At 36.6% G+C, this 267,194-nt stretch overlaps 1 protein-coding gene and 1 pseudogene across 5 annotated transcripts; one reads left to right on the forward strand and one right to left on the reverse strand.

Moving 5' to 3' along the window:
- Positions 1-14,193: 14,193 nt before the first annotated feature.
- BCKDHB (branched chain keto acid dehydrogenase E1 subunit beta) lies at positions 14,194-233,670 on the reverse strand. 5 transcript variants are annotated; one of them, XM_019729566.3, is made up of 11 exons: positions 233,421-233,669; positions 213,294-213,371; positions 211,522-211,590; positions 181,799-181,932; positions 181,428-181,583; positions 179,105-179,213; positions 158,424-158,521; positions 156,466-156,576; positions 94,903-94,989; positions 36,195-36,343; positions 14,194-14,506 (listed from the first exon to the last, which is right to left on the reverse strand). In XM_019729566.3, exons 1-10 carry the CDS (start codon positions 233,614-233,616, stop codon positions 36,203-36,205), a joined length of 1,179 nt encoding a protein of 392 aa, XP_019585125.1. In that variant the 5' UTR covers positions 233,617-233,669; the 3' UTR covers positions 14,194-14,506; positions 36,195-36,202. The 5 variants fall into 5 exon arrangements, with proteins under 5 accessions (XP_019585125.1, XP_074189326.1, XP_019585126.1 ...); XM_074333225.2 differs by lacking the exon at positions 14,194-14,506 and adding an exon at positions 21,864-23,856; XM_019729567.3 differs by lacking the exon at positions 14,194-14,506 and adding an exon at positions 33,583-33,751.
- LOC109446349 (large ribosomal subunit protein eL21 pseudogene) lies at positions 185,356-185,840 on the forward strand (annotated as a pseudogene).
- Positions 233,671-267,194: the final 33,524 nt, after the last annotated feature.

The raw sequence follows: 267,194 nt of genomic DNA on the forward strand, positions 1-267,194 counted from the left end.
CAAACTACCCTAAAACAGTGGGGTAGTGTAGTGACTTAAAACAACAGATATCAATTTAACTCAATTCTGTAGGTTGACAACTTAGACTGGACTCAAGTATGCATTTCTCCTGGTCTGAGCCAGGCTCAGTAGATCTTAGCTGGGCTCACTTAAATCAATAAACTGAAGCTAGAATATAGCACAGTACCTGATACATAATAGGCTGGTAGGTAGGCTGGGGCTGACTAGTTTAAATGACCTTGACTAGCAGAACTGGGGTAAGTCCTGCTTCTTTGTACTTAGCCTCTCATTCTTCAGCATGCCAGCTCAGGCCTATACACTTGGCAGGCACAGGTTTCAAGAAAGAGAGTAGAAACCTGCCAAGGCCCTTAAGATCCAGGCTCAGAATTCACACATCGCTGCTACCACAGTATATACACCAAAGTGAGTTACAAGGCCAGCCCAGATTTAATGGGTAAAGGAAAAGAGTCTACCTCTTGACAGGAGAGGCTACATGTTCACATTGCAAGATCATGAAAAAAAAGGCAGAAGAACTTGTGGCCATTTTGCAATCTACCACAATGAGGTAGGTGTTATTTCTCCCTATTTTATAGATGACAAAATTGGGCTGTAATATAGCACTGTGTAGCACAAAGCAGACAGTCAATAAATATTATAAAAATAAAAGAATGAAGTCATGAATAAATTGATAATTAAATCAATGCATATTTAAATAGAGCTGTGATTCAGACCTGGATTGTCTGTTTCCATAGCTTGATTCTTTCTCATCACTCTGTACTGCCTCCCAAATAAAAAATCAAATGAGAAACAAAAGGAAGAATGACATGACAAATTTTACTAGAATTAGACTGTGCCCAGCTGGAGACTCTTGTTGTTAGCCATGAGAGACTACATATGAAGCAACAGCTTTAAAATATTGGATAACAACACAGGACTGTGATTCCTGAGAGAAGTGAAACACATGAGGAAAACTCTACAAGTGCTCCAACTTCTTGCATAGAAGTTTCCAGGCTGTAGTGCAGAATGGCAAAACCTAAACAGAGCCTGGCAGTCTCCCTAAGTTTGAGATTAGAGTTCAAGAAGGCCAAGGTAGCTAGAATTTGTAGAAAGAGTACTGGAGAGGAAACACTGAAAAGTGGTTCTTTCCCTGGCATTGGGTAGTTTCTTCTTTTTCATTCACAGGTCTGTACTCAGCCCGAGACTCAAGGGTATTTTTCTACAGATCTTTGGAACTTTCCCTCTGTGCAGCTGTTTCCTGAAACAGGTTTGATTGTTCTGGGGCTTCCTGAAGTCCAGAGAAGCCTCTTTGTCCCAAGTGAATTTAGCCCCACTGCCAAGGCAACACCCTTTTGGGTACTCTACTCATTTTTCTGTGTATTATGGAATCTCTCTACTCTGGCTGGTGGGAATATTAACTATTCTCAGCTCTATTTGAATTCTACAAATTGTCAGCCTACTGCTCATTTCAAGAAACTTAACTGGAACCCAGAACAAAACCAACACTAATTGAAAAACAAAACAAAACAGGATCTGACAAAAAGAATCCCAATATCGAAATCCCAATGAAAAATGACCAGCATGCAAGAATCAGGAAAATATTTACCCCATAATCAAAACAAGAAAATAAAATCAATCAACAAAAATAGACCCATATATGACAGAAGTGATGAAATTATGAAGACTTTAAAATAGTTATCATAAATATTATAAATATGTTACATGTATTGAAGTAGAGAAAAATATTAAAATGATAAAGAGAGAAATGAAAGATATAAAAAAGACCCAAATGGAACTTTGTGAGATGGAAAAAGCAATATTTGAAATTGAAAAAATATATATATTAGATATGATTAACAATAGATTACACAAGGCAAAAGAAAAGATCAGTGAATCCAAAACACAGGACTAAAAACTATTCAAAATAAAGTACAGAGAGGTAAAAAGAGTGAAAGACACTTACCCTCCCCCACAAACACACACAAAAGAATAGAGTATCAAGTTATCTAGCACATGTGCAGCTGTAATCTCAGATATGAAAAGGTAAGGGGAAGAGAGCAAATTTAAAAAAAAGAATGGCTGAAATATTTCCAAATTTGATAAAACCTATTAACCCAGGTATCCAAGAAACTTAATGAATCCAAAGCAAAAGAAAGAAAAAGAAAACCACACAACGGTAAAGATCTCAAATTTTTCATGCAATAACATAAAGCAATTAGAAAATCAATAGAATACAGAAAGTATGAACACTATCAACTAACTTGAACTGATATTTATATAATGCTCTCCCCAACAACAGCAGAAGACAGCTCTTTTTTCAGGTGCACAGAAAACGTTTACCAAATAGAGTATATTCTAGGCAATAAAATCTCAATAAATTAAGAAAGAAAAAAACCCCGGAATTATAATAAAATATATTCTTTGACCATAAGATATTTAAACTAAAAGTTAAAAACAGAAAGATATTTGGAAAATCCCCCAATCTCTGGAAATTTAAAACAAACAAACAAACAAACAAATAAACATTCTTCTAAATAACCCAAGGGTCAAAGAAGACATCCCATGGAAAATTTAAAAGCATTTTGAACTAAATGAAAATTAAAATACAACATACTAAATAGTGAAAGGCAGCTAAAGCAATGCTTAGAGGAAAATTTATAGCCTTTTGTGATTACATAATTATATTTTTATAATTATAAATGATTATATGAGCATTTGAGAAAAGAAGTTCTCAAATCAATGACCTAAGCTTTTCCTTTAAGCTAGAAGAAGAGCAAATTAAACCCAAATTAAAGATAAGGAAGCAAGTAATAAAGGTAAGATGAGACGGAAACAGAGAAAATAAATGAAACTAAACTAGTTTTTAAAAATGATTGCGCCCAGCCAAGGAGGCAAAATGAATTCAACAGATTACAGAATGAAGTGTCAAATCATCTTCGTACAAACATTATCACTAATTACAGAGAAATCCTCAATATCTGGCAGAAAACAAACTTACTGTTTTTCCATGTTACTAGGAAAAAAATGTTTTTCCTGTTTTCCAGAAAATCTGGCACTAATTTAAGTAGCCTCTTTACTTTGCCTGATTTCAAAGTGGGGTGGTTATGCATGTAGAAGCTGCACTAAAATACTACTCTGTTAAGTTATAATCTAGGAGGAAAATAGGAGACTGTACCAGACCCAGGTCACCAGTTAGTCTTTGTTAGGAAGATCTGAAATGAAACAGAAAAGTAGGGTTTTTTTCTTAGATACAGAGTTGAAGAGAACATTTCCCTCAGCCTCTAAGTGTGCAAAGAAATCCTCTTGCTTTGAAAACTTGTTACATTTGTCTCATTTGGTTTTCAAACCAAGAAAAAGGGGTTTCAACTCAGAACGCTCTCTATTTTTCCACTTACAATATGCAGTATTGCAGACATTTTTCCAGAAAAAATTACTGAAATGTGAACACCTGGACAGTAATTGCAAGAACCTGGCAGAAGAGCATGTTAAAATGATTAGCTTTCTTAGGTTTCATTGTCATCAGCTGCTGTGGTAGCTAAGTGTCCAAAACTGTTGGTGACTTCTTGGGAATAAAATAACCTATCCACACAGACTATTTAAGTCCTTCCACTTACTACTGCTTTTGAAATGCCTTTTATTTTCTGACACTCCAAATGTAATCCCTTCACTCACCACACAATGGTTTACTCTGAAAAATGCTGTAAAGAGCAAATTCTTTGAATCCATATTTCCTTACTTGATATGACCAAGATGTTACGGTATCACTGACATGTGACAGTTGCATCTGTAACAAGGCATAACCAGAGGAAACTCTGGCATCTCAGTGGTTGCACAATTTACACGCAACCATTGGCGGAATTAAGTATTTTGGTCTTGAATTCCAGTGTGGCCTAAGGAATGTTAGTAGCCTCTTTTTTCCAAAGCTGTGGTGCACATACAACCCAGTTAAGTCCTTATGCAGGGCTTAGTCATGATTGCCTGTATATTTGGAGAATATTTTGTGTGTGGCAAATAAATGTAAATTCATCCTTGTTTGGCTTCTTCCAAGCAGTAAGTCATCAAATTCCCGATCAGTGAGTTGTTCCACTTCTTCAGTCTGTGAAAAGTCTTTTCCAGACAGTCATCTGAAATTTTGATCGTTCCTCTTCTTTGCAGAAGTACAATTTAATTAGCCATAAAACACCACAGAGGGGTCTGTCCAGCCCCACTCAGAAGCTTAAAAGCCAGGAAGATGATGACAAGCTTTCCTTGAACTCGTTTTCACTCTCCACCCCAGAGCCTACGGCTCTCTATGCTAGGGACCCAGCCATGACATCAACTTCTAAGTCCTCCTGATAACCTGAGAAATGCCCCCCAAATACACATGTTCCTAAGGATCCTAATTGTTTCCAATAGCCTACGACCTTTATTGGACTTACTAGAAAGAGCCATATCACTTTAAATGATGATACCTCCCTGTCTGAAGGAGACTGGTAGAAGTCACAATGGAGTTTCCAGAACAAACCTTTCATACCAGCAATCAGGGAAAAAAAGACACTCAATACTTAAAATACGGTGTTCTGGTAAATACAATCAATATTCATAGCTTGTAGATCTGTTACTCACTTACTTGCTGGCTCTGTGTAAATCTCTCCATATCTCAGGGCCTCACATCTCTAAGATCTTTCTGGCTCGCAAAGTCTATGATTCTAATGATATAAAAATTCAAGGAGTAGAGTAAGGAGAGAATTTAATTGTTTTTATTTATTTTATTTTTTTAATTGGTAAACTTGACATAACATAAAATTTGCCACTTTAATCATTTTAAGTGCATATTTCAATAGTATTAAGTACTCTATTGTGTATCACCATCATCTACCTCTAGAACTTTATTCATCTTCCAAAACTAATTCTGTATTCATTAAATAAGTCTCCATTTCTCTTTACCCCTAGCCCCTTGAAACCAGCACTCTACTTTCTGTCTCTATGAATTTGACTACTCTAAGTATCTCATGTTAGCAAAATAATACAGTATTTGTCCTTTTTTCATGGTTTATTTTACTTAGCATAATATCAAGGTTCATCCATATTGTAGCATGTGTGAGAAATCTCTTCCTTTTAAAAGCTGAATAACATCCCATTTTATATAATATTGCATTTTGTTTATCGTCTGTTGGTGAAAACTTAGGTTGTAAGAGAATTTATTTTTTAATTAGCTGCTATAGTGTTCATTTCCTTACAGATTAGGTTCTTAGCTACATATCAAAATAACTTAGAATTTTTTTTATTGGAGAGTTAATTGAGTTATAAAGATGCAATAGTTGTTTTTTGTTTTGTTTTTTAAACATTTTATTAAATTTATTGAGGTGACATTGGTTAGTAAACGTATATAGGTTTCCAGTATAAACTTCTATAATTCATCATCTATATAGTGTACCACCCAAAGTCAATTCTCCTTTTATCACCATATATTTGATCTCCTTTCCCCTCTTCTACCTCTTTGCCCTCCCCTTCTGGTATCCACTAAATTGTTGTCTGTGTCTATATGAGTTTTCACTGCTTGTTTTTCTTGTTTGCTTGTCGCTTTCAGTTTTCTATCCCACATGAGTGAAATCATATGGTTCTTGACTTTTTCTGTCTGATTTACTTCACTTAGCTTGATAATTTCAACATTACTCCATGTTGTCACAAATGGCAGTAAACCGGAGGCCAAATGAGTCCGGGGCTCATGCTGCCTGTGCCGTTCAGACAATGGACTGACACAGGAGTTGGGCTATAGAATAAGTGTTTATTACGAGAGCACTGGTGGTCTGAGAAGGCAGCGATTAACACCTCTCAAAACTGCCTTAAAATTCTCAGACCTACCTGGGGTATTTAAGGGAAAGTCAGGGCATTCTCCCAGAGACTGCATGAAGATCCTGGAGGTCTGTTCTTTTTTCCTGATGCCCACCATTGTCATCATATCTTTTTGGTAGTGCCAGCAATCCTGGAACAGTGAGGGGAGTAACCTGGGGGGAATGCTGCATGATAGAGTTTGTGATTAGCAAGCATCTACAGGATGATACTGAAAGATAAGGAGCCGGAATGGGGGCAGGGCATCCGGAGGCATTCTGAGCACAGGGGCCCAGCTGAGCCCTGCTTCAGAAGTATTTCATCTTTTCTTATGGCTGAGTGTCATTCCATTGTATATATGTACCACCTCTTCTTTATTCAATCATCTAATGAAGGACACTTTGTTTCCTTGTCTGGGCCACCATGACTAATGCTGCAATGAACATAGGGGTACATACATCTTTATAAATAAATGTTCTCAGATTTTTGGGGTAGATAATCAGAAGAGGGATTGCTGGATCATATGGTAATTCTATTCTTAATTTTTTGAGGAACCTCCAAAATGGTTTCTGTAGTGGCTGTACCAGTTTACCTTCCCATCAACAGTGCATAAATATTTTCCGTTTTCTCACGTCCTTCTGAACACTTGTTATCTCTTCTTTTTTATGATGGCCATTGTAACATGTATGAGGTAAATTCTCATTGGGTTTTGATTTGCATTTCCCTAACAGCTAGGTTGAGCATCTTTTCATATATTTGTTGGCTGCTTGTATGTCTTCTTGGGAGAAGTGTCTGTACAGGTGCTCTACCTATTTTTTAATTGGATTATTTGGGGTTTCTTTGTTATTGAGTTGTATGAGTTCTTTATATATTTTGGATATTAGCCTCTTATTGGAGGTATTGTGTGCAAATATCTACATGCTGGGAGAGTGATATTTACTGTACTTTTTTGGTTCATGGTATTAAGGGGTCAAATCATGGGAATAATATAGAATTGTAACTTGATGCATCAAAGCAGCTCTATTTGGATGCTGACCAGATACTAAAAACCTTCCAATAACTAAGGATTCTAGAAAGAAATTCCTCCATAAAAATAAGTGTAGAATTAGCATAGCCAAGTAAAAATCACACAGTCTGCTTTTTGACAATCCCCACTTTGCAAAATACATTACGTTTTAAAGAATAAATAAAGAGACAAAAATTAACATGGAACTGATAAACATGAAAACACAAGGGAAAGAGAACATCATACCAAGACTCAGACAATATTCAGAGAAAATTAGAGAAGCCTGGCCATTCTCAAAAGGATGTCAAAGATATAACTTTTACAAAAGAAAGGCAAAAAACAAGCATAAAGAATAAACAGGCTGTGAATATTAGTTAAGATAATACTTACTGCTATGGCAGATAAAGACTTCCCATTTCAGTGGATCAAGAAAATTAAAGTTCATTTCTCTAGAAAGTGAAGTCCAAAACATATGTTCCTGATTAACCAATGGTTCTCCACTAACTGGTAATTCAGAGAACCAGGATCTTTCTACCATGTAGCTCCATCATCTTCAACACATGGATTTTAAGTTTGTCATGGGATGGGAAATAGCATGGGAAATTGCACATGGAAAGTTTTATGGACCAAGTCTGAAAGTGGTTTCGGTCAATTCTTCACATATTATTTTGGTAAAATCCAATCATATGGATATACCTAAGTTAAAGAGGGGCAAAGGAATGTTATCTAGTCGATGTCCAGGAGAAAGGCGAAGTGATTAGGTGAACAGCTAGTCAGTCTCTAGCACCATGACTACAAAAAGCCTGCAGAATGAGATGTACATATAACAACCTCAGGAGAACAGAGGACTGGGTGAGATAAAGAAGGATGAGGTGGAAATAAAAGAAATCAATGAGAGAAATAAAACCCAGTTCACGAAGCAAAGCACCAAACTGAAATGGCAGGGTATGGAACAAAATTATGATGTCTTCCCAGAACACAGAAGAAAAAGAAAAGTATCCGAAAATAATAGAAGAATATGATAGATATGGAAAGCAGAGAAATGAGAACAGAGATTTTAATCTCAGACTTGGAGATACTACAAAAGAAGAAACAAGAATAAAGAACAGATGGGAAGTAACAAAGACATAATTGAAGAAAATTTTTCAAAACAAGAGAACCAAAACTGCAGCTATGAATAGCCAACCACAGTCCAGGTAAATGTAATGAAAGGAAACCCATGCTTAACTCATTATGAAACAATTTTGCAATTAGCAGGATAAGAAGCAAAAAAAAGAAGAAGAAAGCAATCTACAAGCATACATATAAGCAAATAAAAAAATACAACAGATAATAAAAAAAGCAAGAAAAACAAATTGGCATGATATTTTTTCTCTGCGGTTTGGTATGGAAGGAGACACTGCTGCAACATCTTTTGATTCTGGGGGAAGGAGACTTGAAAGAATTCTATTAGAAGAGGCAATGTATCACACATGTACTAAGACAATAGAAAGAAAGTCTCAGATATGCTGGAGCTCAGAAACATTTGACTCAAGTACTCATTTAAAAAGAGAAAAGACACGGAGAACAAAAAAGTTTTCATTCACTTGTATATGCTAATTAAATGGGAATAAATCAAATTAAAAACTTCAAGAAGGGCAGGGTCTTATGGTTAAAAAATAGTATTGAAAAATGCTAAAACACATGAAACATAGTGTAAAGTTTTATAAAATGTGTTTATCAAATTGAATGCAAGTGTTCAAAATAATTATAAAAATAAAAAAATACTATAAAATAATGTAGTTACACTAATCTGGCTTATGTTACCAGAAACTAGGAAATTATTATAGGAATGAGAGGTGGGAAGAGAAAGAGTAAAATCATGCAATATTCTTTCAAATGCACCTTTCAGCCTTGATGTTACAAAGAATGTTTGAGTACTATAGGTTACAAGGATGCATTTAAAGTTTAAAGTTAACCACAAGTATAATTACAAACAGGATAAGAATTCTGGCTCAAAGGGAATCTGGGAGGCAATTCCCAATCATCATCTCTCAATTTCTCACTAAATAGCTGCTGAAAACAAAAATAGATGAAAATTGTCAATAGTATTTAAAATAAAGACTGAGAGACATGCACAATCTGGGAGGAATTAGCATTAGCTAAAAGGCAGTTGGTAAAGCTGTAATTTCTGACACACTCTAACTTTGCTTCATGAAACAAAATTCTTAATAATGAGTTTCATGCCTCTGCCACCATCCATCCATGTACGCAGTCCCAAGACCTATAACAATCTGGACACTGCAAATATCCAGGACACATTGAGAGATGCTCTCTCTACAGCAAGGTATCCTTTGCCTGACCTCAGATACTGCAAACTTCTGGAAAACAATCAGGTACAAGTAAAAGAAAATTTCTGGGTGCAGTGCATTTTGGAGGTGAGCAATCCCCATAAACTGAGCAGTCCCTATTTGTCACGTATTTGAGATACAATGCATTCCTACAATATAATTTTTCAGATATTGTTATCAGCTCAAATGAGCAAGAAATTAATTAGTGGAGAAAGGAGGAAGGAAGGAAGGAAGGAAGGAAGGAAGGAAGGAAGGAAGGAAGGAAGGAAGGAAGGAAGGAAGGAAGGAAGGAAGGAAGGAAAGAAGGGGGAAGGAAAGAAAGAAAGAAGGAAGGAAGAAAGGAAGGAAAGTAGGAGGAAAAAAGGGAGGGAGGGAAACTAATCTAGAAGAGTGCAGAGACAAACTCCATAAAAGCAAGCGATATAGAAACTAGTGACTAATTCAGGAGTTGTGGAGATTAACTTGCTCTAAACTTATAAACTTGCACAGTGATGAAAAGAAAATGAGATGACTGAGTAATCCAATGGGTTTCACGAACTCACACAATGCGGAAGGAGGAAGGCTAAGAAGAAAGTAACAGCAAAGAACCCATGGTTAAGTACAGCAGAAGAAAAAGGACAGACATGTTTGGGACGTCAAGGTCGATTGAAAACATATTTACCTTTGTTTTCTCTTGACATCCCAGTCAAATGATTTAAAGGAATTTGAAACACACACACAAATGAAACTCGAAAGGACAAAGGGAACAAGAGAAGACTAGACAAGAGATATGAACAAAAATGTGAAAGCTGAAAAGCAGATAGAAGAGAGACTTCTGTAAGGGTGCTTACAGAACTGTAAGGGTGACACTGTAAGGGTGCTGGTATACAAGCCAGGAGGCACAAAAGACACAAGAAAGTCCTTCAGGGAACTTTCATAGGGTAAATTCAGAGAATGTTGATTAAAAGTATGTAAAGGAAGAAGTAGATCCCTAGATCTCCTCCCAAACTATGGGAAGCCTGGCAAATATCCACTCCTATCTGGCCAAGGTGCACTTTATGTATTACCCCTGTTAACTTCTTGGTTAAAAATTACCTGTAAATATCTTCCAATTGATTAAAAGTATAAAATCAAAATTTCATGAATGATAACATTGTGATATAAAAGTATTGGCCAATAAAATATGATTTTCTAAATAATTGTTCAAATACTATATGTAGTCTTACTCAACTAAATATAGAAAAAAAATCCTCTAGATAGAATATGTATAAAGACAAAGTAGCATTGTCTCTACATTAAGCCCGTATCAATTTTTTAAGATTTGGATTCAAATATAGCTGACACAATATAATATTACTTTCGGTATATGCCATGATTATTCAACATTTACACACCTAAAGAAATGATCACCATGGTAAGTCCAGCAACCATCTGACACCGTACCACGCTATCACAGTATTATTGACTATATTCCCTATGCTGTACATTACATCCCCATGACTTGTTTGTTTTATAACCGGAAATTTGAACCTCTTATTCCCTTTCAACTTTTCCTCCTTTTTCAATTTTTCAATTACAGTTGACATTCATTATTTTATATTAATTTTAGGTGTTAGCATATGGTTTGACATTTACATAATTTAAGAAGTGATCCCCCTGACTAGTCTGGTACCCACCTGGCACTATACATAGTTATTACCATAGTACTGACTATATTCTCTATGCTTTACTTTATATCCCCATGACTATTTTACAGCTACCAATTTGTACTTAATTTGTACTTAACCTTTTTCACCCTATCCTCCAACCCCTCTCCCATCTATCACCCCAATAAATCTAGTAGCCATCTGACACCATGCATCGTTATTACAATATTATTGACTATATTCCTTATGCTATATGCTACATCTCCATGACTACTGTGTAATAACCAATTTGTACTTCTTAGTCCCTTCTGCTTTTTCACCCACTCCCACCACTCTCCCATCTGGCAACTACCAAAATGTTCTCTGTATCTGTGAGTTTGTTTCTGTTTTGTTTGCTATATGCTTTAGATTCCACATATAAGCAAAATCATATCCCATCTGTTTTTCTGTCTGACATACTTCATTTAGCACAATACCCTCCAGGTCCATCCTTGCCACCACAGATGGCAAAAACCCATTCCCTTCCACAGATGAGCAATATTCCATTGCATGTACGTACCACCTTCTCTTTATCCATTCTTCCGGCAATGGACACTCAAGCTGCTTCCACATCTTGGCCATTGTAAACAATGCTGCAATGAACATGTGGGTGCACACACCCCCTAAAAGTAACATTTTGGGTTTCTTTGGATAAATACCTAGAAGTGGGATTACTGGGTCTTTCTTTGTCTCTTGTATAGCCTTTGTTTTCAAGTCTGTTTTGTGGTGTAAGTATTGCTATCCTAGCTAGATTTTTCGTTTGTTTCCACTTTCATAAAATATCTTTTTCCCGTCACTTTACTTTCAGTTTATATGTGTCTTTCCATCTGAAGTAAGTCTTTTGTAGGCAGCATATGTAAGGGCCTTGTATCCATTCAGCCACCATATCTTTTGATTGGAACATTTAATCCATTTATATTTAAAGTAATTGTTGATAAACATGTAGTTATTGACATTTCATTATTCATATTTTTTATCTTTTTTTTTTTTTCGCCTTAAAGAAGTCCCCCTAAGATTCCTTGTAATGCTGTTTTGGTGGTGATGAACTCCTTTAGCTTTTCTTGTCTGGGAAACTCTATCTGTTTTTCGATTCTAAATAATAGCATTGCTGGGTAATCTTGGTTGTAGATCTTTGCTTTCCATTACTTTGAATTACTTCTGGCCTGCAAATTTTCTGTTGAAAAATCAGCTAACAGTTTTATAGGAGCTCCCTTGTAGGTAACTAATTGCATTTCTCTGGCTGCTTTTTAGGATTCTCTCTTTGTCTTTAACCTTTGACGTTTTAATTATGATGTGACTTATTGTAGGCCTGTTTGGGTTCATCTTGTTTGGGACGCTGCACTTCCTGAAACCCATATTATTTTATACCTTTTGAATTTTGAACCATGAGGGTACTACTTAGCCAAAAATCATTAGAAATTTTTTAAAAGAGACAAGAAACAATGAATATTTTGAAAAAAGAATCTTCACCTCACATCATAAACACAAATTTTAGATGAGCTGAATATTTAAATGTAAAATTTGAAACTATGAAACACTCTAAAGTTAGTGGTAAATGAATCTTATTATTTACAAGGTCATTTGAACAATACGGTTATTTGAGAACAAAGTATTTATATAAACTTATAAATTGGTTATATTAAAAAATTAAGTTTTCTATGCACCTAAAACCAAATTGTTTGCAAATTGAAAAGGAAACTAGGAAAACATTTATAAAAATTATGGAAATATTCTAATATTCTTATTATATGTCAGGAACTCATAAATCGGTAAGAGAAATATCTATCATTCTTTTAGAAGACTTGGTGAAGGAAAAGAAAAAAAAACAATTCACTAAAAAAACTTATGGAAAATACTTGACCACATTTTAACATAAAGATATGCCTAAGTAAAAAGAATTCCCTCTAAGAGTCCTTGTAATACTGGTTTGGTGGTGATGCCATTTTTAGCCTGTCAGGTTAGTGTAGATTATAAAATAGTGTTGTGAAATGGGCACTCTCCTATACTGCTGGTGAAATCATAGAGCAATTTGTCAATATCTGTTTACAGTACTTTAAAGGGTACTCTTTAGGCTATTTTCTTTAAGTAATAAGCCCTATACACCACTAGTTTAAATAGGAAACTTTTTTCTTACCTAGCCAGAAGTCAAAGATGAGGTAGACTCTAAATTGGTTACAATCAGTATCTCAAACACAATATCAAGCACCCAAGTTCTTTTCATCTCCCTGCTCTTGTGTTCCCAGTATGTTGAGTCAGCCCTAAGGATGTAATGGTCAAAATGGCTCCGCCTTTTCAAACCTAAGGGCCACAGGAGGAAAAGGGATTATCTTTATTAGGAGTGAGGAAATTTTCTCTAAAAAAACCCCCTAGAATTCTGCCCCTCATATTTCATCGTCCAGAAATGGGTCTTATAAAATCAACATCCTAAAGCAAGTGCTGACAAAAGGGAATGGGATTATGACAATTGGTTTAGACCAGTGAAGATGGAGGATGGGATCACATTCCCCTGAAGCACAAGTCTATGTGGAGGAGAGGGATAGGAAGGGGATGAATGGTGGGCGTATGTGTTGGGTAGGCTGCAATGTCTCCTGACGGTGTCCTGCCTTTTGGTCTTCATTCCTGGGGCTCCAACACAGTTATCCAGTCTTCCCAGGAGGACAAACTCTGTACCATTTTCTCATTCCAGGCCCCAAACAGAATCTAGGGACATACACACCATAGCTCATAGGTCATAACAGTTAATTGGCTTAGGAGAGGCAAATAGCTGGGAATGGAGAAGGGAGAGGAAGGGAGTTCAAATCACCGTGCTTCTAAATTGCCCCTCTACCAGTATATCAGTTTTTTGTAACTAATGTGGTAGATTATGTTATTTTCCCCAAATTATGTTCAGCCTTTTTCTTTGAGAGGATTAAACATTTCTGCCCGTTGCGTTTGACCTGCAGTCTTCCTCTGTAAGGCAGGACTATACTTCTCCATCCCACTGGGTCAGGCCTGGCCATCTGATAACCTTTGGCCAATAAAACATGAGGCGACGTGATGCATGTACCTTTGCAACAGAAGTTGTAGGAGCCAACACACTTCTGCACTGCTCTTTTCCCGCTTCTACCAGACCAAAATAGGAACTGTTCCCTCAGCCTAAGCCCAAAATGGAAAAGATATGGAACAGAATTAAGGCTGCCCCTCAGTCTGCAAGTACATGAGAGAGAAATAATGGTTAGTCATTATAGGCCGCTGTGATTCCAGTGCTTATATAGATCCACAGCGTGACCTAGCAGAAGTTGACTGATACAGTAAACATAAATGGGAAAATAATAACCAACTAAAATGGATTATGATATCAAAGAAAAGAATTTAACAGACATAAGAGGAAAATAGACAACACAAATTTATGAACAAAGAAAGTATAATATTTATTTGACTTTATAAATAAGAATCTTTTGACTACAATTCATGGATTGGCACAATGGTTCTTTGAATTTTTTTAAAGAGTCATTTCAAATTGACCTGTTTATAGGAGAGACTTCCAGGGCAGTGGTGTAGCGAAGGGAGAATCAGGGAGGATATAATCCCCTGGAGAGTGGGATGGACATTTGGGTAGAAACAGGTGGTGCAGATCAGGGCAACAGGATGAGTGCTGAACTGGAACATCTACAGAGACTCTACGCACACCCCCGGCGTGAACACCTCACTGATGTCACCTGAAAGTGATTTACATAGGGATTTTCAGTGAAATGCGTGCATAGATGTTAGCAATACAAAGAAAATATATTTCAAATCTAATGCAGATAACCCTTGGCTCCATACAATTAGAATCATAAGCTCTCTAGATTAGAAGGGATTTCAAATGCCATTTGTTATCTTAATGCTATTTTAATAAATTTCTTCCTCACACAGCTTTAGCAGAACCAAAATTGATAAGCCACAATTTATGGCTTGATATTTTCAGAACCCTAAATATTATAAAATAATACTATGTCTTCTAAATCTTATTAAACAAATTTGACAGTTGAAAGGAATATAAAAGAGGTACTTTTTAGCCTAGAATCCATGATTATCAAAAATGCATCATTATTCATATGCCTATGTTACTGTTACCTCAAAATATTCATTTTTCTGAAGGTAGGATTTATTCATTTTATTGCCGTTTTATAACAGTGCTAGATACATAAAAAATTCAGTTACTGTTTTTTAATTGATTGATATCTTGCTTTATTGACTCTGATGTTGCAGAATGAAATGTCACAGAACTGTTCAGACATTAAAGACTAGTATAAAATTGTTTTGGGTACCTCCAAATTAGAGGATTGCTATAATGTACCATAAATAAAATACATCTTAGCCTAGAAGTAAATTAAAAATCTCACTTTCAAATTTCACAAATAATTAGCACTTTAATTTCTGTCAGAAATACAGATTTGGATGGAGAGGCTGATGCTGGATTCTAAGTTAGCTTCGTAGTTCTTGTGCCTAACAGATCTGTGGGCCACTTTTGGAAACCACATGTTATTTTGGCATTTCTTTGGATTTATTATAAAAGTAGCACATTATTTCCAGTTCCTGGGCCATCTGAAATAAGTAAAAATTCTACGTTGGTGTTGCAGGCAGTTAATGACTGGATGAGCCCCAGCTTTCCACATGCCAAACCTAAAGCAAAGATGGCTAGAAACTGACTTGAAGAGTCCCATAATAACAGAAACTGACTTGAACCTCACTTAAATATAAACCAAATACCATAAAGAGGTCTGAAATAATCCAAACCTCCTTTTTTCTTTATTAGTTCTGTTTGTCTTTTTTTGGTGGTGGTGGTGGTGGTGTTTTCAGTACCCTTGAAACTTTCCTGGGTTCTAGTCTCAACTGAAAGTGCCAGAAAAACAACACAAAATACTGTGATTGTATTTATGGCCTACCCAGAAGTGGGAAGCACTGGAAATATCAAGACACCATAATTAAAGTCCATCCAATTACAATTCTTTCAACAAAGAATACAAATAACAAGTCAGTAGCCAATGTGGCTTTGAAAGGGACTAAGTCTGAGGCCCACTGTGCTTATAAATAAGCACATCTATATAAAAATCGGAAGTAGAAAAGAAGAAATGAAACTGCTTATTTGGGACTGACTGAAAGGCAAAGTGTGAGCATATGTAAGTGACATCTGCTCCAAATCCCAGTATCCATTTTAACTATTAATATTGATGCCATTCCTGCTAAAAATTTTCAGTTAAGAGTTCAGTAAAAATGGATAGTTAAACTTTATATTAATTCCTTGCTTCTGTACAATATCTTGAAGATACATTATAAAAATAATTTTAAAAGTAGAAAAGAAATAAAAATATGGATCATCTACCTGAACAACCAACTTCTGAATGATTGAGACTGAATCTTACAATTTGTACAGATTTTCAATATGAGCAATAAATCAGTATATATTGGACAACTACCATATTATCAGCATCCTGTAGACTGCAGAACAAGTGACTGAAAATTTTGGTTCCAGTAACTGAAACAGGGACGATCAGCTTTAGGAGGAAAATGATGGATTTTATTTTAGACATGTTATGTGTTGAGTTGTATTCGGCAGGCACTTGGATATTGAGAGCCTGGGGTAAACCTGGGAGGTAGAAATGGGTGTTAATTGACTGTAAGGTGAGTATAATCTAGGAAGAGAAGATGATGACAGAACTACACATGACACTTATATTAGGTGGACTGGGTAAAACAGAGAAACCAGATAGAGTACAGGACCAGCTCTATGGGTGTGTGACCTGTGCAGTCTCACAAGACTCCACGCTCAAAGGCCTCCAAGACTAGTGAAATGCTCCATTGTTACAGCCTTGAAGTTCTTCAAGATTTTATTTCTGAACTTGTATTTTGTAACTAATGTTGGATGGGTAAATGGAGCATGTCCGTGAGTAGAGGAAATATGCTCAATACGCATGTCCACCATGCCTTGCCTCCCTATACACAGATAGCGTCCGTGATGTCTCCTGAGAACAGAATTCCAGTGTCCACAATGCGTGGGAGTTCAGCAAGATTCAAAGTGAACACAAGGTAAGCATGTTCCATCTTCAACTCAGTCAGAGGTGTTGCGGAAGCCTGAAAGTCCTGAAAGGCCATGATTTCTGTTCAAACCAGTATTTGCTGGTTTAAAAGAAATCAATGGCATTCAAAGAAACATGAAATGACTAAAAACCCTCTTGCATCCTTTCTTATGTTACTTCCCTGTATTAGCCAACCACTTATACTGAAAATGATGGCAGAACAAAACGTAAAGATAAGGCAACCGACAGTTCCTTTTCCTTTCAGTCCTTCCTTACTCATCAGAAGCTGATGTTAGAGAGTGTTGGTAGGATGTGTGCATATCAAGACGTGGCTTTGTTTTTTTCCCAAAACTATTCTTTTTTTAGTATTATTAGTTTCAGGTGTACAAGACAATGTAATAGTTAGACATTTATCATTCATACCCCTCACAAAGTAATAGCCCCCGCCCCAATCTACTACCCCTCTGATATCACATACAACTGTTACATTTCCACTGTCTCTATTCCTAATTCTGTACTCCACTTCTTGTGACCATATATATATAATTATAGTTTACATTCATTATTATTCAGCTTCACCTTCAGGTGTACAGAGCAGTGATCAGGCATCTACATCTTCCCTGAAGTGGTCTCCCTAATAAGACAAGTATCCATTGGATACCCTACAAAATCTTTACAATATTGATAATATTCCCCAAACTGACTTTCGTATCCCCGTGGCAATTGTGGTTACCGATTGTGCTTTCTAATCCCGTCACCTTCTCCCTCATTCCTGCCCCCCCTCCCATCTAGCAACCTCAGTTTTTCCTCTATTTCTCTGAGACTGTTTCTGATTAGTTCATTCATTTATTCTTTTCTTTAGATTCCACATATAAGTAAGATCATATGGTATTTGTCTTTCTCTGTCTGACTTATTTCACTTAGCGTAATGTTCTCTCTAGGTCCATCCATGTTGTTGCAAATGGTAAGATTTAATTCTTCTTTATGGCTGAATAATACTCCACTGTATAAATGTACCACAGTTTCTTAATCCAGTCATTTACCGATGGGCATTTTAGTTGTTTCCATGTCTTGGCTATTGTGTATAGTGCTGCAATAAACATAGGGGTGCATAAATTTTTTTGAATTAGTGTTTTGGATTTCTCTGGATAAATACCTAGGAGTGGAATCGCTGGATCATAAGGTAGTTCCATTTCCAGTTTTTTGAGATACCTCCATACTGATTTCCATAGTGGCTGCACCAATCTGCAATCCCACCAACAGTGCATGAGGGATCCCTTTTCTCCACATCCTCGCCAGCACTTGTTCTTTGTTGATTTATTGATGATAGCCATTTTGACTAGAATGAGGTGATATCTCAATGTGGGTTTTATTTGCATTTCTCTAATGATTAGTGAGGTTGAGTATTTTTTCATATGTCTGTTTGCCATCTGTATGTCCTCTTTAGAAAAATGTTTCTTCGTGTCCTCTGCCCAATTTTTCAATTGGGTTGTTTATTTTTTTGGAGTTGAGTTGAATGAGTTTTTTAAATAAACTTTGGATATTAACCCCTTATCAGATATATCATTGACAAATATCTTCTCCTATTCAGTAGGATCCCTTTTTGTTTTATTGATGGTTTCCTTTGCTGTGAAAAAATTTTTTAGTTTGACGTAATCCCATGTTTATTTTTTCTCTTCCCTTGCCCGATGGGATATATCAGTAAAAATATTACTCTGTGTAATGTCTATAAACCTTCTTCTTATATTTTCTTCTAGATGTTTTGTGGTTTCAGATCTTACATTTAAATCTTTAATCCATTTTGAATTTATTCTTAAGACATGACATTTAAAAAGTCTGTTTTGTGCAGAGATTCCACTATTCTGTTAAGAATGAAATACATATGGTTATATGAGCCAAAAAGTACTGATTATGTAATTTCAGTAATCCTACATATAAACTAAATGCTCTTATATTTGCATTTAAAATTGTTGTGCAATATAAAAATAAACAGTAAAATTTATACTATCAATTTAAAATTTTAATTTTACTTTACTTAGAATGACATTAAATAGCAAATAGAGAAACAGCACCACAAGTGAAGAGAGAAACTGGAAGACAAAGGAAAAACCTTGATATTTTACTATCTTTAATGGTACTTTTCCTGCTTTTTGAACAAGGGAGTCCACATTTTCATTTTGCACTGGGCTCGATGTGAGAGGATCATTAGGGTGAAGGAGAACCAAGATAATCAGAGACATGAAAGTCTGACAGAACTTCTGGTTATTTGCTCAAATACAGCCATGGAAAAGTTCTCATGCTGGGGGTGGGAGGTGACAAGACTTTTCATGTCTACTCTCCCAGCTGGCATAGGTCCAGGGCTCCTTGGAGATGGCTCACCTCTGAAATCTGCCTTTCTTCTCTCCTGTGCCCAGGCTAGGGATTGAGAATAGATATTGAACATGGAGGTTAACTAGGTAAACTTTGAGAGAGAAATATGGGGCAATTAGCAGAACTGAAAGCCAGATTTCAAAGGATTTAGGAGTCAGCAAAGAGAACATGATTGCAGCAAGAATACATTACACCTCAGAAAGAGTACTGGAAATCTAGATGGATGGATGGATAAATAGATAAGCTGACTTATGTACCTTCCTTTCTACTCTGTAGATTAGGCACTATTATTATGAAATGGAAAAATGGGAGATGTTTATAACAAAATATATGAAAACCAGGAGCAACACTGAAAATATTGTGTAAGACATTCTATGTAGAACAAAATATCACTTTGAGGTCAACAGGACACTGGGTTATAAGTTAAAATTGGATTTCCATACACAGGTAACTTCATTTTTTCCTTTTTAAAAAATGTTCCTCTCACCACTAAAGGAAAATGGTGCTATGTCTATGAGCAGGATACTAGAGTTACTCTAAACAGTAGGCTATATTTGGTGCTTTCCCTCCCACTTACAGGTATGTGCTATGGTACACTAAGCATCCATACCTTTTCCTCAAGATAGAATTGCTTCCCATGATAAGCATCTGCCTGTTGTTGCCTAGAGATGGGAATTCAATCTGTGCCTTTGAAAGATGTTTCTCTCAATATGAAGCCAACTGGCTCACTTGGGACTTGGCTCTATAACGTCTGCCTCATTAACACCTAATGAGTAGAGCTCAATGCCAAACAGGGAAATTCCTGCTTTGATTATTGCAGGTTCAAGGTTATGTCATTGGTCTAGAAACTGAAAATGGTTTGCAGAGAATTGAAACACACTCAGTACTTATAAAAAACACAAACTGCATATACCATAAGACTATTTTGAGTGATTATATCTAAAGACTAATACCAGTTGTAGTGAGATCGTTTGCTTTTCAAATATTTCCAAAAGTGTCATATTCTAGCCTCCTTCTCAGAATGAATTCCTGGCCCCAATGTTGCTTTCAACAGGTTCAATGATTATACAGAGAAAGCCAAAATAGGAGCAAATCTATCTTTCCATGAATTGCCAACACTTGTTCCTGTTATCATGAGTCTGTTTTAACAGTGTGAACAAGTCTGGGTTTTAATCTCAGCTGAGAGTCCCAGAATTTGAAGCTCCTGACAAAAGATTGGGTTCACTCACTTGGATGTAAGTGGCTGTAACAAAGAGTCTTGAAGAAAAAGTGAGGACAAAGAGTCTCCACTAACCTCCGAAATAAACTGATAAATCCCTTTTACTTGTAGAATAATACTTGTCTGAAAATTACTTTGAACACTCAGAGAGCAGGGCTGTCCTCTCACCACCATTTAATGGCTCAGGCGTACCCACCACTCATCAAGACAGAAATAAACCCAGATCTCCTTCATCTCACTATCCATCAAATACTCTCCTCAGGTTCAATAACAATGCCTAATCCAAGTATCTGTGCATCTCTGCAAGCCTTGTTTGTAGCTGCCAGTAGAACATTTCAGAGCCTTGGTCATTTGCGCTGTGTCTTGAGGATGTTACCCTGTTTCCCCAAAAATAAGACCTAGCCAGATAATCAGCTCTAATGTGTCTCTTGAAGCAAAAGTTAATATAAGATCCCTCCTTATTTTACTATAAGACCGGGTCTAATATAACATAACATAACATAACATAACATAACATAACATAACATAACATAACACTGGGTCTTATATTAATTTTTGCTCCAAAAGACGCTTTAGAGCTGATTGTCCGACTAGGTCTTATTTTCGGGGAAACATGGTAGCTAGTTGTTCTTTTCTTCCTTAGTTGGTCTTATTCATTTCGGGTTTAGTGTTAATTGCATGTTGGAATTCACAGTAAAAATACAAATATCTAGGTGATAAACACCCTCTAAATGCACACGATATATACACACGAACTTAAGTAAGAAGCTTCAAACATCACTGGAGGACCATTATTAGTCATTCCAAACTTAGAAAGAAAGGGTATGGTGGGCTGGTTGGAAACATTTGTGAATTATCTGTAACTTTTACCTCACTGCTCCAAATGTCTGTGAGCCAATGGCATAAGGAACAGGGATTCTGTTGTCCATAGTGAGCCCCAGTGCGCAGTATGGAGCTGTAAGACTACGAGCAAGCCGAGGGTTGTCCAAATGTTACTCACCTACAAGTCACTGGAAAAGTGCACAACTGCCACATAGTAACATCATCTTTGCACTGTTACTCTCTTCCTATTTTTATGTTGACCTTCTCAGGTCTTAGAGAGTCAAGTTTATCTATTTTAAAAGAAAACTTCAAATGACTGTTGTACTCCTTCTGCTTAACTGGATTGTATGTTCTGGGGAGCGTGAACTTGATCCTACATTTCTTTTGTAATCTCCTTGACCCACAGCCCTGTATTATGCTCATAATAACATAGTTCGTTCAACGATGCTCAAAAATTAGGTCAGCTTTTCTAACCTCATGGAGTTTAGTACATGAATAATTTTCTACACACAAAGCATAGAAAATTCAAAATATTAATTTCCATGAGTGATGGAAAGGGAATGGAGAAAAAACTGCATACAAAACTCATAGGGCTTCAGACATTGATATTCTGCACAATCTTTTATTTGAAGAGACAAGAAAATAAATGTATCCTAAAGATAGGTTGTTGAAAAAAAAAGTTTCTGGTAATCGAAAACATATTAGCCCTTGGAATTACATGGTAGCCTCAGCCTTTTTAGCAATGCTTATGTCAATATGCTCAATCAGATTCTCACCAAAGAAAAGGAGAAGTGGAAAAGGCAGAGAGAAGCAGAAATAAAGGTGGCCTTTTGAAACTACTTTTGTCTTCACGGTTTGTGCTCAGATTTGAAGAGCATTCACTGTTTTCTTTGCTAAAAATTTTCCAAACATCATCAAACTGAGAACTTGGGGCATCTTGTCTGGTTTTGGGTAGAGAGTAATTACCATCTGCACCCTACAAATGTGGGTAAGCTTGCACTGAAATAAACTATCCAAATCCATGACGAGCATCAAAATTGTAGGCATAAAGAGCAAAGCGGAAAATTGTAGTATGACAAAATAGCTACATTTAATTATGTAAAATTACATAGAATTTTCATCTTCTTGAGAGGTGCTTTATTTAAACATACATCCAAAGGCACGTCTTTGGTTAATGTAACTTTCATTTCAAGTCAGGGAGCTGACAGAACATTTATTAAGTTTAAAATTCAAGCAGGCTGCAATTTTTTTAAGTTTGGGGGCCACTTGTTTGAGAAAGTGTCCTTTAAAACTGTGAGGCCAACAATCTCCTTTTCTCACATCAAGTCTTACATGTGCCCCCACCTTTGAAGGCTTTTCTGCTCTCTTCCACAGGATAAATACCTATTTTAGGTTCCAGACTCTACTAAAAATGCTCTTCTAGGGAGCATTCCAAGAGATAATGTTCTTTTTTTTTTTCACTATTATTAAAAATTATAGGGTAAAAGGAATCAAATAGATGATGATCTTCTAAAGGCTTGGCAGGTTCTATGACAATTTTTGATTGCCTTTACCCTTGGGACACCCCAGAGAAGCTACAAAAGTGACCAAGCACTATTCCAGCACTATTCCCAGGAGGGGCACTCTGGACAGCTTGCTGGCTGGCTGGAGGACTAAAAAAAAAAATCAATGATGTCAACCTCTGACTACATTGGAAGTCATTAGGCATCATCATGCCCGTTATTTACCTTGACCTCTATGGCTCCTTTTGGTGGAAAGCATCAGTGCAACTTCTATACAACCAGTTCTATCTTCACTATGAGAGATTGATTGAATCAGGCACTAGGGGCTCAAGAGTTCACTGAGTCAAAATGAGATCTGACTTCTCTGATCTAAGGGATTGAAGGTAAGAGAGGAAATTACCAAAGACAGCATTAAAGCAAGATTGAATGGACCGTCATAAAGAAGAAACAGAAAGTTTCGGTACTTGGCACTTGAAGCCTGAGGAGATAAGTGCTGTTCTCCTGGCACATAACTGTCATTTAATAAATGTGGGTCCCGCCAAGTCCTGTCATGCCTCACCATCTCCCATCACCATTTTAAAAGTTCAAAATCAGCTGTAAGAAAAGGTTGGGTATTTTGTTAACTTGTCTGAGAACTTTAGAGCTGACGATAGGACAGCATTCTTTTCATTCTGAGGTGAAATTTTCTTGACAAGTGTTCAGAAAAAGTGTACAGACCTCTAGTTAGACCAGTCTATTGAACAACAAATGGGTATGTCTCCTCTCCTTCCTGAGTGGCATTAAAACGATAATGAAGAAAATTTTTTAAAAGTATACATGCCAATGACAAAGAAACGGAAGAGGGGACAGGAGTGCATCGTCAAAAAAAATGAAACAAGTGAGAGGAGCTGTGCCAGAAGAAGACAACCCAACAATGGGAGGAAGGGCAGTGGAGCAAGAACCATCCAACAGGAAGCAGTGGCGCCAAGGCCCTTGGAGGGTCTCAGTGTGGCAGACGGCAGGACTGAGCAAGGGGAAGAAAACTGGAGGTTCTCTTCCCTCACCTTCAGGAGAACAAAAAGTTGTCCACCTCCCCATGGAGACCAGAGGTTTAGCGCCTAGAGAAATTGAGAGAGAGAGCCTTTCAGATCAGGAAAACCTGAGTCAGAGCAAAAATAAAACAATGCGCAAGGTGGAAATCACAGAATTTAATGTTACACCCAGACCCCAGATCTCAGCAGCACTGAATAAATTAGGCTGCCACCCTTTTGGTGGGAGATTAGAACATTTTTCTTGAGAAAAAGCCTCAGAGGAAGTCCTTTTCTATACCAACAATGTTGGGCCCTCTCGAAGTGATAGCTCTTTGCCTAATCATCCAGAAATGAAGGCCACTGCTTGTCATGCCACACAACCAGAGGTCACCCAGTTAGCTTTTAAAAAAGTAATTTATTGAGGTGATAGTCACAAAATTAAAATTAACCATTTTAAAGTGAACAATTCAGTCGTATTTAGTACATTTATAATGTTGTGCAACTACCACCTCTACCTAGTTCCAAAACATTTCCATCATTCCAAAGAAAAACCCCTCAACCATTTCTCCCCTTTCTCCCTTTTCCCCAGCCCCTGGCAACACCAATCTGCATCCTGTCTCCATGGATCTATCCATTTTGGATGTTTCATATAACTGGGTCATACAATATGTGACCTTTTAGAGCTGACGTCTTTCACTCCGCATAAGGTTTTGAAGGTTCATCATGTTGCAGCATATCTCAACATTCATTTTTATGGTTGACTAATATTCCATTGCATGAATATACCACAATACAAATCAGCTGTTGATGCTTCAGTCTTGGAAAAAACACATTTGGCAACCACCACATATAAAACAAAAGAGAAAAACAAAATAAACAGAAAAATGGAAACTGTAGGAAACAAGCCAGGCTACCTTGGCCCCTTGGCTTGAAATAGGGTTTGGTCAATGGGAAGCACTGACAGGTCATTGGGGGGTAGGAGGAGAGACCAGGACATGTACCTTTCTTTCCCCTCATGCTGTTTCAGTAGCTGTTGCTTCCCTGTGGCCACATCTCTTGTCAGGTAGCCCCTCCTCCATGACTGTAAATCTGACTAGGCTTCAGGACCATTCCTTCACCCCTGCTCCTTCGGACAAGAGGTAGCAATGACTTCCCACAGCTGTGGGTTCCTAGGTGCTTCACCCTCCCTTCCCAGTTCCCTACATCTACCTAGACCTTTGCCTTTTATTAAACTCTAGTCAATTAAAACATTTGAATGTGACATCTCTTTTCTGCTGTGACCCTAATAAACTTATAAGTCTTAACAGAAAGGGTTAAATTTTTATAAAGGCATTAGCATAGTACTGTAAAAGGTGAATTGTTTCTTTTTAAATCTTCCATTCTCAGATTACCTAACAAATCATTTGTGCTGAGAAAGAGAAAGAGAGAGAGAGAGAGAGAGAGAGAGAGAGAGAGAGAGAGAGAGAGAGAAGAGGAGAGGAGAGGAGAGGAGAGGAGAGGAGAGAAGAGGGGAGAGGGGAGAGGGGAGAGGGGAGAGAGGGTATGGGGGAAGAATAGAGTTTAAGAGGGAGAAAGAAAAAACATATTTATTTCAGTTCTTGCAATAATCAGACAGACAAAAAGAGTCTTTAGTACTGGTACATAGGGACTGTGTTTTAAAGAATAGAAGGTTATGCAATGCTTAATACTTGCTAACAATTTAGTAAAGTATATATGCAGTACTTTATTACTTTGTATAAAAAACACTCTAAAAATAAATTCTCTTTTATTATGATATATCTCATGGTCCCCACTCTAACACTGCTGTAATGTTCTCTATTCCTACGCAAGAAAAATCCTAATAATAGTTGTAATCATAATATACATATATTTTACATCCTGATTTTTCCACTTAATAGTATATAATGAGCATGTTTCCATGTTGCTACATAACTTTCATAATCATCACTTTACAAATTCTATATTGTGTCTAATCATATGGATGTACCATATATCACAAACCACTGCTGTTCCATTTTTTCCTAGGCAATTTCCCCATAATCTACATGAAAATTGTTACTCTGCACAAAATAACATTAAAAAAATTTGATAGCCCTGAGGTTTTTCCTTAGAAGAGTAAACCAAGTTAGGACTCAAGTCTTGCTCTAAGATTTACATTGGCCTGCAGGATTGGCAGGTGAATTGGCCAATGGTCTGTGTGTACTGAGAAACAGAGGAGCCTTGCGGAAAAGACATGTCAGAGAAGAGGGAGCTGGGGACTTAGACCAATAACAATGCTTGAGCCTCGAGAGGGACAGCGGTTCTAAATATAAGTCAGTCTGTTACCAATGAACAGTTGCATGGCCTGTTTCACCAAATATCCAAGAGATATTAGGGGCACACAGCCACACTATTTGGGAACCCATGAATCTCAAAGGGAGATAGAGGTTTTCCTGCTCCCAAGGAGAACACAGAGCACTGTCACTGCTCCAGGGACCCAATGATGAACAGCATCAATAGCATCCACACCTATACTTAGTCCCTGTGGGGAGCTTTGAGGGCTGCAGGGCTGCAGTAAGTGCCAGCTGCAAATGGCCTCTGTGGAGCAGCATCTCCAAGGTGCCTCCCACAGCTGCTGGCAGCAGACATTTCTGTAGGTTGCTGGAGCACCATGGACTCCATGTGGGTCAAAGGACTGTTCAAAAGCAACCATCCAGCAATTCCCCCAAAATAATATGGAAATCCTATGAGGCTGCCTAGCAATTGGAATAAATTAAACACAAAACAACAACAACAACAAATGACTTGTTACTATTAATGGGGCTTTTAATTTTTCCTCTGGATGAAGGTAACTGAGGAACGATAAATTGTACTTTACAATTTTTATGTTAGGTGGAGGGCACAGACATTCACAACATTGTTTTCTTTGAATATTTCACATAAATATTTCTTTGAAATATTTCACATAAAAGATGAAATGAGGGTGAAAGTAAACATATGCTTCAACAGAAGTATGGGGAATTTACACAAAGTAGTCCCAAAGAAAAATTTGCTATTAGACTGACAAGAAGTATATTAAACTTCTTTGAAAAAGAAAACTCCCAAGGGCTCTTTTTCAGCTACATGGGGAAGTTTAACAACAGTTGTAAGGGCTCATGAATTCAGTAAAGAATTTTATATGAATAAGTTTCCAAACAGGAAGGCTTCTAAAAGACAGATGTTATGGAACTGCTCATTTTCCTGCCCTAAGAGAAGGTTTCCAGCATTCAACTTTCAGGCTGAAAGTCTGAATTCATTTCTTTTATGGCTAAAACACTTGACATTAACACAACAATGCCTGCAGCTAATCTGCATGCCCTAGATAAGGAAAAAAAAAAATCAAAGGTTCAGGTCAAAATGGCAGGGTAGGTAAACACTGTGCTCGCCTACTCCCATGATATTAAAATCACAACTGAATTATAGAACAATCAGTCTAAAGAACCATCTGAAGACTAGCTGAACAGAAGTCCTATAACTAAGGATATAAAGGAGCAGCCACATCAAGACTGGTAGGAGGGGAAGACATGTGAAATTAGCTGAAAGACGTTAAACTGTCAGTAACTGCAGATGACATGACACTGTATTCAGAGAACCCTAAAGATTCCACCAAAAAACTATAAGCAATGATAAATGAATTCAGTGAAGTAGCAGGATACAAAATTAATATTCAGAAATCAGTTGCATTTTATACACCAATAACAAACTGTCAGAAAGAGAAATAATGAAAATAATCCCATTTACGATTATATATATAAAATAAAAAATAAAATAAAAAACCAGAGAATAAATGTAACCAAAGGAGGTTATCTGTACTCAGAAAATTATAAGACACTAAAGAAAGAAATTGAAGAAGACCCAAATAAATGGAAGCCTATAACATGCTCATGGATAGGAAGAATTAACATTGATAAAATGTCCATTCTACCCAAAGCAATCTAAGCATTTAATGCAATCGCTATCAAAATACCAATGACATTTTTCACAGAATTAGAACAAATAATCCTAAAATGTATATGGAATCACATAAGGCACCAAATAGGCACAGCAATCTTGAGAAAGAAGAACAAAGTTGGAGGTATCACGTTATGAAACTATACTATAAGGCTATTAAAACAGTATAGTACTGGCATGAAAACAGACACACAGATCAATGGAATAGAATAGAGCCCAGAAATAAACCCACGCCTATATGGTCCATTAATCTATGACAAAGGAGCTAAGAATATACACTGGGGTAAAGCTAATCATCCAATAAATGGTACTGGGATAACTGGACAGATATATGCAAAAAAATGAAACTAGACCACCTTTTTCATCATATACAAGAATAAACTCAAAATAATTAAAGACCCAAAACCATAAAACTCCTAAAAGAAAACATAGGCAGTAAACTCTCTGACATCGCTCGTAGTAATATTTTTTCTGATATATCTCCTTGGGCAAGGGGAACAAAAGAAAAATATAAACAAATGGGACTACATCAAACTAAAAAGGTTTCACGCAGCAAAGGAAATCATCAACAAAATAAAAAGACAACCTACTGAATGGGAGCAGATATTTGCCAATGATACATGCAATAAGAGGTTAACAGCAAACATTTATAAAGAACTCACATAGCACCCAAAAAAAACAAACAATCCAAGTAAAAAATGGGCAGATGACCTGAATAGACATTTCTCCAAAGAGGACATACACACAGTTGACAGATATATGAAAAGATGCTCAATGTCACCAATTATCAGAGAAATACAAATTAAAACCACAATGAGATATCACCTCACACCTGACAGAACGGCTATCATAAAAAAATCAACAAACAACAACGGCTGACGCAAGGATGTGGAGAAAAGGGAACCCTCATGCACTGTTCATAGGATTGCAAATTGGTGCAGCCACTATGGAAAACAGTATGGGGGTTTCTCAAAAAACTAAAACTAGAACTACCATGTGACCCAGCAATTCCATTTTTGTGTTTTCATCCATAGAAATCCAAAACACTAATTCAAAAAGATGTAGGCATCCCTATGTGCACTGCAGTGTTATTTACAATAGCCAAGATACAGAAGCAACCTAAGTGTGCCCATCAATAAATGACTGGATAAACAAGATGTGGTACATATACAATAGAATATTACGCAGCCATAAAAAAGAATGAAATCTTACCATTTGTGACAACATGGATGGACCTAGAGGTATTAGGCTAAGTGAAATAAGTCAAACTGAAAAGACAAATGCCATCTGATTTCACTTATATATGGAATCTAAAGAACAAAATAAACAATCAAACAAAACAGAAACAAACTCACAGATACAGAGAACAAACTGATGGTTGCCAGATAAGAGGGGTGTTGGGTAGCTGGGTGAAAAAGGTGAAGTGACTAAGAAGTACAAATTGGTAGTTACAAAATAATCATGGGGATGTAAAGCATAGGGAATATAGTCAATAATATTGTAAGATCTAGGTACGGTGCCAGGTGGGAACTAGACTTATTTGGGAGATCACTTTGTAAATTATATAAATGTCTAACCACTATGCTGTAAACCTGAAACTAATATAAAATAATATTGAATGTCAACTGTAATTGGGGAAAAAATTAATAATAATAAAAAAAAAACTTAGAAAAATCAAACACAATACATAGACCAGTTGCAAAAGTGAAGGGTTTTCCCCAAGTATATTTTAATAAAAACATGTGGACTTTCTTCTTTCAATCTGAATATATTCCAAAGCATTCAGAATAATTGAATTAGGGTGCTTTGGACTGCAAGCAACAGAAATCACACTTGAACAAAGAAAAAGGTAGTTTATTGGAAGGATCTGAGGTAATTCCAAAACAGAATGAAAGGAAGAATGGAACAGTTGGCAGAAGTGGAGCTGGCCTTGGGGTGACTGACTCCAGAGAGGGGAACCTGTACAGGAATGATTCCATCTTGCACTGCAGCTTTCCTACTACACTGGTTCAATTCTTTTTCAGATTCAGATGGCCTTCCTCCAAAGGGAAGATGGCCATAAGTCCTTCCAGAATAACATATTCCCAGATGTATTTGTTTGAAAATCCTAAAGAAGGGATCTGATTGGCCCAATTTTAATCACCTCCCATCCCTTAACCAGTCATTGTGGCCAAGGAACTAGTGTCCACCTCTGGCCCAGTCTTAAGTCTGCAGATTCTACCAATCAGAAGAAAGGGAAAATAGCACATAGGGCCACTGGGAGGGTAAATTTGAGCCAGGCTGACTCTCCGTTTGTGATTATAAAAACAGAGATTAAGAAAATAAAGAAAAATTACAATCTTATCACCCTGAAATGAACACTTTTGAATGAGCATTCTATTTTGGTTTGTCCATTTGCATCTGCATACATTTTAATGTACAATTACTGTCATAGAACCACTTAAAAATACATAGCTTTGAAATCTATCTGAAGAAACAAGCTTAAAAATACAGAAACAATGCTCATCTTTGGGGGACCCTTGGGGTCTAGCTCTCCATAGGGGACTGAATTTCTGTTCCTGAATTTCCTTAAGAAATGAAATGCAAACCATGCCTCTGGTGGTATAAAATATCAAATACTATCAAAAGATCACTTTGAATGTCTACATTACCCAAAGTGGGCTCTACTTAAGTTCTTTTCAGGTACAAATCTGATTCAAGTATAGGTCTGCTTTTCCTTTCATTTGTTTGTTCAGCAACATATACAAAGTCTCTGTAGACCAAGCACTAGTCTAGGCTCTGCAGAATTGGTAGGAAACAAACACACCACCCCCCTGGCCTCTGCGGAATCAGTAAAACACTGTGGATAGAGAAAAAACAATTCCAGGATAATAAGTATGCAGATCATCCAAATGATCAAGATAACATTTTAAAAATAATTATTCTAACTCTTTATAGACACTGTATCGTATAAAAATTCATAGTAAATAAAATATTTAGAGTAGCCAAGTAAGCCTCAGCAAGAAATGAAAGGAATTTTAGCAAAACAAGACCTTGGTAACTATTTTCTTAAAATGATTGAATAAAATATCCTAATAATAAAGACCTGTGCTTATCAATACTTTGGATAAATGATTAGGTTCTGCTAAATAATTTCCTTCCCTCAAACAAAGGACCGCAATGGTTTTAGCCAACGCAAACAGCTATTACATGGCCTTTATTTTCTAGTATCATGAGTACATAAAAATGTAGCTCTAACCTTACAGGACACAGACATTATACAATAAAAAAAACTTTCACTTTTATGAAAAACAACTTTTGATCTTACAGTTTTATTCTTCTCATTTGGAACTTTATGCTTTTAACTTTATTATTTTTTCATACTTCTTGTGCTTCTTCCTCTTTATACTTACATTCTTGCATTTTCAGTTTCTTTCTGAAATATTTAGTCTATGAATTTTACCTCTGAGTAAAATACTGGCAGAAGCACATCGATGATCTCATGTGCTAAAGACTTTGTAATTGTTTTACATTTCCTCCTGGGTTCCACAGTTACTTAGGTTTATCTCTAAATAATTGAAATACTTGTCATTAATTTGGGATGTGGTCAGAAAACATGACGCCTTTTAATACTCTTTGAGGAACTTACTGTTATTTTTCTTTGTGCCTTAGTATATGATCAATTTTTTAAACTGCTGTATATACTTTAAAAGGTTATGTAGTCTCTGTTTATGGAGGCATAAAGTTTAAAATATATTTCTATTGACCTAACCCTATTAATTATTGTCTACTTCATCTATCAAATTGAAAGGCGACAAAGCCTTCTTCTACAACTGTTCTGTCCATATCTCCTGTATTTGTAAGTGTTTACATTTTAATATTATGCATTTATAACATAGAATTTAATTGTCATATCTTCACTGTGATATATTCCCTTTGTCAGATGTGAAACATTTGTTTTATTAATACATAAGAAGTACATTTAAGACAATATTTTAGATGTATCTTTTTATTTAACTTGTTTTCATTCTTGCTTTCAGTCCTTTCCAATTACAATTTCCTCATCCTTGTTCTAATTTTCTCATTTTCCTGACAAATATCTCTAATTACCATATTCAGCTTGGTATCAGATATCAGCGTTTCTAAATCTTTGCCCGTATGTGAATATTTTCTATTTCTTTCCAAACTGGATGGCCTTGGAGAGCATATCATAGTCTCCAAACCTCACGTCTCTATGGAAATTCCAACATGTGGGCTTTGGGTTCCTGGTCCTGGTCCCTCAGCCAAGACTTTCTGCTAAAGGTATGCTGTGTGCCTAGCTGGTTAACACCCATCATTTGTCTTCTCAGGTGTACTTGGAACAGGTAAAAGTTTGAGAACAAGCCTTTTTTAATTTAGTTTCCATTGGCAACGCTGAGGCTATGTTTTGTTTCACCAGCTACCTGACTTTCTGTTCTGAGGTTGCCGACTGGGCCTGGGCCGGGGCCATCTCTGTGGCTAGTGCTGGAGGGAACTGGGGTTGGCAGCCCCTCCGAGCCACATGCGGTGGGGAGAGGGAGTTCTCTAATTCTCTAAACAAAAGGCAGTGCTGTTACTAGAAGGTGGGGGCAGGAATGCCAGGCAGCAAGAAACCACACGTGTCTACTACAGACAAACTGATGGGAAAGGGATTTCACTAAACCAAATGGGACCCCTCTGGAACTTCCCAGGATTCTCACCAAGAGTTTTTAGATTATGTGACTTAAACCTAAGGGATTGGATTGAGGTAATTTCTGGATCTTGTGCCTCATTTGGTTTTCTAATGTACACAGGTCTGTTTCCTTAGCTTGGATAATATCTATCGGTTGTATGGAACATGGATGTCATATTTTTGTTCGAACGGAACTGGGTAATTTGAACTATAGAAGAATATATTCACTTATCTATTCATGTTGTCACACGGAGCAGACTTATGCTGAGGCTGAGTAGTGGGGTGATTCTGAACTTGGTATTCGTGTAACATCTTGAGTGTCTTCTCATTATTATTTTCTTATTTTCACAATATGGAACATTTGTTTCATGTAAATAAATGTATTTAAGACAATTACTTAAATGCCATAGACTGAGTTTAGTATTAACTGTAAGTCATTTGTTTTGGAGAGGAAGGGTATTTACTGGTGGGGGCTGCAGGGCTAGCTGGAGGAGGGAAAGTGCTTTCAGACCCAAGCGCTTAGTGCACAGATTATTCTCACAATTGGCCCCATGTTTGCTATTTCAAAAACAAAGTTAAAATAAAATTCAAATAGCTAAGGGAAAATTCCTACCAAATGAGTAGAAAAAAAATAGTATTAAAGAGTTATAATGGCAATATAACTTAAAATAAGTAACTTCAACTAAACTTATAAATATCAACTAAAAAAATAAATTCAACTAAAACAAATATGTTCAACTAGAAACCACTGTAGGCCAAGATGTGGTTGACTACCACACATTTTCTGCTCTGCTGGGCTGATCGTGTGAGTGCAGAGTTCCCAGCAACGATGCCCGGAGCCTTAGTGGAGAACCAAGACCAAAGCCAAAGTCCATACTGAGTGTTGGCATCTTAAACCCAGAAAGTCTTGTACTGTAAGCCAGCTGGATTCCCTAAATCTTTTCCAAACTTGTTGCTGACAAGTACATCTTTCCCCATCCTATACTATACAGGTGTTCCTATTTGGAAACCAAGGACAGGGCTTTATTTTTATCCCTATCACATGCTTTGGTTCTTTATTTCAGCCCACTGCTATCAAGAATCTGTGATAAAGTGTCTTTCTTTTACCTCCAAGTTTACAAATGTCACTTTCTATATCATCCTCTAAATACCTGATAAAAAAAAATAGGACACAATTTCTTAACTTGTAGTTTTAATGCAATATATACACACTTACCATCCTAAGAAAATGTGTCCATTTTTCTCAGTATTTATAGAGAAAGGAAAACATCGTTTGACCCTGTTTCTCTGCTTTTAGGGGTGGATCTTTCTGCTGGAACTGGCAAGAAGAAACTCTTCTGGAATCTGTGGGATGGAAGAGGGTCTAATAGCACCACCTTTGAGGGCAGGGCCAGGACGAGGGGTGCTGCAAGGGGACTCCTTAGGCTGTCTAGGCCTGTTTAAACTATGGCAAAGGGTGGAAGAGGCAAAATAAGAAACAAGAGGCCCTGACAGTTTCCTCAACAAGGAGGCTTCCTCCTGTCAGAGCCTTTTGTTGCTGCTAATGGTTTTCGTTTTAACTATGTAATAATATAAAGAACATGGAAAAAAAATTTTTGCTTTGTCATATCATGACAAAAAAAAAAAATACAACTATAGCAAAAGCATGGCACCTTTATAACTAAAGATAGGCTCATGCTGTCCATCTCCCCAAATTAGGAGAGAGGCAGCAAGGATGATCCTGCCCAACACACTGGGGAAAAAAACTGTGTATGTCCATCAGTACAACTTGTTGAAAGAAGAGGGAATAATGATGAAAAACATTCCAGAGGTTTTATCAACATACAACCACCTTTGCCATAAACAACTAAACCAAATACTATAAAGTTGAAAATTTAGTATTTCTAAACATTTCATTTTTACTCAGATCTAATTAACAAGTTAATCTATTACTCTGCAACAAAAATTATTTTTACTAATGAAAAAAAAAAGGACACACAACCTGAAGACAATCTGATTTTGCTTTATTGAATACTATCCCACACCCAATATTTACAAATGTAATTAAGTGGAATTTGTAAGACTATTATATGGAACATTTTAAAAAGCTAATCTGAAACACTTGTAATGGAAATCATCAATTCATGAGTTAATACAATAGCTAATTTATAATTTTTCAGACAATATCCATCATGATTCATTTCATAAAAATTCTATTTTCAAGAAGAGATAAGTCTGAGGATATATAAAAAATTCAGAAAAATATTTCCGTATCTAGTCATAATCTTCCAGCTTTTCTGTAAAAGAGATCAATAACAATTATGGACATTCTAGCCATCATGAATTAAATATACATTTTTTTCTCATGATTACTTTCTTTAATGCCATATTAAACTTTTAGTATAAAAAATCTCTTTTCATGATAGGTTTAAATATTTATTTATGTTTAAATAGAATGCATATCCAAATTTAGAACCAGCACCTAAACTTTGCTTTACAAATAACAACAAAGCATATAGCCGCACGTTATTAACCTTGATCCTCCATTATGGATGATCCATGGAAGGGAACAAGATGGACAACAGAATGAGGCAACCCCCTAACCAGTCCTAAGAGTGACTTATTGTAGAAGACAGTTACTTTCATAGACGTTAAGAGGACATAAGAAATACAGTATCTACCTCTGCATGTCTGAGAAAATACCAGTCACAAGTGGACTAATGGCCCTAACTAACATCTGTAACAACATCCTCAGAATAGAACTACAAAAAGTGTGGGGCTCAGAGTGGCAGAAAGTGGGGGTGGGTGGGTGGGAGGGCATTATTTTCTCTCTCTGCACAAATTTAAAAGTCTGTCTTTCTCTGGTTTTAGGTGAGCTAGATCTTCTTATCCATACACAGAGTTAAGGAACATAGCACTTCTTATCTTTAAAAAAAGTACAGCTGTGTTATTATTCTCCCTTTTCCTTTGAAAGACCATGGCTTTTCAAAAGGTCTTATTATATTTTTTGCACAACCTAGATAATAATATGTAAAGCAATTAATCCTATCTATGCATTTTGAACCATTTCAAAAATGCCAAAGATAAAATCAGTGAGTCAGTGATAGCAACTTCTATAGCATTAAAACCCTGAAAAATAACTTAGTAGTTTTTAATGGCATTCATTGTTGCTAGACTAACACTGCTGAAGGGGCATATCAGCACAACTTAGAAATAGGAATGAATAAATATAATTTATTATCCACAATTTAAAACTATTCACTTGCCAAAAAGATTCTGGAAATGATGGTGGTGCTGGATATTTTTTTTTAAGTAAAAATTTCCCTTATCCACAATTAATAGGTTTCCTGTTCAACAAACCTATTTTTCAGATAATATAAAGGCCAATTTCAGAATGTTATAGATCACCATATAGTTGAAATCACTGGCGTCTAAATTAATGGTGTTTAAAGGGTCTCTTGAAATAACAAATATTATCCCTATTTATGAGGAGTTTGAATATACAGAAATGATGGGTGTATTTGCAATCAAACCACGGCAGAGAGCATCCTCATCTAGTGCTTATTCAGTGTTAACAAATGCATGCATCTGTGTTAGAAATTATAGCAATCAGAGATTACATATGCTTAACATGTTTCTATTAAACAAAAATATATTATAAATTTAAATTTTTTTCGGAAACCTACAGTTTGTTCTGAAAGTTGCCATTTTCCAAAATACAACACACTGATGACTGTTGTTCCTTGAGTAACAGAACATTATTGTCAGGAACACACACTAGCTTTCTCAAAACGCAGTGCAGACTTACCTATGTGGTCAATAGTTGATCATTTTTCGAAGGGCATCATAGCACTTCCATTTGTCTGGGATGTAGAATGGCTCAAAAATGTGAGGAAATGGTGTATCATACCCACATACTCTTGATATAGGAGCCTCCAGGTTCAGAAAGCATTCTTCCTGCAGGGAAGAGTACAGATGGTTAACTTCAAGATGTCTTTTTTTTCACTGAGATTAAATAGTTCAACTTGACATACAATTGCATCTAAGGGCATTAAAATAATTAAGTATATTATAATGTGAAAAAAGCAGGTTTAAAAAAGCAGGTAACAAACAGCATGTTTGGTGTGATCCCAGGTTTATTTAAAATATTTTCATATATGTATGTATGCACATTTTATGCCCACATACATATGTATCTATTGTTTAAGCCAAATTAGGATTATACCAAACATGCTGACCTACAAACATAAATGGAAGGCATGATAAAATCATAACAAAATGTTCACAGTAAGCTCAGCAGCTTGAAATTACTGAGGGTACATGTTTTCTTTAGTTTTCTGTATTTTTCAAATTTTATATACCATAAGCATGTATTGCTTTTATAAAAATTTTTATAATTACACAGCCAGACTGAGTGTACCAGCTATGTGATTGTGTCCTGATTTCTCTCATAACCAGGCTATTTTTAGATGCCTTTGGTTCCAGGGCCAGTGATTCCCCAAGCCCACTGATCTTTGCCTGACTAATCTGTACAAATCTCTCAGGTATCACCTTAGGAGTCACCTCTGCAGGGAGTCTTTCTTGACACCTCACCAACCCTGCACCACCCAGGACAAAGAAAGGGCTTCTGTCCTGAGCTCCCACAGCACTGCACTCAGCACACTCCACTGTAGTCGCCCAATTATCTGTCTCCCCTGAGAGACTATGAACTCCACGAGGCTGGTGAAGGCTAGAGAACTGGTGTAAACATGTAAAATCTCAACTGCAGAAAAATCCTGTAGTACGTTGTTTTCAGGTGGTGGAAAAATGTTATTCAGGTGACAACTTCAATTTTGAAAATTAAATTTTTAAGGAGTTAAAAAAAAGTCTAGAAAGAGAGATATGTGATTAAACTATTCTTAGAAAGATGATATTAGTTTTCTCATTTACAGCTATTACCTGAAACAAAAACTTCTGGATTTTTTATATACCCATGTTATTATGCATTCCCTTGCTTCATACACAACTTGAAGAGGTTCACATTTTCTTAAATATTTTACTAATTGTATTTTTAAATTTTCATTTGAATGGAAATGTTTACATGAAGAAAACCTGATGCCTGATGTTCAGTCCCTTCGCTCTGTGCATATATCTTCTAGTAACAAGAATACTGGGGCAGAAAGGGCCCAGGAATAGGACAGATTAGCTCCAAAGGGCACCATCTGGCCACTTATGCACCTCTCTCTGCCCCCAATAACCACTGTGACTTACAATATCTAACACCAAATAAGTGCTGGTTTTCCTATCAACAGGAAATCTTCATTAACAACTTGAGAATCTTGAATACATAAGATTTAAAGAGTCACCTAACAAATTCCACTAGTAATAAACTCAAAAGATTGAGTGGATTGCAACAAGTAATTTTAAAGGAGTCAATTTGGGATTAACTCAGTTTTATTACTTTAGTTGACATGGGCTGTTTTTCCATCTTCCCTAAATACTGCATTCTTCATAAACAAGCCAACCATGGAAACTACAAAATACAGAATATCAAGGGCAACATATTTCACTAAGTGCCTTTGATTTTGCACTTGTTACAAAATATTTTTTCTTTAGAATTAGTACCCTAGAAAGCTGGCTTATAACAAAATAATCTGTCAGTGTGAAAAATCATTCCTTTTAGCATGAATATTAAAATTATCAAACTAAATTTTTTTCCCCAAATAGCAATGTTTCTAATTCCTCAAGAATGAGAATCACTCTTTATAGGAATACATCTATATGCTAGCACGAGCATAGAAAAAGGTCTGCAAGGTCACACTTGAACTGTAAACAGTGGTCACCCTTTGAGACTGGAAGTGGCAACAAGGTGGGGAAGGACTCCACTTCATATTTCATAAATATTGTTGGAGTTTTTATGACACAGTATTAGTTTTATAATTAAATGCCACTGAAATAAAAGAGTAAAGAGAATAATTATCTTTTTATATGAATAAAGGTTCCTATTTTATGTTACAAAAATTTGTGATTTTATATGTAGCACTTCCTTAATTTTGAAACAAGTCTATAAATTAAGTGGAATTATATGATTATACAATACTATACGTAAGTATATAAAATGTATTGTAAAAATCATGGAAGATAATTCAAGGATGTAGAAGACTGTGATTCAATTTTATAATGCTATACCCTGACCAATTGAAACAGTTTGAAATTTTAACACTTTGCTAACTGAAGTATATTAAAGAGACTTAAATTATTCCTTCCACAACTTGTGTTATAAACTTCTTTTAAAGCAATTAGAAATAGATGTTTGGGTCAAGCAGCTGTACAGAGTTACTTCCCACTGAACTGCTTCATATACAAATGATTTATGTGTGAGTATGTTTCTTTGGGCAACCATCCAAACAGGGCATTCTTGTTCTCCATCAGTTTTCTTCATAGAGAAGCTGTGTACAAACACACACACACACACACACACACACACACACACTTAGAAAAAGAAATACTTGAATCTCATGGGCAGGTTTATTGATCAATGTACCATATTAATTCTCCACAAAGTATATCTCTTGCTTCATTATATACCATGTAATGACCCCATAACTATAGCAACCATATGCTCTAAATTTCCAAAACAATCCAGATTAATCATATCTACTTTTCCATCAATCACATTTTTCTTTGTATTCCATAAGCACACTCATATTTTAAAAACCATGTTTAATGATTTTTGATTCAGAAATAGTAATCCACATAAAATTAGGAAGAAACAATGACCTCGCCCACAGGGTTATTGTGAGGATTACCGGTAGCATCCAACACAGGGGTTAAGATGGGCAGCATCTCCCTTCCTGGAGAGCTTAACATGGAACAATGACAGATAGGACTGTGCTTTGTGGTTCCAAAACGGATTGCACTGTGACATGTATAAGAGAACCCAGAAGAGAACCCAGACAGATGCTAAGAGAAACTTTTCTCCAGCTATTCGTGGACCAAAGATTCACTCTGGGCCCAGTGAAAAGGACTGAAAGTGAACCCAAAACCAATTATGTAGCAATGCCTACATATATTTTCTTGTGGTATGTGCTTTCACACAATCAGGTGCTTAGTGACAAGTAGATATTCCTTCCACAAGACTCTTGTGTGAAATTCTATATATGGGATTTTGAATTTACTTCTAGACATGTTTTTTTGTAACTATGGGAATTTTCTTTCTAAAATATGTTAATAAGAATAGTAACAAGTACTTATGTTATAGCAGGCATGGTGCTATATAAATGAGTTATATTTCATCTCATTTAATCATTTTAACAAATCCATGAGGTAGGCATTATATTCCACTTCACAGATGAGGAAACCAAGGTGAAGGAACTTGTCCAAGGTCAAATAGCTACATACATAGCCAAGTAAGGTTGAAACCTGACTACAAAACCCATGTTTTTAGTCACTCTTATGCAGTATTGAGGCACTACTATTGAGGATATTAACAACAACAACAACAAAATAAATATAATAGGAATAAAAAAGAATTATGAAATGGAAGGCAGGGGATGAAGGTTTTACAACAAAACCTTGAGAGGCATAACAGGCTAAGTTCCGTCCAGGAAGCCCCTTTCATATATATAAGGAAGGTAGAGGCTAAGACATGTGAAGAAACTGAAAGTACACACTTGAGCATGAAAGTAACACCAGAGCAATGAACAGATGGTCCTAGGTATCAGGAACCTCTCAGGCTATCCTAAATGATTCAAATGAGCATAACTCAAATTATTTATACATTTGCAATCTGGCTTGCTATGCATATTATAACCAGAAAAGGAAACAGATGATGTGAAATTACAATTCCAAGTCATAAAAATCACAGACACAGGCAAAACAAATTATTTGCCTATTTTTTTGTAACAAAACAAAACAAATTTAGTAGTATCTTGTTGAAATTGCAGGGGACAGAGATCCTATAAATTTTCTAGCAGGTAAAAGAGGGTAAGAAAAAATAAAATGATCCATTATTGTTTTAAAATAAATGAAATATTGATAGTTTTTTTCAACATTGATTAATTGTACTGTAATTATTCCCATTTTGGTGAATGTAAATTAGATTACATATTATATGTATGTGTGTGTAAATGTATACATATTAGGGCTTCTGTGGGAGCACTCAAGATCTCTCAACACTTAACCCCATTTCCCCATTAAAGTTTTAAGTGCATCAATCATAGATTCTCCTGTTACCGTGTCACAGGAGTTACATCACTGAGATCAGTCTCAGGCATTCCACACTGTGGTTTCAGTCATTCTCAACAAATCTTTTTGTTGTTTTTAAGGCAAAGCCCCAAAATATAATTGATACAGCATGGAATTTGGAATACTGTCTGAAGGGAATCTATGTTCTACTGTGATTTAACCTCTCCAAGCTTTTAATGACTCAAGAGCAAAACAGAAGTATGAAAAATTCTGCTATTTTATCATCCTGTCGTTTTGTAACACTATTGTGTTACCTTGCCTATTTCCCTCTCTAGATTGTGCGTTACCATATGAAGTATACCTAGTGCCATGCCTGACACATCATAGTGCTCAATAACTGCTAGGCTTTTGTTTTCCTCTTAAGATTTTCCAAGTTATAATAAACACAAGGGATTTGAAATCATAGACCAAATTATCATTGCGGACAAGATTCTGGTACACAAAACAGTCAACACGGATAAATAATAATAATATCCCTTATAGCACAGAGCCTGAACAACTACCATTTGTCAGACACTTACTCAGCCTTGTAAGAAAAGACCAAAACGAAGTGCAGTTTGAGGAAGGAGGGTGGAGACCACTGAGGTTATGAAGACAGTACTCTGGCCTCAAGGAAAGGCAGAGCTGGGTGCTGCCCCCTGGTGGAGAGCAGGGAGCCTGAACACTAACTGCCAGTTCCTGGGATTGGAACGACAGTCTGTATGGCTAGATAGTGAAGAGTTCAGTATATGGTTTACAAATTTCCACTGAAAAGAACACAATTTCCATGCAGTGCTACTATAGAAAAGCAGCCTGCCAGTCAGCTACCGGAAAGGTTACAAGTAAGAGAGACTGGTAGGTAACTGAAAATAATCAAGGCATACAAACTTCAGAAAACAGTGGAGAATAAAGAGCGTAAGATATCATTTGATTTATTTGTAAAGCAATCTTTTTGTTTTTGTTTTTTTTAATTCAAGGCAATTCCAGGCTCAGATTTTTTTCTAAGAATAATTTTGGGATAATTTTTATTCAGGTCTTCTAGTGACAAAATGCTGACTATTGCCCACTGTGCAGGAATACATATCATCTTGAGTTGGAAAGTTATGAAGTTTAAAGTGAGATAAGAAAAATTTAGGTCTTTTATATATGTTCCTACTTTCTTATAACTGATATTGGCTGATGAAATCCCCTTCATTTTCCTGAAGAACTATTCAACTAATTTTTCTAAACATTTAATGGAAAGTCAGAAAAGCAGGACAGTAATGAGAAGCACATCACAAGTCAAAATAGACATACATTGCCTATACAATCATCTGATAAATCAAGATTTTATGTTCCTCCTTGGAACAATGAAAAAATCACTTCACAACTTACTTTCAAAATAACAATACAAAAAAATTGACTTTTAAATTATTTTTCAAACAAAATTCTCCAAGTTATATCACATAATTATTATCACGCTACCATAACACATTTAAACTATGAGAATATATTTTGCTTCAGGGGTGGTAACTTAAGCTATAAATGTAATGAGCACTGAGCAAGACACACAGATGAGTTATCATTTCTTCTCTAGGAGAAAACATTAGGAAAAAGTTTAAAATTATTTCTAAACGTAGTTTTTTTTATTTTTTAATTAAAATGTATTGGGGTGACAATGGTTAGTAAAATTGCATAGGTTTCAAGTGCACAGTTCTGTAATACATCATCTATGTATCACTTTGTGTTAAACCTGAATTCTAATACCATTTGATCCTTGTCAATTATTATTAAGAATAAAACAATGGGGATTTTGCTTCTAAATACAATTAGTTGTCCAGAGGTCATAAGGAGCAGTGCAAGAGTTAAACTTTAAAAATATGAGGAAAACTAAACTAATATACCAAAATGATGTATATTTGATAGCTTTAAAGTGTAGAACTTAGAAAGTTATTTTTGATTATAAGTTGATTAGTCCTTGTTATTTACGTCAGGTTAGACTTCCCCCACTTTCCAAATATTGTCAGAGAATATTTGTTTTAAATTTGTTTTAAATCTGCCATGAAAACTTGCCTATAACTAAAACATGAGTTTGGGCACATGAGAAAAAATGATTCTGGTGTCTTAAATCATACTTTCTCAGCAAATGAATCACAGAAATCTGTGAAAGCACTATGCCAGCAACGCCAAAATTGATTTCATCACTGAATTAAGTAAATGCAACCTTACTAATGTAAAATAAACAATATTTCATTTAAGTTAATAAATAGTATGTACCATATTTTTTAAACAGAGCCTTGTGTATGTATGTGTGTGTGTATACCAATTTTCTACATAGCACAAATCTACAAAATTAATTCTTCAGACAGCAGAGTCCCAAATATACCCCCAAATTAACAGGATGCTCCCCTAAACATTAGTGCTATGTTTTTTTTTCTAATATCATGTATACAAGATGCATCCAACAAACATTTTTTGATATGAGGTCTCTCACTTTTAAAATGCAGTTGAAACAATATAACTAAATAAAAGAGCATATGAATAACATAATTTTATCCAGATTTGTATAACACCTGAAACATTACAGTCAAACCCAACTATTTCAGCAAAGCTTCCATGTAAAATCATAATCTTGACTAAATTAAAAGCTGAGATCTCTATTAATTAATTTCATTGGAAAGTCTTCAATGTCAGCTGACTTTTTAAAAAAATTCCATTTCTTCCTCTTTAATGCAAATTACTGGCAATTTGGTTGAATTTTTGTTTTCTAAGTTTTTTTCAGCTAGTTAAAGAATGAAACTGAATTCTAAATTAGTATTTTCATTTAAATTCCAACTCCATTTTTGAAATGGAATTTTATTCTCTGAAGTTAGAAATACTATTTCTGATCTAAACAGGTTTCCCCAGATATAGTCTAGCTATCTAAAACAAAGTTGGAGCATGATATTAAAATATGCATAAAAATGATTCATGGCTCAAATTCATAGTCATGTCAGAATATAAACAATGTAAAATCCTCTATGAATCTCAATATGGTAACTGTTGAAACTGAAATAGAACAAATTTCAATATCAAAATTTAACATTAAAAATCAAGAATTTATTACATAATATAAATTGCTTTTGTCTCAAAATTATAGTTTTGTAAATTTCACTATTTTTAAAATCAGAAATAGGTTAAAGCAAGTGACAACTCATTTCTACAATTTATAATCTTGTCTAAAATAACTTTTTAAAAAATTACAGAGTGCTCATTATGGCCCAGGAACTACACTAAATACTTTATAAATATTAACTAACCTTAATTCTCATAAAAACTAAATAGCAATCACAAAGGTAAAACTAGCACCCCATCCAAACCACTTTGGTTTTCCAGGTAAAATCTGTAAGAGTCTGGTTCTGCTTTCAAAATTTCCTCTAGATACAGTCTTGAGCTATGACCCAAAGCTGCCTCACCATTTTCACCTGAAAAGCACTGTAAGAAACTATGGCTAAAAAAATCATTTCCTCATTAAATCTTTCTGCAACACATTCTGTTTATTTGCTGCAATCTGTCTCCAATGACGTTCTGAGGTTTTGAAAGCTCAAAGTGAAAAGTTTAAATTCGTTTGAGTTATTCAATGTGCAAATTTTGACATTTAAAATGTACTGTGGCTACACTGCTTTTGTTAAAACAATTTATATTCAATAGAGAAAGAAGAAACAGCAATGCTCTCAAATTTCCACAGCCACTGAAGCTTCTCAAATTTTATAGTTCAAAATTCTTCCTATAGAAGAAAGCATCAACGGCACCAAAGTTTGCAAGTGGAATTTCTTTAGAATGTGGATGCATAATGATAAACATAAGCGACTTGCAGCCCTGGCTCATCTCATGAACAAATCACTCTCTGTAAGGTAGGATTTTTGCTTGGTTTGGCACCAGGAAATTTAAAATACTAATGTAGAGCAACTTTTGATTATCCTACAAAGCATTCATTTTTTTCTGCTTGTTTTTCCACAAAATTCTTTATATAAGCATTCTAATACACTACTAAATGGTGCTCGGAAGGCAGAAATCAATTCTGGCAAAAGCGACCTGATGATTCCTTTGTCTCATGACATAGAAAATACATTCTTTTAGAATTTGGGGGACTGAACCTGCATGAAAAAAATTTCTGTTAGGATCTGTCACTCTCCCAATTTTGCAACCTGTATTTTAAGTTTCAAGACTAATTACAAAGCGAAACTACTTGAATAGAGTGATTTCCCCCTACCTGGCACCATCTTTCTAAAAAGTTTGAAAAGCTGGATTAAAAAAAATAATAGCTAAAATATTTGCTATCTTACAAATGACATTCTTTTGTTATAATATAAAGGAGTTTTATTGCTTTTTCCTTCTCTTTAAAAATGTTAGATTTCTAGTTGATGTTGTAGTTTGTTTAAAAGAATGTTAAAACAACTTGCTAAATATAAAAAAGGCAAGGAAAAGGGAAAAATCAACTTTATCTACATAATGCCAGAAGAGATGTTTCTATATTTTTATTGAAATTAAACAAACTTTATTTTAAGGTTAATCTTGGGTATCATAGCAACACAATCTTTAAACTTGGTTTTGCTAAATGAATAAGTAAGACCAAGTTGTTTTTCAGCAGTTTAATTCTGGTCAATAGATCACTACAATTTTACTGAGAAAAGCACAGCAGAAATAAATTTTCCAGGCTATGATCAATTATTAGGGAGATATGGTCAAAAACTTGTTAATTGGATTCCAATAGTAGTATAGTAGCACTTCCAAAGTTTAATAACTGAACAAATTAACAATGCAAACAAGTTTCGGGCAGGAATCTCTGACCTGAGTAAGAAAAGGCTTATAAATGCTGTCATTATTTAGGAGGATGACTTTTGCTAACATGATGCATTTGACCTATTCATTAAAACAAACCGACCAATTGTAATTTTTGTCTTATCCAATTAAAATAAAATGCAGAATCCCAAATATATTTTCCTCTTTACTGCACTTACATATCTATGTTTCTACTTCTGAGGTTGCTTAATATTTCCAACAAAGAAGTTTTTCAGGTTCAATGTCTATGCATTTGCATATACATATTTTTCATGTTAGAATTTCAAGAATGGAGAGCTATTTGAGAATTAGAGGGTGAAATACACATGCCTCCTTTCTTCCTCCCAATATTGGATAAATTCTATACTGATAAGAGAAACCCAGATCTGCATGTATTCTCACAAAGTCTGTATTGCATGCTCAGTGTGGACAAATTTCTAATAAGCCTGCTAAACATACAGATACACTAGTGAGGGGGTGGCCTAGTGACTGGGACCTAGTTCTACATACTTTTATAGTTAAGTATAAAAATATAATATCAGAATTGCCCAAAGGTAGTGTATAATAATAAATTTAGATGAATTAAATTTATATAGCTCGCATAAAATGGTAATGTTCACATAATTTATTTAGATGGACCAGAGCATTTACTTACGATTTTTTATCTACTTACTTGAGGCTGAATTAATTATATTAAGTCAATCAGGTCCCACAATTAGGAATCAGAGGCTAACACACACAGCACTGACTCCCCAAAGAAATCACAAGAGTGTCCCTATATGTCATACTTGTCTATCACACATAATGATGCACAGAAGCACACAGGGACACAAACAAACAATCCTGTGTTTAATCAACACATCCTGGCCAGTATCATGAGAAATAACACGGCAGCCTACAGGAAAAGAAAGGTATTTTTCCATATGCCCATCTGTTCAGAAAAGGAATATGTACATGCATACAGAGAACAGAAAAACCAGACATTCACTAAATAGTAACCAAAGAGATGTTCTTATTTTGTAAGAAACAAGTATAATAATTTGTATAGTCTCACTTAATCCTTTCAACAACTCTATGTGGTAGCACAAGTGAGGAGCTGAGATTGGTGAAGTTTAAGTGACGGACCAAGAGAACACAGGTACTTGCAGTTTTGTTGGAATTTACCAGCTCTCTTAATTAAGCTTGGGTGCACTGGGAAATCTCTAAAATTTCAAAGTGAACCAGAGAGTTTTTCTAGGTTACAAGGTAGTATTTGTATCTAGTGCTGTCATTCTAGGTGTGAAACAAAAACTAGTGGAATTCTCTACTTGTTTTTGTCAAGCCCGATCAAGACATTTTTTCAACTTTAATAAAAACGTTTTTAAAATCTGGCATATCACTGGTTTTCTTGTTTATCTTATAGGCTAGACTAGAAATAGCTTGCAGGCTGTACAAAAACTGAGGGTAGGAGGGGGGATTTGGATTTGTGTGCTAAATTTTGCCCATGGGCCAGAATTTGCTAACCCTTGCCTTAGAACAATCATATAAAAAATGACTTATTATTCTCATTTCAGAAGGAATGGACTAGGAGAACTTAAAGTAACATAGCTATGACTATAGTTTTAGAATTACGTATCCCTTTCTCTGTTGTGCAGGTTTCTAGGAGAGGCTGAGGTAAAAACTGCAAAAAAAGGGGGGATTAGCTGTTTACTGCCTTTTTGGGATGTGTTACTGGGGAGTATAGATCGGTCTTTTTAGAGTTACAGTAGGTTAAGCTTGGATTTATGTTTTGTTTCTTTTAGGGACTTTCTGGGGAGAAGATGTGTCAATGAGGGGAAGGGTGGACATGAGTAGACTTTGTTTCTAGTTCATTACCAACAGCTTGCTTGAGTGTAGGTCATGAGCTGCCATTTTGAGTTCTGAAGCTGTGAATTCTCAGGAAAAACTGGACATTCAACCTATGGTAGGCTGTAAGCTTAAATTTCTTCTACCAAGAATAAAACACAAAACAAAACAAAACAAAAACAAAATACAACAAAAAACCATTAAAGTGCTTCATTAAGAAATTAAATTTGCTCCCTTTCATTTATTTCCTTATCTATGATAGAATCTAGATGAACTTAGGTAGCTAAGTAATTTGAAAAGAATGTGACAGCTTTTTGATAAATTAGAAAAATATTTTTTCCTAGCCTTAATTTAAATGGGAAAATGAAATTTAATCCTCTCCTCATAGTAAATACTTTATCACTATTCTCCACGGTTAACTCACTTTATAAAACTCTAAAACTACAGAGGAAAACTTCTAGAGTATTTAAAGAAATGTCTTTTGAGAATAAAATCAAATTCTTTTTTGCAATTAAAACAACAGACTACAGATGCGACACTGTTATTAAATTAATCTTAAACTAAAATGTAAATTTAAGTGCAGCACGGGATCTCTCTGTCACACACTGTACTTGCCAGCTTCCATTAAAGGTTATTGCAGAGTCTCCACAGCTAGCACTGGGGTGTTTATTAAATAGCCGTGGGCCCTCATGTTGTAGGTGTAAAGCTAGGTGCACACACATAAACGTCATCAAGTGGATATGGCTGTGTGAAGATGGGTCCATCCCCGTGCATGGAAGCAGACAGGTCCCAGTTGCTTGGGACAAGCCTGTCAGTCATCCCTGGGAAAGTATCACTTTTAAAAGCTCGATTAAAAAATTATATATGTGTGTAATATATCTGGGTTACAATGCATTAGAATTTCATCATTTTCAATTCCCAGTTCTCTAAATGAGCATGCTTATATTTGACATAACAAATCACCAACGCACAAGGATTTTCCTTAGGTTTCCTCAAATACTAATTATGTAGCAAATCTAATTAAGTTTGTATGACTCACTTTAGCAGTAGTTACTTCAGTTACCTCGGAATTGCCAAAAGGGGTCTGAAGTGTCTATTCTCCCTCCAAAATAATCAGGCTGCACGCCAAACTGATAACCATTAAACACAGCTGCAGAGGAAATGTGTGGTCTTGGTCCTGTAAACACAGTGTTCACACATCAAGCTGCCCTGTGAGCAACTACAGATTCAGAACTACTGATTTCAGGTTTATGTTACTATTTTATACATGAGTATGAAGTCACTTGCTTTACCCAGCATGGCCTGTGCTGATTTCTATAATGCCATGAGTTTCTTCACCTAAGAACACTCATTGAAACTGAAAATCCCAAATATTGATAAATACATTTCGATCAGCATCTTGTTGAATTGGTTTTCAAACTCTATAGCTCACATGAAAAAGAGTACAGGTTGCTTTGTGTGTTTGAGAACATATTTATGGGATAATTAACATGCAATATATTTAACCTCATTCCTGAAGACAATCACATATCCTGTGTTTATTATAAATGCTTTTCTTTTCATTATAGAAGATAAGTGTGTAAAAAAAACCTGTGGACAAATCTGAGTTACAGAAATTACACTATTTTATTTTATTTCAGTAACTCAAATAATTTCCATAAAAGGAAATTCTTTTCAGAGGGGCTCTCCAAATGGGGTGGGTTGCCGGATGCTTAAGGCCAAGACCGCATTCCCTCCGAGGCTGTTAGATCGCTATGACAACTCCCCTTTCCCTATGAGTAAGCAACAGCTATGAACACTAAAATCTGGAAGGAGAAAAAAAAAAAGGTTTTCTTTTCTGTGGCGATAATAATATTTTCAAGACTGAAACATACCACTTTTTGTGCAAGACAAACTATATCTTTGCTAACTGAATTATTACACGAAAATTCAACTTTATAATAAATGCAAAATTAGTGAAATCAGCCATTGTACTCCAGTTTCAAAACGAGTATCATTTGTGACATAAGTAATCTAAGGATGTTACAGCTGGAGTGGGTTATGGGTCTAGGCAGAAGAAGAAATTCGATCTCCAGGGAGCGTTGACATATCAGAAGCAAAACAGACAACAAGAAAACAACATATGCTTCCATGCAGCTCTTGGAGTTTCTTAAAAGCAGCACACGTTTTCAACAGTTATATTTCTTATCTGTGGTTGTTTCCGATATATAATATTAGTGCACAGGGTAATTCATTGCTAACCAAATTGACTGCATTTATTAAATTAAATACATCTCCCTCCTATTTAAGGCAGTAATTATTTGCCAGTTTTGTTTTCACAGTCTTAAGTATTAATAGGTATATCTTTAAATTGTATCTCATTTTAGGTGTGCAAAACCAACATTGGTTTTCATAGCCTATTGTATTAGAGGAAAAATGCCTGATACAGACTTAGCATCAGTAAATATTTGTTAACGAAACAACTCCAGTTTTGACTTATATTCTTGTTCACTCTAGGGCATTAATGGCCTTAGTCACTGATGATGCAGAAAGTCATCAAGACAGGAAGTAGGGTGTAGAGATTTTTACTCCTTAGCAATTTACTGCACGCTGTCTTACTCGTCTGCCAGATGCCACACCACTGCCATTGTAATCATGTTCCTCCCCTAATTAAAAGTTTTGCCTGGCTCCCCAAAACTTATGCTTTATTTACCCCTATTTCCCTCACAGCCCAGGACAGACATACACAGGCCCACCTCCATTGCAAAGTTTATTATTTATAACACCGCCTTTACAAAAAACCTCTCTACTCAAACACTGATTTTGCTATCCCTTGCTATCTTCACAAAATCCACGTTTCAAATTCAGCTCCAATGCCAGGAAGCTTTCAGGACCTTGAGGTTGATTTTTTTTTAATTCATTTATTCAATCATTTGTCAGTCGAATATTTCAGAGCCCAGGATGTCCCTACTATCACAGAGTTTTACTATCTAGGGGGGATGTATATATAAGGAAGTCCTAGAAAGTGCGCAGAGGCTTGCAGTAGAAATAGTAGCAGGGAGTTCTAAGTTATACAGAGTGCTCAGGGAAGGGTTTTCTGAGGAGGTGGCATTTGAAAACCTTGAGGAAGCAGCTCTGCCAAGAACCTGGAAGGAGGATTCCTACCAGATGACAAAATAAGCACAAAGGCATGGAGGCAGAAAAGAACCTGGTGTAATCAGCGATGGAGAAAAGCCCAAGGGAGTACAGCAGCCCAGGGAGGAGGGGGTGCGTGCACACCAAAGGCGCAACAACAGAGCAACAGAAAAGGAGGGGACAACCAGATCGCCAGATGGCTAACAGACCAGCCCTGGCAGGAAGACAGTGACAGATAGTTTTCATATTTTACATATCTGTATGTCACAGAGCATATGCAATAGTGGCTATGGACATTTACAAGATTCTCCAGGTAAACTCAGGGTTCATTTATAGGAAGTAAGGAATATCATTAGACATGAATAATAGGATTGCTGATAGTCTGAATAAGACACAAAACAATACAGCGATGAGGGTAGTAAGACCAAGTACACGATATGAGCAGTTCAGTTTTTGTGTGTAATTTGGGGGAAATTATCATTTCATTCAGTACAAACGTTTTAAGGATCAACACTGAAATGCCCACATCTGAGGAAGTTAGAAAAATAAAACTAGGGGGTTTAAAATTGGAAGTACTTTACTACAGTTTGTGACTAACTGGAATTCTTTTTTGGCTAGTATTCAAATACCTTTTCTCTTCTAGTAATCTATTTATTACCATATCCAGTGTTTTGATAATAATTATACCAATTTCCCATTCACTCACACTACCAATTTCCTCTTTTTATTTCTTATCTCTGCATCACTGGTTTCTCATAATTATGTAATGAAAAGGACTCAAAATTGAGTAACCTAGCAACGTGCACAAAGATCATATTTTTATAAATGGTGTCTATTGTTCCTTTGGCAAGAAGTAGGAATCCACTGCAGACAAAAACAGATTTTCATATGCTGTACCTAGGGGCAGCAGAGAAAAACCTGTCCCACTCATTCATGTCCTCTCTGTGTCATCAGTCACCGAGGCTAATTAAAATATAGCAAATTCTAAGCTAGTCCTATAATAATTTTGCGACCTAGCAACTTGGGGGTGATTGTGAGGTGATCTTAAAATGAAAGTAAAATATAACCAGAAAATTTTCTATGTACCTAGTTATACAAAGTTCAGAAGGGTATATTTGTATTTGCTTACCATTCATTTTAATTCTGATTTGTAAAAACTGAGACTGTGTGGAAATCCGATTCGTTGGTTATTAACTAGAATCTCAATGTACAGGCTAATTTCTTATAAAGTTTAAGTAAATTCCAATTATCTTTTCAAGTTGTGAAAAAATGTTTCCTTTATGAACTAGTAAAGAATGACAAAACATCTTGCTTTCTTTGGGTTTCAGACTCATACTGTACTAAAAAGTAGACAACTTGGGTCCTTGTCCTGAATCTGTTATCAGCTAGGTTAGAGACAAGACAGGGAGGCTCTAGCTTTTCGACTCAATCATCCATACTGCCAGTGTACACAGATCAGCGTGATAATAAAGGAAATCAAACTCCAGTTGCTGAAAGAGTAAAATGCCCTTCCTGACTCCCTTTAATAGAAGTCATCCAAGCATACAATGTCTGGCACACAGCAGACACTCAGTTAGTAGAGGCTGACCTGAAAAATTCCAGTTTTCATTTAGCTTCACATCTCTCAGGCTGAGAGGAAGGCAAAGGCTTGTGAGTTCTTAGCCCTTCAATACTATAACAATAGGAGCTTTCAATACTATAACAATAGGAGCCAGCAGATTTTGAACAAAAAGAATTTCAGCCCTGAATTCTTGACAAAGCGTACACTCACTATTGTCAATGTCAAACAACTATAGTGTACACCTGAAACTGACATAACGTTGCATGTTAGCTATATTTTTAATAAAAATCTTTAAAAAATAAAATAAAATGACTTAATAAATATGATATGGTTAACAGATGGCTTGGTACATAGTAATTAAATACTGAATAAATGTGGCAATTAGAAACAATTTAGAATGAAAAATAATACTCTGTTGTCCCTGGATGTGTGATGGTTTATAATCAGCTGCAGTTTTCAGTTGTGTTGTTGAATTCTAACAATATTTGAAATTATTTAAAATGTAAAATATCTTATTAGTAAGACATACGGTATGTGTTAACCATGGGAAGTTAATAAGTCATGTCCTTAACCATTAAAAAAAGAATATTGTCAGATGACTATTTTGAGACACAAATGTCAAAAAATTACAATAAAATATGGATGGCCACAGAGCCAAAATAAACTAAACTAACAACAAGGGGGAAAAAAAAAGAAAGGACGGAAGGAAGGAAGGAAGGAAAACAAAACAAAGAAACTCCAAGGACCTTAAGAAGCCACAAAAGCTTTTTGTTTAAGATTAATTCTGAATAAATACTAAAGGGTTAGCTAACTTCACAGTGATGGGATAAAAAAAAGTACATGACAGTTGGCCATATTGGTGAAAATAATCTTATCACCATAAAAAAAAAAAAAATGGGAAAAGAATCCCAAAGGAGAGTGTCAGAATCTCTTTAATAGGGAGAGAAGGTGGAAAAACACTATTTCTTTTGTAATGAGAACCCAGAAAGTTTGACCCCGGGAGTTAAAGGGTAAGAACCATCTTCTCAAGGGAAGATCAGAATTTGTAAACTACATATCTGACAGATCATGTATCACTGCATATGTAAACAATTCTCAAAATTCAACAGTTAAAAAAAGAAATAATCTAATTTAAAAGTAGGCAAAAGCCTGAAACAAACATTTCACCAACAGGGAATCAGATGACAAGAACATGAAAAGATGTTCAACACCATTAGCTATTAGGAAAATGAAAATTAAAACCACAATGAGATATCACTACATACCTATTCGAACAGAAAAATAACAATAGTAACAATACCAAACTCTGGAGAAGGTGTGCAGAACTCACATTTATCAGTGGTGGGAATGTAAAGTGGTACAGCCACTCTGGAAAACAGTATGGCAGTTTCTCATAAAACTAAACATATATTTGCCATATGACCCAGCAATTACACTCTTGGGCATTTATAAGTCTCCTACAGAAATGAAAAACATATCCACACAAAAATGTGTACACAAATACAACAGCTTTTTCATAATAAAAACTGAAAACAATTCAAATGTCCTTCAATGGGAGAATGGTTAAAAACCTGTGGTACAGTCATACATACCATGAAAATCTAATTAGCCATGAAAAGGAACAAGCTAATGACATACACAACAACCTGCATGTCATTAGCTTGGCATTACGCTTGGGGGAAAAAGTCTCAGAAAATAACTTACTGTGTGATTCCATTTATATAAGCATTCTTGAAATGACAAAACTATAGAGACAGAGAAAAGCTTAGTGGTTGCCAGTGGATGGATACGGGGGAGGGTGCAAATATATAAGGGTGTCATGGAGGAACAGTCTATACCTTGATTGTGGCATTGGCTATACAAATCTAGACATGGGATAAAATTGCATAGGATTACACACACACAAATATGTAAATGTAAATATATGTTAAATAGTGAAAAGGTTTGTAGTCTAGTTAACATTTACCGATGTCAATTTCCTGGTGTTGATATTGCACTCCAGTTATACAAAATGACACCAAGGAGGAAAGCTTGCTGAAGGGTACACAGGCCTGTAAGTACTATTTTTGCAACTTCCTGAGTGCCTATCATTATTTTAAATTTTTTAAAAATTAAAAAAAATACTTTGCTGCTGTGCATTTTTCCATAACAAAGGCGACATATATATAAGGAGTTAGAAAGTCCTAGAATTGAGGTAATAACCAGGCTTAAGTGTAGGCTCTGTTAGTAAGCATCTCTGTGACTCTAGACAAATTTACTTAGTCTTATGAATTTCACTTTTGCTGATTTGTGCAAATGGTAGGCCTATCTCACAGGCTTCTAAAAATTAAAAGTTAATTTTAGTGAAATCCAGTACATGCCTGACATACAGTGGATATTAGTTTCCTTGTTTCTTAATCTTAAATTTATCACACTACAGTGAACAAGACCAACACACAGCAACACAAGAGGTCAAATACCAAAACAAGGGTCTAAAACACAAATCTAAGGGCACTGCAGAGAGGACGCTAAGGAACACAGGACTTCTGGCCTTAGTCAAGCAGGAGCATTGAGGTTCTGCTGCAGTTACCATGCAGCAGAGACTCTCTTCTGCAACATTCATTCCCAAATTTAAAGATAGGTTTAGATTTATAGAAAAGCTGTGAAGAGAGAAGTACACGAGTGCTCATATATCCCATGCCCAATTTCTACTATGATAAACAACTCACATTAGTACGGTAACTTTATTACAATTAACAAACTAATAGGGATACACTATTATTAACAAAAGTCCATCCTTTATTCACATTTCTTCAGTTTTCCCCTAACGTCCTTTTTCAATTCCAGGAACCGCTCCAGGATCCCATATTATATTAAGTCCTCTTGTTTCCTTAGGATCTCCTTGGCTGTCACAGTTTCTTAGACTTGCATTGTTTTTGATGACCTTGACAGTTGGTCATCAAACTGTCATCAAACTAATGGCTACTGGTCAGGTATTCTGTAGAATGGGAGTTGTCTGATGATTTTCTTATGACTGGACTGGAGTTATAGGGTTTTTTTTTCTTAAGTACTTATAATCCCAAACTTTAATTCTAAATCGAACAGAGGTAATTGAAGTCTGACAATTTAAACTTCCAGCAATTAGCAAGCAGGTTTTCTGTTCACTCTCGTGTTAAAAACTGTGTTGTTTTTTCTTACGGGCATTATCATCACCATTAAATAGATGAATTCTAACATATGTCAATTACAACTATACACAAAACAGTTCTAAAACTGATAATTATGAGCTTTACCTTAGTCTTTTTATCAGTTTCAGATGTACAAAGCAACATAATAGTTAGACATTTACACCCCTCACAAAGTGATAAACACCCCCAACCTACTACCCCTCTGACATCATATATAGCTGTTAAAATACGATTGACTATATTCACTATGCTGTACTCCACATTCCACAACTATACACACACACTATATATACATATATATATAGTGTGTGTGTATGTGTGTGTGTGCGAGTGTATATACATATGGTTTAGATTTATAGAAAATCTATTTGGAAATCTAAACCATATATTTATAGAAAATCTAAACCATATATATACATGGTTTAGATTTATAGAAAAGCTGTGAAGAGAGAAGTACGTGAGTGCTCATATATCCCATGCCCAATTTCTACTATGATAAACAACTCACATTAGTACGGTAACTTTATTACAATTAACAAGCTAATAGGGATACACTACTATTAACAAAAGTGCATCCTTTATTCACATTTCTTCAGTTTTTCCCTAACGTCCTTTTTCAATTCCAGGAACCTCTCCAGGATCCCATATTATACTAAGTCCTCTTGTTTTCTTAGGATTTCCTTGGCTGTGACAGTTTCTTAGACTTGCATTGTTTTTGATGACCTTGACAGTTTTAATGGCTACTGGTCAGGTATTCTGTAGAATGGGATTTGTCTGATGATTTTCTTATGACTGGACTGGAGTCCAGTCATAAGAAACCATATATAGAAAATCTATATATGGTTTAGATTTATATATATATATATATATACTGGAGGTGCCAAAATATTTATACACATTTTGAGATGTTGTCTATGCTCAAGTAGTAGTTAGCCGTAATCAGAAGTGTGTGGACACTGATGGTAACCACTTTGAGCTCCTCTTGTAATTGCAGAAGTCAAACGTGACTTGTATTCATCTTTTTATACATATATATATACATATATATGATAAAATTATAGTTGACATTCAATATTATTCTACTTCAGCTTCAGTCAAACGTGACTGTATTCATCTTTTTATACATGTATGTGTGTATATATATATATATATATATATATATATATATATACACACACACACACACACACACACACAATAAAATTATAGTTGACATTCAATATTATTCTATTTCAGCTTCAGGTGTACAGCACAGCACTCAGGCATTCACAAAGTCCATGAAGTGATCCCCCTGATAAGTCCAGTACCCATCTAGTACCCTACCAGGAACAACCTTCTTTTATTTCAACTGCTAATTACATTCTGCAGGAGGCTCTGAGAGTCCTTTAAAGCTCATTAGCATTTATCCCATTTTCTAGACAAACAGTTTTCAGACTCTTAAAATGATATACCCAGGAACTACATTTTTCCATAAAACAGTAACCAGAGGAAAGACAGCAATGCATTTGCCAGAAAATCTCCAGAACTACAATGATAGAAGGCTAAATTCTGACCCTAATGCAATGTTGTGAAGTAATGAGTGTCTTCACAAAAAAAATTATTGAGACATACAGATTGCTATACATTCAGTGTTTAAGTGAAGAAAAGATTTTGATATATCAAATTATTATTTTATATGTATCACATTATATTATAAAGCGCCACAGAAAAACGACTTTTCCCTGAAATACTGGATGCTCAATGAAATGCTAGCACTATAGTATTTTCTGTATGTATGCCATTCAAAATGTCCCCATAAAAAAAGTATCAATAATTTGCATATATAAAATAATTCATTATATTGAATCACTATGACATCTATCATGTAATAGACAGTACTGGTTATCTATGCAGCATTCATTCCCACTTTCTCCTTTTAATAGTGCCTAGATTTTCCTTTAGGTATCCACTCTTGTTCTTCTACCTTTCCCCAAAGTAGTTTGAGGGAAGCTGACACTTCTCCCAGTTCAAGGGTGGGCCTCCACAGACTTAGCAAATTGGCATGTTCCATTCTCCTGACTTCAGTCACTGGCTCAGGAAATACAACCTTTATGGTCTAACCAGGGTGAATATAGACCTCTTGCTTGGAAATGCTAAAGCCATATAGCCACCATGAGGGAAGTCAGCTCTGAGAGCAAGCATCTGATACCCAGTCCCCTACCACCTGACTTAAGAAGGAAAAGGACAAGGTGACCACAGGCAGGGGGAGAGGATAGAAAGAGAAGGATGGGGAGAGAAGGGGAAGAGACAGGTGTGCAAAATTACACAGAAGCTTTAGTGAATTGCAAGTTTATGCCTAACCCTTAAATTGTTGGTTTGCCACTGTAAGGGAGTGACTGGGACTCATTGCCATATATGCTAACACATACTGGGGGTGCCAAAAAATCTCCTAAAAACACATTTTAAGAGATGCTATCTATGCTCAAACCATAGTTCACCAGAATCAGAAATACCTGGATGCTGATGGTAACCACTTGGAGCACCTCTTGTAATTGCACAAGTCAAACGTGACTTTTATTCATCTTTTGTTATCAGCTTACAGTATTACAATTAATGTAGCTTTTTCCTTTCCTAAAATGTATATACATTTTTTTGGCACTCTCTGTATATGCTAATATGTTGTTACAGATATGAGTGTGCTATATATCTTCTGCTATAGTTCCTTGAGTTACTGTCCCATCTGTCTTCTTCCTGTCACAATGGAACTTTACCAAAATGGCAGTCGACGCTTCCTGTCTTGGTTCTCCCCCGATCCCACTCCGTCATTCCTGGAATGACATGAATCTAAGTGGGCCTTACAACACTCTTTAGAGTAAGGCTCACACTTGACTGCACATCAAAATCATCTAAAGAGCTTTAAAAACAGAGGTTCTGCAATTGGATAAAGAAATTGTGGTACATATATACAATGGAATATTACTCAGCTACAAGAAAGAAAAAAAGAATGAAATCTGACCACTTGTGACAACATGGATGAGCCTGCAAGGCATTACACTAAGTGAAATAAGTCAGACAGAGAAAGACAAATACCATATGATCTTACTTATATGTGGAATCTAAAAAACAAAATAAATGAACAAAAAAATAGAAACAGACTCACAGATGCAGGGAACAAGCTCATGGTTGCCATATCGGAGATAGGTTGGGGGGATGGGGTGAAATGTGAAGGGATTCAGAAGTACAAATTGGTTGTTACACAGTAGTCATGGGGATATCAAGTAAAGCATAGGAAATATAGTGAATAATATGGTAATAACTATGGATAGTAGCAGATGGATACGAGTCAGGGGGGCCACTTTGTAAATTACATAATGTCTAACCACAACACTGTACACCTGAAACTAACAGAAAAGAATATTGAACGTCAACTGTAATTGAAAATTTTAAAAAGGGGGGTGGAGGGGAAGGGGAATAAGAGCTGCAAATTTCCAGTTACAAAACAAGTCATGGGGATGTAATGTACAGCACAGGGAATATAGTCAATAATATTATGTGTTTTACAGTATCAGATGGTTGCTGGACTTATCATGGTGATCACTTCTTTAGGTTGCATAACTATGGTATACACCTGAAACTAATATAATATTGTATATTAACTATATTTCAATAAAAATCTTTAAAAATTAAAAACAATAAAATTTAAATAAACAAACAAACAAATAAACAAACAAATAAATAAATAAATACAGATGTCTTGGTCACACCCTCCACCATCACCCCACCCAAAAATTCATGTATTTATTCTAGGGTATGGTCAGGACATCAGTATTTTTTAAAACCCTAGGCAATCCTAATGTACAACCAGGGTTGAGAACCAATGTACTGATGAACAGCTTCTATAAATGATCTCTGAATCACTAAAGCCAATGAATTTTTCTCAGCTGTCTTTACCTTAAGCTGAACTGGTAAGGAAAATAGTCACCGAATAGGAAAAATAATATTTTTCCTCTCTAATAGCCCCCTAACGTTGAGAAAGAGGAGTAAAATCAGTGTACAGAACAGAGCTCTAGGAATATGCAAATGAGTTATGATGGCCAAAGTGTGAAAATGTTAATGGAAATAAACACTGTTTGTTAATGTATATGTTAGGGAAATACTGAAGGAAAAAGGAGAAATTGCTGTATATGAAATTTGTCAACAAATTCCTCTCTATTAAAAGAACAGTTTGGAATGGGGCTAATACACTAGAGTGTAAACCCACTTATTAAACTCTAATTTTAAAAAAGCTCTCTAATGTGTTTTAATGCCTTAAAATTTGTGTTGGGAGGTGGTGTGTGTGTTAAAGAAAACAAATCCAAGGTAACAGAATTTATCCTTTCTGTGCAGTTTCAGAGATAAAAATGACCATTGTAAAACAGATAAAAGGTCAATTTGCATTATGTGTTCACAAGCAACACAATACTTCAAAAGGCATAAACAAAATTAGTGGAAAACAAATTAAGAAGGCGGGTTTCTGTAACTGAAATGACACTAACAATATAATTACAAATAGGTAGCTAATACCTACTGAGCATATACTCAGTGCCCATGTGAAGATTTGACTTGCATTATCTCACTGATCCTCATGAACCTTATGAGAAGGAAGAATCTTCATTATCCCCATTTTAGAGATGAGGAAACTGAGGTTTATAGTCAGCTACTAGTCCAGTCTGCATGTGGCAAAAACAGTATCTGAAATTAGCTCTGTCCAACTCCAGACCCTAATTTCTTACTTGTTCTGCTCTTTTATAAACGGTTACTGATTCATCAAAATTACTTTAAAATAAAATAAAAATCACCACAGACACATTAGGCTGTATTAAAAAAAAACAACAACAACAACAACAACAAAATACCAGACAAATTTACAAAGAACATTCTGGGCAATGACAGCACAGCAAGAACTGAAGACAAAGGCAAGTTTAACTTGAGATGTAAAATCCAGAGCCAGTCGTCACCCTGGAGATTCTCCATAAATGTTTACTGGTGATGATGGAGAAATTATAATTTTAAACTATTTTTAATTTATGCTATTTTTGCAACTTTAAAGTCCTCCCCTTGAGAAAATATTTCCCAATAACTCTGCTTTTCATTTCCACACAACCACAAGTCACGAAGCCAAAGTCTCCTCTAACTAAAGGTGGCTAAGCAGATCCCAATTCCTAAGGAATCTGTTTTCTTTTAGAACACACACACAGCACAAGCTGGCTTCCATGGACTTGAAAATGCGAGATTTACAGTAAGGAAAGGAGAAATGATGGCAGTGTTCTACATAAGTGTTTATCTCTTACCCGCTAAATAATATACATATATATGCTCCCCATAGTGATCCAGATCGGAGCACCTCTCCTCGTAGATGAATGCTCCCTGGAGCCAGGAACCATATTCCATTCATCACTGTTTCTCTACTGCCCAGCACATGTGGGAGACTCCAAGAAAATATCTGCTGGGCGTATGTAATGTTTGACAGTCACCAAAATAGTATGATATACATATGAGATGAGAAAATACAATTGATTTCATAACATTTTTTCCTACTGGAAATCTCAGATTTAATTATTCATATTTTACAAAATGTAACTGGGAGGCGAGAAGAACAGAAAATCAGAAAGGGAACATTTTATGTTTTGATTACTGTTTGAATACTTCATTACTCCCAATAAAGTATTAGATAACAGACATTAGTTTACTGGTTCATACTAGGTAAGATGCATTAAAGATGATAAGGTAAAGAACTATTCTTCATTTAAGTGCAATCCCTTTTTCAGAATTTAGGCAAACTTGGGTTCTCTGAAAGTTTCTGAGCATTCAGTAAGTTATAGTCATGTTAATGAAAAATACAAGCATTTTAGGTTTAAAAGAGCTGCTAAGACTCAGGCACAGAGTCCTCATCAGGATAACACATTAGAGATCTAACACCGTCCTCGTCACCACATGGTCAGCACGTTATTTATGTCTGTGTACGTTCAATTGATATGACATTCCACATGCATCCTCTCAGATAATCCTCCCTGACTAGGGGTATGACTACAGAAACAGAGTTTTCCAGGAAAGGTTATTCAACAGAATTGGGAAAGATCCCAAGTTATAAGTCAGAGGATGAGTGGTCTACCAAGTTCTACGCTCCTTCTCACCCAGACACTGAAGGGTGTAAAACGTGTGCTCCTCTCACTCCACTGCTGACATTTTGCACCCATGGCAGACATCACCAACTGATCATGGGACTGTTTCTTTCTGAGCTCAGTATCCTTTTCAACTCACACTCTAGGAATCTCCTTCTAACAGTGACAGGAGTTACGTGTGAGGTAAAAACTGTCAGCCCTAGATAAGCTAGACTGTCTAATTCATTATCTATTACAGTCTTATTACTTCCATAATGCAAGTTTGTTTAGGTCAGGATAGATTCTATCCTGGGTATACTGTCTGTCTCTGTATATTCATTAGATTTTTACTAAATTCATACTTTAGGAAGGGGGTATATCAGAGGTATGATGAGAAAATATTTTTGTGAGATTATTGAAGGTTTAATTTAATCAATTGGAAAAAAATATCTCTGAGAAGGACTTACATTTCTGTTTACATTTCAAAAATATGGTCAATATTGCATATGTGTAAATGTTACAAGAAAATTTTGTTTATGTACATTATAAATGAAGAAGCTGGAAGAAAATAACCTGAGGACATATTTACTACTATTCAAATATGATATTGCAACTAATAAAACAAATTTGAAAATGTAAACATACTCGATCAAATTTGGTAGAAAAAAGAACTTAGCATTATTTATAAATGGTTTTATAAAAGTTGAATTCATGCTTTCTCTATTTAACAAACATGCTCACTTTGATATGACCCAGATTTCATTTTGCTCATTTGGGACTAAGGAGAAAGTGCTCATTTTAGTACATTTTAAATTTAGCTATACAGACACTTAGTAATTTGAACAATATTTACTATTTCATTAAAGATTCATAAGCAAATAGGAGGCTGACAATTGAAATCGTGAACTTTCCACCGTGTGCTTACATTGGCAGCACTGTACAAACAGCTCAAGAAGGTTTCATAACCTTGGTGTATCAGTGTCTCACAGCTGTGTGTGTGCCAATGTGAGGCAGTGTTCTGCTGAGTGGTGTTCATTATTGTTGTTGGGTGTTTTTGTGTGCCATCGTGAGAATGTCAGAGCTTGAATTAGAGCACAAACAAAAATTAATTTCTTGTTAAACTTGGCAACTGTGGAAGTGAAATCATGGACGTGTTACTCGAGTGTACGGGCATAATGCCATGAAGAAAACGGCGGTGACGTGCACAAGAATGAAACTGGCCTGCTGTCTGTCACCATGTACCAAAATTAACTCAAAATGGATCAAAGACCTAAGCATAAGACCTGACACAATAAAATGCATAGAAGAAACATAGGTACTAAACTTATGGACCTTGGGTTCAAAGAGCATCTTATGAATTTGACTCCAAAGGTAAGGAAAGTAAAAGCTGAAATAAATGAATGAGACTATATCAAACTTAAAAGCTTCTGCACAGCAAAAGAAACCATCAACAAAAGAAAGAGGCAACCAACTGAATGGGAGAAGAGTTTTGCAAACAGCACCTACGATAAGGGGCTAATATCCAAAATACACAAGGAACTCATGCAACTCAACAACAGAAAAACAAAGAACCCAATTGAAAAATGGGCAGAGGACCTGAAGAGACATTTCTCCAAAGAGGACATACAAATGGCAAATAGACATGAAAAAACGCTCAACATCACTAATCATCAGAGAAATGCAAATAAAAACCACAATGAGATAGCACTTCACCCCAGTTAGAATGGCTATCATCAACAAGACAAATAATAAGTGTTGTAGAGGCTGTGGAGAATAAAGAACACTCATACACTGTTGGTGGGAATGCAGACTGGTGCAGACGCTATGAAAGACAGTGTGGAGGTTCCTCAAAAAATTAATAATAGAATTACCATATGACCCAGCAATCCCATTTATCCATAAAGACACGTGTGCTCCAATGTTCATTGCAGCTTTGTTTACGGTGGCCAAGACATGGAAACAACCAAAATGTCCTTCAATAGATGAATGGGTAAAGAAGTTGTGGTATATATACACAATAGAATACTATTTGGGGGTAAGAAAAGATGAAATAGTACTATTTGTGACAACATGGATGGATCTCAGCATTAGATTATAATGCTAAGCGAAATAAGTCAGACAGAAAAAGTAGAGAACCATATGATTTCACTGATATGTAGTATATAAAACTGAAAACAACAAAGGAACAACACAAACAAATGAAGGAATAAAAACTCATAGACATAGACAATATGTCTATGAGGGTAAGGGGGGAGGGCCTATAGAAGAGGATAAACGGGGTCTAATACATTGTGATGGAAAGAGAACTGACTCTGGGTGGTGAACACACAATGTGATATACAGATAATGTGTTACAGTTTTGTACACCTGAAATCTATGTAACTTTACCAACAATTGTAACCCCAATAAATTTCAATTTTTAAAAAAATGGCAGCGTACAAATGGATTAAACGTTTTTCTGAGGGGAAAGAACGCATCACTGATGAAGAGAGGTCAGGGAGGTCAGTAACGAGCAGAACGGATGAAACATTGCAAAAATTTGTCAAATTGTGCATCAAAATCCTCAGCTGAGTGTGAGAAGCATAGCAGACCAAATAAACATTGACAGAGAAACAATTAGGAAAATCTTTTGTTTTTCCCCCTTCCTTCGCCTTCCCCCCGCCCACTCCGGTTCAAGCCGTGGTTTCTCAGTCTAGCTCCCTGGCCCATGCTGGTATTAGGAGTCTTGCACTCCCCCTGGCTGAGGTAGTAAGTCTCCGGTCATCGATCAGCCGCTCACGCTGGCTGCTAGCCACTCACGTTGGCCACCGATCGCTTCTGGTAGACCAGCTCCAAGGAGAGCTGTTGTTCACAATCTTAGTTGTAGTGTAGAAGGCGCAGCTCACTGGCCCACGTGGGAATCGAACCAGTGACATCGGTGTTAGAGGTATGGTGCTTCCCCAACCACCTGAGCCACCGGGCTGGCCCAGTTAGGAAAATCTTAAATGAAAATCTTGGCATGAGAAAGGTGTGTGCAAAAATGGTCCCAAAGGAGCTCACCAAAGAACAAAAGCAAGGGAGAGTCAAAGTTTGCCAAGACCTTTTGGAGAGGGAAGACGATGTTTTGGGCCATGTTATCACTGGTGATGAAACATGCGTGTACCACTATGACCCTGAAACAAGGCATCAAAGTGCACAATGGAAGTCAGCCAATTCTCCATGATCAAAAAAGTTCCATCAGTTCAAACCAAGAGTAAAAACAATGTTGCTAACCTTTTTTGATATCAGAGGGATTATTCATTATGAATTTGTACCAACTGAACAGTTAAACGAGTTTACTATTTGGAAGTTCTGAAAAGGCTGCATGAAAAAGTTAGACAGAAATGATCTGAAGTTTTCACCAAAAATGCATGGCTCTTGCATCCTGACAATGCACCACCTCACACAGCACTGTCTATCAGGGAGTTTTTAGCCAGTAAACAAATAACTGCATTGGAACACCCTCCCTACTCACCTGACCTGGCCCCCAATGACTTCTTACTTTACTCAAAGATAAAGGAAATACTGAAAAGAAGACATTTTGATGACATTCAGGATATCAAGGGAAATACGGTGACAGCTCTAAAGGCCATTCCAGAAAAAGAGTTTCAAAATTGCTCTGAAGGGTGGACTAGGCACTGGCATTGGTGCATAGCTTCCCAAGGGGAGTACTTCGAAGGTGACCGTAGCGCGATTCAGCAATGAGGTATGTAGCACTTTTTCTAGGGTGAGTTTGTGAACCTGATTGTCAGACCTCATATACCATGTGGCTGTAAACCCAACATCAAAAAAAAAACTGATTCTACAAATTTGTCTATTAATATTTTAAAAGAAGCTAGATTGAAGGTCACTTTTGTTTAAAATCATAATTGTATAGTTTAATCAGAGTAAAAAAGTATTTGTTTTAAATGATCATTCTCCATATTATCTCACCAAATTTACAAACAATACGTAGCTTAGAGAAAATTGAGATCATCTTCCTATTATAAATGAAGCATTACAAATTGTCTTGTAGGAAACTGACAGCTCCTAAACCTAAATAAACACATTCCCTCATCTAGAAGTTGTATCCTCATGGTTTCACTATACCCCCACTTATGCAATATGACCAGAAGACTACAAGGTTCCTTCGACAACTAGAAGCAACTCCAGAACTTTAAATGAGAGAAAGGTTGGCCTGAACCAAGGCATTTGTTCCACGTAATGATAGCATAAAAGTGATGAGTAATTCAAGACAGATCATGATGATAAGTGGTGACAGTGATACAGTTCAATATTATTGTATGTTTTCTGCATGCTGTATGCCATTCTAAAAGCTTAACATTGTTAACGCATTCAAACCTCACAACAATTCAGGGAGTTGGGCACCACCAATGATAAAACTGAGGATAAAGAGATAAGAAGTTTGTGCAAGACCACATTCTTGGTAAGACGGCAGCCAGTATGCTGATTCCTACTGGTTCCTTCTACAAGCAAGGAGTGAGAAAGAAGAAAAATGCAGGTGTGACACGTAATTCTTTTCCACATAAAATATTCCATAAGCACAGCTCTTTCCATAAAGCCTGAGTGAAGGCAGAAGTCTTCTCTGGTTAGCATACTCATGCAATCTCCTGCCAAGCTGCTGTCGCCTTTGGACAACTCTCCCTGAATCCCCCAGGGACATCTGAGGGCTTCCCTTTCCTGTACTCCCATTAACACACACACACACACACACACACACACACATAAATATACTCATCTATACACGCATCTATATTCTGTACATAGCAATGATCGTACTGCATGTCTGTCTCCCTATCAGACTATTAGCCTGAGGGGAAGAGCCATGGCTTTTTATCTGATAATCATTACATCTTGCACATTTAAATGATTAACTGATTGAATTTTTTGTCTGGTTTATGGAGCCTCAAATGGTTGTTTATAGAGAAAAGCTGCAGTGAGAAGGAGTAGCGGGGGATGGGGTGGTGGATTGTTGCCTAAACTGGTGGGATTTCACAGCTATTTTTATAAAGTACAATGTATGCCCTGACATGGGAATTGAGGAAAGTTACACGAAAAACACTGGCAGATTGAGGAATCAGTGAATCAAATATAGCAAAACAAGTCCGAGAGCTGCTGGAGGAAAGCAGAGGGAGAGACAGCCCCAAATTCAGTCTATGCAATTGAAAGGAAGTAGTCAGGTTAAGAAGCCTTGGTCTGGAGCCAGATGCACTGGGTTTTATGCTTTTAAAATGACTATATCCAGGGCCCACTGTGGTGAGGAAGAGGGATGGGTGGTGTCCTCCAAGACCCCAGAATAATAGAAAAAAAAAAATCACTAAAAAAAAGAGAAGGGGATTGTGGTAGGAAAATTAATTGCCCTGAAAAATACCCCTGTCCTAATCCCCAGAAATTGTGACTATGTTACCTTACATGGATAAAGGGACATTGCAGAAGTGATTAAGATTAATGACTTTAAGATGGGAAAATTACCCAAGATTATCCATGTGAGGCCAATCCTATTACATGAAACCTTGAATTTGGAAACTTTCCCCAGCTGTGGTCAGTGAAAGGGAGATGTGACTATGGAAGAGGCAGAGAGATGCAACACTGCTGGCTATGAAGACTGAGGAAGTGCCATGAATCAAGTAAGCTGCTCTTGGAAGCTGGAAAAGTCAAGGAAGATCCCTGAGAGAATCCTCTAGAAAAGAACTCAGCGCTGTCGACACCTTTATTTTAGCCCAGTGAGACATGTGTTAGACACCAGACCTACAGAACTGTAGAATAATAAATGTACGTTGTTTTAAGCCACTAAGTTTGTGGCAATTTGTTATGGCAGCAATAGAAAATTAATACAAGGATCTTTAAAATTCTAGATCAACTCTGCCCTTTGAAGGCGGAGGGGAAAAACTGAAGTGTGTGTGTGTGTGTGTGTGTGTGTGTGTGTCCCCTCCCTACCACTCCCCAGCAGAGAAGAAGGTGACATCTGAGCCTGACAGCTCAATGAGGCCAAACAAAATGGAAGGACAATTTTTTTTTTTTTTTTTTAAAGAATTAGAGCAAGCCCAGAGAGAGTACCTAACGTGAAAGGTTGATACAGTAAATCTTGTTCATCTTTGGAGAAATGCTGCTCTAATTCTAAAGCCCACCACAAGATTCTCTTCTGGAAATCCTGATTTGAGCCAACTTATAATGTATAAAATCAAACAGAATAAAAGTCACACTGTTCAGTGCTACTAAATGGTTTCCGCCCTCCACTGCAAGCCAAGGTCAGAGTGTGTGCATGAGACAAGGAGGCAGTCTACAAAGCATTCTGCAACAAAGCCCCTGCCCAGGCGGCAGGGGAACAATAGCTAGCCACCGAGGGGTTAGCACAAATAAGATCTCTTTCCTCTCATTTCTGTCAATACTTCTAGGCAAAGAAAGCAGAAATCACAAAAGTTAGTGGAATGAAGCACTGTATTTTCAGAACCCGTTGTGGGAAGCATCTTGCTTTCATACTTCTCTCCATTAATTAAGAGTGAAGTTAAATTTAATGAAGAATGGACACCAGAAACACATCCGCATATGTTGTTACCCATTCTACAGTCATAAGATATGAAACTAGTGGCTGTTGGGATGGAAAGTTCTGATGGTAAGTAGTATATTTTTACTTTAAATTAGACTAACGACCATGTATGAGGTGTGATCGAAAAATACGGTGAACTGTTTAAATTTTTAAAAATGTATTACACTAAGACACATTGCCATTTATCCCCCTCAAAATACTCCCCCTTGCTTCGAACGCACTTATCCCATGGTCCTTGCCACTTTCTGAAGCAGCTCTGGATGTCCTCTTTCATGAGTGTCTTTACTTCATGCTCCATCATGACAATGCTCCATGTCATATGTTGCTTCTGGTTTACGGCAATTCTGTCAAATAAAAACATTACGGTGTGTCCTCATCCACCTTATTCACCAGATCTAGCACCGTGTGACTTCTGGGCCTTCCCCCAAGCCAAAATGACCATGAAAGGAAAATGTTTTGAATCGATTCAGGATATTGAGGCAGCTGTTAACAGCATAACTAAAGACACTCACAAGAGGACTTCCAGAACTGCTTCAGAAAGTGGCAAGAATGATAGGATACATGTGTTTGAAGCGAGGGGGAGTATTTTGAGAGGGATTAATAGCAATGTATCTTTTACTGTAATGATTTTTTAAAATTTAAACATTCACCATATTTTTTTATCACACCTCATATATAGAAAAAAGACTGATGCAAAATGAAAAAAGAGTTTGCGTATGAGTTTCACTGAATATTTTGTTGCATAATGATACAAAACTGTAATTTTCATATACAAATTAAATCATTATGATTCAAGGAAAATCTAAGAATCAAATATAGCTTCCATTCTGCAAATGATTGGACTCTCAATTAAAAAATAGCTCATTGAGGTATGTAAATGTATTAACATATGTTTTATGATTTAACTGTCAAACTAAATTATCCTAAACTTGAGACTACACTGCCTAACCAAGCCTACCAGTAATTCTCACTGTTTCAAACTCTTGAAATTACAGAACATGAATGAAACCTTAGAAGTCACCCTAGTTCAACAACTTGCCTGAGAGGAATGATATCCCTGACTGATACTTTCATTTTTTAAAAACGCTCCAATTGGTTGCATTTTTCCTTATAGAATCTTCTACAGACCAGTTTGTGCTGTAACTTGTGCAAATAGAAAAAAACGAGAGACAGAGAGAGAGAGAATGAAGTGGTCAATTATTCTACACCTGCATTAGGTCAGATATTGTGGTAGGAGGAGGTAGCAAATAGACAAACTAAATGGTCAACAATAGAAGAAAGTTTAAACTATTGGCATATGATGGAATACTTTATGGCCATTAATATTTTTGAACATAATTAAGGATATGAGACAATATTCATGATATAATCCTAAATGGAAAAAAAAAGCAAGAAACAAACACATACACACGAAGCATAATCCCTAAAGTGCAAAAACAAAATGATATACATATACACATAGGTGCACAGGGACAAATATGATAATAGCTACTGCTTCGTGAACCTTATAGTTTTAGTGTAACCTTTTCTGTTTTTCCAATTTTGCTCATCTTACTCTATTTTATGTTATAATTAATATGTATATTTATTTTATCTCTCATTAGCCTGTTAGCATTTTGGGGCCAGGGACCATTCCTTAGTTGCAACTGTAGAGCTCTTTGCTGTATTTGGCATTCAAACATTTTTGCTAAACTAAATTGAATGACGTATAAGATGATCTATGATTCTACTTTGGGAATAGTTTCTATATCTTTAAAGTGTTTTTCTGAAGTCACATTTACTGTGTTATGTAGTCCAAAACACATCTGGACACAATTCTATTTGAATAGATTATCTATGATTTCAGTATTTTTTTTCTCTTTAAATGGGTCTGTATCCTAATTAAAAAAAAAAATTCTACTCCATTGTGAACTGTGTCCTTCAGGTTCTGCTAAAAGAATGAGACAAAGAGAACTAACAAACATCAATTTGGACATTTACATCATGTTCTGTATTAAAATAAAATAGGTCTAATATGAACACAAATATATTTTAAAATTTTATATATTTTGTAGTTCTGTTACTCTTTCATGTATAATATTGATATTTTTCACTCAAAGGCAGTTTTGTAGTTATTAATGGATATATCTGAAGACTTAAGTTTCAATTTACTGAAAATTTAAAAGAGGTATGTCCCTTCATGAGGGATATGCAGAAAATGTAAAAAAAAATCATTAGCACTGTGGAGCACAAAACACTACAGAAAGGGGGCAAGGACACTTAATATTGACAGAGTCCAATTTTAGAATATGGAAAAAAGAGAAAATAAACCATTTGCTGCATTCCTATGATGCATCTGGCAATGCAGTAGGCACTTTGTATATATTATCTCATGGAATCCCTACATGTTAGATTGGTTATCCCCATTTTACAGATAAGGAAATAGAGATTTATAAAGGAAAATAACTTTCCCAAGACAATGCAGCTATTACATAGTAGATTCTAACCCCAGTCTGTCTAATTAAACAAAGCCTTTTTCTCCAGTGCCATTATGCCTCGGGGAAGATAAGTTGGTGATGAAGATCAGTTGAAGGACTGAGGAGCAAGTCTCAAAATAAGTTGCTAGTTATGTAGCTTAAATAACAAGGAGACTTGAAGACCAAGGTTCTGCTTCAAGGGCAAAGAATAAGTTTCATGATCAGATCTCAGATGGGCGGCAGCTTGGCCTGATGAGGGATGCGTCTGGAGACTGACTTTCACCTCACTCAGTTTCACGGTAAACATATTCAGGAATGTGTCATGGTTTACTTGTACCAGGTAGAGTTGGAGCTAGTCTCCAGAAGGAGAATCTCCAGTAGGCATGGAGCCAGCTCCCAGGAGGAAGGTAGAGTCAGGACAAAGGGAGCACTCATGCCAGCTATCAATCCACAGCTGCATGACTTCCATGGGAAAATGCAAAGCTATACTTCCATGGGAGAGCATGCTGTGTCACCACCTGATTTATTTGTTTCCATAAGTTTCTGTATCATTTTCCATTAATGAAACTAAATTCTTTGTCTGTGTCTGATGGTGTCTTTCCATCAACACATAAGCCTGTTGCCACAACATTGCAAAGGTTATTAAATAGCTTAGCCCTATGAATGGAATTCCAGTCATATCAGTCCTGGCAGGCTTATCTGCTCACGTGCTGAAGGCATTTTACTCATTCTTTAGCTCTCAGAGAAAATCCTGCACTCCTCATGAGTCTTCTGATTTTCTTAGGTTCTTTCAGGAAACTTTTCTCCATGTTTCGATTGTATTGTACACAGATTACCATTATACTGGTATCTCAGTAATCACGTTGTTCATTCACAAGTATCTCTCTGCACTAAACTGATATTTCTGACCTGATAGTTCTTTAAACCCCAGCCTACCATACTGGAGGTACTCAGTATTCCTTTGGTAAATAAACATGCTCCTTGTTTTTATCATTTAAAGTATATATTGTTTGATACCAGCAATTTAACATTGAATTAAACCTAATGCAAAGCATTTTCAAAAGATGACAGACAGATGAAAGCATTTTTAGAAAATAACAGTATAAAGAAATAAAAACAGTAAAAGTCTGTATATAAAACATTGAACTCCAGTAGAAATTATAAAATTGGATCTGATGCTTCTTTAAGAGAAGACACATTACTGGTTCAATTTCTTTCACATTCTAGGAAAATTTGAGTTTTCCTCTTTTTCTTGGGTCAACTTTGGTAATTTTAATTTTTCTAGGGAAGTCAGAACTACACAATTAATTGACATTTACAAAATTAAATTAAGATGTTTGGGGTGACATTAGAGAACAAAAATTTATAGCAAACCCACTAAATCAAATCCAGAAATCCAAAATCCCAAATGCATCAATCGTAAAAGATATCAACAATCTTTACCCCACCAAAAGATAACAATGACAACCCACATCTGCCAAAAACTCCTTATGAATGAAGAAACTATGAAAATATCAGAGCAATGCTAACATGTTAACTTTCTTATACTCTATTTTCACAATTGCAACTTAAGAGTATTTGATCTTATTAGGATGGTAACTACTTTTGAATTAATCACTTATAATTACCATAGCTTTCCTTGTCTCCAGCAAATTATAGACCATTTTCTAAATTTTCTAATATTTCTTTGTGTTCACATAAATCAATCTTTAGTTTGGTTCCATTTTTTACTATTCCCCAATTAAATTACTATTCCAACTTAAGGAAAATGTTGGTCAAATTCCCTGAAACTACAACACTAAATAAAATCATGCCTCTGTCTTAAATAAAACAGAGTATTAGGTTTTCCATAAATGTCAATCAGAAATAAGATCATAAATCCATAATGTATGTGTGTATGATCAGCTTTAGTAACACATCATTTCTTTCTTTAAATTTTTGAAAAGAGAGGTGGGGTAGAGCAAATAGATCTTGACTTGAGGAAACTTATGACTTAAAAATTTAGTCAGCACGGCTTCACGTAACCTCCAATTAACTCCCTCTACATTCAAAGTTTCACACTAGAGAACTGACCTGCTACCTTCAAGACTCATTTAGAGTTTAAAAGAAAATAATTATGATTTGTTGTTTTCTAAAACAACATAAGAGATTTCAGTATAAAACTTATATTTTCTAAAATCCTTCTAAAAGTACTCAAGTTAACATTTTTAAACAACTATAACTGTCTTTAAAAGAAGTGGCATCGGGAAGGAAGATCCAAGATGGCAGAGTACAGAAACGCTGTGCTTGCTCCTCCCATGACCACATTAAAATTACAACTAAATCATAGAAGAGTGAACCTGAAGAACGTTCTGAAGTCTAGCTGAACAGAGTTCTTATGACTAGGGATATAAAGCAAAAGCCACGTTGAGACTGGTAGGAGCGGGGGAGACACAGAATGGGCCGGCCCCACACCTGAGTGTGGCCGTTGAGAATCAGCTGAGCCATAAGGGAGCCAGTAGGCAACAGCAGGTCTCAGGGTATCCTAGGCTTTTTTAAGAGCTACCCCAGGCCCGGTACTGGTGGCAGACATCCTCGGCTGGCAGCATAACCAAAACCTGGAGATGCAGCAGATCTACCTAATACATACAAACAAACACAGAGTGGCACCCAAAATGAGGAAACAAAGAAATATGTCCCAAATGAAAAAAACAGGACAAAACTACAGAGAAAGACCTAAACAACATGCAGGCAAGCATCCTAACAGATACAGAGTTCAAAAATATGGTTATAAAAGTGCTCAGGGAACTTAGTGAGAACTTCAACAAAAAGATAACAATCATAAAAAAAGACACAGAAACCATAAAAAAAAGAACCGTCAGAAATGAGAATACAATCACTGAAATGAAGAATGTATCAGAAGGAATCATCAGAAAACTAGATGAAGCAGAGAATACAATCCATGATTTGGAAGACAAGGTAGGGGAAAACACCCAATCAGAAGAACAGAAAGAAAAAATAATTTTTTTAAAGGAGGATACTTTAAGAGACCTCTGGGACAACATCAAGCATAACAACATTCATATCATAGGGTACCAGAAGGAGAAGTGAGAAAGCAAGGGATTGAGAACCTATTTGAAGAAAAAATGTCTGAAAACTTTCTTAACTTGGAGAAGGAAATAGACATACAAGTCCAAAACGTGCAGAGTCTCAAACACAATGAACTCAAACAGGCCCACACTAAGATACATTGTAATTAAATGGCAAAGGTTAAAGACAAGGTTAAAGAGAGAATCTTAAAAGTAGTAAGAGAAAGGCAACTATTTACTTACAAGGGAGCTCCCATAAGATTCTCAGTAGAGTTCTCAACAAAACATTGCAGGCAAGGAGGGACTGGCACAAAATATTCAAAGTGATGAAAAGCAAGGACCTACAACCAAGATTACCCTACACAACAAAGCTATTGTTCAGAATTGAAGGAGAGATAAACAGCTTCCCTGACAAGAAAAAGCTAAAGGAGTTCATCACCACCAAACAAGTGTTACAAGAAATGTTAAACGCACTTCTGAGAAGAAGCTGGTAGGGGAAGAACATAAATATGAATAATAAAATGGTGATAACTATGTACCTGTCAATATTCACTTTAAATGTAAATGGAGTAAGTACTCCAGTCAAAAGATAAGATAGCTGAATGGATAAGAAATCAAGACCCATATATATGCTGCCTACAAGAGCCACTTCGGATCAAAAGACACACATAGACTGAGAGTAAAGGAATGGAAAAAGATATTTCATGTGAATGGAAACAAAAAAAATAAAATTGAGGTAACAATACTTATATCAGACAAAATAGAATTTAAAACAAAGGCTAGAGTAAGAGACAAAGAGGGATATTACATAACAATAAAGAGATCAATCCAACAAAAGGATATCATGCTTGTAAACATCTATGCACCCAACATATGAGCACCTAAATATACAAAGCAAATATTGATGGACATAAAGGGAGAGATTGATAGTAATACAATCATAGTAGGGGACCTTAACAACTATAGACAGACCTTCCAGACAGAAAATCAAAAAACAGAAAAAGTGACAAAATCCAGCATTCATTTATGATGAAATCTCTCAGAAAAGTGGGAATAGAGGGAACATACCTCAAAATAATAAAGGCCATATATGACAAACCCACAACTAACATAATACTCAATGGGGAAAAGCTAAAAGTATTCTCCTTAAGGTCAGGAACAAGACAAGGATGTCCACTTTCACCACTTTTATTCATTATTGGAAGTCCTAGCCATAGCAATCAGAAAAGAAAAAGCAATGAAAAGCATCCAAATGGGAAAGAAGTAAAACTGTCATTATTTGCAGATGACATCATACTATATACAGAGAACCCTAAAGATTCCACCAAAAAACTTAAAACTGACAGATGAATTCAGTAAATTAGCAGGATACAAAATTAATATTCAGAAATCAGTTGTATTTTTATACACTAATAACTGTCAAAAAGAGAAATTAAAAAAACATTCCCACTTACAATATTATCAAAAAAAAACCAAAAACCTAGGAATAAATTTAACCAAGGAAATAAAAGACCTGCACTCAGAAAACCAGAAGACACTGAAGAAAGAAAGTGAAGAAGATACAAATAAATGGAGGCATATACCGTGCTCAAGGATAGGAAGAATTAACATCATTAAAATGTCCATAGTACAAAAGCAATCTATACATTTAATGCAATCCCTATCAAAATACCAATGGCATTTTTCACAGAACTGGAACAAAAAAAATATCCTAAAATGTATACAGTACCACAAAAACCTGAATAGCCATAGCAATCTAGAGAAAGAAAAACAAAATTGAAGGTATCATGCTACCTGATATCAAACTATACTACAAGGCTATGGTAATCAACACAGCATGGTACTGGCCTAAAAACAGACACATAGATCAATGAAATAGAACAGAGAGGCCAGAAACTCATGTCTATATAGTCATTTAATCTGTGATAAAGGAGTTAAGAATATAGGAGGGGGTAAAGGCAGTTTGTTCAATAAATGCTGTTGGGAAAATTGGACCGATACATGCAAAAAAAATGAAACAGGACCACTTTCTTACACTATATACAAGAATAAATTTAAAATGGATTCAAGACTTAAATGTAAGACCTGAAACTATAAAACTCCACAAAGAAAACACAGGCATTAAACTCTCTGACATTGCTCTTGGTAATATTTTTTTTTTTTTTTCTGATCCATCTCCTTAGGCAAGGGAAACAAAAAGAAAAAAAATAAACAAATAGGACTACTTCAAACTAAAAAGTTTTGCACAGTAAAGGAAACCATCAACAAAATGAAAAGAGAGCCTTCTGAATGAGAGAAGATATTTGCCAATGATATATCCGATAAGAGGTTAACATCCAAAATATATAAAGAACTCATACAACTCAACACCAACTCAACACCAAACAGACAAACAATCCAATTAAAAAACAGGCAGAGGACCTGAGTAGACATTTCTCCAAAGAGGACATACACATGGCCAATTAGATATATGAAAAGATGCTTCACATCACTAATCATCAGAGAAATGCAAATTAAATCCACAATGAGATATCACCTCACACTTGTTAGAATTGCTATAATTGATAAATCAAAAAACAATAAGGGCTGATGAGAATGTGGAGAAAAAGGAAACCTCATGCACTGTTGGTGGGATTGCAAATTGGTGCAACTATGGAGGTTCCTCATAAAGTTAAAAATAGAACCACCATATTACTCAGAAATTCCACTTTTGGGTATTTATCTGAAGAAATCAAAACCACTAATTCACAAAAGAGATATGCACCCCATGTTCATTGCAGCACTATTTACAATAGGTGAGATATGGAAGTAACCCAAGTGCCTGTCAATAGACGGCTAGATAAAGAAGATGGCATATTACTTGGCCATAAAACAGAATGAAATCTTACCAATTGCTACAACATGGACGGACCTAGAGGGTATTATGCTAAGTGAAGTAAGTGAGACTGAGAAAGACAAATACCATATGATTTCACTTATATGTGGAATCCAAAGAACAAAATAAATGAACAAACAAAACAAAAACAGACTCATAGATACAGAGCAAACTGATGGTTGCCAGAGAGGAGGAGGTTTGGGAGAATGGGAGAAAAATCTGAAGGGATTAAGAAATGAAAATCTGTAGTTACAAAATAGTCACAGGATGTAAAATACAGCATAGAGAATATAGTCAGTAATGTTGCAATAACTATGTACAGTGCCACATGGGTACTAGACTAATCAGAGGGATCACTGCATAAATTATATAAATGTTTAACCACTATGTCCACAACTGAAACTAATATAAAATAATATTGAATGTCAATTGCAACTGATAAAAATATATATTTTTTAAAGTGGCATATGTTTAAGATCAACATAAACTTAGTCATTGGTCACACTATGCTCCCAAACTTCTACCAAGCAACTAAGAAGTCCCCAGAATGATACTTAAATGGCCTACAAAATAATTACATTTTGAAAACATATGGGAGAAACAGTAAATGTCTAGAAGGTTGTGAGGAAAGCATTGTTGAGGGGTTGGGGGAAGATCTTGAACTGGAAGTAATGAGAAAAAATAGTAAAGAAAGAATATAAAACAGTCTCAAAAACATTCACAGATGGTGCTAAACTGCATCCAATTTTTCCTGAGCTGTTAGGAAGTCATGTCCAATTTTCACACTCTGACATTTTAGATGTTCCTGCAATCTCCATCATCATGGCATAGGTTGCAAACAGGGTTGACAGATTTCCCAGCCTAGGCAAACAAAGTAATCTAAGACCCATTATTTCCACACTTTCTTCTCTCCACTGAAATAAGTACAATTAATAGAAAATATAAAGATGGTATAATAACAAGAAGATTAGGGCAACGGGAAATTAAAAATAAAGCTTACAGTAAAACAGACCTGAACTAAGGGTCTTACTACGTTCTTCCATGCCTAGAGGGAAAGTACCAGCTTCAGGATGTAACAGCATCCTCTCCTGAGGTCTCAAGTTGTAAACTCTGCCTAACCAGAAAGCAATAACCAATCTCTAGACCTGCAAATTACCAACCCCAAAATACTACAGTGCCCAAATAAAGTGAGATGCAATTCCCCTAAAGGTTTTATGAATACCTAAATCTATTCAACAATTAATTCAAATTAAAATAATCTCTAGTAAAACTAAAAACCAGGCATATCATGAGTCCAGAGAAATCAGTAACTAGAAACTACGTGTCACAGAATAGTCAGCTTTGCTTTCTAGATGCTGTTATTTTTCACCCAGAACTTTAAACTGAGTCAACTAATAAATGTTTTTTTAAATCTATATTCCTTTCCAAAGTGTATCATCACAATGAATCTCATATGTCTAGTAGCTTTTTGTTCATATTTGTTGACAATGTAAATAATTTTTTAAAAAGAGGTATACAATTGACTTGCTATAGATTTCATTTCTTTTATAATATATTTAATGTTGATTTTTAAATTACTACTTTTCCATTCTTCCAGAGCATAGTAAAATAAAAGTTTTAAAGGATGGTAAAATACAAAAAAAGATTCTTTCAGTTATATTTCTACTTCGTAGGTCAGGATCTGGTCATCTGGTTATAAACCAAGGTTATTAGCCAAAGTTGGGAACTAACGTTACAAATGGAGCAGCAAATTAAAGACCAAAACCTTCCCTCTCAAAATTCACAGTATGCAGACATATCATCTAACGATTAGTTCTTCGAAGAACTATAAACTAACAAAGCTTACTTGTCAAATTTCTCCTATCAGTAATATGGAAGTCTATCGGTATTTGCAAACTTAGATTATATACAACCTTTCAAAATTATATAAAATATAATCTAGTTCTTAAAGAACAAAAACAACAATATCACATATATGATGCTATAATACCTACATGTGTTTTTTAAAAAGTTGGCCAAAATTAAAAATGTTGTACAATTTCACAATTTTATAAATAGCTTGCAAAATTATCTAGCTTCTTAAAAAAACAACCAAAAAAGGATTATTCAACTAGGAATTATTTATAGTATTTGTTTTCCTATCAATAAAACTTTCGTCAGTCATGTAGTAAAACAAACTGAAAAGTAATTACATAACTAATAATTCCAGTGGCCCCAATTATTCTTAAACGTTCTTACAAATAACTAAGAGAAGTGTTCTTCAACTTTTACTAGAGATACAGTATCTGTTTTTCTATCAGAGACAAATTTTAGGGAAGTTTAGTCTGGTATCTGATGGCTAAGGTTCAAATCTACTACCTACTTTCTGTGTGATCATGATCAAGTCGCTAAACTTCTCTGTGCCTCAGTTCCTTCATCTGTAAAATGAAGATGAGAGTGGTTCCTATTTTATAGTATCATTCTTTTTTATAGTTTTATGTTACTAGTACTATAAATTAAATAATGCAGATAAAGAGCTTAGAATGGTATCTAGTATAATAAATGGTGGCTCTATGTCCTTTACAATGTTTTCACTTTTCATGTTCCCCATTTTCCTTAAACAGAATACATACAAATCAATGACAAATGGTTAAAAAAAAAAGAGATACAGGAAAAAAAAAAAAAAAAAGCCTTTAGAAATAAATGCATCCCTTTCAAATTAATTACCTAGTTTGGCCCAATATCACCTGTAATTGAATTCCTTGATTACTTAGGTACATTTTTAAAACCTTAAAATGTACAAGATTTTCTAAAAGTCACTGAAAAACTTAAACATTCTTAGAACAATCCTTTTAGGATATGCTGTTTCTATTAATATTTTCTTGGCGATTCACCTAAGTGGACCTGTTAGTAGTATAATAAAAAGCAAAGACAAAATAGAGACTAGCTCTAAGGAGCTAAAATGTGGGCAGGATAATGAAAACATTGGTCTATGGCATCATTTTAGGCATTGGTACATTTTCCTATACAAAAACAAAGAAATGGGTGATGGACATTAGGTAGACTTAGTGACAAAATCATAATACAAAAAAGCCAATTAACAATATCAATTGATGAGAAAAATGATGTGATATGAATAAAAGAAGATAAACAAAATTACAGAATAAAAGACTGACATTTCTCAGGAAGGATGTGGATTTTTGAAGAGTTTCTATTTCTATTACATAAGACAAGGGAGGGTCAGGGGAGGGGGGCAAGGGAAGAGGAGAGAGACAGCACTCTTAATATTCTCATTTTTTGTGGACTAATTATTTGAAAACGAGATTTCAGCACAGCAGAGTTGACTCTGTACTGTCTTTTATTAACTTGCTCTAGGCCTTGCTAATTCTTATGCAGACACCTATGTCTGTCCTACTTGTATGCTTGTGTGGGCACAGTCATGGGCATGTAAAGAAGTTTCAAGGGGATCAAGGGAGATCAGAGCAGAGGATGTGGAAAGTTGGATTGGACATTCTTTAAGATTTTTTTTTTTTTAAATCATGTTTTGTCCTAATTTTTTGTTTCTTTTGTCTTTCTATCATCTATTTTTACTAGACTTATTCAGTTACAACTCATAAGCAGACTTAGCTAGTTTTAAAAATCCTTTTTCTTTTCCATCTGTCTGCTAGATTTATTATAGTACCATCACCTCAACACTACATCTTGACATAGGATTATATAAATCCCACTAACTGAAGCCATAAGATACAACAGAATTCTCCTTTGAGTTCAGGTAATATCATGTGAAAACTTTTCCCTGTATAATTTTTATTTCCCAGTTTTAATAAAGTCTGTCTACATTTCTTGCAGTGTACACTGGAAATTCTACTTCTTTTTTTAGCATCACCATCCCATTCACACCAACACTCATATTTGTGAATATAAGTAGTGCTGCTACTCCACAGATCTGAGTGTTCAAATAAAATGCTGCTTCGTTCCATATGTTCACATTGCAATATTTGTTTCACAGTACAGCTCATATTTCACTTTATTGCAGAATTCTGTTTCAGCTCAACTTCATATATTTTCCTTTATCCCTTTGCCCTGTAACTGAAGAAATCAACAAATCCAAAATATAGTCTAAAGCTAAACAAATATAAAGGCACAATTAATGATAGAATTGGTTGTTGTTTTCAAAGTCTGACTAGCAAGAAAATTCAAATTGGTTTACACTGACATATAACATACACAGTGCTTGCTAGCTGTATTTACAAAACGCTTCTATCACCTACTTCACAACATATTGGCTTTGCCAAAAAAGTCAGTATTTCAAACACCTAGTCTTCAACATGTTTCATGTTGATGATATCATGATTACAGAACTAAACATTTTGCAAAATAAAAAGGTATGTAATAAGTTTTTGGCATTCAGAAGAGATCATTTACAAAACTCAAAAATAAGTCCTCTCTGTCTCTATGACAAGCTTCCTACTCAAGCACTAAGAAAGGGGAATTTGTCAAAATAGAAACAACTTTTTTTTAACAGTTGGGACACCAGAAATGTGTCTCATTTTCCTACTCTGTACCAATTCACCGCTCCTTAACTTGACATGAAAGCTGAAACTCTGTGGTCATATACTGTACATATCTGAACATTTTTTCTTTAGATAAATGTATCCTAAAATAGATATTGGCTCCATTTGACATACAGATGATCAAAGGCCATGGAAACTAATGCAAATATAAAATTACACTTAAAATGCTTCACTTGCATAGAGCATGAAAAGATAAGTCTTATTATGTGGTTTAAAAAACAATGCATAAATTTATTGACAGGATGCAGGGCAGGAGATTCTTCAGTAACAAACTGTAAAGGTAAGAGTAAGTTTTGATTTAATTGCCAATATAGAGTTAACCATTGACAGTCACATTTTTCCCATCCAACTGGCAGATCAGTCAGTCTTAAGTGGGATGGACAAGAATGGTCTTGGGACATCACCAAAAAAAACACAACAAAATGCTAACCAGAAGTTACAAAGAAAGGGAGAAAAAAGGGAGGTTTGGTATGAACGCAACGCACCTTTGAATTCAAAGGGGTCTATTTCCAACTGGAAAAATATTAAGGATTGTGTGAGAGAAACTGGGACACGTCTAAGACATCAAAAAACAAACTTTCACTAATAAAAACCTTCCCCACTAACAATGGACTTTAGATTTTATCTATGAAATAGTCATCAATTTGAAAATGTTATAGACAGTAGAGACTGTTGGCTTCACAGTTGTAAGGCAAAAGACTTTCAACAAACTAGTATTCACCTGATAAATCCACCTATCCTGCCCAATCTCTCAAGGGAAGTACCTGTTTATATCACATGAAATTCTGTCCTCTCAGAAAACATATTAAGGCTAAGTGTCCCCAAGGAAAACAAATTAATTAGCTGGTAGCACGTAAACCAAGCTTTGGTCCTTAAGTAGCCTTTTTAATAGAGGTTAACACAATGAAGTTAACAACATGCTAGCGATAACTCTGTTTCAGATTATTAACTAAATGCTTCTTCACCAATGAAAAAATAATATTTTGTCCCAATTTTAAGTAACAAGTAGTAAGAAAAGTCACGCAAAATGAACTTTTCAAGTATTTAGCAAGTTTCTTTAAGTAGCATGACCAGCATTTCAAAATGGGACTTTTTTTTTTTTTAAGGATATTTGTTCTAAAGGAAAAACATGAAAAGCAGGCTTACTTTTCAGAGATATCATTTAAAAATGTTTTATGGACCTTCCACTTGCTTTTTTATTCTTCATTCCAGATTTTGAGAAGTATGTCTTTCTTAAATACGTGTCATAATGATCCCCCTTTTCAACTTTAGTAAATATCTTTTTATAGAACGATTAAAACTACTGTTAGCTGTGACAGTCTTGGAAGACATTAACAACATAGAAGTTTCATATATAACACCCTATTCTAGTATACCATTTTTAAAAACTAGCAGTAAAAAAGTGAATTCATATATTCTTTAGAGGGACATACACATACCCTTGTTACTAATAGATGACCCACTTTAAAAATCTTTGTCAAGTGGTGTTAAGTAATTCCATAATTTTTTAAATATCACCTTTGATCAACCACATGAAAAAGAAAGTATTTGCCTACATCCAATCTCACTTCTTCACCTGCTTCCAATATAACAAGGCACTTCTAATTCTTGCCTACTAGGATGGAGAAGGCTTTCATAAGCAAAACTACCTAAAATACCGCTCACTTAGTCTGTCTGTGGTGAGAGAAGAATTATAGCTTTGTTGCAAAGATAAAGGCTAGCACAGACAAAACTGTTAAGAAAAGCAGAGGGAAGGGAAAAAAGGGGAGGGGGCAAAAAGGAAGGAAAGGAGGAAAAAAGATACTGTGGTTCCCTGAAGGGCTAAGACGGTATCCAAGTGGCATGCCCACTAACAGGAGGACTTGGCTTCTTCCATGTTGACTCAGTGTAAACACGGGTTAGTCCAGGTCCTAGTTTTGTAAAATACAAGAGTTTTATTAAAATGAATACTGTGTTTAACATATTAGGTAAATTGATAGATGCATGCAAAATAAACCACTCCATCATATTTTATCAACAATTGTATAGTACTTCATTTTACTGTACCTGAACTATGTTTTTGGAACTGCCACAGGAAAGCTGGTTTCAATAAACTAAACTATAGGGTTGTGTCATGTTGGAATATTATTCAGAAAATGCATTCAAGTTGGTCTCTATGCACACTTAGGTAGAAATCCAAGCCCAGAAAAGTTCATGGTTTGAAAAACAATGCATCCATTTATTGACAGAATGCAGAGGCAGGAGATTCTTCAGTAACAAACTGTAAAGGTAAGAATAAGTTTTGATTTCTTTAACTGCCAATATAGAATTAAACATTGATATTTTTTTAAAGACTAGTAGAATATAAAAGAGAGAAATGGTACTAGAACACTAAAAATACAAAATCTCAGGGAAAACCAAGATTCAGTCTGTTTCAGAAAGCATTTAACAATGCAGGCATGGTGAGTATTTTATACTATTTGTATTCTAAGATGGGAATTTAAAATTGATCCAGGAAAGAAATGTAGCTATGAAAAGGGCAAACAAATTCTTTCAAAAGACAGAAAATATTCAGGACTTGTTTTAAACAATGACACAACTATAATTGTGGATGATAGAAATGTGGATTTTGAAATGTTAGTCATCTTAAGGCACTTCTTAAAACATAAATATTTAGACGTTCTTAAAAGAATAGTCATAAATTATACTTTTCACCTAATAGTTCTGATGAAGACAAATAGGCTCCTGGTGCCATCTGCAATATAGAACTAGCTTAAGAATAAATACCGTTATATGATCCTCTGAAGGACTGAAACAGAAAAGTAAAGTATCTTTCTTCAAATGGATCAAGAATTAAAATAAAGCCCCTTATTTAATATAACTTGAAAAAACTAAAATATTCAACACTTCCCTAATCAACTGCAAATTTTCAGACATTTCGGCAAATTAACACATCTTGAACACTTTCATTAATATTAAAATATTTGAAAAAAATCAAAACAATTATAAACTAAATGATTTCTGTTCATAGCTTTCATTTTCAACTGCTTGTTTTTGCAGTAAGTGCTGATTGTAACCTGTCTTAATTTTCACAATATTTAGATTCAAACTGAGCAGAAAAGTCATTGAAATAGTTAATCTCTATTTTAATGTCTATTTTAAACTCAACTATGTTTAGGTGACCTGTGAACTCATTCATGAAAAGCGATGATGGTCCTGTAACAAAACAAACTAATTTGAGCTATAAATTTAAGTACACTAAATTATCAAAATAAAATGAGCTTTCAACAACAGCAACTTTACCCACCAAGATGCATGACAAACTAGCTAAGAAATTTAATTCTGTCTCCAGGAGGCCAGCCCAGCCCCTAAATGATTGTGAATACAACTCTGACAAAACATACCTCACATTTCTTTACAAATTTAATATGCTTCTCCATATTTGCCTAAAATGTTGCATAAGGTGGCCAAGAAAATTGGCCAGGGCACGGACACATGCTCTGTCTCTTATTTATAAAATTTTAAATAACTTTATTATAGTTTGAAAAATTTGAAGACAAGGTTATACATTTTAAAATATATATTTTTACATATGAGAACCTATTTCACATCAAATTAGGAAATGAAATATTTTAAATCATTTATACTAATTTTCTTTAAGGACACAAATAGGTGTTCAAGAATTACTGCTTTGAAAGGAAACTACAACTCTTCAGGTACTAAAATACCAAATAATAGAAATCACTGTAAGAGGGTAAAGAAAGTAATGCTTTCCTTTAGAGTCTATTTTACTCATTCAATAGTCTATTCATTCTATGAGACTTCACTGGTAACTACATAAATGTCTTTTTTAACTTCACTTGACAATTATGGGGCGGTGGCGGGGGAGCACCACCAGATTATTCAAAAAAATAATTCTTTGGCAAAAGGATATGAAGCAGAAATGTGAAGGATATAACATCAGTGCCCATTACTGGAGTAACTTTAGGTTTAGAAGGACAAAACAAATCTTATTTGTTGACCAAAAAAAAGAAAAAAGATTTGTTGTGGAGTGGTGGTGTATGAGGGAGGGCAGCAATTCAGTCTATCAGTTTTTATGACTAGGAATTTCTATAAACAACATAAATGAGCAGGAATATCCCTCTCCTTCAAAGAAATGGCTAACAACAGTGATGCTTGGGGTCCAACAATTGATTTAAATTATTCAGCGCCTTCTTAGTGACAGGCACGGATCTAGGCACTAAGGTTGCAGGCGTGAACAAGCCAGACATGAAGCTCATGAAGCTTGCCTTCCACTGGGGGAAGGACGCTAACCAAACAAAAAAGACACCTGCAGACATTTCAAGGGCTATGAGGATATTTCGAGAGAGGAATGTGATGGAAAAAGACTGTGGGGTGCAGGACCTACTGTAGAGGAGACATCAGGAGAGCCTGAGGAGGCACTGTTTATTTCAGAACTGAGGTTACTGCAGAATCCACATACTCCTGCAAATAACTACTATCTTGTGATAAAGGACTACACTTTTATAGCATGACCTTTCAGTTGAGCACACTTCCTTTCAAGTGTTCCAGCAGAGTTCGTTTTTCCCATCCAATTGGCAGATCAGTCAGTCGTAAGTGGGGTGGACAGGAGTGGTCTTGGGACATCATCAAAAAAACACAACAAAATGCAAACCAGAAGTTACAAAGAAAGGGAGAGAAAAAGGGAGGTTTGGTATGAATGCACCTTTGAATGCAAAGGGGACTACTTCCGACTGGTAAAATACTAAGGACTGTGCGAGAGAAACTGGGGCACTTTATCATTGCCCAGAGAGATGGAATGTAGATGATCTTTTTAACGACTGGCTTCCGTCCAGAAAGATTTCAGAAAGAATGTTGGCCATCCATTATAAAGCTAATACCCAATGAAGGGAGGGAACATAAGCAGGAGATCATTACACACGAGTAATGTTAGTCTCAGTATCACTGACCAATTAACACAGGAAACTTAATATGAACATCCCAATATAATGCAGCTTTCACTTTGATATTGAGAGCAATGAATCAAAAATATACCATGCATGTGGGGGACAGAACTAACCTGCACAATAACCAAATCCATGCAGTGGGGTTTCACTGGTTTTAAAATCATCCCACATCACAAATTTGAGTATGTGACTATCACTATGAATGACAATTCCCCAAAACTCACATGTACATGATTAAGAAACCATGTCAAAATAAAACATGAAATTTTAAAAATCATTTCTATGAGCAAAATGGGCTCTCTTACTTGAAAGAACTTAGGAAGAACTGGAAGACTTACCATGCCATGTGGGAGAGGCAGCTTTTTATTACTATAAATTACGATGTATGTACATAGAAAATAAAGAATTGAGAAGAAAATATAAATCTACAGAAGTTCTATTTTGAAGTTTTTTCCTGTACCTAGACATACGTATTTGTGTGTGTGTTTTTCCTTTTCACAAAATTGAGCAAGTAAAACACATGTAGGCTTCCACAGTGAGATTTTTCACTTAATAGTATATGCATGCAAATATCATAATATTGTCAACTATTCTTTTATAATTTTAATAAATCCACAACATTCATAACTTATTCAACTATATTCCTGTTGTCATTAATATCATTTCCAATATATTCCTATCAAACCATCAGCACTGAAAAGAATGTCTTAATACATTTTTGTGTGTAACTCCAAAGTGACAACTGCTAGAATTCCTGCGTCAGAGAAAGTCTTGATACACATTCCAAAACTGATTCCTGGAAGAATAAATCAGTTTCTACATTCACCGTACATCATCATATCAACATTAAATATCATTCATTTTTAGGAGACGCCACTCTTATGGATAACAAATGATATTAATATTTCATTTTTGAAATTCACACTTTTAGCCATAATAAGTGGCATACGGTATCATGTTTACTGGCCAATAATAATTCTAAAAAAAAAAATCTGTGTCTGACCTTTTAACATGTTGCGTACGGTGGGGTTTAAATCCCTCGTGAAGATTCTCGTGATCCGTATGCAACATGTTAAATAAAGGAGCTATTTCCTTATTGATATTTCAGAATGTTTAATGTATTATACAGATTAATCTTTCATCATGTGTTCCAATATCTTCCATTATTCTCCTATCAGTTGTACTTGTTTTTGTCACTCAAATTTTTTTCATGTTATGTAGATATATTAACCTGTGACAATAAAACTGATCCTATTGCTTTTTTATTTTTTGCTAAAAGTGTCTTACTCATCGCAATATCAATTATTTCCTAAATTTTTCTTTTAGATTTTGTAGTTGGGTTTTCTTTTCTTTCTTTCTTTCTTTCTTTCTTTCTTTCTTTCTTTCTTTCTTTCTTTCTTTCTTTCTTTCTTTCTTTTTCTGTCTGTCTTTCTTTCTTTCTTTCTTTCTTTCTTTCTTTCTTTCTTTCTTTCTTTCTTTTTTTTTTTTTTTCCTGTTCCTTTAGAGTTTATTAGGGCAATGGAAAGCAAAGGGCAGATTTGAGAGCTATTTAAAACCCCACTGCTAGATGGGCTTGAAGCATAGGGGTTGGACTGAGATGGGGAGGAGATGGTGAGGGACAGGGAGAAGCTAAGGAGGCTGCTGGGGAGGGATTCCAATTGAGAAAATGGCATTCCATGCTGAGCAAATACCATTTAGAGATTGAACCCTTTACTAACTACTTTATTCCTCTCCTTTCCTTAAACATCGTGTTTCTTGAAATAGTAGTCTATCTTCCTTATTTCAAATCTTCACCATTCATTCACCTACCAGCCCAAACACAATGTGGCTCCCAAGCTGGCTATTCCTCTGCTTTCATCAAAGTCACCAGTGTCTTTCAGTTGCTGTGTTCAAGGTATAACCATCAATCTTTAGCTGACCAACTCTGGAAGCATTTAATATCGTTGGCCGTATGCTCCATGGTAAAACTCTACCTACTTGTTTTCGGTAATGGCTTGCTCCTACACTCTTCCTTCTCTGTGGCCACTTCTTCTCATTCTCCTTTACATCTCTTCTTCTTCTCTTTCTCTTAAATATGAATATACCTAGGCACTTCTTCAGAAACTTCTGATCTAAAGATTATCCATTTCCTGTGTGAGAATACCAGTCCCCATGACCTCAGTCATCGCCACAAGATGATGATTCCTTAATCTTTTCCTACACCTTAAATTCTCTCCTGAGCTGCAAGACACATTTTCATCCCCATTTCAAATATTACAAGTCTAAACCGAATTCATCATCTTCCATAAAATATGTGCGTATGCCTGTTTTCTAATATTCCCCCAGCTTGGTGAAACTGCACCTCCATTCAAAAATCATCCAACCTGGAAACCAAGCTAAGCCTTACTTTTGACTCCTGCCCACCTCTCTGTCATTTGCTTCAGTCCCTGACCAATTCCCATCTAACCAGTCAGCAAGTCTTTCTTTCAGATTCTCCCTCATACTCTCTCTGAAATTCACCTTTCTCTCCAGTCCCATTTCTGTGTCCTCAGTTTAGAACACCCTTAAGTCTCTTACTTGATTTACTCATATAGTTTCTTAATTAGTCTCTTGACTTCCTGCCTCACCCCGCCCAATGCACCCTCAACATAAGTGCCAGAGCTTTTTTTAAATTATAAGTCTTTTGATGTTAATCTCATGCTTAAAAACCTTTAATGACACCCTTTTGCCTTATAATAGTATAGGTTATGATAATAATTGTGAACTTTTTTTTTTAGTTCCTACTGCTTCCTGTTTGTCAGAAACTTTATAAAGTGTATTTTAAATACATTATTTGGAAGAATTTGAATTTATACCTCTGTGAGCTGGCTCTACTCTGTCATGTCTATTTCCTCCACATACACATGCAAAATAATTCCTCAGTATTACATATAAGATTCTTTAGGATTTAATTCCTACCGACTTGCTGACCCTTACTTTGTGCTACAAGCTTCATTTGCTACTCTCCAATTGTACCAAAACCACCTTAATCCTTAGAATATCTTTTTTTTTTCCTGTCTCCTTATTCATATTGTTCTTTCTGACTGGAATCCCCACCCACCTTCACTCCCAGGGTCCTACTCATCCTCTAAGAGTTGACTCAGCTGTCACATCTGGAATAGATGATAAGTACTTTGTAATTCCATAATCTTTTGAATACTTCTCTATCCTAGCATGTATCATAATATATTCGTCTGTTTAGCATCTACTTCTTCTACTAAACATTTAAGTGTGTCTAAAACAAGGATTTTATTTCTTGAATAAAATGACCAAATTAAGGATGTGCCCAGAGCACTCAATAAAGGTTAGTTGCAAAATTAACTATCACTCAGGAAATGGGCAATGGGTCAGTGCGATCAACCTACTGGAGTCATAAAGGGAAGTGAGAACTAACACTGGACACACTGGTTTGGCCAGATAAGGATCTTGAATACTGACATAAAGATCTATTTCTATAGCCAAAGACAATCTACTGAAGGTTTTCAAAAGAAAATTAACAAAATTTGATGTGTGTTTTAAGAAAATAATGAAGAGTAATGTGATAAAACATGAGAAGCTAAAGAAGACAATTTAAAAGGTCCAGAAAAAGTTGAGGAATAGAGTTCATTTTGATACAAGCGGATTTCTAGACACTGGCAGATTTCCATGTGCTACATCTACCTTTTGTTTCATGTTAAAATCCTTCCACATAAACCATTTTATCATACACATTTTTTTATCACTACCAAATTAACAGGAAATTGAAATTTTGAATCTAACACTCAAGAGCCAACCTTGAAAGTTTTCAATTTGAAAATTTCAAGAATAGCCATGCAAATGGTTGAGCCTGCCCAAGAAAAAATGGGGAGAATTAGAGGGCTGATGGTGGAACCTTGGCCACATTTACACTAAGAAAAGGAGAAAGAGACATTGATGGAGACAAGGTGTGGTCAGGGCAAAGAGGAGGACCAAACGTGTATACCATGGGTTTAACTACAGTGATGTAGCGACCCCATCCATGATGCATCCCTGCAAGATTTAGTCTTTGCTTCCTATCAACAGCTATAGAAACTGCTTAGTGAACATTCAATAGGCTTTAGGGCAAAATGCCATTTTAAAAAGGCCATCCTATAACTGAACACTCTACGTTAAACTGCTTTTTCTGATGCTCTGGCTTCATCTAAATAGAGTTTAGTATTGAAGTACATTTTTCCTAATTGCAATATCTGTCGTTGTTGGCAAATATTATGCAACATGGGTTTAAAAAAAAAAGTAAGATTATAAAATTGCACAAAACTATTCATCAAATTGCTACTGGGGTAATTTGATGACTCTTACTTTATAAGCATAGTAACTTTAATTAAACATATTTCCATGATGTTAAAAAACTCAAGACCACTTAGAACCTTTTCCCCCTCTTCTTCAGATTGATGCTTTAATAGAGTGCTTGTAAATTCAGCAGTAATAATAAGTTCATCAGAAAAAAATCCTTCTGTATAATCCTAACACGAAACAGTAAGAAAAGCAAAATTCCTTTACTTTAACTTATGAAAGCTCCCTTTTACACAATGATTTGTGTAAACCCTATAAAAATCCTCTCAAACTATTACAATATGATTACCTTAAAAATTATATGTCGGTATGCACAACTTCTGAGTTCTTATTCTAGGAAAAGGGACCGCACAGAAAGGATGGAACAATGGTATGGAAACTTACCATTCTCTCCAATTGGACTCTTTATTACAGACTTATTGGTTCCATGTGTTAAAAAACAAATTCAAACCTTTAAGCCAACCCCAGTCCCTAAAATTTTTGGAACTCTTATTAAACATTGAATCCAGAAGAAAGAAAAAAAAACATTTTTTTTTTATTATCACAAGCCTATCAGAGTCAAGATTTATTTCATCATTATGGGAATATGTTTGAAATTAATAAAGGTTGGTTTCTAAAAGGCTTAAAGTATGCTGTTAAAAGCTGCTAAAATACCACAAATTACTTGATCTCAATATTTAAATAAATAATGCCTATTTTGAATATTTTGTTCTAAAACATATAATATAAATTCATTTGGGGGAATACTGAAATGGATGAGGTTAACACTTTTTTTGCACAGTAAAGATTTATTTTTAAAGCTGTGGTTATATAAAGCCGAGGACTACAAACATCACATAAAATTAATTCATATAATTTTCTGAAACAAAATCTTTGCTCAAACTATACAATGAGGTCAATGAATTACCTAAACTCTGTTGTCTTTGTACTTTTCCACAAATCAGGGTACACAATGGGAATGCGTAACTCCCTAAAAGAAGTACATCTCCAAGTTTTGGTGTGTGTGTCAAATGAAAGAAGGAAAAAGTTCCCTCGCCCCAAAGTGAGAACAGATGGGAATGTAAAATTAGATGGGAAAAGACAGGGAAGCTTTGGATGACTGACCAAGAAATCTCCCCGAGGGGAGCCAAATATACCAGACCTCAGCTTGTTCTGCTTCCCAGTTAACTTCCAAATTAAATCCAATAGGAATGCAAAACAGTCCTTAGATTCGATGTATTAGTTTTGATTTTTGTAAGCATTTATATAAAAAGTGAAGAAACTATGGATAAATATAACTTAAAAATTAATATTCAATCAATATAGTGTGCTAAACACTTTTGTGAGTTTAACATTACTTCAAACTTAATGTTCGCACTGAAATTTTTTAAAATAATAAATGGCTTTATGAACAAAAGGCAACAGGCATGAACAAACTTGCATACACTGAACTCTGTATAATGGAAGAACTGTCTGGTATAAATTGAAAATTTATGTAAATAAAATATGAATACATTTCATAGTCATTCTTTTCATATTTTTTCTGCATAACTAAAAATAATCTTAATAATAATGGCAGCAGTAATTCCTACACATAGCAAAAAAAGTTCCTTTATTTGATATCCAATTTTATATAGCATGATACAATTTTTCTATCTAAAAATACCAACTATAATCTTAAAAGAATACTCTTTTTAGTGCTATATTCTCTTCAATATTTTTTTTATTTTTAATATGGGTGATACTTTAGAATTTGAGGAAAACAGAAAATGATGCGTTCAGATTTGAATGTATTTAAAAATAGTAGTTTATTTTTAATAATCATTCTCTTAAAATATTGTAAGTTTAAGAGCAATTTTGTAAGATTAACTATGAACTTTTAAAGAGCTACCAGATTATCTTCACAGAATAGTGCTTATAGAGTGAGCAGATTATTTTGTGTATGCTCTCTTTCACATAAAATTTACATTCGTTGATCAAAAGAGAATTCTTTGTTTTTCAATAAATTATTCTAATCAATAGTATTCAAAATTATAGATCATTCTCATCCTCAATTTCAAACTTCTTTTCCAAGACAAAACTGAAAAGTTCTGTGTACCTTTTCCCTGCCATCCCAGAAAATTGGCTTTCAATGTTTTAACCCTGTTTTATATTTTTTAACATCACTAAGTATACACAACAAAAGTAAATATAGGAGAAATATGACTCCTTCCAAGTGGTGAAAGCAACTGCATCTCACACTTAAGTGATTTCAGTTTAAACAACCCAAGGCCCTGATAATTTCATACGGCCTTCACTTTTAATAGGGAATGAGGCCTTTCAAAGAAGATGCTTAATAAATACTACATTGCATTTAGTTGACTATGTGGATGAAATAATTACTGAAAAGTAGATTTTATTGTTCAGCGTACTCTAAGTTATATGCAATCACTATTACCAAAAAAGAAGAAAATCTCTCAAGGTGTCTAGCTTTCTCTTTTTCTCTCTCTCTCTGTCTCTCTCTCTGTCTCTTTGTCTTTCTAATCTCTCTTATGAACACAGAAAAGCCACAACAGGCAAGCTTTTGGGGATACTATGTTGATTATATTTTATTAAAATTCATTTTCCACACTTTCCATCTATGCAAATAAAATTTGAATCAAGCAAAAACTATTAATATTTTCAAATGCATCCTCATATTAATAAACCAAATTCTAATTCCCCAAAATATCAAATGCAGATCCCTCTACAAATTTACACTATTGCCTTCATTCATTTTCTTGTTAGTTGGTTGAATGATTTTAACATGTAAAACAGAACATTTTATAATGAAGCCAAAACTGCTCGATATTCCTCTGGTGGGGGGGAGGAGGCTTTGAATACAGAATGCACATGCACACACACAACGTTTACTCAATATGCCTGTCCAAGTCTCAGATCTTCCACTGTCTTTTTAAACTGGGTAAGCCGCAAGCACTTAGGATGACAAAAACTTACTATGAAAGAAATATGGTTTGCTTAGGTCAGGATTTCTCAGACAGCAGACACCTGAGGATCTCTGGCCATATTCTTAGGCGTCTGACAGTGTTATAAAGTGTCTTGTTTTGGTGTCTTCATATTATGATATAAATATAATTATATTCTAGATAATCTCACTCACAACTTTTAGCACCTATTATCACAATTTCAGGATCTGATTTTGATACAGTGTACAGTGTTTATGATCTTGTTGGTGGTAGCTTATGGTGACTATGTTTAACTCATCATATGGTGTTCCTCAAACTAGAATTTGTAAGATGTATTCTTGGGACCTGAGAGATATTTTTCTGTCAACATCAGCTACGTATTAATCAAGATCAAGAGACACTAGGCTAGACAATTTTTCTAATTCTTCCCCACTCCAGAAAATGTTACATTCTATTGCAGCTTACTAATAATTTATGGAGATCAAATTTAGAGAGCACACTTAGAGAAAGCAAACTTCACAAGAGAAGTTAGATATGTTCTATTTGTTTTGCTTTTACATTTAAATGCAAATGAAACTTCTGAGATAAGAATAGGATGGCATTCACTGGGCAAAGTGAAAAAAGGCTATCAGATAACCGTTAAGTTAACGGTTCTATTAGCCACAGTCACTATCGTTTCAAATGGTTTAATGGACTACATATTAACTAGGAGTCAGAAAATCCCAGTTTCTTTTTGCAGTCTTGCCTCTGAATTGAAATAGCATCTTGGTGTTAGAATGATTCTTGCAACCCCTGCTTTTTACAAAGTTAGTATATTATGCTACTCAATGAATAAAATGCACAATAAATGCCAAGTACACGTTATATGATGATAAGCAGTATGTTTCAAATTTTAATTTATATAATAAATAGGAAAACAACAAATCTACAAAACTCAATTTGCTTTTCTTAATTTCATTAGTGACAATATATAACATGTAAAAATAACAGTATAAATTTTGTTTCTGAATATAATTATAGATTACTTTGATCTAGTTTTAAGAACATTTATAAACATAATTACTTATCTAACTTAAAAATATTTAGAGTTTGTCAATTAGAACTTAAAGATATTTTATTGATAGAAATAATTGTTTACTGGTTAAATGTTTAAAAATAAAAGCTTATCATTACTCATATACCATAATCTTATATCAAGTTTTTGAACCATATATTCTTAAAGGAATTCTCAACTTATATGTATTTTAACAATAGAGCCATCTTAACACCAGTAAAGAGAAGTAAAATGCTTGCAAACTGCAAAGATATTCTGAATTTAAAATGCATATCCTTTACATTTAAAATGTATTTAATTTTTAATTTTAAAAATTAGGGAAATGAAAGATTTAAATCATCTTATTCATATCTGTGATATAAATGTGAATACCAATTTTAAGGGAAAATTCTCCATAAAGAGGTGTAATTTTTCCTGATATGCAGCATCTTAACTGAACACTTTTTAAAAAGAAATATGTTTTTAAACCACTTATAAAGTATTACCAATAGCATACTAAAAAATTACTAATTAAACTAATGAACTGTTGATTTTAAAATTTATTAAATTTAAATAACTGATTTTTGATAGATTCATTTTTTTTTGTAAGGTGAAGTCGGAAAATCTAAGATTAATTTTATAATCAATCTATTTCATCATAAGCTTAAGTTTTATCAAGAAAGAAATATCACATTCAGATTTAAAAGTGTTCTTGTTATCCTAGCAAACAAAACTGACATTAGTTTATTAAACTCATTTGACACTTTCTCCTTCCTACGAAGGAATTTTCAACTTTATTATTTTAAAATTTCTTTTCTGGATGATGTAATTAGACCATTAACTATAATTAGACCATCAAATGACAAATGTACATTTCCAAAAAGTGCACACTTTTACATATTGTGATAAGTAATTTTTTCTTGGAATACATATGCAATTGCACAAATGTTAAAATTAGTGCCAAAACGTTACTCTACCTGAACTGTAGAGCTGATCTCCGATGCAAAGCCACCCGTCAAAGGAGCCTCATGACTGATTAGCAGTCGCCCTGTTTTGATCACAGACTGAAAAAGAAAAGGAAAACCTGATGTTGAAGAGAATATTTTCAAGTATGTGATGGTAGTTTTAATTAACAAAAATAAATTATTTTAATTAAATAAATAATGAAAAATTAGTAATTCAATTTTAAGTTACAATTCTCTTTAAACTGAACATTCATTTGATTTTTGCCATTAAAAGTTTTTTCAATAGTTTATAATCCTAATACAAAACAAAAATGAGATTTGTAATTCTATGTATGTCATTAAATATGCATTCCATTATAAAATATTTTGTATTATAAACCAAATTACTGTATTTCACATTTTCATTTCTCAATATCTTTTTTTTCTTCATATTACTTTAAGAATAAAAGGGCTTTTTTGTTCATTTGGGGGTATATTTGCAAATAAATAAATAATCTTAGAAAATACTGCTTTGTGAAAAAGGAAAACACAAAAATAGCATGTAAATACTGTAGCAAAGAAAAGGCTTAAGCTACTAAATATTCAAGGAGACTTAGAAGGAAAAAATCATTGTGAAAGTAAAAGGCTTATTATAGCCCTCTTCATCCACGTGTATTAAAATCTGGTTAACGACCACAACCCCATTTTAACGTAGAATATCTGACAAATAATAAGGATGTATTCTGAATAATGACTCAGTGTGGTTGTTCACACTGTGCATGATATATTCTGTACAATAATAAAAAAGGATAGCTATGATATAGCAGGATGCCAGCTCTGTAAGGTAAAAAACATTAAAATCAACAGCAAGTTATAACTTGAAATACTTTGAACAATTACCATATTACCAAAGAGAAGTGGTAATTTCTCCTCTACATGTCTAATAACTTGATATCACCTTCCTTAAATTCTAAATTACTATTTTATAAATATGAGATAAAATCTTCCAAGCAAAAATATCTACATAGATTAAAATTTTTCCTTCATCCTAGGCAACTAGAGTTTAGAATTTTAAAAGTATGCAGCAGTTTAAACCAGCAGATGTTAAACTCCAAGATATGGCCAGTAGCTATGACAAAAATAAGTTACTGTATCTACTAAGTAAATAGTGACTGAAGAACATAAAATTTTATGAACACCTTAATGAACATCATCCCTATCCCCAGTGAAATGCTAACCTTGGGATACTAGTATTTGGATGTTATCACTATGATTAATTATGTCATTTATGGCAGTCACAAATTAAATTTCAATGTACCTGGTTAGAAATATAAAGAGACAATAATATTCTACAATCACGAATAAACAAATATACTCTCAAAGTGTTCTCTAAAAGTTGTCCTTAAAGAATTACCAATTGAAAAAACAGATTTGACCATCCCACCTTTCTTATAGCTCTGAATCCCAGACCTCTGCCAACGCCAAAGCATATAAGGATGAGGGAGCTAAAATCCATCTCAGCTTAGATAGTGCATCTTAATTTTCTAAGACACAGAAATGGGAAACTTCTCTAAAAATGCTGCTGTTACCTTAAAACTCCACACAATAGAACAGGTACTTTTTATCTGAGTTTAGGCCTATTCAAGATCAAATGACATCCTTGCACTGATTCCTGAAGGCCAATAAGCAACCTAGGCAGACAGCCTAGGCTTCCTATAACCTGCACAGTGTGGTGTGGGAAATAAGCACAGATACACCCAGGAGAAAAGCTTCCGACCCTTGAGATTCATGCAACATGTAAGCAGATGAAATTGAGAGACATTCTGAATGTCTTTCAGCAGGAAAAAGTCTAAACAAATCAAGATGCTTCCATACAGTCAAATACTATGCGGCCATGAAAAAGACTGAGGATATGAAATAATGTCCATGATAAGTTAATTGATAAAATAAGCAAACTGCTGAACAATATAACCTCATATTTTTGTGTGTGGAAAAACAACCACCACAGCAGTGGGACACCAATAAATATAGCTATATAAATAATGAGCTGACATGTATACATAGTCTGGAAGGATTCATTCCAAACCATCAAAACTTATTTATCCTGAGGAATGACAGTGAAGACAATGTAGAAGAGGGACTTTTGTTTTTCACTTTATATAAAAAGTATTCGTATATTATTAAAAGTATTCTCAATAAGTCTAAAGTAAATAAAAATAAAGGGAAAGCATTTCAATTAATGCTGAAAGTAACAAACACATATTATGTTGCAGTCATTTCCTGAAAAAACATAACAATGTTTTTTATGGTATCTTAGGACTAACTTCAGTTACAAGGGAACCCCGAGGTCCCAAACTCCATCAGTAAATAGGCACATTAAAAACATGGGAGTCAGCCTTCCCATGCCAGTCTCTGTACGATCTTGTGCATGTCAGGATCATATCCAGCTCATCTCTTGACCATCAAGCTCTTGGATCCTAGGCAAAGTAGGAAATAAGCTGCTGGTACCTATCAGAGAAGGTAAAGTTCTTCAACACCTAGTGTGTGTTATATAAGCATATGTTCTTGAAACAGGAGTTATGCACTGACAGTTATGGAAATTTCTAAAACACCAGAAGCTAGAGGGTAGACACAATGAAAATTAGAAACACTGTTGAGTTTATGGAAATTGTCAAGGTACAGTATACAGCCCAGTGAGAGAGAGAGAGAGAGAGGCAAGAGGAGAGGAGTCAGAAATACTGATCATAATCATAAACAACTGATTTCACAGGAGTTGCTATGTGCTAGGCTTTGAACTAAGCATTTTACATTGATTACTTCAGTTAACTTTTAAAGTACCTAAGTTTCATTTTTGCTTCTTAAAATCAACCCTGATATCTGAAAAGTACTAAAATGTATAAAATAAAATTGCATCAAAATCCTGGAAAATGCCAAAGTTTAGAAGTAACGCTGATATTGTTAAAGTCATACTCTCAAATAACTAGCATATAACATAAAAAGATCGAGTCTATGAATACAGTTCAATGATTTTTAAGTTATACTATAAATTAAACTTGGTGTGTGCTTTTTAATCATTCAACTTTAATTTATTAAAATTTATGTAGATAGCTTCTTTTCTATACTATTTTGGAAATTAACACAGTTAATATTATGCTAATGAGCTCTTTACAAATCTACAAAATTGAACAGAATGTTACTCTTTCTATTCTTTGTGATCCGAGTAGATATTCCAATTAAAGTATATATTTTTGTCAACTCTAACAGGCAATTGATTTTTCATACATCAAGACAGTGATATATAACTGCCAGGAAATTTTACTAGCCAAATTTCACATTTTGACATACGAGTACTTAGATAGTATAAATTAATATGGTGCCTTTCACTGGAGACAGCTGCTAACCTTTTTAAAATAAATAACTATAGATATAAACACTAATAATACTTTACAATTTGTTTCAATTCTAGTGTTTTAAGTTTTCTTCTGAGATAAATGTATTTCACCACTTGAAAAAACTTTGTGTTTAAGCAACTTTCCAATATGAAAGCTGAACTTATCAAAGCCAGGAAAGATCACATAAGGCTGGATTTTCCAGTATCTGCTTCTTCAACTTCTTGCCACTCCAACCTGCTCCAGGGCCCTGGCCTTCAGCAAACGGAGCACCAGTGAGTTAGAGGAGACGAATGGCAGCAGGGAAACCTGTGCCAATTAAAGACTAGGACTGTGAATAACTGTTTTCTGTGTCCTTTACCACAAAAGGGCTTTCTTTCCTACAGGGGCTCGAGAGGATATGTCAGGAAAACTTTAAAAAATAATTCTGAAAGGCTAGGAGTGAGGCAGAAACACCCTGTGGCTGCTAAGTCAGTTAGCACTGGGCTGCCCTGGATCTCTCCCAGGGAATCTCACTTTCTCACTATTGCAGTGAGCCGTCCCCTCCCCAGATAAACAGCAGTATCCTATTACAAGAGGAGGTATCAAAATCTCAACACTCAACACAGGACGATATGGCCAATAGACAGACAGATCGCCATATTCCTGTTCCGATGGAACCCCGAAAATACTTTGTTTCTGGTTTGGCCACTTTATGACTGTTTCCCATTGTCCATCTTCTACCCAGACATCATTACTAATGTCTGTCACTTCAAGTTATCTAGGCAGGACACCTAGCACAATGCTCAGAAGATAGCAGACACTCAAGAAATTTAATTAGTTAAACATCTATTAAATGAATTTAACTAGATTAAGCATGTCCTTGCTTAACTTATTGAAGCTATTGCTTTCTTGGCAAAATCCATTTTTAAAATTCTGCAAAACTATACTTCAGCACATCCCCAAACAATTTAAATATGAAATAATAGACTCCAAATTGAGGATATTTTAATGTAGCTTTAACAGTAAGAAGTCTGTGGTAATAGCAGAGTTGCTAAGTTATACTCCATTAAAATGACTGCACAGATTTTGGCTGCCCAAACATTAGACATATGGTTTAGTGAATGTAGCCTTTAAACATTTTACACAATCCAACCAGGAAAACTGTTAAGCTGTCATTCCAGGAGAAAATAATCCAGACAGGCAGACCATTAAGCTTGCATATGCCTGAAAGTGCAACAATGACATACAAAAAGTGAAATATAGAGACAGATATACATCATATATATATATATATATATATATATATATATATATATATATATAAAATACATATTATATATATTTATATATTACATGTATTATATATATTTTATAATATATATGTGTGTCTGTATATATATATGTATATATACATTTTTTTTTTTTTACTCCTACTCAAAATCAAGATTTTTCTCCCCTACAGAGCAATTCAACACCAAATTTAGACACCTTTTCTGACTGCTGATAAGTAGAAAAGTAACACTTTGGACAGGCAATTTATAGCTCTTTTAACATTTTCTATCTAAATATAAGGCTAATAAAGAGCAAAAGAAACATCAAAGTTGGCCTTTACACTTCCTTTTGAAATCACATCTGCTTAGAAATACATGCAAGCAGAAGAGTAAACTCATATACCTGTGTTTTATTAATCAGAAACATATATTTATTTAAACAATTTAGAATCATTAAAGATATGATTTTAATTAGCTTCAAATATCACTACAAGTGAATTAAATTTTTGAAACTTTTTTTGTTCTTGTTTAATAGCCAAATGCACTTGAAAAATTAATCAGAAAAACCTCATAATCACATCATAATCACAGGCCAACAAAAGTATTAATATATGCCTAGCAACTATTATCAATCACCACAATCTTCGCACACAATCAGACCATGAGCTGATATTCCACTGGAGAAATGCCAATTCCTAAAAGAGAAAAAAACAGTCACGAACTCCAGAGAAAGTTCGGAAAAGTCCATTTTGGCAAGGATATTACTGATGGAGTTACAAATATGTTTGGTATTATAGGAAAATGGTGTAAACTGAGAAAAATGAAATCCTCCAAGCTCTACCACCCATCTGGAAAAAGTAGGCAAGAGGACAAGCACAGCATAAAGAGAACAGAATCAAGTCAACAGGAAAAAAATGAGAAATGATACTGACGAAGACACGAAATGTTTGTGAAATTTTCATGCATCCTAATTGGTTCATTCTTGCATGAATTATTTGTATAATCAAAGCTGAAACGCTGTAGAGACTAGTAAAAACAGTTTTGCAAAAATTAGAAGTGGACATCTTTCTGAAAGCGACTTCAAAACATGTCAGATGAATGTCTTTCTGTCAATCAACCTAAACTTTCCAGCTGGTTTCCTCATAGTCTCTCCAAAGTTCCAGTCTTGTCAGGACAATCGTTACTCGGTGAATGTGACTCATGCTTTCCTGCCTCTGATTTCCTTTCCCAAATTGGGGGGCATTCTATCCCTCCCCCAAGACTCATCTCATACAATCCTTCCTGCACAGTTCCCCCAACTAGCTAGGCTGTCCCTTATTTTAAACCTTTTTCTTTCTTTTCTTATCCATTATATACATCCTAGAGATCATTTCCTAATAAAATTTGAGGTAGCCGACAATGCAAAGATACTGTATGAATTCCAAAACCAAGATTACACAAGAGTCAAATACCAGGTTCAAGGCAAGACTCACCGCTGTACCTCTGGTGAAAAACACTACTAATTTATTTCATAGGACAGCCCTGTGGACATCTCTCTCATCCCTTCCACCCACAATCAAAATCACAAATGTGAATTCAGCAGGGACTTTGCGTTATTTGTGTCTCCTGTAGAACATAGCTTATGACAAATATGCATTAAAATGAGCAAATTATGTTCATTTTATTATTTTGGGACAAACGTATACATTATTAGAACATAAACAGTTTGAAAAAGAACCTAAATATCTTGCTTCTTTGTTTTGGGGGGTATTCTTTTTCATAGGGTAGGTGTGTGTATGTCCACACTATCTCCTCCAGCAGACTCTAAATCATTCAAGAGCAAAAAATTCAGAAAGTATTGCGTATTCCTTACCTAACCACAATACCTAATATATAATTGTGGATGGGCAATAAATGTTCTTAAAAGCATATAGACACAGTAATTTAAATGACTCACTGATAAGCCTCCAATTTTGTGATGCCTTTGATCTCTTAAGGACTGATAATGCTATAAAAGGCACTGACAGGGAAGTCCTAAAACCAAGCTCTAATCATTGTTCTAATTCTGACAAAGAACTCGACCTGGGCCAGTACTTTCTACCTATTATTTCCAACTCGATAGTTTCTAGAAAAAGGAGTTAGCAGTACAAAACGTGTTTCCGATTTTATGTTCATCTTTTTTAGTGCATGATTGTTAACAAATATACAAACACAGAAAACACAGCCTTTCCTTGGTACTGAACATAAGTTTCCTTTCCTACTGATAAAAGGATATGTCACTACGATGATAAAAGTATTGTACCGAACTGGTGGACATTTATTAGATGTGTAGTTAAACAGGGGTGAGTATATAAATAAATGTCTTAAAAGGTTTTTTTTTCACCTTCTCCATTAGCTTATACATCACACAAAGTATAATAAACACCTCTAGTAGTTCAATATAATATTTTTGTGTGCCAAAACAATTTTTCAAAGATTGAATTGGCCACTTCTCAAGTTGTTTCTGTATCTTCATTCTTATTATTGCCCTATCATTTTTCATCAGGATTTAAAATACTTCCAAAAACTTGTACCCAGTCTGTGCTTCAACTCTATCAATTTCTTTGTATGAAAAGAAAAAAATATAGCATGTTACTTGGATAATAATACTGTTAACTTCCACATTGTAGAATTTCAGAAAATTGTTAACATGGACCACTATTAAAACACTAAGCTGTACTTTTGAAACACAATCGGAGTGTTGTATTTTCTATATTTTCTATTCTGAGAACCATCTTGAGCTCTTCCAAGCATCTTCTTTGCGGTTTACCATGGCAGGAAGCAGGCAGAAGTATCACATAACTAAAACTTTACTGTAAATATGCTTACATTCTCCAAATAATTGAAAAGGTAGGAGTACAATAGCTACTACACACTACTTGGGAAATCTAGAACCTGACACAACAGTAAAGACCATTGGTAGTACCATTCCACTACATTTATTATTCATTAATTCAGGCAGTTACCTTCATCCAAGTAATATTGTTTTGTTACCATGGTATTATATACATATTGTGTGTTGGGGGAAGGGGTTCATAATTCACAGATAACTCATATACCTAGTTTAGCCTCTTGGTTATAATTATGAGCTGACTAAAAATTCCATAGTTATGTTGTTTGTTTTACCATTTTAACCATTTTTAAGTGTACGTTTTTGTGGCAGTAAAGACTTTTACATTGTTGTACAACTATCACCCCCATCCATCTCCAGAACTGTTTCGTTTGCCCCCAACTGAAACTCTATACATTAAACAATAACTCCCCCCAGATCCTGGCAACCATCATTACACTTCTTGTCTCTATGAAAGACTACTCTAGGAACCTCATATAAGTGGAATCATCAGTATTTGTCCTTTTGTGACTGGCTTATTTCACTTAGCATAATGTCTTCCAGAGTCATCCATGTTGTAGCATGTATCAAATTTCCCTCCTTAAATTTGAATAATATTCCATTATATGCATATACTACATCTTGTTTATCCATTCATTTCTCGGACACTTGAGTTCACATTTGTACCCAGAGGTGAAATTGCTGATTACATGGTAATACTATGATTTTTTTGTTTGTTCTTTTGTTTTTCGAGACATAGCCATACTGTTGCACAGCAGTTGCACCACTTTATATTCCCACCACCAATGCACAGGGGTTCTAATTTCTCTACATCGTCACCAACACTTGTTTTTCTCTGCTTGATAGTAGACATCCCAATGGGTGTAGAGTAGTAGCTTGTGGTTTTGATTTGCATTTCCCTAATGATTAATTACGAATCGGTTTTTAATCTTTTCTTTTCAATTTTTTAATCAGGCCTGTTTGATTTTTGTTCTTGATACAGGTAGTGTTTTTAAGAGTGCTTAATGAATCTAATTTATTAAACTGATCACTTTGAGAACTGGAAATAAAATATTTTCAGAATATGATATTGTATATGGAAAAAGACATAATCAAACTCAATGGTTCACCATTTCCTCTTTCCTAAAAAAGCTTCACATCTGGTTTCCTTGCCGTCCTCCATTCCAAAACAGACGCAAGGACATTTTTTTCCTAAAATCACTAATGGCACACAGATCCTTTGTCAAATAGCTTATCTAAGACAGCACTCTTCTCCTGAGAAATCTTCAACAGTAAATCAGCTCGCCAGAATCACAAAGATAACTTATAAACAGTAACATCAGTGGTGGTCTCCTGCCCAAGGAAACAATGGAGTCTAGTTACAGACTTTAGAACCTTCTGAGCCTCAAAGCTTTGCTCTATACTAGGCCAATAATTAGGAGACAGAATGATGCAAACAAAGTTTGGAACATTGGTACAAATAATAAAATATACCTTCCTCATCTTATTTGAGTACTATATGCTGTTTCCCAATTAACTTTTAATGTTGTATAAATTCCAAAGGTCATTGGTCCATATCTAAAACAATTTCTTGAGCCACTCACATGTGCCGACACTGTGGGGAAACAAGGATGAGTTTAAAGGCTTGCAATATGGGTTCCCACACATTCACAGGCAAAATGTATTTTATAAAAAAAGAAGTAATTTAAGGATTGTTACGGCAGAATACTAGAATTAAAAATCAAGTTATATTTGTTAAAAACAAAGATTTTTTTATAACTTTAAATTTTAACTCCTGAGGCCTTTTCTAAAATAACATTGTAAAGATGAATTTTTCACTTCTTAAAACAAACAAAAATTACTAATATTCCCTCATTTTCTAATCATACGTCTCCATTTGGCAAATTTTTCTCAAGCGTTGACAACAGAGGGAAATACTATGTCTGGCCATTATAAGAGTTCTAAAGGATAGAAGCTGACATCATCCTCTGTATTCCCAGCACAACGTGAATAACAAGGGACCTTAACCAAAACCAAGATTGTCAGCAGTTACATTTTACACTGCTGTTTTAAGCACATACCAATGGTACAATTTTCCCTGAAGCCAGCTGGTTGTCTTCCAAGGTAATACCTCTCTAAGGAATGATCAAAAGTATAAACACTGCTACAGTTCTGCATCACCATGGATAAATGCTTTTATTTTCTGAAACGTGGTCCAGTTCTGTTGGAGTAAATGGATTTTTAAGTCCATTATGAAACAAAAATCATGTGTAGTTCATAATACATGGGCAAAGCTTAAAATCTTTTGGGTCTTTCTGGGGTATAACTAAAAAATAAATAAATAAATAAATAAAATAAAAACAGCATAGTAAAACTCAAAGAATATTTCAGCAAAAGCTACACATATATTTTTGATCACATATAACTAGACAGCACAGAAGAAAAGTACATACATTTCTTACTCTCATTAAAACCAACATGATAGGGAGAAATTATTTATATGATTGGTGGTGTCAGGAAAAAAATTCCTTTAGTAGAAATAGTAGTATTTGTCTACACAAAACTCACTTATTATTTGATAGAGAAGGCAAGAGGAATAGAGGCACAAAAATCTCAAGGTCAAGAATTACAGTATCAAATTCATTGCTAATGGAATGAATATTAGTGCGAACTTAAGATGCAATAATATTAGTTGTCCAGAAATATAGTGCAATATTTAAAAATCAACTTATATTTATAGTCAAACTCCATTTTATTCCTGGGGGAAAAAAACTGAAATTTTATTTCCTTGTAGCCCACAAAAATATTAATAACTCATTCCTGTTTGACTTATAATTCTCTGTTCTGCAACCTTTTTTATTGACAAGTATGAATGGAGTAAGATGACTGTGGCCATTGTACCACAAAAAGTGACACATACTATAATACCTTAGATTGTAAATTATAAAAATCATTTTTTTCAGGAGTGATCCTAGAAGATTTTGTGCTTGTTGACTTACTTTATCATAATAAGTTGATCATTTTGCTATATCCTTTATGAATAAAATGATTATTATAAAATAAAATATATTACTAAGAAATGAAAATGTTCCTTCACTCTAATAATTTTTAAAAATAAGCAAATGTAAGAATAAAATAACACATCATCCACTAAAGTCACAAATAATTTAAATATTGGCAAGGGTAGAGTAAAATTTTTCTTACATTGCCTATTGAGAAATATTTTGGGCATGTATTTATCAAAAACTACTAAAAGTTCCAATTCCTAGAATAAGCAATCTCAGTTCTAAGACTTATTCACAGAGAAGGATCCAAAAGATGTAAAATACTGTATTTCTGGTTTAAAATCATCGTGTGTGTGTGTGTGTGTGTGTGTGTGTGTGTGTGTGTGTGTGTACCGCATCAAAAAGTTCGCCAAAAAAATTAAGAAACACTGTTTTAGAACCAGACCCTTAACAGTAAAGACTTAAATACCATATTTGGCTCATGGGCAAACTTCATTTAAAAGGGCAATGCATTTTTAAAATATTACATTTGAATGCCTTCCACAGTCACCATATATTGTATACTGTCTAAAACCACGGGTTTCAATAATTTTCTTTAATCTGCGTAACTGTTACTGTTCTCTGAGTCTGTGATCTCTAGTTCAGAGGGGCAGAAAGCAGGGAGAGGACTGGCAGTGGAAGAGAAGCTCTTCTCTGTCCTGGATGGTCAGGCGGGGAACTGCACAGCCTACCCTTCTGCCTGTAAATTGGAGAAGGGAATTCCCACCTCCCACCCCACCCCCCAGTGAACAAACAGAGAGCAGAATCAGAGTGAATCCACACACCCTGGTAACTGGCAAGTCAGTCTGGACAGAATGATATCATTCTGTTCAAAGATGAGTAAAGGAAGCAAAACAGAGTAACCCATAGAGCCTGTTGAAAAAAACAAAACAAAACAAAACAAAACAAAACAAAAACACTGAAAATTATCCTGATCCTTCAAAGGAAAAGCATACCTCTAAAAATGATCAACTTAAGTCTTGGAAGAAAGTGCTTAAGCAGCTAGTGTGTATTCTCAACAGAATACAAGATCTAACCTGAAAGTGATAGGAATAAAAATTCTAAGGAGACCGCAAGAATGAGTGAAAAAGGATACAGATGACACCTGAAAGTCTCAGCTGGGAACTAAAACCACACAAGTTAAACTAAAGCCCACAGTGGTGATAAACTGCGTCTGGTGGTCTTCCTCTATTGCCCTCCTCTAGCCCAGTAAATAGTCCTCATTCAGCAGACTTCAAAATTATATCTGGAATGAATGAGTAGGGATAAATTAGCCTTCACTATAGGTGTCAGAAAAATATAGGGGCAAGAAATAAGCAGACAGGACGGCGAGGTGAGTAACAAGGTGCCCTTTCTCTCTGTTTCTGGCCGCAGCATGGCCGTGAGGCGTCCCTAGCTTCCCTCATCATCTTGGACACCTGAGGATCCCTGTTGAAGCATGGACAGGCCTGCCTTCCTTCTCCTATTTTCCTTTCCTGATGTCCACCAGAGACCTGATGTTGCCCAAACTGGGCAACTTCAGAAAGAGCAGAAATGGAAGAAGAAAAAGAGGTTTCTCTTCTCAGTCTGACAGCAATTTAAAGTATGAGGCACAGAAATTAGAGACTGCCTAGGAATAGCTTTCTTCTTAATCAGGGACACTGAACAAATGCCTCCTCAGCACCCCGGGAAGTAATGTGAAAAACTGAGGCAATAACAAGTGGTGGGTAATGTGGACGCCAGGGAACACAGTCCCTCACGATGGTGGGCAAACGTTTTTTTGTTTTTGTTTTTAAATATTGTGAAAGCCAAGCAAAATATGTCTTCAGGCCAGATCCTGCCCAAGAGTATGCAACTTACACTTTAAGGAAACATCTTTCTGGTGAAACAATACTTTTTTTCAAATGTCAAGATGTCCTCTCTGCCACGTTATCTTTACCCACAAAATTATACACTGAATTAAGCAGCTTTCCATTCTGGCCTTCCCAAACATTCTGTGGATATTTACCAATATAAACATCCATTATGTTGAATGTTACATTTAGCAGAGCAGCCTCAGTGTTTCAAAAGAAAGGCACTTGAACCATTTCTTCACGTGTTTGTAAAACCCAGAAAAACAGTAAGCTATCCAAGACAATGTGTAACTTTAAATTTTCAGTAGTTCTGCTCTATGTTCCAAAATGACATCATAAGAGGACAATTACAGCATTTGAAATTTTAAATGTACAGGAAAAAAAGTAGCCTACAGCTCTGAAACTCTTCCTCAAAATGCACTTGGTAACACTGCCCTCCTGAAGCATTTAGTGTCCTCCAAATCCTTACCAGGAAGCCTCCACTGTGTTCATAAGCTAGTGAAAGTAAAAGTCAGTTTGCCATTATTTTTAGTCCTTCATGGGAGAAATATTGTACCAAGAATGTCTGCAATTGATGAGATGCAATTTATTAATGGAAGAAGTTTTAATAATCTTACCAGAAATATAATTTTCTAAAAAATTATTTTACATGAAAGGACATCTGTAGAATTTTTTAATCACTCCCACCCACCCACCACCCACCCCCCACACACACACCCCACCATCACCATCACCAGTTTTTAAAAATGGAAATAGCTAATTTTGGCCATCAGCATTGGGAGCTCGGCCAGGCCAAGCGCAGTGGGAGTGATGGCCAAAGCCAGTGTGTCTGTCTTAGCCACAAGGAACAGGTATGAAGAGGACGCACAGACACCATGGCGAACGCCTTCAAGCAGAGGAAGAGACGGAAGGTAACACAATGAAAACTATCAGGTTTATTTCAGGACCCGCAAAGAAAATGGGCTGGGAAATCCAAAGATATAAATAATGAGGATACAACTATAACGATCTCCTCCAGGATATGGGCTCAAGATGAAGGGTATTTGTTTCACCATCACTACTACCATCTTCTCAGAGGTACCCGTCCCCCCTCACCCCCCACTTGGCACATCTTAACTAGATTCAAAATAATGCTCAGATTTGGTTTTGGCTTCCACTAATCATAAATTCATTTTTTATTAAGTATATCTATATCTATCTATCTATCTATCTATATATGTATTTTTTAAATCTAGTATACACTACCCCTTTGGTAATGATAGGAATTAATGTTATGATTATTTCCAGTAAATTAAGGGAAACATACTAAGGTTTTGTTATTTGACTATCCATGGTCCTAAAGAACTTACAAGCAATCACTCACAAACCTCTGTCTTAAAGAAAAATAATTATTTCTCACATCTACAAAAACGTATGACCTATAAAATATGTATGCTGATTATGTGCACACCTTTTTCCATACTTTTCAATCTACACTATTTGGCATTCATGTATTAAACCACAGCTTCCAACAAAACCAGGAAACCTCCATGAGAGTGGAATATTAACATAAACTCAACGTTACTGCTCCTCGGTCCCACAGCCTCATGATGCCAGAGCGTATCACTTTACATTGGGAGAGCCAAGCATAATTCTGAAATTGGAGCATGGCTGGCTCTGCATGACTGACACCATAATATTGTAGCTGGAGCAGTGAGTTTCTCTGCTCACTGAACAAGACAGAGGGGAGGAAGGGGTGGCTGGGAAAAAGACGTTCGAGACATAACTCTACAAATTTTCAGTACGCTGTAGCTCCTAAGAGTTCAGTATCCAACCTGAAAATTGTCAAAGGTCAGTTCTTTCACTAAAATTAAGTAGTGAGATTAGTAATATTAATAATCATGTCTGTGCTACCTTCAACACTGAACTCTTCCAGAACCACTTTTTTATTATTAAATTTATTGGGGTGACAATGGTTAATAAAGTGATATAGGTTCCAAGTGTACAATTCTATAATACAGAATCTGTATATTGTATTGTGTGTTCACCATCCAAAGTCAAATCTTCTTCCATCACCATATAGTTGACCCCCTTGACCCTTTTCTCCCTCCCCCTCACCTGGCTGGTAACGACCATACTATTGTCTGAGTCCATGAGTTTTTGTTTGTCTTGTTTGTTGGTTGGTTGGTTTCACTTTTATATCCCAAATATGAGTGAAATCATATGGTTACTGACTTTTTCCATCTGATTTATTTCTCTTAGTATGATATTCTCAAGATCCATCCATGTTGTCACAAATGGCAGTATTTCATCTTTTCTTATGGCTGGGTAATATTCCATTGTGCATATGTACCACATCTTCTTTATCCAATCATCTATTTAAGGACACTTCAATTGTTTCCTTGTCTTGTCCACCATGAATAATGCTGCAACGAACATAGGGGTACATACCGTATACCTTTATGAATAAATGTTTTCAAATTTGGGGGGCTAGATGCCCAGAAGGATTGCTCTGTCATATAGTAATTCTATACTTAATTTTTTGAGGATTCTCCTCTAGAAGCTTTTCCATAATGGCCGTGCCACTTTACATTCCCACCAGCAGCATGTGAGGGCTCCCTTTTCTCCATATCCTCTGTAACACTTGTTATTTCTTGTCTTATTGATAATAGCAATTCTAACAGGTGTGAGGTGGTATCTCATTGTGGTTTTGATTTGCATTTCCCTAATAGCTATTGAAGTTAAGCATCTTTTCATATATCCGTTGGCCATTTATATGGGTTTTTTTGGGAGAAGTATCTGTTCAGATCCTCTGCCAATTTTTTAATAGAACTGTTTTGTTGCTGTTGAGTTCTTTATATATTTTGGATATTAACCCCTTATGGGAGGAGTTGTTTGCAAATATCTTCTCCCATTCAGTTGGTTGTCTTTTTGTTTTGTTGATGGTTTCTTTTGCTTTGCAGAAGCTTTTTAGTTGGATGTTGTCCCTTTCACTTATTTGTTCTTCTTCCTCTAGTTCCTTAAGATGTAATATAATATTAGCTTGCCGATTTGGGATTTTTCTTGTTTCTTGAGATAGACCTGTAATGATATAAACTTCCCGCTTATTACCGCCTTTGCTGTATCCCAAAAGTTTGATGTGTCATATTGTCATTTTCATTTGTTTCTATGTATCTTTTGATCACTCCTTTTATTTCTTCTCTGACCCAGTCATTCTTTAGTAGCATGTTGTTCAATCTCCACATATTTGTGGCTTTTCCTGCTTTCTTTTTGCAGTTGATCTCCAATTTCAATGCATTGTGGTCGGAGAATATGCTCGGTATGATTTCTATCTTCTTAAATTTGTAGAGGCTATTTTTATGTCCCAACATATGGTCTGTCCTTGAAAATGTTCCATGTACATTAGAGAATAATGTATAATCTGGTGTTGTGGGATAAAAGACTCTGTAAATGCTGATTATGTCCATTTGGTCTAATTCGGCCCTGCTTTCAAAAACCACAAGATAAGAAGTGAACCAGAAAATAATTTCAGGGAGCTAGCATCTATTTTCAAATAACCATTTTTATACAAAGAACTCTAAAGAAAAGTCCAATTCTCAAATAGTGGTCCTTAACATAAGTTCCCGTCTTTAAAGTACATATATTTAGTTTTGAAATTGAGACAATATAAGTAGTGAAATACATATAGGTGGTGGTAAGAAGGCAGAAAGCGTCGGATTAAAAATAAAATCTAGCTTCTCTATTCACTAATTGTGCAGCTTAAAGTATGTAAATTAACTTCCCTGAGCCTAGGTTTTCATCTATAAAACAGGGATACTACTGTCTACTTCCAAGGTTGCTGTGAGAACGACTAATCCCACACATGACATGCCTGGCATGTAGAAGGCACTCAGTAAATGGTAGCTGCTACCATTATTATCATCACAAGCACCATTACCACCAAATTATCCTATCATAAACTTAAAGATTGGGAAATTGGTCTTAAAAGGAAGGATGGCCCTAGCATATGTGAGCAATACAAATTGTGATAGTCAAATAAAAATTATTATTTCTAATCTAATTGGACCTCATTTGAATTAAGTGATTTCTAAGTTAACCTTTGTTCTCTAGCAGACTCCAAGCCCTCACTGAGTACAGAGTGTATAACTACAGGCCCCCCATCACCATCATATTTCAGCAAAGAACAGAGGCGAGCCTGATGGGGCCCTGGGAGGGGGGATTCACCGGCAAGAGGAGAGTTTGCTTTGCCAGGGCCCATCACCCAAGCCTGTACTTTGCAAATTGCACTCACAGAGGCCCTTGCCCAATGTTTCCCAACTTGAATAACATTCAAATAAACTCCCTTTATAAGAAAAATTCTCCAAATTCATTTATAAACTTAAATTATTTTTATGATACTTAATTGTGCACAAATCAAAATACAAACTCTTTATGCATATACCTCTTATATAACCATAAACCAAAGAAATTTCAAAGAACACATAAAAAACAAAGGCAATAAAATTTATATCAATAATATTAATTTAATATAACCTGCTGAGTCTCAGTCCCTGAGGGAGAATCAAAACAAGCAAATAACAGCAGAACTATTCTTATTTCTTTAACTACTGTGTTTTCAGATACATAGTATATTACGCATGTTTGTTGTGCTCCAGGGGCCCAGAAAGAAATGTTACCAAGAACATGGACAAGATCTAACCTAATAGAGGTTAAAGATCTTGCTCCATGTAATACTGGACATTCTCCATTCCTAGTGCCCTGACCATAAGACGTCCCACCCTAGGACATCTTATAGCAATGGCCTTATATTGAGGAAAAAAAAAAAAAAACGCATGAAAATAAAGTAAACCATACTTAAGAGGCATCCACTCTAATTAACTCCAGTTTGGGAGAAACTTTTGGGAAGGACTTTGGAAGAGAATTACAACCCAAAGAGTCATAGTATGAAGATGAAGAATACGATGTGTGTCTTCGTGTGTTAACTTGTGTTTGCTTCATTAATAGAATGTACTAGTGCTGCGAAACTGTTGCTCTTTCTGCTAACTCTCATCATCATGAAACAAATATTCATACTACCCAGCGTTGTCTATTCTCCTCATTGCTGCTTAGGAGATAACCCCCAAGCCAGGAACTTTGGGCTGGAAAAAGCAGATCCTCACTCTCCTGGTGCTTGGGTGAGGTTCAGAGCCATTTAGGCAGCCCGCCTCAATCACACCCGCCAAAAAGCAAGGTAGAACATGCTGTCAACATGCTCAAAACGTGGGAAAGGGAGCATCAGCAATCATTGTTTACTGCTCCAGAACGTTTTATTCTACAGAACTGCAGGCTAGATGAAAAGATGTTTACAGGGTTGACATTTTTAAGGAACGATAAAATTTTGTTGAAGATTTTCTCTGGAATCCTTCAAAACAAAGAAGGGAGGTGTCTTAAACCATTGTGTATCTTCTATTTGTAATCACAGTTATACTGGTTTTCTCTGAGTTAAACAAATGCAAAAGTCCCTTCAAGCTGCAAAAGCCCCTGGAAATATGAATCCTTAGGTCAGTTTGGTGCCCTTTTCTCCTTCGGCACCCTCACTATGAAAAGCAGACCAGTAGCTGGTGAAAACAGAACCTGACACTGATGACTGAATGCTGCTGGACTTTTAGGCAGAAACTGTGCACCATCGATCATTCTGTACGGTTTTATTTCAGTCAAACAAGAAAAAGGGAAAAGGACGTAAACAAATTAATGGGGAAGACAGACATATTATAGAGCCAGAACATTACGTGGAAAATTTGGGATACGTAATAGGGAATATTCAAAGGCAAAATTTAAATTCTAAAAATGTGCATTATTGTTATACATAATTCCTTCTTTCATTTAAAGGTTTTATCATAAAAACAGAAAAAAAATGTGTATGAATTATCTCACACAAGGTATTTACGCTATTACATTATATATATTATATACATATACATACATGCATGTGTATAATATCATATGTGTGTACATATGTATGTATATATTTTGGGGGTGGGCATGCAGGTGTGTGTGGACAGAGGGAGAAAGATATTAAAGAAAAGAGAAACTAGGATTTTAAAACAAAAGGAGTCAATCTGCCCAGTGTAAGAATTTAAGCCCCATGACAGGAGGGATTTGGTTTCTTACTGCTGTACCTTGGTGCTTCAATGCATAGTAGCTACTCAATAAACTCATTTGTTGAAAGATACACATTATTTCTTTTCTTTTTAAAATAACATTAAAGAAACTCATAAATAACATTAAAGAAACTATAACTCTAATGAGCAAATGTATTCTCTACCCTCCAGCTTTACTGAGATATAATTGACATATAACATTGTTTAAGATAAATAGATTATGATTTTATATATATATATATATATATATATATATATATATATACACACACACACACACACACACACACACATATGTTGTGATTACCACAAGGTTAGTTAACACATCCGTCACCTACTTAACATAGTTACAATTGTGTGTGTGTGTGTCGTGAGAACTTTGAAGACTTATTCTCTTAGCAATTTTCAAGTATACAGTATAATATTAACTACAGTCATGCTGCACATTACATCCTCAGAACTTTTTCCTCTTTTAAATGGCAGTTTGTACCCTTTGATCTTCACAATTGCCCCCACATCCTATACTTGGCCACCAGTCCCTGGCGACCACCAATCCACTCTCTATTTCTGTGAGTGAGATCATACAGTGTTTATCTTTCTTTCTCTATGTGAAATATACTCTTAATGTAGGTATCACATTTGTAAGCAATCATAGAAACTATAAAATTGAATCAGGAAACTACCAGATTTTAGAGTAAAACCATCCACCATAAGTATACAAAATTGAAAACATCCTCTTCTGTTATCCAGTAATTATCTAGTTAGAAGTCTCTGTTTTGAACCATACTGCTGCCTATATATATGTATGTATGTGTATGTATTTATATATATATATGTGTGTGTGTGTGTGTGTATGCACATACACACACACATGTGCATGCACACACACACTATGAGACTACATTTATCATGACTAAATCCTTAACAGTTATATCTCCTGCCTGAAAAGCTAAGCCAACAGAAGCTGTCAATCACAGTGTATTTAATTTAAAAAGCATGACTGAAGCCTAAAACAAGGAGCCACCTAACTTCACAGAGAAAAGTGCTACTCAGTCGAACCTAGGAAGAACTATCATGAGACTGTTTTCCTTCCAAATAAAAAGTGTTTCCCTAGTTTTGTGAACTGTTCTAGCAAATTAATCGAACCCAAGGAGGGGGTCATGGGAAACTCCGCTTTACAACCAAGTCAGACAGAAGTTGTGAGTAACGTGGGAACTTATTACTTGAGATTGGCATCTGAACAGGGGTGGGGGAAGTCTTGTGGGACTGAGTCTTTCACCTGTGGAATCTGATACTATCTACCTGGAGATACTGTCAGAACTGAGTTTCAGTGTAGTACACCCAGCTGGTGTCAGGGAGAATTGCTTGGTGGGAGGAAACCCCTTCTATTTGGTGAGCAGAAGTGTCAGAAGTGCTTAGTCTACATTGTGAAGGATTACAAACCATCATATTTAAGTGGCTTGGGTTTAAGTTGTGTGATAGATAGTAGGTTAATTGTCCAATTACATTTTTTAATGTTTAATATTTATCTGTTATTTTCCACATTATTTTTTTACTATCTTAAATTTATATATAATTCTTCTCTGCAAATTTTTCAATATTAAGAATTAGGTTAGGATTATTTTAAACATATTTTCATGGATAAGTAACCATCTAAGATGGCGGTCATATTATTGCCCTAGTTTTATGCAAATCACATAGATTTATTTTGGCTTGAGTTCATTCGATGCTTTTAAAAAACAATTAAAATTTTTTCTGTTTCTATTCAGAAAATTTAAGTTAAGAAAATTTGTTATGACCAGTAAGAAAATAAATTATGACCAATAACCTTGTCAAAATGTGGTTTTACAACTGGCATGTCAGTGAGTGGAGGATTAAGGTACTTTCCTAATTCTTCTATAACCATGTTTAGTTCAGTTCATAACACAGTCTTATTCATCGAATGCTAATAACATAAACAATCTGAATGATCTCAGTAATAACACTGTTTGGACTAGAATGTCTCCAGAAACCACTCAATTTGCCACCTCATTTGATATGAACAAAAATAAGTCCCAGTGTTGTATGAAGGAAATGTTGGAAATTTTATTTTAAAATGCAACTTCAGCATGCCCTTTTGGACTAGGGCAACTGGGATCAACCTCTAGTTCTGCTGCTTACTAGTTATGTGAATGGGGGAAAGTTTCTTAACCTGAGCCTCAGCTTCTTCGTCTATAAAATGGAGGGATAACACCTGCCAATGAGTATTGCTGGGATGCTTAAATGAAATAATGCACATAAAGCTCTTCACATAATGCCTAGCCATGCAGGAAGCATTCTGCTACAATGTTAGCTATCATTATGGCATAACATAAAATTGAATTTTTGTTCTATGTCAATTCATATTCTCTATACATTAGCTTTTTACTACATCTCCACTGACTTTTATTTAGCAGCCGCAATAACAATAGAAAATCTGGGCACAGCTTATGTTGAAAGTATTTTTGTGGGTTAGATTTGAGGCTTAATAACTTAACTCTCTATTGTTACCTTAAAAAATTATATCTGAGGGAACCAACCATCTGTTGATATTGGTTGCTGCAAACACTATAAACAAACAGAAATATATAAAAGAAAAAGATGGTCTTTAAGACACTAAGAGTAGCTTTCCATGAGAACAGAGAATGTGAGTGATACTTGAAAACTGACGCCTGGAATGAGAGCTGTTGTCTCTTAATTATACATAATTTCTTGGTTTATACAATAAACATATGGCAGAAGGAGAAAAATATAAACACAGAGAGTACACATGATTCACCACCCCCTACAGGAACAGATTGCTTGAAAATTATGAGCATTTATCATCTTACAAATATCATCTTAATACAATTTTGCCTTTGTCACATATCCCTACGACAGGATGGGTGTTCTGGGGACATTTTAAATAAGTTTATACTACCCCTTAACCTTGAATAGGACTCATTAATACATAATTACGCCATTATGGACATTATGGAAGGCAGTGTGGAGGTTCCTCAAAAAATTACGAATAGAATTACCATATGACCCAGCAATCCCTCTCCTGGGTATCTACCAAAAAAATCTGAAAACATTTCTACATAAAGACACGTGAGCTCCAATGTTCATTGTAGCTTTGTTTACGGTGGCCAAGACATGGAAACAACCAAAATGTCCTTCGATAGATGAATGGATAAAGAAGTTGTGGTATATATACACAATGGAATACTATTCGGTGGTAAGAAAAGATGATATAGGAACATTTGTGACAACATGGATGGATCTTGAGAGTGTAATGCTGAGCGAAATAAGTCAGACAGAAAAAGCAGAGAACCATGTGATTTCACTGATACGTGGTATATAAACCAACAACAACAAAAGAACAAGACAAACAAATGAGAAACAAAAACTCATAGACACAGACAATAGTTTAGTGGTTACCAGAGGGTAAGGGGGGTGGGGGTGGGAGACGAGGGTAAGGGGGGTCAAATATATGGTGATGGAAGGAGAACTGACTCTGGGTGGTGAACACACAGTGGGATTTATAGATGATGTAACACAGAATTGTACACCTGAAATCTATGTAATTTTACTAACAATTGTCACCCCAATAAATTTAAAAAAATAAATTAAAAAAAAACATAATTACGTTGCAAAATACCAATTAAGCTATTTATTCTATTTGCACATACTTACCTGAAAATGATAGGATTATTTGTAAAAGACTTCACAATTGCCATGGCTATTTAAACCTAGCAGGTGAGTCAAACTCAAATTAGTTGATAGATCTATTTTTAACAAAAAGAGACCTAGGTTTTGAAACAGCAAAATACAACAGAATTTCAGAGCTCAGAAATAAAAGACCATCAATTTCAACAGTTTTGAATATAAGAAATCCAGTGTCCTCCCCACAACGAGATTGAAAAAAAAAAGAAATCCAGTGTCCACAAAGTTAAATGACTTAACCAAGGATACTACCTAGTTACTGGTGAAACCAAAACAAAAATCCTAATCTCAAAGCTTCAACAACCAGAAAACTACTTCTTAAATAGTTATCACATAATTCCTGAGCAAATAAACAATCTATACATCACTATTTAAACTATAAAAACTGCTGCTACAACTTACTTTATGTAATGATCACATTAAATCCTCACAACGCTGAGTAGGCCTTACAGATGAGGAGTCATGACCAGGCAAGTTAAGTAGCCCACATACAATGAAGGTTGGATAAGCATCCTCTACCCACTGCACCATGGAGACTCTCATGAGATGAGACGCACAGTTACCACACCATATCCACTCCATCTTCCCTGTACTGTATAAGACTAGATGAACCCAAACCCAGTTTTGCCTCAAATGATAAAATACAGTTGCTGGTTCCAAAGTGGCCTTCGTCATTCCAATCAGATGACAGCAGAAGTAGTACACAGAGAAGGTCCTCACCTCCCTCCGCTGCCCAGATACCCCTCTTCCTGTCTTCAGTATGGAAGACAATATAAAGACCCCTCAACCTTTTCTCCTCTTTCCTCCCATTTCTATTTACCAAGGGCTATGATCAGATTGTGATCACATTTTCCCTTCCTGCATTGGGTAGAACAAGAATAAGATTGAGGTGGAAGTCAACAGCCACAATTCTATGAGGCCTATTCAAATGTGCAATAGCCACAATTTTATGAGCGCTTATGAAGAAATCTGGAAGGTCTGTGAAGAGAAGTGATGCCACCGTGATCAAAGTTGCTAGCCTCAGCTCTCTCCCCAACCGGGGTGTCAAGAATACTAGGCTGTGAGGAAGGGGGCCAGTGGACAGAAATAGAGGCAAACAAGCAAGATGCTAAATACTCTGAGGTTACTCCCTAGGCCACTCACTACACTGTAACAAGGAAGTCAGTGTGGGATGTGAAGACAGAAAAGTGAAAAAAAGGACAGAAACCCTGCCCTCACAGAACTTACACTCTAATAGATTAATAGCATTATATCAGACCAACACACGTACACGTTAAGTGCTTGCAATTAGCATACCTTATAAATGTTTCTGTAAACTTGAATAACGAATTCTAAGTGGAGTGTTTCAAGCTATAAATTAATTCAGCTACCATGGCAGGTAATTTATTCAGTTACTTTCTTATATTCTTTTTTTAATGAACTATAAAAGAATGTACTCTTAAAAATATTAAATACTAGGTCTTGTGTTTAATATGCTTACATTGAAATTGTTAATGTTATAACAAAGTCATGTTTGCTTCACTTGAACCCCACCATCTTACCTCCATCCTTAAGAGTGTTCTCGGGTAACTCTTTAGATGGTCTGCCCTAGAGTGTCAGATACATAAGGAACTGCCAGCAATTCCTGTGAAATGGCTGTGTCATACAACAGGCCATTTCACTATTCAGAGTACAGCATCCCCTTCATTAATATGTGACACACACAGAGAGGAAACAAGATTTGATTTGAAACTTTGTGCAGTAGATACTTTATAATTTAAAAACAAAACAAAAAAAAAACAACTATGCAATTACTTAATCAACCCTCCAGGATGAGTAAGCTACTTCCTAAACGGGAATCAGGACAATTGCAGAAACAAATGTATTCTTCAGCTATTTTGGAACAAAAAAGCTAATATAGCTCCTCCCAATATGCTTTATACAAACAGAGAAGAATTTGCTCTGGTGACATTACTATATAGGCCATGGGACACTTAGCAATGTCTGTAGACAGTTTTGGTTGCCATAGCTGGGGTGGGAGGGGAAGAGAACGGAATGCCACCACCATCTGGTCGAGACCAAACATGCTGCAACACATTCTGCAATGCACATGACAGCCCCCACAACAAAGAATTATCAAATAAAATGTAAATAGTGAGAAGGTTGAGACGCTCTAGTCTAAGACTGTCACTGATTTTCAAAACTGTCATTTCCAGAAAGCCTACCAATGACACTCAGCACATAAATACCTCAGCATCACTATAGCTATTTGAGGGGTCCTCCCCGACAGGATATCTGTTTACAAAAGAATAACCGTGGCAAATCTGGTAGTTATTCTGTGCAACTTGTCTCCATTTTCTTTCTTTCTTTTTTTTTTATTAGTTTCAGGTGTACAAAGCAATGTAATAGACATTTACACCCCTCACAAAGTGATAACCACCCCTTAATCTACTACGCCTCTAACATCACATGTAGCTGTTACAATACTACCAACTATCTTCATTATGTTGTACACACACACACACACACACACACACACACACACACACACAGAGGGTGCCAAAAACATGTATACACATTTCAGGTAAGGAAAAAACTGTATTAAAATTGTAATACTCAATATATACCAATAACAAAAGATGAATACAAGTCATGTGTGTACATTTTTTGGCACCCCTTTTTTTCTTGTCTTTGGGCTTATCAATTATAAACTAATTCATATTCAACATTTAGATAAAGTGCCAATTATGTGCAAAATACAGTGATAGTACTGGGAAGGGGGATGAGCCCAGGGTGCCCAGGCTTCCCTCCTGAGTACCAGTCAGAGAGAGAGAGAGAGAGAGAGAGAGAGAGAGAGATAAAATTATAGTAAACATTCAGTATTACTGTACTTCAGCTTCAGGTGTACAGCACAGTGGTCAGGCATCTGCACGGTCTATGAAATGATCTCCCTGATAAGCCCAGTGCCCAGCTGGCACCCTATATAATCTTTACATTATTGATTACATTCCCCGTACTGTATTTCATATCCCTGTGACTATACTCATATTGTAACTACTAATTTGCACTTTCTATTTTCTTTCATTCACTCCCATGGTTTCAATCACAGTCTTTATGCTAATGATTCCAGGATCTGCCACTTGGAGTCCGACCCTCTCCCAAGTATCCCACCCTGGATACCTCAAGCTTTCTCCATATCCAAAGCTAACAGCAATCTCTCATCACCCCCAACTCTGCTCCAATCCTCCCTTCCTACTCTGCTCCATCGTTTGTATTCCCAGGCTTGGTGAATGGCACCACCATTGACTGGGTCTCAAGAGGGAAGCCTGGGCACCCTGGGCTCATCCCCCTTCCCAGTACTATCACTATATTTTGCACATAATTGGCACTTGATCTAAATGTTGAATATGAATTAATTTATAATTGATAGCCCAAAGACAAGAAAGAAAAACATGCAGTAGAGAATGTAGTTCAGTATAAAAAAGCACATTTGGAAGTGTATCCCATGTTTACAAAACAGAGTCACGGGCCCCAAAAGAACCAAAGAAACCCCAGGACATCATTTAAACAGTGAAAAAGATGCTGAGATAACAGAAGTCACTGATCAGCTAGGGTGCTGACTCTGAGAAAAGATTAGTTTCTTTAAAAATCAAGCTTTATAGGCATGAATAGCCCAAAGCATTGAAAATAAAAATATATGAAGGAAAAGCAAAGTAGGGGAGTTAGTGAAAATTAATAACAATAACCTAACATGTGCATAGAGTTGAAGTTTGCAATGATCACATATTTTATCTCACTTTACTCTTAGGAAAACTTTAAGTAGGGCTTATAATTACTGGGCAATGATACTTGGGACTCCCACTGATAAAACACACAGGTTTTTAATAGCAATTTAGAAAGAGTTATGGATCATTCTGAATGCTAAGTAGCAGAAAGCATCAAAACCACCATGACACATCCAGTGTTCAGGTGGCCCTCATCACCCTACAGACTTCCTCTAACACAGCCATGAACAGCAATTCACAATGGTGATTATCCAAGGAGCTGCTATTTCAGGAAATGAACAGGGGTCACTTCAAGAACCATTTCTATTTATCTTACGTCTCTAACAATAGAATTTGGTCAGCTGCTGACATCCTTCCATAGAATCTCCAAAAGTACAAATGATGTGCTTTATTTTCATAAGTGAGTCATTCTGTCTGTTTGAGAGATAAGATTCCGGAAGGTTTAAGAAATGGTAGTCATCCAAGTGAATCAGAGAGGAGTCAGAATTTAAACTGTGACCAACAGTTTACCCTCTACATCTAACAGTAGCTCACCTGTAAGACATCTTTGATAAACTAACAATTCTGTTTATAAATATGCATGGCTACCAGCCTGACTCATTATCACAGTTAGAGCTGTAAATGGTTGAGTACCCCTCTCGTGTGGTATAACAACTCAGGTCTAGGCAATAAGATTTATCAGGATAGTATTTCTGAAATATTATCTGATTTGTTTTTCATTCTTACTGAGACAGCTTCTGCTTTGGGGGACAGGCACATACAGCCAAGAACAAAGACTTTGTTGTTCAGTTCTAACTTTCCAAATAGAATTTTTAAAATGAGATCAGCAGAAGCAATTGTCTTGAAAACCCACACTCTCTATTGCAAGAGCTTGAGAGAGAAATGGTACATTTTGATGTTCCAAAAGCATTTGGCTTGGAACATTTAGAATTGAGAGTTTATATGAAAGTTACTCAGAGTATGGCAATAGCACAATATGATATTAGAGCAGTTTTCCTGGCATTGGGAAAAGAGACAAAAGTCTGATTGGCTGGTAGAAAGAGGTAAGGACCAAAGTGTCTAACTAAAATGTAGACACTGTCTGGGTCCTTGAAAGTGTATGTATGCAAGTGTTTGTGGAGGGGGATGAACAGGACATGGGGCAGTAAGGTGGTTAAAAAATTCTGATAGCCTGAGGGTATCCACAAATATTAGGGGCTTGTGCCTAGCTTCCTATCTAAACGCCTCTGAGAGAACCATTTTGATGGGTCCTCCACATCAGTGCTTGGTAGATACCATAGAGCAGCAAAGTTTGCCAGGGTAGAATGGAATTGAGAGCTCTGAGCTTCCCTGTCCTTCTGGCTCCAGTGGGATGTCAAAGAGACCCAAAAACATTTTCACAGTCCCTTCAAGGGAGGTCTGGTAGGGCTTTTCTTGCATTAATGGAGATAGGGGAAGGGGATACTAAGCATGGAGCACTATGGGGTCAGCCAATGGATCAGCACGCAGTAATCGCGATTTTATGTTAAAAAAACAACCATAAGATGCCTCAGCTTTTGACACAGTGATGGGGAATAACAAGAAGATAAAGGCCAAAACCTAAGTAGGATAAGACACAAAGGAAAGCCCAGGGAGGCCCAGGGACAACGGATTAGATGGACACCTTTCTTCTCCCAATGCTTCCCCTACACTGAGACTCCATCTGAAGTTATACTGTGGTGTGAGTGAGGGTAGGGATGGGGAAGAACCACAGAATGGGAATAACAGTCCTAAGAATGACTACTAATTTTGCAGACTGCATTACATCTTGCATTTGACTGAATATTTATCCCCAAGTGCTACAGATGTTCACTTAAGGCAGCAATATTATATGCTTCCTCACTACCAATAGAAAAGGTTCCAGAGTTAACCGGAGTTCAGTTACAAAGGAATAAAGTCACATTCCTACACATCCGCAAATGCATAGATTTTATGTTGCTGAACAGTTCAGTTTTCACAACTTAGAGAATGACAAACTATTGTAATATCAAGATTATCTTAAAGCATGATTCCCACATGTTGGCCTTAAAATGTCTTCCTTTGTCTCTTTCAATAATGCTTACCTCTCTTTTAGTTCATTAGAACAGACAGCGAGCAGAAGAGTAGGGCCATGACATGAAAGTGCTGCTCATTTTTCACAGCATTTTTTTTAACCCAACCCAGAAGTCAATACTATATCCAATAGTACAGAGAACTCTACACTAAGGAATAGTCATTTGCTATTCCAAGTCTCCCAATTCTATTATACTCAACTAGACTCTGCAATTAACAGCACAGATGAACAAAGCATCAGAACTTAAAATGACCTCCATCATGTTTTTAACCAAGTGTCTAAATGGTGGCCACACGCAGTGAGTGGTCGGCTTAGCAAGGAAGGAAGCTCAAAATGCTACAAATGAGTGTGTCTCAGCCTCTGGCTTTGTCTACCTTTTGTTTTCTGGACTATCGAGGAACTTTTTCTCCTTTCCTACAGAAAACCATTCTTAAATTTGACTCCAGAAAACTATCCCCCTAAAATTGTTATTGTTTCCACCTCTGTGTCCCTAGAACTACCTTTCGATAAACATTTTCTTGGTATTATCAGGAATCACTGAAATTGTTGGGTCACTTACCTGTCTGTCCCATGAAGATAGTATGAGCATCTTTAAATTCCTAGTCTCTAATTCAGTGGACTTTCTGTGTTAAAGTGGCAAGCACAGTCCTAAGTACTTTACTTACATTAAAATTCAGTTCATCCTCAAAGCAATCATGGGATAAGCACTGCTATGACCATGTCCATTTCAGAGGTGAGGAAATGTATGCGCAGAAAGGTAGAATAATAGAACTCAGGATCAAATTTGGGCTGTCTGGCTTCAGAGTAGATGCTCAATAAAAGTTTGTCAAATGAAACTGAACCCAAGCTGGAAAAACTGTGATTCAGAAATCCAAAGTTTCTTTCTTCCAGATACTGTCTTTGGTCAGCACATTTTAAATCAATAGTCCATGAGAATCCAATTAAAGAAACACTGTATCTTTTGTTTAAATAATTTGTCTCTTGTATTACAGATGTCTTTCTTCCAGTGCCATACTCCTTCACTTTTTCCAAGATATCATTATTTTCTTGAGCCAAAAATCATAATAATATAATGACTTTTGTCAGCTTCCACAAGGCTAGCTTTTTGGTAGAGAAGAAACTAATTCTTTCCATGAACTGTTAAAAGACATTATCTGTTACTATTATAGTAGACGCACACCATAAAGTATAAACCACACAAACAAAACGCCTGTTACCCATTTACTCCTCAGAACAAAGAAATCTGTTCTCTATTAGATAATAACAAAACAAAAAGATTTATGCCTAATTCTTCTAATGGTAATTTTAATGGAGCTATTTTTTTTTTATAATTATGTTGGAGCCTTTTAGGATTTGATTTATGAGCAACACTTCTTAGAATCTCTATGGGTTATTACTTCAAAAGGAAGCTTAATTTTCTAACGTTTTTGAAATTACTCATTGCCTAGCTATTATTTCTACTACAACGCACACCTTTAGTTATGCTATTTTATGGTTCAAGATAAATAACTACATACACACATACAATAACCTCAAAACTCTGCCCTTTCCTCTCCAACCTCCCCCTCCTTCACTTCCATCTGTCATCAAACACTTCAGCCTTCCCCAAGTATCAATATTTGACATGTGTTTCCCAATTACAGTTCCCCAACATAAACAGCCAGTAGTTTCTGTTATTTTATAGATTCAGGTTTATAAGACCAGGCATCAGGAATGTGCATTTTTTATAGACATTTCATTTATATTTAGAGCTTGTCACAGTTTACAGGGGTGGGGGGGAGTGAGTTGTTCATTCATCCCAATATGAGTCTATTAAAATAGGCAAATATAAAGATATCCTTCCTAATCCTGATTCCCTCTATTTATACTGATACCCATTTAACTGATACCCACCTATATTTAAAAATATAGATACTTGAGGACTTTTCTCACTAAATCCCAGCTGTTAACAAACAATGCTTAATTTAGCCTGGTTTTATCCAGACATGAGCTAAAAAAAAGTTATTTTTATGCACGCTGAATCTTCCTACAACAGACATATATGGATTCAACTCCTATCACCTCATCAAGGTGCAAAGTTTGTCATGAATCACAGGGCTTCCAAGTCCTTGCTCCTTTCTGACTGGGATACTCCTCCATTGGAATTATATCCACTGACATGCCAGCCTTCGTGCTGGTGCTACAGAACAAAACGCAACAGCTTTTGCCTGGGAATGAGCAGGCTCACTCAGCTCATTCTCCGAATATCCCTGCATTTCTACTTGGGTCTCAGCCCTTTTCCTATGTCTCTTTGTATTTTATCCTGTTAGCCAGTATTTAGTAACTAGATCCTGCCCAGTAGTCTGTGACAGGTGTGGCACCAGCGGCCTGATGTTGCATGCCTGAGTTCTTTCCCCTTAACCCTCGATCAATAAATATTAATAGAACCCTTCGCCTGATAAGTAGACGCCAATCTCTACCACCTGCCAAACCATCTCTACTCTGACTCCGAGCGGAATCCTCAGCCTGCAGATCTACATATACCCCTGTTTGACTTGGGTCTCTGGACACCTACCCAAATGGCACATTTAATCTGTTCTCTTCCATTTAGTATGCGACCCCATTTCCAGTGACCTATCTCTGGACATCACACAGAGTCTTCAAGTCTACCATGACTATGTCCTAGATGTAATGGAGGGGTTACTCAGAACCCGCTCGCCTAGTTACTAATCACCACCACACAACTCTCTGTTTTCCATAAGCTCTGCTTTAGGAATAAGTAGTCATGTTTTATAGCCCCGGGTGACTAGTAAGTAGTGTAAGCAAGTAATATACTGTCCAAACTAAGGCAGTTTTGAGAAAAAAGAGGATATTATTAATTATTCTGGAACAACAATTATGCTGGGCAAACTGTAGTCATTCTACAAAGGACAGAACCATCGGTGAGCCCTTAAAAGAAAAAAAGCCCATTTATAGGCTGGCTAGCAACCTGTGATCTGTAAGGCTGATTAAAAAGATGATTGGATCAACATCCTAGTTTGCAATTTAAAATAAGATGTACAGGAAAACTACCAGTTGGTAGCAGGTACTATTGTTAAAAGGTTGAATCAGAGCTGAGGAAACCAGGATGATTAAGAAGCTGGTAAGTGGAAAATGAAGAATCAAATGAAAGCCAGGAAGAATCAAAACTTGATTGACAAAGAGCCCTCAGACCCAGTTGGATTCTCCAGACTCCTATTTGATCCACAAAACTCAGTTCCTGATTTTCCCTCCACAAAGCATATCCTTACAGCCACCTTACTTCAGTCCATAGCAATTCCACCCTTCTAATAGCTCTGGTTAAAAATTTTGTGCCATTCTTGACGCCTCTGTCCCATTCCCTATATCCCATCTGTCAGCAAATCCCATTGTCTCTGCCTTAAAAAAAAAAAAGAAAGAAAAGAAACCCACCCAGAATCTGACTTCTCTCACCACCTCTGCTGTTGTTACCCACCGCGGTCCAAGCCACCATCATCTCTCTTCCAAACTGCTATAATAGTCTCCTAATTGGTCTCCCTGACTCTGCTCAGTATATTCCAACACAGCAACATGATCAGGACTTTTGCAATATATTACATCATTTCACTCCACAATAGCCTTCATTTCACTCAGAGTAGAAGCCAAAGTACTAACACTCCCCTCTCCAACCCCTCCCACCTCACCTCTGACTACGCTTGCTGTCACTATTAGTGCTTCAGCCACACAAACCTCCTTGGGCTTCCTAAGTATACTAAGCACAGTTCTACCTTCTGGCCTTTGTATTGACTTCTCCCTCCGTGTGGAACTTTCTTTCCCCCACAGTGACATTTTGAGATGCCTCTACATGCTCCCTCCACATGCTGACATCAACATCTGGATGTGTATAGTCAATAGAGAAACAATTTCCATTCTAAAACGTGGTCAATAGTCACCTGTTGTTTACGGAATGATTTAGAGATAATCTCCTCAATGCCCAATTCTTTTTTTTTAAGTTGGTTTTATAAAATCATACCAGACAACACAGAACTTGAAAAATACATTTGCTCTATAATATTCTTGAAGTAGGTATAAAATGGTTTCTACAAAAGAATTTCCTTTCCTTTCTCCCATTCTTCTTTCCATTTCACCCCTTCCTTTCCTTATAGCAGTCCCCTCTAACTGATGGAGATGATACAAACCTTTTCCCCTAATGTACACAATAAAAAGCAACATATTCTGAGAACTTTGGCTTACTAATGATTTTGATTTTCAATTTCTGATCTGGGCTAGGAAGTTGAAAGGTTGTGTCACAGTTAAGCATATGAGTTTTGGAGTCTGAGAGCCCTGCGTTGAAGTCCTGACCATGCTAATTTACTGGCTAATATGACCATGAGCAAGCTACTCAACCCCTCACCTGTCAAATGGGGACAGAGGGTACAGGTTTCCCCCATATTTGAAAGGAGAGAGTTCCTAAGAAACCTTTCATAAGCTAAAATGGCACAAAGTGAAGAAGCAATTACCATTTATATGGAAAAAAGGTTGCTTTTTCCAAGATCCAAAAAATAACCTACCAAATTATACCAAATATGCTTAATTACCTTTTTATGCTAAGTGTAACACCTTTACAAGTTCTCTTAGGTTTTTCAGATACCTTAGATACATCTTGCTCACCGCTGCAGGAGATAAATTGAGATAAAGCACAGATGCTCACACAGTTCAAAGCTATGGGGGGGAGGTGGGGGGGGGGCTAGATGCGGAGGTGCTGAGTGTAGTTCCCCGGGAAGGAGCTTGGCGGTGCCACTCTTTGGATTTCTTTCAGTTAGCGAAAACAGTACTAGTAAAACCAAAGCGGCATAATGTGAACTTTTGAACAGTAAGGGATAACTGGAATTACCCTAGAGAGGTACTATGAAGACTAAATAAGGTAACAAGTATAAGGTGTTTAACGAAATGCCTGACAAGTAATAAACACTAAGGAAACTTTAGCAACAATTATCAATAAATTTCAGGAATGATTTTCCATGAGCTGGATATTATGAATAACTGTGACAGGTATTATTTTCTATAACCGCTGGGATTAATGAGCACGTTTCACTAGACATCACCTACGTAGATCTCTTCTAGGTGGGGTGGTATGTAAATAACAGTAAATTAAAACAGAATCTTTTCTGTCCCAAGTTGTTAGAATCACTGAATTGTAGGTTTAAAAGGAACTTTATACCTGGTCGCCTAATTTAATTATTCAATCAGCCAAATGCTTGATTATCCTCAGTAACGTTGTTTCCAATCCATTTCTGAGCATTCTGGTAAGAAAAAGCTCATTATTTTCTTAGGCAGACCATCTATAACCCTGTTGCATCTACAAAGTGTTCCTAAATTTATCTGCCCAAACTATTTAAAAAAATAAAAAAAAAAAGCTAATCTCTCCACCAACTTCTACCTTCAAATATTTGAAAAATACTTTGGTTCCCTTATAAAACATTCTCAAGACAAAATGTTTATAATATATTCTAAAATAAAATGGCTTGAATGTTATCTCTTCTGTTCTCTTCCAAAGCCATTTCCAGGCATCTAAATTCCTCTTAAAGCAAACCTATATGAAAAAAATAATTATTATTTTTCTTCATGTTGAAAGTTGACCTGAGAAAAGCATAGATTTTTCTGCAAAATAGGTTTTCCAAGAAGTGATATCTGTTACAATAGGGACTATCTATTTTCATCTCTCTCTTTTTCTAGGTATAGGCTCGCATGCAGAAAAACGAAACAGCAGAGACTACTGATTATCAGCACACACTCTGGAGCTGGACTAACTGGGTTCACAGCCTGGCTCAATTCTTGATGTGAGTTGGGGCCAGTTACTTAATCTGTCCATAACCTAAATATTTTCACTGTAGCTACCTAATGCTGATGTGGTAAGAAATAAATGAGTTAGTAAATGTAAAATCCTTGAAACAGCCATATAGTGAGGGCTTTAGCTTTTTTTCCCATAGAAATAACAGAGAACCTTGGGAATATATAAGACCAGGAGACCTAAAATTGTTTATATTCATAGATGAAATTTTTATTTTTCCAGTTAAACTGAGACTTATAGTTTAAATTAAAATTAAGTGAATACATATATATATTCTGAACAGTGGACTTTGACTTTACACTTTAAATTAGTTCAACACTAACTGATCACCTAAAATTCTGTTACCTGTAAAGCACAAAATTGTATAAAGCAGTCCTTCTTTCAAACAGCCCTTGGTTAAGCTGGTAATATGCACGTAAACAAATTACCACAATATGGATAATGTATCAGTTGTAAGGATAAATTGCTGTGGGAACACAGCAATACAACATTAAAGATATGAGGCAATAATTCACAGCCTAATATTCATTGAAAACAACAGAACACCTAAATGGCTGGAGAAGAATAATTGTTTTGAATATTTTGAATAATCTATTCCTAATAAATTAGTTGTACATTGCACATCCAAACTTGAAGGGCTGCAAAACCAGTGTTTCCAGATGGAACACTGGTTAGTTGCCTGGATGACCAGCATAGCCTGATTTTACTAGCAACTGGCCACTAGTACCCAGATTGCACTGATAAACAGAGCCATTCCCACCCACATGACAGGACTGACCAGTGGTTCCCAATGCCAGTGCTCACAGAAGCATCAATTCCCAACAGTTTCACGGCTCCATAGAGCAAACAGCCTAACTGTTCTGTTGCCTTCTGATGCTGTAAAAAGCTCAAAGATGACAACATTGACATTGTTCAAGAAGCAGCATGTGACTCTAACTTATCCTACCCACTACTCTGTAAGCAACTGCAAGGAGAATTGATAGAACTCAGTTTTATTTCACGTAATTATTTTTATAGAACCCAGTAACTGCCATTGGCCTTTGGACAGAATTAATGTGGCAATAAACTGTGAAGAAATATACAGATCAAAAACATAGGCATTGGTATCAGATTAACCTAGATTCAGATACCAGCTCAGACACTAATTCAAAAAAAATCTTGTCTACTTTGTAGAAGACATTATCCTAGAGACTGGCTTTTATGTTTTCAGTGACTAAGCACAGGTTAGTGCCTCACCTTGTCCAAGCAACTGCTTCCTGAAAAGTAAAATGGACATAACAGCAACTGGCCCTTAAGGTTTTGAGGATTAAAAGAGGAGCAAAAGTAATGTGCTTTAGCCAATGTCAAGTACTACCGTGTTTCCCCGAAAATAAGACCTACCCTGAAAATAAGCCCCAGTTAAGATTGTCAGCCAGACGATGTATTTAGTACATTATACAATGTTCCAGAAGAAGATCACATGACTGTATTTGAATAAATGTAGACTGTTGTACATGATAAAATAAGATATCCCTTGAAAACATGCCCTAATGCATCTTTTGGAGCAAAACTTAATATAAGACCCGGTCTTATTTTTGGGGAAACACGGTAGCTATCACTGTTATTGCTGTTGCAATAATCTGCTCTGAAAACGAAAGAATATCAATTTAAAATATCACTTATTATCAAGTTACTAATCTATCCATAACTTTCACCCCAGCTCTGAATTTACATACAAACAGAAACTCCTACCCTTCTAAACTGAGGCACACTGTTCATCTCTGATCACAGCCAACAGCAAAAAGCTAAGTCTTCAACTACCAATATCCAACTAAATTGCCACAGTGTTCGTTTAAAACTATTTTCTTGATTTCTTCATGGGATAATAAAAAGACACAAGTCTGTGGTGACTGACACTGTGTCCTCTATACAACTGTTTTATTTATGTTCCGTTTGACTTACCAGAGTTTAGTATTTCAGGAAATCAAAGGTATAACTCCTTTTAGAGGCCTCTGAATAAAACCAGATGTACATTTAGAATATCATGAAAAAGGACGCAGTCTAACACATTGAGACCTGACAGCAGTACTCCATTTCATTGGATATTTGACAAACAAAGCAGATAAAATACAGAGATTAAGAACTACAAACAGATATGTTATTTACCTAAAGAAATTCTAAATAATCCCTCTGAGCTAAGGAAGCCTAATGAAGATGACAGAGATCATCTACAGCAATAAACACTGGGTTCTGAAAATAGCTGGAAACTACCAATCCAGAGAGAAATAATCCAGTCAGGTAAGAGCAATAATGATGCCTCTAAGATATAAGAGAATGCAAATGTTTAGAAAAAAAAGTGACTAATTTTGATTCCCAGTTAATGACACCAAGTACTTTCATTGTATAATTACAGAATTCCATTTTGTAAAAGTCATTCTAATTTGATTTGGAAAAGGCCACTGCTCTGGATACAGCTAGGTTTATAAACACTATAAGCCGTCTTAATGGATTAGAGTGGAAATCAGAACCTTTGAAAAGAAAATGGAATCGAATTTTTATTTGTTACTGAAATTAGGACATTTCAGGCTTGCTATGACAATGAGATAAGAGCAAAGATTATGCCAAAATGGAAACAATGATTAAGTCCAAGAAAGTATTTAGCACTTAAAAAAAAAAAAAGAAAGAAAGAAAAAAAGCTATTACCATTGGATATATTAGTTGGGGGTTGGGTGATCAGGAGAAGGGAAGGAAGAATTTTAAAAACAAAAGACAGCAGCAAAGCATTAAATGAAAATATAAAACATTAAATTCTACCTATGGTATTGTTATATAAAACTATGCAAATTACACATTCACAAGATGACATGAAAAATGATAATAATGACTTGATTAAGGGATGAACTCCTGGGCAATTTTTGTCTTGGATTTCTGTTGTTTTTTTAATGTGCTTGCCATAAAGAGAAAGCAAATATATTTATATATAGTACATAGACATATATATATATATATATATATATATATATATATATATATATGTATGTTACAGAGAGAATAGAAATATGTATGTATATCACAGAAAAACAGGAATCCTACTGTTTATAGGAGCACTATAGTAAATGGTATGATGAAAGAACAGACCTTTGGGGAAATCCTGATAAACAAACATCTAGATCTATAAAAACAGATATACTTCAGAATCAGAATTAGTTTATTAGTTGTAAGGAATGCCTATTTTTCTCTCTCATTGACAGTTCAATAGAACTGTCAGTTCAGTAGTCAGTCACCATTATGATGTAAAAATCTCTGGTTAATACAAGGGTATAAATCACCTTCATGTGTTAATAGTGTGTTAATTATCAATTTAAAACTATGCCTTTGAAATGCAGTAAGTTATTATTCCAGTAACATTTATTTCTAGTTAAGTGTCCCAATATTTGGGTGCATATTATGGGTAAGTACTGTGCTAGGCACTACAAAATATTGTGTGTTATTTTTCTTCCTGAGGTGCAGATGCCACAAAAAGTGTCATGTCACTGATTTGCAATTAAATAAAAATTTTAGCTGAACTAAATTAGTGTTTACTTTGTATTACTCTGACGGTTTTTAAGATTCTTAAAGTGACCTTGAAAATAGCTCTAGAGTTTTGTCCCCATTATAAATTTACTTTCTCTGGCATTTTGTTTGCTTTCATTAATGACTCTCTCTCATTAGTCTGTAATTTCTGTGAAGGCAGGAACCATGTTTATTCTGCTTCCCACTGTATCCTTAATGGCCAGGTACCTAGAACATAGCAGGTTCACAATACATATTTGTTGAGTAAACACGTAAGTGATTTATATTGTGTGTTTAAACGGTAATATCTGAGAAGATTATAAAGTTAATAAAAAGCATGGAATGTTCACATAAAGTATCATCTTCCACTGCTCCAGAATTCTCAGTTATACAGAACACAACTGACAGTAGACGGAAAAAAAATGAACATTTTCTAGCCAAAAGATAATGGGATGTCTATATTCTCAAGCTTACTCACATTGGTCTTACAAAAGTCCTCTCCCATCAGGCCTATGGGATCTCAATTTGTACACAATACCAACTCTAGCTCTCTGTTTCCTAATTAGGAGAGATAAAAAGAGGGAGAAAGAAATATAGTTGAGAAAGAGATATGGCCTCAGCAAAGGAGAAAACTGACCAGTATGAAAAGCATTTTACTCATACTTCAGTTAATTTCTGCACTTTAACATTCAGAGCACTAGGCAGAATTCACATAGTGTCAACACCCAGCCCAGACATTCTGGATGCTTCGTTCTAATTAAGCTGTCAGATTCTTCTGGTCTGCACCAGTCCTAAATCAGCAGCTAGGCACCTTGGGGGTGGTGACGTTTGGGGGAAGCAGGGGAATGGAGGCATTGTTGGCCTAGTGGATACAACACCAAAGACACTATACATGAAAGAAATAATTGATTAGCTAGACTTCATCAAAATTAAAAACTTCTGCTCTGCAAAAGGCTGCATCAAAAGAATGATAAGACAAGCCACAGATGAAGAGAATCTTTGCAAACAACAGATCTGATAAAGATCTGTTATCCAAAATATACAAAGAACACTTGAAACTCAACAGTAAGAAAACAATGCAATTTAAAAAATGGGCCAAATATCTTAATAGACACCTCAACAAAGAAGACATACAAAGGCAAATAAGCACATAAAAAGAAGCTCCATATTATATGTCATCAAGGAAATGCAAATGAAAACAATAACATATCACTACACACCTCTTGGAAGGGCCAAAATCCAGAAACTGACAACACCAAATGTTGGTGAGGACGTGGAGCAACAGGAACTCTTATTCATTGCTGTTAGGAATGCAAAATGGTACAGCCACTTTGGAAGACAGTTTGGCAGGTTCTTACAAAACTAAACAAACTCTTACCATATGATCCAACATTTATGCTCCTTGGAATTTACACAAAGAAGTTGAAAACTTATGTCCACACAAAAACCTGCACACACGTTTATAGCAGCGCTATTCATAACTGTCAAAATTTAGAAGCAAACAAGATGGTCCTTCAGGTCAATGGATAAATAAATTTTGGTACATCCAGAAAATGGAATATTAGTTGGTGCTAACAAGAAATAAACTATCAAGCCATGAAAAGACAACATATATAACTAAGTGAAAGAAGCCAATCCAAAAAGGATTCATACTGTATGATTCCAACTATATGACACTCTGGGAAAGACAAAACTATGGAGACAGTAACAAGTTCAGTGATTGCCCGGGGTTGTGCAGGTAAGGAGAAATGAATAAGCCAAGAACAGAGGATTTTCAGGGCAGTGAAAATACTCCATATGATACCACAACGAATGAGATAGATATTTTAACCTAGAACAAGTATTTATGTTCTAATGACCCGGGGTCTAAAAAAACAAAAAGAGCAAGTGATCAAATATTGAAAGGGGTGTTGGAAGAAGGCGGGGACTTATATCGTCTGGGTTTAGAATGTTGTACATCAAAATAGTGATTGCTAAATACAGAAATTTAATATTTCAGCATCATGTAAAAACATCTCAAAGGATTTTTGCCGTATCATTCTATAAAACTGAAACCATACTTTCTATATTACTCTAAAATCTCCTAAACAATACATCATAAACCGGTTTCTAAACCGATGGATATAATTTAAACTAATTATTTTTAACAACTGCATAAAATTCCATAGGAATGATATACAACAATTTATTCAATCATTTCCCTATTGATGGGCCATTTGGTTTGTTTCCAGTTTTTCCCAACTACAAACAAAACTGCAGTAACTATCCTTTCACAGCAGTGCTTGCCTACTCATGCTTCTATTTCTACAGGGTAATAAACTAACATTTGTTGAGCACATACTATGCGCCACGCACTTTAATACCTTATTTGTATTATCTGATTTACTTCCAACTATACTATGAAGAAGAAGGATACAGTTTTTAGTGATCTCGGGCATCTTTTCCTATAGCCACTGGTCATTTGCTTTTTCTTTCCAAGAGCTGCCCTTTTAACCCTTTTTTCTCCTCGGTCAATTGTAGAGGCACCTTGCATGTTATCAGTATTAGCCCTTTTTCTTGATATGTTACTAATATCTCACAAATTGCCATTTTTATTTCTTTGTTATCAAATTGTGTTTGTTATCAAATTTTGTAACTTTGCCAGAAACAAAATTGTGTTTATATTTCGGAAAATATCTCTCTTTACAGCTTCTATATTTTGTCTTGTTTAAAACGATACCTTCAAGTTCTAGATTATACAATATTCTCTTACGCTTTCTTGTATTATTGTTTAGTTTTTACATTTCGATCTGTATATAACAAGAATTAATTTTTATGTGTTAGGTAAGAATTTAATGTCACTTTTTTCAGATTAATATAAATTGTCAGCACCTTTTATTAAATAAACTGTCTTTTCCAAGTCACTTGAAATATCACTTTTGTTGCATATTGTGTTACCTATGTTTGAGCACTATTTTTTAAGATCTGTATCATGAATTGAAAAACCGCAGTTTGAAAATAAATCCAGTCACATCTACATAGCTGTTTTCATGCTGCAAAATCAGAGTTGAGTAATCAAGATTGAGACCATATGGCCCACAAAGTTGAAAATATTTACTACCGAGCCCTTTGCAGAAAAGGTTTCCTAACCCCTAACCTATATGCTAATTGCTAACCATAGGTTGTTAACATGGATTTGCAGTATGTTTTAATTTCAGCTAAGAGAAAATCCCCTTCACTATTCTTTCTTGGCTATGTTGGGCACTCATTTTTCTTTAGGCAGTAAAAACTTTAAAACTCCATTAGGATTGAAATTGGGGTAGTATTAAATGGTGTTTATGTGATACTGCTTTGCCATCCAAGAACACAGTATGTACAAGTCTTGTTTTAAAGACCTCCATAAGATTTTATTGTCTGCATACATTTACTCTCTTTCCTGTAAAATCTATCCCTAAGTATTTTATAGCGTATTTGTTTTGATTACAAGTAAGATCGTTTGGTCATTTTCCATTTCTGGCTATTTATCATTAGTATAGCGGAAAACTATTGATTTTTTAACATTCGTTGTAAATCAAGTTTCCTTTCTCAATTCTTTTATTAATTCTCAATTATTTAAAGTCTCCTGGGTTTCACAGGTGTACAAAGATGACCTCTAAAATACAAATAATTTTATTTTTTATTTTCTATATAACAATTTTTTAAATTTCTAGTCTTGCATCACTATTTAGATCCTCCAAAATCATGATGATTCATAATGGTAAGAGCAGGCACCCCTATTTTGTCCCTGAGCTGGCTGCTGGTTACTTCTACAACCTCATCCAAGCCTTACTGCTGTTACTCTAACAGGCCAAGCATATTCCTGCTTAGGCCCTTTGCACATGCGATTAATGCGGCCTACTCTTCCTCCTCAGACATAGGCATAACTCATTTGATTGCATTTCTCTTTATTGCACTTCAAAGATGTTGCATTTTTTTTACAAATTGAAGGCGAGAACTTCCATCAGCAAAAAGATTGCAACTTGCTTTATTGTGGTGGTCTGGAACCACCTTGGAATACCTCCAACGTACACCTATATTTACATAGATAGCTTTCTTCTTTGCTTATGTCAAGTATCTGCTCAAAAGAATCCACCTGAGAGTAGTCATCCCTGACCAATCATGTAACATAGCATCTCCTTTCACGTCTCAATCCATTTAAATTTCACCATTCTTCATAAAATTTATCATGACCTGACCTAAACATATTGTCTGCCCAATAGAACCTAAACTCTAAGAGAACAAAATATTGACTGTTCTGTTTGCTGCTACAGCCTCCATTTCTAGAACACCTGTAAAGTGCTAGAAGATGCTTAATGAATAGCTGATCAAGGAATAAATTGAAAAAATACATAATTTCAATAGGCCTTTAGCATATCCTAGCTTGGTAGGATGTCTTCTATGGTGTTTTAGTGAAGATTCCTTGACATGGGACTAGTGGGCAGGCACCAGGCTTTCCTGAGGAGTTCTCAGGCTTCCAGGTAACTTGGAGGTCCAGGTACTCATACTAGGTCTCTCCACTGCTAGAATTTCCCCCTCCCATCCTGCAGAGAGAATAAAGTTCTGAAGCCTTCTGAGAGCCCAGGCTGGTCACTCTCTGAGTCAGGAGTACACCTCAAATCTCTGCATACACGCCTGTTCTGGTTTGGATCTGACTTGAAGAGCAGTGAAGGCACCAAAGGCCGGTAGTGTCAGATACAGAGCCCTCCACCCCAAAACCAAAAACACACAAAACCCAGGTAAAAGCACTGTATGTGCAAAGAAAACACCGCTTCAGGACAAGTCCTCTAGCTGTCTCCTACCAAACCCCCACGTTCCTTCTCCTAGAAATTCTGAAGCTGACGTTTTAAGTGGTTCAGAAGAAGCTCAGAGGCACAAGTTTAGATGCCACCTTTCCAGAATTCCTCCAGGAATTGGATTTCACTCTATTATATGTAAAATACAGTTTAATTTACAAAATTCGATCAATTACTTAACATTCAGAAAAATGAAGCATACCAAAGTGTACCACCTGCTTAAATGTCTTTGAATGTTGGAAACAAAGACTCTGTAATAGCTCAGATAGACTGTTAGTTCACTGAAATTTTTAGGTTTATCCAATCAATGCATTTTCTAAGTAATTCCAGAAAAAAATGAAAAAAATTTAAATGTATATTTACATCACATATTCTCAGCTGAAAATGGGAAAGGAGTTTGCTTATTTCTCACAGCATGACTCCTTTCTCATCGATCTAGGCATTCCCCAAATTTTCCTGTAGGAGGTCACTTTAAATTTATTCTTCTGCTATTGAACATTGCATCTGGCTGTGGAAAATGTCTTACATACTTTATTTATTATACGTTATTTGGAAGGCTGTTGATGTTTGTTCAGAAAGCACCCCCATGTCATTCCGAAGAGCCTAATCACCACATATGGTGGTTGGAAAAAGCAATCACTGTGTCATCCCACAATCAGAAGAAAGAATATTTCCAATCCCCTGCAGTGGTTTCCTTTAATCGCTCACGAGAACAAAAAGCCACAGAACTACAATGAGTCACAGACTTACTCTGATTAGACAGCAATGCTACCTACCATTAGTAGAGTGATTTATAGTCTTCAAAACTTTTTCACATCATACTTTAGCCTGTTACCTCAAGTACAACACTTTGAGCTATAAACAAAGGATCCCCTTTAAGGAGTTTTGCGGTCATACACCTAACAGCAGGTTGCATTATTAACTGCAGATTGCAGCTCAGGTTCCTGAAGCCTACAGGTTTATAGAGCACCCAAATAGGAGAACTGGAGTGTTAATGAGCTAATAGGATTTCAAAGGCATAAGAGAAATAAACTTCTAGGATACAAAAACTGAAATTAAACTTATGTACGCTAAAACCCAAATACTTTTTCAGAATGGGCATAATTCATCCACTGTCGTTTGGTTTTCTTTTCAAAATTAAATTAAAAAGTGAGAGCCCTAAAGATATGAAATAATCCTGATGCAATTTAAAATTTTGGTTAAGTACATGATGCTGAATGGTCACATGAATGTCCACGAGACTCCCTGAAGAGACTTAAAGGGTTTAAGTGAGGAAACAATCCCTCAGTGTCCTAGGAAGTTCTTTAATGCTACAATATAATGTACATGGACAACATAAATAACTACATTGCTTTTCCTCAAGAGATTGAAATTATTTATACAAATTAGACCAGACTTACATCTTTTATTTAACACAGACAATCTGGAATACATATTGAACCAATTTAGGGCATTTTTGTTTAATTTATCCTAGTAATCTGAAAAGTCACCCTATCTGTATTAACTAAAGTACCCAGATAGGTGTTAACTCACTCAAGAAACTCTTATTACATTTTCTTTAATTGCTGTAAACCTTTTTAAACACTAAGGAGAAAAAGAATGTCTCAATTTTACAAAGTAGGAAAGAAAACAGAGAAGAGGCTGACTCACTTGCCCAAGGTCATCCAGCAACCAGCCGAACACCAGGGCCTGAGATCCATCCCTCTCCCTGCCACAGAACTTTGTATACTAACCAGACCACACAGTTGCCCTTACATGGGAGGGTGGGGGGCTACAAAAGCCCAGGCAGTACGCTTCCTGGCAGCAAAAGACGAAAAGAGTATATCAGGTTATCTTTACAAAAGGCTAAAGGTAGGCAACTGCTGTAGAAAAAACCTGACAGCTCCAGCTGGAAGCTTTTCTCACCCATTTTCCAAAACAAGTAAGCCAAGCAAATCAACTTCTTACTATATTTTTCTGGTAAGTGTCTATGGGGAGACAGCTGGTAAAATCAAGAAAAGGAGACTATTCATGAGTCACACCCTACATTTACTTATCAAAGGACCCAACATACCAACCGTGTACTCCTACCATCTTCATTTTGATTAATGGACCAAGAAGGGATGCAAATTGATCCTACTTTTGTTGCCCTGGTTTGATAAGATGGCCAGAGGCTTCAGTCCAACAAGACCATACATGTTCTTTCTCAAGATTAATAGTTATGGAAGTTTCAATAAGTCTCCCTCCCCGAAGGGTGGAACTGTTACAGACCACAATTTACTTGAAAGATTTTGGTTTTTAACATCCTTTCCCTGTAACACAAGAACCCTCTCATTGAATGTCTTTATATGCAACATATTATTGGACGAAATATCTCACAACAGTCACACATATTAAAAATTACCTTGTGGAAAAAAATAATACTATACAGAGAAATGTTGTTATCATAGTCATTAAAGAATTGGAGACAGCCAGATGGCTCAATTCTTGGTTAGAGTGCAAGCTCTGAACAACAAAGTTGCTGGTTCGATTCCCACATGAGCCAGTGAACTGTGCCCTTCACAACTAGATTGAAAACAATGGCTTGGGTGGACGGTTGGCTTAGTTGTTACAGCGTGGTGCTCATAACACCAATGTTGCCAGTTCGATTCCCACATGGGCCAGTGAGCTGTGCCCTCCACTAGATTGGAAACGATTTGACTTGGAGCTGAGCTGTGCCCCCCACAATTAGACTGAAAAACAACGACTTCACTTGGAGCTGATGGGTCCTGGAAAAACACACTGTTCCGCAATATTCCCCAATAAAAAAATTAAAAAACAAGAATTACCTTAAAATAGATGCCACAAAAACTCTCACTGCCATAATTTGGCAAAATCTATTAGCTACTCAACCGAAATTTGTAGGAAGGTCAACAGGAGTTTAAATAATTTAATTTTAGGATTAAGAGTAAACAATATTCCATTTACAAAAATGGCACTGATAAATGGCTGAGATAATCTAACAAAGCACAGTTAACATTATCCTAGTAAAAAAAATGGGTGAGTATTTGGCAATGCACAAAACAGGGTTAATAACAATATTAAGGTTTTTTAAAAAGTTTGCAACAACCTAAATTGTATTGCTCCAAATGTTGACTCTATAAAGAATAAGTAAACATGTGGGCAAATATGGAGAAAAGTACAGCACTGTATGTTGACACGTAGGGAAGATGTCAATGAAATTTTTGTGAACTAAAAGTTTTTGATAAAAGATGCAGTCTTTCATGGATGCAAAACATCCTTAGACATTCATTCAGAGATTGGTCAAAGGACAAAAGTATCTAAATGCCCTTCTAAGAGAATAATATTAACTCATTATTCCCAATATTATACACTCTCCTATGCCCTATATTTTATAGTTGGTTATTTCAACGTTATTTTTTTAAAACAGCCATTTAAATTTATTTTTGTAAGGACACCACACTCCTAACATGTTTTCTATTTGTTTTTAACTGTAACATCCCTGACATATGTATGTCTGCTTAACATATCCAATGATGTAGAATTCACCACTATTCCAGGTATTCCAGAACAGAAACATGAAATACATAAATGGCCTGGGTCATGATAGAGGTCAGACCTCAGGAAGAAACAAGTCTTCTTGTTTCTAAACATTCAGCCTGACAGACAACATCTCAAGTATAATTTTTAAGTCATTTGAAGTTAAAACGGTCATTGGACATCGACAGTATGTCCAGAGAATGGCAGTAAGTACAGTGAGGAATCCGGAAACCAGAAGATTTAAATAACAGTTGAAAGAGATGGATGGAGCATTTAGCCTAGAGATGAGAAGTCTACAAGGAGGCTTGGAAGCTGTCCAAATATTTGAAGACAAGTAGAAGTAGGTACAAACATGGTCTTACAAAAGAGAAGAATAAGAATCAACAGGTAGAAGTTGCAGAAAAGCAAATTTCAGCTGAAAACTTTCTAACAGCTAGACCTGCGTGGCGAGCTGCCTTATTTAAAAGGAAGAATCTAATAGGAGCTTGATGACTGTCTGTCAGGGAGTTACACTGCAGCGCGCAGGGAACTGAACTGGGTGGCTTCCAAAATTTGCTCACTTTTGGCTACTTCTCTATTTCCCTCCAGGATCTTGAGCAAAACAACCAATCTCTGCCTCTCAAGTTGTAAAACTGAGGTAATACAGTAGCATTTTAATTTGATGGTGATATAAGAGAGGAGGAAGATATATTTCTTGTAGAGATAATGCAGCATTAAGCAGCGCTACACCTGTGACAGACATCCACTGACATGATTAAAGCACATAAATAAGGGACGGAATGGTGAAGAGCTTTATAATGCATGCAGTGGGAGAACAACCCCGTGAGAATTTTCAGAGCCACTGGGGAGTAAAGAGCTTAAAAGTCCCATGAGCAACACCCTAAAGGGAACCGCTGTGACCTGAAAGCAGAGGTGCCGTTTACCCATGCGTCTAACTCCCAAAAGCAGCTTAGCCACTGGAAAATCTGGCTCTAATTCCTAGTTGTGAAAGCTTTTCAACTGCCAAATTTTGCAGTCACATGGAAATTGAGCTTGTCAGGCTTCCTTAAAATTCCATTCTTCAAAAATAAGCCTCTCATCCCTAGAGAGACTAATTAAAAACAAAAACCCCTAATTCCAACCTTTTACCCTTTTGGTCAGAAATATTAATGAGAAACTAGATAAAAGGCTACTTAATAAATTAGTCAACACCCACTCCACCCTTTGGTACCACCAGCCCAACCTCCCCGGAGGAGGAGTGTAACCACACTGAGAGACAAGAAAAATGTCTCAAGTGATTCACACCAAGAAGATGAATAGTTTCAAGCCCCAGCACAGGGACTTGTAGTGTTGTTACTACACATGGTATCTGTCACACCTCAATAGCTCAATCTACAAAAATGGAGGATTAATCTTCCCTCTCTTTTTTTCTCTCCACCAATCTGTTTACAGTTTGGAAAATGTCAAAGGGATTTAACACAAAATAGTATCACTTCCATGATTAAAAGAACTGATGAACAATAAGAGCCAAGAGAAAAGGGTCATTTTATTAGTTTCCACATGTGACATGAGAAATCAGAAATAGGAAAATGCCCTAACAAAAGATCACTACATAACATTATTAGTAATGTGAATCTAACCAAAGGGAAATTAATGATTAGAAGCAAAGCACCAGTACCCTGCAGCTTTCAGAAAGAAACTCAGCACGAACTCATTTATCTAGCACTATAGGGGCTGTTATTCAACATATTTGAGAGTTCACCCCCCCCAATACCTTTAAGCAATAATATTGTATTTCAAACCCAGTATATAGAACAGAAATTAACCTATTCATGATGACAGAGAGAATTTGGAACATCAATTATAACACCATGGGATTAAGGTAGATGCTTCCTTTGTTTCTACATTAAATGACTACAAACGGCTGTGATTTGAAAAACATATTCCTATGTACTTTTTTATTGCTTTTTTTCTTTTCCCACAGAGAGCCTTGAGCTCAGGCTATCAATATATCAGCTTTAGTCTTGCCAACATCCTTATCTCTGTCAACATAACTTTTCCCCATTTTCTAATGTCTTGCTTCTAAATGTAATATGAGCTACATCGCTAAGTAAAGAAGGTTGTTAGAATTCTAGTATGTAAAGTAAAAGTTGAAGAAATATGATTAAGGCCTTCACAGCCTTGTCTACAAAATTAGTGTTTGTGTGTTTTTATGCATGGTTTTATCGCAACCACCTCAAGCTACTTAGAAGTCTTTTTGTATCTACTTCAATATTCTTAGCCACATCCTGGAAAAATGAGATTCTAAGAAACCTAATCTCTGACAAGTACAAAGTTCATACACCATGGGACAAGAAATAAATTTTTCTTTCATACCTACTATATGCTGCTATGCATACTAGAATTTGTGAAAGATACAGAGACAAAAGAGTCTAGTGAGAGAACTATATGAGGATAGTAAAAACTATAACAAAAAGGGAAACCTTCTATTAGAGAGTTGCATGTAAAGTACCCTGAGAACACTGAGAGAATGTCTCCAGTGCAGGCTTACAAGACAATGGGAAAACAGGTCAGGAAAAGCTTCCTGGAGGGGAGTACTTGTAAAGCGAGTGTTGAAAGACTAAAGAGATCTCAGGTTCATCAAGGGGAAGAACTAGCATGTGCCAAGGCACTGCAGTAACAAAGAACAGGATGTTTATAGGAAACTACAAACAATACTGTGTAGCTGGACAATCACATTCTGTGTGGAGAAAATGGCAGAAAATTACATGAGATGGCACACCAGGGTCAGATAATGGAAGGCCAAATGTATAATAATAATATTTTACATTTTGTCTTGAGGGCAACCCAAAAGCACCAACAGGACTGAGTTGTAATACAAGCAGTTCTTCAGTTTAGAAAAATTACCCTGGCAAGAAGGAAGGGCTTCAAAGAAGCAAGAGGACACCGTGCCTTAGAGAGGAATCATTAAGACAATGAGAATGGAAAGGAACACATGGTTCTAGAGGTACTGCATGTGGTCCAGCGTATGGGACAGTGGGCTTAAACTGGGGGAGAGAGAGAGGAGATAGCAGCAACTATGGAAAGTTAGAGAGATAAATAAATGCAGAGGTGTTAGAAAACAAAGTCACTATAAAACCTGACTAGTGGATGTCTGCTCTATTTACAAAACTGGAGAAACAATTTACCGTTTGAAAAAAAAAAGATAAAGCTAGTAAAAAAAAGAAAAAGTTTAAAGACACAAGCTATTTTTACCAGAAATATGAAAGAGAACTCCTGTATAAAATATGAAAGGTAAAGGGATAACTTCTTATACTACCTGTATTATTTTATTACATTATTTAATATTGCGATATTATTATATATTCCAAAATGCTAAAGCCTAGTTTTGCTTTATTTCACACAATCTTTGATGTCAAAGAGACAGTTTAGGCTATCCTCCTCATTCTTTTTCTAACATCTCTGCCAGATGATCACGTTTTTCCCATTAATGAGGATCTCATGAACCACAAAAGGCAACTTACTTCATTTTTTGACAGTTCTACCCAATTTAAAGTCCCTTTACAGATAAAGCTGATATGCCGTCTTTTTCCTTTGACATAAAATCTCTTCCCTGCAACTGCCACCAAGCATTTCCAAATATTGTACTCAGGAGTTTCATATCATAAATCTGTTTTAATATCTACAAAGCAATTCTTAAAGCAACTTTAAAAACTAAAAATAAATCAAGAGGTTAATTTCTTCTACATGATAACCAATAACCAGATCTTTTTGTCCTTGCAATGACCATTGTTTAGCTGTCAGTCAGGGGTCCATATTAACCACATGCAGGTATCTCGCCAGTGATGGTTGTTTCACTATGTCTTTATTGGCTTTAGAATAGAGGATCCATTATAACTGCCAGTTGAGTGACATGTTTTTCTTGATTTACTGTCCAGAGATAACATTAATTTTGCTGCCCAATAATGATTTACGACTGTCATCTAAAATTTGGTAAACTCTATTGGAAGGATTTATTATTTTACAAAGCTAACTTTCCCTTCTTTCCCATCTCCAATTCTGAATTCTGGTTATTGGCAATAGAAGTATAAAAGATATTCAGGCTTTAAGTGCCAAATCTATTCACTCAAAAACACTAACCCCTGCAGAAAATTTCTGATGCCTTTCTCAGTAAGCCAGAAATCAATATAATGAAGTTGATACTTTCCATTTTCTACTTAACAATTCAATCAGTTCAAGATTGGGCTTAAATATTACCTTCATGTTTGTTATCGTTGCTGTCATTCCACATTGTTCAGTGGTTCTAGCCAAATGAGAAAAAAAAAAAAAAAAAAAAAAAAAGGATACATAGTAGAAGAGATAAAATTACTTGCAGAATAAGATTACCAACCTAGAAATCTAAAAAAAAAAAAAATCAACTAAGAAATTAAAATTAATAAGATTTTGGTGAAATGACAATACAGAGACTGAAATACACAAATTATGCTTCCTGATAAAAACTGAAAAAAAACATAATAGAGAAGCTTTCCAACTCAAGATGATGAACTGAATCTATTGCTTTTGTCTCCCCTGCTCTCCCAAGACAGGAAATGAATACAAAAGGGAAAAAACGTAGAACAGCCAAAACAACAAAGTTGGGAAGAGATAGTGATTATTACACAAAAGAGACTGAAACAAGTCTCTTGCGGATATGTGAGGAAAACGTAGACTAAGTAGAGGAAGCTAAAGCCTCGACACAGAAGGGGGGGTGCGGTCGGGTGGGAGACGGGGGTGCCCAGGGGAAGAAGCAAATCTTCCCAGAGACCCCAGATGCACTCATCTGCAGGTCTAGAAAGTGGATGTAAGAATTGGGAATGAAAAAAAGGAAATTAAAGAAAGTGGTTGGATTAATTGCCTCACTTCCCCCAATGAAACACATCTATCCAACCCTGACCCCAGAGACAACCCAGGCATAGAAGCTAGTAGCTCATAAAACCATTCAAACTTCCTACAATGACAGGCCTGTTCCACAGGGTTGATGTCTAAGAGGCAAGCCTAGCTTATCTACACACTTAGGGGCACCCCCTCCTGCCTAAGGACAGACCTCTCATTCCCTCGCCCTAAAGCAAAGTCTCACCCACAAGCACAGACCTATTCAACTTTTCCCATAGAAGAGATGCCTGCTGCTGAGGAACGAGACCTACAGGAAAACTGCACAGTCAGCTATCCTGAATAATCAACAAAAAGAAAAAATATTACAAAAGGAACGAAGTATTGAAGAAACAGATAATTTATAGAACAGAACTTTAAAAACTATTGTATTATTTTATAATATATACAATTTATACTATGTTAGTATAATATACTGCAAAACCAGGGTGTTATACTAACAGAAAAGGCAAGAAAATATTACTGATTATAGCACAAATGCCACAATGTTAAATGGTTTTAAGTGGTCTGCCTAACCCATTTTTTCCGTAAACCCTGTTATTTTTTGTATTTGTATAGAATCCGGGACTTTGCAGAAATGAATAAATTGTGCTATCGCCAAAATACCTGTACGGTGGATTACTCAGAGAAACGGAAGTAGCTATCAGACCAAAACAGAGATACGGTTAAAAGTGGCTGTGTTTAGGGAGTGAGCCTAGGGACAGGGACAGAAAAGGTTGCTTTGCTTCATAAGCTCTGCAAACTATTTGTGTTGTTGACATGTTTTTTTTTAAATCTCTTTTACTGCCACACATGGAAAAGGAAAAAGATAAGGGGTGGGGAGAGGAAAACCTCTAATAATAATACTATTCACAATATCAATCAAGATACAAAAAATATTGAAAACTAAACCTAAGATGTAGAATAGCTTTGTAAGAAACTACATAATTTAATTAAAGATATAAAAGAAAATGTAAACAGTAGAGAGAAAACCCAAGTTCTTGGAAGAAAAAGCAATAAAAAAGGGTGACAGGGAGTGTATGTGTTTGGGTTGATTATCCATGACTCCTAAGAGTGGCTTAAATTTTGGAGTAGATAGAGGTAAATGGTGTATTTCTTAATTTTGTTTTTTAAAAACCTTTGTAGACCCATTTCAATACACTTTTAAGTTAAATTACAACAGCTAGATACTGCAAAAACCAGGGTGTTGTAATAGAAACGGCAAGAAAATATTACTGATTATAGCATAAACGCTACAATTTTGTAAATGTAAGTACCAGTTTTATGGGAAAGTAAGTTAAATGATCATCAAAGTGAGGAACAGAAAGTCAACAAATGTAGATTTCTTGCATTACACCTAAAATGTTATACTAAGAACACAATGTACCTATGATCTTTTTTCACTGTGAAATGAGGTAATGGGTTCCTTTCTTTTCACTGCTGTTCCTAATAGCAAAAGCAAATAGTTTAAACAAAATGAAAATCTTGAGTGAAACTCAAATAATATGTGTACAAGGGGGGACATGAAAAAGAATTAGAAATAGAAAAACATAATTATATAACTTAATCTTGCTTGCTCCAGTTCCATGCAGAAGGAAAAAAAATATAATGCCAAATGAAATGAACTATGGTAGTATGATTTACAAAGCGTATACAGTATTTAAGAATATCATATTTTTTTAAAGTGTTACACAGGTGGGCAAATGTGCAAGAAATAAATGCTATAAAATATGTTCCAAGCTCAAATTGAGAAGAATTTCATCAGCAAAACTCAAAAGAATTTTTAAAGCATAAAGTTAGTTAACTGTAAAATAACTATTCTAACATGAGGCCCTGCTGTACAATGCAAATATCAGAGTTCAAAAATTTAAGACCTGAGACTAAACTGCAGTTCTGCCATTTATTAGCTGGGAAACTGAAGGAAGTTCTTAATCTTTCTGAGACTCAGTTTCCTCATCTTTACAATGGAAGTAATAATTCTGAGCATGAAGGACAACAAAAAGGATTAAATCTGTCATAACATACACAGTTATGACAGAAAGCCAAGCACAAAACAAACTAAAAAGTACTGCCCCTCCCTGTAAATACATTTCTATTGCCAACATCTTTTACACTTACAATGTCCAGTTACATTCAAATCACATCATAAATCACAGTTATTTTATCACATCTGAAAAATGTTTACAAATTCTGTTCAAACTCTGCTTGAGATGCAGCTTCTCAATAAAAGCAACAAAGTAATAAAAAAGCAAAGTTTCTGGAAACCAGCGATCTGTGTGGAGCCCAGCTCTGTGAGCTGTGTGACGTGGAGCAAGTTACACTACCTTCTCTAACCTCAAGTTTTCTCACCTAGAAAACAATGACAAGGATGTCTAATTAAAAGAACAGGTGGGAATACTAAAGGAGATACGCGTAAAACATGTCATTTTAACTTTTATCATTTTACCAGCCCATACGAAGCTTTTGTTATGTAAAAAAAAAAAAATAGCAAAATTAGAACAGAACCCACTGTTTTAATGTTCTTTAAAACATATCAAAAACATAAATCATACCAAAAATAGACTAGGTGGCAGGTGTGATACTCTCAGTATATTTTTTTCCTATGGGAATTATCAGTTTATCCTTTAATTTCTTTCAGAGAAAAACAAATTATTACATATTACACAATATTTTTTAAATACAATAAGATCATTCAAAAAACATTTATGAGTATCTTCCATTTATTAGACATCTTCAAGACTCTTAGGGATACGGCAATAAACGAAATACACACGCAACTCAGAGGAATTGGCCAAGGACCACCACGCAGGGCGATAAATATAGTAGTCACATCCCAAATACACCACCCAAGAATCTAGAACTTGTTCCAACTAGTACAACAACTAACTAGTTGTGGCCATAACAAAGACAACCCTCTGGGAACAATGACTGGGCAAAGGTGAAACCAAGTTCCAAATTGTTGGCCTTTCTAGTTTGGAACAGAACAATTGTTCTTATCAGATTGGATGACCTTGCCCTACCTCATGCTATCTGCAAATTCAACCAGCATCCAAAAGAATTCCAAACTAAAAATGAGACTTATTTTCATTGCTACAAAAAAAAAATTAATTTTACACTGGATAATATTAAGTCTAAAAAGATTTTTGTAATCATTTCTTAAATAGGATTTTGATGTTAGAAGATTGTTATAATCATAAATGAAATACAATTTTTAATATGTAATTAAAATTATTTATAGTCTACCATTAGAAAAATAAACTAGTCTCAATGATTAAACACATGTTAAATCAGTAATAATTTTAAGACCAAATATCCTTGTGTTACCAAAGAGACATAATTTTTATTTGGCCATACTCTTAGATTACATGCTTTTATTAAAAGCTGAGAGAAAAAAGAGCAGAGAGAAGATTCCTAATTTGTTTTCAGTCCAATAGATCATCAGTTATTCTGATATATACATTAAAGAAAACATTTGAGTTACATTGCAATATATGCTCTAGAATAAAAGTAACTTCATGTTATTTATTCAGCACTGTAACTTAAAATATGTTTAATTTACAATGACACAGCCAGGCCCCACGATGGAAACCTGGTAATGTTAACCACGAAACCTGGCTTAAGAGAGGCCTCTAGTGGTCATCCGTAGGTACTATCTCCCCTTCCCACCACCAACCTCCACCCTCTGGTAAAATAAAGCTCGTGTTCTCCTTCTCTCCCCTCTCCCTCATAAATTAAAAGCCTCAAGCAAAATAGTATTCTATCACTGAATTATTCAATTAAGTCCAAGAAATCAACAAAAACATGTATATAACCGGTATTACTAACCCATTATGGATTCTCTAAAAATCAATTCTCCAACATCCCCCATAAAACCAATTTAGAGACATTCAGTAAAATACAGACCTTAAACATTACCTTGCTGGTGTTAGCAATCTTAATAAAAATAAAATCTATGATAGTCTAAAAAAAAAAAAAAAAAAACCTATGAAAATAAAAAACAAACTAAATGTCTACAAAATTAGAATTAAAGTTATAAAATATAACACATATTTTTAGGTTATTCTTCAGTGGTACTCGGGGTCTTCTAAATATGTTTTGCACTACTCATATTCACACAGACTTAACACTAATTAATACCAGGTGCAAATGCCAAGACTAAGCAAACTTGGTTCTTTATACATAAATTACCCACATTCATGACCAAGGTGTAACTCCTTTCCAGTTGTACTCCTACAATACCCCTTTCCTTTTTTCATTGACGGCCTCTCTGCTCCCAGAACCACCCCACACCCACCCCACCAGTCTTAGATACTGCCTTCCTTACCTTTACGCAGGGTCCCACAGAAGTCTTTTGAAGCAAGATTGGAAATAGCCCAGGTGGAAGGGTAGGAGGAAAGGCTGTTAAATCTAGAAACACTGAGTACTGGCTCCCAACTATCGTCACTCCCTCATGTCGCAGATGAATTACTCCCTGCTTCGGTCCCACACTGCAGTATTGCTGAGGCCTTGCCCTGCTCCAGTGATAGCCCAGCCCCAAACTACTCTAAGAGCACACACACCTCAATATGTAGCCAAAGAACAACCATTTGCATCTACGGGCACATCATCTTTTGCTACCTAATTGAGGTTTATAGAGAAAGGCAGCAAGGGAGAGAGAAGATTGAAGGGAGTAAAGATCCTTTCTATACCATTTCCTTTGTTAAAAATTAAAAAAACAAAAACGAAAAAAAACACCAAGTACTTCAGAAAAAGTAGATTACTTGAGGGCTGGGGGACTCTGAGACAATATCTTGTACCACAGTGTGCTTGAACAGATAAAAACCCTGATCAGAAGTACTATATAATAGCTGTAATATATGTAAAAGTCACAGGTTACCCAACCCCCTCCAGACCAGCAGGAAGGCCAAAGGTAACAGGCCCAGGCTGATCTATTCCTTCTGAATTCCATGACAATGACCCACCTGCAATGCAGACAAGGAAATGAGAGGAAAAACGTTCCAAAAGCCCCAAATTGATATCATAAGGTTTGAAGGGTAAAGCATGTGTTCTTGATTCATGAGAAAACATAACAGACCTTCCTTGGCCAATGTACATGTCTCAGTTATAAAATATGGTTGTCCGGATTCCCAGCACAGTTGGTGATAATGTGACAGTAGAAAATAAGATAAAATTTAAATTTAAAGAGGCTTAAAACCACACAAAAAATGCATAGTAATGTACCAATGAAGTAAGTAAACAGCCATATACCCTGATAAATGTAATTAATACAGTATATTAATCGATGTTTATTTGGGCTATTTTTAAGATAAAATTATATACATTATATTTCCCTTGAGAAAATATAAGTGAAAACGTAAATACTGATATCCAAAAGGTTAAGAAGTTTTAAAAGCTGTTATACAGAATAGTAACTACTCTCATCTTCGAAGAAAATGTCATTATCATATGAACCCATTTCACAAAAATTATAGACATCTGAGGTTTACTGTAGTCAATTTCACTTTGCTTTTTAGAATAAATTGGCCCAATTCTAATAAGAATTCAAATGAATTTTTATATACTATTATGAAAAAGGAAAAACTGTTCAAGAAAAATAAAAACACAAGGTCAAACTAAAAAGACTTTTAAATAAATGTGTCAACTTGGAATAAATTCCAAGTTGGATTTACTCATAGAGTAATATTCTACAGTTACTTTTTAAACCTTTATATAAGCACCAAGAATAAGAAAAAGGACCACATCCTCATCAATTCTTGGTATTTGGGGTATTTTTCATTTAAGCCACAATGATGTCTTTAGTAGTATCACACTGTGGTTTTAATTTACATGTCCTGATAGCCAAAGAAATGGAGCATTTTTTTCATATTTTTATTGGTCATTTGGATATCTTCCTTTGTGAAGTGTCTTTTCAAAACTTTTGCCAATAATTCTATTGGGGTGTCCTTTCTCTTTAATTGTATTTTATATTTCTGAATATAAATTTTGATGAATTTCCCCAAATTTGTGGATTGTCTATTTACTTTTATTGGGGCTTCTTGATGAAAAATTTTAATTTTAATGAATTTCAATTTTATCAGCCTATTTTAAATGTGTTTCCAGGGTTTTGTTTGTTCTATGTAAAAAAATCTTTGCTGCCCAAGATCATAGAGATATTCACCTATGCTATTCCCAAGAGCTTTGTCATTTCTTTTTCTTTGACAATTAGAATTGGAATTCCATCTGGAATTGACATTTATGTGATACTTTCTATGGTACCCAACCAAACCAGCATCATTTATTGAAAACACCTCTTCCTCTCTGAACTACTGTCACCTTTGTCCTGAATCAGAAGACCAACAATCTGTTTCTGGACTCCTTTTTCTGTTCCATTGGTCTATTTTTCTATCTTTACACCAGTACAGTGTTGTAATTACTACAGCCTTATAACAGATCTTAACATTTGATAATTAAATCCTCCAGCTTTATTCTTCAAAATTGCCATGGCTATTCTTGGCCGTACAATCGATTACCATGATATGTGCTTCAGTTAGTTTGGATATTCTTTAATTTCTCTAAATAATATTTTGTGATTTTCTGCACTCAGTTCTTATACATGCATCAAGTTTTTCCCTAGATATTTGATTTGTCAATGCTTTTTCAAATGTTGTCAATTTCTTAAATTCATTTTCTATTTGTCTTTTGCTGGTATATAAAAATATAAAAGACTATTATATATTGACCTTGTTTCCAGGGACCTTGGTAAATTCGCTTTTAGTGAAAGCTTTCTGGTCATCAATTCTTTCAACTTCTACTTGCCTAAACTATTTTCTATTTTAGCTTAATTTTAAAAAGACATTTTCATTGGGTATAGAATTCTAGGTTGGTATCTTCAGCAATTTAAGATGTCATTCCATTGTGTACAGGGGTGTTGTTTTCTTTGAATATATCCTTCTTAGAGGTTCACAAAGCCTTTTGAATACATGGGTGGGTGTTTCAAAACTTTCATGAGGAATAGAAATTTAGATATTGTTTCTGACCAATTCATTCTCTCTTCTTCTAAAAATCAGATTCTGTATAGGACAGGTCTTTTGACCAGACGCTTTTATCTGTTTTAGTCTACTTTTTTTTTTCCCCTGTGTGCTTCAGTTGGACATTTTCTGTTAACTTGCCTTCTAGTTCATAAGTACTATCACGTATTGAGTCCAATATGTTTGTAAACACATCCACTGAGTTCTTGTTGTCAAATTTTTTTTTGGTTCTATAATGTTTATTTGATACAAACACACACACCAATTCTCTAAGGCAATTCACTTTCTTAGCTCTTTTATTCCTTTTTTTCTATGTTCCTAAACATAATAATCATAAAGTCTTTGTCTGTTACCAATATCTGGATCATTTGTGCTTCCGCTTTCTATTATTTATGTTTTCTCTTGGTTTTTGATCAAATGATCCTGCCTCTTCATGTATTTGGTAATGTTTTATTGACTGTTAGTTCTAGAAATTCCAGATGATAGGAGGAATGACTCCTTGTTATGTTGGGCAGATATAGCAGAAGGTAAATTACATTAACTCAAAAGGAACTGTAAGAGATGGAGACTATATTGCAGGTTTGGGAAGATTTGATCTACTTCTGGTTTGCCTCTAATCATAAGACCTGACTCCATAGCTTCAATTGAGAGTATGACTGGTCTTTTTCACCTCTGCCTCAAGTGATGGCTTAGCTTGTCAGGCATTTTCTGCTTAGCTCCTGCCATACACATCTTAAGAATTTGGCAAATACTTTAAAAGAGAGACCGATTATGTGTTTAAGACCTCTCAAATTTCCAATTCTGTCATTACAGCCCCATGAAACATGGATTCTATACACTATGGATTCTTAGCTTCTAGTTGAGACTAAATTGGCAGCCTCCCATCCCCAAGCAAAAAGCAGCCCAAGCTCATCAGTGTCAAATTACCACTCATCTCAGGGCTTTCAATTCTCATTGCTGATGTTCTGAAGCCACTGTACTCCACCCACAACCCCGACCCCCACGTAGGTCTCTGTCTCCTAAGAACCTCAAAACATAAGAATTTCTACTCTGGTATTCAGAAGCTTCTGGAGCTTCGATCTCAGGTTCAGAATTGAAACTCCCCTGAGCAGCATTTAAAAAAAAAAAAAAAAAGAAAGAAAAAGCTGCTTTCTCTGTCCCTGAGTAACTTTTTAGGCTTTTAACTTCCAAACAATGCTTCAAAGCAAAAGGCATGACTATGTTTTAAAAACATAGTTAAACTCAGATTAAATTAACAATTTCTCAACTGTCCTAGAATCATTTTACTATGCATAGTATGTATATGTTCAATAAATGATTTTTGCCTTAATAAGGTTTTCTTGAGTAGATGTCTTAAAAGATGCATTTTGGTGTTGAGTTTAACATATAAGCAATAAAGCTGAGATATAATTTTGTCATAAAGACAAAAAAAACAACCGATAAAACAACACTAACTGAAAAAGATAATAAACAAGTTTTGATTACTACAGAATTCATAAAGATGAAGAATAAAAGCTTAGCTATAGTTAAAGAAAAAGTATATCATTTTTAATACGAGTGTTTGGTTGTAGGGCTCTCTTCTTTAAAATCATCTCTAAATTCTAGAAAAGATGCTAAGTATCAAAAACTTTTCTCTTTTGATACATGAAAAGAAAACAGGAGATACACCATGATCGGAAATGAAGAGAGTCACAAATAGACCCAAAGTAATCAAGATATGATTAGCTGGCTTTTCACAGGTAGAACTGGAGGGTCAACAACCAGAAAAATGACATGATAAAAACATCCCAACACAAAACTAAAATAATGATGCTAACAAGCCAGAAATTTGCTGCATCACTTTCTCAGTCAGTAGAGGTCTCTTAATCTCCTCTTTCATGTTCTCCAGTAATATAGAGCCCTACAGAAACAGGATCTATATTCCAGAATCATACAAAAATGCAACCAGTAGATTTAATAATGGGGGGAAGGGGCTCTACCCAAGCAAATTTATATAGTAGATACAAATATAAAGAATTTTCTCCTTTTTTCTTCCTCCACCTCTTCTCACTTTGCTTTCATGGTCATCAACTTGAAGTGTTATTATAGTTGTGCTTTACCGTAAGCTGCTACAAATTCTTTTTGGATGTATAAAGTACATAAATATGTAAATAAGGTTCTAAAAATATTTGTCCTGACCATATATCGGTACACCCCACTCACCATGACAAAACATCATCTCTCCATGCAGTAGTACCAGTCACATTATAAACTACAAAATGAATGGGGGATACGTGTTGCAAATAAGAAGCCTTTGGCAAAGGGTATCAACTCCAGTTTAACCATAAATTGGGACATTTGGCTATTTGAAAGAAACCCAGTGTCTGACTTTGTTTGAAAATGCCTGCAAAACGAATTATTTTCAGGCAGTTAGGAATAAATGATCCTAAAATACTGCTCTTAATTATAGAAATTACAAATACAAGGACTTAGAATATTGTTGAAACTATTTGTAACCATGTCAAATGTTTAGATTATGTCAAGTGAGTCTATAGAACATTTACTGTAACAAATCTTAAATCTTCCACTAAATTATAAGACAATCTTCACTTAAAAACACTCTGCTACACATTTAGAGCAGTAATAACTGCAGATTAGCTTCATATAAGTAAGCTAAGAAACAGCCTGTAAAGCTACGAGAATGCTAAAACTCTTAAAAATAGTAAATGTAAAATACCTAAGGTCTTAGGACTCATTTGCTACAGCAATAAATCAAGAAAAAAATAACAGATGTCCTGTTACCTAAACTTTAGTAGATAAAATAATCACCAAAAAAAGAGCTTAACCTTACTTATATACCAATATGAGAGTAGATGTACTTTATCTATAATAGACATTAATATGAAAGATATCGGTTAATGCCCAGTAAATAAGAACTATATTCTTCTTTTTTTTTAATTAAAGTTTATTGGGGTGACAATTGTTAGTAAAGTTACATAGATTTCAGGTGTACAATTCTGTAATATATCATCAATATATCACATAGTGTGTTCACCACCCAGAGTCAGTTCTCCTTCCATCACCATATATTTGATCCCCTTTACCTTCATCTCCCACCCCCCACCCCCCTTACCCTCTGGTAACCACTAAACTATAGTCTGTGTCTATGAGTTTTTGTTTCTTCAGTTGTTTGTCTTGTTCTTTTGTTGTTTTCAGTTTTGTATACCACATATCAGTGAAAACATATGGTTCTCTACTTTTTCTGTTTGACTTATTTCACTTAGCATTATAATCTCAAAATCCATCCATGTCGTCGCAAATGGTACTATTTCATCTTTTCTTATGGCCGAATAGTATTCCATAAACTATATTCTTGAGAGGGGGCTATGTGAATCCTATTAATAGTAAGGAAAAATATCAATCTAATCAGGCTAAAATTAATAGGAAAACTTATAAAACTATAAATCAGAAACTTAGAAACTTAGAAAACTACAGAATCCCACAACATAATAGTCAAACTATGATCCGCAGTATAAAGGCTAAAGTATTTGTTGTTGTTGTTGTTTTAATAATCCATCTCTTTCGGAGAAAAACAAATGAAATTTCAGCCAAACCATTTATCTGACTATATTAAATCTAGCTTATCAAACCATAATAAATCAGAAGTTAAAAACACAGATGGACTCCTTGTGTTTATTTGCACCACTCCATTATTCATACAACTCAACCCAAGCTGGCCATGTGAAGGACACAGTTTTATAATATACTAACCACAGAGAACTATGGGAAGAACAAAACACAAAGTGATTTGTTTGCTTGAGCATTAAGCTTATTATATAGTATAAATTTCTTTCATAGTATAAATCTAAAAATTTTAAATCAGTAAAAAATGCCCACAAAGCTCAAAATTTCAAAACAATTCTTTGCAAATATCCAACAAATTTCACCCAAGATTTTAAAGAAATGACACTCTATCAATACTATATCCATACCTTGCAAACTGTATCCACATCCCAAGGTAGTATAGTCCTCAGATCAATGACTTCACAAGACACTCCAAGCTTTTCATTAGCCATGGAAGCCACTTCTCGGATCACGTGAACCTGAAATGAAGGGAAAGATATGCAGAGAATGACAATGGAGATACAGGTCTAAAACATTAGTTGAATTCTGACATTATTAATACAGGTAGTATTTAAAGTCAGAGGAATTGATCTTCACAGAGAATTAATAAATTTGTTTTAGACGTGTTGAACCCCATATTCCACCAAAATAATCACATATAGATGTCCAGAAAACAGTTGGAAGGAGATTCTTAGAAAAAGTGAGAACAGTCATACTGATTCCAAAGATATCAGCACACAGAGGTAAATAATGTCACAAGAGTAGGTGGAGTTTCTAGGAAAAGCACGTAGAGGGAAAAACTACAGGGCAGTAATCATGAAACTCTGTAGATGACCAACACTAAAGAGGAAACCAGATGAAGAGAACCTCACTAGAAACGAAGGAAGGAAGGAAGGAAGAAAGAAAAGGATGGAGGAGAAGAGTTAAAAAAAAAAAAACAGAAAGAAAATCAGGCGACAACATATTCCAGAAACTAAAGAAGAGTTTTATAGAGCGCGTAGCCAGTGTTATAAACCACAGCAATATGGCATAGGGTTGGATTTAACAATCAGAAGGTTAGTGATATTAGCAGAAATAGTTTTAGTGAATTACTGGAAATAAGAATTTATGATACAAGTTCATAAGGAAGTTAAGGAATTAAATACTGGAGGTAGGAATTGTTCAAGTCTAGTGATAAAAGAAAGGAGAGAGATACACTGGTTATTTAAGAGAAAAGTAGGGTGGAAAAGAGACATACTCCTTTTCAATAAAAGGGACATGGGAAGAAGAAACTGAAGATGCAGGAGAGAGAGGGACTAATTGATTTATCACAGTCCTGGAGAAAGTAAATGAAACATAATCTGAAATAGATTTGGAGAGGTAGGTAGCTATGATAACCAGACATCTCTCCTTTGAAGACAAGGAAAACAGGAAATGAGTTGAAGAAATGATAGATATAAAGGAAAAATGGGTTATGGAAGTTAGTATCTAATACACTCTAACTTCCCTATTAAAAAGAGAGATAGGGCAGCCAATTAGCTCAGTTGGTTAGCAATCAAGCTAGTAACCCCCAAAACAGAGGCAAAGACACACGCTGAGCGTGACAGAGATATGAATAAAACGGTTTCCCCACTAGAGGTGAGAAACCACGAGGACTGTAGCTCTCCAAGCCAAAAATCAAGTGGAGAGGAGAGAAGGAGGTTGTGGTATTGCAAATGATTTGCATTATCTTCTATTATAATACAGCATATTCAATTTTCTTAAATAAGCATTTCCTTTAGACAGGAAGGAAAAAAAAAAACCAGAACTGAACACTTCTTTAAAAGAAGAGAAAGAAGTGTAAGAGCAGTCTATGGCCAGAGAAAGAGTCCTGAGCTTAAATGCTTGGAGATACAGCAATGCTTGGAGACAAATGCTGGGGAAAGTGGAAGTAGATCGGTAGTGAGCTTTACTGGAAAAGAGAAAGGTATGGCATTCTGAGGCTGGACCACTGGATGGGTGCACCTGGTCAGCAAAGTAATCACAAAAGATGGCAGCAGATGAGATAAAAAAGAAAATACCAAGTCAAGTGCAGCAACAAGTAGTAAGGATATGTAAAATGTGCTTCAAAATAAACCGTTTTTAATGAATACATTTTTGTAAACTCAACATATTTTTAATGGCTTCACCATTTGCATACATATTTTTATGACTCAATAAGTAAAAATCGGTACCAGATATAGACGTAGTACCAAACAAGACTTAAATTTAAGGAAAACATCATTTTTCATTCTTCACAGTACCAGGATTAAAAATAAGAGCTTCCAAGGACAACCTGAATATTACCAGGTGGTATAAGGATACTGACCTGAGTACCCCAGGCAACCAGAGTAACGTCACTCCCTTCCTGTATGACCTCAGCCTGCGACAGGGGGATGTTGTATGGTTCTACAGGAACCTGTTCCACTGAACACAAAACAGGGGGGGAAATGAAAGGTTAATTATTTTCTCTCATGTAACATTTGTGCATAAAATAAGAACCTCATTGTGGCAAAGCTTCATTTATTCTTCCCCTAAATTTCAAGTTATTTATAACAGAAATAGCATTTACTATACAGCTTAACGACCACTCCACAGAAGACAAAGGACAATATAAATGTATAAAATATATCAGCTATCATGGTACAGAGAACCGACTTTAAAAACTAAGACAATAAAATATGGGCTTTAGTCAATAATAATGTATCAATATTGGTTCATTAATTGTAACAAATGTATCAGGCTAATAAGATGTTAATAACAGGGGAAGCTGCTGTGGGGTATATGGGAACTCTCTGTACTACCTACACACATTATCTGTAAATCTAAAATTATTCTAAATAATAAAGTTTTAAAAGTTTAATACATCTACTAAAACTTTATTGGACTGAATTAAGTTCCCAGACAAGTTTTCTATCAAGGAGCAAGTTTATGAGGGTTTGCAGGGTGAGGGGGATTGTAGGGTCAAATACTTAAGTATATATTTGGACTTTGCATTTATGCATACTTTGTCAACCACAGCAGCTGAACAAACCTGAATTTTCAAAGCTGAATCCTGCAGAACTCAAAGAGATAAACTGAGTAAGCTCTACCAGGCCAAAAGGAAGAAAAAACCAATAGTATCCCAGAAAAAACCAATTAATGATTTATCTGCCCAAAGAAGTACAAGCAATATAGAGTTGATTAAATTTTAAGAGGAAATCATAAGGCGAATTTTTAGATGAGATTGAGTAGGATGGAAGTTGATGGAATTGTCCGGTTATGCTGGGAAGCCTTCATGAATTCCTATACGAGAACATTAGAGTAGAACTGGTGGGGAAAAAAATGTTGTTGTTCCTTTTGTTCATTTTCCACATGGTCTTCTTATCATTGTTATGTATGTGCGTGTGTGTATCAATGTGTGTGTGTGTGTGTATACTTTTTTTTTTTAATTCAAAGAGCACAGAAGAGTACAATAAAAAGTTCCATCTGCTCCCCAGTCAGCCCTTCCAATTCCACTGGCCGGAAGTAATCAATGCTAACAATTTCCTGGATGTCTGCAGTAGACAGCTCTCATTCTTTCTGGTATACAGATTTCTTAATCCTCTTCCTACATTTGGGAAATGCCCCACCTTATGAGTTAAGGCCCTGTGTCCACTACAAAAGTGATGTCCACAAATTCACTTTCCCAGCTTCCCTTGCAGCTAGGGCACAAAACATGGGCTCTGCCAATCAAATGCACACATGCTAGACTGAATTGGAAGCTCATGACACAAAAGAGCAGCAAATGTCCAGAATTTATTCCAGAGCACTGGTAACAGCAGAGGCAGATCCAGCATCCAGGCTGTGTTATCAGTGATTCAGACTGCAGGTTCATGTCCACTGAGCTCCTGGGGAATCTTGGCAGAACCAGTTATGCAGTGGAATTTTGGGCACTACTGCTAGATATATGGCCTTTAAGCCTACTTCTTAGACACCACGGAGATCTGTGAACCATTTATTATCTTTCAATAAATCTTTTCTGCTTATATTGGACAGGCTTGATCTCACCTGCTTGAAAATTAAGAACACTTAGGGGCGGCCAGATGGCTCAGTTGGTTAGAGTACGAGCTCTCAACAACAAGGGTGCCGGTTCAATTCCTGCATGGGATGGTGGGCTGCGCCCCCTGCAACTAAGATTGAAAACAGCAACTGGACGTGGAGCTGAGCTTTGCCCTCCACAGCTAGATTAAAGGACAACAACTTGGAGCTGATGGGCCCTGGAGAAACACACTGTTCCCCAATATTCTCCAATAAAAATAATATATATATATATTTTTTAAATAAAAAGAAAATTAAGAACCCTGATTGATACAGCATCTTTTCAGATATTTACAATATACAAATATGCATATGCATAGACATATGTAATGTTTTTCTTTTCACAAATAGAATCACATTGTACACACTGTTAAGAACTGTTGTACAGTCTCCCTTTTTATCCCCCTACTTAGCAACATATCTGGTCCATGTTTTCATGTGAAGAATAGTTTTTGAATCATATTTATAAGTAAATATTATTAAATTTAATGGTGCTGTTATCAATGATGTGGGGGGAAATCGTATTCCTTGTATTTTTGTATATTTCCAATCCAATAACATTTCTATAACCAGTGCCACAGAGAGATGAAAATTTTTTTAAATCATCACTATGCTTAAATAAAATAAATAAAATGGTTAATCTATAAAACTATTTTTTGTGAGTAAATCTCAAAGCAGATGACAATTAAGCTAACAAACCTGAGAGATAAGCTGTGTTAGAAAACATAAGCATTTTTTAAAAGTTTTTGTGTAGCACACAATTATGTTGAGTCATATACTTTCACTATCTAAACCAGGGGTGGGCATCCTACACATGCAATTTTTTATAAACAATATTTTATTGGGACACGGCCACATCCATTCATTTACAACAGCAGAGCTGAGTAGCTGCAAGAGACAGCATGGCCTACAAACCTAGAATAATTACAATCTGTTCCTTTACAGAAAAAGTTTGCCAATCTTAATTCTAAACAGTGCTTTCAGAGGTTAATTTTGGCACATTTATTGATGGCTTAAATACAGTATCAGATGAACAGGTGGATGGATGGATCAATGAATGGATGGATGAATGGATGGATGGATCAATGGATGGACGGACGAAGGAACAGAAAGACAGGTATATTCAACTGGAGTAGAATATAGAGGGAAGCAACAACCTGGATAAAAGGAATGAGGAGGCTTCCCTACCAAGGAGGTGGTAAACTACACAGCAGTTCTCAGTTGCTAAACCAAAGTGTGGGTCAAGAACAACACTGATGAAATCTGACAAACATGCCAAAGGTAGCACATAGGTTCTTTGCCATCATCAAGTCTTTCCTGGCAGCAAGATCTGCATGCCAATAGACAAGGCTTGAAGCCAGTACACATTCTGTCTTCTGGTGAGTCAGTGGCCACCATTCAAGAGTCTTGTCTTTCTCGCCTTGTAAATCAGTTACCAGCTGGTGATTAGTAAATCCCTGGAACACAAAACTCTATGAGCTGGCACACCAAAAGAAATAGGTTGGCACCTTGGCCCACCTCCTTTGAAAAGTTGCCAGTCAGTGACTGACTTCTTCATTGTATTAAATTACGTAGAATAGTTAAGACCTCATTACTTTAACTATCAAAGAACAACATAGCTAACAAAGCTTAATTCTCCATCAAAAAAAACCATGCAGAGAATTAGATTCAAGAAGAGTCTTACAGAAAAAACAACCCAAAAATCTAAGATTTGCATACATTTAATCCTGTGAGGAGAATAAGAATACAACTTTAAATATTCTCACTTACTTAAACTTTCACATAGAGAGAATGCTATAATTCTCTGGTACTATTTATTTACATTAATTTGAAAAATATTTATTCCAAGAGAAGATATTATTTCAAATCAGCATTCTTGTGTTCCTACCTCATGGCTATGTGCTTTTTGAAAGAGAGCAGGTAAGAGGAGATAGAGCATGACATTTCAGGAATGGAAGAGCTCCCTATACAGTCATATTACAGATTACTATTTTCATAGCAATGGGATTAATTGACCACTACATTTTACCACATGCTGATTACATTCTAATCTATGCACTAATGAGCAGTTCACAGAGAAAGCTTTCAGCATCAAATATATGTTGACCAAAATGTGGCTTGAAAAACAAGAAATTTTTCTAAGGCCAAAACAAAAAAGATGCAATTTTTTGCTCACTTATCAGACAGGATAGTTTTTAGTGGATATAGGTTTTAGTAAGTACCACATATATGCTTCCTCTGTAATTGCAAATGCATTTAAATTCATATTACATATATACTTACAGACTCATAACATATTAGTTCATGCTTGGTCTCATTTTATTTCCCATCCTCCTCCTTTTCTCCTTCTAATTTTCTTCTAATTTGCTGTATTGCTTAAGTCATCTTACACACATTTTTAAAATAAGCTCGAGTATAAAAGCATATATATTCTATTATATGCATTTATTCACTTTATATTTATTGCATAACCAATATATGCAGATATCATGCAAGATGCTACAATATGAAATTGAAAGAGGAAGCCCCCAACCTTGATAAGCACACACTCAAGTGGGAGGTACAAAGACGGCAAGAGATGATCAGCAATAAAAACATGATCTCGCAATGGGGATAAACTGCTCTGGGACAGGGGGAAGTAACAACCTGGTTTTAAAAGGTTGAGGAGGCTTCACCACCTAGGAGGACACAACTGACAGGGGTCTCAGAGACAAAAAGAAAATAAAAAGGGTACCCACGTAGAAAGAAAAGGTCCATACAAAGAAATGGTGGTGTGAAATTGTGTGTGTGTGTGTGTGTGTGTGTGTGTGTGTGTGTGTACACATCTACAAACACACATAAACACAGATTTACATGATGTTTCTGGTAAAAGTGAATACTGAAACCTTTAAATTATATTCCCAAGTCCCTAGAAAGAACTTTCCAATTCCTTCTGATTTCATATATTAATAACTCATGTAGAAAGCATCTGCAAGAGAACTCACTCTTAATGACGCAAGTTCCCCTGTGAGGCACAATATTACCATTACATAGATAATAGGGTCATTTCTCTGCACTGACACTCATCTACAGTAATGCTAGTTTCCTCACAAATGTGAAACTCAGTAGGGTTTTACTCATGTTGCATTATATATGATGCAGTGATAAAACATGAATGTTCTTTTTAAAAAGAAAGCGTATATTTCTAAAATATACAACACTTCATGCTGCCTCATTACTAATAGCACAAAGTCTCCATGCCTGAGAAAGCCCATCTTGTTTGTCAGAATTTACAGTGTAATGGGGAGACACATCCACCCAAGCAAAAGCCCAGTCCCAGCCCTGTCTCTGCATCACTTTATCTAATTAATTCGGTCATCTCTGATAAAGCATTATATTTCCTGTCTGCTCCACTATCCCACCTGTAAACTGTTGAAAGCAGCACGTGTCTATCTGCCACATCATAGGGACACAATGAAAACATACTAAGCTAATCACTGTAGACATCCTTTCCATTCTTAGAAGACAGCTTTACAACTTAAAATAATTCAATGATACAGTCATTAAGACTATAAAAGAAAGTTTTCATTGTAGGAACAGTTATTCTTACTCCTATTATTATTTGCTGAATAAAACTGATAGTTAACTGTAAACCAGTATCTCTACTATATTATAATTGTTATTTTTCTAAATAATCTCCTTTCAAACTTGAAGTTATTAATTATGGTCATACTTTTTGATAATTTTCACTTCTATACCAACACTTTTAACACTTATGTGAAAAAGTACATATAAACAAGAAAACTAAGTGCAATTTCTTCTAATAATTGTTTTTAAATTATTCCCCAAACATAGCTGTACTCAATCTCCCCTCTCCTCTTCACCTCAAATTACTACAAATTTAAAGTCTAGATCAGAAAAATCATATCAACATACTGTTAACAATATTGTAATATTTATTTGTCTATAATACCTGTCATAATAGTTGTTATAATATTAGTATATTACTGTCTAATTAGAAGGCAAAATTAATTTTCAATAAGTAAAAATAAGTACTAAATTTTGATACTATTTAACCCATGGTGCTTACAGGGAGCATATGTAGACGGCATAAACTGGTACATTAAGTCTGAATACCACAAGGGAGAATAAACCAGAGAGGTCTTCTGGGATTGACAGTAGGTGAGGGTCACAACCATATAATAACCTAGGCCTTCATGTCATAAGCATGTCAAGGTTTTAATGAGAATTAGGGCAAAAGGACTGCAGACATGTGAGAAAGTACATGAACTGGAACAAATAGAGAAAACCACAAAAAAAGAGAGCCAGAAGAACGAATGTAAGCAGATGCACAAAGGCAAAAAAGTTGGCATTCTAACCAGTGGGACACCATATATGAATAATGGAAAAGTTGAAACAAGTCAGCTGAGACCACCATCATGTGTCATCTTATAATATGCATAAGAAGGGCAGAGCATCTCTTCTATGGTATTCTTGCCAAAATATATACATAACCTTAATTTAATAAAAAAGAAACATCAAACAAATTGAGGGACATTCAACAAAAGAGTGGAACAAATGTGGAGATAATGACAGACAAAAAAGACAAAGGAACTTTCTGACTCAGCATAAAGGAGCCTAGGGAAACATAACAAGTAGAGATTCTAGATTGGATTCTCATCCAGACAAAGGACATTAGTGGGACTATTAACGAAATTTGCGTTCAGTGTGTAGAGGAGTTAACAGTATTGTATCACAGTTAATGTATAGCTGTGGTTATGTATGAGGTTAACATCTGGGGAACCTGGGGGTAAGCAGGGGTTACATTAGAGTGTTTTGTACCATTTTTGCAAACTTTCAGTTTGAGCTTATTTCTAAATGAAAAGATTAACAAAGTTTTTTTATATAAAATTTTGTAAAAAGAAGCCCATCTCAGCAAGTCTCCTACAGATTTTGGAAAAATAAGGTGTGATGTGATGGGGAAGTATATCAAATTATGAACATCACTGAAAATCAACTATGGGAAACAGAGCTTAACACAGGCATGACAGAGGCACTAGATTGATATGCCTTGTAAAACAAGGTCTGTTTTTTGAAATACTAGTACATATAGAGAAAATGAGGCTATTAATGAGGAAGCTATCCAACTGTAAAAGTGCAGCCACATTTAGTGTTTTATTTGTGACCTCATCTACCTAGATGAACACAATAGAGTTCTGACTATACAGACGTGAAGATGGGGAGATATAAATTCAATATCTGTGCATACCCATCAGCTTTTTGCTAGAGATCCTTGATCACTAAATAAAAACCAAAAAACAAACTGTCTAAATCAAAACACAACATCAAGTCAGAATCAGCAAATATCTTGCATGCAAACAGGAGATTTCTCACACTGAAATACATTTAGATAAAAACTAAAACAAAAACATTTGAATCTTAAAATCATTAGTGTTACTATTTCAGAAGGTCATGTTTTGTTTAGTTTTTTATCACTGAAATATCACTGGAAAATAAGAAAACACACCTATTATTTTTAACTGAATAGCAATACTGATTTGAAACAGAAAGTATTAGACCCATTTCAACTCAAATGCATTCTAATTCTTTTTTTTTTATAATTCATTTGAAAACCCTACATTTCTAGTTCTTTTGCATAACCAGACAAATTAGGTTTTCAAAATAATTTGCAAATATATATCACAAAAGCAATGATATGTTAAATCAACCATCGGATTCCACACACAACTTCAAAATTAACTTCATTACATTTTCCTATCTCATTTAATGCAACAAAAAAGGCATTTATGAGACTAAGTATCATTAATTAATACACTTCATTATATTTAATATATATACTAAAATTTTACCACATTTATAATATATTGTTCAGTCTTTTTAATTACTCTTAGTATTTTTTTCATGTACTCTCTAGTGTGCAGCATTTAGCAATTTAGCAAAAGTTCTCCAACAATTTTACTAGCAAGTGTCCATCTTTCATGTTTAATACATTACAATTGCTCTAGTAAATATTTCCCAATGTATTTCCTATAGCAAGGAATATATATATATATATATATATATATATATATATATACACATACATATATATATATAATACATATATATACATACATATATATATATACATACACATATACATATATACACACATACATATATATATAATACATATATATATACATACATATATATATAATATATATATATATATATATATACATACACATATACATATATACACACATATATGTATATATATGGCATTCCTATAGATTCTGACATGGTAAATTGGCAAACTGGCAAAGAAAATAAAAATAATTGAATGCTGAATCAAAAGGTACTATTTTAAAGCCATTCTCCATCAGCACACGGAGAGTTTAAAATGAAAAAAAGAAAATTACCTAACAAAAAGAATTATGTTGAAACAGAATATTAATTTTCACTGTCAATTACCATTATTTTATGACCACTAAGAAAAAAACAACTGCCAATTAAACTTGCATACTGTTTAGAACTTTTATTTTATTCCTATTGAAAGAAAAACGCTTAACCAGACTTGGGTTTTATTCTATCACCCTTATACATACACAAAAACAAAATATAAGCAAAGTAAGTTGGTTACAGTAGTCCTAAAAATCTGACATTCAGAATCTAATTTTTCTTACTCATTTTGACATATAATTGTCAGTTTCTTCTCAGAATTCATTTCCTTTGTCACCAAAAACATTAGTGCTGCAGCACTTTTTAAACGGATCCATAAAGAAATTAAAAAATTAGTGCTGGGCTCTCAAGCTAGCTCACTATTTAGGAACAACCTACTTTTGACTCCTGCTTCCAAAGATTGTTAAATTATTGTTATTCTCCACTTACTCTGACCTTCCACCCATCACAACCACTTGGAACCTCATTGTTAAAAGAGTAGTTCTCTGGAATTTTAAGCTTTTATTTAACTTAATAATGGTCCCAAAGTTCAACAGTAGTGAGGCTGGTCATTCAGGTTTGCCAAAGAGAAGCCATAAAATGCTTCCTTTAAATGAAAAGGTTTGTGTGTGGGGGTGGGGGTGGGGTGGGGAGAGGTAGTACTCTATGTAGGGTTCGTTACTATCCGTGGCGCCAGGTACCCACTGGGAGTCTTGGAATGTATCCCCCCCAGATAAGGGGGGAACTAACATATATATATATATATATATATATATATATATATATATATATATACACACACACACATATATATGTATATACATATATATGTGTATATATATGTATATACATGTATATATATATACACACACACATATACATATACACACGTGTATATATATATATACACACACATATATATACACGTACATATACATATATATATATATATACACATATATATATATATAGTTGGTTAACTATCACTGACAACAATGTCTAAAGGTAAGGTTTAATTGGAAATTTCATATTTTATCTGTCTAGATATAGAACTGCTTATTAAAAATAAGTCAATCTTTGAGTTTCAGACAACTGACTTTGTACACATTTTGAGAAAAACATTAGGAACTGCCTGTAATAAAAAAGTAGAAGACTCTGGCTTGACTTAACATGATACAATGTACATCCAAATATGCTAGACTATGTTGTAAATCCTGAATAATCTTTGTACGAGTCCCTGAGGGACTAAAAAGATCCCATAGTGGCCCTCAGATTACCATAGACCAAGCAACTTTTCCTGCTCTCCTTCTTTCTAAATCTGAATTGCCCAACCAACAGATACGAGATAGCAAGAACAACTCCTCCCTCTTCTGAAAAACATTTTTGACCGACTATTCCTGAAACTGGCTGAACATTGGCTGACCTCTCTTGCTAAAGCTCTGTAAAATCCTTCCCTGTCTCTCTCTCCTAAATTAGAACACTCCTGAGTTGTGCACATAGCCCAACATTCTGAATAAAGCATCATGCTGAAGGATGTGATTATTAGAACAAATCATTGGAGATTTTTAAATAGAAACATCTTTTAATACACTACTAACATTTATAAAGCATTTATTATATTTATTAAGCATTTATTATGTGTCAAACATTATCTAAATCTATTATGTATAATATATATTAACATATTCAATCAAATGATACCATAGAGAAAACTTTATATTAAATTTGGCTATCCAGAAAAAATATATTATACAAAGACATAAGTGACCAACATTTACTCAAGAACGGGTAATAGATCAACAACCATAAGATTGAAAAGCAAGTCAAAGTTCTGTCCCAAAAGACACCAGAACCAGACCATTTTATAAGCATATTGTATTAAACCTTATAGAACAGACAATTTCTACCATGTTTCCCCCAAAACAAAACCTAGCCAGACCATCAGCTCTAATGCATCCTTTGGAGCAAAATCTAATGTAAGACTGGGTCTTATGTTACTATATATCCTATATTACATTAATTTTTGCTCCAAAAGATGCATTAGAGCTGAGTCCAGCTAGGTCTTATTTTCGGGGAAACACAGTAGTTATCGAATCAGATCTAAAGCACAGAAAAAGAAAGCAACCCAGTTCATTCTATAAGACTAGCATAACTCTGATTCTGAAACCAGACCAGGATGGTAAAGGAAGGACAAAGTATAAACCAATTTTACAGATAAATATATATTCATGTTCACATATGTAAGGAGAAACAACTATAGTACAATTTTATTTATGAACATAAAGGTCTTCTTAAAATTCTTTTAAAAATTCTAATTGAATCCAGCAGTATGCTGAAATAATAATGAATCATGGTCAAGTAGAATTTATCCCAGAAATAGAAGAATCACTCAACATTAGGAAATATGATAATAAAATTCACCTCATCAAGAGGTCAAAGAAGAAAAACCATATAATCATCTCATCAGATACCTAAAAATAATTCAATAAAATTCAATAACTTGGGCGAAGTGGGAGGAAGTCACCTCTGCTGAGTAAAAAACAAAGAGAAATTAACTTGATAAAGAGTACCGACCAGGGTCCAAGTTAAGAAAAGATGAGACATTTCTAATAAAGAAAAGAGATTAAAATGTCTCATCAATTCTTGGAAAAAGAAAGCTGTAACTATCATTAGCTATAGAGAGTAAGATTTTCCACCTAGAACATCTAAGATAATTAACTGAAATGTTAGAGAACTGCATAAGGTTTCCAAATGCAATATTAACAAACAAAATTAAAAGCTTTTCTGTATACCAGTAATAACCAATTAGAACTATGTAATGGAAAAAATATCCTATCCACAATGGCAAAATAAAACCAAGGAGCATCTAGTAATAACCTTAACAACAAATGTGCCAAACCTAATGGAAATACCTACACAATTTATTTATGGACATAAAAGTTTGAATAAATGGAGTTCTTGGAAACAAAGACTCATTACAGTGAAGACACGAAAAAACAAAAAAAAACTTTAAAAATTACCGTGTGTGTGTGTGTGTGTGTGTGTGTGTGTGTGTGTGTATGTGTTCGCGCATACACACACACACATTTTTTAACAAATAGGTTAAATGTTGCTCTCAATCACAATGGGCACAGATATAATGGTGACATTTCCCAGACGTAACATTAAACTCTTGAGAGTCAGTTGTTTCAAGGTGGACTTCCAATAAACATACTAGCAAAGACACTTTATGAGAGAATACATAAATTGTTTAAAAAATACAAGAACAGGCAAAAATTCTGATACACAAAAGAAAACTACAAGAATTTTTCTTAGTATTCCTAAGTAAAATGTCTTACAAACATTTCCAGCTTTCATTTTTAGCTTTCAGGCTATAAATAGTTATATATTGAGTGTTGTCTCCCCATAGTACCTGCATTAAAATACCCTATCCTTCCAGTTTTTCACTAACTGCTGTTTAGAGACTTGTGGTATCTGGCTTCATCAATCATTTATTACTCAGTGCTTAATCAAAGAATATACAAGGCTTACAGGAAACCAGAATGGAATTAAGAAATATAGGTTCTATACTTTACACTATAAGAAACACAGGCTTGTAAGTTTTTCTTTCCACATGCACAAATATAGCTAAACAGGGATGTTTACTTCAACCTGGTTTGGAATAGGCAGAATTTAGAAACAACTCAAACTTCCATAATAGGGCAAAGGATAAATTACGGTATACCCCAAAAAACTTTATGAGCTAAAGATCAGTTAAATCTTTGTGAACTTACTGAAATATATCCAACATAAGTTGATAAGAAAAGCATGTTACAGAACAGTTACAACATACTGATTTTTATTATTTGTATATATATATGTTCTATAAATTCACATATTTGTATAAATGTAAATGCATGGAAAGAGACTTGCAAAATAAGTTACAAAACTGTTTATAGTATGCTCTTATATCTCAGTTTGTATATAAATGCGTTCCACACATTCATATATGGATATAAATGCAAATGCATAGAAAAAGCTCTAAGGAGTTGAGTCGAGAAAAGGAACTTTCACTTTTCATTTTGTAGCTCTATGTTGCTTGAACTTTTTACAAAGAGTGCATATGATTCATGACATTAAATTTTATTAAAAACAAAAAATAAATCATGTAGTATAAGCTTAGTCATTGAGAATGTATCCAGTTAAATTAGGACAACGATCAAAACTTGACATCTAATGTCCAAAATTAGTCTGCAAGTGAATGTGAATAATAAAGAATATGCCAGAGCATAAGAAAAACTCCAGAGTCCTATTGCACAAATATTTCAATTTATTACATCAACCACAGAAGATAAACAAATTCAAAGGTAATTTTGTAGTTCAAGGTTATTGAAAACCTTTTGATTTTTCTTGCTACCCAATACTAGATCAGCCCTTCTCATCACAAAATAAAATAATTAACTGCATTCCCTGCTTGTTTTAGGTTTACAGTAAATTGAACTCCACACGGTTTAGAAGTCTACATGAACAATTTATTAAGAAAAACAAATATGAAATAAAAAATATGAACTGTAAAAGGTCATTTATAATTAAATAAATGGAAACTGAAATAAATTGACAGTAATAATATATGTTTAAAAGTATAGATAAAAGTCTGGCAAGATATCCAACAAAGTCAACAGTAGTTAGAGGATAAAGGTATGAGCTCCTTTTGTCTTCTCTTTTGTACTTTTCAGGAGTTTTAGTAAGCAAATTTCAGACTGAAATATAGCCACAATCCTTTAACCCTCTGGGTATCCAAACTCTTTGCAACATGACTTTGTAGCTGTTCCCATGAAGATGGAGTCTATTTGCCCACCTCTTGAACTTAGGCTGGCCTTGTAGGACTTGCTTTGGTCAACACACTACAACATATGTGATGTGTGCCGGGTGCTTCCAGAGCCTTGCGTGCTCCTACTTGCCCCCTTGAAACTCTGCTTCCACCACGTGAACAAGACCGAGCTAGCCTGCTGCAGGACTAGAGACAAGCAGACCACAGGCTTGTGAAATGACTCAACTAAGATCAGCAAATCCAACCCACACCTGACTTGCAACAGACAGATCTATGAGGGAGCCCAGATGAAACCTGAACTGCCCAGCTGAGCTCAGCCTAAATTTCTGACCTGTATATGAGCTATATAAAAAAGCTGTTGACTTAAGCCAGCAAATTTTAAGAGTGCCTTGTTAAGCATTAATAGTTTGCTAATACAACACACATGCATTACCTTTATAATAAGAAAAAAATAAGTCTTTTAAAGAAAACAACATACGACACTGTTAACCACTAATTACATTATTTACACCAAAATATTAAAATCTTATTTTCAGGTATATATCTTTTTAATTGAAAAAATTAAATTAACACAATAGTGCAATGGAACTACTTCTTTACGGTTAAAGATCCAAGTTAACATTTAGCAAACCTTATCACTGTACTCATGTATATGGATAAAATAATTGATGTGTGGCTAGATATATTCTTTTATTACACAGCAAAGACTAAAGATAGAACTACCTTATTCCTGGAAAGAAGAATCACATCAACCGTCATAGGAACTAAGACCTTTCCCTGTGCCAGTTTACATGCTTAGTGCCTCTATTCGTTCATTCATTTCATCTTTAAATCAACTTGATGAGCTAGATATTATCACTGTCCTCATTGTACAGGTGAGAAAACTGAAACATAGACAGGTTAAGTAGCTTGCCAAAGGTCACCCAGCTAGTAAGTAGTAGAGCCAATACTTCTGGCCAGAATCCACACTCTTAACTGCTTTATTAGACTGGCCCAAGGCAGAAGAGATGCCTACAGGAAAAAGAGAAACCTGACTGGCCACCTAATGTGTCCGTACATGATGAAATACAGATAATATTAAGGAGATTAGGGACTATCTTAGTAATAGGAACATGAGAAATTAAGCAAATAAAAGAGAAAACGCATTCTGGTTCAGAAAACACGGTTGTAGGCCACAGAGGAAATGAAAGAATGCGTTGTGTGTTTTTTTTGCTCAGTTGTGAATCATACTGATTTTGTAACTGCAATGGAACCACTAAATAATGTTCTGACCAAAAATTACACTACAACTCTATGAAGATATTAGAGAAAATCGGGATCTGTTGAGGGGGAAGGATGGCACATGCTGGGGAAAATTGGGCATAAAATAACTAAATTCAAGTAAAAAGTTAAAATGAGGCCTAAAATATCAAAAACAGTATAAGCATATTATTTACAAATATGATAAATTACCGGAAGAAACTATTAAGAGTTGAAAAAGATTACCTTAGAAGCATGGACTTAGTGAAGGCTGAAGTAAGAAACTGCCATTCTTTTACAAGATATATTATTTGGCTTCTTAAATTCTGTACGAGTTTTATTTCAAATTAAAAATTAACTCAAAAATCTAACAAATAAATTAAATTCTCTCTAATTACTGGACCAAATTTAATTCTGGTCAGGGAGTGTGCCTAGTATTAAATGTACTAGCCTGCATAAAAAGAATCTGCTTAATGATGCCAACCAAAACAAATTTAAAATGCAAAATACGAATTCCTCTCTTTTGTGTACACTGATATTGGTCAAAAATATCTTCAAAGTCTTCTACCACTCAAAAGCTACTTAAAACAGTTTGCTTCTCTTTATAATGTATGAATTCATGCATAATTAGTGTATTTGTTAAACAAAAATCCTCAGTATCATTATGACCTATTTTTGCCTGCAAGGATAATTTGAATCCTGGAAATAAAGCAGTACAAAGCTTTTAGCCTTACTTTTTTTTTCACTAGAAGAACCATAGATGAAAGCCATGTTTACTCCAATATCACTAATGTCATCAATCATTCAATTAAATAAAACCAAAAAGTTCAGCAGACATACAAGAACAGCTTCTCCACAAGATGCCCATATCTGATAATGTCTCACTGACTCATTCTTTCTGAATCACAACTATTTTGTACATTTTTGACACTGGCTGGATTGTTCTTCCCTGTCTGCCTTTTGTAAACATTCCTCTGCCATTTTTAAAGTTATTTGTATTAAAATGTCACAATTACAACAAATAAGCCAGACATATTAGTTATAGTCCGTCTAAATTTAGAAGACACAAATTTTGTATCTATTGTATATTCAAAATAAGTAGAAACAAAATTCAAGAAAATTGCTGCATAAAGAATATATTACCTATTATTACTTTCATGTTTATGGTTTATAAAGTTAATGGCCGAACTGAAGGAGTTATTTACGTACGTTGTAGACCAGACACGTGGATAGTCACCACAACACAGATATTTGAACACAGAACAGTATATGGGGACCAGGTCCAAAAATTAGCGGGTCATGAAGGTCAAGAGGAGCTGTGAAAGGGACAATACTGGGCAGTCTGGCAGTCACCAAACAGTTTCATCCTCTGCCCCCCAAAATGCAGGAAGACTGCATTTCTCAGCAGTCTTTGCCTTTAGGTGGGGACATGAGACTAGGTCCCTCAAACACTGCATGGAACAGAGGCTCCCAAACCCTATCTGTGACCACACTTGTGACATGTATAGTTTTTAGGACTTTCAAAGTAGCAAATTAATCCTATGCCAATGGAGAAGTTAATACAATACATATTCAAACATCGGACTATACACTATAAGGGAAGTGCTGGCTTAATGCATGGCTATTAATATTAGATATTTCCATTCAATTAAAAAGATCATTTTAATTGTGGGAAAATAAAATAGCATATTTCTTGGTATGAAACTAGGACACTAGAGGAAATTGTTTCATTTATGCTCTCCATTTAGTAATGTTTAAATGGGATACAAAATAGGGTAATGATAGAAAGAGAGAAGTCTTTGGGGTCAGAGCATCTTCGTTTAAACCTAACTCTATCACTTATTCCTCTGTGAGCAAGTTTCTTAAACTCTCTAACCTTCAGTGTCAGGCTAACATCATCTATAGAGCTTTTGTGAAGATTAAATGGAACCAGCTGTGTAATAAACGCCCCTACCTGGCCTAGTGACAGAGTGACTGGGTTTGAATCCTGGCTGTGTGGCTTTGAGAAAGTATTCCCTAATGCTCAGGTTCCTGTAAAATGATGATAATGACAGAATTATTCTGCTGAGGGTGTTGTGAGGATTAAATGAAATGGTTCATATGTCTACGCAACATAGCACTGTGTCTAGTACATAAGTGTTCAAAAAGCACTTAAAGACGAGGCAGATACATACATGGATTATCTCAATCCTCTCAATAACCTTATGAAGTATTATGTATAAATAGAAAGGGTTCCTACTGCAGCCATTAGGACAAATGTAGCATTTGTATGTTATGAAAGGCTGCAGTTTATTGTGCTAATCAAACTGGGGAATTTCATCTTAAAAGAGAAGGGTCTTCTCTAACCAAGATGATGTATTATATCAGTCACGATTATCTATTATATTAAAGTCAATAGGGGACTGAAAGTTAAACGAGGTTAAAACTAAAATGTACTTAGTGAGTTTTCCCCAGATCCATTTAATCAAAGGAAGAAAAAAGGAATGAGAGTAACTCAAGGAACTTTAAGAAATAACCTAATGAAATGATGAGGACTTTCACTTTTGATTTCTATTTCTCTCCCTCCTTCCAATTTCCAGTGAACATATCTGCTTAGCCCTGCATTGTTCTACTAGAGACTATCACTCACTAAGTGATGGGATTTGTCCTCAGTCTCATGTTATCCCATGCAAACAACACATAAAAAGTGCAGCTCTGTCTCCACATATAAAATCCCAGAGAAGAAGTCAAAATAGCTGGGCTTGAGCCACACACCCACCACCTGAGATCATGGAGGTCAGATATGATTAGTGGCAGCGCTTTCAGAACTACGTGGAGTGGGCTAAGAGCAGTGGCCATGGGAAGAATATGTCCTACGGAAAATAAGAAACCAATATATGCTAAAAGATTACCTAATGAGAGAGAAAGCTATGCACGACCTCTACAAGCTAAAGCCTTGAATAACTATTTACCTCTCTAACTGAATCAATCTTAAACAGGATTCAGTGAAATAAACTACATATATAGATAAAAATTATACATTAAGGGAAATTCTTTGAGTTAGCAAGTTAACTTTTGTAGATGCCTAATACTTTAGTTTCCAAAGGAACTCTTTACCTAGTATACTTTAAATACTTCATTTCAGGAATTACGTAGAGAACACTACTCTAAATTTGAGAAAAGAACATCTTACCTTAATGATGCTGCAGGAGGGTAAAGCGGGTAATAGTTGATGAGTAATAGTTGGTACTTTCCTAAAATATTTCCTACTGCATCAATCTAATTCCAATGGTGCAAAGTGGGAAAAAATATGCCAGGGAATTACTTTTCTGCCAGCAAAACTCTATTAACAAACATTAATAGAAAACACACTCTGTTGCTTAAACATTTTATGTATTTAGACCTCATTCTTCCTCCATACTCAACATCTCTCTCATATTTTCCTTCTCTTTATTTCTCTAGACTACATTTTGGTAATTTCTTTGACTTTATCTTCCAGTTTACTAATTCTCTCTTTATTTGTTTTAATTTCTGGTTAAACTATCAGAGATATTTTTTTTCTTTCACTTATTATATTTTTATTTTATAGACATTCTGTTCTGTTCTTCAAATTTGCTTGTCTCCTGCTTGGATTCTCAAGTGTCTCTTTTTTCAATACGAAACCTACTTATATTTGTATTCTCTATATGACAGTTTTAATATCTGAACTCTTAATGGGTTTGCACCTGCCTTTCCTTGTTCCTGCTCAGAAAGACTATTTTCTCCTTGGACTTTATCTGTGGGACTATTCTGAGGCCTGGGTTGAAGTGACTCCAGAGAAGATTTGCTTTCTTCTGACAGCTCTCTTGGGGTGCCACCAACCCAGAAGCACTGTAAATTATCTACCTAAACGTTTTCAGTCCACACTAGAGCACATATTTAAATCAAAATCTCGTATAAGGGTCATTTTGTGATCAAAATTCTCAGAGGAGATTTTTCGTTTCTCTCCACCAGCATAGAGTCAAGACAGGTAATTTTCCTTCCTGTCACCTCTGATCTCTCACTATGGATAGTCTGTGGAGTGCCAGCTTTAAGCAAGGGCTCATTGTAGCTTCTCTACCTAAAGTGGGCCCTGGACTTTATCTCCTGTCCCCAATGTTCCATGGAGTCATTAACTCAGAAGCTCAGTGTCCCCAGGACCTGGCAAATACCTCTAGAGACACTTAGGCATTCACTTAATTCCCAGGGTTCTGAGCTTCACATTTCAGGACTCCAGACTTCTAAGTTGCACGCCAGCTCAGTATGTAAAATAAATACACCCCCATGCCCCCCACACCCACCTCACTTATTTCAGAGTACCTAAACCAGCATTCGTCCATTACTACCAGACAAGGACATCTTATTCTATACTACTTAGTCTTGACACCTCCCTCTTCTTTTCCCTGCTCAAATACATTGAGACACCAAGTATTTCATATAATCTAAGAAATTTCTAACCCTCTCCTAATTTAGGCCCTGACCATTTCTTAGACTGGCTGTTACAACCCCCTAGCCCAGTCTCCTAATGACCAATCTTTTCCTCACACTAAGGTTTGGAGGTAGTGAGAAAAACTGTCCTTTGGATTCCAGTCCATGCTAGGTTCTAGTTTATCCTTGTCCTCCCCCTACTTCATGTCCATCTTCCCTTCCTAACAGTGTGATTATTCTAGACTTGAGGATACAGCGCCAAACACAGATGCAAAAACTTTTCATAGACTGTTTAGTTTCTACAGTTGCATTTATTATAGGTAAAATGTCCATAATACATCCCTTACTGTGTTTTCTAGTGGTTTGCATCTCTGATCAAACCCTGACTGATACAGCAGTATCTAGAGACCTGTCTCATGCCTTTAAAGAGCTGCAGTACAATCCATCAGATGGATGTAGCTTACTTTATTCAACAAACCCAAATCCCCTACTGATGGACAAAATGGCACTTCAATAAACAGTAACATTTTTTTCAACCTTTTTCTGTATATCCCTGAAATAGATTCTTTGAGGCAGACTATGGATCTAAGAGTAAATAATCACATTATTTCTAACAGTTCTATTTCCTCCTTAAAATGTATTACTTTTTTGGAGAACATGAAAGCAACTGTGGCAGTCAGAGATTGGTAGGTGTCCATGTGCACCTCCCATCATTGTGTAATAATAACATTTTCAGTTGGGCACTAAGCTAAAGACTACTTTTTTCAGCTTCCCTTGTGGCTAGGTGTGGCCCTATGATTAAGTTCTGACCAGTGGGATGTAGGTAGATTCAATATGTGCAATTTCCAAGTCATTCCTTAAAGAGATGGTGAATTCCATTCCCCTTTCCTCCTTCCCCCTCCCTGGTGGCTGAAATCTTTATGTGATGTTCCATTTAGTTAAGATGAGTGGATAATTAACCTAAGTGGTCTATTACGTAATGAACAAAACTCCCAATTATTTTTACAAAGAATTATCAGCCTACTATTTATAATGTAACATAGACCTATATTTATTACTCTATGAACCTTCACAATATGAACTCTTTTAACTCTAAATGTAAGAGTCCACATCTTTAGTCCACTGTTTTAACTATTCCCAAGGTACACTGGCAATTCAAGAAGAAAGAATGTAGGAAAAAAGATCAATTAAATTATTATTTATGGATACCAAAATTCTTTCTATTGCCACAGCTTAGAAACCACCAGGCTACTCTAGTTTTTTTAATTAATCTAAAGCACTTTCCTTTATTTTTCCATTTGATTCCATCAATACAGAAATGTCTTTCACAGGTTACTTCAGATAACTCAATATAAATGCTCCATTTCTTTTGACATCATTCCAAACAACTGCAAGTTTGGAGGTTACTCTGCCAGTGCCAAGTACATCCGAGAGATTAACACACAGAGTTCAAGAAGAGTGGACTGCATATAAGCAGCAACGGAAGAATCAGTGTCAGAACATTCAGAGACCCCCCTCCCCACCCAAAAAAGCAGAAACCAGAATACGGTCAGCTGTAAGATACTTAGACCTGAGGCTAAGTCTAAGAAAACCACGGGTTAAAAGCATCCTTAACCAATAATAAAATAAATGGAGATAAGCAACTCCAGTCATTGCTTCCAAATTGACTTCTTAACTATCAAAAGTATTCTAATTTAGATCAAGACCTATACAGACACTTTAGCTAAAAGGGCATTTGCTATTACAATAGTACAATGAGCCCATTCACTTTTTCATTCAACACACACTTACTAAACTTCTACTACTTAGAGGAACATAGTCCCTATATTCTTGGTACTTCACAATGCTTCTTGATTTTCACAATCTAAATGGATTTTCCCTAAACTTAACATAAAATATACACCTGAGAACAAACTAAATATAGAGCAAATCAGAATTTTTTTTCCTACAAGGTAAATATAAATCAAACTAATAGGGGAAAAAGTTAAGTTTTTAATCTGTGAAAAACAAAAACATAAAGATATTCACAAATATAAAACAAAGAAAGCCTTTACCTGCTGCCCTGTAAAGTATTTTAGGTTCAAAAAATATACAAGGATTTTTATCCTCTATGCATGACAAAAGAAGTCCTTTGGCCTGGAAAGGGCTTCTGGGTACAACCACCTGCAAAAACAGATTTTTTTAAAGACAATTTTAGTAAAGGTGTCTCCCAGTAAACTCACTTACAAGAAGGGTTGATATTTAAATAACCTATTGCTACTAATTACAAATAGCAATCTGACATTTTAGCCTAATTACCATTTATTATTAAAAAATTTACATACGGTCCCCAAAACTTCTATTTGTTCAACATTTATCAGAAGCCTACCATATCCTGGTGACTAAGACTGGTCTTCTCCTAAGGACCTAAATGTCTGTTTCGTGTGTGTGTGTGTGTGTGTGTGTGTGTGTATAAAAGGAATCCGCAAAGAACAGTCATCAAAACAAAAAGTTGCCAATATCTGCCTATATTTACCTACAAAATAAATAAATCTTTTCTACTAATATTCTATTACTACTTTCAAAGAGTATGTAACTCCTTTCTCCAATTTTAACATATCAAAATCTCCTTTCCATGAAAAACATGGTCTTCATTCCCACGTGGAACAGTAACCCACAATCCAGCCACTATAATGTCCAGTTATTGCAAAACTAAAAGTGGGGATACTGCACACTTCCAGGTGACAGGAAAGGGTTCCACAACCTTCATGAGAATGAGGTTAATAATGAGGAAGATGATAATGACAGCAGGTAGCACATGTATTAACGGGGCCAAGAATTCTATGTGGATTAATTCATCTACTGTTCATAGCAACCCCACGAGGTAGCTATTATTATTTTCCCCAATTTACAAAGGCAGACTAACAGAGAGCACACAGCTGGCCCAAGGTTACATCACTTGACCATGAATTCACGCCCAGTTCTGACTCCACAGCTCACTCTTACTTTCTACATTATTTTGCCTCAAATCACAAACCTGTGTCTAATTTTTAATAACTGTTAAATTATTACATAGCAATTACATAGAAATAATTACCATTAAAATAAACCTGAATTTATCACAAAGGCTCACATAAGGTTCCTTGAGGCAAGTTATAGTTGGCTTTCAAAATCATTTTTATAACATTTATATCAAAGGATTTTTATTTCAAAAAATAAAATAGCAGCACAAATCTCACTATTTCATTTTCTGTAAATAGAAGGCTGAACACATTGCTCACTACAACATACAGTGTCTTTACCTTAAGTTCCTACTTACGTTTCTCTTCATCTGCTTTCTTCATGTATTTATTTTCAGCATTTAGTATTTATTTTTAGTATATATACTATATGCACATTTGAATTTGGGATTTAAAAAAAGGAAGGGGTTGGGGGAGAGAAAGTAGGGGATTGAGAGAAAAGATCTGTTCTTAAAAATACTGGATAACATCATAAACATTAAATGTAAATCAGTGCTCAGCTCAAGCACAAAAAAACCTGCTGCCTCAAATGTGGTTTCTATCCCAAACTACCACTTCGAGCTTATATTGAAAATGATGCAACTTCTACTTCACTAAGAGAAATTGTATGACTTTGCTCTGGTAGAAAAAACAAATAAAACAAAAACACACGTTCACAACCAGTTCATTCTATCACAAAAACAGACACACAGCCCTGGGTAGACAGACATACCTATGAGCTGTTGTAATGATTCCCTAGAAAGCTCTTCAGTAAGTACAACTAGAAAAGATGATAGTGTAAAAAATTAAGACTTAAAATATGCAAAATGTTTTTATTAAAAGACCTAACCTACTATGGAAACCTAAGATTATTGTGGAAGGCTGTAAGAGAAAGATGCTTCAAAATTAATTTGTTGGGCATACCTTTTCTGCACTGAACAGCACACCTAGGCAATGAAAGCTTCTCTTAGTTTATTTAAAAAGTAGGAAACAGACTAAAAGCAAATGTCTTATCTTTCCAAGTAGGAGGTAAATATGAATTAAATAGTAGATTATTCATTTACCCAGAATCAGTTAAGTTAGAAAGACCCACTATAAAGAAACATAGAGCCTTGAAAGAGAGGAAAGATAACCCAACTATGTTCTCGGTCTTATTCTTTGAAGTCTCTGAAATTAATATCAGGGTCAAGCCAGGCACTACTTCAAAAACAATAGTCTATAAACCTCAGCAATGGATTAGTGACTCTAAAAAGAATACTAAAATCTCTTTTGAAAAGAATTAAGTTTACATAAATTCCAAAAATCCTGCTTGCTTTCCTCTAGATAAGCATTAGTTAACAGAATGAACCAAAACGGAAACATCAAATGCTGATCAAATAAAGTACATAAACGAGGATACCTTGATTCCTGGGCAGTGGGCAAAAAAAGCTTCAGGACTCTGCGAATGATAGAGTGCCCCATGGCCGACACAGCCCCAAGGGGACCGGATGGTGAGACTTCCACAGTTAAAAAGATCCCCAGAGCGATAGCGATACTTGGCGGCTTCATTAACAATCTGGGGGAAGGGGGGAGAGAAGGGACATGTCACAATGAGTGCTTTATTTCCATTCATTTTCTGAAACCATTTTATTAGATCTTTAAAGAACTTGTAATGCACTAGTTCAAAAGGTAACAAAAGGATAGGGGAGTGGGAGAGTGGAGGCAAAACTTCAATACTTCATGGATTTAACCTTAAAAATATTCAATTATAGTAAAATGCAATCCTCCTACCTGATCAAAAGCGGGATAAATATAATCTGCAAACTGAATTTCTGCAATGGCGGTAGCACCAGTGACTGCAATTCCAATCCCAAATCCAACAATTCCTTGTTCACATAATGGGGTATTAAAAACTCTATCTTTTCCTGAAAAAGAAAATAAATTCATCTTAATATAACAAATGAGAGTAACATAATGCACGATACAACTGAAAAGTCAATGAGTTAATAATGGTGAGATGGAGAGAAAAGAAGCATAGAACATTCTAGAAATTAAAAATAACAAGAATGATGGCTAGTTTAAATGCAAACATTAATTATATTAACTATAAGTAATCTAAATGTTCCAATTAACAGAAAGATTGTCACACTGGGATAAGAGAAAGCAAAACCCAACTACTTAAAATAAAAAATAAAGATAACAGAAAAGTTGTAAGAAAAAAGAAGGAAAAATATATACAATGATAAATCAATCCAAATAAAGTTGATATTGCTACTTTAATAGCAAACAAAGTAGATCTTATGGGTAAAGGCAAAACTGGAGATAAAGAAGAAACATGTATACTTTCAAAGGGTTCAATTTTCAAGGAAGACAAAAGTTATAAATTTATACTCATCTAATAACAAAGGCTCCAAATAAATAGGAAAAAATTAACAGAATTAAAAGGAAAAATGGATAAATTCCCAAAGTAGTGGGAGATTTTAATATACCCATCTCAGTAACTGACACATAAAGCATATACCAAAATAAAAAAGTAAAACCTATATAGATTTGAACATTATTAACAAACATAACTGACACACTGGACACTGCATGCAATAGCTAAGAATACAAATACTTTTCAAGTAAATAGAGAACGCTCATATTAACTGACCATAGACTAGGTTATAAATCCAATCTTAACAAATTTTGAAGAACTAAAATCATATAGAGTATATTCTCTGACCATGGTGGAATTAAGCTAGAAGTCAATAACTAAAAGGTAATTAGAAAATCCTTGTGGGGACAGAGTCCCAGAGAGCAGTTTCCAGGCTCTCAGCCTCACATGAAAGGTGCTGGCTCGGGTAGTAGATGGCTGTCAACTGTGGTTTATTGACCCTCAGCTGTTACCAGTTAGCCAATTAGCCACTGATATAACTGGCGTGGCTGCGCTAGTGAGTCGAGAGTCAGTCTGGAGTCAAGAGTCCAGTCGAGTCGGTTGGTTGGCAGGCAGAGAAGCGGACAGCAGGTTGCAGGTCGTGTGACTCCAGCCTCCAGTGAGCCTATAGTGGTATGACTCCCCTACCTATGATTCCGTGGGTGTTCCTTTTTGGCCTAGCCATATCTTGTGTTCTTGTGCGGGGAGCGGAACCAGAGACCCCGCAGGCCGCCCCACATGACAATCCTTATGTTAGAAAAATATTTTAAATATATGTCTAAGTAACCTATGACTCAAAGAAGAAATTTTAATGGAAATTAGAAAGCTTTTGAACTGAATGATATGAAAACTCTATATATCACAACTTATTGAGGGTCCTTCCAATTTCAGTAATGGCAGCTTTTTTCAGACAAACCCTCCGAACAAAATATAACAAACAATACTTAAAAGCATTGGGGAGGCGAAAAGTAGGCCTAAACTGAAAGAGATCTGACCCTTGAAAGAAATGAAGTGCTGTGGATGAGCATGCCGTTTATAAGGCTTGTCCCCCAAGGGGATTCCCCAGTCTCTGACATGGGACAGCTAGAATTCAGACAGACTCAGTCTTACTGGCTTGAGGTGTCAGAGAAAGGAATCTGGGGCTGCCACTGGCTAGAAATTGAAGGACTAAGTCCCTAAAAGTAGAGCACTATATGGGGGTACCCCAAAATCTGTGCATAAATTATGCTCAGATCTTCAGTTGACCCCTGTGCTTGCAGGAGACTCCAAGAGCCCAGCAGGTAAAAGCTGGAAGCTCAAAGAGCTGAGCAGAGATTTCAGCTCTACCCACCAATAAGGAGATAAAATTTGGAGTTTGAAACTCTTCAAACTAAAGGAGCTTGATACACAGTTAAGCTATCTATTGAAACCACATATTACAATATTATCGTGTTTCCCTGAAAATAAGATCTAACCGGAAAATAAGCCCTAGCATGATTTTTCAGGATGACATCCACTGAACATAAGCCCTAATGCGTCTTCTGGAGCAAAAATTATTATAAGACCTGGTCTTATTTTCGGGAAAACATGGTATTAGCGTGCAACTCAATTCCCCTCTAAAATGTCACCACTTCTCAGCCAATATCAGTATTTCATGAAAAATTCTAATTTCAGGGACCTGGGTGAACACAAGCAATGGCCACAGTCTGGCCACATGACCAACAGTTTGAGAACAAATCTGGGATTCATATTTCAGTTCCATAATCCAAGGATACCAGTTCTTGGTGCATAGCATTCACTCTCAGCTCAATCAGTCCTTTCAAATATGAGCCACAAACAAGGCAGGTGCTAGGAAATGCCAGCTAGACACATCCTGTAGTTTGCACTCTAGAAGCAGCTGCAAAAACTTAAAGCATGATTCATACTCATCATGATCCAGGACTATCTTCTGACTGTGACTTCTAATTCTCATCAGTTCCCTATTTGACTGCAAGTAGCATGATAATTTCAGAAAATCTACGATTCCATTGAACTAAGAACAATTCACTGGTAGAAAATGAACACATATCCCATTACCTGTGGAATCCACACCCATGGAATACGTGAACCACCTGAACCACCTGAACCAGAGAAGCAATGTTCTTATTTATTCCTCGCTGCTTCAAGTTCCCTGGATTCAGATACTTTCCATCTCAGTAAATATAGCCTTTTTTTTTCTTGCTAGAAGGCAGAAAAGTTGAGTTTCTCAGAATTCTTACTCCAAAATACGCTTAGTTTGTGGAAATAGCATAATAACTCTCTCCAAGTTTCAATGACCTAGCAAAAAACTGCTTCAATATGAACTAAATGTTAAAAATCTGTTTCTTTTTTCTCCCAAACAGGTAATGATTGAGGATAAGAGTACACATAAAAAATGTACAATACTGCTAAATTTCTCTGTTATAATGCAATTAACCTGATATAAAGTTCATACACACAGTATCCCAATGGGTAAATTAATAACACATACAGTGATTGCACTATCAGCCAAGAAAGATGGGGGTTTAAGTGCCATCTCCACAAATTACCAAGGCTCAATTTCTATCTGTAACAGAAGAATCATGATACTGAAAAGACTAAAAATTCATACACTTATTCAAACATTTATAAAGTTCCTAATATTGCATAGATACTATTCTAGATGCAGAGGATAGAGTAGCAAACAAAACAGAAAAAAATTGTCATCCTCATGGAACTTACATTGTAGTTGGGGGGAATAGACAATAAAAATGAAATAAATGAGTAGAATGTATAATGTGTTATATTATGACAAGTCCTATCAAGAATAGTAAAGCAGGGAGTAGGTGATTAGGGGGATTTTAAATAGGAAGATGGCAAAAGCCCCACTGAGAGGTGACATTTAAAAGAAAAGGGCTCCTTTTCGGCAAGGACCACCATCTTCCAGTAATTCACCAAAATGACCAACGCAAAGGGAAAGAGGAGAGGCCCCCGCTCTGTGTTCTCTAGGCCTTTTAGAAAACATGGAGTTGTTCCTTTGGCCACATACATGTGAATCTACAAGAAAGGTGATACTGCAGACATCAAGGGAATGGGCACTGTTCAAAAAGGAATGCCCCATACACGTTACCATGGCAAAACTGGAAGGGTCTACAGTGTTACCCAGCATGCGGCTGGCACTGTTGTAAACAAACAAGTTAAGGGCAAGATTCTTGCCAAGAGAATTAATGTACATATTGAGCATATTAAGAACTCTAAGAGCCGACATAGCTTCCTGACATGGGTGAGGGAAAATGATCAAAAAAAGAAGGAAGCCAAAGAGAAAGTTCTCTGTGTTCAACTGAAAGGTCAGCCTGCCCCACCCAGAGAGGCACCCTTTGTGAGAATCAATGGAAATGGCCTGAGTTGCTGGAACCCACTACCTATGGATTCATGACATGATAAGTGTAAAACAAATAAAAGACCTCTGTACTGTTAAAAAAAAAAAAAAAAAAGAGTTGAAGGAAACGAGGAGGTATACCATGCAAACATCCAAGGGAATATACATTCCAAGCAGAGGGACAAGCTAGTGCAAAGTTTCTGGGGTATGAGCATGTTTAGCACATCAGAGGAAAGGCAAAAAGTCCAGAGTATCTGGTCTGAAGTAAGAGAGATACAGGCAGGAGATGAAGTTAAAGCGTTGAGAGAATGAGATGGGAAGGTGGCACAGACCGGGCAGGGCCTTAGGTTATTGTAAGCACTCTGCTCTTTACAGTGAAAATGAATCAGTAAGTAGGTGAAGGAGACAGGAAACCATTAAGCAAAGTCAAGCCATTCTCTGAAATTGCATTTTGACAGTATCCCTCTGGCTGGTATTTGGTGAATAGCCTATAAATAGGCAAGGGTGACCACAGCAAGACTGATTACAGGATATTGCAATAATCCTGGTAAAAGATGACGAAACATAATAGCAGAAAAGATGTGAGGCTTTGCTATAGTCTAAAGATAGAGTCAAAAGGATTTGGTGATGAAATAGACGTAGAGTGTGAGTCAGAGAAACGCTAACAATGATTCAAAGGTTTTTGCCCTGAGCAACTTGAAGGAGAGAGTAGCCATTACCTAAGAAAGGGAAAGCCACAAAGATGCATGTTGAGATATCAGGAGATCAGTTTTGGAGATGTTAAGTTTGAGATGCCTTTAGACATTAACATAAGGGTATTAATTTGACTGTTGAAGTTTAAAGTCTTAAGCATAAGAATGGCATTAAAAAACACGGGACTGGATGAGATTACCAAGTAAATTTAAATGGGTACATAGAGCAGTGATCCAATGTTACAAAGACAAGGGGTGAGAAATAAATCATCAAAATTGAGAAGGGGGAAAAAAAGCCAAAGAGTTTGGAGGAAAACTAAGAGATTGTGCTGGCCTAGAAGCCACATGAAGAAAGTGTTTCTAAGAGGAGTGATAAATTTGTGCTGTATGCTGCCAACAGAAAAGTGAGATGAAGACTGAAAATTTTATAACTGGTGACTTTTACATAACAATGCCTGCAAAGTGGAAAGGAGGGAGAAAACAAAAGCCTAATTCAAGAGAGACTGGGAGAAGAGAAATTGAAGACCATGAGTAATGACAATTATTTGTAGAAATTTTGCTGTAAAAGCAAGAAAAGCAAAGAAAGGTGCAACAAAGAGCTGGAGAGGAATATGGAACAGAGGGATCGGTCTTCCTTTCCTTTTTTTCACAATGGAAGAAATAACCGTATACTTGTAGGTTGATAGGAATTATCATTCAAGACGGGGAAACTGATGATTTTGAGAAAATTAATGAAATAGAGAGAAGGAAGAATAACTATAACCATGTCTTTGAAGGGAGACAGAAGAGGAAGAAGTCTAGTGTGAAGAGGTTGACAGAACACTTACATTCATTCACAGTGCAGGAGGAAAGAGTCCGGGCACTAATGCTGGTACATGTATATATGTGGGGGTGAGAGCTTGTCAAAGGTCTCTATTAGTTGCATCTATTTTCTTAATAAAATATTAAACTAGATCATTAGCTAAGAGTAAGAAGGGAGGAGGCAGTGTTGAGGAGAGAAAAGAAAAGTATGAAAAAGTGAATGGCGCAGGAACATGCAGAATGATGGTAGACAGCATGAGTGGGCCCTGGAGATTACCAGTCTTGAACTTAAAGTGAGACTAGTTGACAAGATGTTTTGCTCTAGCAACTTTCAGCTCAGGGAGTTAAGATTTAGACAGGGAGATGGATTTAACTAGAGGATTTTGCCAAGCAAATAACATGGAATATAAATTGGATATAAAGAGAAGAAAGGTCATCAGGGAGAGGCAGAGACAGAGCAGTGGAATTCATGGATTTTAAGAATCAAAAAGATCAAAAGATTGTTGGGGTGGGGGTACTAGAAGCAGTGAGCTGGAGAGCTTCATGGTGGAGGTCAGAGTCCGGGATGCTTCCAAACGAGATTATGGAGGGACTGTAGTTACTGACAATGAAGTCTGGGGTATGGGTGCAAAAGTGAGAAGCTGAGGGCGGATGGAGGACACGATCACTACAGAAGAGAAGTGTCAGGCACTGAGAAACCAGGATATGGAGAAGACCATCCACATGGATACTGACAGGAGTGCTGCACAGACAATAGTGAGCCAGCCTTGGAACAGAGGATTGGCCTCGGGTCAAAAGACGACAAGGAAGGATCGTGCTAGTGCTCAGTATTCAATAATGTATTGAACGACTTCTTGAAAGTACTCAATAAGTATTTATTTTGAAAGGATAAATTAGATAGTGAAAGCCAGGTTTCTTTTGATTACAAGTCAACTTTATGTCTTTCTTTACTTTCTGAGAAACCTGAACTCAGCTTTTTGATATCTGGCACCAAACTTCTCAAATTCAGTACTATTAAGTGGTATCATGTGATTCCATAATTCCACACCGACCACATCCTTTAGCTCAGTTGGTATATAAAATGGATATCCCTGAAATGCATGACAATTTAAAACTTTCATCCAAATGAAAAAAATCTAAGCTCAACTGCAATTCATATCTTTCAAAGGCAGCTGAAGTCTATAACGACACCATAAGTTTCTGAGGCTCAGAGAAAGTTGCAGGAAAAAGGAGACTATATCACAGTGCTGTAAATCAAGCTCAACGAATGCTCCCGTGGTTAGTGGCTTTGAGTGTATGTGAAAGAAAAACTTATGCCTACTCTGAAACTATGCCTAGTCTACTTCTTCAATGCCCAACAGTTTTGACGGGATCAGAAAAAACTAAACGCTGTCTGAAATACTTCTTTCTAAACCTTAAATAACTGAAAATTTAGCATTTCAGAAGAACTTTTTGCTATTGATAATAAAAGTAAGTAGACGAAAAGATATTCATACAATATCCCATTTTCTTATATTGTGCTACTTTTACTTAAATTTTAGGGTATATCTTTGTATAACACCATGATCCACTGAGTCAATGAAAATGTGTAGAATCCTAGGTGGTTGATTGTTTGAATAATTAACTTACAAATTTCTCATTTGTTAAAAAACAAGCACAGGCACACCACCACTTTCTGCTGGTTGGCCAATGAGGAATTTGATAAATATGAAAAGCATTTTAGAGTCAAAAAAAGCAAAAATACAAAGTTAATCCAGAAGATTGCTTCTGCCTCTTAAATAAGAAATGGAAAAGAATATTCCATTTAGTAGATAAATGGGACAAAAAGACACTTAGGGAATATGCAAACAATATTTTTAATATTAGGTAGGATGACTGTACCATTTATCTTCCAAACGAAACCATGTCTGGGAGTGTTAAGGGACTAAAAATAATTAACAGATGTTAATTGATCTCAACAGTCCTAGACTGAGAAGTCCCCAGGAAGACAGGACTGTCTTGGGTAAATTAAGAAACACAGTCACTCTATTACAGTAACATCAGGTACACAGGAAGACAGTAATAAGGAAAATATAAACCAAATTTTCACCTTAGTAGCACCATATTTTCACCATATAGTAGCATACTGAATTACGATATCCCATGATCTAAAGCTAGATAATGAGACAGTGAGTTGACTAAGCCCCCACCATCCCGGTAGTGGTCAGAGTACTGCCTAGGGCGGGAACTATGATGCATGCAGCCCAGCTCCCCCACCTGTGAAGAACTTGTTGCCCTGGTTGCTAAGAATGCTGTTCGCGAATGGACATCACCTATCAGCCCCTTCAGGGACTACCTCACCTTCAGCGAACTTCCTAGCAATAGGTTCTGCTGCATAGCCACCACCCAATGATTGATCAGTGAGAGTATAAAGGCCTGGTCATTTCAGCCCAACTAGTATGAACAACTAACTCAAAAAGGTCCTTATGACTCCAGAGATCCACAGGGTGGGCCAAGCCTGTTCCAGGGCCTGCATCACTTCTGCACATCTCTCTCTGCCCAATTCTGCTTTCACTTGGAAGCACTACTATATTTATGGTTTCAGAAGATGCCAGGTTCTAAAGTTTCCAGATTTCTAAAGTTTACCTATATTTACTATTATCTTACAACCACATTCTCCAAAGTGTAGCCTCTAGGCAACAATAGCTAGAAAGGGCTATTTTGCAAGATGCTACCTCTATGATTCTGACTATTCCTGGGAAAAAGATCTGGGTTATAATGGGTAGGAGAGGAAAAGTGAAAAAAGATAAAAATCAATGCGGAGCAAACGTACGTGCCTAGTAAATATTTAATGGATGGATGGATGGATGGATGGATGGATGGATGGATGGATGGAATGCAAAAGTCCCTCTGTAATCAGTGCATCTACAATTCTGGGTCCAAATCCAACAATGTCCACAGATCCAGTTTAGCTCAAATCCATTCCAAGGATTCAAGGACTATATTACAATTTGTAAGCTCCTCTACTGAGCACACCGCCTGTTCTCTTTTATCTTTGGATACTCAGTAGCACCTAGCACAATGTCTGGAATTTAGTCATCATTCAGTAGTTTTACTTGAATGAACAAGGTTAAAAGGCCCATCATGCTTGGGTTTAAAAAGCATTAAAGTCTGTGACAATCAGGATGTGGTAATGTCCCTCTAAGTACCCAGGACACATACATATGACAGCAAGGAAGACAGAAGTTTAGTTGAAATAAATATGTACTAAATAATATATACAGCGAAAATATAGTGTAATGAGCAATGGTTTCCTGCTAAATGACAGCACCAATGTAGCTTTAAGTCTGATTTTTTCGGGGTTTTGTTTGTTTGTCTGTCTGTATTAAAGTATTATTATCAGGATAGTGGTTAAAAAAAATAAAAAGGAGAAAGGGTTCGAGATATACTATAGAATCAAAGAGATTGAATAGTTTGTTAGTAGAGAGGCACGTAAGAGCAGAGCACCCCAAGGGGTGGTACTGAGAGGTACTGGGGCCCACAGGTGGTCTGCAAGACTCCCATCAGCTGGAAGAGCCCAATCACACTGCACCCTGCCCACCCTCACCCTCAATCCATCCCCACTAGAAGATGCCCATGCCACTTGGACACTCCACAATAAGTTCTCTCTCAATCTTAGTTGGCGGGGGGGACAAAAGGAAAGTCGGTTATGGTGGCCTGGCTGTGACAAGCAACTGTAAACTATGAACCAAAACCTTATTCCATTAGCAAGACTGTGAAGAGGCAAGAGCAGGCTAACATGTACTTTTATCCAAAGATCCTGAGGTTTGCCACTGAGCAGAGTAGGGCTGTAAACAGGAGACCCAGCCACTGCTAACCTGCAAGAGCTATCCTAGGAATGAGAATGAAGACGTGAGGAACAAATCCTGCTGCAGCTGTGTATCTGCAGAGACCTGAATCCCATGCAGGCCAAGGGCTGAACTCAAGGGAGCCCAAGGCCTTCAATGCACTGGTTGGAAATGAGGGCCAGTTGATCCTAACAGATCACAGTTCCTGTCTAGCAAGTGTCCACTAGGAAGCCCTGCCTCTACACTGCCACTGCTCCCTGGGAGTAAACTGATATCTGGTCCCTGAACTATGTATGTGCTGTTCACCCTAGACTTGAGTAAGACCCTATGACAAGAGTATCCACAAAGGCAACAGCATGGCCCTGGCCATACAGGACCAACTCAGCATTCCCAGAAGCCCAAACACCTTCAGGAATTACCCAACACTGGCTTTGATGAGGGCTATGGGCACAGAGAAGACATTATAACTAGTGATAAATCAACCACTGGTGTTGTGACACTTGTGCATAATTTGAACTTTTGTTTCTCAGCATGATCAATATGATTTAAGGAGATAAAATTCCCAAGTGTAAAGTCACCCTATCTTGAATGAAACTGAATTTAAACAAATGTAACCTGAATGGTTGGCTTCTAGGAAATATGTACTATACAATTATTTAAGCTTAAGTTAGACTCTTAAGTGAGTCTCAAAAGGAAAAAAAAAATTCATTTCAGTCAAATTGACATCTACTATGTCTTAAAAAAGAGAAATACAGTTTTGTCATTGGAAAAAAAGATGAACTATTTGGCTCTTCTACTTTTTATTAAAATCAAATTGATAAGGTTATTGATGTGACTGTACAAATTTCTTAAGTGAAGCTATCTAAAACTTAAAAGATTAGAGTTGGAATTTAGAGAAATGCACACTAAAGATGCAATTTTTCAAACAAATGTACACATAGCTGATACTGAAGTAAGATCCCCATAAAGGAATACAAAAAGTGTTTCTGAATAAACCTGTAATGACTTCACTTTTCTTAAATATAACCAAAGCTGTCTTTCCAGAAAGTCAAAAGAAATATATCATCATCCTCATGATACCAGCTGGAATTTAAGGGCAAGCCATCTAAATTTTTTTTTAATCTTCCTTCATTTATATGGAAATGAGATGTTTCCTAAAACATATCTGTACCCAGTACCTACGTCATCACCAAAGCTCCAAGTACACAAATTCCTCCAGCTGATTCCTGACTATAAGTGAAAACAGCATGCTAACATCATCTAAAACCCATGTGCGTCATTCACCAAGGAGGATATTACCAAGCTGTCAATTTAAATTAACCTGCCTAGCTTTATAAATAGCCTAAACTTCCCTATCTAAATAGGTTGATGCCCTTTTCTCAGAAGCAAAGGGAACAACATGACAAAGAAGCATGAAAAATAAATGAGCTTTCCCCCTTTGTAAACAGGGGAAAGTTGACATTAAACCAATTCTAAGACCAAATTGGAGAGCTATTAATAAAATAAAGCTCAAGAGAATGAAGAATGAGTTTTAACCAGAAAATAAATAACATACTCGAACTGTATCTGCTCTCTTTAAAATATCTGTGAGTCTCACTGCTATACAAACAAATTCAAGGTCCACATACATGCAAAGCAAAACAAAAAAACCATAACTACAATCCATAACATGGTCCCAAAATACAGTCTAAAACCACCAAGTGATTGATGCTCAGCCAAAAGGAAAACAAGTTAGTTTTGAAAATTCAATTATATCATTCAATTCTAAATCTGAAATGTTTTATAATTTTATAATTTATAGCATAATAATTTCTTAGGCTAGCACTAGATATTTCTTCCTCTAAAATCAATTCTACACATCACTTCTATAATCAAATTACTTGTGTAGAGCATTTTTCTAGTTCACAATCCAATGATTAGATAAAAACATGTCTGTGTGTATACCATGTTTCCCTGAAAATAAGACCTCGCCGGACCATCAGCTCTAATGCGTCTTTTGGAGCAAAAATTAATATAAGACCTAGTCTTTTACTATACATTTTACTCTCTTACATTTTACTATAATGTAAGACCGGGTATAATATAACATATATAATACAATATGATAAATGTAATATAATGTAATATAATGTAATATAATACAAGGTCTTATATTAATTTTTGCTCCAAAAGACACATTAGAGCTGACAGTCCGGCTAGGTCTTATTTTCGGGAAAACACGGTATGTGTACTTATAAATATGTGTCATTGAGGCAATGCTTAACAAGCTTGCCATAAACAGCATAAATAACAGTGACATCTCACAATAAGGACAGTATTCAGGTCACTGAAATAGCTAGGACTCAATCAAAAACAAAGAAGTTAAATAAAAAACTTTCTAAACAATCAAAAAAGATACGACAAAGTTGACAGACTATACTTAAACGAGGTTCCTCAAACCCTCACAGCAGCATTAGAAAATTCCAGTAGAAGTTATTCACTGATATGTAGTACTCTTATTATATCAGTTAAATGAATCATCGCTTTATTTGAATTAAATCACGACAACTAGCTTCCTGTTCTTCCATGCATTCAACTACTTTCTATGTTTGGCACTATCATGGGCATCATGGGAGCTATGAACATGAATTTTATATATAAGTAGAATATGGAACAAAATAAGTATTAATGAGTTATGGATGTAGCACTAGATGGAAACAGACAAGAACAATTGAGAGAAATTACTTCTAGGTAGCAAAGGCTGTAAAGAAGATATGCTGGGTCTAGAAGCACAAGTCGGATTTGAAGAAGAGGGAGGTATTTCTGAGGGGCAGCAACTGTAAGAAAGTAAAAGCGGCAGGGAAGCTTTCGTTCAACTGGTGAGTAGTGTGGATGCAGCCAAGACTACGTGGTTAAAAACTAAAGTCAGAATGAAAGCTGAAGCCAGTTCACTTAAGATCTTAAATGCTAAGCTAAGAAAACTGGACTTTACTATTAAACATGGGGAAGGTTTTAAGCAAAGTGCTGTAATTTGAGCTGTACTATGGGAAAAGTAATCTCACTGCTGTATATAATGTGAACTAGAGTAGGAAGACATGAGAACAAAGACTCTTACGACAAATATTATAATCGTTCAGGTCAAAAGTATTGAGGGCATGAACTATGATAGTGATAGTTAGGATAGCAGTGAGAGAAACCCCAAGGGAAATCCTACAGAACTTGACAATTCTGAAGTTTTAAATCTGAGTTGTTTTGAGGATGCATAGGTAGGAAGACACAGCTTGAAAGTCACCATGCGTAACAAAATGCAAGGAAGAGGGTTTCTACATTGATGTAAAACTAATACACAAATATACACAAGGATGAGTTTCACTTGAAATATAGAAACATTTTTTAAATATCAGATCAATTTTTAAACAAATGGTCAGAGGAAAGCCAAAAAGGATCATAATGCATAACATGATGAAACCCTTTGGTTTGGTCCAACCCAGGTGGCCAGCTAAAATATCGCAATGGTACAGCGTACAATCCAGTGTTTCAAAATTAAAGAAATCTAAGAGTATATTCTATGTGCTATTATAGGACAATCACATCTCCTACAAGCTTTAGTCATCTAATCTATTTGACAATACTTTTCTATGAAAATTGCTTGTATTTAGGTCAGCAAGTCACCCACGGCCTCCTAGTTGCATACCTAATGGAAACTTTTCAGTTTATTTTTCATTCAATATTTAACCCCTGACAATCGCTCTAGATCCCTTCCTCTCCATTTGCCTCAATTTCCAAAGAATCAGAAGTCCTTATCAATTCTCCCTGAGTGGATTCTTCAGCCCCTTCCTGAGTCCAGTTTCCCTCCACTGCCATGTAGTTTAAATTCTCATTACTTTTCAGATAGACACAGTGGTTCTCAAACGGTGATCCTTGGACCACCAGCAGCAGCATCGGCAAACCTGTTAGAAGTAAAAACTCTTGGACCCCCTGATACCTTCTGAACCAGAAACTCTTGGGGTGGAGCTCAGTGATCGCTGGGCAAGCCTTCCAGGTGATTCTGATGCATGAGAAAGGTTAAGAACCTCTGGGACTCAGTCACCATCTGGTCTCCCTGCCTTTAGTCTCACAGCTCCCTCCTGCTGTAGCCAGAGGTATGTTCTAAATTACCAATTCCATGATGTCATTCGCCACCTTCTACAACAGTATTCGAAATACTATATGAACCCATTTTATTATTTTTTTAATTGTTCTATTTATTTTAAGTGTGTTTTTCCAGGAACCAATAGCTTCAAGTCAAGTAATGGTTTCAATCTAGTTGTGCAGGGCGCAGCTCACAGTGGCCCACACAGGATCTAACCAGCAACTTTGCTGTTAAGAGCACCGTGCTCTAACCAACTGAGCTAACGAGCCGCCCCCTTTTACAGGAGCCCATTTTAAATAGAAAAAAATTAAAACTTTTAATAGACGTCAACTGTTAAATTATTGTATTCTGTTATTTGAATTTGTACAAACAGAAAATAGTTTTATGAAACTAGCAATAATTCCTTACATTTATGAAGCATACATATCAGTATAACAATTTTTTTCCAAAGAGAACACAACCAACACATTAAACATTAGAAATCAGGTTTTTCTGAAACTTAATCACAATGTCAGGTTTAATCACAGAAAGATGAGTGAGGTCTTAGGCCAGGTTTTAGTTTGAAACCTAGAGAAAGTTATCTTCTCTGTGCCCTACTTTCTACATGTGCAAAAATGGGATAACAGAACTAATTTCACAGGATTGTGAGGATTCTGTAAAGTTCCTATATGAGTGTTGGGCATGTATAAAATAATGTTAAGAGTTTGCTGCTATTATCATCACTATCGTTACTAATATTACACTAATGTAGCAAATATATATATATATGTGAGTGCAGTACTGACTGCTAATTATCCCCCATTATTCATTGTCTCATTATTCTACAGTAACAGAAACCCAGTTTCAGCTGAGCACATAGCCACACAGAATAAAGACTACATTTCTCTGCCTCTCTTATCTCTAGATGGGTTAATAACTGCCCTCTCCACGGAGAATTAATCTCCAGTATTCTGCCAGATGGTGAAAGAAAGCTGGAAATCTGAGGGCTTCTTTAAGACTTTAAACCAATTCTCCTTATTCTAGAGCCCCACCCCTTTTCACCCCTATTCCCAGAGGTACTTGATGTTGCCAATTCCTGAGCCTTTGGGTAATTGTGACATAAACTAGGCTGACTCTTGGCTGCCCCACTGCCAATAGGATTTTTCCAATCCTATTAAGCCCTTCATCTTCCAGCTTCCAACATTCTGTTCATGTTGTCTATAGTTCCATTCTCCCCATCCTTGTGGATTTAGACCCTTACAAAAGAAGATCCCTTGACATTTTAGTGGATATCTATGTTCAATTGTCTCTTTTTCCACAAGTTTTAGATGCTGTTTTCATCAAAACTCTCAATGCACAATTTAGTTCACCGTGTCATTTAAATTCCGGCTTACATAAAAGAAGCAAAGTTCCTGGTCACTCCTGACATAGTTTTATTTTGTTATTTCATCATTGTACTGTTATTTTACTTACCATATGCTTTGGTCTATCAAGTGTATTGAGATTTCCTTAAAGGCAAGGACCACATCTTAAAAGTTTTAATACCTTCTAGAGCAGTTCTCAAACTTGGTTGCATATTTGAATCACCTGAGGGGGAAGAGGGGCCTTTTAAAACTCAAACACCCTGGCCACACACCAGATCAGTAACTCAGAACCCCTCGAGTGAGACCTAAGCATCAGTATTGCAACATACGGTCAAGGCCAAGAAGCAGTGCTATGAAGTGAATCATGATGTCTCTACATAGAGACCTATTTCAAACACTTACCCCACATATGCGTGCGCACACACACAACTGAAAGGCAACTATCTTCCTAGGATGGCATCTCTAGCAAATTCTTAGGCCTAATAAATTGGTCTCTTACCAGGAAAATAACCTGAGTAATCCCCAGGACATACTAAAGTGCCTTAGCCCAAGACAAAGTCCGGGGACATTTTTTCTACCTTTCACATGACGCTTTCGTATTAATTATCCACTTCCTGTGTCCACTGGTCAATGTGGGAATAGTAACCGTCAATGCCAGCCTTTCTCTATTGAGTACACGTCAGCCCATGGCTGCCTTCATTACCCCTTCATTACTTGTGAGCCAATTGGCTGAGCAATCATATGCTTGAATGGACACAGGGCTATTTTCAGTGGCAACCTTCCAGTTCTGCAGAAACTATAAAACTGACCCACACAGAAACTGATGGACTTGCCAGGCAGCAGAAGCTCTAGAATATGTAATGTAGGAGGAGCTTAGGGGAAGCATTCTAATTGGCGACTAAAGCCAGATGGCTTGTCTGAATCTTACATTTTCATAGCTCGCCTGCTGTTTTTACTTAGATATTCTATATGCATGAGGTGGTTTGAGGGAATTGATGAAGAGTAAGGTCACCTTGAGCATCCCTGATACCACAATGTCAGCAAAGGCAGAGACCATAGATCCGTATGTCACTGTACCATCAGCAGAGGCCTCTTCATTTCCTTGCAGGGGGCTGTTCGCCAGAGGATGGACATTAGTTACGACTGCACACACAGTGATGGTGAGAAAAGGACAGGCAAATCAAAACAGTAATGAATTGCTAAAGCCTCCACAAAAGGGATCCACTAGAGAAAAATAGAGTCCATGTGGTCTGGAAGGGAGAAAATACATTACATGCTAACAACTGGACCTAATCCTTTCCCTTTTAGCAGAAATTAGGGAGGAAGGCTCAAGCTGTTGAACAAAGACCCACTAGAGACCACCAATAGAAACAAATACCAGAAGGGGGCCTACAAAAATAAAAGTGAGCAAGAAATTCCTGATATGTTAGGTTCTTCTCCCCCGAAGGTCATGGATCTACCTACAACTCTTAAAAAGAACGACATCTGTTCTCTGATCCTGTAATTCCTTGGAACATGGAGATTATTCTGAGAGAAATGGGATGTGGGGTGGAAATAAGTGACAGCAGTAGCACTATACGGGTATGAGAAAATTTAAAGAGTGAAAGATTGTGCAGTAACTTGGCTGTTGTTACCTTAGGGAAATGACTATTGACAGCCAAGGAACACCTAGCCTAGGAAACAAATTTTACTGAAATTTTACTTTACTGAAATCGTTAACAGGCACTAAAGCTGAGGGTGATCTGTCTTCTGCCCCATGCCTGAAGAAAGAAATAGTGTGAACTAGATATGAGGGCGAATAAAGGTAATTTGGCAAGAACTAAATGAGGGGAATACTTCATTGAGACCATTTGGCTCAAATTCTGCACCCATGTATCTGAGAGTAATCAGGAGAGGCCAGATAGGTTAGACGCACAAAACACATCCTGGTTCCCCTCCTGATTCACTTTCAGAAGACTGTGAGATGAATAAAGCAATTTAAGAGAACAGCACTAGAGCAAATAATTGTATACCACAATATAATTTTTCTCTTCTTACATAAAGAGTTAAACATTTGACTAGAGTTCTAACCATCTTTGATATATATGTGTGTGTGTGTGTGTGTGTGTGTGTGTGTGTGTGTGTATATATATATATATATATATATATATAAAATTAAAAGCTAAATGGTCCTTGGGCAGAAACTCCACAGAATCTTTATTTAACAAAAGAAAGGGTGCCTTTTTCAGGCAAATGACTGAGTTAAGGGTAACAGGATTTTGTTGAAAATGCTGTAGAATTCTTTTCTCTTTCATGTGTACCCTATTGATATTTAATTTAGATTTCAATAGATGTAATGGGTTTATGCCATTTAATATGTTCCTTGGTTTAAGAATTAACGTGTTCCTAAAGTGATATAAAAGTTTCCTTTTTAGTTTTAAAGAACCTCCACTTTTTCAAGAATGAAATGATCAACTTCAGAGTCTACAGGATCTCAATTAATTAAGAATGTAATACTGTTTTGTGTGTTTTCCCTTTTGGCTTAGAACCAAGCGTCTTTGTGCTGGACTCCAAGCTGGCAGACACCAAAAGAGGAAAAGATGAGGGTTAAATGAACAGCCTGCCCAGAAACTGAGATGAGGAGAAATCCTTTATTACCAATGATGCTTGAGTGTCTGGGAGCCAAAACTACAGGAAAAGAATCTTTTGGCTAATTTAAGGTTGGCCAGATGCCACCACTTCTGGGGGACAGCCAGATGACCTGAGGGATGGGTTGGGGGGACTGGCAGGATGCCACCAGAGAAGGTCAAGCACTTCATTGCTAAAGCTGCCTTGGGTGTAGCTGCTCACTAGGAAACTGAAAACGTTTTGTCCAACAAGCTTCCCAAGCGATTCCTTAGCACATGACATGTGCCAACCTTTACCTAACGGATCCCTCATCCCCTCTGCCAATCAAAGCAACTGAGAAATCTCATCTACACTAAATGGGAACAGAAAACAAAATACTGTGCTCCAATCCTCTAAGACTTTAACTTTACATAGCAGATCTCGCTTAACAAATATCTGGCAAATGACATTAATGCTGTTCTCCAAGCGGGGCTGTTTTTACTGGCTACTCCCAATTTGACTGGAAAAGTCATTTTTCCTGGTAAATGCAATTATTATGTGACTTTATTACTGTATTGAAGGTGCTACACAGTGGAATTCCAAGTTAGAATCAGAGCACAGGATGTCTAGCTTGTAATAACCTACACATTCAGATTCAAACCTTCTAAGACTGGTAAGTGTTTTCAGGTAAGTGACACCATCAGCCCAATACCCGAGCACAATGTCAACACGAATCTGCCAGCCAGCTGCATGGCCATCAGGCATGCAACTTCTAGAAGGAACAGCATTCTCACTGATAATTTGATAGACTTTGTGACCTGTTTTCTCAAGACGAACAAAATACAGAATGGAAGAATCTAAGAATTCAGATATTGAGCAATCTGAACTGTCTATCTAAAACTGTTATACTAATACCCTTTCAGCCCTGATAATTTTTAGAGTTTAAAAAGAAAAATCCTACAGTACAAAACTATATTTGAATCAAACAAGCAACTCTGAATACATTTAAAAAAAAAAAAAACACAAAAAGGAAGGAATCACTGGCTTTAATGTGTAAAAAAGTGTAAAGTGAACTGTCCAAAACAAAACAATTAAACACGTCTAATGCATTCTAATTCAAGAAATACTAAATACTGAAGGAAAAAGAAAAAGTTTGTGTTCTTCCCTGTTAAATTTACCAGGCTGAAAAAGAATTTTCTTAAGATTCGGCACACTACATTTGGGAAACCAACATAGCAACATCATAGTACCTAATATTAAATGGATGTGTGATATATGTGTATGTCATACTTCATAGTGAAAATGTAAAACAAAAAATCTTTTACTCTCTCTTAATATATATTGTTTTTAATATGGTTTCATTTTCTAATTCTTAATCGTGATGTTTAAAAATACATATGGAAATAAGTCAGACAGAAAAAGTCAAGAACTATATGATTTCACTGATATGTGGGATACAAAATTGAAAACAAAGGAACAAGACAAACAAATGAAGAAATAAAAACTCATAGACACAGACAATAGTTTAGTGGTTACCAGAGGGTAAGGAGGAGGCAGTGGTAGATGAGGGTAAAGAGAATCAAATATATGGTGATGGAAGGAGAACTGATGCTGGGGGAATACACAATGTGATTTATAGATGATGTAATACAGAATTGTACATTTAAAATCTATGTAACTTTACTAACAATTGTCACCCAATAAAATTTTAAATTTAAAAATTTTTTAATTTAAAAATTTTTAAATTTAATTTAAAAAAAGACATATGAATCAATTTTATACTTTCTGACTACAATGACCTATAGACACATTTTTCCTGGTCTACTTTAGTCCTAGCCTATCTGCTAAAACACTATAGGTGCTCACATTTGATAATTCTAAAAGCCTGCCATTGTCAAATAAGGTTGAGAAAAACTGGCTTAAGGGCATTATACTCTGATGCTTAAAATGTCAGAGAGAACACCTGTTGGCAGCTCTAACATGTATTGTTTAATAAACTAAGGGAAAAACTACTAGTCAAAGCAGCAGCTGCTACCCGAAAACAACTTCATACTAATCAAAAAATTTCTTCACAAAAGAATCACAAAAAGAGAATTTTTTTTTTATAAAGTTAATATGGGTTACTAGTGACTAACTTCTTCTTACTCCATGAATAATCAAAACCCTTGAACTTTGTTTATTAAAATTCAATGACATAGTCCTTATGTTTTTATATAAATGATTTGTTCCTTTATAAGAAGGAAAAACAATGTAGTTTAAAGAGCCCAGCACTGTGTTTTAGGAAGCTTGAGCCTAGAGTCTGGCTTATTCACTTGCCACGGGGCAACTTGGTAACATCTAACCTCTCAGAACTTCAGTTTCTGTATCACGTAGTAAAGGACAAGATCAAGGTTTCTCAATCCTGGCACTACTAACATTTTGAGCCAGATAATTCTTTGGTGGGAGAGGGCTGACTTGTGCATCATAGGTCAGCATCCTTGACCTGTACCCACTATATGCCAGTGGCAACCCTCAGTTGTAACAACCAAAAATGTCTCTAGACATGGCCAAATGTCTCCAGGAGGGCAAAAATCACCCCCAGTTGAGAAGCACTGGACTAGATATATATCCTCAATTTCTCTCCAGCTCTGCTATCCCATAAAATATATTAAATAATCTTATTTCCTTAAGTGTTACTTGTTACGCCACTGGTCAACATCCCAACTATGAGGATACTCATTTTGACTTTTAGAGAAATCGAAATACAGTAACCATTTATACCGATTCTAATTTTAGTAGATTCTAAAATCTTTTTTTCCCCTATTTTTGGAGTAAAATTTACAAAAGGACTATCAAAGCAATATATAAGGGAAACTAACGTAAATGAAGTACATGTCACTATTTGCGTCCCATTTTCTAAGATAACTCCTTCAATCGGATAAAAAGGAAGAGATTTAAAAAAGGGCACAATAATAATGGACTTTACATGTACCGTGTTTCCCCAAAAATAAGACCTAGCCAGACAATCAACTCTAACGAGTCTTTGGAGCAAAAATTAATATAAGACCGGTTATTTTATTGTATTATATATAATTATATAATTATATTATGTTATATATAATTATATAATTATATAATATTATATATACTATAAGACCCAGTCTTATAGTAAAATAAGACCAGGTATTATATTATGTCATGTCATATCATATCATATTATATAAGACTCGGTCTTATAGTAAAATAAGACCGGGTCTTATATTAATTTTTGCTTCAAAAGACACATTAGAGTTGATTGTCTGGCTAGGTCTTATTTTCAGGGAAACATGGTAGTTCCACCACGTGCACTTTTAGAAAACAGAGGGGCCTTGTAATACCAGGAGCAATTTCAAGTGCCTGACTTTGAGGAAGAAAACACTTAAAGCTACTAGCAACTCTTTAAAAACATTGGAAGAAAGTTTACACCATCTTCGTAATACCTTTTTCACAATTCACGGAAAAGTTATCTTACAAACTACACCTGGTATTCAATATGCTCTGAAGTCAAATGCATACACTTCAACTGGGGGAATAAACGAAATATTCCATTTCCCTGAAGAACTGTCACTAACTGATAAAAGTTTTTTTCTTCAGTAAAATTCGTTCCACCTGCTCAGAGATCATACCCTACCCTACAGATTGCCATTCTTCAATAGAACTCAGACAGCAAATCACCCAAGGAACCCTTGTTTTACAGCAGGAACATACATGGAAAGTCACTTTCTATTGGTGTTGTTTCATAATTCATGTGAAAGTATAAGAGACTTACCAAAGGATTTTGCTTACAGCTCCCACATTTAAAAATTACACTGGAAAGGGGATTTCATAAGAGAAAATGAGGTGCCTAAGGTTTCCCATGGTTCTACTTACAAAATCTCGAAATGTAAAGGAAATCAAAGCATAAAGCCAATGTGTTCCACTTGTTAAAAATAAATAAAAGCACAAACATTACCTAAACGTGTGTCTGTGAGGACCATCTGGTCCTTTCCTTTCACTTTACTGATGAGAACAATGAGACCGAGAGTCGACTCCCAAATACTGGCATATTATACATGAAAACTCGCTTTCTCCGTCCGTCCTAGTTTCCCTTCCTGAATTCAGTGTAGTAAAGTATCTGGTTATATAATTTCTATGATGTTTACATAAGACGTGGTTATATTCATTTTCCCAAGTTGCTACGACAGGCCGCAGTTGCGGTGTAGAGGAATGAATACAGTAATGGAAAAACATCAATCCCAGGAAAAGGCAGATATTTAGGCCTGTAGGCTAATTCAGCAAGTCCTCAGCTGTTCCTATTCTCACACCTAAGTTTCCTCCAATGAGTGGACCAAAATATAGTGTTATGAGCCACTGCCCAGCAACATTCAAATATGTACAGTGTAGTTTTAAATAAAAACAGCTCCTGACCCTGACATACCAAAGTCTTACTTGACTAAAATACACGCATGCTCTATCACACTGAGGATGACCATATGAGGACAGGTTTAGTATATGACTCGTGGAATCTGTCTCATAACATAAATGAAAGCATGTGTGATACGGAATATAAAAATCACACAGCCCCTAAAAATCAACTCCCTTTCATTGCCCTCTTCTATTCCCAGGCTTCCCCTGTAGTTCCAATTGTTACCCCTGATCAAGGGATCTCCTTGCCTAAAAAATTTTAAGCTGCCATTTGGTATACAATGTGTTGATGAGGGGAAACTACTGTATTTTCAAAGCACTCTTATTATTTTGCTCTATCAAAGGACAAGGAAGGAGAAAAGCACTTTCGTGGTGTAAACCCACACTCATCTGGAACACAAAAGAACTCGATCTCCCTTTTTAATAGCATTGCCCCTAATTATGCATTTCTTCCTTGTTTTTTGTATTAAGTAGTATTCGGCTTTACAGTATTATATTAGTAACCCCCAATCCTTCAGATTCTCCCTTCTGATGGAATTTAAAATGCTTCTCCGCAGTTCCTTTGTATTGATACAATGACAACAGAGACAGTCTCATTTCAAAGTGTAGGCTGCCACCTACTGACTGACTGCGATCCCTTCCCTCTCAGCATAGCTCTCCTGAGAAAACTAATCAAACCTTCACAAAACGTTGTCTTTGCTATGCCATTTTACGCAATGTATTCAACTATAGCAATACAATCTTTTAATTAATGATTTTAACTTCAAAGAAAAGAATGTTAAGTGGACATGTTTCCGTATAGCTATACTCAAAAGGACAGAGAATTATTTTTAAAAAGTATGTGCTATTTTTTAAATAGGCAATAAGTTCTATTTTAATACATTTCTCTTCACCATTTCCTTTATTCTTCACTCCTGAAAACTGAAGTTCACTCCGTTTCATTAGAGACAGTAGTGGTGATTTAATTGTTCCTATTGATCAACCTGGAATTATTCAAAATTTGAATTCATAGTCCTAAAGTAGTCAAAATTCACACATTGCTGACAATAAAGCTAAGAGCTGTTAATTAACTCACCCCCCAGTCAGGCAGACATAAGTCTGCAGGTGTCCTCTAAGAGTAATGGACTTTTGCAAGTGAGCTAGTTTTTCCCTGTTTTAACCTTTTTTTAAGAACATCAGACCCACAAAAAAGTCATTAAAGGGGAATAAGGAAATCCCTTCTGAGACCATAGGCCATTGTCTTGGTGAGACAGTGAAGGGTACATTCACTCAACAACATTTATTTTAAAAAGTACTGCCTGACACTATATTAAAAGCCAGGGATGCACAGTTGATTTAAATATCTGTTGCCTTTGAGAAGTTATCTGGTGCACAGATATGGTGGAAAGGCAATTACAATATAACTTGTGAAATCTGAACAATGGTAAAGCAGTGCCTGGGTGGGTTTCAGGAGGAGCGTTATAGAGGAAACTTCTGAAGGTGAAATAATTTCCTAGTTAATCAGATAGGAGAGAAAGATCCAAATGGCATGTGCAAAGGAAGAAAGATGAAAAAAGGGGAGCAGGGGGTCTTAGGAAGTGAATATTTAGTAAAGAAAAGTAAATGCGATCAGGTAGGTAGGTGGGGGGCCAGATCGCAAAGTCTTTCGTATACTCTACCAAGAAATGTGTGTTGCAGAATGATCACAATGGCAAGATACCGTTTCCCTGAAAATATGACCGAGTCTGTCATGCGGGGAGGCCCTGCTCACTGCGCCATTTGTCGTGCGGGGGACCCTGCTCGCTGCGCCATTTGTCGTGCAGGGAGGCCTGCAGGGTCTCTGCTCCCGCTCCCCATACAAGAATGCAGGACATGGTGAGGCCAAAAAGGAACACCCACGGAGCCATAGGTAGGGGAGTCATACCACTACGGTCTCACTGGAGGCTGGGTTCACTGGACGTGCGACCTGCTGTCCGTTTTGTCTGCAACCCACCGACGACTCTCTTTCACTCTCCTCCACTCTCCTCCACTCTCCTCCACTCTCCTCCACTCTCCTCCACTCTCCTCCACTCTCCTCCACTCTCCTCCACTCTCCTCCGTAGCCGCAGCAGTTATATTAGCGGCTAATTGGCTAACTGGCTACAGCTGACGGCCAATCAGCCACAGCTGACGGCCATCTACTACCCGAGCCAGCACTCCTCCACGTGAGGCCGAGAGCCTGTAAACTACTTTCTGGGGCTCTGCCCCCACAGGGTCTAATATTAATTTTTGTTCCAAAAGATGCATCAGGGCTTATGTTCAGGGGATGTCATCCTGGAAAATCATGCTAGGGCTTATTTTCCGGTTAGATCTTATTTTTGGGGAAACACAGTAGCAGGGAACAGGTCAGAGGGAAGGTGATTACAAAAAAAAAAAAAAGATGATAAAGCTGTCCAAGCAGAAATGATTAAGAATCTAAAGTGAGACCCCAGAGCAGCAAGAATGGAAAAAACAAGTCATATTAAAGACAAACTATGAAGATAAAATTGTAGGACTCAGTTGGATGTGGGGAATGAGAGAAAAGGAAGAGACTAGGATCTCCCCAGTTTCTGGCTTAGGTTACCAAATGGATGGTGGTAGGGTCACCAAGATAGAAAATGTAACGGGAGGCATGGATCTGCTGGGCAGATATAATGAATTCAGCTGAATTTGAAAATATAAGTGTGGAAATGCTGACTTTGAAGTGACTGGAACATTAAGGTGAAGGTATATTGAGTATACAGATCGGAAGCTCAGGCCAGAGGTCTAGACAGGAGACAGAAATTCGGAAGTCACTGATGTGTGAGCAGTAGGTGACATGGATGAAATGCCCCCGACGGAATGGGTACAGTCAGAGCAGAAGAGCACCATGGATGAGAACCTGAATGAGACAACCAACAGAAGACTCACTAGCTTAAATACGCACATGGTATTCTAAGCATCGGCTCGGGCAAGATGGAATAGTGAAGGCTAACAATTGCTCAGCAGCATAGCTACACCAGGTAAAGACAAGGCAATAAAGCTGGGAAAAACAGAAGGCATCAGGAAAAGAAGACCAAATATGGGATGGCTTGACTCCATAAAAGAAGCCATAGGCTTGAGTCTCCAGGAGCTGAGCAGGGCCGCTGGGGACAGGACACTGGACATCACTCATTCACAGAATCACCAGGAGTCGGAGCGGACTCGTTGGCACATAGCACACAAGTTACAAAACTATAATTCAACTTCTGGCTTCCAGTTCCACAGGTTAAGGAACTTGGAAGTCGCCACTATGTCCTAACAAGAAATCAAAAGCTAAACAGACCGAAAAATCTTCTTAGAGCCATAAGAGAGGGGAGGACAAAGAGCAAACCACTACCCCCAAGATTGGAGAGACAGACCCAGGAATACAGGGAATCTCGACTTAAAGGAGCAGAGACCCAGGAGCTGAAAGCACTGCAGGAACCAGTGCCAGGAAGGAAAACCCGAACTGCAATGACGAATTACTGGAGGCTCAGTGTGGACAAGCCTGAGAGTTAAACACTCCAGGGGACCCAGTGATAGTGAGGCCCCACAAATTCATGAGGCTTACCTGCAGGTGTTCAACTAGGCTCCCATAGGAAACATCAGAGAAAAACACTTCTCAGCAGGGGAAACAGACAAGCACTTGAAATACTTAAATACGCCAGAGCACACCCATCTTAAAGTCTGCCCTCAGGTGAAACTTGTTCACCAGAGCCTAGCCTGCTGCGTATTATCAGAGCTAACTGACCTGGGGGAAGGGCGATAGCCAAACTCCAGCCCACTCTAGCTATCCTGTCCCATCTCAGGGGGAAGAAAAATTTGAGAAACACTTGTGACATTCACAGTCCAGAGGCACAGGCTCCCCAAAAGGCTGAGACCTAGTCATAGGACTGTAGAAAGCCTCCCACACACACACCTCACCACCCCATCCCTAACCGCCTATTTTCAGCAGTTCCTTTTACCCAGTGCATCATGTCTGGCTATGAAGAAAAAGTTACAAGGCACAACAAAACACAATTTGAGGAGACACAGTGTTCGGACTGAGTCGGAGGTGTTCCCAGATTTGGGCCTGAGAAGCTGCAAGTGCAAAGAACATACGAGGAGGCTGAGAGGGTGTGGGGGCAGAGCCCCAGAAAGTAGTTTCCAGGCTCTCGGCCTCACATAGACAGGTGCTGGCTCAGGTAGTAAATGGCCAACTGTGATTGCATGGCCATCAGCTGTGGCTAGTTGGCCGTCAGCTGTAACCAGTGAGCCATTGGCCACTAATATAACTGCTGTGGCTATGCTAGCAGAGAGAGAAGGGAGGAGAGAGAGAATGGGGGCTAGCAAGAAGATGGCGGCTGGGCTGGCAAGTGTAGATGGCGGTTTGCGGACAGTGTGGATCCAGCCTCCGGTGAGAGTATAGTGCTGCCAGAAAGAATATAGTGGTATGACTCCCCTACCTATGGCTCCGTGGGTGTTCCTTTTTGGCCTCACCATGTCCTGCGTTCTTGTGTGGGGAGTGGGAGCAGAGACCCCGCAGGCCGCCCGGCACGACAAATGGCGCAGCAAGCAGGGTCCCCCGCATGACAGAGGGAGATATAGGTTTATTGAGGCTTACAGACCAGGGAGAGTCTCTGGTGGCAGCAGGAGGGGTAGTGATCTGCCCGCAGGCAGGGAAGAAGCAAGGTTATATAGGCACAGCAAAACAAAGAGCATTCCACGGGAGAAATCCTCTGGAAGGCTGCTGTCACGCACACAGTGTCCCAAGAAGGCGGGACACCTTGGCTGCCTGCCTGCTCACCTGACTGTGGGCCAGATCCCTCCACAGAGCAAGCGCCAGATCCACACAGTGTAAGGATATTGGAACTATCAGACCAGGAATTTAAAACAACTGTAACTAATATGCTAAAGGCTCAAATGGATAAAGGCGACAGCATGCAAGAACAGAAGGACAATGTAAGCAGAGGTGAAGATCCTAAGAAAAAACCAGAAAGTATAATTCTATGTTTTAAATATTAGGTAATATTTACAAATATATTCGAATATAGTCTAGAAGTGTCTATACCCAGATACGTATAGGGGTTTTCTCTAGGTTAGCTCTGGAAGTACAGGCAATTTTTTATTTCCTTCCTTATGCTTTTCTATATTTTCCAAATGTTCTACAATGCATAGGCATTACTTTTGAAATCAAATGTATAAGGTTTTTACTTTAAAAAAAAAAAAAGATCTAAACTTTATAGGAGTCTAAATTAGCTGGAACTAATTGAGATAGTTTGAGGTAGTTGAAATTGGCCCAACTATCTCAAACTATAAACGGCTGTTAGAAATAGACAGCTACTGGGGGAAAAAATTGACGGTTGCTAGATAGTAGGTGTGATGCGGGAGAAGGTGAAGGGATCAGAAAGCACAAATTAGTAGTTACAATACTGTCACAGGGATATGAAAGAGAGTTTGAGGAATATAATCAATAACATTGTAAAGATTATGTAGGGTGTCAGATGGGCACTTGTCTTATTAGGGAGACCACTTCATGGACTGTGTAGATGTCTGACCACTATGCTATATGCTTGAAGCTTAAGTTGAACAATACTGAATGTCAACTATAATTAAATATATATAGAGAGAGACTCATGAGATGTGAGTACAGCACAGGAAATAGAGTCAACGGAATTGTAACAGCTATATACATTGTCAGATGGGTAGTAGACGGGGGATGTTATCACTTTGTGAAGGGTGTAAACTATTACATTGCTTTGTACACCAGAAGGGAGGGAAGGGGAGGAGAGGGAAGAGGAGAGGCGAGGCGAGGCGAGGCGAGGCGAGGCGAGGCGTGGAGAGAAAAAATAGACAGCTAGGCAAAAGCAAAGGGGCAGGACCCAGGAAATCAACCTGCTATAAAAGGAAGGGAAAAGAACTACCTGGGAATTCCTGTTAAGTGAGGTGGAACACACTATGGTTTCTTGGATTCAGAGGAGAGTGGAACAAGAAGAAAAAGAAAAAAACATCTTAAAGATCCTCACCACTTACTCTGCTAGCACACAGGAGCTTTACAGGGCAGTGTCAAAGGTAAGAAAGGACATAATCAATACCTCCCCCTAAATTTAACTGTTTTGCCAGATTAGATAAGACTGAGAGAAGATATAAATGGTCAAAAGCATCCTCAAGGCAGCCCTCAAGATAAGGGGTTGCAACATTCCTTACATAGAAAGTCAGGAGTGAGAATGCTGGGATGGGCCAAAATGCATTCTGATAGTTTTAAGTCTGAGTCAAATGAAATGAGTGAAAGCATGAGGCAGAAATCGATCGCAAGCCATCAGCTGGAATGAAACATGTAGAAGGGGAATGTGGGGGCGGCCTGTTAGCTCAGTTGGTTAGAGCACAGTGCTCTTAACAACAAGGTTGCCAGTTCGATCCCCACAGGTGCCACTGTGAGCTGCGCCCTCCACAACTAGATTGAAACAACTACTTGACTTGGAGCTGATGGGTTCTGGAAAAATACACTTAAATAAATAAAAGTTTTAGAAAAAGGAACTTCTTCTTTAAAAAGAAAAAGAATGGGAATGTGATTATTCATTTTATGTGTCAACATGGCTTGACAACTGTACTCAGTTGTTTGGTCAAATGACAGTCTAGGTATTGCTGTGAAGGTATTTTTTTACATGTGATTAACATTTAAATCAGTACACTTTCAGTAAAGAGGATTATCCCCTTCATTATGTGTATGGGCCTCATCTAATCACTTGCTTAAGAGAAAAGACAGGTTTCGCACACAAGAAATTCAGCTTCAAGACTGCAATATAAAAACGCTGTCTGGGTTTCCAGCCTGCTGACTTGACCTACAGATTTCAGACTTGTCAGCCCCCACAATAGTGTGAGTCAATTCCTTAAAAAAATAAATCTATTACTCATTCCCTCTTTCTGTCTCTTTATAGGTAGGTATATATATATATATATACACACACACACACACACACACACACACACACACACACACACAAATAGACAGTGAACAAAAAGGGGTTTCTATGGAAAGTAATCTCACAGGATGATCAGATCATAAATCCCTAACTGGGCAGGCCATGGTGGGTAGTCAGCCCCAGGTCTATAACTTCTTTAGCAAAAGGTTTATCTTTGCCTTAAGCAAGCCCAGTCCATTGTTTCATGCATCTAGATTAGCACACCTTTGAAATACCCTTTCAGAGACCCCAAGAGAGCACATAATCTTGTCAATTATTCTGTAATCTCATCCTCCACATTGCTTCCTCCCACCTCCGTGTACTCTTTCTTACATTCCCTACCTAATTTCAAATGCAAAAGAAGCTACAAACTGTTATTCTCAGAAACATTTATCTCAATCTGTTGAGATCTTGCTTCCAGGTGTATTCTCTTTTTGGCTCAAATAAATTTTTATGAACATTCTCTACAGGTTTGGACATTTCTTATATCACGAAGATATAGATACATATAATATATTATATATGTATGTACATATATTATATATATATGTATATGTACATACATATACACATACACAGAAGTACATAGATATACAGATATATCCTAATGCTTCTATTTCTCTGGAGAACACTGACTAATATAGGTAATAAAGACGAAACCTATTAACAGAGGCAAATAGGACAGAATCTTGAACTAGAAGCAATGGAATTAAACTTGGCTAAGGCAGGCAGCAATAAGTTATCAAAGATTACTGGACCTATGAATGACATGATAAACAACACATTTAATGAAGATTATTTTGGATAATACGTGTACTGTGAACTAGATCAGAGGGATACTACAGTTAGAGCACATTTGGAGAAAGGTAGGCCAAAGAATTGTGTGGGTGGCTATGGAAATGAAAAGGAACCCATTTGTACAATAAGGATATGGCCAACAATGTAACAGGCATATTTTGTATTCTCAAGATCTAAGTAAAAGTGCTACAGGAATACTATTCATATATAAAGATATTCACTTACCATATTTGTCTCGCAAGCCAACAGTACATCTAAAGACTCCACCAAAGGCGACATCTTCACCAAATATTACTGAAAAACAATGTTTAAAAAAAAAATTTATTTAGCAAGCCCTAAATGACAGTAATAATGAGAAATAAGTAAGTTAAATGTTTCTATTTTAAATCAAAAAACAGAAATGGACCATAGATCCAAATAAAAGTTTCTCAATTCTGACATTGACATTGTGTACTGGATAATTCTTTTAGTGCAGCAGCCTGTCCTGTGCGTTGTAGATACACAGCAGCATATCACATCTCTGATCTCTACCCAATGGATGACAGTTGTCCCCCCCACACACAGTTGTGAGAGCCGAAAGTGTCTCTAGACATAAAGAGGAGAGGGGATTAAAATCACACCCTTTGAGAAAGAACCACTGATCCAGAATCTAATCTTGTTTTACCATGAAGAATGAGGTCAGAGGATTAGCAAAGTAACTTGCCAAGTCAAAAAGCAAGAGGCAGAACCATGACTCACACTCCAGGCTCCTGAGTCCCTGGCCAATGGTTTTGGGGGATTTTTTTTTATACGTGGTATATTATACAATGAGAGTCAGCAACTGGAAGAGCTGAAGGCAAAACATGCCAAGCTGAGAGAACAGTCACAGTTAAGTGACTTAGAATGTGTGAAAGAGAAAGAAGGCAAGCATGATGGGACAGTCAGCAAGGAAAAGAACAGTATAGGTACAAATTGCGAGGAGCTCTGAAGTAAGACAAAGAAAATAAAACAATGGGAATTCATAGTGCTAACTTCTAGTTACATTAATGCACCTAACCAGCTCTATGGGTCCAAGGAAAATAACTGGCCCTTCTCTACTCATCTAGAGCAATCATTCTCAGACAGCATTCAAAGCAATGCAGGGTCTAATTATCCATTAGTCTAGCTCTCACTTCCTCCTAAAAGATAACTTGTTTTTCACTACATCTTAAACTAGAGATTCTCAAGTAGAAACCCAAGGTATTATATATATAACATGGGTGCCATGTGTCAACGTTGCCCAAGCAGTAGTTCACCATAATCAGAAGTGTCTGGACGCTGATGGTAACCACTTTGAGCACCTCTTGTAATTGCAGAAGTCAAATGTGATTTGTATTCATCTTACGTTATTGGTATATATTGACTATTACAATTTTAATACAGTTTTCCTTTCTTAAAATGTGTATACTTTTTTTGGCACCCTCTGTATGTAGCACATATGCTGTATGTTTTCTAAATTTGTTGTATGTTTATATATGTTTATATGAAGTAAAGCCAATTAAATTAAGAATACAGCAGGACAGCTGTTTTTATATCAATAATTTAATTGGTAAAATAAAGGTTAAATTACTTATAAAGTTATTCCCCCAAAAAATCTTACAAGATGACAATGAATCCTAAAGGGAAGTACAGAATCAAATCTTGATTTTATAAATACAAAGCTGAATGAAGTAGTATTTTCCATTTTTTCTATATGCTAGGAGTACACAGTAAGTAATAATCCAGAAGATATTAATATCAGAACCACACATACTAACATGATGATGTTAGATATACATGAGAACTAACTTGCAATGAGTGGATCAAAAAACAAAAAAAAGTGTTAATAATTTAATTTTGTAACCATAATCATTTGGTCAGGTCTTTTATGCATTTAAGGTAGATATAATGTTAACCACTGAGCTCTAGACAAATATTTCCAACAAATCTTCCACGCTGAAGTAGCACAGCCACCCCAATCAAGCACAAAGGAAGTTTACCTGCAGTAGGATCTTTGGCCAGTGAGTTATCCAAGGCACTTGTTACTGCTTGGAAAAGATTCATTTTCTGAGTTTGCCCTGTGAAAACAATTTTTTTTTTAAGTAACATTTCATACATTAAAAAATATATAAAAATAACCCATTTCTTAACAGTTGATTACAACTTGATTAATCAAGGTACAAAGGTATAGAATATGTGAATTTATTGGATTATGTACAATGATGATGGCTCTGTGGAAGATACGAAAGCAACACAGACTTCAAGAGTTTTGTTGATGAGGCAAAATTTACATATATTAAACAATTTAAAAAGAGTACAAAAAAAGAAGGAATATAATCAAATGACCAAATGTATATAGACAATAAATAAAAGTTCTAGAAAATCAGAAAAGGGAACCATCCCGAGTAAGAGTGGTCTAGGAAGATCCCCTAACGGGTGTTAGAAACATAAGCTATAAAAAATGCACATGACCGGTGGAATGTGTTAAATATGCCAATGAAAGCAAATGGTCATGGGCCATAAAACAATGAGGAAGGCAACCTTAAACTTTAGTACCCAGAACTGCTGGTATCTGGAGAATACTAGAATGCCCTGCCTAACTAAGCACATCAGACTTGGTTCTTCCTATTATCTCACTGCTCAAGTCAGAATCTCTGCACGCCAACCTCTGTCTCCCTACATGGGTTACTGGGCGGGTTAAATGGAACAGTGTATGTAACCTCTTAGAACAACGCCTACCACAGTGAGTGCTGAATAAATATTAGCTATTCGTTGTTAGATTCTGGACTTTGTCTGTGTCCTTCATCTTGACCTGGGCCTTATTCTAAAGGGAATAAAGCTTTATTTGATAAAGTTCCAGATGTTGAAATTCAGAAACATCATGGCTTTAAAAGTATGATTGAAGCCTCAATGCTGCCCAGTGCCTGCAGTCATCCTAGAGCTTTAGGTCAACTCCTCTCCAAAAGCACTGCTCAGAACGGAGAAAGGCTTCTGCCTGGATCTTCTCTGATCCACAGACACAGTCTTCAGACCCACTCCTGACCCATATGCACTGATGCTCACTTTAACCCATAGCCACGCTGACATCAAATCCTTTCAAAACCTGCCGCTTACCCTGACCACTGCCCTATCTAACCTCTGTGCTGCTCAGTAGCCTGGTGTATCCCAAAGCCAAGGGCTAATTCCCAGGGTAGGTCACAACAGCTGCTGCTATTGCCTTTGACCTTCTGGCGGTGAGACAGCGGCCGCTCTTTTCTCCTGGAGCCCCATCTTCTTCCTAAGACTCCATGGCAAACTCTGACCTTTGACATCTTAAATCTTCCATTATCTACTGACAACCGGGCTACTGATTCTCTGCCTGCTCTGGCTTCAGACGTCTCTCTGGACCCATAACACTGCTGAATGCCTAGGCTTCAGGTCTTGGCAATCCCCTCTCAGATCTGCCCTGCTGTGTTCTGAGCGCAGAATAAAGGCCTATTTCTACTCTTATTTCTGGTGGGGATCACAGGAATTTATTCAAGAAAATCACTTATGTTCGACCACTTATGTCAAAAGAAACACAATCACACATGTTCATGATCACGTCATAATTTATTTTTCTTTAGGCTACGGCTATATCACTTAATAGATATTTTCCTTAAATTCTTCTCCAGTCTATAAAAACTCTTTAAATTGTTTAAGAGTGTCCAACATCAGATGTAATAGTTTAGGGTAAACCTTTTTCCCAACCACCATGATATTCATAGTCTTTTTCTTATTTCATATATTTCCTAAAGTAAGATTTTTGTCTATTAGGATTTTCATAGTCAAGAACCTAGGGAGAAGGAAAATGCCTTAACATCTAATCTGGTATTTATGTCAGGTCTGCTGACCATTAGAATTAAAACTGAATGTCCCCGAGATATCTTATTTCACTACTGCTCAACAAATGTTCAGTAGACTTTAATAATAAAAATTATACAAAGTTAATCTGAAAAGTATTGCCTGATAACCACAAAGAATTTACTCATATTGAAAATAATTTACAAGTAAGGGCATTTAAAGGTCATATTTCCATGTGAGTGTATAAACTTTTACTCCTGAACACTTGTTTTCAAATATATTCAAAATTTTAGGGTTCTAGATTAACTATTATTCTACTAGATGCTTTTAAAAGTTTTAAATGACAATTTTTAATACAGTAACATCTACTTTTGATTCTTTTAAAGTTGCAGTATGACTTGTGGATTGGTCAGGAATAAATCACAAGTTATTCACAAGTAAGATCATTTTAAATATTTAATTTCCTTAAAATTACTTATTCTCCTGTAGGTTACACCAAAGACCATTGATAAAATATGCCTGTATTCCCTCATAAGATAAGCACAATTGTAGCACGTCTAACCAAAGCTGTGCCACTGGTAAGACCTGAAAAAAGAAAAAGTGGTCTATGAAAACCACTCAAAAATTACTAAACACAGCTGCCAAATCATACAATGCCAGTGTTTATAAATGGCTGCTAAATTTCAAAACCAGACTGACAACTCTTCTTTTCAAGATTAAAAGTTGTAACAAAACAAACATAAAAATATATACACAGCAGCGCAATTACCCAAATCAAGGACACAAGCTAATGGGTACCCACTGGTAAAACAACTTCATGGTTGGAATTCAGCTGCTCACTTGAAATTGTCCTAAGTAGAGCATCATGAATAACTAGGTCATCATCACTGCTGCAAAGATAACGCGGATGTTGTTGAAATGGAAGGGACACAATAGAACATAGTACCAAGAGGGCAGGGATTCTTATCTGCTTTTGATCAGTGCTATATGCTTGGTGTTTACATCAGACATGTACTGTAGTAGGCACTCAATAAATATTTGTTGAATGAATGGCTTAACAGATAAATACATGCAGCTCTTTCATTAAAGATAAAAAATACACAAAGCAAATTGTTAATCAACCCAGAGAAAGCAATGGGGTAGGAAAAAAGAGCTACCAATGTCACAATTCAAAGACGGACTTAGACTGCAGGCGAAACGGGACAGGGGAGAGGGGTATTGCAATAACAGTCTGATGGAGTTCACTTATTTTGAATAACTATTCAGTAGGCAGTAGTGTTGAAGGGAGAGAGACCTTCCAGAGCACTTGAGACAAAAGGGGTAAATAGGTCCCAAACAGCAGTCTCCAGAAATAAATAAGGACCACAGTAGGACATGTCAAAAGTAAGTGTCTTTGTAGTTAAACCCCGAACAAATAAAAATACACAGCTATGATATGGAAAATTAGAGTTTACTTTCCGAAAACAAGTTTCTGCCAACACTTCTAGCACTGATCCCTCTCTGAGCTGCCTTGTCCTTGCTACACACCTGTGTATCACATATGGCACTTCCTCATCGTATTCCTAAGGAACCATAGCATTTAGCACAATGCCTAACACACACATTACAGTCAGTATATGCCTGTGGAAGCGTGATGATGATGAATGATTTCAGGGGCTTAGTCTGGCATTGTGAAATGGAAAGATGCCTACGGAACTACCTATTTTCCCCAAAAAAAAACCTCCTCCACCCCTCCAGACACCCTATTTTCCAGGAATCTCTTTCTGTGTACCATGTATGAATTCTCTATCCCACTCTAATCCCTATTAAAGAGAGTCCCAACCTCAACTTTATAAAGCAAGTTTCAAGGAGAGTCAAAATATCAGGGACAGAACAGTTTACATTAAAATGTAAATAAAGAATTGATAAGCATAAATGCCTTTTTAAGGTGCCAGTATATACTGCATATCCATGAACAGGAAGAAAGTAAACAGCGCTAGGGTGGAGGTAGAATGAGGGAGTCACCAAAATAGGAGGTCCTAAGAAAGCCTGAAAGTTGAAGAGACTGTGGCTAGGGTCCCTGGGTTCCCCCTGTCAGGGCACTGGGTAACGTTGGTCAAGATATGACAAGCGATGGTACCTCCCTTCCTTTTTCTGGCACCTTCTCTATTCCATCTCTAAATGGTTTTTAAACCCATCTACATGCTTGTGATTCCCAAATGGGTATCTGCAATCCAGATCTCTCCTCAGAGCTCTTGACTTTTATATCCAACAGTCAGCCATTCCTTACTTGGGTGTCTTGGGTTTTTTTAACTCAACAAGCACAAAACTGAACTCTGGAAGTCTATGCCCAAGATGCTACTTTCACATCTTAGCAAACAGCACTACCCTCCACGCAGGTGTCCAAGACAGAAAGCAAGGAGGCATCCTTGAATGTCTTCCTTTTATTCATTACTTGCATCCAATCCGTCACATCCTACTTCAAAATACATTACTTCCAAAATGCAGCTTAAAATCCGGCACTACCATCTCCTATTTCCAGAGTTCATCATCTCTTTCCTGATCCAGAAAACTGCCTTAGTCAGCTCAGGTGACTGCTATAACAAAATACCATAGATTTGGTGCCTTCAACAACAGAAATTTATTTCTCATTGTTCTTTGTAGAGGTTGGGAATTCCAGGACCAAAGTGAGTTGCTGCTGAGGGCCCTCTTCCTGGTTTGCAGAAAACCATTTTCTTGCTGTGTCCTCATATTGTAGGGAAAGAGATATCTCTCTGGGGTCTCTTCTTATAAGGGGTCTAATCCCATTCATGAGGGTTCCACCCTCATGACCTAATTACCTCCCAATGGCCCCATCCCCAAATACTCTCACATTGGGATTTGGGCTCTAACATCATTTGGGAGGGACACAAACATTTCTTCCGTAGTACTGCCTCCTCATTTGTACTCTTTCACCCTTACCCCTCCAAGTCATTCATCAATGCTGTAATGTGAGTCCTAAAAAGCAATTACTCCTTTGCTCAAAGTCCTTAAGAGCCTCTGACTGAACCTGGAATAAAGCCCCATCCTCTCCATGTCCACAGGCCCTGTTTGATCTCATCACTGTCCACCTCTAGTCCCATTCTGCATGACTGTCCCCAAAGCTCACCACTCGAGTGTTCTCTCAGGTCTACCAAACCAAGATCCCTGCCACCTCAGTATGTTCACACAAGCCGATCCCTCTGCCTGGCACCCACTTCACACCTCCGTGAATACTCCTTTTTGATCCCTTTAAAGCTTGGTTAAATGTTACTTCTTCTTAGGGGCTGTCACATCTCTATCACCCTCCTTCCATCAGATGGTGTACAGCAATTAGGATTGATTTAAGTAGGCATTTACTTGCTATTTTTCATCCATTTCCTTCACTAGAATTCAAATTCCCTGAGGACAGGCCCATCTCCATATCCCTAAGCACCTAGCAAAGTTTGGCATCCAGGAGAAAACAAAATGCATAGAATGAATGAATAAACAAGTCTACACATATATACAATGCCTGAAATCAACAGCAGGGAGAGGCCCAGATTTGCTGTTCCTGGAGAGCAACACGGGGTGATGAAGGGAGCAAAGACATGGGCGTATGGCAGGCCTGGCCTGGAATCTGGGATGCTATTTACACACTGTGTGACTTTGGGAAATGTTGTCATGCAGCAGCCTAACCGTCTGTCCCATCGTGCCTACCCCTAAAGAAAGAAGAGTCTCACAGAGACTCTTTCAGGGACTTTGTTTCACACCTTATGTCTCCCTGTTTGGCCCCAAAAGATGGCTGGATAGCCAATGACGGGTAAGATTCTCCACGGGGAGAAAGACCTAAGCCAGGCAGTCACGTGGGGACCACCTGGAGAACTCACGGGGTCGATAGAGGTGGGCACGGCCCCCCACCTTCCCCCGTCTAAGGAGAGCTTCTGCCTATGTGGCTATATTCCTTCCCACAACCTGCTTAGGAAGTGATTCAATGATGTGATAACATCAGTTCTCCTTCTATTCTTATCAATAAGTTTCAGCATAAAGGTTTTCTCCCTGGGGAGGCACATACCACAATTATTAAGACATCCTGGGACTTTCGTTTCTGGCTGCTTGTAGGCACGGGTGATTAGTTTGAATCAGTTTTTTGGTATGATGTATGAGACTCACAGACCGCGGAGAAAACAATGCTACTTCCTGTGTGTACATCAATAAAAGCCACAAGGTGGCCTGATTCGGGGCTCTCAGTCCTTTGAGGCTGTGAGACCCTTGGCCCCTATTGCACACATTTCTTGATTTTTGTTTCTTTTTTAACCCTTTGCCGCCCCTTCTCATTCTCTTACTGCCCGTGTTGCACTGGACATGACATCTGGCGCCCAACATGGGGCTGGAGGAGGGAAGGACGACTACAAGTCGACATTAACCGGTGGAGTCACTGCAAGGACCCCGGGCATCCATCACGACAACTACCTAATAAGGAGGTAGGGAAGGTCCCGGAGAATTTAACCAAGGAAAAGGGGAGTTGGAAAAAAACTTACTAAACCCCTTTGTATGTGAGAGTGTGATTGTGTGAATAATTGATCTTAGCTCCACGGCCTCGGCTACGGAGCTTGTATGGGCTCTAATCTGCAGTTTCATGGTCACATCATAAGGCAAAATGGTGATCCGGTGCTTAGCCAACCAGGCTCGGGGCTTATACAAGTAAACCATAGCCAAGACAGACCTTCAAGTCCCGCGAGGGACGCGGCCAGACAAGCATCAGAGTGAACTTGAAGTAAAAGCTCTTTTCTTTGCTCTTTTCTTTTACTAACATGGGCAATGTTGAGAGTAAATATAGACCTTATATTTGCCTGCTTAAACAACTTAAGAAGGGAAAACATAAAACCTCAGAAAAGAAAGTAGAGGAACTTCTTAAGGTGACTGAAACTCATTGTTTCTGGTTTCCAAACCTTGAAACACTTGATTTAGATCAATGGGAGGAAGTCAGACGAGACCTCCGTAACTTACATTCCAAAGGGGTTTCTTTGCCCAATTCAATCTGGGAAACATGGGAACTAGTTCATTCAGCTTTGGAACCTCTTCAGACAGACTCAGAGGAGGAGATGGAAAGAGAGATAGAGGACCAGATAGGGGAGAGGGAGGATAGAGAAGATGAAGTCCCAAAATCATTATATCCAAACTTGGGAGACTGTTTAAAGGACAATTGTCCTGCTCCCACACGCTTGTCTCATTTACCTTCACCACCGCCTTCCTTTAGGGAACAGATGTGGGGGCCTTCAAGATCAGTAGTGAAAAATAACAATCCTTTTCTTTCCAAAAGTGTACCTCCCACACTAAGAAAGGGCACATGCTCTTCATTATCAGCCACAGAGCATGGCATACGCCAGGCCAGGTTAGAAGGGGATGTAGATGCCTTGGCCTTCCCTGTAGTCATTAGGGAACGCGAAGCCCCTACTGAAGAACACCCTGACGGGATTCAGGAGGCAGTTCATGAACCTTTTTCTTTCAAATTACTCAAAGAATTAAAACAGGCAGTTTTGCAATTTGGACCTACTTCACCTTATACTGTAGGCCTCCTTAGAGGCATTGCTGATGGCAATCGGCTGATTCCTGTAGATTGGAATGCGTTAGCAAAAACCTGTCTGGCCCCTTTTCAATTTTTACAATTCAAAACCTGGTGGATTGATGGTACAGAGACTCAGGGAAGACATAATCAAACTTGTAATCTTGATATCACTCAGTACCAATTATTAGGAAAAGGAGATTGGGTAGATACACAAGATCAATTGGGGATGGAAGACCAAGCTATTGATCAATCAAAACAGATTTGCCTGACGACATGGAAAAAGATAGAGGTGGAAGGCAAAGCTCCATCTTCTTTCCAGAAGATTTTACATGGTCCACAGGAACCTTACTCAGATTTTATCGCTCGCTTACAAGAAGCTATTAACAAACGGGTGACTAATTCTCCAGCAGCAGATATAATTTTACAAATTATGGCTTATGAAAATGCTAATGAGGGTTGTAAACAGGCTATTGGAGCTCAGAAAGGAAAAACTGATGTCATGGGATATCTTCGATTATGCCAGGAGTAGGAACAGAACAATTCAAGGCCACTATGTTGGCTCAGGAAATTACAGGATTTACAAAAGGAAAAAACAGGTTCACAGGCACCTGTTATAATTGTGGAAAAACAGGGCACACTAAAAGGGAGTGCCATAAGAAAATTCTCCACCACAGAATTCCTCTGTTCCCCAGGGTCTTAAACAACCCGGGATTTGCCCTCGATGCAAGAAAGGAAATCATTGGGCATCAGAATGTAAATCATCATATCACAAAGATGGAACACTCCTTAAGGGAAATGGGAGGCAGGGCCAGCCCCAGGCCCAGACAATAACTGGGGCATATGTGAGTCAGGCGATGCCTCAAAATTACCAGGCTGTGCCTCCTCCCCAAAATTATCAGTACAACAATTAACTCCTGCCACCGAGGGAAGTGCTGCAAGAGACATCTGCACAACTCAAGATATTCTGCTGCTTCCAGGGGAAACCCCCTTCGTGTGCCCACGGGAATAATTTGACCAATCCCTCCAAATACAGTCGAACTTCTCCTTGGTCGTTCAAGCTTAACATCAAAAGGAGTTACAGTCCACACTGGCATAATTGATCCAGACTATGAGGGAGAGATTCAAATTATAAGGTCTCTTCCGTTCCCTGGTCAGCTGAAAAGGAGGAATGAGTTGCTCAACTCCTTTTCACCCCCTATCCCCCCCAGGAAAAAAGGGAACACAAAAAAGAGGAACTGGGGGATTTGGAAATACCGGTCTGGCAGGTATTTTTCTAGCAGGAAAAATATCAGGAATCCGTCCAGTTTGTCAAATTGAAATACAAGGTAAAAAATTGAAGGGTCTTTTAAATACAGGAGCTGATGTTCCTATAACTAGCTCTCAGTAATGGCCAGTGAACTGGCAAGTCCAGGAGCCCAACATTAATATCGTTGGGGTGGGCCGAGACTCAGGTTTGTATCAAAGTGTTCGCATTCTTTCTTGCTTCGGATCTGAGGGACAAAAGGGATTTTTACAACCTTATGTTGCTGACATTCCAGTGAATTTATGGGGTCGAGATCTGCTCACTCAATGGGAAGCAGAAATCTGGATATCCCCTGGACAATATAGTCCTCAAAGTCAAAATATGATGAGTCATATGGGCGATCAGCCAGGAAAAGGTTTAGGAAAATTGAATCAGGGAATCACTCAACCTATACAGCACTCCTCTCAACAAGGATGTGAGGGACTGGGATTTAAATCAGAAAATCAGGAGCCTTTTATGTAGGGGCCACTGTTGCAGAACTGTGGACTCTTACAGTTCTTAAATGGATTAATAACAAGCCTCTTTGGATAGGACAGGGTCCCCTCTCAAAAAAAAAAAAAAAAAAAAATTGGAGGCTTTGACAGAATTAGTACAAAACCAATTAGAACAAGATCATACAGAGCCCTCCACTAGTCCATGGAATTCGCCTATGTTTGTGATAAAAGAAAAATCAGAAAAATGGCGAATGTTCACTGATTTGCGAACTATTAATGCTCTAATCGAACCTATGGGTCCTTTACAGCCTGGACTCCCACAACCGTCCATGATTGCTAAAAATTGGCCATTAGTAATAATAGACTTACAGGATTGTTTTTATACTACCTCCTTACATCCTTAAGACTGCCCTAGATTTGCATTTTCAGTACCTTCTATAAATAACAAAAAACCTATCAAAAGATATCAATGGAAAGTTCTTCCACAGGGAATGCTTAATAGCATATATATATAATTTGCCAGTTTTTTGTAGCTCGAGCTGTTTTGCCAGTTAGAGAAAAATTTCCAGATTGTTGTATCATTCACTATATGGATGACATTCTCTGTGCTGCATCTTCTACAGAGATTTTAGCTAATTGTTTTAAGTTACTCCAGGAACAGCTCAAGTCAGAAGGTCTCTGTATTGTTACTGATAAGATTCAAACTACCACCCCTATACAATATCTAGGAGCTATAGTAGATAGACAGACCATCCGGCCTCAAAAAGTACAAATTAGGAAAGATCAAATCTCTACATTAAGTGAATTACAAAAATTATTGGGAGATATTAATTGGCTACGTCCAACTCTGGGAATTCCCACTTGTGCTCTCAGTAATTTATTTGGTCCTTTGCGGGGCCCCCCTCAACTGGATAGCCCCCACATCCTAACTCCTCAAGCCAACAAAGAGTTAGAATCAGTTGGAAAAAAAATTCACTATGCTCAAGTTCAACGTATTGATCCCTTTTTGCCTTCACAAATTTTAATTTTCCCCACTCTACATTCGCCTGTGGCGGTCATTATTCAACAAAATGACCTGGTAGAGTACCTGTTTCTGCCTAACAACTTCGTTAAGTCACTCCCAAGTTATATAAAATTAACCTCAGAACTCATATCACCAGGGTGCTTCATTTAAATGGACAAAGAACCAAGTAAAATAGTAGTTCCTTTCAAAAACAACAAATAACACATTTAAACATTCTTTCTGAATCTTGGCAAACTGCTATTTTTTAATTTTTTGGAGTAACTGACAATCATTATCCAAAAAACAAGTTAGTCCAGTTTCTTCTAAAAACTAAATGATTTTACCTAAAAAGCTTGGACCAACCCCTATTCCACAGGGTATCACAGTTTTCACTGACATATCTAGTAAGGGTAAGGCAGCCATTGTCAGTGAAATGGACCAACAATTCATACAAACTAATTGTGCCTCTACACAAATAGCAGAATTGGTAGCTGTTCTAATTGCTTTAAAAAAATTTTACTGAGCCTTTAAATATTGTTTCTGATTCTGCCTATGTTGTACATACAGTACAAAACATTGAGACGGCGTCTTTATCTTATAATTCAAACCCGTCTCTCCAACTTCTTTTTAATCAACTCCCAACAGGTGGTAAGAAACCGTCATCATCCATTTTTAATTACACATATTCACTCTCATACCCTTTACCAGGACAATTGATGCGTGGCAATGCTATTGCTGATTCATTAGTAGCAAGTGCCCTGGTTACCACGGCAACCCATTTTCATTCTCTGACTCATGTGAATACCGGCGGCCTCTGGGCCCGCTTTCCTATTACTTATAAACAAGCTCAACAGATTGTACAAACCTGTCCAACTTGTCAAATCCTTAATGCCCCACAGGAGTGTCCTGAAGGGGCCAATCCCCGAGGTTTAGTCCCCAATGCTATCTGGCAGATGGATGTGACTCATGCCCCTTCTTTTGTCCATGTTACTGTTGATACTACCTCTGGCTATCTCACCGCCACTGCGCAAACCGGTGAGACCACCAAACACTCCTGACACCATTTACTTACCTGTTTTTCAATCATGGGGCTTCCTCAAGTAATTAAAACAGATAATGGCCCTGCTTATAACAAAATTTACAAAGTTCTGTGAACTGTGGAAAACTAATCACACCACAGGAATTCCTTATAATCCACAAGGCCAAGCCACTGTTGAATGTGCTAATTGTACTTTGAAAAGACAACTTCAAAAACAAAAAGGGGGAGACAGCAAGGATCCGCCACAAGTTCAGCTAGCTAAAGCCATGTTTATTTTAAATGTTTTAAATTATTCTGGCTCCAGCACAGAACCGCACCTTGGGCACACAGCTACTGAAAGACATTTTAACAATCTCTATAGTCCTAAAGCTTTGGAGAATGTGCCCATTTGGTGGAAAGATATCCAAACTAATCAATGGCAGTTAGGAACTTTGTTAACATGGGGACAAGGTTATGCTTGGGTTTCTCCAGGACCAAAAGAATGTCCTTTGTGGGTGCCCAGTCAGTGTACTAAACCATATCATAAACAACACACCGAAGACCAGTCTGACAGTCAACAGCAGGAAGAACCAACAACAGCAGAGCCAGTATAGATGGCTGCAACCATTTACAAGGTCTGAAACATTGAGGACCGTCTACCATGGAGATGTCCTGTGTCACATCTCAGCCTTCCGCTTCTTATCATCAGTCTAACCTGCCACCACCCCCGTTGGCTGTTGTTCCATCACCAGATCCTGGGCCTTATAGTACCTCATGCCAGCCTATTCCTGTAACATCAGTGTCACCATCAATTAAGACACCTGAATCAAGAGCTACTGCACTTCCAACTTGGAGGCAACTGATGAAGTTGTCCCAGGAAGCGGAAAAAAGATTCATCAAAGAAAAAATTCCCAAATCTGATGCCAATATGTTGGTATCCATTATGGCAGTGCTTTCTATTGCAAGTTGCCTTCCATTAAGTGTTAAAGCTGATAATTTTACTTATTGGGCTTATATCCCTAACCCACCATTACTAACCCCTGTGACCTGGCATGATGACCCTCCTTTAATTTATATTAACGATAGTTCCTGATTCCCAGGACGGGAGGGTCAAAGAGGCCCAGAATTTCCTGAAGAAAAAGGCCGAGAATTTACATTCTCCAGCCATACATCTCTAGGGTATCTGTATACCCCTCTTTGTATTGGTCTATTCTTTCATGTGTTTCTTTGATAGATCATGCCTGGGTAATTCCAAGAGGATGAGAAAATGATACATATAAAGATTTGTTTATGATCTCTGGGAAAGGATTTTTAAAACAACAATTAAGTACTCATAGCTTTCCTCCACTTATACCTTCTTGTCTTCAAAATAGTGACATCATTAATAATCAGTCTAGGGTCCACTGGGAAGAGTGCCAAGGGACCATGGACTGTATATTGTTTAACAATAACTATGGAACTGTGATTGACTGGGGCCTTTATGGGGCTTCAATTAACAGCTGTTCACGATTAATGTGTACTGGACATAGATCTCTGAGTGACTTGTTGTCTGGAGATGGATATCCAAGAATCGTTAAATCAACATATAATGTCCCCATCTCTTGGAGGGATAGGGCTCTTGCTCCTCCTCAACTAAAAATGATTAAACCCATCTGAGGCCCATTTCAAAAGACCATATGGAAAGTAGTCTTGAGTCTTGGACAAAATCAGATATGGAAAGGTAATAGTTCCCAAAAAGAAATAAATCTATACACTTTCCGGCTTCAAAAAACAAAAACATTTTATTTACAAACATGTCTCAAGACTCCTTTTGTATTCCTAGTAGGAACTATTATTGTTGATCAAACCTCAAAATTAGTTAAATGTTCTCAATGTCGATTGTATACCTGTATTAATTCTTCCATTTATAATGCCTCCAGTGATAATATTGTGACTTAAAAAAAAAGACGGGGGCTATGGCTCCCTGTTCAGGCCATGCGGGTGTGGGAAGGTTCCCCCACAGTCCATATTATTCTTCAATTTTTTCATCAGATCTTACATAGAACCAAAAGATTTATTGGACTCTTTACTGCGGCTATTATGGGAATAATTGCTATAACCACAGTCGCTGCCGTTTCTGGAGTAGCTCTACACCAAACGGTACAGACCACTGAATTTGTACAAAAATGACATAAAAATGCTAGTAAATCTTGGAATCAACAAGTTAAAATAGATCAGGAAATTAAAGTTAGATTAGATGATTTAGAAACTACTGTTGTATTTCTTGACGATCAATTGGAAAATCTCCATACTATGATTACTTTAAAATGTGATTGGAATATATCTACCTATTGTGTAACCCCTTTTTCTTATAATCAAACTCGTACCCCGTGGTCTGAGGTACGAGCCCATCTCCTGGGGCATATGCCTAATCTCACTATGGACATTTTACAACTGCAACAAGAAGTTGATCAGATGTCTAAGGCCAAGCTTCAACTCCTCCCTGGAGAGGAGGCACTTTCTGCGGCTGCAGAAGGATTTTCTACTTCAAACCCTGTCAATAGGATAAAGATTTTGAGTGGAGGGTTTGCGTGTGCTATTGTCATTCTGTTTACTGTTTTATGTTTATTTTGTTTAGTCCTCAGAAATGGACAAACAGCCCTCCGACGGGCAATGAATGAAGAATCCACGAGATCTGTGCTTCTCATGCTTCAAAAACAAAAAGGGGGAGATGCTGTCACGCAGCAGCCTAACCGTCTGTCCCCTCATGCCTACCCCTAAAGAAAGAAGAGTCTGTGAGATGGATCCTTTCAGGAACTTTCTTCACCTTTGTGCTTACACCTTATGTCTCCCTGTTTGGCCCCAAAAGATGGCTGGATAGCCAATGACGAGTAAGATTCCCCACGGGGGGGATGACCTAAGCCAGGCACAGTTGTGTGGGAACCACCTAGAGAACTCATGGGATCGATAGAGGTGGGCACGGCCCCCCACCTTCCCCCGTCTAAGGAGAGCTTCTACCTATGTGGCTATATTCCTTCCCACAACCTGCTTGGGAAGTGATTCAATGATGTGATAACATCAGTTGTCCTTCTATTCTTATCAATAAGTTTCAGCATAAAGGTTTTCTCCCTGGGGAGGCACATACCACAATTATTAAGACATCATGGGACTTTCGATTCCAGCTGCTTGTAGGCACGGGTGATTGGTTTGAATCAGTTTTCTGGTATGATGTATGAGACTCACAGACAGTGGAGAAAACAATGCTACTTCCTGTGTGTACATCAATAAAAGCCACAAGGTGGCCCAATTCAGGGTTCTCAGTCTTTGAGTCTGTGAGACCCGTGGCCCCTATTGCACAAATTTCTTGATTTCTGTTTCTTTTTTAACCCTTCGTCACCTCTTTTCATTCTCTCACTGCCCGTGTTACGCTGGATGCGACAAGGAAAGATACTTAACTGTTGACATTCAGCTTGCTCCTCTCTAAAACAGGGATAATATCTAATGTATAGGGCAATTGTGAGAATTCAGTGAGGTAGTTACTATCAAATGTCTACCACTTATTGACCATCTGTTCTGTGCTGCTTCTCTTCCATTTCCCCTAGTTAGGGAGACCAATTCCAGCATAACTGGCACCAGTAATCATAAGGATTATCTCTTTGAGTCCCCTCTGTATTGCTCTGAGGCAATACAGATGAAGAAAGCTTCTGAAGACTGACAAACTTGGGCAACGTCACAATGAAAAGTCGGAAAGTGAGGTTCAGATTTCGGCATGTCCAACTAAAGGACCCCACCCAACTCTTAACTTCTTTCCAATATTGCCTCTAGAATGTTGCCATCTTCCACAACAATGGCAAAAATGGGATTAGGAAAAGTATGAATCAAGTTCCCTGATTATAAATTAAATAGAGAAGAAACTTGAAGTTGGGTAAATCACAATGAAAGAGAAGGACTGTAGTGTCTACTCAAATGAGATGCAAAAGCAGCAGCAGATTTGGGGAAAGCCAGGTTTGAGGTAGAGTTAAGAGGGAGCCAAGTGCTATGTGTAGAAACTGAAGCATGTACAAAAGATGCAAAGGTAGAAGAGCAGAGTGCTTAGAAGAATGGCCTCTTGAAGCCAGACTGAGCCAGACAACTTAAAAAGGAAGCTTGGCTCCACTTCTTACAAGTGGGGTGACCTAGGGAAGTTGAAATGTCAAAAAATAGAACTTTAACCTCTTTGTGTCTGTTACTTCATCTGTAAAACATGGATCATAATAAAATGTCTATCACAGCACTGTTATTATATATGAGGATTAAATGAACTGATACATTTAAGGCACTCAGAACAGTGTCTGGCACATGATGGACACTGGCAAGTATCGATCATTATTATCATTCTGTGGGGTACAACAGAAAGGTTTGGGTGAGCAGTAATAAAGTGAGTGAGAACAAGGAAATACAGACTTGGAAGAGAAAAGAGGAAGGATACACATTTGAGACAATTCTGAGTAAGACTGGGGAAAAGCGACATGGAGAGAACTATCTAGTCTCAAGGGTTCCCAACTTTGACATAGTTGTTTTGGTGGCAGATTAGCACTCAGACTAGCCTTCCTCATAGTGCTTTACTCCACAACATTTCCATGCTATAGGCTGAATGTCTATGTCTCCCCAAATTCATATGTTGAAACTAATCCCTAATGTACGGTGTTAAGAGGTGGGGCCTTTGGGAGGTGATTAGGTCATGAGGGCATAGCACTCATGAGACCTCAGAGAGCTCTCCCACCCCTTCCACAACGGGAGTACACAGTGAGAAGAGGGCAGTCTGAGAACAAGGGAGCTCACCAGACACGAATCTGCCAATGCCTTGATCTTAGACTCCCCAGCTTCCAGACTGTGAAAAACAAATTTGTTGCTTGTAAGCCACTCAGTCTATAGTATTCTTGTTATAGCAGCCTAAACAGACTAAGACATCAAGTCAACAAATCAAAAATCTAAGTCATCCCCAATCTCCCTCAGAAAACGTGCTTCTCCTCCAGCACTCCTCATTTGTATCAGAGATACCACTTCTCTTATCATCATCCTTTTAGCCTCCCAGGCTGAAAATGTCAAGTCACCTTTGATACCCCTTTCCCTCACCCCCCACAGTGCCAAATCTGATCAATTCCTCCAAAACATACAACAATTCCCACTGGCACTCTCCAAGTTCAAACAATGATATCCTCTAATGTGGACAATTACAATATCCTTCTGACTGATTTCTCTGCCACCTTACCTTCCCCTCAATGATCCACTCTATAAACTTTCCTAATCATGTAACATGAGCACATCTCAAGTCACTTTCTTGCCTAAAAACATTCAATGGCCCTCCACAGTCCAAAGAATGAAGTCCAAACTTAAATGTAATTCATCCAGCACATGTAGGCTATATTGGAGATATTCAAGCTTTGCTCTCCCCCAACTTTTATTCTGGCTTCCGAGGCCTCCATTGGCCTTTCCAAACTTATTTCCTACCCCTCATCCTTTTCCTCCAAACTCATTATTTTCCATTCCTCATATTAAGCCCCTGCTTTCTAACCTCTCTACTCATGTTCTGTTCCCTACAAACTCTAATACCGGAAAGAAGACTCTTCAGTCTACCCCACCTTTGGTCTTTGGCAGCCACCTATTTCCCCCTACTCAGCATATCCCAACCACAATGGCCTTCTCAGTCACACAGCACAGGCTCCCTCCACTTCAGGGCACCTGCCCTTGTCTGGCCTTGTTTCTTCCTTTCTTCCTTGTTCCACCCTGATCTTTGTAGGGGTGATTCCTTTGTCATTCCTCACAATGGGGCTTAAACGTCACCTCCTCAGAGTGGACCCTAACCACCACTCTATTTTAACTAGTCCTTTTCATGTGTCAAAATAACCAAAAGAATGAAAATACTCTGTAGCACCTATGAAAGGCAGAAAGCTAATATCATCATTAATATCTTTAATACAAAAAACGGTAGTACAAAACTACAGTTGACCCTTGAACTGCATGGGTCCACTTAGACGTCAATGTTTTTCAATAAATACAGCGGGCCCTTTGTATCCTCCGGTTTTGCATTCTTGGATTCAACCAACCGCAGAGAGAAAACATTGTTTTTGTATTTCCAACCATGGATCCAAAATGCTGTTAAATAATGTGTGTGCACACATACAATTCTGACACTAATTCCATTGTGGGTGTGTTTTTAACACACTACCGAGCGATTCTGTGATACCAGCTGGATGTCCTAAAATTTAACTCAATTCTATGACTATCTACCTAGAGGTTACATCAGATTCCAGAGCTTAAGGGCTCAGTCCCACAAAACTGCCCCCTCCCCCCAATTCAGATGACAATCGCAAGTTCAGGTTGTCACCTGTGCTTCTGATTAACCAGCTAAAGATCAGAGTTTCCCACAACCCCCTCCTTGGGTTCAATTAATTTGTTAAACCAGCTCCCAGAACTCAGAGAAACATTTTACTTACTAGATTGCGGGATATAACTCAGGCACAGCCAGATAGAAGAGATGCATAGGGCAAGTATTGTGTGAAGGGGTGAGGAGCTTCCATGCTCTCTGAGCACACCATTCTCCCAGAATCTCCATCTGTTCACCAACCCAGAAGCTCTCTGAGTCCTGTCCTTTTGGGTTTTTATGGAAGCTTCATTAAATGGGCATGATGATTAAACCATGGGCCAGTGGTAATTTATTCAATCTCCAGTCCCTCTTCCCTCATCAGAGGTCAGGGAGATGGAATTAAAAGTTCCAGACTTCTAATCACAGGGTTGGTTCTTCCATAGACCAAGATCCCATCCTTAAGTGATTTAGGAACTTTCAAAAAACAACATTAACATAACAAAAGATACTTTTACTGCTCCCTTCACAGGAAATTTCAAGGGTTTTAGGAGCTCTGCCAGAATTGGAACAAAAACCAAACATGTATTTTTTTATTATGAATCACATCACAATACACCTGCGATTTTAGCATAACACCCATGGGAGTATAAACTGGTAATTTGAACTAAGCATTAAAAATCCATTGAAGTGTTCATATCTTTGAGTCAGAAATATCCCTGGAACTTTAACCTAAAGAAATAATCTCAGATACATAAAATATATGAAATGTTTCTATCTGCATTATTTGTAACATTGCAAAACTGTAACAACTAAAGCATAACGGCAATTAAAGTTTCATTTATTGCTGAGTGCTTCTTAGCTAGTTGTCAGAGACTGTGTTAAGTACATCATACACATTATCCTTATTTAGTCCTCATAACAATCTTCTGAAGTAGGTCTTATTATTAATTCCTTATTTATAAAGAAATTGAAACTTAAAGAGGTTAAGTGATGAGTCCACAGTTACAGAAGTAGGGCCAAGACTGAACCTAGGACAATCTGATTCTAGGGCAAGATTTTAACCACTCAATTATGAGTGTTTCTACTCCAGAGAACATGTCTTCTAAAGAAGGTTATAAAAACTATATAACAATATGGGAAAATGTTTCTCATTAAATAATGCAGATTATGTTTGTATTAAAACTACAGATATTTAATTCCACTAATTTTATTAGTAGAATAATTTAATTCCACTAAACTAGAAGGAAATACCTGGAAGGATACACCTCAAAATGTTAGCAATATTTACAGTAATGGGTGGTGAGATTACTTGCTTTTTTTTTTCACTTTTTCTACTGTCCAAATTATCTATGATGTTTTTATTTCTATAATAAGAATAAACATTAAAACATGATTATCATTGTACTCAAATTTTAGCAATTTAACAATTACATAAGGGGGTTAATAAGGCCTACGCTCAATTTCTCAAGTACTGGGCTAAAGTTTCTTTGCTCTGAAGACAGAATTCGAGGTTCGTGGTGAGAAAAAATTGCTACTATTCACCTTTATGGTATCTACTGTTTCGCAAAACTGGGACACCTCTTTGCAAACTTTTTCTACATGCATTTTAGCACATTGTTTAGAATGGAAGCTCTGGAATCTGAATAATTCCAAAGTTGAAGCTACCACTAACTTACCCACGTAACCTTGGACAAACTATCTCAAGACCTCAGTTAACCTAACTGAAAAATGGGAATGAAAACATTGTTGACATCTTTAAGTTTGTCTTAAGTATTAAATGAGATGAGAATGTAAATTTCTGAGCACAGTGCCTGCCCCAGGTAAGCACTCAATAAATAGTCATTCTTATTATTCACAAGTAAAGACAAACTTCAGCTCTAGCATGTAAGAATTTATTAGACAAGGAAAAGGCAACCGTTTTCTTATTGTTTCCAATGTTCTGATGATGGCACCGGATCTTTTGGAGATTACATAAAACTCGCAGGAAAAAATTGTAAAAGTCATACAACTGTCATACTCTGAGGTGTGTTACGTGTCCTTCTTACCGTTAGAAGCAGGAGATGGCTTCTTCCTCCCTTCACCTACATCGATTACACCTCCTTGGCTAAGTGGCAACCTACCCCAGCACAAGCTCAGTACTAGGCTTAGCTAGGAAACCCGGACTCTCCCATCTCTAGGAAGAACCTATTCTGTGACCTTGGGAAAATCAATTCAGTTACTTACTTCCTCCGTTTTCTCTTACCTGCCAAAGGAGGGGGGAAAATATTTCATTTATATACCGCTGCCAGTAATTAGTGGCCAACCCCTCGACAAGCTGGGACAACACCACCTAAAGCCAGGGTTGGGAAGACAAGGATGGAGAAAGCGAGGCGTTCCCTAGGAACCACCCCTCCACCTCAAGCCCTTCCAAAGCGCAGTGTGTCCTCTCACCCATCTCGAGGGTGCCAAGGGGCTGCCTCTCAAGGGTTGAACGGTCACCAAAACAGAGCGAGGAGGAAACCACAGCCAGACCCTAAGGTAGGACGAGGCTCCAGAGAGCAGGGCAGGGATTATGCCGGGACGCACGATCTGCCTGTCTGCCCCTACCCTAGACCTAGCGGGTGGCATTCCTTGAGCGTGCCCGCCCGCCAGGGAGTCTGAGTTGCAGCGGGAGCAGAAAAGGCAGGTCCTAGCTCACCGTACTCCATGGGCTCCGGGTCGGGCTGGAAAGTGAAGTGAGCCACCTGCCGCCTCTGGGCCGCATCCCTGCCGGCAGAGGTGGGCTGCAGGAAGCCCCGCAGCAGCCCCGCACCACGCAGCCGACGCCAATGTCCCTCGGCCCGGGCAGCACGGAGCCGCAACAGACAGCCAGCAGTCGCCACTACAGCAGCCATCCCTACTCGCCGCCCGGGTGTGCGAGCTGCGCCGCCGCAACTGCCTTCAAGGAGGGCGGAACACCAAGGCAGCTTCCTCATTGGCTGGGCCGAAGGGGCGGTCCCGTGAAACAGAACCATCCGAGTTCCGAATTCAGGGGTGGGAAAGGCGACCAGAAAGGCCTAGCGGGTTTGCCCGTCGTGCGCATGCGGACGAGGAGCTGGGGGCGTGTGCGAGTGGCAGGTGAGCGCCAATGAAATTGATCCTAGAGGTGGCGCCTCCCCAAAGTCGGCGGAGCGTGCCCGGGACCAGACGCGGATCTGCCGTGTTCCACACTATCCCCGGATTTGTTCTTTCCCAGTGTCATTTACGTTGTCAGCTCCGACGGCTTTTTCATGTTAAGATTTGTACTTTTTATGTCTTTTGACATGTAACCCTTTTTTCATCCTCTCCTGTTCTTCTATATCCTATAAGTAAGGGATGGAACCGTTATTGATTAGCATAGGTTATTGGTTTTTGAGTTTCAGAAAACTTCGGAAATCCCTGCTCAAATCCTCTGCTCTTTATTCAAATCCTCCTTGAATAATTAACAAGTCTGTATAGATTTGTATTGATTGTGTTCTGAATTTAAATGAGAATGAACGAGGAAAACTTAGGTTTCAACCTGCAAATCTCCTTATTAGGAATTGGGTGCATTTTTGGCTCAGGTGCGGTGAAAATGGCTTGACTGGTTTACTCTAATTAGCTTAGAAACCTTGAGAATTTGAGTCATTAAATTTACATTTAAAGTAATCCACTTTGTAAATTTCTTTTTAAAAATCCAAATGTTTCAAAGGATACCTTCTTTGTCCATGAATTTACAAATCAGAGTAAAATGTGAAAGGACAAGTGTGAAGTGTTTCTATCAGATGAAGGTAGGAGGGTGGGAAAGGACAGGCCCAAAATTTTGAAGGTCTTCATATGCTGATCTAAGAAATTTGAACCTCCAACGGTAGGCCGTCAGGAACAACAATGAACACCAACAGATTTGTCTGCCCAACAAGTCTTTTTTTTTTTTTTTTTTTTTTTGAGATTTTCCCCTATTCCCCATCACATCATCTACCTGGTAACCATGGAAATGTCTATGCTTTGAAGTGGGACCCACCTTGCCCACATTTCATTAATACTAAGTTGGGAAACTGTTATTTTCTGGGAATTTTGGAAGTGTAATTTAGAAAGATAGGCAACGTTGCTGTTCATTCTTCAAAATGACTCCTGGCTCACTTACTGTCACTCACCTTCACTACCTGTACAACCTGTACCTCTTTGGACTCAGCTCACTTTTGAACTCTTATATAACAACGTATTTTGTAGTATTTTATCCTTACATGCTGTTACCTGCTCCCATTCAAAGTCCACCAGAGGCATCGAGGAGGCAAGTAGCAAAGGAATTTTGAATTTTATAATAGATTTTAAAGCTAATGGCAGATATGGTAATCGGAGAAAAGAGTTTGAGTTTTAAAGACAGGTTTCTGAGTATTAATCCTCAAGAACCTGAATGACTTAGGGTACAAAATTTATGACTAAAATAAAAGATCAAAAAGAGCATGCTAATTTAAGAGCCAGGTTTTCCCACCTTCTATAGGGGTAGAGCCATAGAACACAAAGAACTGTAGGTGTCTTTCTTTGTAGATGAGCCTGGAAGAGTATCACAGGGTCCTCAAACTCACCACCATGGCATAGCATTTGGAACAGCAAAATGTTTCCCTCATATGCCAAAAGAGATGCAGATATGGCATCAGCAATCCAGGAAACTTGAGGAGGCCCAAAATGATAAGGGACTTGTATCTGGAATACATTTTGGAAAAACCCTTAAACTTAACAATAAAAAGATAAATTACCCAGTTAACAAATAGGCAAAGACTCCCATTCATTGGTGATGGTAATGCAAAATGGTACACTATCTTCCTCCTTAGAAGATAGTTTAGCAGTTTCTTATAAAATTACACACTCTTACTATATGAGCCAACAATCTACTCCTTAGTATTTACCTAAAGGAGTTAAAAACTTACGCCCACACGAACACCAGCACACAAATGTTTATCGCAGCTTTAGTCATAATTGCCAAAATTTGCCAAAATTTGTCCTCTTTCAGTAGGTGATTTGATAAATAAAATGTGGTACATCCAGACAATGGAATACTATTTGATATTAAAAAGAAATAATACAAAGTTATGAAAAAAATTAAATGGAGGAAGCTTAAATTCATTTTACTAAATGAAACAAGTCAATCTGAGAAAGCTACCTACTGTATGATTACAACTATGAGGTGTGATCAAAAAATACAATCAATGTTTAAATTTTCAAAAATTTATTACAGTAAAAGATACATTTTCATTAATCCCCCTCAAAATAACCCCCCTCGCTTTGAACACATTCATCCCATTGATCTTGCCACTTTCTGAAGCAGTTCTGGAAGTCGTCTTACATGAGTGTCTTTAGTTGTGCTGTTGTGGCTGCCTTGATGTCCTTAATCGATTCAAAACGTTTTCCTTTCATGGTCGTTTTGAATTCGGGGAAGAGCCAGAAGTTGCACGGTGCCAGATCTAGTGAATAAGGTGGATGAGGACACCTTATTTATTTGACGGAAATTGCCGTACCAGAATCAATGTGTGACACAGAGTGTTGTCATGATGGAGGATGAAGTAAAGACACTCATGAAAAAGGACTTCCAGAACTGCTTCAGAAAGTGGCAAGAATGATGGGATACTTGTGTTTGAAATGAGAGGGAGTGTTTTGAGGGGGATTAATGGCAATATGTTTTTACTGTAATAATTTTTTTTTTAATTTAAACATTCACCCTATTTGTTGATCACACTCCATATATGACATTTTGGAAAAGCAAAATATATAGGACAGTAAAAAGATTGTTGTTTTTCAGGAGTTGGGGTGGGGAGAGGGATGAATAGACACAGCACAAAGGATTTTTAGGGCAGTGAAACTATTCTGTATGATACTGCAATGAGACATGCATGGCATTGTACAGCTGTCAAAGCCCACACAGTCTGTAAAACACCAAGAACAAACCCTGATGTAAACTATGGACTTTGAGTGACAATGATGTGTGGGTTTACTGATCAACGAAAAGTACCATGCTAGAATAGAATGTAAATAGTGGGAAGTCTGTGTTCCCATGAGGGCAAGGGGCATACAGGAACTCTTTTGTACATTCTGCTAATTTTTTCTGTGAATGTAAAACTGCTCTTAAAATAACTCTATTTTTTTAAATGGGCAAAGGTTTTGAGTAGACATTTTTCCAAAGAAAATATACAAGTGACCAATAAACATATGAAAAGATGTTTAACATTATTACTCATTAGAGAAATGCAAATCAAAACCACAGTGAGATGCCACTTCACATCCACCAGGAAAGCTGAAATAAGACATCTATAACAAGTGTTGGTTAAGATATGGAGCAATTGGGACGCTTATACATTGCTGAGGGGAATGTAAAATGGTGCAGCTGCTGTGGAAAATAACATATCATTCTTCAAAATGTTAAGCTGATTTATCGTATGACCCAGAAATTCCACTCCTAAGTATACACCCAAGAGAAATGAAAACACACAAAACCTGTATACAAATAAATATTCATAGAGCAGCATTGTTCATAGTAGCCAAAAATGGAAACAATCCAAATATCCATCAACTGATATGGATAAACGAGACATAGTATATCGCTGCAATGGAATATTACTTGGCAATTAAAAAGAAATGAGGTACTGTTACATGGATGAACCTCGAAAACGTTATGCTAAGTGAAAGAAGCCAGTTACAATAAAACACGTAAATTCCATTAATATGAAATGTCCAGAATAGACAAATTAATGGAAACAGAAAATAGATTAGTGGTTGCCAGGGGCTGGAGTAAAGGGGCAATGGGGAGTGACTGCTATTGGGTAAAGAGTTTTTTGGGGGCAGTGATAAAAACGTTCTAAAATTAAAGAATGTGATGGTTGCACAACTTTGTGAATATATATATTTTTAAAAACCACTGAATTGTACACTACAAGGGTGAATTTAGTGCCATAAAAATTGTATCTCAGCAGAGCTGTTGTTTAAAAATCAAGTTATAGAAAAATGAGGATATTACATTGGTACACCTAAATATGTGGATTCGGAGATTTACCCCCCTACAGCATGTATATATGCTAGTTCACAGAAAGTCCAAGATATAGTCACAGCCAGTGTATTTGTTCCCTAGGGCTGCTGTAACAAAGTAGCACAAGAAGCATAGAGAAATGTATTGTCCCACAGTTCTGGGTGCTCGGAGTCCAAGATGAAGGTGCTGGCAGAGTTGTGCTCTCTCTGAAACCTATACGGGAATCCTTCCTTGCCTCTTCCTGTCTTCTAGTGGTTTGCGGTCAATCTTTGGTATTCCTTGGCTTACAGCCTTAACCCAATCTCTCCCTGTGTCATCACATGATGTTCTCCTTGTTCTTCCCTTCTTATCTCTGGTATCTTCATGTGGCTTTCTTCTTATAGAGACACCCATGTTGTTGGATGAGGACACCACCTGCTCCTGTATAATTTCCTCTTAACTAATTACATCTGCAACCATTGTGTTTCCAAATAAAGTCACATTCTAAGGTGGTGTTAAGTACTCAGTGTTAGGTTTAACATTTTTGGGGGGACACACAATTCAACCCATAACAGACAAAGACTTGGTGGCAGAATAGAAGCTGAATGATGGATGCTGTTTTAGCCTCAGCGAACTTTCTGGAGATTCTTGTGTCATTAAATGAGTTTTTATAAATTGTTTAATAGATTTTTTCCAATATGACATCCTATGATTTTTAGGAAGAGATAAAGAAATGAGATATTTTGTCTACATAAGATTTTAAAAGTGATGTATTAGTTTTTTTAAAATGTTTGATGGGCTCCCTTGTAGAAAAAGGATTAAATTTGCTATTTGGTTCCAGAATGAAGAACAAGAAACAGAAGAAGCAAATTCCAACTCAATATAAAGAACATATCAAGTAGACTGGGAAATAATGAATTATCTTTCACTGGAGATAGTTGAGTACAGAATGGATGAACACTGTCAGAGAAGACTCTTGAGAGGATTTATGCTTCCTTTAGGAATTGTTTAGGGTCTTTCTAAGTTTTAGAATCTGATTCTACTACTCACTAGTGTGTATTGAGAGCTTTGCATTTGCCAGGCACTATGTTTCAATGAACATTATTTGAAGCCAATCTATGGCTCTAAGTCACGTGTTGGCTCTAACCCAACACGTGTGTTATCCTTCTTTCCACCCTTCCCAAACATCCAGGGAACTGCTCTCTGGCTTATGTCCTGCGGGGGCTTGAGTTGCCGTGTGATTAGTCTTTTAGGAACCTGAACCATCTGACATAGACAGAAACCCTGTGAGCAGTCAGTGCAGAAAGGGCATCCTTCAAAGTGGCTTTATCTGACATTTGTGTTCAGCCCAGTGGAAGGATTTAGCTACAAATGATGGCTCAAAATACTGCTCCAGTATTTATATCAGCCTGTATGTGTAATGGTTCGGAGAGAGCCACTTAACCTGTAAACAAAAATACATGCCAGCCTGGCAGTAGTGATTTTTTTCTTAATCCCCAGGGTAATGTGTGCTGTTGCCAGGTTTCTATTAGGTTAGTGCAAAGGTAATTGCAGTTTTTGCAATTACTTTTAACCTTTTCAACCGCACTTGCTTTTGCACCAACCTAATACAGCCTAAATAAAGTTGTGGCTTACAGAATCATGAATATTGAGACCAAAAGAAATTTTGGAGACCCATATCTAAACTTGCCTCCATTTTTTTTTTCTGTTGTGACTTTTTATCCATTTAACTTATTTCAAAACTTTGAACAACTGTCACTGCTGAAGGCATTAGAGACTTTGTGAGGATGTTGGGAATGCCTGATGGTAACCCATGTGGCAAAGGAGGGAAGAGAAAAGGGGCAGGTGAGCAGTGGTCACAAATTGTCACCTTGGCAATTTGTTCTCTGCACCATGTAAAGCCACCCCTAGACATAGGTAAAATACAAGTCAACCTATGTCACATCTTGGGGGGGGGGGGGGGGAGAGAGAGAGACATCATGCACACATTTAACCTGCACAAATTAAATGAGATTTTAAGCCCTAGACCAGTGGTACTCAACCTTGACTTCACATTAGAATCACATGGGGAGCTTTCAGTACCTTGGTGTCCAGGCCCCATGTGGTAAACTTGAGCGATACTCACAAGTGCTTCCATTCGCTCTGCTTCTCAGAGCCGAGGCAGACTGCACTTCCCCACCCACCTGGAATTAGGCACAGCAACATGACTTGCTTTGCCAATGAATGTACGTACAAGTGTAGAGAACTTCTCCTGGGTGGAAGAATTTAAGAGCTGGTGGCCGATTCTTCATGTACTCTTCCTCTGCCTCAACAGCTAGCGACATTCCAGACACTAGAGCAGCCATCCGTCTGTTCTTGGAGTGACACTACCTAGAGCATCATCCACCCTTGTTTGACATAGAGCATGAGTGAGAAACAATTTGAAAATGTAAAGTTTTGTGTGTGTGTGTGTGTGTGTGTGTGTGTGTGTGTGTGTGTGTGTGTGTTTTATAGAACATGACTTCTAAGCACAAGCCAACTACTTTACGTGGTGTTCAGCTATTCTAACCTGTTCTAACTCTTCAGGGAAATCTTAGTTGTATTCTTACATTCCATCCGTCTGTTCTTGGAGTGACACTACCTAGAGCATCATCCACCCTTGTTTGACATAGAGCATGAGTGAGAAACAATTTGAAAATGTAAAGTTTTGTGTGTGTGTGTGTGTGTGTGTGTGTGTGTGTGTGTGTGTTTTATAGAACATGACTTCTAAGCACAAGCCAACTACTTTACGTGGTGTTCAGCTATTCTAACCTGTTCTAACTCTTCAGGGAAATCTTAGTTGTATTCTTACTAAAAGACAGTACATTTATCTACAAAATGATGCATAAATATGGCCACATGTTATTATTGTGGATTTAAATGATTTTCAACCATAATTTTCGCTACTCACAATTTTCACCTTTGATATATTTGTTTTTGGAATCTAAACACCCACAAATGATGCAAGTCTCCTCTTTTGAGGCAATATGATATTAAAATCAGATAAACACATTATAAGAAAGAAAAACTACATATATTCTTCATAAACATAGAGGCAAAAATACTCTACAAAATTCTAGAAAATATAACAAAGTGACATATTAACTCCAGGGTACACCATGTGTTAGTACATCATGAACAAATGGAGTTTAAAATGGGAATGCAAGTTTAACATCTGAAAATCAATCAATGCAATTCACCATACCAAAGGACTAAAAAAAGTGATCATTTCAATAGAGGCAAAAAGCATAGACAATCAAAAGGCAGAGATTGTCAGACTGGATTTTTTTTTTTAAAAAAAAGGATCCAACTTAATGCTTTCTACAGGAGACACATATCAGATTCAAAGATATAAAAATAAAATGATAGAAAAAGATACACGATGCAAATAGCAACGATAAGAAAGGCACAGTGGCTGTACTAATATCAAATAGAATGTACTTTAAAAAATAGTTGCTAGAGATAAATAGAGACATTCTATAATGATTAAAGGGTCAATTCATTAGAGAGATGTAACAATTATAAACATATATACAACCTTAAAACCGAGCACTAAAACACACAACACAAAACAAAACCTGATGGAAAAGAAGGGAGAAATAGACAATTCAACAACAGCAACTGAAGACTTCACTACCTTACTTTTAGTAACGGACAAAACAACTAGACAGATTAGCAAGGAAATAGACGAAGTGAACACACTTATTATAAACCAACTAGACGTAACAGAGATCTGTGACACTCCCCCAGCGACAGCATACTATATATTCTTCTCAAGTGCAAATGGAACATTCTCCAGGATACACCATGTGTTAGGCCATAAAATATACCTCAATACATTTAAAAGAACAGAGTCAACACAAAGTATGTTCTCTGACCAAAATGGAATGAAAATACAATTCAATAAAAAATAAATTTGGGACACTCACAAGTATGTGAAATTAAACAACATATTCCCAAATAATCAATGAGTCAAAAAAATTTTTTAAAGGAAAGTAAAAAACACTTTGAGATGAGTGAAAATGAAGACACAATAAATGACAATTTGTGAGATATAGCTAAATCAGTGCTTATAGCAAAATTTATACCTGTAAATGCCTATGTTAAAAAACAAATGCCTATGTCTCAAATCAACTACCTAACCTCCCACTTTAAGACTACAGAGGCAGTGAGAGAAGTAATTGATTTAAATACAAGTTCTTCCATTTCTGGCTGTATGTATGACCTTGGGTGTATCACTTAATGTCTCTGAGTCTTACCGAGAGAACATTAAAACTTACATAGAGGGATGTCATGATGATTAAATCACATAATACATAAAAGTTACTAGTACATAGCAGTTGCTCAATAAATATTTTTAAATTAATTAATTATCTAATTATCATATATAAAACGTTCACTACAGTGTCTGGCCAGAAAAATATCTAATAAATATTAGTTCGGATTTTTTTTTTTTTCTCACAATTACCGGTTGTAGTAACTTGGTTAAGACACCAGGTGGCATGAGACAATAAAAATTATTGCCACTTTGTAAAGCTCTTCTGATATAATTGTGTAACGATTTGCATATTGCATACGTTCCTGAAAGGTTGCGATGCAAATTTCTGAAGCACCGGACAAATTTCAAAATGACTTATTAGTTCATATTCTGGTAGCAATTCATTTCAGCATTTCAGTGTATCTGTCTTTGCCTCTTAAAGTAGTAATAGGCCAAGCCCTAAACATTACAGACATTATTTTATTTTATTCTCAACTCTCCTAGGAGGTAGGTATTAACTCTAGTTTCTAGATGAGAAAACAGAAGCTTAGGGCAAAAATGAGGTTCAAAAACTAAGGCTTGACACAAATGTCTTTAAAAATTATGTTACCAGGTCTCCTACGGTCCTTAACTCCTCTAAAGAAGTGTGAATTGAAAAATAGCTAAAAGAATTCTTTTCAAGCAAAATATGAGAAGTAATATGTAAGTTTATTATGCTTTATAAGTTTGCATGCGAACATACAGTATTGAATTTAATAGGCATACTGTAAAGAATTTTAAAATAAAAGCTTATTAATAATGCAAAATATGTATATAATACTCATATCCAAGAATCTTAAAATACTTTATGGTTTAAAAAATTAATATTAGTAGACAAGCATCGCAATATTCCATTTACAAATGAAAGAACACAGCATATACAGGGATAGTCGTTTAATCAAAGTCACTTCCTTCAAACTCATCTAGGAATTGGTTTCAGGGTACTCATATGCTTGGTTTCCCAAACCAAAATAACATTTATTTATTCTCTTTCATCTAGCAAATATTTGTTGAACACTCTGTGGGGCCTAATATAAACCAGACACAGGTAATCTCATCAAAAGTCTTAATCTCTGAAGTAAAAAATTCTGGTGCAGAATAGGTTCTTGACTGACTTGCCTAACCTCAAGACTGTCCACCATTCCATAGCCACTATGGCTGGTTCTTGCTCAGATGATGTCATGACCCAACTGTGTGGCTCCAGAGTTGTCACCAACATCTGTCACCCTGAGGAAGAAGCATGTCTGGGCCTTGATAAGGTCCTGTCCTGGGACCATGGGATGGGAGGATAGGGATATGGATAGTTACTGCTACTTCCTTGTTTGTACGTGGTTCACCAGCAAAGACCTCCTTGCCAATTTAAAAAATCTTAGTGCACAGAAATGTCCATTCACTGGCAACATATGTAAGTTAGGACAGATACAGACAAGCCATTCCAGAGACCATTACGCAACCCATGTAATATGTAATACAAACTAGAAAGAAATAACTCCCTTAAAAAATACAGCAAGCTTTCTCGGTGTTCTCCCTGGCTATTGCATGCTTATCAGCTAGACTGTGTGTCAAGACATGGAGTCCATGACTACCAGACCTACCGAGGTGGGGGTGGGGCCTGGGAATTCACAGTGCTTTTTTAACAGCTCATTAGGTGACTATGGTGTAAAGTTTGAAAATTAAATTTTGGAGATTTATTTTAGCCAAGAGAATCAAGGAGAGTTATACGAAGGTAGTGGCATTGGAAGGGGGCCTTGAAGATATAGAGAGAACATTCTGTTGGTTTCTTTTCCATCTTCACAATTCTCTCAAACTTTAATAAACTCAAAGGAGGGAATTGTTTTGTTTAAAAATATTATAAAGCATTAGAGAGAAAAAAAAGACATTATCAAGTATGGTAATCTTCAAACTAAGCTCTGCAAAATCTGGTGGCACGCAGGAGGCCAGTCAACTGGGGCTCTGGATTTCCTCGTTTAACCAGAATTTAAAGAAACTGCTTTAAATAAGCTAGACTCCAAAGGGGCGGGGGCACAGGTCCTGACTGAAAGAGATGAGATCTTTCATTGTTTCTTTAGTAGGTATTCCTATGAATCTCTTTGTTATGGAAAAATTCTTCTACATATGATCCCAATGATACTCTGGAAGCCTGTGTCTCGCACTACACAACATCTCAATAGATTTGTATCTTTGCCTAAAATCTCATTCCACAAAGGAAGCTCTCAGCCATCGCAGATAATTCTCCAGCCTCGTTTCCCTCTTCAGCGCAATTAACTCACAGATAAAGCTACACATGCAAGGATGAGAGGGTACATGAGGGCAGGTCAGTTGTCATCCAGGGACTCTGCAGTGTCAGCCCATCCTTACAAGGTCAGCGGGTGGAGTTGTTCTAGACCGGATCTCTTTCTTCAGAATGATAAGCATAGATCTCAACAGAGATAAGTAAACAAAGAAAATCATTCTGGCAAAAAGTGGTGAAGCGGCAGAAAATCTAGCACTTGAAGAAGTGGTGAAGCTACATCAGTGGTTAACATTTAAAATAATTTTAAGCAGTTTTATAGAAAATACTATAGAATTATATTTACAATAATACAGCTTTTAAAATAGATGTATCAATCAGTTCATTCAAACCAAAGGTATATAGCAAGCTACTCCAGGTAAACAAGACAGGAAGACTCTCAAATTGATGACACCTGACCTTGAACTGACATTGGTTTCCCACAAGCAAACAGTCTTCGCCCAATGAAGATGTCACACAGTGTCGGTTAAAAGAAATGGGTCGATAAGAACAAGCAAGTGGGGCTAACCATGATGACACGCCTCTTCGTATATATTTGGCTGCAGCCCAGATATATCCCTGAACTTGTCATCTTCAATGAAATAAGAAGTGACATACTAACCACTAGCTTCTTCTCACCACTCATCTTTCTGGGCTGATACAAAACATTTGACACTATTGACTAAACATCTTTTTCCTCATTGAGGCTGCCACTTTCTTTTCCCCTACCACTCTGTTGTTATCTTCAGAGGTTCCTTTTCCTTCCTCCATCCTTCTAAATGTTAGTATCCTTCAAAGATCTTGGGCTTCTACTTCTGTTTCTCATAGATCTCACCTCTTTCCACTATCACTCAATGGTAATTGCAACTCTCTTGAGGGTCTACTGTGTACCAACGAGTGGTAAGTGCTTTACAAGTATTTTCCCTGACCTTCAGAGCAATTCTGTTAGGGACAATTCTTGTCACTGTTCAATGAATAAATTGAAGCTCAGAGGGTTAATTCACTTCCTTATGGATAGTGCAAGTGATATAGCTTGGATTCAAACCCAAGTAAACTGGAACTCAATGCCTGACTTTTTCCCACACTGTCCATGCTGATTGTCATGTGAAGTCAACACTGCTTCCAACAGAGTGAGACTGGCAAAGGTAGAGCCAGACAGATCAAGGACAGAAAGGAAAGTTTAGAAATAGTCCCAGGCATATGTGAGGTGATATATGATACAAGTGATATTTCAAATCAGTAAGAAAAGGATCGGTTTTCCAAGACAAGATATTTTGACATGAAAATTTTAATCAAAATTTCAATTTAATTAAGCTTAAATTTAAAATTTAAATATATCAACATTCCAGTTGGATTAAGATAACTTTAAATATTTACTTAAATTTTCTATACATGTCATATATGTTTACTTATGTTTTCTGTATTTACTTGTATTTTCTAGGTACATGTTTACTGAATGTAGAGAAGGACTTTCAATAAATGCTACTGAAGGTGAAAAGCATAAATCAATTAGTGAGAGACTCGGATACCAAAAACCAAAATTTCCACAGGAAAAGAAATGTCTTAAATCTATAGCTCCAGGCCTGTATTTCCCCCTTTCCACTATCCATACTGCTGTCATCTAATGTGTGTTAATAGTTTGCTATCTTCGCATCACCATCTTTCCATAATCAAGTAGGAGAAAGCTCTTTGAACATTTAACTGCAACTGTGACCTCAGGTAGACCAAACTTTCTAGAACCCAGGTCCTTTTCTAATAAATAGAAAGTGTTGACCTGGAAAATTTCTGAGGTCTTTTCCACTTAAAAGTTATGATTCTCTTTTTATAGCCTCTATTCCTTCTGTTGCAGTTTAAGAGGGATAATAAGCAACCACCATTTCTTTCCTTGAGTTTAGAACCAATTATGAGATAAAACGTGCTAGAAAGACAAATGGTAATCAAGGGAATAGCTTTCTTACTGGTAATGTTGAGTTTGAAAATGTATCTTGAATCCATGGCCACATGAACATGCTAACACTGCCCCCAACATAGAATGATATTCACCCGCTAGTCAAAGACTGAGCTTGACACCACAGTGACCCACCACTGCATAGCAGAGAAAGAAGAGGAGAGAGGATGAAATTGAGCCACACATGCTCATTTCCTCCTCACTACCTCACCAGAGATAGGAGGATAAACTTAGCTGAAGCCCCAGTATACGTAGACATGAAGAAATGAGAAAATGCTCTCCAACTGCAGTGGGAAATTACTCCTCTCTCGCTAACTCCAATCACATATTCCTCCATACCTCTTGATAACTGGCCTAGTTCAGAGTCTTTTCTCCCTCAGTTAGGAAAAAAACACAATATTCCCTAAATTGGTCTTCCCATCTCTGACCTTCCTACCATTTCATCCATTCTGTGCACCACTTCCAGATTAATCTTCCAAAATGACGTCATAGCCATGGGATAGCTACACAAATTCAGAACGTGAAATCAGGAAACAAGGATTTTAATCCTGGTTCTTTTATTAATTAGCTATATGACCCTGAGCAAGTCACTTCATTTTCCCGGGTTTAGGGAATCCTCATACAGAGCATGGCATGGGTTGATTATTCATTCCTAGTCTATAATATCAATTCAAGTTTCAAAAACCTTTCAGTAAATTTGTCTATACTGTAAACCCCTTAGGATGGTATATATGGCTCTATATAATTGACTATGCTTTCCAGACTTTATTCCCAGAACTTCTTAGAGGGTCTGGCTTTTCTAGCAAACTAGATCTCTGAAACATTTAGTACTTTATTATTTCTGTGCTGTTCCTTTATCTGTAGAGTACCTACCTACTCCCAAAACTGCCTCTCCAGAGACTGTTCTAGAAGATTCAGCAAAAACAATGCTTGTTTCCCGAGCCTTTTTGGATCTTCCCAGATAGAAGTGATCTCAAATTCACATCTAGGTTGCAGCTATATTTGTCACATATGCACCTGTGCAGAGAAATTTATTGCTCAATTAATAGCCATGCCTCACTCCCACTTTCCTTGCAACTATATGGAGCCTTGTAAATAGATCTAGACAATGGACTAATGTGTGAAAGGGATACATCCTATTTCTGGGCCAAGTGACCCTTCAGTTTTCTCTTCTCCTTGTGTGGCAACCTGACATCTATGTGTTTAGATGTTCGTGTCACAAGACCTTGTGACACGAAAGACATGGAGGACAGCTTGATTAAGCAAGTGAGATTTGTTACCACAGCACAGCCCAGCCTGTTCTAATATAACAAATGATAGAAGGCTGAGGGTCACTGGGCCAACTGCTGCTTCCTCAATTATACACAGAGATATCAATAGTATCATGGTAGTGGGGTATCCATAGGTATAATGAACAATTATAGTAATTTATGAGAATTATTATAATTATATTGTTTTTTATATTTAATAATAATTTATATAATTAATTATTATTATATTGTTTATAATAAATACCAAAGTGTTCCTTACATTTAAATTTATTTTTTTTTTTACCTAACAATCAGCTTTTTATTTAATGCTTAAAACATAATTGAATTCTTGCTCTAAGCAATAGGGCAGAGACTCAAATAAGAGTTCCAGTCTTTTAGGCATTGCACTCCTTCTCATTGTTTGTTGGATTCCACGATATTTTTGCTACTTCCTAGAAACACAAGTGACTTTAAAACAGGCGATGAATAAAACTGAGGTTCAGAGAGTTTAGGTGAACTACCGCGGTTCACACAGGCAGAGCAAGGTGCCCCATGGCCTGCAGTATAAAACAGCCTTGCTCAGGAAAGTAGCCTGCGGAGCCTCGGAAATCATACTTTTACCTCCTCCACACATCTTCTTCAAATATCACCCTTTTTCATTTTAAATTGTTATTATGAAAAATTTCAAGAATACACTCAGAAGTACTAGAGCTAATGGTCCAATGAACACCCATTTATCCATGGCCCAGATTCAAAAATTTAAAAATACTTATATTTTCTTATATAAGCGTATTGTCATTATCACACAACAAAATTTTCAATTCCTACACTGATGTTTTAAAATTTAAATTAATGAAAAAATTGATTTTCATGAAGAAATTATTTTGAAATGACACAGAGTAACTCCTTGAAAACCTGGAGATGCCCTCAAGTCCAGCAAAGCAGAGGTTCCACATGTTCGGTGACCCTGACAGTTTCCAGTGCTTGCAAGTGGTATCATCAGTTGCCATGTGATGTGAAGCTGTCAGCCAGCCAGTTCTCCTCCAAACAAAAATGCCCACTCCCCCGATGAAAGGTTATCTCTGCCCCTCTCCAGCAAACCCTCTTCCCTTAGCCATACGGCAGGATGTTTTTTGTTCCAAAGATACATTTAGATGAGGGAGACTGGAATGGGAGAAGACATGAAATGTGTAAGAAGAGACTCGGGGAACCAAGTCATTTCCCAAATCTTTGAAGTATGTGTGCCTGTGTACGTGCATATTGTTAGAAGTTTTGATTTGTATGGAAAAGGAAATAAAACAGCAGGGGATGGTTGAAAAGATTTCACACTCCTGACTGAAGCTGTGAAGATCAGGGAACTTGGTTGGTATTTATGACAGGGTTCCTAGCATACCACCTATAATCTTTTATTTAAAATAGCTAACTCTGCATAAGCTGGGACTTACTGTATAGCCTGGGCAGGTCATTCATCCTTAGGCGCTGGTTTCCTCACCGGGGGGATGGGGACTGAAGCCTACCCCTCATTAGTGTTAGTACATTGAGGACTAGAGAAAATGTGCACAGTAGATATCATCCTATAGGGACAGGCTGTAGAGGGAATATGCTTCCAAGGACTTCATCTGGCTTCCCCTCTTATCCCTGTCATCCTATTTTGGAGTAGGTGTGACTTCTGCCCACTTCTTTTCTATCTCTGGTCACAAAATTTCAGGAGGACTGAAACTTAGTCCCAGGTCACCCATAAAGCATGGTAATGAGAAGGAAGAAAGTTCTAGCTGGTCAGGAGCTCCATTTTCACGCAGGGGAGCTTTTCCTTGATCTAGTGCCTAAGACACGACTAAGTACCAAGCCTGACACACCATGGTGAAATTTCAAGTGCAAACTAAAAGCGAAAAGTTGCCCAGAGGAAAAAAATGCACACTGTCATGTTTCATATATATATATAAACTTGTGTGAGGTTAGATTGCTGAAGCTATTGCTTAGTATGGATAAATCACTGAACTGTTTTGTTCTCAGAAAAAAAAATCAGTGATGGCTTAATAAGGTTTGGGGTAGAAGAGAAAGGAAGTTAGAATGCATCCCTCTTGCCGTCTATAATGAGAGGTAAGAAATGAGCACAATACTCAGTTATAGGGGTCCACAGGGAATGGGGTGTATTTGAAGCTGAACAGTTTTTTCAATTCTGAATCTCCATGCTACTCAATTCCCTGAGGTAGGTATAGCCTGATGTATGGCCCAAAAAGTGCTTCTTTGGGCTTTACAAAGACCCTAGCTGGCAGTCTGAGGATTTCACAATAATAGTAACAATAAGAAGAAATAATAATAGAAAACACTTATTATAAGCCAATCAAGTACTGTATTGCATATGAAAGCTCCTCACAAAGCAGTATCTCCTGACAAGGAGCTGTAGTTGAGAGTCCAATTGGAGGTGAGTGCTTTTTTTTCCCCATCTAAATTTAGAGAAAATGCCTCTTTCACTTTATTCCATCTGGAGACAAGTTGAAATCACTTTCTGACACATAGGTTAAAGCTTGTTCTGTAATGCTGGGGATTAATGGAATTTTCCTCATGACTCAGGGAGCAATTCAGATTGGGGTAACTTCTCTGATCATTCATAGCTCAGGCACAACTTCAACCTGATTACGTATGCAATATTAAGTTTATGAAAAACAAAAAATGAGGGGGTTGTTTTAGGTTTTTAAAAACCTTTTATTTCAAAATCATTTCAGACATATACGGACTTGCAAAATTCATACAAAGAATTCTCTTATATCCTCCACTTGTCTTTTCAGAACCTGACACTTTTGAAGAGTAAGGACTATTGTTTGAATGATATCCCCTCAGATTGGATTGGATTGATGTTTGCTCATGGTTAAATTCAAGTTATGCATTTTATTTTGCCAAGAATGCCACAGAAATGATGTTGTATCCTCCTCAGGGAGGTTTTCAGAAGGTACATGGTATCTCTGGAATTAAACAATGTATATGTTCTCCAAAAGAAATATCATTATTCAGAGAAGTTGCTAAAACTTGGATTCAGAAAAGAGACTGTGCTTTGCCCATCTTTGTGACTTAATCCTGACATTCCTGAAGTCAGAATTACCAGTGAAAGTCTGTAGGTGGGCAGCGCTTCAGGTCCCCAGTGATGCAAGACGCTTTTTTTTGTTTACAGAAAGTTCACACTGGAGCTGTCAAACACCTACTTCTGTTATGATTTGTGTTATGGGTTATAGAGGTCAGAAAACATGAATGACAAAATGCAGCATAGATAGGAAGGCCCACACAATCTAATCCTTTATCACTCAGGCAAATGTTGGCAACAACTGTTTGGTTTAGTTATATATTTACTTACTGTGTATTTATTGAACACTTACTGGGTCCAAGGCCCTGAGCTAGGTCCTAGTGGGACACCAGGTTGTATGAGATACTTCAAAAGGCTCATTCTTAAGGATTAAATACATATTTTTCTTAAAGAAAATGGTGGAATGAAAAGGCTAAATAATGGAACACACAAACATACACACACACACACACATATACACACATAAATAAGAAATTCTAAGGCAATTATGAGGTGCTTCTCTATTAGATATTGCTCTTTTGGTAATTCAGTGAACAAATCATTACTTTAGAAAATTTTCATGAAAAACATCAAACTATTATAAATGAAATTAATTTTAAAATCAATTATTAATGACACACAGTATGACACCATTTATGTGAAGTTCTAAAATAGGCAAAATTAATAACATAAAAAATCAAAACACAGATTGTGGAGGTATAGAAGTATCTTATTACTGCAAAACAAATGACCCCAAACTTAACATCTTAAAATAACAAACATTTATTATCAAATAGTTTCTGTGGGTCAGAAATTCAGGAGTGCCATAACCCAATGGTTTTGGGTCAGGGTCTTTCATGAGACTGAAATCAGGACACTGACCAGCACTGCAATCATCTGAAGGTTTAACCAGGACAGGCTGATTCACTTCTAACATGGCTCACTCACATGGCTGTTGGCAAAAGGCCTTGGTTCCCCACTGACTGTTGGAAGCAGGCCTCAGTTCCTTGGCACGGGATTTCTCTATAGGGTTACTTGAGTATCCTCACAACTTGGCAGCTGGCTTCCCTCAGAACAAATGACCCAAAAGAGGGCAAGATGAAATGTTTGATGTCTTTAAAAATATACTCCATCATTTCCACAGTATCCAGTGGGTTGCCTTGGTCAACCTATGAAATGTGGGAGGAGACTGTACAAGGGTACATGGTGACCTTTGTCGGCCATCTTGGAGGCTAGCTACCATAGGGGTAGGAGATGACTGCAAAGAAACTATATGGTGAAATGGAAATACTCTACAGTATGATAAATATATGGGTTACATGTAGGCATACACTTGTCAAGACTGTACAACTAAGGTTTGCACATTTCAATCATTTTACATTAAAAATAACTATACATTTTACATGAAAAAATAACTATACATAATAATAATCAGGAAGAGGTGGAGAGTAGATGGAGGTACAAATGATACAAGAGTGGTAGGATGTTGATCATTTTTGAAGCTGGATGGATTGGCACAGGTGAATTAATTAGACTAATTAATGTCTAGTGAATTAATTAGACTAATTAATGTCTAGACTAATTAGACATTAGACATTATACTTTGTCAGTTCAGAGTGTCATTTAGAAAGAATCAGGGAATTAAGGAATTGTACATATATGATATTTACGCAAGGATGCATCAAAATATCTTTAAATTTAAGTTCATGGAAATGTTCTAAAGTGGATCTCACATATCTCTGACTGATTTAGTTGTATATATGAGTGTATATTCATATATGTGTATGGGAGAGGGGGAAATTTCTTATTGACTCAGGGTCATCATTATGCCTGGTTATTATTGTATTATCCTGTGAGTAATGCTTTTCTTGACTAAAGGCAGTTGAAGGATAGTATACCCAGCAGAAATTCAAACCTTTTTCTTAGAAGTGGCTTTGTAAATGCTAAATAACACCCCAAACACGCCAAAGACAGTTAACGCTTTAAACAAAAGCATTGTACACAATGACCCCAGACTACTTGGCTTTTCTGAAATCTGTTCTCTTTTTACTATATTGTTTTTGTGTCATCTCTTCCTGTTAAGCTACAAGCTCTCAGCCCTAGAGCAACCATTACCTTCTAGTGCTGATCCTACTCCACTGAGGACTAGGGACCCAGTGTCTCTGACATTGGTTCTAGTCAGAGACACGACAGTGTCACACATACCAACATTCACATCATAGTGGTACCCAAAGGAGAAGAGAGAGAGCAAGGAATTGAAAACCTATTTGAAGAAATAATGACTGAAAACTTCCCTAACCTGGTGAAGAAAATAGACATACAAGTCCAGGAAGTGCAGACAGTCCCAAATAAGATGACTCCAAAGAGACCCACATCAAGAGACATCATAATTAAAATGCCAAAGGTTAAAGACCAAGAGAGAATCCTAAAAAAAGGCAACTACTTACTTACCAGGGTGTTCCCATAAGACTGTCAACTGATTTCTCAACAGAAACTTTGCAGGTCAAAAGGGATTGGCATGAAATGTTCAAAGTGATCAAAAGCAAGGACCTACAACCAAGACTACTGTGTCTAGCAAGGTTATCATTTAAAATTGAAGGAGAGATAAAGAGCTTCCCAGACAAGAAAAAGCTAAAGAAATTCATCACCACGAAGCCAGTATTACAAGAAATGTTAAAGGGACTTCTTTAAGAAGAAGTGTGTGTGTGTGTGTGTGTGTGTGTGTGTGTGTGTGTGTCGGGGGGGGAGAGAACATAAATATGAATAGTAAAATGGCAATAACTATGTACCTATCAATAATCACTTTAAATGAAAATGGATTAAATACTCCAATCAAAAGACATAGGGTAGCTAAATGGATAAGAAAACAGACCCATACATATGCTGTCTGCAAGAGACCCACTTCAGATTGAAAGACACACACAGACTGGGAATAAAGGCACGGAAAATGATATTTCATGTGAATGGAAACAAAAAAAAACATCTGAAGTAGCAAAACTTATATCAGACAAAATAGACTTTAAAACAAATACTATAATACAAGACAGGAAGGACATTAAATAATGATAAAGGGATAAATCCAACAAGAGTATATAACCCTAGTAAACATCTGCGCACTTAAATACCAGGGGTTCCAAAAAAATTTATACAAGGGGATAATTTGATCAACGCTGCTCAAGCAGTGGTTCTCCATAATCAGAAGTGTCTGGACACTGATGGTAACCACTTTGAGCACCTCTTGTAATTGTAGAAGTCAAACGTGATTTGTATTCATCTTTTGTTATCGGTATACATTGAGTATTACAATTTTAATATAGTTTTCCTTTCTTAAAATGTGTATACATTTTTTTGTCACCCTCTGTATACAAAGCAAATATCAACGTACTTAAAGGGAGAGATTGATGGTAATACTATCATAATAGGGGACTTTAATACCTCATTGACACCAATGGACAGATCTTCCAGACAGAAAATCAACAAAGAAATGACACACTAGATTAGATGATATTTTTAGAGCATTTCACTCCAAAACATCAGTTAACATATCAACAGGAAAAGCTAAAAGTGTTTTCCTTAAGATCAGGAACAAAGCAAGGATGTCTACTTTCACCACTTTGATTTAACATAGTATTGGAAGTCCTACCCACAGCAATCAGAAAAGAAAAGGAAATAAAAAGCATTCCAGATTGGAAAGGAAGAAGTAAAACTGTCATTATTTGCAGATGACATGATGCTATATAGAGAGAACCACCAAAAAACTATTAGAACTGACAGATGAATTCAGTAAGGTAGCAGGATACAAAATTACTATTCAGTTGCATTTTTATACACTGATAACAAGAAATTAAGAAAAAGAAATTAAGAAAACAATCCCATTTACAACTGCATAAAAAATCTAGGAATAAATTTAATCAGGGAAGTAAAAGACCTGTACTCAGAAAATTATAAGACATTGAAGAAGATACAAATAAATCGAAGCATATACCGTGCTCATGGATAGGGAAAATTAACATCATTAAAATGTCCATAGTACCCAGAGCAATCTATAGATTCAATGCAATCCCTATCAAAATACCAATGGCATTTTTCACAGAACTAGAATAAATAATTCTAAAATTTACATGGGAGTTAAAACTAATTATGTTTATTTATTTGATGAGTTACTTACTTATTTCTTTATTCTTGTGTTTTTAATCATAATTAGAAATATACCTCTAATGTATTATACCTAATCCCCAAAACATCTAGCTTCATTTTGAAAGACATAAATAATATGCACCAAAAAGTAATTTCAGACCTGACATGTACATTTTACATAAAGTTCATGTATATTTTATATGAACTAGAAAGACTGAATCTTGAATATTTGGAATATAAGCTCTTAGTCTCCAGAGGGTTATTTGTTGTTTCAAAAAAAGGTTGTTTGTGTTTCTACTTGGACTTTAATTTCTTACTTTACATAGGAACGCATTTCTGATTGATTTAAGGTGTTGTCAGGTGAATCAGTGTCTCAACATTAAAATAAGTGAAAGCAGTTGTATTATTCACTGTAAAAAAATCACACTGGTCAAGTACTATCTAGGAAAATTTCTAAGAGATAAAATTTATATTGATTTTTGTGGTTTATACTTATTTTCTAAAGAAAGAAAATTGTTAACTTCACTGGCAGTCACTCATACTTGAAATAAAAAGTGCCAATTTTTAATACCAAAAAAAAAGCAGAGCACAGACCTTACAGTCAAACTGCCTGGGTTCAAATCCCATTTCTGCCACCATTTACTCATTTTTTTCACTTGGTCTGTGTGATTTAACCTCTCTGTGTCTCATTTTCTTATACGTAAAATGGGTTTCATAATAGTATATAACAGGATTGTTGTCAGGACTAAATAGGCTGATACTTATAAAGTGTGCAACACAATGCTCAGCATTACAGATACATTGTGTTTAAAATAAATCCTGAGGAATTCCTGTTTTGCTGCTTCAAGTGCCATAAAGGGCCATGATACACGAATACTAATTTAAAGAGCACACACAAATAAAATTTGTTGTTCTAATCACAAAAGCAACCAGGTTAATGTGATATGTAGAGAGATTAGGCTGCATAATCATATACTATTTTTCTTAAAACTATAAGCAACTCACTTAAGTGATTATAATTGGAATTCCTTCATATACTAAACCTACTTTACACTTTTGCTCAACTAATTTCAATTATTTTCCAATACCATGTTTATCATCTTCATTACAAACACACATTTTCAGTACCAAATAGCCTGAACCCCAATAGCTAGAATTCCTAAGCTTTTCACACTTTCCCTACCTTTCTCTTAATTTAACCTCCCCTGAACCCTCTTCCACATTCCTATCTAGTCAGTCTCTTTGGTTGCACGCTCTTCAGTGTTCTGGAACTTTGTCCTCTCCTCTTCCTCCTCCTGAAAATATCAGTTCTGAAAAAAGGAGGGCAAGAAGGTAACTGAAGTTCTAAAGGCACCCAGACCGCACTAGAAACAAGAAAAGCCTTTGATCGTGTAAGAGACTCCTTGAATCTAGACCTTCAAGAGTAAATCAACCTGTGCCCATTTAATCTTGCCTTGTTGCTTAAAATTGCAGTGAGGCGATAAGGGATCTTGGCATCTTGTGTTTTTAATCCTTTAAAACTCTCATTGATTCTATTTCTTCAGGCTGAGAGTAGCCTAGTTTGGCCTATAGTTACAGGCGTAAGAAAAGGTCAAGAGCATGGAAAGAATGGAGTGGGAATCTGTCAGAACCTCTTCCCTTGAGAGTTCTACAAGTATCAAGTGCTACTACAATGCGATTCCACACACCAGGGCATGCCTACCCTTACAAAATGACCAAACACACCTGCCCTAACTCCCTTAAATGTCTTTCAGAATTGAGAGCAAAGGGCTTCAAACCAAAACCTGGGAAAATTAACATGCTAATATGAATAAACTTTGAAATGTAAATGATGGTCTCAGATCTTTGCTTGAACTGACAAAACCTCAAAAACTAGAAATAAGGAAGCTGAGGAGAAAGGGAAGGTTAAACACTGAAGAACAGTAAATAGAAAGCAAAGACTCCAGAGAGAGAAACACTTCCTGGCATCTCACCAGGACTTGGCTCACCTTTATCTGTAAAGACATACCAAGCTACGGTGCAAGGGACACCAACTGGCCAGGTTTACTCAGGTCCAAAGCATTATCGGGTACTGAGAGGTTTCCCAGGATGTGACAGTGCTAAAACCAGGTCTTTGGCAAGACAGGGCTGTTGATCAGCCTAACTACACTTCATGCTCAGTGTGGCTCCAAAGGAGGTCATGTAAGCTAGAAATCATTTCAGGCGAAGGGCCAGAAGGCACTCTCCATCATCCAAAGCTATGATTCGTGGGGCATTTTAGTTTACTGGAGCTCTTGCCTGTCTTCTTCTTGGTCCTCACAGTGAATGGACAGCAGGCAACAGACCCACAACCTTTATAAGTAATATTTTAACCTTAAGTGAAAGACAGATTATTCCCAAAATGGATAAGTATTAAGTAAACTGGTTGTAATTAAAGCAATCAGCTCCTCCAAGCTTTAAAGTGCTGTGATTCAATGAATAATCCTAAAATTTTAACACAGATGTTAGAAGTTTTATAAATAACCGAGTTCTGTCACTAACTGTGCCTACCATTTACTTGTTGCCCCTTGCCCACATATGCTGAGTTTTTCCTTTCCTTGGATTTTTAAATAATAAAATGATGAGCTACTGTCCATAAGGATCAATTTCAGCTTTTTTTTTTTTATTAGATGTTCATATTCACCATAATGAGTACAATGGTTAAGGGTCTGGTATCCGGCTGTACTAGCCTGAACCGCTTACTAGCAGATGACCTTGGGTAAATTTGTGACTCGGTTTCTCCATCTGCAAAATGGTCATAGTAATACAGTAGTCCTTATCTCCAAGAGGTGTTGTGATGATTGAGATTTAGAATTGCGCCTGGCATATAGAATGTGCTCAACACATTTTAGCTATTACTATGGACAAGAGAATAATTCTGAGATGTCTACATTCAATTATTCAGTTATAGCAGCCGGAGAGTGAAAGAGACAGGAATAATTACCCAGTTAACAGTTATGGGCCAATTAACAAGACGGCCCACATTCTTGAATGTATGTTGGAACTTTGAATCCATCTCTAGGCTTCTATTAGTTCACCACTAGATCTACTGCTGCTTCCTGCATATGCGTGAACTTTCAGGACTGTTGTCTGTAACCCATCAAAAATAGTAAATATTTCTTCCTTGCAGATTGCGCTCCTACATAGAACTGCCCCCACTTCACATTTTCCCGCTCTTTTTTATCTGTAGCCAATGTAAATTCTTTCAAAACAACTTAACATCTTTCTTCCCCAAACCATAATGCATAAAAGCACGTGTCAACTCCAGGACAGTGGACATGTGGCCTCCTCCACCTCGCCCTGCTGCTGGTGGAGGTTTTGACTTCACCTTTGTATATTTATGCTTTTTGAGGGGTGACATTAGTTTGAAAACAGTCTAAAGCACTGCTTTACACACGGGCACACAGTGACTCCACCCTCCGGTCCTTTAGTTCAGCTGACAATATATCAGCTAAAAGGACCTGGTCCTTTTCTGGCTACCTTGTGGCTCCATAAACCCTTTCTTTTCAAAAGGCTATCAACCATGGAAGGTAAGTGTTTTCTTTAACACTACTTATTCAACTTGGACTTCTCTGTGTGACAAATGATTACAAAATGGTTGACCAGGAATAGGAGCTAGGGATTTAAAACACTGAACTTGAAGAAATAAATGTTATTGCTTCCCACTAACCAATAATGTTTGGTTTATTACCAAACATTGATCACTATATTGATAGTAACCAGCACAGACACCCAAGTAGCATAGCGCACTGCAATTCAGAATGGCTGGACCAAAGCCACTGGTCAGCCTCAGCTTCTCACTCAAGCAATGTAGTTGCGTCCAAGGATCTAAGTGTGAAAAACAGCCTGATCAAAGAAATACAATGCACTCTCTTACAGTCCAATTAGAAGCATAGTTTAAAGTGCTGTTTTCAGGATCTTGTCTTTAATCATTAAAGTGACTTTACTTTCACTTTCAAATGAAGCTGTTTCTGAGAGGTACTTTACATCTGGATTCTTCTTTTGTGTTCCTCTTCCCATAAATGGTGCTCCCACGCTGCCCAAACCAGAAACCTACAATTTCCCTTTTCCTTTTCCACTTTTCTCCAATTAAAATGGTCAATTAAAGTGACCATTTTATTGAGTTACTTCTTATCAATTGAATCCATCCTCTTCTCGCCTCCCTTAATCCACTGTCATAGTTTAAGCCCTAACTATCTCACTCCAGCCTTCAGCAATAATCTATTTGCTTATGTCCCCACAATTCCATTTTTCTGAAAGAATTAAAGAGCCATTTTTTTAAAGTGCAAATAGAGAGAGGGTCATAGCTCTACCTTCTGCGTTAAACCTTTTATGATTCCCAGCTTGTGGCAGAAGAAGCGACTCTTTAGCGTGGTCTACACTGTCCTTCCAGTCTGGCCCTTGCTCCCCACTCTTGCTTCAGTTCCTGCTGTGCCCCCACCAGCTTTTTGCACATAGGCACTGTCTTATTTATTTTTGAATTCCCAGCACTTATCCCACTCCTAGATTTGATAAATGTTTGCATAATCAAGAAATACCTGCATGCATAATAACAAGCATGAACTTAAAAAAAAACAAGTTTTTGCTCTAGGTTTTCTATAAATGATTCAGATTTATTTCAGATTGTGAGTGAAACTTCAAAGTCCAGCTAACGCTCGATTTGGACACATAGGAACTGATCATAGAAACTACATTTTAAACTATATATGTATGTATGTATATGTGTGTGTGTGTGTGTGTGTGTGTATGTATACACACAGACATATTTTATAAAATATAAATATTTTATTTCCTAAAACCTACATACTTTTAGTACGATAAACATGTTGATGTTTGCATCTTTTTTGCCAGATTAAAAAAATGATATATTTTTGATAAAATAGTGACAATTAAAAATTAACTTTTAAAGCAGGCATCTAGACTTTTAGATACGTTTCATCGTTAGGAACACTGAGAATAAAGGGGACCAAAGTGAGACCAAAAGAAAAGCAGGGAGCTGTTGTGATTGGCAGCCCAAGGAGTAGAGACCAGGCCAAAGGAAGGCATACCTGAACGAGGCATAGCTGTGACCTGGTGGAATAGCTTGTGGACCTATGCATGTGGCAACTCATTGGCCATCATTTCAACCAGCTGCACTCATTTTCATAGCTAAACTGAGTAGCTCCTATGTGCCAAGCACTGTACTAGGTCACGGGAAGACCTAGATCACCATAAAACAGATCTTGACTTAAGGAGTTCAGTCTAGCAAGTGAGACAAATAAATTAGCCATTAATTATTATAATATAGTGGCATATTCAAAATGCTATGGAACATAGAGAAGGAGCTTCTGCTCGAGTGCTGGGGCCAACAAGCCCAAATGAAGGGAAACTAGAGAGGTGACCTGAACTGGGCCTTAAGGGGAAATCATGAAGGGGGATCCATCAGAGGACGCAGTCTGAGAATTGGCAAGGAAGTTTGTGAATCGTAGAATGTAAGGTGCCAAATAGGAAGAGTGTGGAGGGTGATGAAGGAAATGAAGCGAGACAAGTAGGTTGGGGACAGATGATCCAGTGTGAAGGTCAATCTAAATAATGAATGGAGGACGGAAGTCACAAATCCATTACCCTAATTTGATGCTCAGAAACCAGGCCACTCCAGAATGGGTGATTTCATTGGAAGGCCATTCTTTACCCATGAAGCAATGGAATACTGAACTAGGGTCATTTGATTTGTTAAGTTTCAAAATCTAGAATCATGCTTTTTATTCAATGTTGTAGATGTCATCCCCTTATTAACCATAGTTTTCAAAATGCTAATCAAATAATATGTAATCCAAACACAGGGATTTTCTAAATGTGCCTAGCCTCATCAGAGACAGCGATTTGATCTGTCCAGGAAAATACGTATTGTTTTAGTGTTGTGGGGTTTCTCTCCCTTTTCACATTTATGCATTTACCTGTACTCCTATCTCTTCTATAAATTATTTAATATAGTCTATAGTCTATATTCTATAGACTATAGAGTAAAAGAAGGATAAAATATAAGTAGGAATAAAGAATTGTAATCAAGCAAAATGGGGAAAAATAGTTAAAGATCAAGGGAAAAAAAGAACACAAATATGCCGATGATAAGAGCAGGTATCATTCTCTCAGAAGAGCTTCCTGGGAGTCAAAGCAAAAGGGGGTACGTCCCAGTCAGCCATATTTTCTCACTAGGAGAAAGAACACCATGTCAGTTGCCCCAGAGACATGGATTCTAGACCAGGTCTTCTACTAACTTGTGTGACCTTGGGACAGTAGCTGAGCCACTTTGTGTGTCAGTCGTCATCTGTGAAATGTATAATATCTCACTTAACTTCCTTCAAAAGAATCAAAGTGCTTTGAATAATATACAACGTCATACAAATTTAAGGCATTATTATTTTTGACAGAACATTGAAAAAATTGCCTTAGAAGTATTTGCTATCTGTCTACACTGATGAAAATCGCGTGACGTTCAGTAGTGATCCCTGCCACCATGATAAGCAGGTTGACGCCCACATCAGTTTACCAAGTTTGGTAAATCAAACGCCAGCATCCCACAGGACTGTCACTGACCTAGCTTCAAATAGTACAATTCCTGGGACATACTATCTGCCTTTGTATAGAAACTGCATCTCTGATCCATACCAGCCCAGTCAAAAACATCTCTCACCTCTTCCACCAGAGGTAATCCTCTCTTTTGCTATTTATTTATATGTTTATTAGGAAACTCAAGTGCAAAGAGCTGAGTGCATCCATACTCATGACATTATTGTCTCATTTATGGCACAGTTATTGATAGCACATGCAAATATCTTCTCTTGATTTTTACATCAATTTATTCCTTTCTCCTCTTTCTCCATTATCATTCCCTTCCCTCCAAATATGCACCCATTTTAATATTTGACATGTATCATTTTATTTGTTTCCTTATAAAATATGTATTTTCCTGTGTGTACTCATTTTCATTAACATAAACGCTACTGTGCTCTAGATTCCATTGTTTCTTACTTTCTTTGCACTGTTTTGAAGGTCTATACATGGTGGCCCATGGATGTCTATCCCACTGCTGACAGTATTCCCTGCATTTGCTTCCCCATTTCCCCTGTGATCGATGCCCAGATGGCCTCCAATTCCTTGCCCATAAATGTGCTGACATAAAAGTTCTGGAACTTTTATATTTATTGGAACTGTGAATATTGTTTAGTCTCATAAGCCTTAACAATTCTAATTATTGAGGAACAATTTAAATGAGACATTCTCCTTGTAATAAAATAGATGAACTATGAGCTCTATTGTCTAAGGCAGGAAGAAGGGGGTAATTGGAAGAATGCAAATGGTTGAGTTTAAAATGAAAACAATGCGTTTTAAAGAACAGAAGAATCATCAATATACATGTGCGTATGGCGAGTACAAGAAAGAGTATGGGGAAAACTGGCTGCATTATAGGAACACTCATTTTTCTTTTGGTGTTTCTGAGGTACGTGCAGTGGGAAGTAAGGAAGATGAACGATCGGTAAGATCCATGGTTGACTTCTGAAATTGATTTCTTAACTCAAGTATAAATATTGTTTCATTTTATCATATACTTGTCTCACCCACATAATCATGTATCACAACTGACTCATACAATAGCTACATCCCTTCCTTTTCCCTTGCACCTTGGTGCAGCAACTGCCAAGATTCCTCTACTTCTGCTTTGGGAACCCAAGACCTACTTGGGCTTTAGTTTCCTTCCCCACTCGAGCAATGATTGGCCTCAGGATATAATGTTCCTGTCATGGTTTCTGAGTTTGGAAAATATACTCAGTCTCCTCATCTAGGGACATCTGCTTTGCTAAATATATAGGCAAATGAACACACCAAAAGCAAATCATTGTTTCCTCTACATATTCCTCTACACCTGGATTGCAAAAGAGGACTGATTGCTACTCTGAACAAATTTCAATAGAGGGATGAGTTTGAGTAAGTCAAGAGTTCTGTGGGATGTTAGTGTTTGATTTAAGGTGAACTTAGTGGTGACCAAGGCATTTCACCTTCTTATTTTCCTTACTTCCACAACTTCTCTACCATTTATTGTGATTTTTTCAAATAACAAGGAAAAAATGTGATTTAGAGAGCAAAGCCATTTATAGATGAGGAAAATAAGATTAATCAAATTGCTCAGGTTGTAACATCTATTCTAGTATCAAAATTAGAATAAAGATAATCCCCATCTTCCGTACTCTTGCTTTGGTTAATAGTTTACATTCCCATTGTTCAAGTTGCGTCTCTTGGGTAATAGGACATGATTTTTTTGTAGATCCCCCTGGCGGGTATTCTCTTACTCAACTCCACCTGGCCTGCTCTTGAAAGTGTTTCACATTGCCATCTCCCTCTTTGTCAACTGACCCAAATCTCAATGCAAGCAGAAGGGACAAAGTGGGGGAATAGATGTATCTTAATCATTAAAATGCATGCTGGGGCAAGAAGCCCATTTGCGTATATTAAAATGCACCAAAGAATAGTAAGACTTTGGGTGAGTCTTAGAACACTTCTGGGCCTTCGTTTCCTCTTTTGTATAATGAGAATATTAGTGAGATGATGTCTAAATATCTCCTATTTCTCTACTTCCTCCACTGCCCACTGCTGACTGACCTCGTTGCATGAATTGTCTTCTTCAGCAATCCCAAATAAATTAAGGAAAAGTTGTGTATCTAGATACACATAGATGGCTATTGTATGTGGTGTCATTGAATGTCCACTATGTCCAGGGCATTTTACATTCATTGCTTCATTTGATCCTCAAAATAATGTTGCAAGTCATTATTAACCGTATTTTACATAAGAGAAAACAGAAATTTAGAGAGGTTAAGCAAGTTGTACGAGAACCTGTAGTTAGTAAGTGATGAAACTTGGAGTCAAGTTAGTCAGCCCCGAAATCTACAGTCTTTACACTAAAACATACTGCCAATCATGCAGATGAGTGTAAAGTAACACGCAGACTTCAAAGGCCAAAATTGTTCTCCTTCCATCCCAAGTACCACCAACATATGTTAAAGTGTTGGTGATTCTCAGAAGGTGTCCTAGAAATTGGGAATATTGAAAAGTTATCATAGGTCTTGTATTTACAGGAAGAGATAGAGAAGGAGAGGGAGAGGGAGAGATGCCAAACTGAGTGTATAACACAGTTGAGAGAGGATTCTTATTCTTGCTGGGACTTTCTGGGAGGCTTCACAGAGGTAGTAGGTAGAACTTAAAGGTATGAGACGTAGAGAAATGTCTTTGCCTAAGCAGAATGAGGTCCTGCATATTACTTAGGATACTTCCAACTACACATAACAGATGACCTATAAGTTAACATGCCTTAAATATTAAGGAAAGGTTGTTCTCTCATAACAAGAAGTCCCAGGATAAAATGACTTCAGGATTAATCTCATGCTCTAGAACATCACCAAGGACCCAGGTTTTTCCACCCCCATTGTCTGCTCTCCTAATCCTAGTTTCCTTCATGGTTGCAGGAAAGCTACGGCAGTTCATGATATTAAATACAGACATGACCATAGGTAGAAGAATAGCTACTGCTTCTTTCCATGAATTTATTTTTAAGAACAAGGATTTATTCCCCCAGCAGACATCCCTTCATGTTTCATTTGCTAGAATCAAGGTATGTGCCCACACCTAAGCCAATCACTGGCAGAACAATGAGATCACCAAGTTGGGCTTAGGCCAGTCAGGATTGATCCGCAGGGCAGGGAACAGAGCCACTCTTCTCTGAGTCCCTTGGAAGAGGGGTGTCCACCTCTGTAGAACCAGAACCCTGCCCCGAGGCAGAATCAGGGAAGTACTGTGTGCAGGCAATTAGCATGGCTACAGTACACACAAATTAGGGAGGTGGCAACGCTCTGGGAACTTGACATAAAGTACGAATCGGGACAGGATTCGATCAACAGGTAAGCAGACCAAAACGAGAATTTTTAGGGCTACTTGTTGAAAATACAGAAAGTAGAAAGGAACAGATAGAAGAACCTATCTTTGAGCAAGGAGAAATATGCTATATTACTTCCTTCTCACACCAGGAAAATTGGGCTAATTTCAAGGATTTTAGCATAGTTTCTATTCTGTCTAGATCACTAACTTATTTTTTAATATCCCCTAAAATTTTCTGTAGTTTTTTCTCATTTTCAAAATTGCTCTAAACACCTAGTGTATTGCCAGAACTCTTCTTGTTCCTTTACTGTTGATCATTTCTTTCACGTGTATTGGTTTATTTCTGATTATTGAGCAAATAGCTCCTCCAACCTTAAAAGGAAGAAAGGAAGGGATGAAATGACAGACTTGGAGGTATAGGCCACCAGGTGCAAACTCTAACATATTAATAGAATTAGGCAAAAAGGAAAGCTCAGCCTTGCTAAGAGGAAGAGATCTTCTCTTCAAAGTCAGAAAAATCTCAAGGCCAATAAGTGTAGGAAGAAACATATTAATGACAGCTAATATTTTGAGTATTTATGCTGTGCCAAGCACTAAACACTTTTCATATATTAACTCATTCATTCCCCACACTGATCCCACAGATTAGGTACAGGGTCTTCATCTATAAAATGGGGATAAGAACTGAGGCAGGGAACAGTTAAAAAATATTTCCAAGATCCCACAAGCAGTTGAGTGGTGGGACCAAAATCCAAATTCCAGTAGTTGGCTGAGATACCACTCTCTTTACATTACTGCCTCTTTATGGGAAGGGATAGATCAGACTAAAGTTTTCTTACAAATCAATATTAAAAATAGCTCATATTATGTATTTACTAAATGTCTGACATTGTGCTAAACATTTTCAAGCATCATTACATTAACTCTTCAGAGCAATCACGCAAGGTATTATTTGCATTTTGTAGGTAGAGAAGCCAACACTTAGAGAGATTAAACAATTATGAACAACGTTACACAGTGCGTGGCAGAGCCAGGATTCAAATTCTGAATAACTCCAAAGCTAATGCCCTTAATTATGCAAACAATGAAAATGGGTAAACTTTCAGGTAAGGATCTGAATTGTAATTCAAAGACTAGAAGAATAGACAGGCACGAAAGGCCCAGTATATGCCAGTCACTGTGACAGTTGCTTTTATATCATTATTTCAGTTCTTCTTAGTTATTAACATTCTTTAAGGATTGTCTCCATCTGAAAATTTGGATCGAGTTAGGTATTTCTTATTCTTGTCTAGATAAAATAAAGATTCATAAGATATAGTCTCTTAAAAATTCACAATTATTTTTTAAAAAGAAGCCAAGGATGGCTGAGTCGGAAGTCTGGGATCCTAGCTTCCGTTCTGAAAATAAACAGCAATACATTGTCGGGCAAGTTGTTAACTTTCTGGGCTCAGTTTCAACTAGAAAGTGACACAGATATGCCTGAGTGATATCATTCTAAAAAAGACTGCTTCTTAGGGACTCCTGGAACGTATGATTCATGGAGATAGCAATTCCCTGGCTGCTGGTGGTTCACGAATGTCAAAATCACTCAGCTCACAGTGAGACACTCCAAAGGAATTTTTATATTATCATCATCTACCTTTTATTCCTGCTCACATGACCACCTTACTACTTGGATTCCTACTCATCACCTGGCCTTAGGGTGGCATGCCCCTCCCAGAGGCAGGGTGGCATTTGAATCACTGTGCACTGGGTTTTCCTGTCTTTCCTCTTGCTGCTATCTCCTGGTGTCTGACCCCCATTTGCCTTCTTTGTTTGTTCTTCTCCAACTCCCTCTACAGATTCAGGCATTCCGCAAGTACTAATCATGTGCTCACAGGGTGCGTTTTACAAAGGCTCTTTCCTTCCCATTCATTTCTTTTAAACAAAAAGTCACGTTTTAAAAAAAATTCAACGTTTGAGTACTTACTGTTTATAGCTGTGTTTCCCAAACATGCTTGATAATGGGAAACACTTAGGTACTTACTCAAACAATGAGTCCTTAGGACCCTCCTGGGAAGATTCCAATCCAGGTCTATGGTGGGACTTTGAGAATCCCTGTCTTTCACAAATGCACAAGGTATTCTTATTATCAGGCCAATTTTAGAAAGACTGACACAGTATAAAGAAGTGTAATGCAGGGTCTCTGGTCCTGCTCCCCACACTAGAACACAGGACATGGTGAGGCCAAAAAGGAACAACAACAGAGCCATACATAGGGGAGTCATCCCACTATATTCTTGCTGGTGGCTGGTCGAGACACAAAAGCAAACATCCGCCAGCACCCCAACGAGGGGTCTTCCTACACCCCAGTCTCACTGGTGGCCGGGTGAGACACAGGAAGTAGGATCAACACGATCTGCAATGTAATCTGCTTGCTAACCGCACTTGCTAGCCACAATCCGCTGTCTACTTCTCCACCAACCATCCAACCCCCCAACGTAGCCACCGCAGTTATATTAGTGGCTAATGGCTGACGGGTAACAGCTGATGGCCACCCAGCCACAGCAGATGGCCATCTGATTACAGCTGATG

This window comes from Rhinolophus sinicus, chromosome 2 (genome assembly GCF_057876585.1).
Source record: "Rhinolophus sinicus isolate RSI-liver-muscle chromosome 2, RSI-T2T, whole genome shotgun sequence".
In the NCBI taxonomy this organism is placed as follows: Eukaryota; Metazoa; Chordata; class Mammalia; order Chiroptera; family Rhinolophidae; genus Rhinolophus; species Rhinolophus sinicus.

Coding starts and splice junctions, on each gene's coding strand:
- BCKDHB (XM_019729566.3), bottom strand. CDS start 233,616: ATGGCTGCTGTAGTGGCGACTGCTGGCTGTCTGTTGCGGCTCCGTGCT. Junction 179,214..181,427: donor CCCACTGCCCAGGAATCAAG/GTATCCTCGTTT, acceptor CTGTTTTTGCAG/GTGGTTGTACCCAGAAGCCC. Junction 158,522..179,104: donor AATACTTTACAGGGCAGCAG/GTAAAGGCTTTC, acceptor TTTTGTGTTCAG/TGGAACAGGTTCCTGTAGAA.